The 235460-nt window shown below is 44.1% G+C and overlaps 2 protein-coding genes and 1 long non-coding RNA gene across 5 annotated transcripts; 2 read left to right on the top strand and 1 right to left on the bottom strand.

The window, feature by feature from the left end:
- Nucleotides 1–8813: 8813 nt before the first annotated feature.
- Nucleotides 8814–17441, top strand: LOC119973936 (peripherin-2-like). The gene is made up of 3 exons (XM_038812601.1): nucleotides 8814–9646; nucleotides 9865–10111; nucleotides 16127–17441. Exons 1-3 carry the CDS (start codon nucleotides 9066–9068, stop codon nucleotides 16349–16351), a joined length of 1053 nt encoding a protein of 350 aa, XP_038668529.1. The 5' UTR covers nucleotides 8814–9065; the 3' UTR covers nucleotides 16352–17441.
- A 17050-nt stretch (nucleotides 17442–34491) lies between these two features.
- Nucleotides 34492–220252, bottom strand: ubr2 (ubiquitin protein ligase E3 component n-recognin 2). 3 transcript variants are annotated; one of them, XM_038812572.1, is made up of 47 exons: nucleotides 220124–220252; nucleotides 185753–186012; nucleotides 170202–170280; nucleotides 167925–168035; nucleotides 163593–163723; nucleotides 157745–157883; nucleotides 155045–155107; nucleotides 154792–154912; nucleotides 151435–151542; nucleotides 133187–133275; nucleotides 131787–131885; nucleotides 123571–123737; nucleotides 120930–121029; nucleotides 118317–118445; nucleotides 109757–109940; nucleotides 98324–98385; nucleotides 93273–93383; nucleotides 88632–88697; nucleotides 87605–87727; nucleotides 87368–87431; nucleotides 86896–87020; nucleotides 86152–86204; nucleotides 85958–86060; nucleotides 83623–83671; nucleotides 82012–82166; nucleotides 80781–80883; nucleotides 79664–79773; nucleotides 76689–76769; nucleotides 72851–73032; nucleotides 72042–72241; nucleotides 71519–71612; nucleotides 60718–60879; nucleotides 56919–57028; nucleotides 50884–50953; nucleotides 50161–50309; nucleotides 49677–49732; nucleotides 49099–49195; nucleotides 48057–48127; nucleotides 46123–46258; nucleotides 44767–44857; nucleotides 40651–40781; nucleotides 39937–40045; nucleotides 39537–39593; nucleotides 39363–39440; nucleotides 36543–36713; nucleotides 36040–36141; nucleotides 34492–35237 (listed from the first exon to the last, which is right to left on the bottom strand). In XM_038812572.1, exons 1-47 carry the CDS (start codon nucleotides 220199–220201, stop codon nucleotides 35096–35098), a joined length of 5271 nt encoding a protein of 1756 aa, XP_038668500.1. In that variant the 5' UTR covers nucleotides 220202–220252; the 3' UTR covers nucleotides 34492–35095. The 3 variants fall into 3 exon arrangements, with proteins under 3 accessions (XP_038668500.1, XP_038668491.1, XP_038668509.1); XM_038812563.1 differs by lacking the exon at nucleotides 131787–131885 and adding an exon at nucleotides 131621–131719 and having other exon boundaries at nucleotides 220124–220201; XM_038812581.1 differs by lacking the exons at nucleotides 34492–35237; nucleotides 36040–36141; nucleotides 36543–36713; ... (2 more) ...; nucleotides 39937–40045; nucleotides 40651–40781 and adding an exon at nucleotides 43579–44457.
- On the top strand, nucleotides 219545–226136 carry LOC119973932. Its single transcript, XR_005462422.1, has 2 exons — nucleotides 219545–220105; nucleotides 225867–226136. It is a non-coding gene; the product is annotated as an uncharacterized LOC119973932 (long non-coding RNA).
- Nucleotides 226137–235460: the final 9324 nt, after the last annotated feature.

Here is a 235460-nt window from a genome sequence, read left to right as displayed (position 1 = left end):
GTACCTTTTCCATCTATCTAAATTTCATCCTTCATTTTCTTTTCTGCTTTACTGACATTCCATTTTAGAACAACTACCTGATTCTAAAATGCAGTTCCTTATCAGTCAAATGGTAAAAATCTGCCTGACAGTCTTTGACTGGGTTTGATATAAGGTAACAAATGGGATGTAGACGGATGAGTTGGTTCTATGTGGCCCAGAAACAAAATAAGAGTAGATTTATATCGAGGGTAAGGTTAAAATAACACCGTTTTTATGTTCAAGTAATCTACATATTAGTCTAGAGTATTAGCTGACATGTCAAAGTTTAAAATCTCTTAAGCAGAAACTGCTTCCGTTTACTGTCTCTCAAACTCATTCCACTTTGTTGTCTTGGTTTAGATCTATATTCTGAACTCGTACATACTACCAAAGTGCAGTGCTCAGATGGTCTGGAATAATCAATGAGTAAAAAATGCTTCATACTTGATTTTCACACTTGCCATCTCTCAGCTATTTTGCTGGAATTGTTTAGGCTTCCTGGAAGCTGGGGCAGGGGGTGTGAAGAAGAGCCACAGAAAGAGTTTCTCATAATTTGAACTTTACGTGAGTGATGTTACCTGTCCGCAAAGATGTTGCAGGAAGATTAAATTAAATCTTATTTGAGAAGAAGAAAAAAATAAAAATGTGAAATAGTGCCTAGAGTTTTGGTCTGCTTATTTAAGGAGGAATGTACTTGGGTTGGAGACAATTTAGAAAAACTTCACACGGCTGATTCATGGGATGAGGGACTTTTGTCACAAGGGACGGTGAGGCCTTTACTCATTGAAGCTTAGAAGAAAGATGATATTGAAACATAAGATTTTGAGGGAACTTGGCAGGGCAGATGCTGAAAGAACTTTTCCCTTTATGGCGGAACCTAGAACTGGGGGCACAGTTTCAAAATAATCACTTAAGATTGAGATGAGGGATTTATTCTCTCGAGGGTTGTTAATCTTTGGAAATCTCTACCTCGGCAGCAGCTGGCTCATTCAATATATTCGTGGCTAAGTTTTACTTTTGATTCACAAGAGAGTAAAGGGTTAAGGAGGGCAGATAGAAAAGAGTAGAGGCCGTGGTCTTTTTGAATGGCAGAGCAGGCCCGTGAACTGAATGACCTACACCTGTTCCAATTTTGTGTCGTCCTGTGCATCATTTATGTTTAGAAATAACCAATCATCATGACAGTCAATGAAATAAAATATATTTCCACTTCATTCAGTTGACTTGAATTTGAGGGAGCACCCATGTATTTCCTGTTCAGATTGCTTTTTAATGGTTGGTAATGCAGTAAAAAGTTATTGGATATATATAAAACCACAGTACATCTTCACCAGGTAACGTTCAGAAAGTTGGGGCGGCACAGTGGTTAGCACTGCTGCCTCACGGCACCGAGGAGTTTGCACATTCTCCCCGTGTCTGGGTCTTATCCCAGGGGCTGTTTAGCTCACAGGGCTAATCGCTGGCTTTGAAAGAAGACCAAGGCAAGCCAGCAGCACGGTTCGATTCCCGTAACAGCCTCCCCGAACAGGTGCCGGAATGTGGCGACTAGGGGCTTTTCACAGTAACTTCATTTGAAGCCTACTCGTGACAATAAGCGATTTTCATTTTCATTATCCCAACAACCCAAAGATATGCAGGGTAGGTGAATTTCCCCTTAGTTCGAAAAAAAATAATTGGGCTCATTAAATTTATTTTTTAAAATTCAGAAAGTGAATTTTACTAAAAGACAATGGAAATGTAAGATTTATGAAATGTGACAACGTGAGCTGTGTCGGGATGGTGCCCATAAGAGCAGAATTAGGCCACTTAGCCCATCGAGTCTGCTCCGCCATGCAACCATGACTGATATTTTCCCATCCCCCTAACCTCTGATCCCTTTATTGGTCAAAAGCCTATCTATCTCTGTCTTAAAAACACTCTGTGATTTGGCCTCCACAGATTCACCACCCTCTGGCTGAAGAAATTCCTCCTCATCTCTGTTTTAAAGGATCGTACCATTAGTCTGAGATTGTGTCCTCTGCTTCTAGTTTTTCATCCTTCTAAATTCCAACATGTAAAGACCCAGAGTCCTCAACTGTTCCTCATACGACAAGCTCTTCATTCCAGGGATCATTCTTGTGACCCTTTCCAAGGCCAGCACATCCTTCCTTAGATACGGGGCCCAAAACTGCTCACAATACTCCAAATGGGATCTGACCAACCATATATTGCCTCCGTACACCCCATGTCTTGTATTCTAGCCCTCTTGACATGAATGCTAACATTACATTTGCCTTCCCAACTGCCAACTGAACCTGCACGTTAACCTTAAGAAAATTGTGAACAAGGACTTCCAAGTCCCTTTGTGCTTCTGATTTCCTAAGCATCTTCCCATTCAGAAAATAGTCTATGCCTCCATTTCTCCTTCCAAAGTGCATAACCTCACACTTTTCCACATTGTATTCCATCTGCCACTTCTTTGCCCACTCTCCTAGCCTGTCCAAGTCCTTCTGCAGCCCACCTGCTGTCTCAATGCTACCTGCCCCTCTACAGATCTTTGTATCATCTGCAAACTTAGCGACAGTGCCTTCAGTTCCTTCCTCCAGATCATTAATGCACATTGTGAAAAGTTGTGGTCCGAGCACCAACCCCTGAGGTACACCACGAGTCACTGGCTGCCGTCCTGAAAAAGACCCCATTATCCCCACTCTGCCTTCTGCCAGTCAGCCAATCCTCTATCCATGCCAGGATCTTGCCCTTAACACCATGGGTTCTTAATTTATTCAACAGTCTCCGATACGGTACCTTGTCAAAGGCATTCTGAAAATCTAAGTAAATCACGTCCACTGGTTCTCCTTTGTCTAACTCCCTTGTTACCGGATTTGTCAGACATGATCTCCCTTTATGAGGCCGTGCTGACTCAGCCCTATTTTATCATGCACTTCCAAGTACTCCGTGATCTCATCTTTAATAATGGACTCTAAAATCTTACCAATGACCGAAGTCAGGCTAACCCGGCCTATAATTTCCCATCTTCTGCCTCCCTCCCTTCTTAAACAGTGGTGTTACATTAGCCACTTTCCAGCCCTCTGGGACCCTTACTGCCTCCAGTGTTTCCTGAAAGATCATCATCAATGCCTCTACAATCTCCGGAGCTGTCTCTTTTAGAAACCTGGGGTGTAGCCCATCTGTTCCAGGTGATTTGTCCACCTTCAGACCTTTCAGTTTCCCCAGAACCTTCTCCTTAGTAATGGTCACTGCACTCACCTCTGCCCCTTGATTCTCCTGGAGCTCTGACATCCCCAATGCATTCTCACCTTTAGGGGAATTTCCCAGGGATAGGCTGGTAACAGAATTGGTTTTCCACTCCACAGAGGGAGGCAGTCAATTGGAGTAATAACATTGCCAGGAATTGCCTGCCAATGAAACAAGCCCCTACTAAGTGCAAGGGCCACCAGCTCATTGGAGGCTGCAGGCCAAGTGGGGCCAACAGAGCCATTTTGAAGTGCCTTTATGGAACCCAATCTGCCTCATCAGCACCCATCTCTTCCAGTGGAGCTGCAGAGGTTCCAAAGCTCTCGGCCTTCAGTCTTGGGCATCTGCCAACGTCTTTTATAGGTATTCTGCCCATTTTCTTCGGTTGGTTGAACACAATGTTCAGTACAAATTTGGAACCAAAAATATGTGGATCTTCAAAATTATATAGTTATCCCACTTTTGAAAAAAAAAAGCTGCAGATCTAGTAAACAAACTGCTGGAAACATTCAGTACAGTAGGGAACATCTGTGGAGAGAAATGGCCGGGTTGACTTCATGTTCCATTCACTTTTGTAAAAATCGTAACCTTTAACCTTGCTGTCTCAGGAAAGGAAACCAAAGAGAGACTGGATCAATAAAGAGAAATTTGCAAATGTTGAAGAATCTTACATCAACATTGGTTGTTTACCAGTAGTGTACTACTGATACTTCACCAAAGTGAAGTAAAGAAAATAGAATATTGACAGCCAATCAACAAGTAGTGTTTTCAAAAGATTGTTTAGTGTGTGCTGCAAACATGGGTCAAATGAAGCCAAGCTAACAACATTTACTAGTAGGTGTAGAAGTATGATTAAGTGTTTCTTTTCTCGTTAAAAAAATATTTTCAATATTTTGTTTTGAAAGATTTTGGTGTTAAATCATGGTTTCAGAGATTTCAGAAGCAACAATGTTGCTTTAATAGAACAGTGTTTGCAATTGCTCATTTTCAGAATCGAGGGAAATACAAAGAAAGGTCATCTCTACAGGATATTTTCACACAGCTCCAGGCAACACATTCAAGGTAGCTTTAGTGGTGGCCTTGCTACTACATTAGTATCATTAGTGAGGCTGTGTCCACATATGTTAAAGAAGATATTCTACCCTATAATTTTCTGCTCTAATACTATGGTCCCAGAACAAATTGGCAATTCGTATATATTATATATAAATATATAAAAACAAAGCAAGATGCCACAGTGAACAAAGGCTTCTTAGAGAATGAGACCCAGGGAAACAATAATGGGGAACAGGAAATGGCAGAGGAGTTAAACAAATACTTTGTGTCAGTCTTCTCGGTAGAAGACACTAATAGTATTCCAAAAACATTAAATAATCAAGGGCAGAAGTTGAGGGTGGGGTGGGGGGAATAAATACAATAACAATCACTTGGAAAAATTGCTAGGGAAACTAATGGGGCTAAAGGCCATAAGACCCCTGGACCTGATTGGTTGCATCCCAGGATATTAAAGTACATAACTACAAAGATAGCAGATACATTGGTCGTAATCTTCCATGAATCCTTAAATTCTGGAAAAGTCCCAGAGGATTGGAAAAATGCCAAAGTAATACCTTTATTCAAAAAAGGAGGGTGACAAAAACCAAGTAACTATAGGCCAGTTAACATAACTTCTGTTACGGTGAAAATACTAGAGTCCATTATAAAGGATGTATTAGCAGAGCATTTAGAAATGCAAAATATAATCAAGCAGAGTCAACACAGCTTCATGAAGGGGAAATCATGCTTGACAAATTTATTAGACTTCTTTGAGGTGGTAACGAGCAGAATAGATGAAAGAACCAGCAGATCTAGTGTACTTGGATCTCCAACAAGCGTTTGAAAGGGGCTACATAAAAGGCTACTTAAGATAAGAGCCCATGGTGTTGGGGGTAGTATATTAGCATGGATAGAGGATTGGCTAATTAATAGAAGATTGAGATTTGTGATAAAAGAGGCATTTTTGGGATGGCGACCTGTAATGAGTGGAGTGCCATCCATGATGAGGCCACAATTATTTTTCCGAGGGAAGTGAATGCACTATTGCCAAGTTTGCGGATGACACAAAAATAGGTGGGAAGGCAAGTGAATGACAGTCTACAGGGGAATATAGACAGATTAGTGGAGTGCTGGGCAAAAACCTGGCAGATGGAATATTATGTAGGAAAATGTGAAGTTATGCACTTTGGTACGAAGAATAAAGGTGCTGAATATTATTTAAATGGAGAAAGACTGCAGAAAATTGCAGCACAGAGGGATTTGGCAGGATCTTGTGCATAAATCACAAAAAGCAGCATGCAGGTTCAGAAGGTAAGTGGGAAGTCAAATGGAACGCAGTCCTTTATTTCTAAGAAAATGAACATAGGATTGTCCTGCTAAAACTATACAGGGCACGAATTAGACCACACCTGGAATACTGTGAACACTTTGGTTCCGTTAGCTAAGGAAAGATATACAGGTGTTGGATCCAGTCCGGAGACGGTTCACTAGGTTGATCCCAGGTATGGATGGATTTTCTTACGAGGAGACATTAAATATGTTGGGCCTGTACTCATTGGAGTTTAGAAGGATGAGAGGTGACTTTAATCAGACAAATAGAATTCGCAGAAGGCTTGACAGGGTAGATGCTGAGAGGATGCCACGTGGGCAGCATGGTGGCACAGTGTTTAGCACTGCTTCCTCAGTGCCAGGGACCCGGGTTCAATTCCGGCCTTGGGTGACTGTGTGGAGGTTGTACTTTCTCCCCACATCTGCGTGGGTTTCCTCCGGGTGCTCCGGTTTCCTCCCACAGTCCAAAGATGTGCATGTTAGGTGGGGCTATGGGGATAGGGTGGGGCAGTGGGCCTAAGTGGCGTGCTCTTTCAGAGGATCGATGTAGATTTGATGGGCCAAATGGCCTCCTTCTGCAGAGCAGGGATTCTATGATGTTTCCTCTTGTGGGAGGGTCTAGGACCAGGGAGCATTATCAAAGGGTATGGGGTCACTCATTTAAGACAGGGAGTAGGAGGAATTTCTTTTCAGAGGGTAGTGAATCTGTGGAATTCTTTACGGCAGAGAGCTGTATAGGCCAGGCCATTAAGCATGTTCAAAGCTGAGATAGACAGATGTTTAATCAGTAAGGGAATCAAGGGTTATGGGGAAAAGGCATGAAAATGGGGTTGAGGATTGTATCAGATCAGCGATGATCTCATTGAATGGAGGAGCAGACCCGATGGACCAAATGCCCTACTTCTGTCCCACGTCTTATGGTCTTACTACATTCCCCTGCTCACTGCAGCCTACTTACTGTCTAAAAATAATACTGTATTAGAAGCCGCCCATGTCCTGCTGTGGTAAATGCACAGTATAAGCTGGCTATTTGACCACGAGCGGAGGTGGCTTTTCCTGCCAAGCCTGATCTTATCCTCACATCATGGACACAAACGTAAAAGACCAAGGTCTATTGCCCTTGTGGTATACTTCAACAGTAGATCTTAACGGGAGCGTGGCTGGAGAGTTAGAAATTAGAACAATACCTAAATGCCTGGTCCAGTTAACACCAAGTGTAAAATGTAAGGGATTGAACCCGCATTGTTGGCCTTGATATACATTACAAACCAGCTGTCCAGCCAACTGACCTAAACTGAGGACATACCGAGGCAATACGAGGGCATACATGGGGCTGGTTTTGCACACTGGGCTAAATCGCTGGCTTTTAAAGCAGACCAAGAAAGGCGAGCAGCACGGTTCAATTCCCGTACCAGCCTCCCCGAACAGGCGCCGGAATGTGGCGACTAGGGGCTTTTCACAGTAACTTCATTGAAGTCTACTCGTGACGATAAGCGATTTTCATTTCATTTCAATTTCACACATTGTCAGGTTGATGCCAAGATGTGGCTATACTGGAACAAATTAGTTGGGGGCATGGCTAGTTCTGGAGCACAAGGCTGGCCCTAATACCCAGGAATGTGAACCCTTCATGCCTACACCAAATCTGTGACCATGCATTTAACTTTCCTTATCTGATCATTTGGTAAAATCTAGTATGTAATACCGGTAATATTTTATTTGACTGTTTTGAGGAATATCTTCTTAATCCATCTCCTAACTAATGGCACTTGTTTTGCAAGACCTGAATCCTATTTATTTTTTTTAATCATTGGTTCTGGCATAAACGACAACTTCTGCCTAATGTCCCTCTTTCTCCCAGAGTTTCTGCATGAATTCCATTGTGTTCCTTATTATGGCACCAGGGAGACAATTCACTATGTGGGATTCACCAGCTTGGGTAAGATAGTAAAAGGCTGCTTGCTGAGATATGCGCATAACTTTGTTATGTGAGGTAAAGTTATATCTGGCTTCACTTCCAGTGATATGGCTCAGCAATACACATATCACCCAGTACTGCCAAAACTCAGCCCAAGGTCAGGGCAAATCAATGCAAGGCCTACACCACCCAAGCCAGCACTCCCATGAAATCTGGGGTCCCACAAAGGAGTTTCATTTAAGTAGCATATTCTAACATGTTATTTTTAATACATGGCGAAATATTCTCATGACCTATTTTTACACTTCTGTATGTTAATAGATTGCGGGGCGTGAATGGTGGTTGCTGTGCAGGGGGTGTGGGTGGACTCCAAACGGTCATGGTGCCTATAATTTCAAGAACTCTTAAACTGACTATCCAATATATGGTCTTTGGAAATGTGGCTTGGATAGAGACAGAAATTCTTTAGCGGGATAGTGGGCGATGCCCATTATAGTATGTACTATAGACTGTGTTGAGGGATAGAGAGATAACTATACTGAGTGCTCCCCCCCCCCCCCCCCCCTTCTGTTGACTCCTGTGGAATAATATTTCACTGTGCCTTGAGAAGATTTACTCAATTAAAAGCGCAATATAAATGCAAATGCTGTCATCACTGTATTGGAGAGGGATGCGGAAATTGAGGAAAGTACAAAGATTGAAAAATTAACACTTGCTGAATCTTTAGCCCTGCATAAAACCCCTCTCTAAACACAACCTTTCATGTAGAACATTATCCGGACCACAGCTTTATAAGAGCTCGACTGGCACAGATCTATTTATATTTGATCTCAGTGTTCATTCCAGGGCATTGGCCTACATTTAAGCTTACTTAGCTTATTAAGTTGACACTTTTTGTTTTGCGTTCATTATATTCCCCACGAGCAAACCTGAAACACATGGAGAGTGCATTCGATAATAAATAATCCACAAAGTCATTCCCATCTGAAATAATTTTCATGAAACACCCGAGGGGCCCGGCGTTTCAAGCGTAAGGAAACGTCCAGGTGAAGGTACAATCGCTGACAATTTGAGGGCAAAGCAATTACACGGTAAAAATGCGGATTAATTTCAATCGCTCATCTGGGGCGGGCAGAGCTTTCTCCAAATGATTAGCGATAAAACCTATTACTGGTCTTAAGGTGACGTCTTGCAGCCTCAGATTTCCTCTGGTGCATTCTGGAAGAGTTTTCTCCCTGGCTGGGGAAAGGATCGTCGAGGTTAGGCTTAGAGGCGGACGATTTCCCACCCCCCCCCCCCCCCCCCAAGCTCCGGCTTGGCACATTGGAGAAGCGCGTAGAGTTTCCCTAGGATCCGTGTGCCAATTTGTAGATTTGCTTTCAGGGTGGTCAGTATGGAGGGATACAAGGTTGAGTTAATCTCAGGCGGACTGTCTCCTGCCCTTTCTGCACCCGTGCCCAAATCTTATTGATTCACCCAAAGCCAACTCTTTCCAATTCGACTGACCGGGTTTGGGTTGTGATAGAAAATGGCCATTCTGAAAATCAAGTTCAACTTGCAGAAGCGGGTCAAGTTAGCTCAGGGGCTGTGGCTCGTGAACTGGTTCTGCGTACTGGCGGGAATCGTTGTCTTCGGCATGGGTTTGTTCCTTAAGGTGGAGCTGAGGAAACGAAGCGAGGTGATGGACAACGAGGAGAGCCACCTGGTCCCCAATTCTCTCATCCTGGTGGGGGTCCTAGCCTGTGCCATCAACTGCTTCGGCGGCAAGTTTTGCTACGATTCCCTCGATCCGGCGAAGTACGCCCGGTGGAAATCTTTCCTCAAGTTCTACCTGGCCGCCTGTTTGTTCTTCACTTTCCTCACATTCGTCACCGTGGTGTTTTGTTTCCTGATGAGGATTTATCTGGAGGATACTCTGGCCAAGGGTCTGAAGAACGGCATGAAATATTACCGGGACACCGACACTCCGGGTCGTTGCTTCATGAAAAAAACCATCGACCATCTTCAGATCGAATTTCGCTGCTGTGGCAATAATGGATTCCGAGACTGGTTTGAGATCCAGTGGATCAGCAACAGATACCTGGACTTCAGCTCCAAGGAGGTGAAAGAGTAAGTAAAGGCGGGAAACCCACTGGGGGTTGTGGTGGGATGAGGGGACCGTGGGTGAGATGAGTTAATGTTTGCCTCAGTCTGAAGTCGGGTATTTTATTCTTCAGTTTTTATTACTCAAGAACGAGATGGGGAGATACAATGGGCATGGTTTATGTGCCCTCGTTGACTTTTGAGCCCTAATCACAGTCCCGCTATTTCTTTCCCTCCCCCCACAGCCGCGTGAGGAGCAATGTTGATGGAAAGTACCTGACGGACGGGGTCCCATTCAGCTGCTGCAATCCAGCCTCCCCTCGACCTTGCATCCAGCAGCAGATCACCAACAACTCGGCCCATTACAGCTACGAGTTCCAGACCGAGGAGCTGAACCTGTGGACCCGGGGCTGCAAGCAAGCCCTCCTCAACTATTACACCAACATGATGCAGTCCATGGGCGCACTGGTCTTATTCGCTTGGATGCTTGAGGTAAGAGCCATTCATTTAACGCAAGCGAAAACCGGGTTCTGAATCTTACAAAGAGTAACATGTTCTTGCCAAATGATAATTGCTAAGATGTGCCTATCAAGCACAAATCAGGTATAGTTATTACATACCTTTAATGGGAAGATCCCAATGAGATATCTGGGAATCATTGCACTTTTTCAGAGTTGTGGGTGATGTACAGCACTAGCTGGAGAATGGGTACCAGCTGTATGCTTGTGTGTAAACTGTGGGTAGAGCAATCATTTTCTATAGGGAGGATCCTTTCTACATGACTGCACCTTTTACAACTTAAGAAATCCAAAAACACAGAACAATTGAAAAGAGCTTCATTAATTGCTTGTTGTTACACAGGAAAACGTGACTGAAAGTAGCACTTGCTGTTTTTATTTCAGATTTTCAGCATCTGTGGTATTTTGCTTTTATATTATTGATGTTTTGAATTCTGCCTTACCACCCATAAAATAACCAACAAACTTGACCCCTATACATAATCTCTGCATAGGGCCTTTTAATCAGAACATTGAAGAAAATGTTTCTCAGATTCAGCACAGATGTTAAACCAACAAACAGCCTAAGAGCAAAAACAAGTCTTTTGTTCTGATGAGCTTATGGCGGCAGTCCACAAATTGATCAGCTTAGCATTTACAAAGTCTGACATGTAGCTGGAGGGTTTCTACAGTTACCTTTTTAAAATTACTTCTTACATTCATTATATAAAATCACAACCTATCTGCAGGATCAATATGGGCTCGTTTAAACAAACTACAACAATAGGTTCTGCAAAAGATAAATACTGTGGATGCTGGTGATCTGAAATAAAAATAGAAAATACTGGAAATACTCAACAGGTCAGGCAGCATCTGTGGAGAGAAAGTTAATTGGTTTATCTCTCTGGACAAATGCTACCTGCATTACCTTTACACCAACAAGTCCAGTTCTTTGGGGATGAATTGGTACTGTTTCTCTGTGGCCATGTCAATGAATCGTTGGTAGTCTTAGGTTTTTTTTGCAGCAAGGTGAACCAACATCACAAGTAAACTTTATGTTTGAACTTAAACATCTGTTTTCTAAAGCATTGTTGTTAGGTGGAGTTATCTGTGGAGTATATGTGGTATTTATACTCACCTGTCTCTACAACATCCTGTTTTAATGGACTGCTGGTGCAAAATCCTTGTGGGACAGGGTGAATTCCGGATCTGCATCTGTATTTTAGTCAATATTTTAAGAAATTGCTTCATTAATGTAATCAGGTAAACCAATCTAAATTCTTGGACCTTGTACTTCGGCATGTAACTTTATCAGAAAAGTTACAAAAAAGATACTTAATTTTCTAGCATTCAAAAACAACAGGTGTGTGAGTCTGTCTATAAAAGTAATTTATACAAGGACAAGATTAGTTTATTTTGCATTTAGTCAGAATTAATAAGTGCTGAAACGCAATATTAAAACAAATTTTGACACAGTATGTTTTGGACTATTGTTGCTGGTTTGGGATGGAACACATCTTAATGTCCTGAAAGATTTAATCATTTGTAATCTTTAAGTGGTGCCAGCCTTGGCTCAATTGACTGCAGTCTTGCCTCTGAATCAGAAAATCATGGGGTTATATTCCATAAAATCCTTAGAGTGCAGACGAAGACCATTCAACCCATCAAATCTGCATCAACCCTCTGAAAGAGCACCCTACCTAGGCCCACTCCCCGGCCCTATCTCTATAACCCCACCTAAGCTACACATCTTGGGACACCAAGGGGCAATTTATCATGGCGAATCCACCTAATCTGCATATCATTGGACTGTGGGAGGAACCCGGAGTACCCAGAGGAAACTCTTGTGGACACGGGAAGAATGTCCAAACTCCACACAGACAGAATCAAACCCACGTGCTATAAGACAGCAGTGCAAACCATTGTGCCACCGTGCCATCTGTCACCACCTTAGGGACTTGAACATACAATCTAATCTGATACTTCAGTGCAGTATTGAGGAAGTGCTGCACTGGCTAAGGTGCCGTCTTTCAAATACCACATTAAACCAAAGCGTACCTCCTCAGATACACATGAAATTATCCATGCCAATGCTACTAGTCAACAGTCGAAAGCTCTTCTAGCTATTATCTAGTCCTCAACTATTATCACTGAAACAAGTATCTGGTCATTTAACTCATGATTTTTTGTGGACCTTGATTTGTGCAAATTACCTGCTATGCTTTCCTGTATAATAGTTAATGAAGCCCTTCTCAATTATAAAGTGTTTTTGGATGTCTTAAGTTGTAAAAGGTGCTTTGGAAATGCGAGCCTCTCTTTCATTATGCCCACTGTTTATTCACCCCTTAAGGATTCACACTGTATTCAGTACTACTTCTGGATAACTTGTATGAGGTCCACACATACAAACTCAGGACCCAATATGTATGTGTGTGTGTTGGGGGTAGGGCCAGTGGGAGGAGAACAGAATGAACAGCAGCAGCTGGGAGTAAGCCATTTGGCCCATTGGCCTGCTCTGCCATTCAATATGATAATGATCGTGGCCTTAACTCTATTTTCCTGCCTGTCCCCACAACCTTTATTCCCTTGTAGATCAAAATTCTGCCTAACACAGCCCTGAATATACCAGCCTTCCTACTGGTTACTGGAGAAGATTAACAACCCTCTGAGAGAAGAAATTCACCTCATCTAAATGGGAGGCCCCCTTATTTTTAAAACTGTGCCCCCAGTTCCAGATTCCCCCACAAGGGGAAACATTCTCTCAGCATCTACCCGATCAAGCCCTTTCACAATCCTATATGTTGTGACAAGATAAACTCTAATTTTTCTAAACTCCAATATGTATAGGCCCAACACACTCAACCTTTCCTCATTGGACAACCTCTTCATCCCAGGAGAAAGAGATCATTCCTGGAACCACTGCAGAGAATGGAGAGGGAAATCACTGGCAAGGAGGTGGAAAAGCTATGATAGGATAATAATACATTAACTTTGTTTGAAGCTTATTTGATGGGCCATAAGGTCTTTCCTCACGTGAGATGTATGATTATCAGACAATTTAAGCAAAATAAATTGATGTCACAATTAGAAGGAGTGGGATTATTGTCTCAAATTCCACATATTGTCGCATTGCCCTAAGATCCAAATAATCTTCTTCCATGAAAAATATATCCAGTACAGAAATTACATTCCTGCCTTCCCACCACAGATAAAATTAGCTATGATATTCACACTTCAGGGGTATCTCAAAAGTAAATGTGACTCAAGATTCTCGAAACAGAGAGGTCAAGATTAAACTAGTTAAATATTGTGTTGAAATAGTGTGTTGCCCAGTAATCCTTACATGTTACACCAAAGATACATATCATGGCCACTCAGCCATGATAACAATCTCATCTGAGTCAGAATGTTATGGGATAAAGTACCACTTTACAGACTTGAGTCAAGAATAGAGGCTGACACTCCCAAGCAGGACTGAAGAGTACTGTACTGTACTGTTCCAAAACAAGGGCATTAGCACTCTGGACAGGCTACAGATGCTTTGCAACTCAGGAGCAGAGAATATTATTCCAACAGGTCAGGTACAGGTCAACTGGTGGAGATCAGACCAAGAATGCCATGAATGGCTTCAGACCCACATGCCAGAAAGCAATAGCATGAATCAGAAAGACCCACACTTCGTTGGTTCATTTAAAAAGTGTCTTTGTTTTGGTTAGCTACGATTCCAACAAGTATGGAAATCTATCGCCATACTTGGGCAGAAAGAAACAAAAACGGAAACAGGAATGAACTGACTTTTCCCTGAAATTTTAGCCAGGCAACCGAGTTACCGCTTAACTCATAATAATAGCCTGTTTTTGTGCAATATGGAGTGCAGGTTCTCTACATATCCCTTTTAGCTAAATACAGAAAATATAGGAAAAGATTAGTCAGAATCAAAAGCTTTAAGGACCTCCTTAATTGTCCCCAGAGCTTAACACGTGCTTGATGCCAACAAAGAGCATTTTAAAGTTTCCGACTATGTGCCCAGCCAGAACTACCTCACAGAATTTTAAAGGTGCAGATGGAGGCCATTTGGCCCATCATATCTCCGCCTCCTGTCCGAATGTACAACTCCCCTACTTCCATTTTCCAACCTTCTCCCTGTAACCCTGCAGATTCCTTTTTTTTAAATAACAGTCTAATTCCCTTTTGAATGCTTCACTCGAACCTGCCATCATCACACTGTGAGGCAGAGCATTCCAGACTCAAACCACTCGTTGTGAGAATTTGTTTTTCCTCATATCACTATTGCTTCTTTTATTAATTACTTTAAATCTGTGCCCTCCCATTCTTGATCCTTCTACGACTGGAAAGTTTGTCCCAATTACTCTGTTAAGACCCCTCCTGCTTTTGAGTACCTCTATCAAATCTCCTCTCAGCCTTCTTTTCCAAGGAAACCAGTCTCAACTTCTTCAATCTATCTTCATAACTGGAATTCCTCATCCCAGGAACCATTCTTCTAAATCTTTTCTAGTTACTCTCCAATGCCTTCACATCCTTCCGAATGTGCGGCACCCAAAACGGGCTGTAATACGCTGGCTGCGAGTAACCTAGTGACTTACACAAGTTTAACATAACTTGCCCTTGTACTCTATGCCCCTGTTAATAAATCCACTGCCCTCTCACCTTGTCTTGTCACCTTCAATGATTTATGTACATATACATCCATATGCCTCTACTCCTGCATCCCTTTGCTCACAAACCTGTGGTGCTGCACTGTAACAAATTCTTTTTGTGAGGCCATATACCCCACATCAACAGCATTGCCCTCAGCTCTCGCTGGTTACCCCTTCAAAGAAACTCCAGCAAGTTAGTTAACAATTAATTTTTCCTTAGGAAACCCATGCTGACTTTACTTAATCAACCCACATTTGCCCATTTGACTATTAGCTTTGTCTCAAATTATTGTTTCGAGAAGTTTCTCCACCACCAAAGTTAAGATGATTGAACTATAATTGCTGGGAGTATTCTTACACCCATTTTTGAACAAGGGTGTAATGTTTGCAATTCTCCAGTCCTTTTGCACCACCTCTGAATCTGAGGAAGACCGAAAAATTTTGACCAGTAGCTCTGCAACTCTCACTTCTAGATCATAGATCATAGAATTTACAGTGCAGAAGGAGGCCATTCGGCCCATCGAGTCTGCACCGGCTCTTGGAAAGAGCACCCTACCCAAGCCCACACCTCCATCCTATCCCCATAACCCAGTAACCCCACCCAACACTAAGGGCAATTTTGGACACTAAGGGCAATTTAGCATGGCCAATCCACCTAACCTGCACATCTTTGGACTGTGGGAGGAAACGGGAGCACCTGGAGGAAACCCATGCACACACGGGGAGAACGTGTAGACTCAGCACAGACAGTGCGTATCTAGCAGTATCCTTGAGTGCATCTCATACAGTCCTGGTACTTTATCAACTTTAAGTACATATGACTTATCCAATACTTCCTCTTTTTCCATTTTAAACTCTTCTGGTGTTTGAATTTCCTCTTCTTTTACCATGGCATGTGTAGCATCTTCTTCCTGTTCGAACATGGTCCTGATTATCCGGAGCCAAGTGAGAATATCAATCCAATCCCAGTGACACATCTATTCCACCAGGCTGTCTGATCATTCATTAACAATGCCCAGATATTCAAGACATGCATGGTTCAGGTCTCAAAATACAGGATTCCATTCATCCATCAACAGATATGTCATGTTGAAATTAACAAAATTTCAGAGCAGTGTTTCGCTCAGGAGGAAATTTGCTAGTTAACCATTAGGCGAATGGCAATAAGGTGATGATGCGAGTTACGTTCAAAAGCAACTTTTTTTTTCATTTGCAGCAAATATAATTTGCAAAATACATCGGCAGAGCACTTTCTATTAATGAACCGAGTTGCATACTTGTACGATGCTTTGCCTTTGTGTGAATACCACTGATTTGTGTAACTGGCTGTATATTTTCTACTTGTACTTTAGGTGGCTGTGATGGTTGGGATCCAATATTTGCACACATCCCTGGATAGCATTGCAAATCCCGAAGATCCTGAGTGTGAGAGTGAGGGTTGGTTAATGGAGAAAGGGCTGAAGGAAACATTTAAATCTCTGCTGGAGAGCATTAAAGAGTTGGGTAAGTTCAATCAGGTATCTACAACTGAAGAGGGGAAAAAAGAAGAGGGCACGACCGTCGCCACAGTCAGCTGAAGAGACTACAAAACCCACTGGGGGAGGGGGGGGGGTGTGGGGGACAATTTGCACTCGGAAGGAAATGAAAATTAAAGAAATGTACAATACAAAACCAGACAAACAATTCCCATTATTGTATAATATATGATGCATGTATCCTAATAAGGATTCTATTCTCCTGAATTTTGTATTATAATCCATCACATTATGTAATCCATCTACCATCCACCATATTATGTAATTCATCTATTTACACCTGGATTGTCTATTTCTTTTGTGAAATTAATTTTGACAGTCTATGCACTATTCAATCAGCAGGAGTCTCCTTCCATGCTTTGCACTATATAAAGTGGTAAATGTAACCAAGGTGTCTGAATCTGGAAATATGGATTGATTGTGTGACAATGTAAAACATTCCTGCCACCTTTAATTTAGCTCAAATGCTATGTGAAGTTATATAGTATATATGCTGTTACAACATAGGGCTCAATATTAAAAGCATCTTCCAAGAAAAATGACATTTTCCATTAAGTGAAGGTTTTCCATGAATATTTTATGTATTTCAAAACTTTACTTTAGAAATCCAAAACAAGATCAGATAAATGTGACAAATCAACTTATAGATAGAACTAGAATATTCCCTCTTCAAAGCAGGGAGTGCTAATAAAAGAAAACAACAGGAATGGGAAATTTATGAAGGTTGATTCAGCTTTAGAAAACACGTGACTTATAAACTTATAACTCACATCATCACCTTATTGTCATTTGCCTAATGGTCAACTAGCAAATTTCTTACTGAGGTAAACATTGCTCTGAAATTTTGTTAAATCCAACAAGACATCTGTTGACGGATGAATGGAATCCTGTATTTTGATACCTTATAAATACAATACTCCCTGAAGTCAGCTTCATAAATATGAGGAGATCCCTGTCTGTCCTGTAAAGTTTCTGAACATTTGTTTGCAGCTATCCAGTGAGATGCAGTTTAAAAAAACACAACAAGCACGTGTACACGCGTTCATTATTTTGTACCATTACTTGTATCACATCCAATTGAAACTAAACCATGGCATGGTGTGTTCATTAAATGTGATTTTTTTTATAAGTAGCTTTTCTGTCGCTGCCAAAATTTTAGTTGTATTTAGGATAGACTCTCAATGTATTTGAATTGCCTGCAAGATACTAGCTGAAAAATTGATCAATTCAGGCAGTTAGATATCCTTTTGAAAATGCAGTGGAACTTGGAACAGTTTCAAACGAAGTCTCATAAACCAATGTCCTTCTTGATTATTTGAAACGTTTCTCTGTGTTAGCAGTTTGAGATTCACTGTCCACTGCTTCAAGGGTAAAAGTGCTAAGTATTCTTAACACCAGTTTATAGGATTAACTTTTGTAATTCGTTCCAAAGGAAAGACAACTAATTCATCATGACATCAAAATGTACATAATAGTGTGATAGCGACGAGAGGAAAGGATAAACATTGTCCTTTATGCTGCCATATACAGCTCTGTTGAAAGTTGACGTAAAATGTATTAATTCATGGGATGTCAGCATCACTGGTAATGTCAGCATTTATTGATTATCCCAATTTTCCTGAAGAAGGTGGTGGTGAGCCAGCTTCTTGAAAAGTGAATGGCTTGCTGGGGCATTTCAGAGACCAACTAAGATTCAACCACACTGCTGTGGGTCTGGAGTCTCATACAGGCCAGCAGATTTCCTTCCTTAAAAGACATTAGAGTACCAGAGTTTTTAGTGACAATTGATAATTACATGATCGCCATTACTGATACTAGCCTTTTGTTCCAGATTTATTTAAGTAATTGAATTTAAATTCCCCAGCTGCCATGGTGGGATTTGAACTCACGTCTCCAGATCATCAGTCTTGGGTGTCTGGATTACCAATCCAGGAACATAACCACTTGGCTACTGTTCCAAAATACTCTTCACAATTCCACCTGAAACAGCATACAACTGGGCGGCACAGTAGCAGTGGTTAGCATAGTAGACAGCACTGTCTGTGCGGAGTCTGCATGTTCTCCCCATGGGTTTCCTCCGGGTGCTCCGGTTTCCTTCCACAGTCGAAAGATATGAAGGTTAGATGGATTGGTTATGCTAAATTGCTCTTAGTGTCCAAAATGGTTAGGTGGGGTTGCTGGGATAGGGTGGAGGTGTGGGTTTGGGTAGGGTGCTCTTCCCAAGGGCTGGTGCAGACTCGATGGGCTAAATGGCCTTCTTCTGTACTGTAAATTCTATGATCCATGAACTACTTGGCACTGGCAGAGTATCCTGCAAAGAAATGAAATATCTCAGGACACTTTACAAAGAACCAGATGAACGGGATCAAGACAGTGAAAAGGATACATTGAGAAAACCTTCAGAGGCAAACAGTAAAGCAAAGCAAAAGGGTTTAGTGAGGGAGTTCTTGTTGGGCACCGACATGGAAGCTTTGGACAAATTGTGGGATGTTAGGAGGTTATACAGCAAGTCAGAGCCAAGTCACTCAATCTTCTAATTGAGGAAGTTGTTTACACTCATTCAGGGGTGTGGGCATCGTTGGCTCGGCCAGTATTTATTGCCCATCTCTAACATCCCTTGAGAAGGTGGTGAGTTAGCTTGTGGTGTAGTCCATCTGGTGTAGGTAGGCCCACAGTGCTGTTAGGGAGAGTGTTCCAGCATTTTGATCCAGCAACAAGGAACAACAATATATTTCCAACTAGAATGGTGGCTTTGAGGGGGACTTCCAGGTGGTGGTGTTCCCATGCATCCGCTGTCCTTGTCCTTCTAAACGATAGCAGTCATGGGTGCCCATCCATCAGAGCACTTTTCCCTGCAGAAACCCTTATTCATACTTTTGTTGCCTCACAGCTCAACTTTCTTCACCAGTGTCCAAAGCTCATTACTACACAAAATTCTAACTTGTGGGTCTGAGAACTTTGCAGACAAAGTCTGTGTGGCTGTCACTGTTGTCCTTTCCAATGATTCCGGTTTCCGGAAGCATTGAATACAAAATCCCAGTACGGACTTCTCAATTCCTTCGTGGCCTTGCCCCCACATTACTTCTACAAAGTCTACCAGCCTGTGCTCTAAAGACACTGGATTTCAAGTTCAGTGCATCAGGAAACCACTGGAAGTAATCTCAAGCAGACTTGGTATGGGCATGAGAATTTTGTGTAACATGAGTTTGTGCGGTGATGAGCTTTGGAATCTGCTGAGGAAAGTTGAGCCATGAGTCATTAAATGTATCGGTAAGAGTTTCAGAAGAAAGTACTCAATCTTGGTGATGGACAGACATATCCTCAATTGTAAGATTGGGAGAATGCAGGTCATGAATATCTTTATCACAGTTAATACTACCTCTCAATCAATCTAGCAATAGACAGAGAGGCTATTACAAAAGCCCCTCCTCACTGTTAAAAAGGAAGATCTTAAGAAAAGAACATATTCTTTTGAGGAGGCTCCCGTGCAACCGTTGATGGATGCCGGTTATAAACATCAATCTTAATTTCCTGGATGTATAAAAAGTTTTAGTATTTCTTTTATGCTTTTCTCAGTATCTGTTTCATAATGTTTAATCCTTGACTGAATATTAATAGTGAACTGTTGTATTTTATTTAAAAGTTAATTTGGAGGCAGTGACATTTTCGAAGGCTGAAAAGCTTAGTGTTAAAACACAATCCTTCTCAAAAAAATAAACATACATAAATAACATCTCTCGATTGGAAATTACTTCCCGAACATTTATTGATGTCTGCACATGACTACAAATACACATTTTGTTAAAGACTTGCACTCAACATCCAAAAACAGGGGCTGCTCGAATGGGCAGCATGGTAGCATAGTGGTTAGCACAGTTGCTTCACTACTCCAGGGTCCCAGGTTCGATTCCCAGCTTCAGTCACTGTCTGTGTGGAGTCTGCACGTTAGTTTCCTCCCACAGTCCAAAGATGTGCAGGTTAGGTGGATTGGCCATTCTAAATTGGCCTTAGTGTCCAAAAAACGTTAGGTGGGGTTACGGGGATAAAGGGGGAAGAGACTGGAGGCGTGAGGCTTAAGTAGGGTTCTCTTTCCAAGGGTCGGTGCAGACTCGATGGGCTGAATGGCCTCCTTCTGCATTGTAAATTCTATGATTCTGTAATGAGTTAGGTATCTCAAGGCTTTCAGCAGGACTTGTTCCTGGCCCTTTGACTCACAAACCTTTTCTTTTAAAATAAATGGTGAGTTCTCATTATATTTGTGTTGCATAAGTGCTTTCCTATGACATAACTTGACAAGGGTCTCTATGGGCAAGGATAGGTTAGCATAATTGAATAAGCAAGTGAGTGAATGGAAGACAAGATAGCTGCAAATTTGTATTTGAACACTGGCACCTAAAGTGAAGATAAAGACAGACACACTAATATAGCAATTGATTGTGTCATCAAAACACTCAAGATGCTCAACACATGATTTTTTCAAAATGCAGTGATTACTAATGCATGAACAAACTTGACCTGCATAGCACCAGTCAAATAAACTTTAGAACAAATAGGTAGAATTAGTTAAACATTTAGGCCCTACTATGAAAATGAAATATGCATCTAGCTTCGCCAGCAGAGTTGATGACATTTTATGGACTTTCCTGGTTTGGCCCGACTGAAGATCAACTCCCTCAGGTGAGCTCTATCTGAAGAGCTGAGGCAAATATAATTAATTTTAAAAACACAAGAATGGAAAACAATCCACAAAATTTGCAAGCTGTAAACACTATTTGAAAATTCATTTTTCTTGCCATTGGCTGGAATAATTTGCACTTCACCATGGTTACAGCTGAATGTCATATCAATTTTTCCAAATAACATTTTGTCAACATAAAACCGGTGATTTTTGGGTTGTTCAGGTTTTCCTTAAAAAAAAAAGAGCTGTTCTTAACATTTATCCTGGTCCAAATTCATAAAATATTTCTGGCAGTGAATACAGTATCCTTAAAGACCAGAGTGAAGGTTGTGGGCGGGGGGTGGAAGAATGAGGTGGTGTAGGCAAATGGAAACACCCAAGAATGTTACAAACAGGTCACTGATTGGTTTGTCCATTTTTACTTCCATCTGGGAGCTTGATGACAACTTGTGGATGATTTATGTAGCCAGGCTTATGGCAATATAAAGGCAACAAACACTGACAGATTTCCTTTCAGGGAAGTGAAATTAACTCATGCTGTCATGCTTTCAATGGGAGAATAAAACATCTATGTGATCTGCCTCTGTAACTTCCATTCAACACATTGAGAGTTTCTTGTAAGATAAAGGCACAATTGTAAGTTACTGAAATAAGATTTTTTTTCATGCATACCATAGGAATTGTGCAATGTTTGCAAAATTACAAAGGGATCTCTCCACAGATGGTAATTTTCTCAATGACCAATCTTTTTAATCAATACCTAGCTAATGGAACACTACTATCCATTCAGTATCCTTCATGTATTTGTTTAACTCAACAAAAAAAAATATTTTACAATAGCTTTTTCTTCCTCTTCTCTGTATCTCTGTTGTGAAAATACTGGTCAGAGACTGATGTATAGAGTACTGTACTAATAGTGAATAGAGCATATACCATGAATTTAACAAAAACTACTGTGGTTATTTCATCTCACAAGAAACACCTGTGAAAACAAAAAGGCTGAACTTTGTAAGTTCACAAATTCCTTCCTCCTCTAAGTTGCTTTTTTAATAAAAAGAACCGTACTTCGATTTTCCCTCTCGTCAAGAGAACTCATACTAAGGAATTCCATGGGCGCAACAGCCCTGCGATACATGGTCTGAATGGCATTTCTTTGTGTGCGGTTATTTTTTATTGGAGCAGGTAATTTTTTATCATTGAAACTATCACAATCAATTAATTCCTATCCTCACCAGCCTCCACATACTTTCAGCAGATGTTCCAAGAGAAATATATTATGAGACAGGTCCGATTCATTTTGGCTTTGTAGCTCAAGAAACTGAGGATAACTGCAGAATTCTTGTTCTGTTGCAGTTGAGAAACTAAGTTCAGGGCAATCTAGAAATTAAAACTCAAGCCATTTTAGCATGAAAAACTCAGTACCCCATGTTTTACACATTGGAGGGACTGTTCAAAATTTCATTTGATCAGAGAAATCGTATTACATTTATACTAAACCCCCAAAATGGATACATTTGCAGTGCTTCTTACTTAGTGTAAGTCTATGTATCCGATTAAGGAAAATATTTGGAAAGGACAAAGTCAATACCTCCAAAATGCTCAAAAGATGGATTCTATCACTCAACACGGTGTATAGAAAAATACAGCACAGAACAGGCCCTTCGGCCCACGATGTTGTGCCGAACCTTTGTCCTAGATTAATCATAGATTATCATAGAATTTACAGTGCAGGAGGCCACTCGGCCCATCGAGTCTGCACCGGCTCTTGGAAAGAGCACCCTACCCGAGGTCAACACCTCCACCCTATCCCCATAACCCAATAACCCTACCCAAAACTAAGGACAATTTTGGACACTAAGGGTAATTCATCATGGCCAATCCACATAACCTGCACATCTTTGGACTGGCGAGAGTTAATCCACAGGATGATGGAGTACGTAATGAATCTTTTAAAAAAATCGGGTGATATAATTATTCTAGTTACAAAATGCTTTTAAAACATCTATGCATATTAAAAACTAATTTGAAGGGATCTCCAAGTTATTTTAAAAAAAGGGGTCAGGTATTTTATTGATGCCACAGAATTTGTATTTACTTTCCTCCTTCCCTACTTGTAAAATCTTGAAATGTTATTTCAAGGTGGAGTAAATAGGATTAAAGGCTAATAAGATAATCTTGTTAAATTTCAGGATATCATTAAAAACTGCAGCTGCAAGCTATGCAGGAATTAAAGAAATACAATAAGCTTACTATTGACAGATCTGGGCCACCAAAGTACAAGGGACTTGGTTATGTGGAGCAACTAGAGATACCGAGGTTGTTCTTCTTAGAGCAGGGAAGGTTAAAGAGAGATCTGGAGAGGTTATGAGTGATTTTTTGATAGAGTAATAAGGAGGGTAACAAGAAGATACTGATTTATCATAACTAGCAATGAGGAGAATTGCTTTTAACTCAAATGAATTATAATCCAAAATGCACTTAGAAAAGAGGAAGCAGATTAAACAGCAACTTTCAAAACGTAATTGGAAACATACTTCAAAAGGAGAAACTTGCAGCACAATGGATAAAAAAAATACAGGGGCTAGACTAATTGGATATCACTTCCAAAGAACTGACACAGGCAGGATGGGAAAATAGCTTCTTTCTGTCCTGCAAATAGAGCTTGGAATAATCAAAGATTCTTTCGCACAGGTCACAGAACAGAAATGTCTCCGCACCATTATAAGGTCTTTCAAAAAAAGTTAAAATTAATCTAAAAATGGTTTGTCTGATTAAATAGCTACTTAAAAAAATTGAAATGTGACAGTAGCTTTGGGGAGCTGCTTTGGAGGATGAAGCACAAGTTCTCTAAATGTCCCTGGAGATAAATGCACGTGCTATCAGAAAAATTAAATTTAATTCCTATTCTGCGCTAAATTACCTTTGCAAATGTATGGCTTCAGTGACCCTTTATTGTAAAGTGGAAAATAGTGGCCAATGTTCCAGCTCTTCAGAGTTATCCAGCATGACTTTCAACCGAGGGCATGGTTCTTTGTCTTTCAAAACCAACACTGCCCACAATCAATGGAAATGTGCCTCAGTACGAGTCACCACCAGCAAACAACAAAGAAAAATAAAACAGAAGTCGGGGTGTGGAAATTCAAAAAAATAACTACAGGTTTAGTTCCAATGAACTGTCTACAGATTGTGTACATTTTTATAGACATGAATAAAGTAATACATGAAACTATTAGAAGTTGAATGAACTCCCCATTCTTAACACTGTAATGAAGTTACGAGAAAATCCCCTCGTCGCCATGCTACAGCGCCTGATCGGGTACACCGAGAGAGGATTCAGAATGTCCAATTCACCGAACAAACACGTCCTTTGGGATTTGTGAGGGGCAACTGGAGCACCCAGAAGAAACCCACACAGTCACAGGGAGAACGTGCAGACTCCGCACAGTGACCCAAGCCAGGAATCAAACCAGAGTCCCTGGTGCTAGCTACTGTGCTATCTTAAGGTACAGTAGATTTTTCAAGAATATGACTTGGTGGATTCAGTTTAGTGTAATGGGTCAATCATTCCAAAAGAGCCAAACAATTTTCCGAAGATAATTCCTGGCTTTGACTACATCCAATTCCCTCAATGTTGGACTTCAAAAAACCCCAATCACATTTCTAATGTTTCCTTGCCATTTCACAACTGTACATAAATTCCTTTCCCTTTTATGGAACCACAAAAGCTATTCATTATAATCCACTCCCCACCTCCATCTTTGATGTCCTTAACTGTAGTAAGATTTTTACTTCCACTCTGGTTGTGCACTATATTGTTGCTCCTTCAAGTCCAAGGATGCACGCTAGAGCATATGAAATGCACAACTGATTTTGCCATCCATCACCAGATCGAGCAGATCACATCAAGTCTCACTCTTGTTACGATCCAGTTGATGTTATAACTGGGCGGAAGATCCCAGAATGGAACCCTGGCCCAAAAGACTAACATTTATTTTAAAAAAATATAAACCTTGAGGAAGTCTCAGGACGTCAGTTAGTTTTAACAAGAAAGAAATGTATTAAACATGAAAAGTTGGATTATACAACCCTCCTTTACTCCCCACTTAGTCTGAAAATCTGTGTGTATTTGTTAGGCTAACAGATTAAAAAGTACCTTTTATGCTACAATGGTCTGATTAACAAAGACCCTTTTAAGCGCACAGATTGGCTGTGGTCAAGTACACACACTCCGCTCTGAACCCAAGTTAGTGTCAGTGGATGTCTCGTCAGAAATCCCCATATGACAGTCACATGAGCTTTTTCAAACTTCACTCCTGAAAACAGACTTCAAAATCTTCTCTCATCATATTGCATTCCCTTAGCGGTTTGCATTCCAAAATCCAATCCAGACTTCACAAATGACTCTGAACCAATGCTTCTGCTCCACTTTTAACAACAAATCCAGTCCAGGGAATCCAGTCCAGGATTTACAACAACACTTTTAGAATTCCTTCGACTTGACTATTGTACAAATTGTTTACAATTGCTTTAACTTTCGATTACAAGACTCTTTTCTTTCTTTTAATATAAATTTACAGTACCCGATTATTAATTTATTTCCAATTCAGGGGCAATTTAGCATGGTCAATCTACCTAACATGCACATCTTTTGGGCTGTGGGGATAAAACCCACGCAGGCATGGGGAGAATGTGCAAACTCGACACGGACAGTGACTCAGGGCTGGTTTTCGAACCCGGGTCCTCAGCGCCGCAGTTTCAGTGCTAACCACTTCGCCACAATACTGCCCGATTCCCAAACTCTTCTCAAAATGGCACCAAATATACCATTTCCCTCTGAAGTCTCCTTTCCCACTTTAAACCTGGTTAATGCAATTGTCTCTAACTCAAGAACACTTTTCCTCGATTTCTTCTGAACAATACTTTGGTTTCTGATTTCTTAATTCCAGTTGTTTTATACATTCTTTCTGTCCCAATTCCCTGTTATCTGGATTGTAACTTATTCCTTAGGAAGTCTGCATTTTTGAAATTCTCTTGTCCTGTCCACTTCTCCTGGCAGAATTGAGATGTTCACTCCACAGTGTCCTGGCTCCAACTGCAATGTATCGAGCTAAAACCTAAAAGCATTTGTTACCCTCACGAGGGCCTCCAGTAGCTAAGCAACCCCTGCTAGTTCTACTTATTATTCATGCCGTAACCCCCTCTCAGTATAGAATCACAATTGGAACTTGACCAACCCCCAGACATACACATTTGTCCAACATGAATCTAACTATAGGTTTTACAATTCCTTGCACAGAAACATTTCTAATGTCTATCAATACAAATAAAACTATTGTTTTCCTAACAACTTCCTCTGTGAAAAATGTTCCCCAGCATCTCCTTGGAATGCAAAGATAATTCAGCTTTTCCACTACCAAACGTCTCCTTAACACCTTTCCTCTGCTCAATTCTACCCACTTCGCCAACAAACGCGAGGTCATGGATTCCTTAATCATCAAGATTAAAACAATCAATTAAACCTCTGCTCCTGCTTCTCCTCCCCAACTGAAAACTCCCCAGACAATACCCCACATTCTATTGCTTCTCTATCTCCCTCAGTCACTATCAACTCACCTCATCCCAGAGACATTGGTCCCATTCCCACCAAGTCTGCTGTTCATCCAACTTTCTTTCTTGGCGCCTGTGAGCTGACATTGTAAATAACTCCTAATGCTTAGGTACTACTCTCATCCCTGAAGGCAGCATCAGGACCGACCCCCTCAAAAAGCACATTGTCAAGTGTAGTCCGTGCAAGCTATGTCCATCTCCCTCAACATCCCTTTCCTCGCCAAAATTCTCTGATGTAATAACATCTCAAATTCATACCAATCCTTTCCACAAGCTCCTCAATTGGGTTTGCCTCTCTCTCACAGCATGGAAACAATTCTAACCAAAGCCGTTGGGTAGTACAGAACTTGAGTGTAGCTGAAAAATAGAAACATGTCAAATCTTTTGATCTGGCACTTATCAGGACACTTCACAAAAATACCAGTATAACCGGGGAGGGGGGGGGGGGGGGGGGGGGGCAGAGGATGACAATTTTAACTGTGAGAAGGGTATGCTAATTTGTTGGCAAGTGCACAGGGTCCAATGTATTAATTGTACGTAACTTGCAGTACTAGAAAATGTGCCATATTGTGAGCCAGACTGACAATCTTAAATTTGTTGTCAGCTTAATTCTTAGCACGCGGAAGATTATTGAGCAAATGTTGTCCAATCACAGAATCACATCCAATGGGTGGCATGTGGCCCCCACCCTAACCCCATAATTGATCAAGGCCAATCCACTTAACCTGCACATCTTTGGACGCTGAGGGGCAATTTAGTGTGGTCAATCCGCTTAACCTGCACATTTAAATGCCCTAATGAGTGTGTCTCTTTGCAATACTAATCTAACCAAAGCCATACATAGCATTTCCACCTCTTGGTATTCCTCTAGGCTTTGCAACATTTGACAACATCCTCCTTCAATGCTTTCGTTGTCCATCTCAGTGGGGCTGCCTTTCATTGGTTTCACAATTATATCATGTTCATTTGTAGCAGCAAATTTCCAGTAATAGCTTCCCTCCCCATCTTGCAGCTTTACCTCTCAAGCCTCTATCTTTGTCTTTTCTCACCTACATGCCACTCCTCAGAGCAACATCCAAGAAAAGGGGTTAAATTCCACATGTATACTCGCTCACGTAGCTCTAACTCTTCACTATCTCAATGTCGTCACCCTATTCGTTCAGACTTGGACAAGCCACAATATTTGAAATATTGGGAAGACCAAAGAATTTGTCTTCAGAGATATTCAGAATCCTAGTATAATAGGCAAACCAGAGTTGAGGTTCCAACCTCATATGCTCATCATAAAGACTATCTCTTTTCTCCATACCATCACTTGCCTGTTGGCGAAACTATCATCCATGCTTTTACCAACTTCAGAGAAATCCAGCAGTGCTTGGCATTGTGGCCATCTAGCTGTGTCACTGTGGTCTGGATAATTTCATTATCAGAAAGTGCACTTGGGGGCACCATGGTGGCTCAGTGGTAACACTGCCTCATGGTGCCGAGGACCCGGGTTCGATCCCGGCACCGGGTCACTGTCAGTGTAGAGTTTGCACATTCTACCCATGTTTGCGTGGGTCTCGCCCCCACAACCCAAATATGTGCACGGTAGGTGGATTGCCCATGCTAAATTGCGCCTTAATTGGAAAAAAATGTGAATTGGGTTCTGTGACAGCGAGTGCGAACACCACCACACAACTTCTCTGATTGAAAACTGACATTATGACCAAGACTGTCCTTGTGCAATGACAAGCTCCCTATGCTTCAAAATTCAAACCATCACTCTCACATCACTCATGTTACCGATGACACTGATGTTCTCCATGCTCCCTCCCATTTTAACCAAGTAAATAAATTCACACCAATTATCTCCCCCCTCAACACTTCTTGATTTGAACAATGCCAATATCTTTGACACACATTGACTGGAACCTTCATTCTCCAGTGCATCCTCTCACCTGATTAAATCAATGTTGTTTGGTTGGGTCAAACTCTTGTTCCTTCTGAATTCAGAGGTATGTACACGTACTTTCTCCTGGTGCTGAAAGGAAGCTTTGACTCAATGTCTCCCAATAATTCTTTCCCAGACCTCATTATTTTGGAGCTATACGTTAGTGCACTTTCTTTGCCTACTCTTCTGTTCAGTTGAAGAGCCATCCTCGATTTGAAACGTTAACTCAGTTTCTCTCTCCACGGATGCTGCCAGACCAGATGACTATTTCCAGTCATTAGTTTTTATTTCTTTGCCTACTCCCTGGCAGCCTTCTGATTCTCATTCTCCAGAGGCTTATTTGGGGTATTGCATTCTGTTTTGGGTGACTCAGCTTCATCAGTATAACAGCGTTAAAGGATCATATTATCACAGTTTGTAAATTTGGCTTGCATTCCCTTGAGGTCGGACGTCTGGGGTGAGCTCATCGAGGATTTTAAATGATTAAAGGATTCAACATGGTATATAGAGAAATTATTTGCCTTGACGAGAAATTCTGGAACAAGGAAATGTTAGGCCACTTTGAAATAAAATCCTGAAGTACTTATTCCACGGAAAGGCAAGTGGAAATTTGGGTCAGAATTGTTGGGTAAAGATATCAAAAGATAGGGAACAAAGGCAGGTAAATGGAACCATGATACCGATCAGCCATAAACTAATTGAATATCTGGACAGACTCAAGGAGTCGAACCAACTACTCCTGTTCCAATAACAGCAAGTGTAAACCATGAGCACACAACAGAGGATTCAATTTCTACAATAACATTTGCAAACTGTAGGAAAGTGCCACGTTAATAGGTGTCATATAACTAGATGTCACAAATCTCCACAATTCTGTCAAACAAGTGTTGGCAAGCGTGCCATGTGATGGAAAGGAAATCAGGATGCCCTGCCCTCCGATTTCTAAATGTCCCTATGGCAAATAATCCAGTCTCTCCTCAGCTACTCCCCTAAATTGGGAGCTGCAGGCGTAAACCCCTACCCCACCACAAAAGCAGTGTCTGGTTTGAATTGGCGTGGCCAACCAATTGGACATGGTACATCACAATCAGGACTAATTCTCTCACAACTTCCACACATGATTAAAGTACCAGATGCACTGTCTGGTAATCTGGAACGGGATCCCCGGCCTGATTCTTTTCTCACTGACCAGCCTAAATAATGCAGAGAAAATTAATCTCACCTGAATAATCTAAAATAAGTCTCTATTCTATAGATTCAATGATCTCCAGAAAGATTACAAATCTTTTGCAACAAATACCCATTCGACATGATATGCATCATGAAGGAGGAACAAAAACCTTTCAACACCGAAAGCATTTATTTTGAATCTTGAGCGCATTTTTACATATAGTACATAGTACCAATTATACATGAATTCAACATATATTAACAGCCCATTTATTACAAGTATTCTCCCAAATACCGAAAGTATTCCTGTTTTATAAACATTTCTACAGTGAATGCAAATACATGCTAAATGGTTTCATGAGAGGAGATTGCACGATACAAGAGAATGTGGGAAATTTAAGGTATCAACAGGACAAGAAAAAGGAAAAGAAGTGGGTGTGCTCTCCATTTCAGCAAAATGTACATTAGCTTAAAACTAAAGATCGAGTTTACTCAGCCTTGTCAGGTTTTTTTTTAATTTATATTCATAACTGGGTCAGCCAACAGTGGGAAAAGAGAACAGCCTCACTTTCACAACAAACTGTATTGAACAGAAAACAAAATTCTCTGGAAGACCCAGCGTAACCCAATGTTATATTCAAATTGCAGCACTTGTGAATTTTCATGTTTGTTCAAGCATTAAAAACCTTCCTTGACACTATGCAAAATAGAAAAATCCCCCAAAACGGATCTTCCATTTTCAAAGGGTGGAGTACTGCACATGGAGATTATATTTACTACCTGTACCAATACACAAATCCAGTTTATATACTTCACATACCAGGTACATGGGTTCTGTTCAACAACAAATATTTTTGTAGCCTGCTATTCTTTACATGGATATAATATTAAGTTTTGTTTGCTAATCTCAATAAAACATGGACAAAGCAACAATGGAGTATAAGCAGCATGAAAAACTTTTCCAACAAGAGAATATATTGCAAGTAGTATTAATTGTTAAACAATAAGGTTTCGGTGTTGGAACAGTAATGTTGCGAGAAAATGAAATGGCATTAGTAAAACAAATCAAAGACATGTTAAATTTATATGGTACTTCTCCAAGTTGAGTTTAACATTTTAATACACAGCTTGATTCCAAGCATTGTAAAATACTCCAATTTAATCAATATATGCATAAAATATTTGGCTGATAAGCAATCCGTATTTCAAGTCATTACCCATAATAGCAGGAGAAACAAAAATGGCTACTTTTAAAAATCATTATGGAACAAGTTGATACGTTGCAGTACTACTTGCCATAAAGCAAATTACTGGAGAATCATGGGTTGTTTCTCACATTCTCACCAACTCAGAGACCATTAAAAAAGTGAACTAGAGATGTCCGTTTGTTCATTTCCAACCACTAAGGCTCAAGACAATGCCGAGAAAGAGTGGTTCTAAATATCAGCAGACTCGAGTTATATGCAAAGGTTAGACTTTTCAAGAGTGGAAGAAGTTGATTGAGGGGAAATATTGGATAACTGGTATTGAAAAGGTAACTCCAGAGTACTGTTCAACATAAACTATGACAGTTGGAGGGCATATGCGCAAACTGATAAGCAAATTTGATGTCAGGAAGTCCGTAAGGAGCAAATACCATAATTGAATGGATCATTGGTTCGGGTAGAGGATGCAGAAATATTCAACTGATTTGAGAAATAATTGGACACGGTGATGTTAGAACAGTAGGATTTTTCTAGGTGCTTTTTCACCCCCTCTTTTTTTTAAAAATATAGAGTACTCAATTAAGAGGCAATATAGTGTGGCCAATCCACCTAACCTGCACATCTTTGAGTTGTGGTGGTGAAACCCACGCAGACACGGGGAGAATTTGCAAACTCCACACGGTCAGTGACCCGGGGCTGGGATCGAATCTGGGTACTCAGCACCGAGGCAGCAGTGCTAACCACTGCACCACCGTGTCGCCCATAGGATCTTTCTGGGTGCTGAATGGCTTTTTTCATTTGTACCTATCTTCTGAAATGAACAAAATCAGGATGAAAAAGAACTGGAACTAGTATAAAACAAACTATCAGCATTGAACATAACGGACAACAATATTAAATAAATAAACATCCACTTGTCAGACATGTTGGAAAGTTTATGAAAACAGAAATGCTGGAAAAACTCAGCAGGTCTGGTTGCATCTGGGGAGAGAGAAGCAGCGTTAACGTTTCGAGTCTGGATGACTTGTCCTCAGATCTGAAGAAGAGCCATAAGGACTTGAAACATTACCTCTGCTTTCTTGCTCCACAGATGCAACCAGACCTGCTGAGTTTTTCCAGCATTTCTGTTTTCATAAACTTTCCAACATGGCTGACAAGTGGATGAGTTTTTGCATCACTTATTTCAGCTTTTCAGTATCCGTACTAATTTGCTTTTATTACGTTGGAAAATTGTGTTTCTTCAGGATTAATTTTCTACGTTCTGGCAAATTTATCAATAAGTTGGTTAAAATTCAGTAATTTTTCTTGTATTTTTTCGTGATCTTTATTTACTAATAGAAGAACCAATTATTACATTATGCCCAGTGTTGTCTTTTTTCCTTATTGAATTTTGGACAGCTATAAATAGAATTGTTGAAAATCGTTCACAATATGTATTGTGCTGAAAAAATCCATCATGCCATGTAGATTAGCAGTTCCCTTTTAAATAAATGAGTATTAACACTTGCTTGGTAGTATAGAACTTATATTGCTGAAAAAAAGGCATACTGCCAAAGCTTTTCACCTAGCACTCATCAGGACAGAATTATACTGCATGAGAAAAGAGTGCTTTTGTTTTGGCACGTTTTCTGATTGGTCAAGGCATCATCATGGAGAATGCACAAGGGAACTTTTGTTTTAAATCAAAAAATGTCTAATGCCAGACATATTTTTGCCTCCAGAGGACAGGTCTTTTTGCACATGAATACATGTTGCTTCTAGCAGAAGCCACATTTTGAACTCAACTGATAACATTAAATTGATAATTAGTGTAATTCTGAGCAGACTCGGGATTGTCCAGCGAGTGGTATCCAATTGTGTAATCACACCGGACGTCATACAATACGTTCTGGGTTTTGAAATCATGGCCCGACACATTATGCCCACCACACAAACAAATTTTGGTGCCAGTGTCATGCCAGGTTTGTAGGCCGTTAATCCGAAAGTCTGGCAGATCATATCAAACAGTATGTCCCCTTGACTGCTTGCAATAGTCAGAGGACTGACCATACTCAACCAGCTAATGTTTGTAAAACTCAGAACATGTGATTCTATGGTCTAATAGCACTCGCCGAACAATCCTCAGTGTGCTCAGAATTACATTAAAACAATCTAATATTAACAGCAAGGATCACTTGCGCTTGCCAGAAGCTACATGTACACATATGCATATCCAGGCATCGCACCTTTTTTTGAATTAAAATGAATCGTACGGGACAATAGTTCCCTGATATCTTCTCCATAGCAATGCCATAAGCAATCAGAGTCAATTTGTCAACCAAACAACATCCTTTTCTGATGCAATACAAACTGTTGATCACTTTGAAGTTTGGCATTCCTGCATCTGTGCTGAGGAATGCATGGTGAAAAGCTTCAACAAATATTACTCCTTGCCATCTTATTTAAGTTCCCTACATGACAGGATTTTCACTCAATTCATAAAATTTAAGAAAATAATTACTGTCGCAGACGTGAAGCAATCCCATATAATGGCTGCCTGATTTTCATCCTGAACTGGAAAGATATTAGTCAGAATCCTCAACTTTCCCATACGATCCAGAGTAATACACTTTACAGTCTTCCTCGCTCTGATCATTTTGCTTGCCTTTTCTACATCAAGCTTCACAGTTAAGTATTTGTTAATAGTATTACATAGCATATCTGTATATTAAAACCCTATATTGCTACTCCAACAGAAACAGAAGATCCCACTGATGTCTAACAAAATTAGTCACAAGGTATCTTTGCTCCTGTTCGTAAGCAAAATTAGTTTAAAGCTAGATGAGTCTGTCCATTGAAATTAATCTACCCAACTACCACATAGGTATTCACAACATACAGGCAGGAAATGAATTGAATCCACACTTCTCCACGTTCTTTGAAGCCCAAACATGGTTATTAAAAGGTATGAAACACACTATTAGCTTGTTTTGCCATACCCTCAACAATTTGTTTTAATGGATTATTGATGACTGTGGGGAAAATTGCTCACAGTTGTTGTGGAGACTATTTTCCCGAAATATGAATTCAATCAGATTACTTGTTTTCATCTTGTTTCAGAGACTTTTCTTTGCTAACTTCTATAAAATAATGCCTGAAACAATCCATGATCAACTCCAGCCAAAAGAACAACAGAATCGTTGCGTTTTGCATGGTAGGTATTGACAAGCATGTTCTGACAGGGAAGTCAGAACTTAATTTTTAAGTGAATAATGGAATGCTTCAGATAAACGAATACAAGAAAATGAAAACTAGAAGCATTTCCTCTTCGCCTACCATCATTCCTATGATCAGTATATTTCAAGAAGAAACTTCTCGTCAATTCTTGCTGTTAAAAAGAAAAATCAAGTTATCTGCCCTGATTACAGCCACTTAAATCATATGGCTGTTTTGTTTTAAAATAATTTTATAATAAATTGCTAGTTATAAAATAGCTTTATATATCCTTTAAATGCATTTTACAATATATTTTCTTATAAAGCACAAATAGTAAGTTTTTAACACAAATAGATCAGTGACAAACTGCTTTTTTAGTTGAGGGAATTTTTTCTTGCATTAGTGACCACTGAACTCAATTTCTGATTAGTTGACTGAAACCAGATGCACACCTGAAGGAAACACATTCACAAAACAGTGTAAAGTGAGTTAAACCACTAAAGGAAGCAAAGACAAAGAGAAGGAAAGCAAGAATTAAAAATAAAATGCTTTCTTCTGAAGACCAGCAATCTTTTACATATTTGACCCAAACTTGTTCATTAGACATCACTAACTATAGAGCACAGAAACACACTTTGGATGTCCATATTGTATTCGTCCAACACCTGATAAATAATTCGGATTCAAAGAAAGATTCGCTACTTTGAAGATGTGGGCTTTATTGTCCCAAATGTTCCATCTTTGTGGAGAAGATTTCAAGTGCAGATAAAGTGAATAACATCTCTTTAAAATATGCACTTCACATGCAATCCACATTTTCTTAATCACAGGTGAACAGTTATGTAACCTTTCTTTTTAAATTACTGTAGTTCAGGAGCAAGTGTTCCAAAATGGGTAGCCTGAGGTGTATTTCATTTAACCTGATCCTCTGACTTCCCTCAAGAGGATATTTTTTGCTTCAGGATGAGGTGAGTGTCTATAGTTCTGTTAGAAGCTAATCACAAGTGCTGCCAGTCAATGCCAACTAGCGTCTGATTTGCTTCTTGCGCATGGCCAATCTCCTCTGTGATGCTATGTTGCTGCCATAGTTTCTGCAATTTCCTGTATCGTTCTTTGCAGAGATGAAGCGGGTTCCCTCGTCTGAAAGATGTAATTCAAACAAGATTATTGTCAAGTACTTATTTTTGTATATCAACTTTTTTCACCACGAGAAGGAAACACACAAACCTACTGAGCAAAGGAACGAACAGCAATCATCAACAGCAATTGGGACTCAACGAAGTATAGTATGAGCGAATTCATTCATGTCACGGATGGTGTGGAGCAAAATCCATAAATTAATATAACTATTTTACAATATGCTATTTCAGCCCTGTGCACCACATTAAATACTATTAAAGCTAACTTCTCAAGAATGGGCAAGAACTTCCATCAACCAATACAGTGATATCTGGTGACTTACAAAACCATTGCAATCCACACAAAGGGACACATATTAAGAGAGAAAATATTTTTCCCCAGCAACGTAATAAGAAAACAGGTAGCCTTATCAAAATAAATCACAAGGAATAATATATACACAAAGAATCATATAACCATCGTAGAATCAGAATAGGGACCCGGGTTCAATTCTGGCAGTAGGTGACTGTGTGGAGTTTGCACGTTCTCCCCGTGTCTGTGTGGGTTTTCTCCCACAGTCCAAAGATGTGCAGATAAGTGGTTGCCCCTTAGTGTCCAACGGTTAGGTTTGACTGGGTGGGGTGCCCTTCTGGAGGGTCGATGCAGACTTGATGGGCCAATGGCCTCCTTCTGCACTGCAGGGATTCAATGTGTTCAAAAATGTCTGCGGGGAACCTTTGGAACAATCAATATAAAATCTCAACTTGTGCGTGTTCTTTCACTGAAATGCAGTCGATATTTATAAAATATTTAAACTTGTTACCTCAGTCCCTGATCTGTTTCTCCATAATCATCAAGGTAGGGTGGTGGATAAAAGCATCCTTTTGTCTTTCCAGCCAAGAACAACACCTGACTTTCTCGAACTCTGAAAATGCACAACAAACATAATTATGCATATTTACATTCTTATTTTACAAAGCACTGAATTAAGGGCTCGATTTCTTGCTCATCTCCCTCGTAACAGAAAACAAAACCATCAGATGTTCTTATAATTTAGCTGCCTGAACAAGAATTGGTGAAATGCTGCCACATGAGGGTGAAATGCTGCCACTTGAGGTATAAGTCAGAGGTCAGCTAGGATTCAAGTGCCATCCTGAAGCATCCTAGAGCTTCAGCGCTCCACACTCTCCTAACAGACCTACTCGATTGGAAGTTAATGTTCATCATAATTACATTCATACCTTAACATGATTGTTATTTGTGTACCTAGCTAAGTTGGAAGTGGCTCTAAATGGTTACAGTAATAAGATTAAGTTTTTAACTCACCGCAGGAAAATTCCAACTCCGCACCCACAAGTATAAGTATGAGCAGTGCAAGCCCCAACATCTTCTCCTTCAAGCTCTGTCTGACAGCAGTAGCTCTGAGAACACAGCATTCCCCCACACACCAAGCAGAGGGTTGGTGCTCGACTTTTATCCCCACCTGATTTTGGACATCTATTTCAAAGTATAAAGAAAGAAGTAAACTCTCTGTCAATGACAATAATGAAATGCACTGATTGCAATTTTGACACGGAGTGTGAAATGCTATTTTCCCCTTATGAAAGGAGCTGCCTGCTGTTCCAGTATCATTCTATGATTCCTGACTTAGGCAAAAAAACCTATTTGGTGTTAATTCCCACTGTTTATCATAGGCACCTTGGTATCATCACAATTAGCCTTCTACAAGCCTGGGATTGTGTATTGCCTCTCAGAGACACTCAGAGGGGAAACAATGAAGATAATGGCTGACTGGATCCAGGTCTTCTCCCAAGATTATTGAGTAGATTGTTTGCCTGGAATCAAGAATCAGAAGCTGGTAAAATGCAGAAGGGACAAAATCGAAATGTCTTAAATTTCAGCATCAGATTCTAATAAATATGCAATAGATGGGGATCTACTTCAGGCCTGGAGATTAATAGACACAAAAAAAAACTCTGGAGGTTTTTAAACACAAATGTGAAATACATGTTATAAGCAGCACCTTTGTAACAGACTCCAAAGCAGGGGCAAATGGTTAATGGCTGATATACGCGGTTGCCGATGATTAACTTGAATTATTCAATCGGAGCGGACTGTAATAGTTGCAGATGTTTGCAACGGAGAATCCGTGGACTTTCACGTCAGAAAAATCTGCACCACACCTGCACCGATTCTGCTACCGGTGAGGGGCTAGCACAAGTGCTGCATGGAACACCATCAAAACCCAGATAGGGACAGGGCAGACAAGCTGCAGCCGCGCTGAAACTGTACACCCCCCACACATACTGACTGCGGCGGAAAAGATGGGACAGGTCGTGCTGGAGCGCCCATACTCTCGATGGGGCAGCTTGGGCCAGAGGGCACCCAGGGGAGTGTCGATACGACCCAGGGTACCAGGTTTAAAGTGGGCAGCCAGCGGCATGTGCAGCTGCATGGCTGCCTTGCCGGCTGCGGTAATGGTGTTGCGTACCTGTCCACCCGACCTCTCAGCCCACTTTCTGGCCACCCCGCACTATTCCCCCCAGACCTAGAAGAAGCCCCCGGCCAGCGGCACGACTGTTGGCGAAGTATGCAGGTGTTGGACACTGTCCATACTGCAGTCTCTCTCACAGCAGCCACCATGCCAGGTTCACGATTTGTTGAGCACACGTGGACTGCGCCGTCGGACACTCGGCGGCGGAGAATCGCAGGTTGGCCCACTAATGATATGCGAACGGTGTATCAACTACACGTGGCGTGCACTGCGATTTTCAGGGAGGCGAAGCATCACGATTTGCCGCCAAAAGTCGATGATTCGACATCAGGAGCTATTCTCCGTCCGATCACACTCCCCAATTTTGCTGCAGACAACAGATAATTCCACCCCATATATTTTTCTTCACTCCAACCTCTCCCTTCCTGGTTAAAAAATACAGGAGCTATTTTCAAACTCATTGCTTTTGAGACTTTTAACATGTATGACATTTTGTCATGGGCTATGATTAATGCTTATTCTGGGCAGGTTATCTATTTAAATGGCATTTCTTTTCAAAAAATAAATTTAGAGCACCATGCACTTTGTTTGGGTTTATGGGGGTGAGACCCACACAGACACCGGAAGTGTGTGCAAACTCCACATGGACAGTGCCCCGGGACTAGGATCGAATTCAGGTCCTCGGCGCAGTGAGGCAGTGGTGCTAACCACTATGCCACCATGCTGCCCTTTAAATGGCATTTCTATACCCTCTTCATAATGTAGAGATTAAACATAATTAAAAAGTGGAACAGAGGTTGTACCACATCTAACAGAATATTGCATACAGCTGAACCAAGTCACGACTGACTAAATGAGAATCTCAATTACAAAAAGATTCTGATGATACAAGATAAAAAAAAGAACAATTCTTTTCATGGACGTATCCCATCAGCCAAACTTATTGCTCAGATGTCTCATGTCCTGCATTATTTTGAGAAACCCCAATTTCAGTGGCAGAAAGGTTGCTTTGGACAACTGCATCGACTGTGCCTGTAATTCATGGTTTCACAACCTGACACCTTATTTCTCTATTCTTTGCTACAAATAAAATACTCAACCTGCAACATCACGGGGTGGCACAGTGGTTAGCACTGCTACCTACGGCCCTGAGGACCTGGGTTCGATCCCAGCCCCGGGTCACCGCCTATGTGGAGTTTGCACATTCTCCCAGTGTCTGCGTGGGTTTCATCCCCACAACCCAAAAATGTGCAGGTTAGGTGAATTGGCCACGCTAAATTGCCCCTTAAATGGAAAAAAAAAATTGGGTACTCTAATTGAAAAAAAAATCTGCAACATCACTTTAAATAAATCTGCAACATCACTGGTTTTATATGAGATTCAGATCCACAACAAGAAATTAAGAGGAGAATCTTTAATCAAAATGAATTCACGGGATGTGGGCATTACTTGAAATATGGGTCCAAAATTAGGGCAAATCTTGATTTTGCAGTTGAAAGGAAAAAGTATGCACCGACTGCCCTTTAAAATTACTATAATGCTACATGATTTTAAGTTTAATAAAATCAAGGTCAGCAATTCATGATCCAGTTTACAACAGATCATTGTTAAATCTAAAGATATGCAATTTGAAAGATCTTTTGTGTACTCACGTAAAACAAGATGCCCGGTTTATGAGGCAACTGTAATCATCAGGAAGTTCTATCAATTTGTTTGACTCCCTAGGATAGCTAGAACAGGGTTACGGAGAAGAAAATAAATTTAAATTAGAAGAACAGAAATAATCAATTTGGCAAATAATCATAAAACCACAGTCATAAGCCTACCTAATGGCTGTTCTCTCCCTCTTCACAAAACTCTGCACTTCTGCAACTCCACACCATCTGTATTTTAAAGTTTTTATACAGGTATGTTAGTTTGCAACAATCACAGTATTAACAGATGCAAAGAGTCTTTGCAATAGCAGAACTTTGGATTACTTTTACTGTTGAATTTAATTATTTTTGATGCTGTAAACAACTTTTCAGAACAGAAAGCATTTTTGAAATAATTTTTCATATTATTGAAAAATAGCATATTTAACTAAGCAAGCAGATAAATTCAAGTTTCAGAACGGTGAATTATTTTCCCTCAACTAAAACACAACCCTGCAACATCTTTTTCAACATCAAGAACCACATTGTTTCTGCAATGTATCAGCAAGCATTTCCTGTTCATGATTTTTACCTTTGCATCAATGGCTCAATCGTATCATTCTCAGTTTGGAAAAGACTCATTAGGTTTGTTGGGAGGGAAAGATAGCGACACAACAGTTCAAAGTGGTGTGGTCTGTTCTCTGAAAATGAATAGAATCAGGATCACCATTCCTCCGAGCACACACGTATCAAACACAATAGAAATATTTCAGAATATATGCTCCATTAGCATCAGAGTAGCTACCAAAAGCTTTTCCACTTCTTCTACAAAAAGACCATAAGACCATAAGACATAGGAGTGGAAGTAAGGCCATTCGGCCCATCGAGTCCACTCCACCATTCAATCATGGTTGATTTCAACTCCATTTACCCGCTCTCTCCCCATAGCCCTTAATTCCTCGAGAAATCAAGATAATTCCTCGAGAAATCAAGATCAAAAAAGCCACACTTTTAGCAGTTTTGGCAAGAATTTAAAATAAATGTAACACACAAAAAGAGTTTTAGCACAAATAATCAAACTGTATACATAACAATAAAAATGTAAAGTTATTCGATCTGTGATTTAGCAGTATGTTTTGCTTTCATGGTAAAGAAAAAACAGCTTTGAGAAAATGGGTTGTTTGGATTTTATTTGTAAAATAATTTTGCACTGTTTATCCGAGAAAAGGTGGAAAACACATTCTAACAATGGGTCTCAAAGCACACACAACTTCGAGATTTAATTTTGTATTCAGAAATAAATTACCTTGCAGTTCAACTGGTACCGGAACACTATTGAGATAGTGAAAGAACAAAGCGGAACATCGGAGATAGGGCATTATTCCATTCTTGATATTTTGCCACAGGTGCCAACCTGAGGACATTGAATTCAAGGCACTACAGGAGGTAAAGCATAGAAAAGTCAATTATTTACAATCTCCAAGAAATGTACTTTGGTTGAAGAGTAATTTAGCTGTATGTAGTACTTCATATAGGTCCAATATAGCACACTGCTCACAAATTTTAATCCAGGGTTAGTCTTAGAATTACTTAGAATCCTTACAGCGCAGAAGGAGGCCATTTGGCCCAGTGGGTCTGCACTGACCCTTCAAATGAGCACTTGATCTATGCCCACTCCCCACTATCCCCATAATCTAACCTGTACATCAATGGATAATTTACCATGGCCAATCCACATAACATGCACATCTTTGGACTGGGAGGAAACCAGAGCAAAGCCACACAGACACAGGGAGAATGTACAGCCATTTCTGTTGTGATGACCCAATCTAGTTTCAATTGATCAGACAGGCTTTTCTTAGTTTAAATTATATTTAAGTCAGTTTCAAAGGACACCTGTCCCCAAACATGTCATAAAGTCAACAATCGATCAAACCTGCAACAGGAAATTGTTGTTTATAAATTATTTGATGCAAATTCAATTGGTTAATGCAACAGACAGGTTACTCCAATAATTGTCAGGGCTCCACTATAATGTTTTGTTCAATGTATTTCACGTTCCACTTGCAATATCATCCTTTAAAAATCTAGCACAAGTAATGAAACTTCATTAGGTTGGTCTGGGAGGTAACGGATGGCAGAAAGCTGTGATGACGCTGAGAATGGTAAGCTATGCCAATGAACCAAACATATGCATTTCCAAAAGGATCACTGTGCAGTGAGTAAACAGATCAAAGAATCTAGGATGGTTTCCCTCTCTCCAGCCCAGAAAAAAGATCAACTGCAGGACCCCCATCACCACCTTGGCCAAGTTCTTTACACTCAGCACTCAAAAGATTGAGCTAACATAAGCATTCCCTAAAATTATTTCATTTGTAATTAACTGAGGATGAATGATGATCAGATATAAGCCATGCTAAATTACAGAAATTACACAATAAACTGATAAATCTTCACAATATCTAACTATCCAAAGAAATGTTATAATTTATGTTCTTAAAATAGTATTAAAAACACAATATGACAAATTTTGCAGACCAAAAGTACAATATCTACCTCCCAACCAGAAGTCAGGGTTGGGGGTTCTCTTCATTTAAGCCTCTCAATAAAGTAAATTTTATTTTTTGATCTTGTCTCAGCCACCAGATGGAGCACATTACCAGGTCAGAAAGCGCCAAGCCCCTGTAAACAAATCATCAGCCTCTTAATGCTAACCTCCATACTTCCTAATTTAAATAGTCAGTTCCAACTCTTACCGCCAAACTATGTGGCTCTGTAACCATCCTGTGAAGCACCTAAGGACTATTCATGAAGTTAAAGTTGCTGTACAAGTTATTGTTGGTATTATAAAGCAGCCGATGCTCACCTTAACTTTTAAAATTAATTTGTGTCAGTGTTTAGACCAATTTTGGAATAAGGTCTGAAGCCAAGTGTTTCTAATGGAATCCTAAGTAATTACAACATGTATGGATCCTGGAAATTACCTAGCTGAGGTACTGAAGACCTGTACGTTAGGACTAGCCAGATCTGTGAGCAGGCTATTAACGTTTTGATGGCACTGTTGATGTTTCTTCCCTCACTCTTCTGCTGAATGAGAGCGGGCTGATGTGACATTACTTGGTTAGTTATCCTGCTGTGGACAGATCATATCTGAATACATTTCCTCCATTGTTTAAGTAGATGCCAGTTTTGCAATTGTACAGGAACAGCTTAGTTAAAGGTGCAGCTTGTACTGGAGCATAGGTCTTCGGCACTACAGCAGGTTACTGCTGTGGCCCATAACCATTAATCTGTCCAGCGCGATCAGCTGTTTATGTCATGTGCAGTGAAATGAACTGACGAAAGATGAGCAGTTGTGATGATGGACTTTCAGGAGGAGGCCAACAAGGATAATCTACAGAGCAAAGGTTGACGGTGGCTGTAAACATTTCAGCTTCTACTTTTACATTCACATGCTGGATTCCACAGAATTAAGGGTGGAGACGTTAATAGAGGCGTTGTCAGGTGCTGTTAATCACCATTTGTGACTTCATGTGACAATACTCCCAAGTATGCCATGATCTGATGGTTTCAGAGTCACTAAGCCTGTCTATAACATGCGGCTTTTGCTATCCAGCACATATGTGGCTTCACTTTTCATTTTCAAGTACACCTGGCACTGCCCCTGGCATGCTTCTACATTCTTGATTCAAACAGCATTGGTCATTTGGCTGATTGGTGGTGAGATATTCTAGGCCATGAGGTTCATATTACAGTACGATACAGTTTAGTTCCTTTCCAGCAGTTTGATGGAACGGAGTGGTTTGCTGGGCAGTTAAAGTCACCTACATTGGTAGTGAATTGGTGGTGTCACACACACACTAGAAGTAATGACAGCAAGTTTCCTTCCCTTAAGGACCTTATTAAAGCAGTTGGAATTTTAGAACAATCCAACCAGCCTTTATTTTACAAATGATTTGCTTTTAAAATTGAATTCAAATTCTCAAGCTGCCATTGTGGGATTTGAACTGGTGTTCTTGATTATCATCTAAACAAGAAACTGGTATCAGACAACAAAGTTTTTTAAAAACATTAATATATACAAAGGAAACACAAAAGTCCTTAACAAAGGTCCCACCATAAATATCTGTTCACTTTCTGACCTATAACAACACATTTACATAGTTGTTTAATGAAACATCTCAAGGTGCTTAAATCTGCATTGTATTTCCAGTTTTATTTGTCACTACCTGGCAAGGTCTTCAGCACGATACTCCTCAATAGATTCAAAGCCGAAGCAGAAAGTACCCTTTGTGACGAACAGGCACGTTTTAGGGGTGGCAGATCATGCTGCGAGCAGTTCTTTATGCTCAGGAATATCATAGAGCAGAGCCTACAGTATCAGAAGCCACTTGTTCACAACTTCACAGATTTCAAGAAGGCTTTCAATAGCATCCGTTGGGAGTCACTCTGGTACATTGCAAGACAGTACCACATCCCAGAGTGGTATATTAACATCGTCAAAGTCTTGTAAGCAACTCAAGGTGCTGCCTCAGGACCAGAAAGAGCACCACAGATTTCTTCAATATCACTGGGGTGTGACAAGGTTGTGTACTCTCCCCATTCCTTTTCCTCTTGTTAATTGATTTCATCAAGAGGAAAGCAATGGTGGTTGCCGATTATGGCATCCCGCAGCAATAGCATTGGCTGATGGACCTGGATTTTGCAGATGACATCGCCTAGTAGGTCAAAGAATCACATGCACTGCAACACATGACCACCAGTCCTGAGAGGAGCAGCGCCAAGGTATATCCAAGCTTCAGCTCCCGAACAAGGGAGCAACATATCCAGCGAGGGCGTGCAGAGATGGACTTCCATGAGAACTGGTAAAGCAGCATCAGTCTTCCAGTGGCTCCATACACTCTGGGCATCTAACATCATCAACGTAGCCATGAAGCTGTGCCCCAACATTTCCTCCATAGTACCAACTGTAATCAATGCCAGTGAGACATGGATGAAAACATCAATGGTGTCAAGTAAGTTGGACTTCTTTCATCATTGTTGCCTTCAAAAGATCCTGGGCATCAACAGAGAGACAAACGAAGAAGCACTACAGAGAACTGGTCAGAAGTGCCTGTGGGACATAAAATGATGGAGAGATGACTGAGACTGACAGGACATGTAATTCACCTCCCAGCCAGAAAGTGGCAGTGGAAAGGACACCACCAAATGGAAAAAAGACTATGGGGCTGGCCAAAGACAACCTGGCAAAGAACACTAAATGAAGGCATTCAAGAATGGGACACCACCTGGGCTGCAGTGAAAGAAATGGAGTGATGGGCCAGACTCTTGCTGCCCATTGTCCTGCACAGTATCAAATGGCAGAAATCCCATTTTCCTTTTCAACCCATAAACGCTATAGATTACTTAATTTTCATCTTACCTTCCTGAGTATTGCCTGAGTTTGTCGAATACTGTTAAGGCAGCAGCCTCTTCAACTCCATCAGCACTCTCCTGGTCCATATTATTTTCCTCTAAAAGCAGTAAACCACTGGAGTCAAAAAACTAATTTAAACATGCAAAAGTTAAGTTTTGCTAGCATTTCTAATAGCATTTCATGGCTAACAATTTAATTAAACTTGGTTTATTCTTCTCCCCCCAAAAAATAGCACAGACTGAAGGTAACATATCATGCATTGAGGATTGGTTAACGGACAGAAAACAGAATAAGAATAAACGGGTTATTTCTGGTTTGGGAGGCTGTAACTAGGCTGCAAGGATCAATGCTTGGGCCTCAGCTACATACAATATATATATCAATAACTTACTCAGGGGACTGAATTTAATGTGCTCAAGTTTACTGGTGATATAAAGCCAGGTGGGAAAATGGGATGCAAAGAGCTTGAGGATATCGACAGGCCATGAGTTTGGAAAAGATGGAATATAAAGTGGGGAAATATGAAGTATTCACTTTGGAAGGAAAGCAGAATGTTTTAAGTGGAGAGAGATTGGGAAATGTTGGCAGAGGGACAAGGTGTCCATGTATATGAATCGCAGAAAGTTTACTTACACGTATAACAATTAGGAAAACAAATAATACGTTGGCCATTTTATAAAGGGATTACCGTTATAAGTGAATAAACAGTACTGCAATTGCAAAGGGCTTTGGTGAGGCAACACGTGGGGCACGGTGTACAGTTCTGATCTCCTTACTTAAGGAAGGATATACTAGCCTGGGAAGGGAGTGCCCTGAAAGTTCACAAGACTAATCCCTTGGGTGAGGAGATGTCCTAGGAAGAGAGATGGGGAGACAGGGACTCTGTTCACTGGAATTTAAAAGAATGAGAGGGGATCACATTGAAACATAAAATTCTAAAGGAGTTGAGGAGAGTAGATGCTGGAACGATATTTACCCTGGTCCATGAGTATGGAACGAGGGATCACAGTCTTGGACTTGTCTGAGACAAGAGTTCTTCACTCAAGGGCTGGGGATTTTTGGAATTCTCTATCTGAGCGCACTGTGGATGCTCAGTTGTTGAGCATATTCAAGACAGACATCGTTAGGTTTTGGAGTACGAAGGGGAGTAAGGGATGTAGAGCAGGAAGGTGAATGAGATAGATCAGCTGTGATTGTATTGAAAGGAATGGCTGGCTACTCCTACTTTTTTCTTATATAAATAGTGCCTGCCACATTGTAACATTCACCAATCTTAAACAATCACACACGGTTTTCCCAATCTTATTTACTGTCAATCCAAACAGGATCAATAATTTTTAAGTTAGAATGTTTGAAAATTACCTGTTGAAGATGTAAGCAAAATCTGTACAATGTGTGCCATGGTAACCAGATGGAAGAGATGAAGTTGACCAACAGCTAAGCTAACTCCAGTGAAATCATGACAATGCAAAGCTGGGGAAGATAGCACAAGGCTTACCTGCAGGGAGAACGACAGGACTGTCAAACTGCACTAGCCAGTTACAAAAAAATGTAAAGGAACACTTTATATGATATCAAGAGATGTACAAATTTGATGGTAAAATTTTGAACAATAAAGTTCAACATGGCATCATAGACAAATATCTAGAGACCTTTGGCTGCACAATGGGAAGCTGCCAAAATATAAACATGACTCCAAAATGATGGCACTAGGACATGGGTACATGTATTTAAGGTTTTGGCAGGAGATGTAGGGAGATGGAATGAAGAACCTTTTTTTAAGCAGGGAGTGGTAATGACCTGGAATTCACTGCCTACAGGGGGCAGTGGAATCAATTAGTTCAAAAGGAAATTGGATTGGCACTTGAGGGAAATAAACTTGTAGGGCTACGGGGATAGATCAGGGGAATGAGACTGATTGGATTGCTTTAGTTTACAGGGAGCTGGCAATGGACTTGATAGGACAAATGGCCTCCTTCTGTGCCTTAATGAATTTATAGCTCCATTTGGCCTCACCAGACCAGTCGGAGTACAATGACTCGATAAGTAGATTGCATATCAAAAAAAAAACAGGCAGTTCCAGCATTCCAATAGAAATCTTTAAAGTTAAATGCTGAAGTACTCAATTTTTAAACATAAAATTGTACAATTGACAGTGCAGGCCATTCAGCCCATCAAGTCTGCACCGGCCCTTGGAAAGAGCACCCGACACAAGTCCACAACTCCACCCTATCCCAGTATCCCCACCCAACCCAACCTATTTTGAACACGAAGGGCAATTTAGCATGGCCAATCCATCTAACCTGCACAATCTTGGACTGAGGGGAGAAACCGGAGCACCCAGGGGCAACCCATGCACACACACGAGGAGAACGTGTAGACTCTGCACAGATAGTGACCCAAGAGGGAATCGAACCTGGGACCCTGGAGCTGTGAAGCAACTGTGCTAACCACTAAGCTACCATGCTGCCCTTCCATGCTTCATTCCAAAATTATGTTGCCCTCTCTCATGTCCAATGTTATTGTGGTTAACATGGGCTAAATAGACAGTATAAAGCAGAATGACTTATTCAACTCAAGATCTTTTAGTGGAATAAAATTGTAAGGAAAAAGATAACAAGCAACAGGATTATAAATCTTTGAGAATATAAATTTTGTGGCGGCACACGGTGGCGCAGTGGTTAGCATTGCTGCCTCACGTGCCAAAGTCACTGTCCGTGTGGAGTTTGCACATTCTCCCCGGGTCTGTTAGTCTCACCCACCACAACCCAAAGATGTGCAGGGTAGGTGGATTGGCCATGCTAAATTGCCCCTTAATTGGGGGAAAAAAGAATTGGGTACTCTAAATTAAAACAAAGAGAGAACATAAATTTTGTGAAGGAAATTTTGGGAACATAAATGATGTTGATTGTACTTGAAACTGTATTTCAACATTGAAGTGGTATTTTATGTAACTCTTATTATCTTAACTTCCCACAATAGAAAAACCCTGATGTGTTTGCTGAAATAAATATTACAAACTGCAATAATTGATGCTCCAGTGTAAAACGTTACTTGAAATTGGATGTAGTCACTTTCAACTTAGTTCACCTTTTGAAGAACCGATGAACTAACTACCTTAGGCCTCAGGGATAAGAAAAATGTGTGAAAGTGCCACTTTGCACACTTATACAGCACACCCAAGAAGCAAACTCAAAATTGTTCACTTATCAAGCCTTGTCTTGCTATACAATTAGAAAGTCATCACTAAAGTGAGAGATCATTAAAAGAAAGAGCAAAATAGTTTGATCACCTACCAATAAATGGAACATGTCAACATCAAGAATGGATGGAGGAATCGGAGTGTTATCATCATCAGGTATCAGAACTGAAAAAGGGAAAAAATATACAAAACTTTGTTCCATTTTACAAGGCCAAATACTACGCAACAATTCATTAAAATTGCCATTTTAATCTATGTTCATTTCGATTTTTTGTCACATGTATCACGCACAGTGAAAAGTACTGTTCTGCATTCAGTGCAGGCAGATCGTTCCAGCCACATTTGGAGTACTGTGTGCAGTTCTGGTCACCTCATTTTTGGAAGGATGTGGAAGCTTTGGAAAAGGTGCAAAGGAGATTTACCAGGATGTTGCCTGGAATGGAGAACAGGTCTTACGAGGCAAGTTTGAGGGCGCTAGGCCTTTTCTCATTAGAACAGAGGAGGATGAGGGGCGGCTTGATAGAGGTTTATAAGATGATCAGTGGAATAGATAAGAGTAGAGTCAGAGACTTTTTCCCCGGCTGGAACAAACCATTACAAGGGGACATAAATTTAAGATAAATGGTGGAAGATATAGGGGGGATGTCAGAGGTAGGTTCTTTACCCAGAGAGTAGTGGGGGCATGGAATGCACTGCCTGTGGAAGTAGTTGAGTCGGAAACATTAGGGACCTTCAAGCGGCTATTGGATTGGTACATGGATTACGGTAGAATGATGGGGTGTAGATTAATTTGGCCTCAGGTGAAGCATACAGAGTATAGTGCTACACAGTAGAGAAGATGCATGGAGAGATCAGTTCCGTCCATAAAAGGATCATTCAGGAGTCTGGTAACAGCGGGAAAGAAGCTGTTTCTGAATTTGTTAGTGCGTGTTCTCAGACTTTTGTATCTTTTGCCCGGTGGAAGTGGTTGGAATTGAAAGTAACTCGGTTGGGAGGGGTCTTTGATTATGCTATCTGCTTTCCCAAGGCAGCAGAATATCAAACATGGCAAACTGACTTGTAATAAGGACTTTTGAAGTTATAATGATAGTTGTCTAGAATCATAATCAAGTACTCAAGCTACATAACGCACAAACCTGATAACAGTCGAGCATATTGATTCTGAACCACAGACAGGGAACTCACAGTCCACTGTGATGCAGCAAATCGGGTTAATGCCTTCAGACAGTCATCCTAAAAGACACAATTACAGCTGCAGAAAAACAACTGGAAACTTGACTTACAAATTATTTCACTCTTTCTTTATATTTACATATTGCCTTCCATGACCTCCGGACATCTTAAAGTGCTTCACAGGCAATAAACAACGCTAGTGGTAGTAGCGTTAGAATTACAATGCTAACATGCATAATTTCTGGAACAACTTGTTAATATGTTAATTCTTTACATCAACTCAAATTACAAATAGCAATTTTAAAACGATTGCAAGCAAACTAATGTAGAAGCCCAGGCTAAGCTACATACACATTCCTTATAATAAAGTTTGACCAGTAGCATAGTTTGACATATTAGTCTTCACTGCTTTTAGAGAACATTCTTCCAGAATATATCTTAGTAGCTGTATAAATTTTCCACTGCAATTCCATTATTTTATTTTCAGATTTTGGTTTGCATTTATGAATCTGCAATGTTTACACAAATTAATTGTTCCTACCTGCCTGCATGGCAGGTGACCAAACAGTGGTTTTTCTTCATCTGCCAGGAAACGCTCTGGAAAGGTAAACGTAAAACAGTTCTAAAAGTCTACACTTGTCTTGTTCACACTGGTAAATTTCAAATGTCTATGTAAAGACAATTTGGTCAAATTTAACATTATGTAAAACTCTTCATTAACATTAATTTTGGAGAATGAAGTCAACAAGGTTTACTTAGCAAACATACTGGCTTTTAAAAAATAGTTTAACGTAATAATAGTAATCACTTATTGTCACAAGTAGGCTTCAATGACGTTACTGTGAAAAGCCCCTAGTAGCCACAATCCGGCGCCTGTTCAGGGAGGCTGGTACAGGAATTGAACCCGCGCAGCTGGCCTTGTTCTGCATTACAAGCCAGATGTTTCGCCCACTGTGCTAAACCAGCCCCCCATATTGGTTTGGCATCCTGAAAGCAAATACAGCACTGCATTTACTGTGACTCACCAATTGCTTGTATTGTGTATGCCGAGCTTCCCCGGCACATTATAGGCACCCGTGGGTCCTGCTCATTGGGATGGACCTTGAGACCCACTTTATATGTTGCTGTAGCCAAGGTTGTAAGCATCCCCTTGATGCTATCAGAGTAAGGATTCCTGAAAAAAGAAATAAAGCACCATTGCACAAAACATCCAAGTAGCAAATTTTTGTCTCAACTAACAGCACAACAACAGACAATATAAAGCAAGAAAATGGTTCTTTGGAACAATTGACAAGGCTTCGTATCTGGCTGATTAAACTTTAAGGAGCAAAAAGCTTAATTATTAACACTGCATCAAATGGGTGAATGAAATAAAACTGCTATATCCACCATATAGTGAAATGTTTGCTCAGCAATCAACTGTCCAGATCTCCATTATCACGTTAGAGATACCAAGAGCAGTCTCTGGCTGGAAAGCATGCCAATAGATAGAATAATTCACTCATGGCCTTAAAGCTGACATTAGATGCAAATGATCTTAAAGAAACACCACCCCATGTGATAACAATTAAACAGGAACTCAAACTTAGGGGCTGTGTACATACAATCCAATAATGGTTCTATAAAACAGAATACGGTGTTTGAAATGATCAACTGAGTGCTTTTAATTTATTATTTCACAACAAATGGCAAAGCAAACTACGGCTACATTGAATCATTTAAAATAGTTTAATGATCTAAATACACACTTTGGTTTTACATCAGGTTGAAATCCCTCAGGGACTTCCATTCCTTCTAGAATAGCATTGGGTAGGTTATCTGAAAAAAGAAACAGATTATGGATGTACTGTGATTAATACAGTTGATTTTTAAAATGTTCAAAAACATCTAATCTGAAACACAAACACTTATGAATGAATGCAAGTACAGGTAAATCCAGCTTCTACGAAATGGGTCGGGGCAGAGTTCATTCTGTAAAAAAGGATTTTCCTTAAAACCAGTATTGTGTGGTTCATTGGCTCACTTACGCATTAGTTTAAATGCAACTCAATATCTCGACTGCCAGTCCCTGGGAGTCAGGCTTTTTTGAATTATGGTCCAAATTCCACAGTGCTGCCAACGACAAACAATGCTCCAAATCAAATGGTAAACAATACCGCTCGCGCTTGTTATCAGAAGATTCAGGTTTAGAGTCTAATGACTGGACTATACTTCCACTGCATATGTTTAATGCAGCACAGCAATCAATCTAAAGTGATGATTATATGTCACCCCTAAAATACTACATCACTTTCAATGGCTTTAGAATAAATTAATTAAGGGGCGGCATGGTGGCACAGTAGTTAGCACTGCTGCCTCATGGCGTCGAGGGCCCGGGTTCAATTCCAGCCCCGGGTTACTGTCCATGTGGAGTTTGCGCATTCTCCCCATATCTGGCTGCGTTTCACCCCCACAACACAATAGATGCCCACGGTAGATGGATTGGCCATACTAAATTGGCCCTTAATTGGAAAAGAAAATTTTGGGTACTCAGAATTTTAAAAAACTAATTAATCAATTAGGAGGGGAGCAAAAGGAGAAGGCAAGAAGCAGAGAGAGAGAGAGATATAGAGCGTTGACTTACATTACTTCTGTCTGCTTTGTAGCAGCTGGTTATCAAACAATACCAAAATAACGTTCACCCCAAACAAGTAAGCCTGTCCATAAAACCGGCATTTCTAGCAAATTGGTATTACATAAATGTGGGATTTACCTGTATAGAAAATCACTAGCACTATAGGTACAATATTCAACTTAATAGAAATTTGGAGTAAAATTGGAGGTGGGAATTGAGAAAATCACTTGTACAATAGTCCTTGTTTTTACAGAATGCATATCTTAAAATTAGAATCAGCAGACAATTGGTCCACTGACCTGCCTTTGAGCAGAGTACACATGATGAATGAAAATTTTAAAATGATGTTTTCACATTTATTTCTCAAGTTAAACATAGTTGAGCACACTCGCTTCAGCATTTAGCATCTGTCAATCATCCAGATATTTGGAGTCCAATGTTTACCGTTCAGACAACCACATTTCTCATGCTGAGGAGACAGAAAACTGAAGTTAACTGGCTTCCTTCAATGTTGATTGATCGTGGACCACAAATGCTAGCCAAACTATTCCACCCAATAATTGGATGCAAAATGGCACAAAACTGCTTACAAAAGGCCAAATCAAGAAACTAAAATGTCACCACTAGTACCGTATTTCAATTTGTGCTCCTGTGTAACTATTTCATTTAGTAAATTTATAGATTATCATTTGATCGTACAATGGAGCACATTTGAAATCAACTCTGAAAACTCAAATTAACATGGCAAAAATAAATTTCAAGTGAAACTGAATACTTATACTTCCTTTACAAAAAGAGTTGTTTAAAGAGCCTCAGCATATAAAATGTACTTCAATGTCATTCGAGAAGTCGAATTGCGCTCTGGGATGGTGAGTGAACTGATATATTTGGGCAGCGGCTACACGGGTCAGGGATGTCTCAGATCGGCTGCCGGACATACTAAAGGGGGAGGGTGAACAGCCAGTTGTCGTGGTGCATATAGGCACCTACGATATAGCTAAAAAAACAGGATGAGATCCTACAATCAGAATTTAGGGAGTTAGGAGATAAGTTAAAAAGTAGGACCTCAAAGGTAGTAATCTTAGGATTGCTATCAGTGCCACGCGACAGACAGAGTAGAAATTCAAGAGAAGTCAGAATGAATACGTGGCTTGAGAGATGGTGCAGGAGGGAGGGGTTCAGATTTTTGGACATTGGAACCGGTTCTGGGGGCGGTGGGACCATTACAAATCAAATGGTCTACACCTGGGCAGGACTGGAACCAATGTGGCAGGGGAATGGGAACCAGATTAGGAAGTTAGAGGTCAGTAAAGACGCAGCAACTAAAGCCAGTAAGGTACTAGATAATAAACTCAATGTGACTAAGGGGAAGAGTAGACAGGGAAGAGATGAAGAATGCAAAGGGACATGTGGTCTGAGGTGCATTTGTTTTAATGCGAGAAGTGTAGCAGGTAAGGCAGATAAACTTAGGGCTTGGATTAGTACCTGGGAATATGATGTCATTGGTATTACTGAGACTTGGTTGAGGGAAGGGCAGGACTGGCAACTGAATATCCCAGGGTATAGATGCTTCAGAAGGGATAGAGAGGGAGGTAGAAGGGGTGGAGAAGTTGCATTACTAGTCAGAGATGATATCACAGCTGTGATTAAGGAGGGCACGATGGAGGTTTCGAGCACTGAGGCAATATGGAGAGAGCTAAGAAATAGGAAGGGTGCAGTAACATTGTTGGGACTTTACTACAGGCCTCCCAAAAGCGAGCATGAAGTAGAGGTACAAATATGCAGACAGATTATAGAAAAATGTAGGAGCAATAGGGTGGTTGTGATGGGAGATTTTAACTTCCCCAACATTGAATGGGACTCGTGTAGTGTTGGAGGCATAGATGGAGCAGTTTGTAAGGAGCATCCAGGAGAGTTTTTTTTAGAGCAGTATGTAAATAGTCCAACTCGGGAAGGGGCCATACTGGACCTGGTATTGGGGAATGATCCCGGCCAGGTGGCTGAAGTTTCAGTCGGTGATTACTTTGGGAATAACAATCACAATTCCGTAAGTTTTAGAATACTCATGGACAAAGACGAGAGTGGTCCTAAAGGAAGAGTGCTAAATTGAGGAAAGGCCGACCGAGTATAACAAAATTCGGCAGGAGCTCGGGAATGTGGTTTGGGAGCAGCTGTTTAAGGGTAAATCCACCTTTGAAATGTGGGAGTCTTTTAAGGAAAGGTTGATTAGAGTGCAGGACAGATATGTCCCTGTCAAAATGAGGGATAGAAATGGCAAGATTAGGGAACCATGGATGACGGGTGGAATTGTGAGACTAGCTAAGATGAAAAAGGAAGCATACATAAGATCGAGGCGACTCAAAACTGATGAAGCTTTGGAGGAATATCGGGAAAGTAGGACAAATCTCAAATGCGCAATAAAGAGGGCTAAAAGGGGTCATGAAATATCTTTGGCTAACAGGGTTAAGGAAAATCCCAAAGCCTTTTATTCGTATATAAGGAGCAAGAGGGTAACTAGAGAAAGGATTGGCCCACTCAAAGACAAAAGAGGGAATTTATGCGTGGAGTCAGAGGAAACGGGTGAGATTCTTAATGAGTACTTTGCATCGGTATTCACCAAGGAGAGGGACATGACAGATGTTGAGGCGAGGGATGGATGTTTAAATACTCTAGGTCAAGTCGTCATAAGGAAGGGGGAAGTTTTGGGTATTCTAAAAGGCATTAAGGTGGACAAGTCCCCAGGACCGGATGGGATCTATCCCAGCTTACTAAGTGAAGCAAGGGTCGAAATAGCTGGGGCCTGAACAGCTATCTTTGCAGCATCCTTGAGCACGGGTGAGGTCCCGGAGGACTGGAGAATTGCTAATGTTGTCCCTTTGTTTAAGAAGGGTAGCAGGGATAATCCAGGGAATTATAGACATGTGAGCTTGACGTCAGTGGTAGGCAAACTGTTGGAAAAGATACTGAGGGGTAGGATCTATTCACATTTGGAAGAAAATAGACTTATCAGTGATAGGCAGCATGGTTTTGTGCAGGGAAGGTCATGTCTTACAAACCTAATAGAATTCTTTGAGGAAGTGACAAAGTTAATTGATGAGGGAAGGGCTGTAGATGTCATATACATGGACTTCAGTAAGGCGTTTGATAAAGTTTCCCATGGCAGGTTGATGGAAAAAGTGAAGTCGTATGAGGTTCAGTGTGTACCAGCTAGATGGATAAAGAACTGGCTGGGCAACAGGAGACAGAGTAGTGGTGGAAGGAGTGTCTCAAAATGGAGAAAGGTGACTAGTGGTGTTCCACAGGGATCCGTGCTCGGACCACTGTTGTTTGTGATATACATAAATGATCTGGACGAAGGTATAGGTGGTCTAATTAGCAAGTTTGCAGATGATATTAAGATTGGTGGAGTTGCAGATAGCGAGGAGGGCTGTCAGAGAATACAAAAAAATATAGATAGATTGGAGAGTTGGGCAGAGAAATGGCAGATGGAGTTCAATCCAGGCAAATGCGAGGTGATGCATTTTGGAAGATCTAACTCAAGAGCGGACTATATGGTCAATGGAAGAGTCCTGGGGAAAATTGATGCACAGAGAGATCTGGGAGTTCAGGTCCATTGTACCCTGAAGGTGGCAACGCAGGTTGATCGAGTGGTAAAGAAGGCATACAGCATGCTTGCCTTCATTGGACGGGGTATTGAGTACAAGAGTCGGCAGGTCATGTTACAGTTGTATAGGCTTTGGTTAGGCCTCATTTGGAATACTGCGTGCAGTTCTGGTCGCCACATTACCAGAAGGATGTGGATGCTTTAGAGAGGGTGCAGAGGAGGTTCACCAGGATGTTGCCTGGTATGGAGGGTGCTAGCTATGAAGAAAGGTTGAGTAGATTAGGATTGTTTCCGTTGGAAAGACGGAGGTTGAGGGGGGACCTGATTGAGGTCTACAAAATTATGAGAGGTATGGACAGGGTGGACAGCAACAAGGTTTTTCCAAGAGTGGGGGTGTCAATTACAAAGGGTCACGATTTCAAGGTGAAAGGGGAAAGTTTAAGGGAGATGTGCGTGGAAAGTTTTTTACGCAGAGGGTGGTCGGTACCTGGAACGCTTTGCCAGCGGAGGTGGTAGAGACGGGCACGATAGCATCATTTAAGATGCATCTAGACAGATGTATGAATGGGCAGGGAACAGAGGGAAGCAGATCCTTGGAAAATAGGCGACAGGTTTAGATAAAGGATCTGGATCAGCGCAGGCTGGAAGGGCCGAAGGGCCTGTTCCTGTGCTGTAATTTTCTTTGTAAGTTACTAAAATTAGAACTACTCAATGACAGCAGTTGGGACATGAGCAATGAAGCTCTTCAGATTATTACAAAGGCTCTCCTGCCTTCACACATCACTTCAGATTGCTTTAGAGCACAGGATTTTAATACAGATTAAAGCAGTTTAATGTATCAGTGAGAATTAAACCCATTTTCTTTCCAATAAAATAATTGAAATTTAACCTGAATGGCCCTTATCAGAGAGTTAAGGAGTATATTGTATTCATCCAATATAACAGAGTATGCCCAGCATGTGAAAGATTACTTGTTTGTCCTGAGGCATGCTAGATCACATTCACTAGACACAAGATTAAGTTAGGGTTTGTAAGAGATGTAAGCCTGCTTAAAAGCGGTCTTATGATGAGCAAAAGGAAAGAATTAGGAGGCATCCTGAAGTTTTCTTTACTTCTACTCCTCCAATCACAATTTCATCGTGAAAGGGCTATAGAAATTTCTGTTAACACTCAACAATCTTGACTCTGCTCAATTCAGTATCACAGGCAGAGTTCATAGAACCATAGATTTCCCACAGTGCAGAAGGAGACCATTCGGCCCATCATCTGCACCGACCCTGTGAAACCTTGGCCCACTCCCTCTCCCCATCCCTGCAGCCCCAACTAACCTGCACAGCCCTGGACACCATGGGGCAATTTAGCATGGCCAATCCACCAAATCTACACATCTTTGGACACACTCGGGTTCAGTTAACAAATAACCTTCACTATGGAAGATTTTTCTAATAATCATAGTAATACAGCATTCCGCAGAAGGCATTTTTCACTTGAACTGTCATATTACATGTATAATAACAGACTGCTAACAAAAATCAAGTATAAACCTGAATTTTTCTCGTACTTACCAGGTATTGTCTGCTTTTCCTGGACTTTCTTCAGGACATTCAACTGTTGCAACGTACACGTTAGCCACCGGGATAAAGCAGGAAGGCCTGTGCAGTTTTTTGAATTGTCACTAAGAAGAAAAACACAGGTAATCCTGTTTAATGAAAATGGCACCAAAGTGTTGTCCGTTTCCTCTTAAAAAAAGAACTAATGTTCTGTCCAGCACTGTTCCCTGTAATTGATTCAAAAATAAAATCAACTGTGCATTTTTATAAAAACCCATATATCAACTTCTCAAGAGATCGACAATCACTTAAAAAAACACCAAGGGTTCAGTTAGAATTATAAGTCCTGACCTTTCTCACAAGTGGGGAGTACACAACCTTATGTTTTACTTTCCTCAAGCATTCACCTGAGGAAGGAGCAGTGCTCCGAAAGCTCGTGTTTGAAACAAACCTGTTGGACTTTAACCTGGTGTTGTAAGACTTCTTACTGTGAACAATGACTGTTAATTCTCAGTGATCAGAACAAAAATATGCAGATGTCTCTCCCTTTCTGTGTCTGTGATTAAAAATGAAAATATTCGTACCGGTGGGAGGGGAGCGGGCTTGTGCAATATGTTACGATGGAAGTATTGAAAGTACGTGGATGTTTGCACATTTTTGCCTTTTTTGCTTCCTTTCTGATGATGTCTGTAACTGTTTATAAAGCCAAAAACTACCTCAATAAAATTGTTTATTAAAAAAAAAATGAAAATATTCATCTTCATGCACAATTTTTTTATTGTAAGCTAGAAGCGGGGGATGCAACCGTTCCTCTATGTGCATACACACACCTGTCTCACGTGTTCTTTTCAAACATTAAGTTACAGCATCTTTAACATAGACATGATTAAAGAGGTGGGTTTTATGATTCTTCATACTCGTTTATAAAGATTTGTAGTGCAACGAAGTGTGATGGAGAAAAAAACGCACCCTAAAATGTATCCAATTTATTTTATTACATTAGAAGTCAACAAAAATCTCACTTGAAGAAAAATAAGCAAAATCATTAAACTTGTGAATATCAAAATACGAGAAAAAGCAAACAATGAAGAACGATACACCAAAATTCAGGAAAAAGTGACTTGTTTGGGCGACAAGGCCATTAGACACCAGATAAATTTAACATGGATAACAGTAATTAGTTTGTTACCAAGGCACCACATTACTCGAATAAAGCAGTGGTAACATAATGTATGGATTAAAGTGGATCAATGCATCAAGCCAGCAGCCACAGATCAGCTGCAATTTAAAAACTGAAGAATCTCATTGGCAGGCAATTTAGAATAAAAATAAATTACCATATGGAGCATTGGTTCGATCAATTTTGGACCATACATCTTTACCCAAAGAGTGACAAGAATGTGGAACTCAGTAACACATAGGTTGAAGAAAATAGGTACAGATGTATCTGGGAGAAGCTGGACAAGTATTTGACGAATAGGTGGTTACGCTGATTGATTTAGATGAGGTGGGGCGGGAGGAGGTTTGAGTGGAGCATAAATTCTGGCATGGACTGGTTGTGCCGAATGGTCTGTTTCTGGACCATATATCCGATGTACTCCTACATAACAAACTTTATCCCTGCACCTAATGGGTGAAAAATTAAGGTATTCAAAGACTCAGAAAAAATCCAAGACATTGACTGGACTTACTTTGCTAACTTGGGGTGACATTAACGTTTCAATATTAAATAAAGAGCACAACAAAATTGATCCAAACTGATTATTATGAAGAGTTCAAATATAAATGAGTGCAAAAGGCAACTAAACAGATTTACAGACAGAACATTTTGACCCAGAAATATTACAAATATTGAAGAAAACCCAACAAAAATATTTAAAAAGTCAAAGAAAAATGTGCTCATTGTGAAATAATACAATGCATGCATGATCACTATGTGCCAATATTCTGAAGATGCTGTGGAGTTGCTTTCTGCAGATGGGAACGGGTTGCTAGAAGGTTCATTCTGAGATCATCTGCAATCTCTGAACAACTGGCTAACTAGTGGAATATAGTGATGGATCACGGATGCCCACAAGTGCAATACACTACAAATGCCCCACAAGGGCAGAACGGTAGCACAAGTGGATAGCACTGTGGCTTCACAGCGCCAGGGTCCCAGGTTCGATTCCCTGCTGGGTTACTGTCTGTGTGGAGTCTGCACGTTCTCCCCGTGTCTGCTTGGGTTTCCTCCGGGTGCTCCGGTTTCCTCCCACAGTCCAAAGATGTGCAGGTTAGGTGGATTGGCCATGATAAATTGCCCTTAGTGACCAAAAAGGTTAGGAGGGGTTGTTGGGGGGATAGGGTGGAAGTGAGGGCTTAAGTGGGTCGATGCAGACTCGATGGGCCGAATGGCCTCCTTCTGCACTATGTTCTGTGTTCAATTAAATGATAAGATTCAAGGTATTCCAAAAGTCCTGGATATATGAATGCTTTTTCTCATACCTGACATCCAGTTAGCAATTTTTAACAGTTGCCATCCCAAATCTGGGTTTTGGCATTCTTTGTATAATGTCCAGATGCCTGCTGTACAGAGGTTATTCTGGCAGCTTGTGTCATGTTGGCCACCTTTATGTTTCATTGTCTCATCCATCCTATCCAACCACTTCCCTACTCTTGCCTTGCTTACTATCCAAGATCATTAAACTTGCCACAATGCACCTGTTCAGTTCAGAACTCTCCCATAAGCTCTTGTACAAATCCCTTTAGTACAGCCTCAGCTCTGTTCATGTCACTGAGGCTGCGCGTTTTGCTGTTTCCAACTATTTCCTTCATCACTGCAACCACGTTGCCTTAACTCCTTGCTTACTCAGCACACTTTAACAGCTGACAATGCAACTGTCCTGTTCCACGGTTCCATTCCCAATTGCCTCAACATACCCAGCACCACTTCAGTCACGATTTTTCCTCCCTATCAACACCTCTACTTCCCTTGGCCACCTGAACCCTAAACAGTTAACTCAGGGAAATAAAAGTTTCTCCAATTGAGCATTCAATCCCTGCACCATGGAAAAGCCAGAGAATGACATTTGTGACATTAGTAGAGCTAGTCTAAAGCTATGGGAGCAGCAGACCCCTAACTGGGGGGAATTTAAATGGAATTGCAGGATAGATTAGCAAGGATTTGGAAGGGAACACATTTGAGTGCTTTGGAAAGTAAAAGGATATTGAAGATGGTGAGCTGGTTGGAAAACCAAGCAATAAAGTGTCAGGTAATAATTTTAGGAGGAAAGGAATTATGGAAAATTTGAAAAAGAGGATAGTGCCCGATGATACCATTTACAATATCAGCCTTCCTGGGTGCTTGGAGACGAATGGGAATAGGTTAATATGTGGAGGGGTAGATTTCATGGCTGAGAGGAGCATGAAGGATTGATGGTAGAGAAACAAGAGAGAGTTGGAGTTCAGTGCATGGGAAGATTTGCTGCACAAGAGGAAAACAGAAAAACAAATACATTTTTAAATGATAAGTCACCACCTTGGTGAAAAAGTAACAAAGATCAGTTAGAGGAGAGAGGTGGGCGAGGAGAGAACAGTTAAGTTTAAGGAAATAGTTGACAATGCAGAAATTATTTTCACTTCAGAATGATTCCAGTGTAGCAGCATTTGTAGCGGAAAATTGTGGGAGACAACAGATGCAGCAGAAAGAGGCAAAATCAATGCAGTTTGAATAGTCAAGATTAAGTTAAGACCTTTTGGTCAAGCATTAACACTTACTGCATGAGGAATTTACACTTGGAGAAGGCTATTGTCTCAGATAATTCAATAATCTAACCTGTTCAGTGGGCTTCGAGGTGAAGGAAGTAAAGGAATAACAGTGTTGCTCAAACATTCACAGAGCGGACAAAGAAATTCTCCATTCTCCACATCATAGCTTGTATGAACCCTTAACCTTTGCTGTCTCCGTTGCTCCTTTGCTTGAACGGCATCAAAGTAACTGGCAGGTAAGAAGAACAATATTTAATCTAATAATTCTTCACATAAATATAAACAGTTCATTTAACACTGTATATAGATGTTGAGAGTAATTAAGTGATCTTTTGAATTTGAGCTCTGCACACAAACATTTTGATAATATTCTGTGAAAAATTAACTACTTACAGGACTAAAAATTCCACATATTCACAATTTCAAGAGACTGTCAGTATATAATGTCAACTAGAATGTGGAAAATTAGCAAACGGTCCTTACTTTTGTAACTGAAAGCCTGAGAAATCTGGCACTGCAGGAGGATGCTACTATATGCACATCAATTCTGCATTAGGCTCTGAACATTTAAACACCATTATTGATTGGGAGCAACACAACTGAACATCTGTGCTCCTGGCTGGTGGAGAGTTTGGAACTAGTAGACAGTGTAAAAATTAGGGGACTACGATTTAATATTAAGATAATTTTTTCTCTCAAGAGGTTGTTACGGGCAGCATGGTGGTGCAGTGGTTAGCACTGCTGCATCACGGCGCCGAGGTCCCAGGTTCGATCCCAGCTCTGGGTCACTGTCCGTGTGGAGTTTGCACATTCTCCCCCTGTTTGTGTGGGTTTCGCCCCACAATCCAAAGATGTGCAGGGTAGGTGGAGTGGCCACGCTAAATTGCCCCTTAATTGGAAAAAATGAATTGGGTACTGTAAAAAAAAAATTTCAAATAGAGGTCTGGAATTCTCCTCCCCAGAGCGCAGTGCAGGCTCGGTCATGAAATACATTCATGGCTGAGTTAGATACATTTTTGATCAACAAGAGAGTCACGGATTATGGAGACAGTCAAGAAAGTGCAGTTGAGGCCACAATCAGATCAGCCATGAGCTGATGAAATGGCAGAGCAGGCATGAGGGGGCCAAATGGCCGACTCCAGGCCCACATTCTTGTATTCGTGAGGGGAACTAGGTAAATTGCTCTTCCAGGGTGCGGACACAGACACAATGGGCCAGATGGCCTCCTTTTGTGCTGTGACAATTCTATGACTCTATCACAGAATTGCTAAGGAGCAAGAGGCCGCCAATCGGCCCATTGTGTCTGCACCACCTCTCCAAATGAGTATTATGATTGCAGGTCATTCCCCTGCCTTTTCCCAGTACCCTCGCACTGTTTCTATTCAAATAATCTTATAATGTCCTCCTAAATCTGCCTCCACGACATGCCAGACAGTGCATCCAGACTCGAACTACATGGTGTGAGGAAAGCAAAGATGGACTTAAGGGATTCATATTTGTACCAGTAAATATTAGAAATAGGGTATAGTTTTAAGTGTACTTAATTTAATGTTTCTGTGACTGGAATAGATTACAGTTTTGAGTGTGTTTCATTTAATGTTTCTGTGCCTGGAAGGATGAAACTTATGTTAGATTCATGCTGGATAAAGATATTTGTATGTGTGGGGGTTGGTTCAGTTGTAACTGTGAGGGTAGCACGGTGGTGCAGTGGTTAGCACTCTTCCTCATGGCACCGAGGTCCCAAGTTCAATCCCGGCTCTCGGACACTGACCGTGTGGAGTTTGCACATTCTCCCCGTGTTTGCGGGGTTTTGCCCCCAGAACCCAAAGGTGTGCAGGGTAGGTTTGGCCACACTAAATTACCCCTTAATTGGAAAAAATAAATTGAGTACTCTAAATTTTCCAAAAAATAGTTCCAATTGTGTTTCTATTGTGCTGAGGGCGACGACGTTAGGATTAAATAAAAGGCATAAGCATACGAGTGTTGTGTAAGCAACTGGGACCTTGCAAGGTGGAGAATCTTTTAAGTTTTCGCTGAACCAATTTGATTACAATTGGAGACAGGACCTCTGGGAGTGAAAATCTCTCAGCTCTGTCAAGAGGTCTGGACAGGACAGAAATTGTAAATAGGCAAGCTTCCTGAAGTACAAGTTACAGTCCAGATAACCAGGGAACTGTAAGGACCCTCCCATTAATTCCTATCTGTCCCTTGTTTATCATTTTAATTTCTGTTATTTTGCTATTTCAATCTTTGTACCTGGACAATTAATGGGGACCTATGCCTTTAAGATGGACTTCACCACACTTCCGGTTGCGGCTATGCAGAGCTAAGCCGCACGTTCGGCAGCTCCCGCTATTTAGGGACATTTGGGCCGTTTCGAGGGCCCCAAACGGCGCTGTTTTTACGCATCCCGGTGGGGGAAGGTGCCTGGAAGAACTTGCCCCACACTATATGGTGCTCACCCGGAGTGGGACGAAGAAAAAGGCTGCAGCAACTCCCCCAAAAAAACGGGGGAAGGAAAACAAAATGGCGGCTGGCGCAACACCCGAGGACTGGTGGAAGTGGGCGCAGGAGCAACAGGCCGCGCTCCTACGTTGTTTTGCTGAGCTGCTGGACTCCATGAATGCAACTACGAACAAGCTGCTTGGGATCCAGGCGGAGTCTATTCGGGAGTTGCAGCAGCAGGCTGTTGAAAGGGAGGAGGAGGCCGTGGTCCTCGTGGGGAAAGTGGAGTCGCACGAGGCACTTCATAAAAAGTGGCAGGACCGCTTGGAGGAGCTGGACGTTCGCATGAGGCGAAAGAATCTGAGGATCCTGGGCCTGGCGGAGGGGCTGGAGGGGTCGGATCTCCCGGCGTATGTGACCACGATGCTGAGCTCGTTGATGGGAGCGGGGTCCTTCCATTTGCCCCTGGAGCTTGAGGGAGCGCACAGAGTGATGGCCAGGAGGCCCAAGGCAGGTGAGCCCCCGAGGGCTGTGCTGGTGCGGTTCCACCGATTCAGTGACCGGGAGTGTGTGCTGTGCTGGGCCAAGAAAGAGAGGAGCAGTAAATGGGAGAATTCGGTAGTGAGGATCTACCAGGACTGGAGTGCGGAGGTGGCTAAGCGGCGGGCCGGGTTCAACCGGACGAAGGCGGTGCTTCATGCCAAGCAGGTCAGGTTTGGAATGCTGCAGCCTGCGCGCCTGTGGGTGACATACAAGGACCGACACCATTACTTCGAGTCCCCGGAGGAGGCGTGGGCCTTTGTACAGGCGGAGAAGCTGGACTCGAACTAGGATCTGGGGACATACTTTGGCCGTTGTTGTTTCCGCTGTGGCTGTTTTGTTTCAACTGTTTCAACTTTTTTTAACTTCGACATGTGTGTTATGTATGCTGGTTTTCTGTTTGCTCTGGTTACGGGTGGGTTTGTTTGTTGGGCATGGTTGTGGGTTAGGTGGGGAGTGTTGGGGGTTTGTGTTTTATATGTTCTCTTCTGTACGGGGCTGGGGATTGAGGTGAAACTGGATTTTGGGGAACTGCGTCAGAAGGGTGGGGTGTGGCAGTGTGAAAGCGCGGGCTTTCCTCTGGTTTCCCACGCTGCGGGGCAGGGGGGTGGAGCTTGCGGTGGGGACGGGGTCTCTACGGGTCTTCTTTCCCGCGCTGCAGCAATGCCAAGGAGGTGTGGCAAGAAGGGGATGACCCCATGCCGGGAGGGGATAGGTTTTGGCGGGAGCTGCCGGGGTCAGCAGAAGTCAGCTGACGCACGGAAGTACCATGGAGGGTGCGTCGCGGCTAGGAGGGGTCCTAGCCTGGGGGGGGAGGGGGGTGGGGCGGGGATACCGGGTTGCTGCTGGAACTAGGAAGGAGCCGATGGGGGCCGGGGGGGAAGAGGAGAGGCGCTATCGCCATGGGGAACGGGTCGAGCGGGGTGTGCTGGCCTGGGGCGAACATCTGCCAAGCTATGGCTAGTCGGCGGGGGAGGGGGGCGGGTTGCCCTCTGATCCGGCTGATTACCTGGAACGTGAGGGGGCTGAATGGGCCGGTTAAGAGAACCAGGGTGTTTTCCCATCTAAGGGGGTTGAAGGCGGACGTGGCTATGCTCCAGGAGACCCACCTGAAGGTGGCGGACCAGGTCCGTCTGAGGAAGGGGTGAGTGGGGCAGGTTTATCATTCAGGATTGGACGCGAAGAACCAGGGGGTGGCGATTCTGGTGGGGAAGAGGGTGGCGTTTGAGGCGGCTGAGGTGGTGTCGGACAAGGAGGGCAGATATATCCGGGTGAAGGGTAGGCTGCAGGGAGAGAAGGTGGTGCTGGTGAACGTATATGCCCCGAATTGGGATGATGCTTCATGAGGCGATTGTTGGGCCGCATCCCGGACCTGGAGGCAGGGGGCCTGATCATGGGGGGAGATTTTAACACAGTGCTAGATCCCACACTGGACCGGTCCAGTTCAAGGACGGGTAGGAGACCGGCGGCGGCCAAAGTGCTGAGGGGATACATGGACCAGATGGGAGGGGTGGATCCCTGGAGGTTTGGGAGACCGAGTGTGCGGGAGTATTCCTTTTTCTCTCACGTCCATAGGGTTTATTCCCGGATAGACTTTTTTGTCCCGAGCAGGGGATTGATTCTGAGGGTGCAGGATGCCGAGTACTCGGCCATAGCGATTTCGGACCATGCCCCGCACTGGGTTGATCTGGAGATGGGAGAGGCGCGGGACCAGCGCCCGCTCTGGCGCCTGGATGTGGGGATGCTGGCGGAGGAGGAGGTGTGTAAGAGGGTTCGGAGAAGCATTGAGGGGTATCTGGATACCAATGATAAGGGGGAGGTCCAGGTGGGGATGGTCTGGGAGGCTCTGAAAGCAGTGATCCGGGGGGAGCTGATCTCCATCCGGGCCCACAGGGAAAGGAGGGAGAGGAAGGAGAGGGAGATACTGGTGGAAGAGCTCCTGGAGGTGGACAGGAGATATGCGGAGGCACCGGAGGAAGGGTTGCTGGGAGAACGGCGCAGTTTTCAGGCCAATTTTGACATGTTGACCACCAGAAAGGCGGAGACACAGTGGAGGAGGGCGCAGGGCGCGGTATACGAGTATGGAGAGAAGGCGAGCAGGATGTTGGCGCATCAGCTCCGTAGGCGAGATGCGGCTAGGGAAATTGGTGGAGTGAAGGATGGGGGTGGAAATGTAGTGCAGAAGGGGACAGAAGTAAACGGGGTCTTTAGGGACTTTTACGAGGCATTGTACCGGTCGGAACCTCCGAGGGGGAGAGAGGGGATGGAGAGCTTCATGAACAGGCTATGTTTCCTAAGGGTTCAAGAGAGGCTGGCAGAGGAGCTGGGGGCGCCGATAGAGTTGGAGGAGCTAGTCAGGGGGATCGGGCAAATGCAGTCAGGTAAGGCCCCGGGGCCGGCCGGGTTCCCGGCGGAATTTTACAAAAAATATGCGGACCTGGTGGGTCCCCTGTTGGTGCGAACCTTCAATGAGGCATGGGAGGGGGGGGCTTTGCCCCCGACGATGTCGCGGGCACTGATCTCTTTGATCCTAAAACGGGATAAGGACCCCTTGCAGTGTGGATGATATAGGCCTATCTCGCTCCTTAACGTAGACGCTAGGTTGCTGGCGAAGATCCTGGCTACCAGGATAGAGGATTGTGTGCCAGAGGTAATTCACGAAGATCAGACAGGATTTGTCAAGGGGCGGCAGCTCAACACGAATGTGCGGAGACTGCTCAATGTTATCACGATGCCGGCAGTGGAGGGGGAGGCGGAGATAGTGGTGGCGCTGGACGCAGAGAAAGCGTTTGATAGAGTTGAGTGGGGGTACCTGTGGGAGGTGCTGGAGAAGTTTGGATTTGGGGAGGGATTCTGAATTACACGGCTCCGATGGCGAGTGTAGTCACAAATGGAAGGAGATCGGAGTACTTTCGGCTCTATCGTGGGACCAGGCAGGGGTGTCCCCTGTCCCCCCTACTCTTTGCACTGGCGATTGAACCGCTGGCCATGGCGTTGAGGGAGTCAGGGAAATGGAGGGGTCTGGTGCGGGGTGAGGAGGAGCACCGGGTATCGCTGTATGCGGACGACCTGCTGTTATATGTGGCGGACTCAGAGGGGGGAATGCCGGGGGTGATGGAGCTGTTAGCGGAATTTGGGGGCTTCTCGGGCTATAAGCTAAATTTAGGAAAGAGCGAGGTATTTGTAGTGCACCCGGGAGATCAAGAGGAGGGAATTGGGAGGCTCCCTTTCAGGAGGGCAGTGAAGAGTTTCAGGTACCTGGGGGTGCAGGTGGCCAGGAGTTGGGGGGCTCTCCATAAGCTTAACTTCACCAGACTAGTGGAACAGATGGAGGAGGAATTTAAAAGGTGGGACATGGTGCCACTATCGCTGGCGGGCAGAGTGCAATCCGTCAAAATGACGGTTCTCCCGAGGTTCTTGTTCCTCTTCCAGTGCTTGCCCATCTTTATCCCTAGGGCCTTTTTTTAAAAGGGTGACCAGCAGCATCATGGGTTTTGTTTGGGTGCATGGCACCCCGAGGGTGAAGAGGGTCTTCTTGGAGCGGGGTAGAGATGGGGGGGGGGGGGGGGGTTGGCGTTGCCCAACCTCTCGGGGTACTACTGGGCGGCCAACGTGTCGATGGTGCGTAAGTGGGTGATGGAGGGGGAGGGGACAGCATGGAAACGGATGGAGAGAGCATCCTGTGGGGATACAAGCCTGGGGGCCATGGTAACGGCGCCGTGGCCGCTCCCTCCCACGAGGTATACCACGATGACTATGTTTGTTTACTTTATTTAAATTTGATTTATTTAATTTTAATTTATGGTTAAGTTTTCTTGTTTGGGGGGATTTGTGGGTGTTATGGGGCAGTTAGTTGCATATTATTACTTGTTGTTATATTTTTATATTTTCTGTAAAAAATTCCAATAAAAATTATTTTTAAAAAAACATGGACTTCACCTTTAATTTTTTTTTAAAAACTCCAGCAGGATGTGCTGTTTAGTTTGACATCAGTGCTAATACATCACGATGGACTTGGCTGTTTGCCAGTAGACTGTTACGTCTGTTTTGTGGCACTCAATCGAATGCCTTTTGAAAGTCCATGTGCACCACATCAACAGTATTATTCTTATCGGCCCATTCTCTTACTCTTGGGCAGCACGATAGCACAAGTGGATAGCACTGTGGCTTCACAGCGCTTGGGTCCCAGGTTCGATTCCCTGCTGGATCACTGTCTGTGCGGAGTCTGCACATTCTCCCCATGTTTACATGGGTTTCCTCCGGGTGCTCTGGTTTTCTCCCACAGTCCAAAGACGTGCAGGTTAGGTGGATTGGCCATGATAAATTGCCTTTAGTGACCAAAAAGGTTAGGAGGGGTTATTGGGATAGGGTGGACGTGAGGGCTTAAGTGGGTCGGTGCAGACTCGATGGGCCAAATCATAGAATTTTTGTTTATCATAGAATTTACAGTGCAGAAGGAGGCCATTCAGCCCATCGAGTCTGCACCGGCTCTTGGAAAGAGCACCCTACCCAAGGTCAACAACTCCACCCTATCCCCATAACCCAGTAACCCCACCCAACACGAAGGGCAATTTTGGACACTAAGGGCAATTTATCATGGCCAATCCACCTAACCTGCACATCTTTGGACTGTGGGAGGAAACCGGAGCACCCGGAGGAAACCCTCGCACACACGGGGAGGATATGCAGACTCCGCACAGACAGTGACCCAAGCCGGAATCGAACCTGGGACCCTGGAGCTGTGAAGCGATTGTGCTATCCACAATGCTACCGTGCTGCCAAATGACCTCCTTCTGCACTGTATGTTCCAAGCAATTCTTCAAAAAAACTCCAGTCTGTAAAAACTATTTTCCCTTGAGAAATCCATGCTGGCACTTCCTAATCAACCCACATTTTTCCAGCTTGCACTTATGTTAAACTGACTGGTCCATAATTGCAGGGGCTATTCTTACACCCTTTTTTAAACAAGGGCATAACATTAGCAATTATCCAGTCCTCTGGCACCTCTTGAGCCCAGTGAAGACTGGAAGATTATGACCAGTGCCCCTGCATTATCCATTCTTGCTTCCTTCAATATCCTTGGATACATCTCATCCGGTCCCAGTGCCTCGTCATCTTTAAGTGGCAACAGTCTTTTCAACATTTCCTCCTTATCGATTTTGAACCCTTCTCGGCACAAGAGTTTCCTCGTTTGTCACCATGGCCTGCACAGCATCTACCTTCCTTTGTAAAGGCAGATGCAAAGTAGTCATTTAATATGTCAGCCATGCCGCCTGCCTCCATGTGCAAATTCGTTTTGGTCCCTGATCAGCCCCACTTCCTCTTTTTACCACCTTTTTACAATATATCCATAGAAGACTTTAGGATTCTGCTTCAAGTTGACTGCAGCCTTTTCTCATAATCCTTCTTCGCCTCTCTAATGTTTTTTCCACCTACCCTCTGAACCTTCTATTTTGCTCTTGGTTCATCACTGTATTTTCTACCTATTACCTGTCATGAATACATTTTTTCTTCCTCATCTTAATTTCTATCTCCTTTTTCATCCAGGGACCTCTAGATTTGTTTTTTTTTTAAATATATTTTTATTCTCCTCCTTTTTCACATTTTCTCCCAAATATACACCCAACAATAAACAATAATCAGTAACGAATGCAATGTCAATCCCAATATCAATAACAACAATCCTAACCTCCCACCAAACCCCCAAACAGTCGTCCGCATGTTAACATAAATAAATGACAAAAAGGAATCGGGGTCACCCATAGTCACCATTAACACATGCAGTCCCCCTCCCCCCAACCCTCCCAGCCTCCCCACTAATGTTCAATGTAATCCAATTCTTGAAAGTGCATAATGAATAATGCCCATGAATTGTAGAACCCCTCCATCCTTCTCCTCAACAGGATCCACCTTCGGGCGATCAATGAAGCGAAGGCTACAACATCTGCCTCCGCACCAGTTTCCAACCTCGGCTGGTCCGACACCCCGAACACGGCCTCCCGAGGGCCGGGTCCAGTTTCACGTGCACCACTTTAGAGATTACCTTTAAAAACCCCGTCCAGTAATCCTCCAGTTTTGGACAGGACCAAGACATATGTACGTGGTTTGTGGGGCCCCCCGCAACGTTCACGCACATTTTCTACCCCCTCAAAGAGCCGGTTCATCCTCGCCCTTGTGAGGTGTGTTCTATATACCACCTTCAGATGCATCAGCCCCAATCTCGCACACGAGGTGGAGGCGTTCACCCTCCGGAGCACCTCACACCAGAACCCCTCCTCCAACTCTTCCTCCCACTTTGCCTTCCAGTGTATCTAAACTGAGTCCCTGCCCTACGGAATGGCAGCTCTCCCAGCTCTGCCCCCACACCCGGCCGAGACACGGCAAAATATTCACCCTGGTCTAGATTTAATTTGTACCCCGAGAAGGACCCAAACACCCAAAGCAGCTCCAGCATTCCCCTTATTGACACACTCGGTACCGACACGTATAATAACAAGTCATCGGCATACAAGGACAGCCTATGTTCCATTCCCCCCCCTGCAGTATCCCTTTTCCATACCCCCAAACTTCTTAACGTGATGGCCAATGGCTCAATTGCAAGTGCAAACAGCAGGGGGGGGTCAGAGGACATCCCTGCCTAATCCCACGGTGGAGAGGAAAGTATTCAGAGCTGATGTTATTTGTGCGGACACTCGCCCTCGGCTCCTTATATAGTAGCTTTACCCAGTCCACAAATCTTGGTCCAAACCCAAACCACTCCTCTAGATTTGTTGTCCTACCGTTCCTTTTTAATGGGACAGACTTCGACTGTGCCTGGACCATTTATTTTTTCAAGGCAGTTCATTGTTCAGCTAGTTTTTCCAGTCTAACCGGCCAAGCTCTGTTCTTGCCCCACTGAAGTCAGCTTTCCTCCAGTTAATTATTCTTACTCTGGATTGCCTATTTTCCTTTTGCACCATCATTCTAAACCTTAGGATACAATGATCATTATCTCCTAAATGTCCCCCCACTGACACTTGATCTACTTGTCCCACTTCATTTCCAAGAACTAAGCCCAAGTCTTGTTGGACTGGGCATATACTTCTGTAAAAGATTGTCCTGAACACAATCTAGGACCTTTGCCCGCTCCATCCTTTACCATAGCCCCAGTCTACATTTAGGTAATTAAAGTTCCTCACTGTAACTACTCAATGATGTTTGCATCTCTCTGTAATTTACCCGCAGATTTGTACTTCTACACCCTCCTCATGAGTTGTTGGTCTGCAGACTACACTGCAGAGCAATGTAATTGCACCCCTTTTGTTCTTCAGCTCTAGCCAAATTAATTCTGTCCTTGAATCCTCTGGGACATGCTCTTTCTCCAGCACTGCAATGCTCTCCTTAACCAATACTGCGAACCCTCCTCCTTTACATCCTTCCTTTCTTATCCTTTCTGAACACCTTGTACCCAAGGACACTTAACACCCAGTTCTGCCGCCCTTGAGTCAGGTATTTGCTATCGCCACATCATATTTCCACACCGGAATCTGCGTCCGTAACTCTCCAATCTTATTTACTATACTCTGTGCATTCACATCCATGCATCGTAATATGGTTTGAGTGTTCAAGAAACTTTAACTAAGTTAGAGGACAAAGCATACTGAATCTTATTGTCCAGTACTACACAATTATATAGCAACAGATTGATTGCCTTGCTTCCCAGAATAATTCTTAAAATAGTACAATACGTGATTGCTAGTTAAAGACGTTAGTATGGTGGCTGACTGCTCATTTCTTGTAATTTGCTTCCACGTCATTTACAGCTAAGTAATTAGAACAGCCAACAATAGCAGCTTAAATATTCGTTAAAGGATCTACAATTGGTATTACTATTTGGTACTAACCTCTGCCAACAATGGGCGTGCATGATATGTCCACAGCTACCTACATGAGTGCCACAGGCCAAATCTGGATGCATGAACAATGGGTCATAGTTGTCTAATGAGGAGAAGAGGAACATACTGAATTTCAAAAAGTTTAAATATTTATTCAATTCAAAGTTGATCAAGAACATTTTGCGATTTCTCAACACTGTTGCTCAGTTTCACCTGTTTGTAAGGTCCCTTAGGCAACAGACAATATTATGCCACTTAGCTTCTTATGATACAATATTAAAATATACATTTGCAAATAAACATGAAGAGTGTTTTGGTGTGTATATATATATATATATATATATTTGTTCAAACTCCATTGGCTCATGAAAGAAAATGTCAATATCTCAAGCCTTGCCAAGTGAGGAAAAATATTACAACATTACTGAGGTCCAACTTCAAAACAATTGTATATTTCAATTTAACTACGTGAGTTTTCATTGTAGAAAAAATGACAACTAACGGAATCATAAACACCAATGTGCAAAGTCACCTGGATCCTGAATGGTTCTTGCTCTGTTTTTGGACAAAACTGTCGACCTTTGAACAAATGATGCCAAGACCATTGCTTTGTTGTTTATTCTAATCTCCTGCTCCTCTTGGCACAAAATGCACGTAACAACTTGCTTCTTCTCAAAAACTCTCGTTTGTTTTGGACCTAAAGCAATCAATGCTGCATCAGGAACTATAGGGCTGGAGGTAAAACAAGACAAAATTAGCAACACATGAACCTATTTTATAGGATACTCATATTGATGAGTCGTATTCACCTAGGTAAAGCAATTGTACTACACTGCAACAGGGATTACACTTCACAGTGTACTCAATTGGCTGTGTGTCACTTTGGGACATCGAGGTTGCGAAGGTGTGACATAAATGCAGTTTCTTAAAAATACAACTTGAAAATTAGATACATCCATTTTAAACTTTGTTTATCTCTTGTTCTAGCACATGGACTATACCATCAGGCAAAGTGCTTGAGATTAGTCTTTATTTTAGTTCTCCCAGTTGATCACGGAAACAATCTTCTGTTTGGAATTGGGCTTCCAGAAATTCACATTCTGGCAAAGCTGCAACTGAGGCCTCCAAGATCACTTGAAGAATTAACTCAAGACAGCAGAGCAACCCCTGCCCAAATCTCACAACTTGAAACAAAATTGCCTCTTAATTGGAAAAATGAATTGGGTACTCTAAATTTAAAAAAAAAACTTAATCGCATTGTTAATGTAAGCCTACTTGTGACAATAAGGATTAATATTATTAGAATAGCATCTATACACACTAAATATCCCTTTGTCTTACCTGTTGTCAGGTGCTGTGGAAGATGAAGCTTCTAGTTCTTCTAATGTCTGTTGAAACAATTCCCTGTTTTCATCTATAAAATGCCTCTGCATTTCGGACATCTGGGCTAATATCTTCTCTCTTCGCAGCCGGGCAATTTCAGCTTTCCGCTTCCGATCTGCTTTATCTTTATCTCGTATACACTACAAAAAGGACAGTTAGTAGTATTACTTAGTGCAAAACATGCTTTATAACTTAATTATTGAAATTTCCACGGAAAATGGTGGGGGGGGGGGGGGGGAGATAAGACGATAAAGGCTCACAGCAAGCATGTTAAACATTCTTTGACTATTCTTAAAAATGGTTCAATTAGATAGTAAAGCAGTAAGTTATTTTCAGGCCAAATAACTCAATGTCCTTTCACTGATAGCATTATTAAGTACACAAGTTACAATTTTAACCAAGTTAAATGTAATTATATTGTTCTATGATACCAATCAATAATATGAATTCTAATAAACTTAAAATCTAGCAATTGTATCAATTTATACTTTAAATCACTCTCCCGACAATGGTTCAACCAACCTAGCAAGGAATAGATGAGGCAAGAACACTTGGAAGGTCTCAAAATCACTTATGGCTTTTGCTCAATTAGTTGTCAGCTGTAGAATGTTCCTATTGGTGCACAGTCTAGGGTTACCGTGGAGAAAACATCAGGGGTCCTGCCCCTGACTGTTACCAGTGAATACAGCTCCAATTTAATTTTTTTTAAATTCATTTACGAGATGTGGGCATCGGTGATCAGGCCAGCATTTATTGCCCATTCCGAATTGCCCTTCAGAAGATGGGGTGAGCTGTCTTCTTGAACCGTTGCAGTCCTTGAGGTGTAGGTACAACCAGTGTTGTTAGGGAGAGAGTTCCAGGATTTTGCCCCAGCAACAGTGAAGGAATGGCAATATATATTTTCAAGTCAAGGTGGTGGGTGACTTGGAGGGCAACCTCCAGGTGGTGGGGTTCCCAGGTAACTGCTGCTCTTGTCCTTCTCGATGGTTGTCGTCATTTGTTTGAAAGGTGCTGTCTTGGCGAGTTACTGCAGTGCATCTTGTAGATGGTACACACAGTTGTCACTGTTCATCGGTGGTGGAGGATTTGAATGTTTGTGGAAGGAGGAACTCGCCGTAGGATTCCTAGCCTTTGACCAGCCCTGGTAGCCACAGTATTAATATGCTAGTCCAGTTCAGTTTACGATCATTGGTAACCCCCAGGATCTTGATTACGGAGGATTCAGCTCTGGTAATGCCATTGAATGTCAAGGGGGTTAAAACCCCTCTTGTAGGAGATGGTCATTGCCTGGCAATAGTGTGGTGTGAATGTAACTTGCCACTTGTCAGCCCAAGCCTGAATATTGTCCAGGTTTTGCTGCATTTGGACATGGACTGCTTCATTATCTGAGGAGTCGCGAATGGTGCTGAAAATTGTGCATTCATCCACAAACATCCCCACTTCAGACCTTATGATAGAAAGGTCATTGATGAAGATGGTTGAGCCAAGGACACTATCCTGAGGAACTCGTGCAGTGATGTACTGGAGCTGAACGATCGACTTCCAACCGCCAGCACCATCTTATCTTTGTGCCAGGTATGACTCCAACCAGCAGAGAGTTTTCTCCCTGATTTCCATTGATCCTAGTTTAGCTAGGGTTCCTTGATGCCATACTTGGTCAAATACTGCCTTGATGTCAAGCATAGTCACTCTCACCTCACCTCTGGCATTCAACTTTTTTGTCCATGTTTGAACCAGGGTTATAATGAGGTCAAGAGCTGAGTGACCCTGGTGGAACCCAAACTGAGCGTCCATTGAGCAGGTTATTGCTGAGTAAGTGCCGCTTGATAGCACTTTTGATGATTCCTTCCATCACTTTGTCTTTGATGGAGAGTAGACTGCTAGGGTGGTATTTGGCTGGGTTGCATTTGTCCTATTTCTTATGTACAGGACACACCTGGGCAATTTTCCACATTGCCAGGTAGATGCCAGTGTTGCAGCTATACCGGAACAGCTTGGCCAAGGACGGAAAGTTCTGGAGCACAAGCCTTCAGTCCTATTGCCGCAATATTGTCAGGGCCCACAGCAATTGCAGTATCCAGTGCCTTCTGCTGTTTCTTGATATCACGTGGAGTGAATCGTATTGGCTGAAGACTGACATCTGTGATGCTGGGGACCTCTGGAGGAGACCGAGATGGATCATCCACTATGCACTTCTGGCTGAAGTTTGTTGTGAATGCCTCAGCCTTGTCTTTTGCACGCATGTGCTGGGCTCCTCCATCATTGAGGATGGGGCTATTTGTGGAGCCTCCTCCTCCACTGAGTTGTATGTTGCAAGACTGCTTTCCTTAGGTCTGATACATTTGTTATGGAGTCGCTTAGCTCAGTCTATTACTTTCTGCTTCTGCTGTTTCACAAGTAGTCTTGTGTTGTAGCTTCACCAGGTTGACACCTCATTTTTCGGTATGCCTGATTTTACTCCTGGCATGCTCTCCTGCACTCTTTATTGAGCCAGGGTTAATCCCCTGGCTTGGTGGGTAATGGTAGAATGGGGGATATTCTGGGCCATGAGGTTGCAGATTGAGGTTGAATACAATTCTGCTGCTGCTGATGGCCCAGAGGGCCTCATGGATGCCCAGTCTTGAGTTGCTAGATCAGTTTGAAGTCCATCCCATTTAGCACAGTGGTAGTGCCACACAACACGATGGATAGTATCCTCAATGTGAAGATGGGACTTTGCCTCCACAAGGACTGTGCAGTGGTTACTTCTACCGATACTGTCATGGACAGATGCATCTGCAGCAGGCAGATTGGTGAGGATGAGGTCAAGTATGTTTTTCCCTCTTGATGGTTCCCTCACCACCTGCTGCAATCCCAGTCTAGCAGCTATGTCCTTTAGGACTCGACCAGCTCGTTCTATGGTGGTACTATCGAGCCACTCTTGGTGATGGATATTGAAGTCCTCCACCCAGAGCATATTCTGTGCCTTTGCCAACCTCAGTGTTTCCTCTAAGTAGTATTCAACATGGCGGAGTATGGATTCATCAGTTGATCAGCAGGAGGTTGACTTGCCCTGAAGCCATGAGACGTCATGGGGTCCAGAGTCAATCTTGAGGACTCCAAGGGCAATTCCCTCCCGACTGTATACCACTGTGCCGCCACCTGATGCGTCTGCCCTGCCGGTGAGACAGGGCATACCCAGGAATGGTGATAGTGGTGTCTGGGTCATTGTCTGTAAGGTATGATTCTGTGAGTATTACTATGTCAGGCTGTTGCTTAACTAGTCTGTGAAATAGCTCTCCCGATGTTTGCAGATACTTATTGAGATATCAGGTGTACTATAACAATTCCTGCAGATTAACATCTTGCTGATCTGCCACACAATCAAAGTACACACATAAATAAATAGATATTTTGGTTAAACAATGGGGGCTGTCAATGGTAGAGGCCCCATCACAAGAAGCAGCCAGTGCTTTCAGCAGAGTAGAAGAGCAGAGAAGGAAGAATGAGAAAAAAATAAAACAAAAATTCAAACATTCATTTAATATTTGAAGCAAGGTCATAACTTGAAGGGAAACTTAAACCAGATCCTATTATTCACGAAATATATTACAAAAACTGCATCTCGAACCACCTAAAATTGTAAATATTACAAAATAGTTTTGCAATACGACAATATTTTAGTACATCAGCACACATTTTGCAAAACATCTCCCAGCCAGCTTAAAATTAAAATTTACAACTGTATGAAGCTCAGCTTTTTTTTTCAGGAACAGAAAATGTTTTAAATGGTCTTGATTTCATTCTATTATCTTACCTCCTCCACACCATGCCCTTCTGTTTCTACAACAGGAGCTGAACTCGTCCGTTCTCTCATCTTTTTAACAATTCCAAAAAGCTTGAAAACAAAAATCAGCCTTTTAAGATTTGAACATTGATGAACAATCCATTTTATTAGTGCGACATTAACATTTACATCAATTCCTGCCTTCCAGGGTTCATAAAATTATGCATTCACAGAAGAACATTGGTGCTCATATCTAGAGGCCTTTCAGTTGCACAGGTCACTTATTTCAGCTAAAGATTACTTGAAATTAGTTTTTCAAAATACCCTTTTGGAATGAAATTTCATCTTTTCATACCAATGTCATGAGCTGGCCAATAAAACTGGTAGATAAAAGTATATTTAAGTGAGAGGGGCCGTTATTAGAGTAAGCAGCTGAAGAAATAAGTCTGTTAGTAAACGAAAATTGGGCATGTACAATTGTTACTTGGTTTTAACCTTGTATTAAGAATTTTGGACTTCTTGAACTACAGGTGTCTAAATAAAGTAACAATTCTTCCCCTAACTCAGCACCAACTGATTCCAAATATGTCAACGTTTACAATACCGTAGGCCACTGTTTAGCAGAGTATCGCAACTGCAGTTTTCCTATTTTGATTTATGGTGAGTCAAAAACATTCTAACATCGTAACAAATTTTACTGTTGGCCTATGCATTAATTTCAGAGCGCACTGCAAGTTAAAAATAGCATTCCAATCCATTACATCACTCAAAATACACACTGATCTTCGTGCAAAGATATCACACCATCAGGAAAGAGCAGTGTGTCGGGCAAATTTGATATTTGCTTTCTGATTGCGTGCTGAAAGTAACCGAGATTTTCTCTGCCAATGGGCAATGAACATATTTTTTTAAAATGTCAGTCTTTATAAATGCAAAATACTGCAAATGATATAAAGCTGCCATAACGGAAATAGTCAGAAACCTCCGCAGGTCTGGCAGCATCTGTGGAGAATGAAACAGAATGACTGTTTCCAGTTCAACACGAGTTCTGAAGAAGGGAAACTTTAACTCAATTTCTCTCTCTGCAGATGTTACCAGACCTGCTGGAATTATTCCACATTTATATACGACTTGAAGACAGGGACTAATATTATTGCAAAGTGGATTATGTTTGCTCAAAATTTTGCAAGACATCTTTGAATACAATAGATGGGTGACAGAATACAATTTGCAGATGTTTACTTCATTTAACGCACAAAATCCTTAGTTTCTACAAGTCACAGAAATCACTACTACTCAGGAATTACAAATTGCTAAAGTCAATAAAAAGAATCAATTATACATTTTATTTTTAATATACTTCTTGACTTTGAACTCTTATCTTACACAAAGAGCAAAATTTAATGTTTGCGACAGGGGTCTTGCACACCTATTGGAGAAGTGGCAGGAACCAGGAGATGCCTCTGAAGATCTGTTCGAATTAAGTGCTCATCAGGAACTTAACTGACCAGACTTGGGCATTCCCTGTGTTTTATGAGCATTCACAACTTAGGATTCAGAGGATTCTAAAGTTTCACAACCAACTAATTAATGGTGGCAGAGTTTTCTTCTCATCAAAGGTCAAAGTTTTCCTTTTATTTGTTCTCAAGCTTCGGGAAAAGCTGCATTTATTGCTGAGCCCCCAAGACAGTGACAAGGTGGTGCAAAGGTACAGTCCTTGAGCTGACAGTGCCCCCAAGGTGGTGCTAAGTAGCAACAAGGAAGAAATGGCAGCATACGTCCATCTGGATCATGTGTCACTTAAAGTGGAGCCTGCAAGTCATGGTTTTCCCTCAAAATTGCTGCTTTAGGCAGTGTCAGCATCAAGTTATCCAGATAAAGCGTGAAGCAACGATGCATCCAGAACCTATTAAAATTATTTTTCCTCTGCTGAAACAATGTATCTCAGCCTAGACCAGAGAAACATTTGTATTTTCTATTTCCTCACAGTGCCCATCCTGAAACAGTTTATTTTGGGTGTCCATCCAGACTAGGAACTGGAATGAGATGTCACAAAATCGCTTCATGCAAGACCCTTCCAGCCAAGAAACAGAGTAAGCTTACATTCGATAAATCTGCTTGGAATCCAAACTGAATCGAAGCACGAAATACGAATGACCACTGGCTAATTCACGTTTAGCCTTGCTGGAACTAAAACTTCATATTTGACTGGTGTTACATTCACAAATTGGTGTTATACATGTGCAATATGGAGCTCAAACAGTGCAAGACTGCACCAGGAACAGTTCTCAAATTTATTGGCTTAAAGGTATTCTTGTCAGATTGGGACCCATTTCTGACATGACACTGCCAATTTTGCATCAGGTTGCATTTGTTAAAAGTGCCTTACTGGTGGAAATGAGGTAGCATAACTATAGTCAATGCCTACTCTTACATTCCCAGTTGATGTTATAACTGGACGTTAAGATCCCAAAGTGGAACCCTGGCTCAAAAGACTGTAAATTGTATTTTTCTTCCTAAAGCATGGAGGAACAGAGTCACAGGACCGGCAATTAGTTTTAAGAAGAAAACAATATTTATTAAACATGGAAAGTTGGATATTGTACAATACATCTTTACTCTCCCCTTCCCACCCACCAGCTTAACAAATACACACAAATATAAAGATTAACATGGATTACAAAGTACAACTTAAGCTACAGTGGTCTCATTAACTCAAAAAGTCCCTTTTAAGCACACAAGATGACTGTGGTCAAATACACACATTCCGCTTTGAACCCAAGTTAGTGTCAGTGGATTTCTCCTCAGAATTCCCCCAGATGAAAATCACATGAGAGTTTGCAAACTCCACTCCCAAATATACACTTTAAAATCTTCTCTGATTGTTTGCATTCCGAAATTCAGTCAGGTTTTACAAGTGATAAGCGCAAGTCTGTGTTCCGATACCATTGAACAATACCAACTGAAATAAAGAAATTAAACTGGTTAGCACCACTGGTACATACCTTAAGTATCCATTTGATCATGTCCTTATAAACCTCCAAATGGGGAGAATTTTGCAAGGTTTCCAGCATTGCCAAAATACTAGGTGTATTTTCTGGAGCCTCCCCAGGACCTGTAAATGGTTACAATGTAAATTACAATAGGCAAATAACACATTTAATTTGTATAACTTTACATCTTAATAAAACTACTTAAATAATGCTGATAATAACATTTGCAGCTTTCAATTGAAAGGGCTGACACTGTGGTTAGCACTGCTGCCTCTCAGCACCAGGGATCCAGGTCCAATTCCATCCTTAGGTGACTGTGGAGTTTGCACTTTCTTCCAGTGTCAGTTTCCTCCCACATTCCAAAGATGTACAGGTTATATGGATTGGCCATGCCTTAGTGTCGCAAAAAAGGTTAGGTGGGGTTACTGGTTATGCGGATAGGGTAGAGGTTTCCTAGGATCGGTGCAGATGCGATGGGCCAAATGGCCTCTTTCTGCACTGCAGGGGTTCTATGAAAGTTGCCTGTCCTGAAGAAGCATTCCTAAAAAAAAATAAAAGATCGATTAATTGTTTTCCAGCTTCTGCAGACTACAAATAGTTCATGTTCTTAAACTGCAAATGTTATTATCAGCATTATTTACGTAGTTTTATTAAGATTAAGATTCTTAACAAACAATGTAAGAGTAGACAGGATCACGGTTGTGTGGGGCGGGGAAATCAGGATTTTAAGGTTTCCACCCAAATGGACACTCGAGGAAAGTGTATTCTCATTACAAGTTGGAAAGAATATATTGCAAGCTTTTAAACAATTAATTGTGAATGGCAGAAATACATGTAACAACAAATCAGAAGACAATTATTGATTGAAGATGCCGCAATGTAAAAGTAGTAAAAGAATAATAGTTTCATTCGAGGACTGATCAGCTTACAAATGCAAATACCGATTCAGCAGTCAACTGAACAAGAAACTGTACTAAGTTTCAGCAGCAGGAAACGGAGAGATAGGAATCGGGAGCAGGAAAGAGGAAAATACCTGAATGATAGTTCAAAGCTAATGAATAACATCTGTCTCATTTCTGGAGTTCATTATTCACCAATCTACAGAATTTTTGGCAAAACGAATACATACGTGAAAATTTTGATGTGAAGTTAAAAGTAAAATCACTGTCTGCAATTGCACTTTCTATTTGTTGTTTCTCTTCTTGTAAAGCCATTCCAATCAAGTGCAAAACCTAGGTGAAAAGGATCATGATATCATGAAAACCCATCTTTACAAAGATCTATATAAACGAAAATAATCAAACTTGAACATTTATGAAAGAAACAGGATTTGGTGCCATGATGTAAAGTGCCAATATGTCAAATTGGTAAGATTGGTGTCATGCACACAAGTCTCCACAGATTTCTCAATCTCAGTGGTAAATTCATAGGAGAGCTCAAAGCAAAACCAAACACTTCTCTATAATAATAATCTTTATTGTCACAAGTAGGCTTACATTAACACTGCAATGAAGTTACTGTGAAAAGCTCCTAGTCGCCACATGCCGGTGCCTGTTCGGGTACACAGAGGGAGAATTCAGAATGTCCAAATTACCTAACAGCACATCTTTCAGGACTTGTGGGAGGAAACCGGAGCACCCGGTTACTCAAGAACATCCCAGAAGCCTATTCTTAACAAAAGATATCAAGTCACTAGATATCGATGTAAAATTGGCTAATAGGTTTGTTTGATGTAATTATATAAAAAAAGTTGAGTAAATTTATCTTTGTTCACTTGCTGTTAACTAAATTCACAGGTCAGTCCACTCGTGAAATTCTGTAAATGCCAACAGCTAAAAGTTGTTGGAAGGTGGCCTGAAGTGCAATGCTCTCTACACGGTTGCAGTGATTAGCACTGCTGCTTCACAGCACCAGGGACCCGGGTTTGATCCCTGGCTTGAGTCACTGTCTGTGCAGAGTCTGCACATTCTCCGTGTCTGCATGGGTTTCCTCCAGGTGCTTCGGTTTCCTCCCACAAAGCCCCAAAGACATGCTGTTAGGTGAATTGGACATTCTGAATTCTCCCTCAGTGTACCCGAACAGGTGCCAGAGTGTGGCGACTAGGGGATTTTCACAATGTCTTTATTTCAGTGTTAATGCCAGCCTACTTGTGACAATAATAAAGATTATTATTATGTTTTAATGCAGGAAGACTAACCATTTTGGAGAAGCCAAATAATTTCCCTCCATTTTGTAACCTCAAAACAGAAAGGCCTAACTAAATAAGAGCTCATTTTCAGCTGTTTTGAAGAGATCACAAGATAAACTCTAAACAGTGAACATATTGAACTTTAGAATGTAAAGAGCTTAGCAAAGCTTACCCGTTGTAACATACTCTCAGTCCAAGCATGTCCATTTGGCTCTACAACCCACTGCAACACTGTTCTCAGGATATACACATAAACATCCGACTGAAGGATATTTACCAGGCTGGCAAACAGTGGGCAAAAATGAGGAAGGACAGGAGGTGGAAGTGCTGAAACAAATAATTATTCCATGAATATTATCATTGCGTAAAATCTCAAATTTGTACTCTGTATTTAACATATAAAAGTAATCAAATCCAATTCTCCATCCTTGGACATGATTTACAACCTCAGCATCCATGTTAACAAAGGTTCTCAGCTCAAACCAGAGGCGATCAGCGGCTTGTGTGTTTCTCTATCTGAACAGGATCACATTCACTGAATCATTAACAAAGGATCAGAACTCATGTACATTGTTTATTTTGTCGTTGTTGTAAAACCAAAAATACCTCAATAAAATGTTTATTAAAAAAACCAAAGGATCAGAAGGATTTAGGACATAAATGCTTCTCGAGCAGGCTATCTTTCTTTAATCAAATATAGTTGTGAATGGGCGGCACGGTGGAGCAGTGGTTAGCACTGCTTGCTGCCTCATGGCGTCGAGGACCCGGGTTTGATCCCGGCCCCGGGTCACACCCGTGTGGAGTTTGCACATTCTCCCCATGTAGTTTGCACATTCTCCCCATGTCTGCGTGGATCTCACCCCACAATTCCAAAGGTGTGCAGGGTAGGTGGATTGGCCACGCTAAAGTACTCCTTAATTGAAACAAAAAAAGTGTTTTTTTCTTTAAACCACCATATAATTTAGCAGCCACACTAACACTGCACATCAGTCCGGAGCCATTATTCAGCAAATCCACAATAAAAGCAAAATCCTGTGGATGCTGGTAATCTGAAATAAAAACAAAAAATGCTGGAAAAACTCAGGTCTGGCAGCGTTTGCGAAGAGAGAAACAGAGATAACGTTTCAAATCCGTGCGTTCAGAGTCATGCAGACTCGGAATGTTAACTCTGGTTTTTCTCTCCACAAATACTGCGAAACCTGTTGAGTTTTTCCAGCATTTTTTTTTTTTTAATTCAGAAAATGTATGTTGCATTGAATATTCCAGATGACTCACTTGATGAAGGAGCTACGTTCTGAAAGCTAGTGATTCTAAACAAACCTGTTGGACTTTAACCTGGTGTTGTAAGACTTCTGAAGTAAATAACAGCATGGTGCAAGTACATGTCTGTACACATATCTGAAAATCATTACACCTTCTAGGTTATGCCTGCAATTCAAATTGCAGTTTAGTTGCATAATGTGCAAAATGATACTTTAATCTGAAAACAAACTAAATATGCAAATGCACATTTCTCTTAATCCTATTCTGATCCATTGTAAAGAACGTGGAATACTCAAGTGGTAAATGCATCTAATTTGACATTTTATCAATTCTGAATTGTCCAGGATGGAATATAGTGAATTAAAGTAAGGCACAACCAAAGAAACACAAAAAAAATGGATTCATGGAGCCAGATTAATTTCTGGGTTGACAATGATACAAGGAGAACAGACCACCTTCCGAATTAGAGATAAAATAAAATTAATTTCAAAATGGGACAAAAAGTGAAGAACTAACATACCGGTGTCTTCTCCATTCTGTTTCCTTAACTTTCTTTGGGCTTCTTCAGCCTAAAGAAAATTAAAACCCATTAATATGAAATTACCTATAATTATCACATTGCTTTGCGAAAAATAATACAGTTTCGAAGCTTCACAAAATGTTCCTTATAGCTTTAAAGAAACTGTGAAAATGTGAAGAAATGAAGTATACAGTGTATGGATTTCAAGAAGTTGTTTGATAAGGAATCTCAAAAGACAAATTCAGGAATATTACTCAAACTAGCACCACATAATAAGTCAACAAATTAATTCAAGCTGTTGAGGCTAGTTTGTTGGATATATTCAAGAGGGAGCTGGACATGGCCATTGCGGCTAAAGGGATCATTAATTCAAGTCACGCAGATTAGAAAGCAGTGGGACAATGAGGCACAGGGTTGGAAGGGAAAGAGTCGAGGTAGTGCATAATGACGGAATGGGCAGTGAGGGGAAAGGACATAAAAGGAAAGGATGCTTTTTATGTTAAGCAACTCTTGTCAACTTGTTTTCTGACACCGCACATTTCCAAATTGATGCCCATTTCCACTTGACCCCCCCCCCAGAGTTCGCTAAATAGTCAGCAAAAATAAATGACAGGCAATGCCAGCGAACATTTCCAAAGGGGACACTGCAAACTTTTATCTCTTTACCTCCCAAGACAATTGATTCACAGAACTTCACGTCTCTGTTGTAAAGATCCAAGATCTGAAACAGTGCCTTTTTACATCTGACGAGCTGCGTGTTATCATCACTGGGGTCCAAAAATGTTCCGTTTTCAGAGACAGAAAAAAACTTTATTCGATTCGGAGAGGTGGATAGAGAACTGGTTGGCAGACAGGAAGCAGTGGGAATAAACAGGTGCTTTTCAGAGTGGTAGGCAGTGAGTAGTGGGGTACCGCAAGATTCAATGCTGGGACCCCAGGTGTTAACAATGTACATTATTGATTTGACCAACGGAATTGCATGCAATATCTCCAAATTTGCATACGACACTAAGCTGGGTGGCAGTGTGTGCTGTGAGGAGGATGTAAAGAGGCTGCAGGGTGACTTGGAGAGGCTGGCTGAGTGGGCAAATACTTGGCAAATGCAATATAATGTGGATATATGCAAGGAAACATGAAGGCAGATTATCTGAATGGTGGTAGTTTAGGAAAAGGGGGAAGTGCAACGAGACCTAGGTGTCATGGTGGAACATTCACTGAAGGTTGGCATGCAGGCAGTGGAGAAAGCTAATGGCGTGCTGGCTTTCAAAGGATTTGAGTATTGGAGCTGGGATGTCTTGCTGCAGCTATACTAGGCCTTGGTGAGGCCACACCTTGAGTATTGTGTGCAGTTTTGATCTCCTAGTTTGAGGAAGGGCATTCTTGCTATTGAGGGTGTGAACGAAAGTTCACCAGACTAATTCCTGGGATGGCAGGACTGACATATGAAGAAAGACGGGATCGAATGGGCTTGTACTCCCTGGAGTTTAGAAGATTGAAAGGGGATCTCATAGAAACATATAAAATCCTGATGGGACTTGGCAGGCTAGATGCGAGAAGAATGTTCGCAATATTGGGGACGTGCAGAACTTGGGGTCACAGCCTAAGAATATGGGGTAAGCCATTCAGGACTGAGATGAGGAAGAACTTCTTCTCTCAGAGATTTGTCAACATGTGAAATTCTCTACCACAGAAAGCTGTTGAGGCTAGTTTGTTGGATATATTCAAGAGGGAGCTGGACATGGCCCTTGCGGCTAAAGGGATCATAGAATCATAGAATTAACTGTGCAGAATCGGGCCCATCGGGTCTACACCGGCTCTTGTAAAGTGCTCTAAGCCCACGCCTCCACCCTATCCCCCTAACCCAGTGACCCCACCTCACCTTTTTGGACACTAAGGGCAATTTATCATGGCCAATCCTCCTAACCTGCACATCTTTGGACTGTGGGAGGAAACCTGAGCACCCGGAGGAAATCCACGAAGACACGGGGAGAAGATAGAACAGTACATCGTGCAGATTCCGCACAGTGACCCAAGCCTGGAGCTGTGAAGCTAATGTGCTAACCACTGTGCTACCGTGGAGTATGGAGGGGAAGCGCAAGTGGGATATTTTCTATGTTTCTATGAGTGGATGCATGAGTTAGAAGAGGGGAATTTCTCATGCTGAGAACTGTAGGGTTTGGTCTTTGTATTTTCCCCTTTTCATGCTTTGGAATTAATATTGAAGATAACACTTAGCTTACACAACTTAATACCATCAATTAGTTTATAATATTCAAGCATAGATGAAGTGTATACTCTACATCCCACCTTATTTTTTTGTTTAATTATAGTTTACCTTAGATTGATCAGCCCTAGAATAATGGTAGAAGAAAACATTAAATTCCTTGGTGCATTCAGGTTTTAGTTCATAAAGCCCTCTTCCTGTTAAACCTGGCTTCCTGTGATGGAAAAATAAAGGAATTAACGTGCCAGCAGACATGCAAGGTCTATCCAACTAATGCAATATTTCACATTCAGTTCTATACTTACTTGAATGAAGCTACAGATTCAATAACCTTTTCCATTCCAGTCTCTTTGTTCTCCTAAGAGAAAAAATGAATTAGCAGAATGCATTTGTAGAATGGATCAGGAAATAAACAAAAACAAGGATAGTAGGTTTTTTGGTTAACAGGTATTAAATGTTGAGTATCCTAATCTGGACAACTTAATTTGGTACCGCAGAAAGAAACAAGTACATACCTCAAATTCACGTGCGTTTAGTTATCTACATATTTTGGAAAGATTCAATAGAAAATGCGATAATTGTATATACTAAATGGGTCGCTTGCAAAACAAATGGTGTGGCATTGATGGCACAATATTGATGGGACGAATCTCCTAGTGTCAGTGACATCTGGTTGACATCAGGAGCAACAGGCCAGTGCTCCCATTCGTCAATGGGATACAGTGGCCATGCTAAATCTGTTTATACGTGGCATACCAACTAACAATTGGATGCTGCTGATTTGCTGCTGCCTCTACAGTTGAGTATGCAGAATTTTATGCAACAGCATAAAGGAGGCGAACGGGGTGAATTTTGAATTAAAACAGATGCAACAGAAAATCAAAAACCTAACACATAAGTTGTTCATGGGATGGTGCTAGTTGCATTGTTCAGACCAAAATAACAGAGTGCTTTCTTCACTCTTCTCAATATCATCCCAGAAAGGAAGAATTTGAGATCGAGTGCAATATTGTCAATATTATCAACCACTGGGCAAACATTATACTCACATCTTCAGGCAATGCTTTAACCAGCTCACTGTGTGCCATTGGTCTTATACAAAGTTGATGAACAATTTCACGTTTGAGTTCATCCTCAGCAGACACATGACCCACTCCAGCAGTATATCTTTCGCCTAAGACCCAAAGAAATAAACAACAGAGGCCAAAATTGCAATGAGAAATACGCATTAAACCAACCTTCTTTTATGCTAGGCATTAAACCAACCTTCTTTCTCCATCAAAACTCCATGTACCAATTTCACACCAGATACTATTCCCGAAAAGAGTAAACATGTGAGCAATCTTCTCAACATTCACTAAGGCCATCTTATTTAACAGAAGATATACAACCGCAGTCTGTGATCACCTTTAGATAATCCCTTCTATCATTCATGATGTCAGGCTGATTAAATAGAAAACAAGTGATGCCAATTCCGAGAAAAGATTTTACAATCGTGATTCAAAAAAATGTGCGCCTTACCAACAACCATCATGGTCAGGTGAAGCATTTCCTCTATTAGAGTATTGTTTTGTTGCAGAACATCCTGGACATGTAAAATTGATAGAAAATACAGAACAATTAATAGCCTCATATATAAATTTCAACTGTAATATTGCAACTTAGGGAAAGACTTTTACACTTCCAACAAATTTAAAAGACAAAAAGAAATACATTGATGACATAATTGTTTTGGAAAACAAGCCTTTCCAACTTCACCTTGTTGGTGTGTTCAGAATTAAACCGTTTGCCATAGTCAAGACTATTAAATATGTGGTACAACTCAAATCGACAAAGCATAATCATGAGAAAATGGTTTGGATCCATCATCGAAGCTCCCGCCTGAAAAATATAAAAGGAATCATGAAATGTTTGCAATTGTTCTTAAACTCAGGTCATCCATGTGCAGTATAAATCAATGTAACAGTACCATGGAATAAATGGAAATAATATTGCATTTAGAATGCTGTCAAAAAATTAGTACAGGAGAGTACGGTAGCATAGTGGTTAGCACAGATGCTTCACAGCTCCAGGATCTCAGGTTCGATTCCCGGCTTGGTCACTGTCTGTGTGGCGTCTGCACCTTCTTCCCGTGTCTGCGTGGGTTTTCTCCTGGTGCTCTGGATTCCTCCCACAGTCCAAAGATGTGCAAGTTAGGTGGATTGGCCATGCTAAATTGCCCTTGGTGTCCAAAAAAGGTTAAGTGGGGTTACTGGGTTACGGGGGTGGGGTAGAGACGTGGGCTTGAGTGGGGCGCTCTTTGTAAGGGCCAGTGCAGACTCGATGGGCCGAATGGCTTCCTTCTGCACTGTAAATTCTATGAGAAGAGGAAGTAGCACTGCTGCCCAGGGTTGGGTATATTAGATAGAGAAATTGTTTGAGAAGATGTTTCCGGAGGAGCACAATAAACATAATCCATCTTTGCCATTTGAAATAGAGGCTTGATCAGTTACTTGGACCATGAGCTAACAAGACAACTCAAATAATCCGTTTCTGATCAGAAATGTGGCGTGAACAGTGCAAGTTGGTACAAACCATCCAAGAAATTCAAAAAGTTAGTGCCACCAACTACAAGGTCAAGAATCAAATTTAAAATAAGTAAATGCTATTTCAAGCTACCCAGGAAACTTTCCAAATAACTACACACGATCAAACATTTAATCTAAAAGCTTAACAGTCTGAAACCTCAATCCTTCCATCTTTGGACAATAAATGTGCATACTTCAGCTAGGATGAAGTTTCTTACCTGGAGCATTACTAAGTCTTTATCATACATTTCAACTCTGCATTTCACATTGTGATAATAATAGATCTGGAGGAGAGAGCAAAAAAACTAAAGTAAAATATTTGACAGTTTTCTGGTTTGATGGCTACGGCAAAATTTCCATATCTGTGCCATAATTAAAATGATTTGGTTCTTTATTTCGGAAACACACCATTCCTTCCTCTGGTTCATATTGACAAAATATTCAAAATGTTTCATTGCATTGTGGAAACCTATCACCACTGTCATATTGAAGTGCAATTATTGTTTCAATGGCAAAAGAGAAATATTACCACAGGAAGCACATCTCTTCATATTTAATAATTTGGTACCTGACTACTTATTTCTTGAAGGGGACATTCAAAAATAATGAGACATTCCAAGACACTCTCATGTTGATAATCTTCTCCTATCTGAACCAATTATTTTTTGCAATGAATTGAAGTGAATAAATTAGCCATGCTGATGTTGTGAAATTACAACATAGAAGGAAACTGATCAGCCCTCATCATACCAGTCCGTCATGACTGCACACTGACAAGAAAATGTAGCTTCTTAGAAATAAACCAACTTCATGTTCACTTATAAAAAATCTTACAACACCAGTTTAAAGTCCAACAGGTTTGTTTCGAATCACTCGCCTTCGGATTCCATGGCAGCTCCTTCATTAGGGAGGTTCTTGCACCTGAGGGAGCGGGAGTATTCGTTCTTCTCCTAAGTTCACACAGTTTATTCGAGGATTGACTTTTTCGTAGTCGGGAAGGCATTGCTGGCAGGGATATGGGGATCAGAGTATTCAGCGATAGCGTTATCGGGACACGCACCGCATTGGGTGGACATGGTCCTGGAGAAGGGGGTAGGTAGCACAGAGGCTAGAGTGGAGAATGGATGTGGGCTGCTGAGCGACCGAAGCTTCTGTGAGAAAATCGGGACGGTGATGTGGGCCTTAACTGTACAGGGAATAGATTTGAGCCAAGGAAGTGGGATGGAAATTTTCAGAGATGGTAGGAGAAAGGAATTAGGACACTAAAAGATTTATTTTTTTGGGGGTCGTTTTGCGGGATTCAAGGAGCTGGGAGTGAAGTATGGGCTGGAGCAGGGGGAAATATTTAGATACATGCAGGTTTGAGACTTTGCCAGAAAGGAGATACAGAGCTTCCCAGTAGAGCCAGCTTCCACATTGCTGGAGGAGTTGCTGATGACAGGGGGACTGGAGAAGGGGGTAGTATCGGCAGTTTACGGGGCTATTTTGGAGGAGGAGAAGGCGCCGCTAGAAGGGATCAAGGCAAAGTGGGAGGAAGAGTTGGGAGAGGGTATGGAGGAGGGGTTCTGATGTGAGGTGCTCCGGAGGGTAAACGCCTCCACCTCATGTGCGAGGTAGGGGCTGATACAGCAGAAGGTGGTGTGTAGGGCGCAACCTTACAAGGGCAAGGATGAGCCGACTCTTTGAGGGGGTAGACATGTGAACGTTGCGGGGGAGGCCCCACAAACCACATTCAAATGTTTTGGTCCTGTCCAAAGCTGGAGGATTACTGGAAGGAGGTGTTTAGGGTAATCTCTAAAGTGGTGCACGTGAAACTGGACCCGGGCCCTAAGGAGGCCATATTTGGGGTGTTGGATCAGCCAGGGTTGGAAGCGGGCACGGAGGCAGATGTTGTCGCCTTCGCCCCGTTGATCGCCCGAAGGTGGATCCTGTTAGGGTGGAGATCAACCTCTCCACCCTGTGCCCTGGCATGGCGGGGGGACCTGCTGGAATTCTTAACGCTGAAAAGGTCAAATTTGAACTGAGGGCAAGGATGGAGGGGTTCTAAAATTCATGGGCGTTATTCATTATGCACTTTCGAGAATTAGATCACATCGAACATTAGGGGGGGTTGGGAGGGTTGGGGGAAGGGGGACTGCATGTGTTACTGGTGACTTTTCGTTACTGATTATTGGTGGGTGTAAATTTGGGAGAAAACGTGAAAATGGAGGAGAGTAAAACAAAAATATTTTAACTGTACAGGGAAGTATCGCAGACAGTGGAATGGGAGACCCTGAAGGCGGTAGTGAGGGGGGAGGTGATATCAATTAAGGCCAAGGTGGATAAAGAGAAGAGGGAGGAGCGTCGTAGGCTGATAGAGGAGATGTTGGAGGTGGACAGGACGTACGCGGGGATGCAGATCCAACCCTCTTGGACAGAAGAAGGGAGCTTCAGGCTAGCTTTGATCAGTTCTCTACGGGGAAGGTGGTATGCCAACTGAGGCGGGAGAAGGGAGAGATTTACGAATATGGGGAGAAGTCAGGGCACATATTATTCGACGGATAAAGCGGAAAAGGTGGAATTGGTTTGGGGGGGGGGGGGGTCTGGTGGGTTAACATGGAGGAGGGTCTGTGTAGAGGGTCAGGGTTGAGCGCGCTCCAATGGCCCCGGGCAAGCAGTCTGGAGGTCCGGTGGTGGTGGTGCCACTGAAGATTTGGTGGCAGTTGAGGCAACACTTGGCTGGGTCTGGGGAGATGCCAATCAGGGCGAATCACAGGTTTGAGCAGGGGAAGCTGGATGGGAGCTTTTGGAGATGAGAGGAGAGGGGGATCAGGATATTAAAGACCTGTTCCTGGGGGCATGTTTTGTGAGGTTGGAAGAGGTGGGGAGAGAAATATGAACTGGGGCATGGGGAAGGGTTTAGGTACCTGCAGTTTCAGGACTTGGCTAGGGAGGAGGTTCAGAGCTTCCTGATCGCACTGACCCCATCGCTGTTGGAAGAGGTATTGACAGCAGGGGAAATGGAAAAGGGATGGTGTCGGCAATCTACTGGAGGATTTTTGGGGAGGACAGGGTGTCCATGGAGGGGATTAAAGCCAAGTGGAGGAAGAGTTCTGGGAGGTTATGGAAGGTCTGCGGTGTGAGATGCTCCGGAGGGTGAATTCCTCAACCTCATGCGCGAAGTTAGGGTGATACAGCTGAAGGCTGTATAGTGCACACCTCACGACGGCAAGGATGAGCCGACTCTTTGAGGGAGTGGAGGATGTATGTGAAAGATGTGGGAGGGGCCACGCAAACCATGTACTTATGTTTTGGTCCTGTCCGAAGCTGGAGAAGTATTGGAGAGAGATTTTAAGCATCGTCTCAGGAGTGCTACAAGTGAACTTGAAACCATTGTCCCTAGAAGCCATTTTCGGGGTGTTGGACCAGCCCGAGCTGCAGGCTGGTGTGGGACCAGATGTTTCAGCTTTCGCCTTGCTGATTGCCCGGAGGCAGGTCCTGTTGAGGTGGAGATCAGCTTCTCCACCAAGTGCCTCAGTTTGGCGGGTAGATCTACTTGAATTTCTGACTCGCGAGAAGGTGAAATCTGAACTGAGGGGCCTGAAGGAAGGGTTCTATAATTCATGGGGGCTGTTCATTATGCACTTTTGAAAATTGATTCCCATTGAATATAGGGAGGTGAGGGATTCTAGGGTTATTGTTTTTTTGATTGCACTGTTTACTGATTGACTGTTAATTTTCTTTTACCTGGGACGCACAAGAGGATGTCTTAGTATGTATATTGAGGGGGGTGCTGGTCTTGTTTGGAGAGCTGTTATTGTGTTTGTATTTTGTTTGTTTTTCTTTTGTTGTGTATTTGATGAAAATGTTGAAAATGAGGAGAAAAAAAATAAAATTAAAAGAAAAAGAAATCCAAGGAAAGTTTGTGAGCATAATAATCCTCAGAATACAACACAAGAAATAACAGAAGACCAGTCAGCCCGTCAAGCCTGCTCCACCATTCAATATGATCATGGTTGATTTTGAGTCAATTTCCCACCTGATCCCCATATCCTTTGATCCCCTGTAAAACTAAAATGCCTCTAACTCAGCCTCAAATGTATTCCATGATGGAGTATTCCACAACCCTGGAGGTAGAGAATTACAAAGATTCACAACTCTGCGCAAATAATTTCCCCCTTACCTCAATCCCAAACAATTGGCCCTTTATCCTTTTTTGAGATTCCCCAGACAGGGGAAACAACATCTCAGCTTCTACTCTATCAAGCCGCTTCATAATTCTGAATGTTTCAATGAGATCATCTCTCATTCACTTAAACTCCAGAAAATATAGATCCAATTTACTCAATCTTGCATCAGAGGACAACTTCTTCACCCCAGGGGCAAATCTTCACTGTACTACCTCCAATCCAAGTGTATCCTTCATAAATATGGAGATACAAATTGCACACAGTATTCCTGGTGTGGTCTCACCAAAGTGCAATACAATTGCAGTGAGACTTCTTTATTTGTGTCCTTCAATCCCCAAAGTGCCATTTGCTTTCCTAATTGATTGCTCGACCTGCAATATGAACTTTTATGTTCCTTGTACGAGTACACCCAAGTCTCTCAGAACATCAAGATTTACAAGTTTCATGTCTTTTAAAAAATATTCTGCTTTTCTGCACTTGGAAAGCAGCCAAAGAGTTTTATTAAAAGTTGTAGCTATGCAAGTAGTCTGCTATGGCATTTGCCATATCAGTTATATCAGTTGAATGTAAAAGTTGAAGCATGCTTAATATTTGTAACTGAAATATTTGTCATTACAGAGTCTGATTGTAAAATGTTCGACATATATTACTCTCAAATATAATCTAAATAATGCTCTGATTGACACTTACCTGATTAACTAGGGAGAATCCATTTCTCCTCCACATTCCAGCATGTACTTGTGCACACAGCACCATGCAATGAAGAGGGTGCTCTATTAACAATGGTGGGCTCAGTTCACTCTGTGGACAATTGGTTTAAAAAAGGTCAGCTACTGAAGTAGAAAAAAAGATCAAGCATTAACAGCTGAAGAAATAGCCTCTACAGGTTTCTGCTGATTAAAGTGAAACAAATACATTACAAAAGGCGTTTGCAGAGAAAATAGAATCTAGCTTTGTCTCATTTTATTTTGTCTATACAGGAAAATCAGTTTTGGTGTTGAACCTATCCTAGGGGGCTGCACAAAACTTAAAGCATCGAAAAACTAAATAATTTCTGTCATTCAAGACCACTTTATAGCCTCAAGCTGTTGGTCTTACTCCTCATCACAAACTAGTTGCCAATTCCCGTACCACCTGAGGTTATTCATGAAGGCCCCACCTTCGTAACCTTACCCCTCGCCCGAGGGCTGGTGATCCTCAGGTTAAATCACCACCAGTCAGCTCTCTCCTTCAAAGGGGAAAGCATTTGGGACTTTGGTGAATTTACTTATTTTGATAGCCTCAAGCAAGTGGGTAATTATTTACCTCACATGTACTGAGATATGTAACATTGTCACATTTTCAGAGAAAATTAATGCACAAAATCTCAGGATATTTCTAAGAACTGCGGGTAAAAATTTTCCATATTTTTGGACTAAGTCTCATGACAAGACAAAACAAGGCAGTCATAATTCTTCATAGTTTTTTTAAATTTAGAGTACCCGATTTTTTTTGTCCAATTAAGGGACAATTTAAGTTGGCCAATTTACCTACCTTGCACATCTTTGGGTTTGAGGGGGTGAGACCCATGCAGATGGGGAGAATGTGCAAACTCCACACAAACAGTGGCCCGGAGTTGGGATCAAATCTGGGCCCTCGGTGCCATGAGGCAGCAGCGTTAACCACTGCGCCACCGTGCGGCTCTTTTCCTCATATGCTGATTTTGAAATGCATTATGTTTGTTAGGGCTCTTAATAGCTAGCTGATTCTCACCATTACACTCATGCCATCTTCTGGGAAAGTGGGAGAAATTGAGCGGAGAACATATCCCTCACTAGTTTCAGTAGTTTTGCCAAGCTGGCGAATAGGACAAGGTATCTGCAGGACAGTGCATTTCCCAGTTTTTCTCCGCTGAGGTGGAATACATCTTACAACTTTATGACAAGCAATTAATGGCCATACTGTCATACCGCTTTACACTTAACCACTGGCAGCCTGAAATTAATACCAAGTTGCTGAACAGCCAAAATGTATTTCAAAACAGTTGTTAGATTAATTTCAAATTATAACTACAACATTGAAAGCTTGGATTGTCATTTTTGTGTAGCTGATTCAGACAAAATTCTGTCATGAATATATAAAATGATGAAAATAATCTTGACAACTCCTCAAGAGCTTAGGTAGTTGCCTTTGTGAGTCGCTAATGCACACCCACTGAGAAGCCTAGCTTGTACTAAAATAGTTAAACTCAGTAGCAGCAAGACATTACAGCTGGTCTTCATATGCTTTTGTTTGAGGTAGAGGATGGGGCAAAGGAAAATATCTTTTGGCAAGGGCTTCTGCTCCTCTGTGCTAACCAGTAATTCTCCCAGTGAGTTTAACAGTGAGTGCCTGGGGGTACCGTTCATTAGAAAAGCATGGCCTTGAACATCCATCACAAATTAATTTCAAACAACATTACCCTCCTTGAATAACATGACTCTTGAATAACAGAATCATAGAATTTACAGTGCAAAAGGAGACCATTCGGCCCATCGAGTCTGCGCCAGCCCTTGAAAAGAGCACCCCACTTAAGCCCACGCCTGCACCCTATCCCCGTAACCCAGTAACCCCACCTAACCTTTTTGGACACTGAGGGCAATTTTATTATGGCCAATCCACTTAACCTGTACATCTTTGGACTGTGGGGGAAAACCGGAGCACCCGGAGGAAACCCACGCAAAGGGAGAACATGCAGACTCCACACAGACAGTGACCCAAGCCAGGACTCGAACCTGGGACCCTGGAGCTGTAAAGCAACTGTGCTAACCGCTGTGCTACCCCTCCACGTAACCGGCACATCTTTGAACCATGGGATGCAACTGGAGCACCGAGAGGAAACCCACGCAGACACAGGGAGAACATGCAAACTCCGCACAGACAGTCATCCAAGGTCAGAATGGAACCCGGGTTCTTGGCGCTGTGAGGTAGCTGTGCTAACCATTGTGCCACCCATATCAAAAGATCTAGATAGGCAGCAATGCTCCTTATGAAGTGAAATCTAAATTATTGTAAATGTGCAAACTTATGTTTAAAGTCAAAGGATATTATTTATTTAAGTTTATCCCGGGGGGAAAAAAAATGTAAAGTAGGAAACAATCAATTTAAAGAATTAAGATCAAATGATGGAAACAAACATGTCCAAACAGATCTGAAACTATTAATTCAAAAGGTTTGGAGGGGAATTGAAAAAGCAAATGAAAGAAGCAAACAGATAGTATGAGTAGAGACTGGAGGTCAACATGAAAGGGAATCCAAAAGGAGCAAGGTCATAGGGGACTAAAAGGGGGATTTGTACAGGGAGGAAGGGGGGCATAACTGAAGTATTAAATTAATACTTTGTATCCATCTTTACCAAGGAAGATGATGTTGCACAGGTCATGGTGAAAGAGGAGGTAGTTCAGAGACAAAGGTTTCAAATAAATAAACAAGTGGTATTAGATAGGCTACCTCTATTTAAAGATGATAAAGAACCTAGATCAAATGAGATGCATTCAAGGATACAGAGAGAAGTGAGAGTGAAATTACAGAGGCACCAGCCATAATTTTCCACTCTTCCTCAGGCGCAAAGGTGGTGCCAAAGGACTGAAGAATTGAAAATGTCACACCCTTGTTCAAAAGTGGGTGTAGATTTAAGCCAAGCAATTGCATGTTTGTCAGTTTAACTTCAGTGGCAGGGAAGCTTCTGAAACCCTAATTCAGGACAAAATTAATCACAAAATGGACAGATGAGAGTTAATTAAGGACAGCACAGACTTTTTTCTGAGCACATAGTGTTTAACTAACTTGCTTGAGGTTTTGATGAGTTAAGAAAGAGCTTTGATGAGGCAAAAACTATTGATGTGGTGTACATGGCCTTCCAAAAAGGCAACTGATAAAATGCCACACAATAGATTTGTGAGCAAAGTTATAGCGCATGGGATGAAAGGGACAGTAAAAACATGGATACAAAACTTGCTGAGTGACAGGAAAGAGTAGTGGTCAATGGCTGATCAGCAGACAGGAGGAAGGTTTGTAGTGGAGTACCCCTGAAGTTGTTGTTAGGGCCCGTGCTGTTCCTGGTACACATTCATGACCGAGACCTTGGTGTGCAGGGCATAGTTTCAAAATTATCACACGCTGCAAAACCTTTTTGTTTAATTTAGAGTACCCAATTATTTTTTTTCCCCAATTAAAGGAAAATTTAGAGTGGCCCATCTACCTACCCTGCACATTTTTGGGTTGTGGGGGTGAGGCCCACGCAGACACAGGGAGAATGTGCAAACTCCGCACAGACAGTGACCTGGGGCCAGGATCGAACACGGGTCCTCGGAGCCGTGAGGCAGCAGTGCTAACTGCTGCACCATCATGCCGCCCATGGAAAATGTATAAGTATTGCAAAGTGTGAGGAAGATAGTGCTGAACTTCAAAAGGACACAGACATGTTGGTAGAATGGGCAAACAAGCTGATGAAATTTAATGTAGAGAAGTGTGAAGCATTCATTTTGATAGGAAGAAATCGGGGAGGCAATATAAAGGGTAAAATTATAAAGAGTGTGTGGGAGCAGAGGAACCTGGTGCATATGTGCACCAATCATTCAAGGTGGCAGGACAGGTTGAGAGCCAGGTTAGATAAAGCATACGTCGTGCTGGACTTCATCAATTAAGGCACAGCATACAAAAACAAGCAAGTTATGTTAAACCTGTGAAAAACACTGGCTCAGCCTCAAAGGAAAATAACTCCCAGTTCTGGACACCACATTTTAAGAAGGGTTTGAAAACATTAGAGAGAACAGATTCACGAGAATGGTCCAGGGATGAGGAACTTTAGTTTCCTAGCTAGATGGAGAGGTTGGGACTGTTTATGAAGAAGAGAAGTTTAAAAGGAGATTTGAAGCATGGTGGCACAATGGTTAGCACTGTTGCCTCACGGCACCGAGGACCTGGGTTCAATCCTGGCCCCGGGTCACTATACGTGTGGAGTTTGCACATTCTCCCCGTGTCTGCGTGGGTCTCACTCCCACAACCAAAAAAATGTGCAATTAGGTGTATTGGCCATGCTAAATTGCCCCTCCATTTGAAAAAAAGAATTGGATACTGCAGATTTATTTTTAAAAAGGGAGATTTGATGGGTGTATTCAAAATCATGAGGGGCCTGGACAGAGTAGATAGGAAGAAACTGCACCCATTGGGGGAAGATCAGGAACAAGGTGGCACAGATTTGAAGCAATAGGCAAAAGCAATGGTGAGACAGAAGAAAATGTTTTCACAGTGAGTGGAGGTTCCAACTCCATCTGAAAGCACCTTTTGTTGCCCTATTATGTATTTTCTTTTCATGATCTAAATGATCTGTTTCAGCTGCTCGCAGAAAAATACTTTTAATTGTAACTCGGTACATGTGACAATAAACAAATCTAATCCAGATAGGGTCTAGAATGCACTGCCCGAGTGTGTTGGAGATAGGTTCAAATGAGGCGTTCAATCGAGGCATTCAAGGGGGCACTGAATTACCTGAAAAGGAAGAATGTTCAGGGCAACTGGGAGAAGGCGGGGGTGTGGCTCCAGGTGAATTGCTCCTTCAGAGAGACAGCACAGACATGAATGTCTTTATGTGCTGTAACCATTCTATGATCCTATGACTGATTAATATGTCAGGTGTAGGATTAGTTTTGATGTTTTCTATCTCCAGCTATATTAAAAATAAAGTTTACTCAATTACATATCAAAATACACAACATACTCACGAGGGGCAACAACTCTGGAAACCTGTACGCCACTTCAGTTTTGCTTAAAAGCACATGTAGGCCTGAAATGAAAAAGTGAAATAATCCTGGATCACTGTTCTTCAACCACAGGTATCTCACTGAATCTCAAGCTTTACTTGAAATTAAAACAAATGATTCAAGATCCAACAAGTGCTTTGGAAACATGGTTCCAGTTTTGTTTACCAAAATTATGTAGCAATAAAATTTGCCGTCACAGATATCGTAGAAATGCCTAATAATGTGCCACAATTTGCTACATTGAAGGGTTTGCATCAGGTATAAATTAAAATTGGTCAAAACAGAAGGCTCATTTTAGATTGCATAGATGTGACAAATAGCCAATAACAATTAATTTAGCAAGAGACTAAATTGGCTGAGAAAGGTTGTTGCGATTGTTATTTGGTGAAACAACACCTCCCAACTCCCCCATAACCCTAACACCGATCACCAAGCCATTGCTTCCCCGACTGTGACTGACCTAATCTCATCCGGAGGTCTTCCCTTCACTGTCTCCAACCTATTAGTCCCCGAACCTAGCACAGCATGTTTCCATTCCCTTCCCACGGTCCACAAACAGAACTGTCAGCTCGGAGGAAAGGTAATAAATCTGAAACATTAACACTTCATTCCACAGATGCTGCCAGACCTGCTCACCATTTCCAACATTTTATTGTTGTCTGGTTAACCATTTGTTACAGTCTGTACTTGCAATGAAACAGATTTCATCCTATCGCAACTCAATTTTCCTCCCCTTGCCCAGTCTCCTCCCACCTCCATATACAGCTCTTTCAACTCTCTCTACCACTGGAACCATTTCCAGTATGCTGGCCATCCCCATATACCTGTCAGCACAAGGGAAGCACGGTGGTGCAGTGGATAGCACTGTTGCCTCATGGCACTGAGGTCCCAGGCTCGATCCCAGCCCTGAGTCACTGTCTGTGTGGAGTTTGAATATTCTCCCCGTGTTGGCATAGGTTTCAACCCCACAACTCAAAAAGATGTGCAAGATAGGTGGAAAGGCCACGCTAAATTGCCCCTTAATTGGAAAAAATTAATTGGGTACTCTAAATTTAAAACATAAATAAATATATATTTTTTAAAACCTGTCAGCATGGCTGCCCAGTCCCTTCCATCCATGAACTGCACAATCTAAAGACAGTCTGCTTATGTCTTGGGTGCCGAACCAGTCGACATCCACCACCACCCTCTTCTACCTCGCTGCCCTCTCACATTGAATAACATCTCCTTTGACTCCACTGACTTCCTCCAAATCAAAAAAGTATTGCTGTGAGAGCCCATGAGATTGCTAGCTATAGTTGTCTTTTCGTGAGATATGTGAAACAATCTGTATCCTGCTCAGGTCCCCTCCCTCACCTCCTTTGGCAGTCCATTAATTACTTTAGCAGTGTCACTTCCTGCTCATAATACTTGTTGGTAAATGTCAACATGCGTGCTTCCAATTTCCACTGCTTCTTTACATCCACAAGGTCCATCTCTATCTCCATTTCTGGGAATAGGCCTTTGACCAATAAAGAAGCCCACTGATTCCCACAGCCATCTTCATTTCACTTCCTGTCAGGACTTAGAACATAGAACATAGAACGATACAGCGCAGTACAGGCCCTTCGGCCCTCGATGTTGCACCGACATGGAAAAAAAATCTAAAGGCCATCTAACCTACACTATGCCCTTATCATCCATATGCTTATCCAATGAATTTTTAAATGCCCTCAATGTTGGCGAGTTCACTACTGTTGCAGGTAGGGCATTCCACGGCCTCACCACTCTTTGCGTAAAAAACCCACCTCTGACCTCTGTCCTATATCTATTACCCCTCAATTTAAGGCTATGTCCCCTCGTGCTAGCCACCTCCATCCGCGGGAGAAGGCTCTCGCTGTCCACCCTATCTAACCCTCTGATCATTTTGTATGCCTCTATTAAGTCACCTCTTAACCTTCTTCTCTCTAACGAAAACAACCTCAAGTCCATCAGCCTTTCCTCATAAGATTTTCCCTCCATCTTGATTTCATTCTGTAAGTTGCTCTATCTCTGATGCATCTGATCTGACGATGACACCTTCCATACCTTTCAATATGCCTTCCTGTTCCCTCAACTGAGGATTCCCCTCCAGTGAGATAGATGGCCTTTGCCTTTTCTCTAGTTTCCTTCACTTCTGCTCTCACCTCTTCCTCTCCCTCCCAACCACAATGGGCTCCCCTTTGCCTATGATGCCAAGCAGACATTAAAGAAAATTTATATCTATATCATCTTGGCTTCTTTATAAAATTATTTTTTTAAACATGATAGACAATGGCTTTATTTACACTGACCAAAGCAATGATTGGCAACACAAAATGAATTTCTATCCTTCAGGAAACCACAGCAAACTTGTTATCTTCAGACATGTGCTAATGCCCTTGACTGCAGAAATCGAACTCGAAAGAAATGCACAAATAATCCTTTACATTCCTGAGGCAAAGCCCTAGCCAACAGAAACGATCTGTCAGCAAGGGCAAAGGGGACTAAAACCTCTGGTAAACTTAATGGGTGAAATGGGTTAAACATTAACCTGCCTAGCCCTCATCTACACTGTTTCTAATGGACCATCTGAACTTCTGTACCAGGGCCTACTACCTAATTCATCTCTTCGTGCTTCTCCCATCGTGGACGTCAGGGCTACTGGAAAACTGGTGATTACCTAGTATCAGCTTCAGTTGGCTAACCTCTCTGAAGGAATACACATTTAGGCCTTTGATTCCGGGCTCGCGAGAAAGAAGAACTCTTAGTTTGTCTATTGTCTTTGTCCTTTACCTCCTCCTTTCCCTTGTCCCTTTTCTGTTGTATGAATACCATTGGCTGAATGAACTGTGTTCAGCTTTGCACAGGACACCAGTTGTGATCTAACTAACTAATTGTGGGCGAATTAAACTAGGACTTTGTCTGGTTGCACAAGACTTTCAACTCCTCGTCCTCTTGTCTTCTACATATCAAGGTCAACATTCCATTTTCTTTTTGGTTATTTTCTGTACCTGACCATGTCATTTTAACAATCGAGATACACGTGGACCCCCCCAATCATTTTGAACATCCACTGTGTCTAATTTTTTTACCATTTAGAAAATACTTTAACCTATCCCTTTTAGGTCAAAGTGGATGACCTCATACTTAACTCTGTTGAAATCCATTTGCCAAAGTTCTGCACTTTGTCTATTAATATGCAAAATACTGGAAGTACTCAGCTGGTCAGGCAGCATCTGAAGAGAGAAGTGACCTTTCATTAGTTCTGATGAAAGGTCACAGAGTTGAAACATGTATTCGGTTTTCTCTTTACAGATACTACCTGACTTGCTCAATATTTCCAGCATTGTCTGTTATTATTTCAGTTTTCCAGGTTTTGTAGTATTTTTCTTTTGTCCTATGAAGTCTAGAACAATCAAATTCAACTAATTCTGGAATACACTGCTTCCTGCTACCCATCTCTTCAAGAAAACATTACAACCCAAAATGTTTGGTTCCTAGTCTGCACTGGGTGATCTTTCAACAATGTAACTTTCTCAATTGTAATCACTGCTTCCAGCTTCCCAATTCTATCATTACATGCCTTGCATTCATCTGTCTCCTTTCCAAGTTCTTTTTGCTTATTGATATTCACCAATTTTAATCCTTCACGAAATGAACCCCAAGAATTAAGCATGGAACAAATAAAACAGCCATCAACCGGATCTCCAGAATTTTATCCACCATGTGATACAAATGAGACATAACAATATGCTGCTTTGCCACCAAGTTTTCAATGGCCTTCTTTTGACACAACAAATATTTGCTAAAGTTTCCTTAATCCAAATAGACACTTGTGTGCATATCTACATAATGCTGATTGCGGATTTTAAAAAAGAACGCATTAAACTTTGATTAAAACAAAACTGCGAGATCACCTTTGGGGAGAACAGTCAGTCCAAGAATGACGATCCTTATCATAAATAAACCTCAATGACTTGGAATCAAAGTCTGCAAATCATTAGTTTGCAATTCAAATTCTGCCAGTTGAAATTAACATGACTAATAGTGTCACCTTCCATCCGAACAAAACTTCAAATGACATAATTCATTAGGCATCCATAACTTTAAGGACTATACTACACAGTTCTTCTGCCGACTTCTTGTTTCTCATTTTGTCTTCATAGCATAGCTATTGATCAATAGGTAGTGACATGCAACCCCCAAGCTACTTGACAGAGACAAATCTATCAGCCCAAAATGGGTGTGAAACTCTATGGACCATCAGCAACAATTGTTTACCACTGCAACCTACAACTTCAACACCTGGTGCATCTTTCATTCCACTATCAAATCAGAGGAGACTAAGTCTGCTTCAATGTAGAGTTTCCAAGGGCCTGCAGGAGCAACACCAGACACACTGCAGAACAAGATACCAATCTAGCAAAATAAATACATTATACTACCTGCACACAAAACAACAAATTCAGCACACTGCAGACAGAATTAAGGAGTTCCACAATCAATGGATCACAGCAAAGCTTGATAGGCCCCACCACATCATCTGAGCGTGGTGATAGAGAATCAGGCACGTTTAGGGATAAAGAAGTTCCGTCTGGATTATGGTGGGGCAACGCACACAGTTCATGAGACACGGTTAACATGTTTACAGGCATCTCCAGCCACAAATACGGAGCATATGATTGTAGTCCGTCTAGATACTGGCGCACAGTCAACTCATTTAATTCCAATGTAGCTTCCTCCAGCCTGACGAGCCTTGGAGATCTCTGCTTTTTGCCATTTCTTTTTTTTTTTGGAAATGTTTTTTTATTGAGTTTTCATATTTTATATCCAACAAATTACAAATTATTAGAAACAAAGACGCAAAAATTAACATGTGTATTTACAGGTAAGCATCTTCATAATAACAACTGTGGGCACCCCCTTTAACCGGCATACATATTTTACATTCCCCAATATGGCCGAGGCACATGTTTATAGGTATTTATTTACAATTTGGTTTTGGGCCTTAGCTTGCCATCAGACTGTCGCTTGCGGCTTTGTCCTTCCTTTTGTTTTGGAATTATTTTAATTCAAGTTTTCAACAACAAATTTTATCACAACAGAGAAAAACAGTAACCCCTCCCCTCCAATACAAAAACAATAAATTAACAAGAAAAATAAATAACCATAAAACCATGAGAACAAACCCCCATAACCGCCCCCCCCCCCCCCCCCGGCTACCTCCCCCCGATTCCCGTCCATTTCCCCCTGATTCTTGGCCACCCGACTATTCTTCCTCTTGTTCGTTGGCCACAAACAGGTCCCGGAACAATTGCATGAATGGCTCCCACGTTCTGTGGAAGCCGTCGTCTGACCCTCGGATGGCAAATTTGATTTTCCATTTGGAGAGATTCCAAGAGGTCGGACAGCCAGTCTGCAGCTCTGGGTGGTGCTGCTGACCACCAGCCAAACAGGATTCTACGGCGGGCGATCAGGGAGGCAAAGGCTTGGGCGTCCGCCCTCCTCCCCAGGAATAGATCTGGCTGGTCTGAAACTCCGAAGACCGCCACTATCGGGCATGGCTCCACCCTCACCCCCACCACTTTTGACATAGCCTCGAAGAAGGCTGTCCAGTACTTCACAAGTCTGGGGCAAGACCAGAACATGTGGGCGTGGTTGGCCGGGCCTCTTTGGCACCATTCACATCTGTCGTCCACCTCCGGGAAGAACCTACTCATACGGTTTCTTGTTAAGTGGGCTCTATGTACCACTTTTAGTTGCGTCAGGCTGAGCCTTGCGCACGTGGAGGTGGAGTTGACCCTATGCAGGTCTTCGCTCCAGAGTCCCCACCCTATCTCAATCCCCAGGTCATCCTCCCATTTCTTTCTTGTGTCGGCCCTTTCTACCAGTCGGTCATACATGTCGCTACAGTTCCCTTTATCTAGGATACTTGCGTCCAGTAGGACTTCCAGTAGTGTCTGTCTTGGGTACGTCCTTGTCTCCTTTCGTAAGAAGTTTTTGAGCTGCAGATACCGTAGCTCGTTCCCCCTTGCAAGCCGAAATTTCTCTGTCAGTTCGTCCAGTGTTGCGATCCTGCCGTCCGTGTATAGATCCCTGACTGTCAGTGTCCCTCCGTCCTGCCTCCACCTTTTGAAGGTGGCGTCAGTCAGTGCTGGTGTGAACCTATGGTTGTTGCAGATGGGTTTGGTCAGGCCAAATTGCTGCCGCAGTTGTTTCCAGGATTGGAGGGTGGCTGTCACCACTGGGCTGCTGGAGTGTTTTTTTTGGGTGGGGATGGGAGTGCTGCCGTGGCGAGGGCCCAGAGGGAGGTCCCCATGCAGGAGGCCTCCTCCGCACGCACTCACTCGGCCTCTGGCTCCTGGATCCATCCCCTTACTCGCTCGGCTGTTGCCGCCCAGTGGTAGAATTGTAGGTTTGGGAGGGCTAGCCCCCCCCGGATTTTGTTTTTTGTAGGACCTTCTTTGGGATCCTAGCATTTTTACCCCCCGATACGAACGCCATGATTAGTCTGTCCAGCGCTTTGAAAAAGGCCTTGGGGATGTCGATCGGAATAGATCTAAACAGGAAGAGGAACTTGGGCAGTACGTTCAATTTGATCGTCTGGACTCTCCCCGCGAGGGAGAGTGGCTTTTTGCCATTTCTGACCTGTGTATTTCCCCTCATTATCAGGTTTTCCATTGTCAGCCAAGCTTTCAGCTTGGTTTCCCTCTCTAAGCCAGTCCAGCATTCTCTTCTTTTTCAAAATACTCTTAAAACGTACTCCTTGGCCCAGCTTCAGACAAACTGTCCTGATATCTCCTTCTGTGACTGTCAAAAGGCTTTTATTTAAAAACATTCTAGTCAAGTGCCTTGGGGATGTTTTGTTATGTCAGAAGAGCTCTATAAACACAAGTTGTTGATGCTCGTCAGTCACAGCCACAAGCCATTGATGCATTTGCACCTCGACTAAAGGGCCTCAGCACAGTGTTGCGGATCCACGGCTAGTGAGCATGAGTGGCCCTCCTTTATCTCAGTAGGCTGCAAGATTGAAATCCAGCTTGTTCACTAACCATGGCCCATGAATAAGATTAAATAAATTTAATGCACGTTGAATATTTCATATCTAGTTATAGAACATGCTGAATCATGTATCTATTAATAGAACTGTAATCAACTTCAAATGATAAAACCAAAATAAATATTTATACTTAGGATGCATTGGGAACACATGACCTCAGTTAATATTGTGTGCAATCAGCATGCACCTCACTTGCCCTTGGTTTATGTGAGCATCACTACAATAATAGATAGGAAAAAAAAGTCAGCAGATGAAAAACTGCGGAATGTCGCAATCCTGTGCGTGGGCAATAGTTAACAAAATGTCTTGTGGGCCGCACTCAGGACCCAGATGGGCCACACGTTTCCCAGGTTTCCCACCACTGCCTCAACACACCCATAGTCAGCTGCTTTATCAACAGCATATGCCAGGTACCATTCTCATCATATGATCTTCTGCTGCAGAATGACCATCCTGAGCAAAATAAAGTTCAGATGCTTTCACTTGACCTTCAATGGCACCTGCATTATCAAATCCCATATCATAAATATCCTGGAATCACAACTGACCAGACATTGAACTGATCCAAAGCCTATTATCGAAAAGACTGCATCAAGTAAATATCGGGTTCTATTTGGGTTACTGAAACATGAGGAAGAACAAAACAAGCACTTGCACCAATCAGGCAATAAAATATACCCAACATTATTTCCTGTCATATTATTCTTGTACAAACCCTTGTCATCGTCCCTATTTTCTTTTTTTTCAGTACATGTAATGGAGGCAAAATTGGATTATATGGCACGAGTCATATTCGCATCATTGAGGGAAAGGCACTCACTGATAGTGAACAGCTTGTATTTGTAGAGTTTTGTGCAACTTTCTCCCAGATAGTGAAAAACCTTTAAGTGCCATCAAGCAGTTGCAATGATGGATGTGCAGAATGAGGTGTGGCAAAGAGTTGGAGTCATAAATGACAACAAATCAGGATTGTCAATCACCAAAGTCCACAGGAAGAAGTCAAGCAAATATTCTGAAGGAGCAGCAAACCCCTGACATGACAAAGGAAAGAGTTAATAATAAACTGAGCTGAGGCGACATTAAACAAGCTGAGCTAACGTGCTGCACATGATCCACATGTTTAAAAGGGAAATGTTATTTATTTGTGAGCAGCACGGCGGCACAGTGGTTAACAATACTGCCTCACAGTGACAGAGACTAGAGTTCAATTCCGGCCTTGGGTGACTTTTTGTGTGGGGTTTACACATTCTCCCATGTCTGCAAAGATTTCCTGTGGGTGCTACTTCCTATAGTCCAAAGTTGTGCAGGTTAGGTCAATTAGCCATGGTCAATGTGCGGGGTTACGGTAATAGGGCAGGGGAGTATGTCTAGGTAGAGCGCTTCTTCGGAAGGTCAGTGCAGATTCAAAGGCCAAATGGCCTCCTTCTGCACTGTAGGGATTCTATGATCATGGTTCATGTGTTTCAGAATCTACCTTTCAGTTTTAGAATATAAACTTTAATTCTTAATAGAAAGAATTAACCATAAAAAAATTAGATAAATGCAATTAAAGCAAGCTTGGAGCCCAGTATGTTTAAAAGGTTGCGCAATGTTACCTTAAGGAGTTAACAACTAGTACAGTAATATCATAAAATCATTTGGGTGGCACGGTGCTCATCAGTGCTGCCTCGCAGCGCCAGGGACCCGGGTTCGATTTCCACCTTGGACGACTGTGTGGAGTTTGCACTTTCGCCCTGTGTTTGTGTGGGTTTCCTCCGGGTGCTCCAATTTCCCCCCACAGTCCAAAGATGTGCAGGTTAGGTGGATTGGCCATACTAAATTGCCCCTTAGTGTCAAGGGGTTACAGGAGGAGGGGGGGTTCTTAGGAGGGTTGGTGCAGAAAGATGGGCCAAATGGCCTCATTCTGCACTGTAGGAATTCTATGATTCTATAAAGTAGCAGGTGAGCTTAATTAGCCCAAAACCCAGAGATGCAACGCCTCAAATGCTTGCAAAGAGTTTGTCCAGAAAATGGTTTTCATTTTGGGAGGTCGAGTTAAAATAGTTGAACGGCAATCAGTAAACCCTGGAAGGCTGAAATCCCCATTCACTTCATCAAATTAGAAAATAAATTATAAATGAGGTTAATGAAGTTAAAAGGTCAGTTTGAGCACAACCCAGAGTGGGCTACATCATCCTGGAGATGGGTGGAGCTTCGGACAGTTCTATGGTTTCAATTTATCTGGGTGTTTACTCAGAAATGAAAACACATAAGAGCCTGATAGGTCTCAACAGAGTGGATGTGGGAGAATCTAGAACTAGAGGTCACTATTTAAAAAGGGATGCCCATTTAAAACAAAGCGGAGGTGAAATTTATTTTTCTCAGAGGGCCACGAGTCTTAGGAATTCTCCCCTTGAAAAGGGGATGGAAGCAGTCTTAGAATATTTTGAAGGTAGAGGTGCATCGATTCCTGTTAAGCAACGGGGTGGTAGGTTCTTGGGGGTAGGTGGAATGCAGATTTCAGGTTACTGTCACATCGGCCATGATCTTATTAAATGGCGGAACAGGATCGAGGGGCTAAATGGCCAACTCCTGCTCCTTGTTCTTACGTTCGCATTTGTTGCTGTAAGGGCCTTGTGTGATTTGCAGCTCACTAAGTGTCCCCAAAGCAAATTATAATTTGGTAGGCCTGCATAAACAGTGTAACAATCTAACTTCATCATTAAACATGTGGAATGTGGATGAGGCTTAATCTCAGTTTGAATTTTGTGAGGGAACAGAAGTTTGATGATTGCCTAGTTTAAAATCTAGTTTAAAACTAGTTGTCAGATCTACACTGGGCTTTTCGAGTCTTGTGCCAAAGAAAGCAACCAACAGGTTAGCATGAAAGTGCTGAAAAGTAATCACAACAAAGGACTAAGGCATCCGGTCAAAAGATAGCAAATTAATATTTTACCACTGAGAACAGCTGGAACGGAGGAGATTTAAAGATAGTTTCCAGAGGATTGTGGCAGATATATGAACGGTAATCAGTAAAGTAAATAATTTTAAGATTGATGTGTCTTATAGAATAATTATTGGGAATGTAAGCAAAACTGAGTGCAGAACATACATATTTATAAAGCATATTATTAAGTGAAGAGTGCTCGTTTTATTTCTTTTATGTACAAAAAGTTTGTTTTGATATTAAAATGTGAAATCTTGCGGCATAGTTGAACAAATCAAAACTAGGATTTAAAATTTATTTTTAAATGTTAACCAATCAGAAAAACAACCCAAAGTAATGCAAGAGTTTGGCATGTTTGTGCAAAATCTCAGGGGCTCCCTTGGAGGATGTTTGGCTGACTCAACTCCAATTAATGTAACATGGGTAATTTTGTTTTTAATTACTAAGAATTTTAACGACCTTGGGTCACGCATTTTGTTATTGCTAAACTATTCATTATAACTAAATACAAACTTAGCAACTGGAAAGCTGAAATTTGCCCATTCTAAAAATAACCATCTATCTATTCTCTGCAGAACAACCTTGTAATCATAAAAAATGCTGGGCAATCTCAGCACATCTGACAGCATCCGTGGAGAGAAGGAAGCTAACACTGAGTCTGGATGACTCTTCAGATCTGCTGCGGTTGTCCAACATTTTCTGTTTTTGTCTCAGATTCCAGCATCCGCAGTAATTTGCCTTGAACCTTTTAACCATGGCTGCCGTGCATCCCAACTAAGTATTCTTTGTAAAAGAACATAGCAGAAATCTTTTCAGTTCAGTCTTCTGCACGCCTCTATGTGCCATGTATTTATTTAATTTGATCACACACCAGCAACTGGACCATTCATGGATGAAATAGCTCTCCTGAAACTGAAATTAGCAGGCTCACAGAAGTTTCACTATTCAAACAGGCTATATTGTTTGCTGGATCTGTGCCTGAGCAATTGAAGGACTTACATAGAACCCAAGTTTATTCAAATGTATTAGCAGAATGAAAGATCTGAAATGTTAGCTCCACAACACTTTCTATAGACTATGCAAGACCTGCTGGATATTTCCAGCATTTTCTTTTATTTCAATTTATTTTTTCTTAAAAATTTTTTTTTTTTTTTTTTTTTTTTAAAGAGTACCCAATTATTTGTTTCCAATTAAGGAGCAATTTAGCATGGCCAATCCACCTAACCTGCACATCTTTTTGGGTTGTGGGGGTGAAACCCACGCAGACAAGGGGAAAATGTGCAAACTCCACACGGACAGTGACCCAGGGCCGGGATTCGAACCCGGGTTCTCAGCGCCGCAGTCCCAGTGCTAACCACTGCGATTTTATTTCAATTTTATGCTCTTCATTTTAAGTGTGTGTATTTACCTGAAAATAAACGTGAAACTGGCAAATGGATGCTGACTTGATGCTGGGATACACGATACTGTACACTTTCCAATGTATGTCCACACATGCTCAAAGTGATAGGCTGCTCTCCATCACATGGCCCACTATGACACTGCAATAAAACAATCAAACACTTCCTGTAGGCTTCAATTAGAACCCTTTCCTGGAATATAAAAGAAATAAAACAAGATTAGTTTTCGTGCAATATTAAACACAGCACAGATATTCTGATGAACGGAACAATGAAGACTAAAGTTTCATTTAAATAGTATCCAACTCTTAGAAGCAGTGCCTATAGGAGGAGTCTGGCCAGGATTACAAAGACCCAAAAATTAATTTCACTAGTGATGAAAAGTAAGTTTGCAAAATCTGAATTGGTTCATGATGAACAAGCTTGAAGCTGTAAGCAAAAATTAGAGAAAGTGTCCTACACGATGTTGAAAAAGTATTCATAGAATTGTACGCATTGCAGCTTCAGCAGATACCTCCTATTTTATAAATAGTAAGAAGTCTTACAACAGTAGGTTAAAGTCCAACAGGTATGTTTCGAATCACTAGCTTTCGGAGCACAGCTCCTTCCTCAGGTGAGCTCATTCACCTGAGGAAGGAGCTACGCTCCGAAAGCTAGTGATTCGAGACAAACCTGTTGGACTTTAATCTGGTGTTGTGAGACTTCTTACTATGCCCACCCCAGTCCAACACCAGCATCGCCACATCATCCTATAATTAACCATACAGGATGTGTATTTGCCAATGATAAAGATAATTTCCTCGAACAAAATTTCCTCGAGCAACATGGGAGCACAGTTGCTTCACAGCTCCAGGGTCCCAGGTTTGATTCCCAGCTTGGGTCATTTTCTGTGCGGAGTCTGCACATCCTCCCCGTGTCTGAATGGGTTTCCTCCAGGTGCTCCGGTTTCTTCCCAGTCCAAAGATGTGCGGGTTAGGTGGATTGGCCATGCTAAATTGCCCTGAGTATCCAAAAAGGTTAAGTGGGGTTACAGGGATAGGGTGGAGGCGTGGGATTGAGTAGGGTGCTCTTTCCAAGGGCCGGTGCAGACCCGATGGGCTGAATGGCCTCCTTCTGCACTGTAAAATCTATGACAATGAAATCTATGATTTTGGAGCATCCTATTGTAATCAGTGAATCGACATTGCAACAGTTGACATCCATGAGCCAACAGCAACTGATCAATGTTAAAGCACAGCATTAAGTAATTCAAGATAGAAACTTAATACACCCTGTGCATGATCTTTAAAAGATGTACAGCCTCAATATAAACTCAATAAAAAGTACATGTATTAACTTATATATACACACTTCTGTGATGAGATATGTTATTATTTTCAATACTTTGGAGGTCTATTATGTTATTCTATGATGCAGGCGTGTGTGTGTGTGCGCGTGTGTGTGAGAGAGAAACTAACTTAACTAAACTGAAGACAAGATTGTCTGGGAGGGTTTGAGGCATGAAAGGAATGTAGGTGTTAAAGGCATGCATTTGAAGTAGGTACGGTCATGTGAATTTTCTGTAAGTAAACAATCAGTAGGTAGCAATTAGCAAGGAGGATACAGGGTTTGGAATTTTGGCTGTTAAATTTCAAAGCGGAATAAAAGGTTTTACATAACTTTGAATAGGTCATAAATAAATAAAGAAAGGTTGTTACATTTTATTTGATCCAAAAGTGAGGACAGTAGAGAGAACTTGAAAGCTACTTATATTTTGGGAAAGTTAAATTCAAAGAAGCACCATGGAAAAATAGAACTGAAGATGAAAGAGAAAAAGGATATTTAAAGAGATGTCGAGCAGTGTTGGTGGATGACTATGCGACTATTGTCGTACAGTACTGTGTTGGGAAAAGAGCAGTGAACAGGCAAGGTTTGAATCAGTCATTTTAGCCAAGCCAGAAAAGTTTCAGTTCTCCAGAAAGAAGGGATTTGCTTTTGAAGTTTCTTAAATTTCCACAGCAGAGTGGGAATAGGTTGCAAAATCTAATGACATACTTTTTTACAGCAGCGTGTTTGCCTTGTATTACTATTAATGAAACTCTGTAGTTAACCATCTATAAGGGAGTGTTGTCTGGAGGATGTTTACGTGTATGCTTAACGAAGTGAGATTTTGTTTATGAGGGATGCTCTGTCAAGCAAACTTTAATGGTGTAACTGTAATCTTGTTCTCTTTTCTTAATAAATGTTCTAATTTACTGTTTAACATCGTGAAAGTGTCACTGGAATTTGTGGCTTCTGAATTCAGTAGACTTCTTTTCTCATTGTCAGAATACAAAAAGGGTCGTGTTGTGTGGGCCAAGTTTCCCTTTGGGATTTGGTTTGTGCAGCAACTAACATCTGCTGGATGAGAACATCCGGTGGTGTAAATGTAGGGGGAAGACGTGCACTAGGTGGCTCTGACTAGAGCACTACACTTTTTGCCCTTTTCTCAGTTTCAGGGGTATTTTATTTGGAAAACCCATATAATTAATAGAATAAGAATCCTACATAAGTGAAATGCCCAGAAGGGTAAAGGAGTGGATGGGATCAAAGACTATGGGGAGAAAGCAGGATTGGGCTATTAAGTTGGATGATCAGCCACGATTGTGATAAATGGGGGAGCAGTCTCGAAGGGCCAAAAGGCCTCCTCCTGCTCTTATCTTCAATGTATCTATGTATCTAAGAAGGCAGACAGTAGAAGTTTGTCGACAGAATCGGAGGCCTCTCAGAGCTCTTCGGCAGATAAAATGGCAGAGGCAGACTCTGGGGCTTCGGCCACTCCACTAGTGGCCAAGGTGCTTTTGAGTACTTTGGTGACGGAATTTGATAAACACTGGTAGGTTGTGTTGGAGGACTTCCAAAGGTCAATGGAGGCGGCCTTAGCTCCCATCTGAGCCGCTTTGGAGAAGACCAATGAAACTCTGAAAGCCCATGGAGCCATGATAAAATATATGGAAGTGGCCCTTTTGAGACACAGTGATCAGATTGCCTCACTGGAAGTGGAGATGTTGCTGGTGGCCTAAGCAAATAAATCGTTGACGGCCAAGGTAAATGATTTAGAGGATCAGTCCAGGAGGCAAAATGTTCGAATTGTGGTGCTGCCAGAGGGGATGCACAGCCCAACATTCATGGAGTACTTCACACAGATGTTCAGGAAGATGGCGGGGGTGGGTGGATTCACATCTCCTCCTAGGTTGAACTGAGCCCACTGTACACCCTGACAGAGGCCTCATCCTGAGGATCAACAGCATGTGGTAGTAGTGAAGTTCCACAGCTTGGATGAGAAAGAGTGGGCTCTGAGATGGCCGAGGGAGCATCATGACTTCAAATGAGAAGGCCATCAGAGTTTACCAAGACATGGGAGCAGAGCTGGTGAAGAAGAGGGCTGTGTTCAACAAAGCCACGGCCACCCTGTACAAAAGTGGAGTCCAATTTGGTGTGGTGAACCTGGCACGGTTAGAGTAACTTTCAAGGGAAAGGACCATTTATTTGATGTGCCTGGAGAGGTGGACTCCTTGGTTTCTCCTTGGAGAAACAGGGGTTGGGCGTGCTGTGATTGAGTTTTCTGGGTGTTGGGGATGGGCATGTTGAATTGTTGGGTTTCCATGTTTATTTTTGCATTTTCCTGTTCTCTTGTGGTTGAATTTTTAGTTTGGTCTTAGGTTCAGGGTTTAGTTTCATGTGGGATTCTGTTCTGATTGTTATGAAAATAGATAGCTGCCTGTTGGAGCACAATGGTTTGTGGAGTTTTAATATTTTGCTGTTTACAACCATTTTTCTTCACTCTAGTGGGAGCCTACCTGCTAACCTACGAGTTAATTAATGGGAGTGGTGTTGAAGGGTTGATTGCAGCTCATTATAATCGCTTTTTAAATAATGAGCTCAGAGTTCTTGTTTTGTTTAGGTTTGTTGGAAGTAGATTTTAGTTGTTTGTGTAATTCTTGCTTCTATTTGTATGCATATTTGGCTGCGGTAGTATCTGAGGACAAGGTCAAGGAGGGGGTGGGGGTAGCTTGCTGACGATGCCTGCAGATTTTTCTTTATTTAGTATTGTGATTCGGTTTGGCAATCTTAGCTGGGCCTGGTTGCTGGGTAATCTCTCTTGGTGGAAATGGCAGTCTCCGGATTTGGTGGGGGGACCCCAATTCATTTGGTCACCTGGAACATGAAAGGGCTGAATGACCCAGTGAAAAGGTTGAGAGTATTTGCTCACCATAAAAGTTTAAATTCCGATGTAATAATTTTGCAAAAGACTCATTTGCGGGTCAGGATCAAGAAAAGGCTGTGCAATTGGTAGGTGGGACAGGTCTTTCATTCAGGCTTGGATGGTAGGGTCTGGGATCGACAATATTAATTAACAAAAGGGTTTAGCTCTCTGCCTCTACGACCTTGGCCGTCCTCAATGGCAGACGTGTTACTGTCAGTGGCTCTCTGGCGGGCATTCCGGTGATTCTGGTTAATATCGACGCCCCAAACTGGGACGATACAGATTTTATTAATAATCAGCTAGCCTCCCTCCCCAGTTTGGGCAGGGTTCAGACTATTAAAACAAATGTACTTCCAAGATTTTTATTTGTTTCTTAATGTCTCCTTATTTTTTTCCAAGTCTTTTTTTGTCAAAAACCACAAATTAATGTCCTCCTTTATTTGGGCGGGGAAGACTCCAAGGATCCATGGGGCTTTGCTCCAAAGTGATGGACAAAGTGAGGCTTACCACATCCAATTTATCGTTTTACTATTGGGTAGCCAATATTCAAAAGATCTTGTTGTGGTTCAGCAATCCTGGTTCCACATGGGGACAAATGGAAGCGGGTTCCTGCATTGTTTCGTGCATTGGGGCAATAGTTACTGCATCGTTGCCTTTCTCTCCTTTAAGATTTTCCTTGAATCCAGCGGTGGCATCCACGCTGAGAATTTGGAAGCATTTCAGGCAGCATTTTAAGCTCTGTTCCTGGTCTTCTCTAGCCCCTATATGCAACAACCATCTTTCTCTGGGGGCCTACAAGAGGATGAAATGGGGGTGAATTGGGTCCCATTCTGGATGGTGAGGTGTGGAGTGACGCCCTTTGTAGGGTCACATGTCTTCATGTGTTCAATTAAGTTTGATTCAATTCTGGGCAGCACGGTGGCGCAGTGGGTTAGCACTGCGGCCTCACGGCTCGAGGTCCCAGGTTCGATCCCGGCTCTGGGTCACTGTCTGTGTGGAGTTTGCACATTGTCCCTGTGTTTGCGTGGGTTTCACCCTCACAACCCAAAAATGTGCAAACTAGGTGGATTGGCCACGCTAAATTGCCCTTAATTGGCAAAAATGAATTGGGTACTCTAAATTTTTTTTAAAAGTTTGATTCAATTCAAGGTGGTACACACAGCACATCTGACTAAAGTGAGGATAAGTGGATTTTTCTCTGGGGTGGAGGACAAGTGTGAGCGCTACTCTCGGGGGCCAGCTAGCCACACTCATATGTTCTGGGCTTGTCCCAAGTTGGTACGCTTCCGGGCCTCTTTCTTCAACATCATGTCAGAGGTACTCAATGTTGATTTGGATCCATGTCCGCTGCTGGCCATATTTGGGGTATCAGACAGGAGTGAAGACGAATGTCCTCGCCTTCACCTCATTGATAGCCCAGAGAGAGTTCTGCTGGGGTGCCAGTCTCGAACTCCGGCCATTGCCTCGGCTTGGTTGGGTGACCTCTTGTCTTTTTTACATTTGGAGACAGTTAAGTACACCATTAGAGGGATATACCCAAGATGGCAGCCATTCATTTCCTTTTTTACAGAGCTCGTGATGGTCAGCTGTTAGGAGGTTTAGCTTCGTTTTTTGGAGTTACGTTAATATGTGCTTTTGTGGGTTCATTCTTTTATTGTGTAATTTTGGTTAATTGTGTTGTCTGGTTTTGTTCATTATGACATTTTAAAATAAATATACTTTTTAAAAAATATCTGATGGATCATAACACTTCTCACAATTGAATTGCGACTGCATTACATTGAAACTTCAAGTTCTGAATACTGGAAATGGTTTGTAAGACAGACAAAATGTTCTATATGACAAGGCTATGTCAACTGAAGAGTACAACCAAAAATGGTAATTGGAAGAATGTAGAAAAGAGAAGGACTTTCAGAATTCAGAAGCATTTGCTGCAGCTTTGAAAGGTTACGGTATTGGCCAAATTTCAGTTTATATATCGGCAGACAGATGCAAATCTACTTTTGTGCATAAGAATAAATTAAATGTCTTTCATATAAATGTAAGGTTCCAAGTAGCTGGTGCAGCATGAGCCTTATAAAATATCACAGGCTTACTGAAGGTCTGTTCAAGGGATTGGGAGATCTAGAATTACGGGACATGAATACAAGATTAATTGCAAGAAATTTAGCACGGTGAGCAACGGTGATGTTTATACAGAAGCTTACAATGCTGTGGAATGCCCTAATAATTGATACAAAAGCTATGTCAATATTTATGAAGATAGATAAATAAATAAAGGGAAAATGAATGAAGGGATGCAAGAACAGGGCAGGCACAAAGGATTTAGATGAACCTAGATCGGTTGGGTCAAAAGGCCTGTTTCCAAGTTATATTTCTGAGCAGCATAAAGAGCAATTAGCACCTGTTTACATGGTATCCTTCAATCAAGAATTCCATATAAATAAAAATAAACCTCAACTCTGTGAGAGATAAAACAATACTGTGTAATTTAAGAAATTAGACATTCAAAACAATTTTAAAATAATAGTTGACTTCTGTTAATTTTCAAAACTTTTGACAGTCCTGATTAGGACTAAAATTTGAGAGAGTAACAGTCCTTCCTGTTATTTCCTTTGTTCCCTCGTCTTTTCTTTTATTATTTTTGGTCTGTGGACCCATAATCAGAACGTGCCTTCAAGCAGAGAGAGGACTCAAGTTGAAGCAGCCTGCTAGTCAGGATAGGGTGTTCCAGGTTTTATATTTTGGAGAGGAGAAAACAGACTTGTCGGCGCTGAGTGATTCTTAACAACCAGCTTTGGAGGAAGTCGGTTCAATTGGCTGGCTGGTCGGCAGGCTGACAAACTGTGGACTGACCAGGTACAGCGTTCTGCCTGACAACAATCAGTAGTTGGTTCCTGCATGATGCTTCTGAGTGAGAGTGCCAAGTGTCTAGACCTTGAAAGTGAAATGGACAGTCTTACTCTCTCACTGCTGAATTAAAGATCTGCTTTAATGTTTTAAAACCAGAGTGTGCCTGGCACATCTGTACTGTAAATTAGAAATGATCTTGGATGTACAGAGAAAGTGGACAACCTTGCCAGACAAAACCACCTTAAGCTGAGAAAGAAGGAGTACTGAAACAAAAGCTTGAATTCCAGACATTAGCTGGGAGCCATCCTAGTGTTTCAAAGATCCATTTATCATTTAATTGTTATTGATATTTTCTTTACCTCTCAACCATCCTTTCCTCTCTGTGTTGTTTTTGTGTGCGTGTAGAGTGTGGGGGTAGTTAAAAGGGGGGGTTGGGAAAGGGTAGTCAGCTACATTTTTTTTTCAGTTTAATTATATGACTGTTAAATAATAAAAGATTATTCATGATTAATTTTTCCAAATTTGGTGACTGCAGTTTATTGGGCTCACACAATTTTAAAATAATAAAATCAAATTTCACTTATGCTGTGACTCTGGGTCAAATGGGCTGGAATTGACCGTGCACTAGCCCAGGGGGTCGAGACAAAAGAAATCTAAACTTATGTTATGTTTTGAGCTGGCTAGTTTTCTTAGACAAAACAGAAGTCTGATTTGGGGTGGGGGTGGGGAGAAAGAAAACATGTAATTTGTGTCACATAAATAATGGTTCAAATGGAAATGTTTTTCTTTATATACAGTTGCCTGAATGAAGGGTATCAGATTGGTTGGTCCGAACAATGGACAAACAAGAGGTGGCACGTGGCACAGTGGTTAACACTGCTGCCTACGGCGCTGAGGACCCGGGTTCGAATCCCGACCCTGTCTGCATCTGCATGGGTCTCACCCCACAACACAAAGGTGTGCAGGGTAGGTGGATTGGCAACGCTAAATTACCCCCGAATTGGAAAAAAAAAAGTTTATTTTTAAAAAACAATGGACAAACAACGTTGTCGGCCAAGTTATTTTCAGGACTTAATCAGATCAGAGAATTACATGCCTGAACACAGGATTGGTCGCACCACCATATCAACTGAAGACTCAATAATTATTTCAACTTGGTTAAAAAGCTGCAAATCAATGTTCAACTCCCTTAAGCACTATGTTGAAGGCCTGGACATCATTATGCCTCATCACGTCAATTTGCAAGGAATTCAAATTAAAAATAAGGAGAAACCTTTTCTCCTGAAGTGTCGTTGGTGTGTGGAATTCTCTTCCCCAGAAAGTAGTGGAAGCTGGATATTAGAATTTATTCAAGGCAGAGTAGAGCTGGACAGGTTTTTGTTGGGCAAGCGTTATGGGGAGCAAACAGAGAAGTGAAGCTAAGACCACAGACAGATCAGTCACTGAGAAACATTACAGAAGATGAAGTGCTACATTGAACTGGGACTTACATCAGAGGCACACCATTCTTGGATCATAGAAATTATATGTGTAAGCTTCATCTGCAAGGTAAATGCTGCCTCCCACTCTGGTTCCATCTCTATGTGTTGACCTACTTGTCTTGTTACTGGATCCATTCCCTGCAAAAGACAACATGAAGGAATTTACTCGACATTGGTCTACTCTAAACAGTGCTTTGCAGAACACCTCCGGTCCGTCCACAAACAGGACCAGACCTTCCTGTCGCTTGCCATTTCAACTCACCATCCACATGTCCGTCATTGACCTTCCAGTGAAGCCCAGCGCAAACTGGAGGAACAGGACTTCATTTTCCGATTAGGTGCATTACAGCCTTCCAGGCTTAGCATTAAGTTCAACAACTTCAGAATGTGAACTCTCTCCTCCACTTCCACCCCATTTTTATTTCTGTCATTTTATTTTTCTTTCCTCCATTGATCCGTTTTCCCTCACCATTGTTTCCCTCCTCCCCAACTCCACTTGGGCCAACTGTTCCTAGCTGACACACCACTCAACTTTGTTCTGAAATTCACATATTTAAATTTCTTTATGTGCCACTATCAGAACCCTTCTTAGCATTAATCACCCCCATTTACATTCCTTTTGTCTTCTGTCCTCAACATCTTTGTCTATCTCCACCTATAGCTGGCCCCCTATCCAGCCCCACTGCTCCATGTCCTCCCCACTACAGGATAAACCTGACCCCATTTCCAGCTTACTCTCGCTTTGACAAAGAGTCATCCAGACTCGAAATGTTAGCTCCCTTGTCTCTCCATAGATGGTGTCAGACCTGCAGATTGACCAGTATTTTCTGTTTTTGAAGAAATTTATGTCGGCCACAAATCTTAATACAAAATTATAAAACATGTGAAGTTATTTAAAGAAATAGTTAACTAAGATTGATCATAAGTTAGCCAACAATGACAACTTGTGTTGATATTACCTTTATTCCAAATTCCCTTTATGCGGCAAAAGATTCCAATGGATTGGAAAAATACACATTCAAAAACGGAGGGAGGCAAAAAGTAGGAAACTATACACCAGTTAGTTAAACATTTGTCATTAGGAAATTGTTAGAATCCAATTTTAAGGAAGTAATAACAGGAGATTTGGAAAGTCAAAACGTAATCCATCAGAGTCAGCATGGTTTTATGAAGGGTAAATCCTATTTGACTAATTTGCTAGAGCTCTTCGAAGATGTAACAAGTGGATAATGGACATCATGTAGGTATCGTAAAGCTTGACTTCCAGAAGGCATTTGAAAAGGTGTTGCACAAAAGTTCAACACAGAATTGCACATGGGATTAAGGGTAATTTATTAACTTAGATAGAAGACTGACTAACCAACAGAATAGAGAATCGGGATAAATGGGTTTGGGGTGCCATCGAGTTTGGTCCTTGGGCCCCAACTATTTACAATATATATTAATGACTTGGATGTAGGGATAGAGTGCACAAAAGCCAAATTTGCAGTTGACACTAAAATAGGTGGGGATAGTAAGGCTCCCAACATGTTCCAAATTGGTCCAAGGAGTGAGTGTTCCCTTGATAAGCAGTGTTATATCAGAAGTATGCAATGCCTCCAAAGGCATCTGGCAAAAAACTTTACATAATCACTCCAAATAATGATTTCATCATCCAGTGATCATCTGTGAACCCTCTAATCATACTCCTTCCACTCAAGTCCTGTCAAGAGGACCTGCTAACCTCCATTCTGTACAACTCCAGGATGAATGAAAAGACAAGCAATTGATGTTAAACGGTGTTAGTCCATATACAGATGGTGCCAGTTCTTCAGACTTCAAAGTAATATGTGCTCAAACACCATGGCGGGTAAAGGAAACTGACTGAAAAAAAATCACTTTTTTTCAGAAGCAGTCTCGTAACCTGAGTAATGTAGCGCGTTGTATAAAAACATTCTCTTCCAACACAAGATTCACAAAGACCTTTTGTTTTAAAATGGATCTTATAAATTAATGGGCAAGTTGAATATATTTAAGAGGCAAATGTATGCCCCTCGGCATCATAAGTGTAACTTGAAACTACAGGATGTGTAGCTCTGTGCTTATATTCCTCTCTATGTTTGTAATGGGTTCCCACTCTTAAACCAGTTGGACCTACCTTGCACATTTCAAACAAATCCAGTTTTTCCACTTGGATTAATAACACATTCTCGTCTTTATTGAGCATGCCTTCCAAGACAGAACTTACAGTTTTTAGCGCCAGACCTCCCTCTTCTCCCATATACTCCTGCCTTCCAAGACCAGTGATTAGCAACTTTTCTTAAAAATTATATAATTCTGCATTTTCATATGCAATTAGCAATCAAGTCAAATTGGCTTGAACATTCCTATTGTTGAGTTTTGAAAGGGATTAATCCAAAGCCCAAATATTCACACGGACCAAAGTTATTATGGTCTTGTTTAGCTTATTTGCTAACAATTTTTTTTTAAATGTACTTACCGGTATATGCATCAAAACAGTAAAGAAATGTAATAGTAATTCTAATCAAATAGCATTTACACCAAATTAAATTGTTTCGTTTTGGAATGAATTACCTGTTTATTATTCGCCTGACTTTAAAAAATTTAAAATTCTGAACCAACCTGCATGCGTTTTAATAACTGCAAAAACACCTCAAATCCCTCCAGAAATTTCTCCCTTAGTTTGTCAGTCCACTCTGTGGGTTTGCTAACCAATACATATCTGTGAAGAAAAGAGCACTCTGTTAAATGCAGAATTTACTTTGGAAAAAAGAATCCAAGCATAGACTACTTTCTAAACGGTGAGAAAATTCATAATGCCAAAGTACAAAGGGATCTGGGAGTGCTAGTCGAGGATTCCCTAAAGGTAAACATGCAGGTTGAATCTGTGATTAAGAAAGCGAATGCAATGTTGTCATTTATCTCAAGAGGGTTGGAATATAAAAGCAGCGATGTGCTACTGAGCCTTTATAAGGCTCTGGTTAGGCCCCATTTGGAGTACTGTGTCCAGTTTTGGGCCCCACATCTCAGGAAGGACATACTGGCACTGGAGCGTGTCCAGCGGAGATTCACACGGATGATCCCTGGAATGGCGGGTCTAACATATGATGAACGGCTGAGGATCCTGGGATTGTATTCATTGGAGTTTAGAAGGTTAAGGGGAGATCTAATAGAAACTTACAAGATAATACATGGCTTAGAAAGGGTGGATGCAAAGAAACTGTTTCCGTTAGGCGAGGAGAAGAGGACCCGTGGGCACAGCCTTAGAATTAGAGGGGGTAAATTCAGAACAGAAATGCGGAGACATTTCTTCAGCCAGAGAGTAGTGGGCCTGTGGAATTCATTGCCGCGGAGTGCAGTGGAGGCCGGGACGCTAAATGGCTTCAAGGCAGAGATAGATAAATTCTTGATGTCGCGAGGAATTAAGGGCTACGGGGAGAATGCTGGTAGGTGGAGTTGAAATGCCCATCAGCCATGATTGAATGGCGGAGTGGACTCGATGGGCCGAATGGCCTTACTTCCACTCCTATGTCTTATGGTCTTATGGTCTTAATTTCTACAACTTTGTGATTTTATAGTAGACTAAGTACTTCTACTCCATTCCGATGCCCAAAAAATGACCAAATTATTCCAGTCTTAATATTATCACTTGAGTGTGGGTGCAGACTGCCAAAAAAACTGCACAAGATACAAATGCAGCGATCAGTAAAGCTGAAATAGCTTATGCGTTAAATTTATTGATGGAATTTGTTGAACGTCTATGATTCTTAATAAGACATTTGCACTAATTTTAATCACAAAATATTAAATCCGATTCCAAACTTATAAAGTTCAACTAGATCCTCAAAGAGCTGCACAACTAAACCAAGAAAAATCAGAGAACAAATTGATTTGTGCCACTCTGATAAAATGATGTTGGGAAAGTGGGAGCAAATGACCAGTCCGTCTGCATTTAGTATAATATGTGGAGAAGATTATCTTTGTGCAGAAGTGTGTCGAAGAAATTTTGTATCATTAATAGTACCAATTTTACAACAGGTACATCTTATACAACTTCCAGTGTGAATGCACCTGTCACTTCGCCCACTTCCCAACACTGTAGGATTTGATTCCATGTCTGTACGTCACATTTCACGGCTAAATCCTAGCTAAAGAGTCTGAGTACTGCGGAGGAGGAAAAGATGCGTGCTGCTGCTCCCACTCTCTCGCTTATTTTTGTACAATCCCAGGAGCAAGGAGGATCAAAGACATTTAGGAAGCTTGGCAGCTGCAGTGGTTGGCTAGTACAGCTGTTTCTCTGCTTTTGCCACAGTCTACACTGTGTTACCATTGTTCCTTATCTGCCGAAAATAGCAAATACTTGTACCGTGCTGCCATCCAAGTCATAACAGACTTTGTTGCACCCTTCCAACATCTGCCCCGAAATTTGTTTTTTTTTTATTTTAGAATACCCAACTATTTTTTACCAATTAAGGGACAATTTAGCGTGGCAAATCCACCTACCCTACACATCTTTGGGTTGTGGGGGTGAAACCCACGCAGACACAGGGAGAATATGTAAACTCCACACAGACAGTGACCCAGGGCCGGGATCGAACCGGGTCCACAGCGCCATTAGGTGGCAGTGCTAAACACTGTGCCACCGTGCCGTCCCTAAATTTAACGCATACGCTGTTTTAGTTTTACCGATTGCTGCATTTCTAACTTGAGGTAGAGTTTAATGGATCCTCAGAAGGAGGGGTGGCTATGTCTCGAGGGGAACGTCTGTAGATCCAGAGAGGATTTCTGATCAGAAATCAACCTCCTTTTCACTGATAAAGCATTAGCTTGGACCCATCTAGGAAACAAGATGAGAGCAGCCCACAACATCTTAACAGGTCACTGTGTATAACTAAAATATAGATTAAAAGTTATGAAAGCAGTTTGCTGTCAAAATGTTTATTTAATTTATGAGCCACCAGATTTATACCAAGTCATTCTGATTAAAAGCTAATTCCCATAATCTCACTACATCATCAGCAGACATATTTGTTGAGCTACGAAAGCTGGCAATTCTACCATAACATTTTTTAAAATAATCTACAGTAATGTTGCTGTCAAACTGAAAACATTAATTATTTTTCATTTCATTAGTACTTTCTTAAATAACTTTTACACAATCGCTAAGTTTAATGATGAACTGATCAGAGGAGACTGATCAGCAGGTGCTCTGAAAGGCATTTCTACAAAAGAACTTAAAGAAAAGTTAACATTTCTCGCTTACTTCAGATCACCAATGAGACTTTGCACCCTCCTGAATTTGAAGGCCTGTATGGCTGTATATCTTTCAAACTGAAACCTGCCATGAGAATCCCGCTGTCTCATCAAATGATCCATGAAAGTTTGAATTATGGTTGTCATGAGGTTTTCGTCAGTTATCAGCATGCGAGCCTGAAATGCAATCATATTAATTATAAGAGTGCAATGATATTTCCCCACATAGCAATGAGTCGAAGGAGCAACATCAAACCTCCCCTCTTCCCCTCCCTAACAAAATATTTTGGCATGATATTATTGTAAAAAAGAAATTAAGCTAAAATGTGATGAAAAACTGAACAAATAGGCACAGTAATGCTTTGACCAAAGCGGTACTCCAGTTGAGGAGGACGCAGGGCATGGTGTACGAATATAGGGAGAACGGCAGTCACTCGGTGGGACAGCTCCACCAGCAGGCGGCCTTGCGGGAGATTATCAAGATCCAGGATGGGGCGAGGATTCAGATGGTGGTGCCGGTGTAGGTGAACAGGGCATTTGAGGAGTTTTATAAGAGGTTGTAAAGGTTGGAGCTCTGAGGGATGAGTGGGATATGAGTGAGTTCTTGGAGGGGCTGGGGTGTCCTAAAGTAGGAGAGAAGAGGAAAACTTTGAAGGAGCCTGTGAGGATTGAGGAGGTTCGGACGGCAATGGAGAAAATGTAAATGGGTAAAGCACCGGGGCTGGATGGGTTTCCGGGGAATTCTGAAAGAAGTTTCTGGATAGGCTGGCGCCGCTGTTGGTGGAGACGTTTGAGGACTCAGTGGCTAAGGGGGCCCTCCCGGAGACGATGGGACAGGCATCTATTTCGCTGTTGTTAAAAAAGGATAAGGACCCAGTGCAGGTCATATCGACAATATCCCTGTTAAATGTAGATGTCAAGATTCTTGCCGAAGTGTTACTGCTGAGGTTGGAGGGTGATTCCACAGGTGATTGGAAAGGATCAGACACGGTTTGCATAGGATAGGTAGTTATCCTTGAATGTGTGGCGTTTATTAAATGTGGTGCTTTCCCCATCAGAAGGGCAGGAGCTGGAGGTGGTGGCGGCCTTGGATGCGGAGAAGGTGTTTGTTCGAGTAGAGTGGTGTTGGAGTGAAGTGTTGGGATTGGGCTGAAGTTTAAGGCATGGTCATTTCGAAAAATGAGGTCAACTTATTGATATTTTCAGCTGCATAAGGGAATGAGACAGGAATGTTCTATGTCCCCCCCCTTTTGTCTGCGCTGGCGATAGTACGCTTGGCCACTGCACTGAGGAACTCGGATAATTGGAGGGGGATAGTGAGGGAGCGGAGGTAGAGCACAAGATGTCCCTGTGCTGACAACCTTTTGTTGTATATTTTTAACCTGGGTCCCATGGTAGGGGATATAATGGTGGTCCTCAGGCGTTTTGGGGCTTTTTCAGGATATAAATTGAATTTGAAGAGTGAGTGCTTTTTGGTTACCTCTCCGGCTGTCTTGGGGAGATTGCGATTTCCTGTGGTGACCACTCAATTCAGGTACCTGGGGGTGCAGGACGCGCGGAACTGGGCCCAGCGCCGTAAAGTGAATATTACGAGCCTGGTGGGTAGGATCAAGGCAGTTTGTTGAGGTGGGACAGCCTATTATTGGCAGGCCGAGTGCAGGCGGTAAAGATGGATATCTTGCCGCTGTTTTTATTTTTATTCCAGTGCTTACCGGTCTTTTTGCCAACAGTGTTTTTTTAATGGGGGTGATTTTGTGGTTTGTATGGGCGTGTAAGGTGGCGAGGATTCCAAAGACGGTGCTTCAGGGTGACAATCGGGGGGTTTGGTTCTTCTGATTGTGATGTATTACTATTGGATGGGTGTGGGGCTGGGGTAGGGAGCCAGAGGCAATGTGGGTGAGGTTGGAGGCAGGCCCGTGTAGGGGGTCGGGGTTGCAGGCACTGGCAACAGTGCCACTCCTGTTTGCCCCAGGGAAATACTCGGGTGGTCCAGTGGTGGCAGCCACGCTGAAGATGTAGAGGCAATTACGGCACCATTTTGAGTTGGGGCAGGCTCGAAGCTGATGCTGATTCAAGAGAGCCATGTGTTTGGGCTGGTGAGACTGGATGGTTTGGTTCAGGTAATTGAAGTGCGTGGGTAATGGAAATTAAGGACTTGCTTTTGGAAGGGCGGTTTGCAGGTTGACAGAGAAGTTTGGGATTCCGCGGAGAGAGGCCTTGAGGTATATGCAGGTACAGGACTTTGCCAGGAAGGTTTTCTTGACGTTTCCAGTGACACCTTCCTCCTCGTTTTTGGAGGGGGTGTTGGCAGTGATGGGGTGTTGGCAATCTCGGAGATTTATGGGAAGGAAGACTTTGCAGGAGGCCACGGAGTCACTGGAGGGGTTTACCACCAAGTGGGAGGAGGAGCTGCACGTGGCATTGGAGGCGAGGTTGTGGTGTGAGATGTTGCAGAGGGCGACTGCCTCAACCTCGTGGTGCGAGGCTCGGGTCAATACAGTTAAAGGTGGTGTACCAGGTTCACTAGACGAGGTCGAGGATGAGCCGGCTGTTTGAGGGCGTGGAGCACATTTGCGAGCAGTGTGGGAGAGGTCCGGCCAAACATGTACATTATGTTCTGGTCATGCCTGAAGTTGGAGGTTGTTTTTCAGCACTATATGGGCGATCTTGTCCTTGGATTTGAAGACCAGTCCTGTGGGGGCCACATTTAGGGTGTCAGATTTGCCGAAGCTGCAGACAGGAGCAGATGTCTTAGTCTTCGTCTCGCTGATAGGGGCTGGTTTAGCACAGTGGGTTAACCGGTGTCTTGTAAAGCAGAACAAGGCCAGCAGCGCGGGTTCAATTCCCTTACCAGCCTCCCCAAACAGGCGCCAGAATGTGGCGGCTAGGGGCTTTTCACAGTAACTTCATTTGACAATACTTGTGACAATAAGCATTTTCAAATTTTTATTTCATGATTGCTCGCAGGCGGGATCGATTGGGGTGGAGGTCAGCCTCTCCATCCAGCGTCTTGGTATGGCTGGGGGACCTGATGGAGTTTTTGTATTTGGAGACAGTTAAGTTTATCTTGAGGGGTTTCACAAGAGAGAGGGTTTATTTATTGTTCATTTTAAAGAGTTGGTGACCGCCAGCTGCTGGGGGGGCTATTCTTTGAGATATTGGGGTGTTCGTTGGTAGAGTTGGGGGGGGGGGGGGGGGGGGGGGGGGGGGGGGGTTGTTGTTTTGTTTTATGTACAAAATGTCATAAAACCGAATAAAAATATTTTCCCCAAAAAAATGCAGTGGCCTGGCCCCTTTCTTTTCAATTTTATGTCCCTATTGAAGATTACAAATAGGAGGAAAACGACAAGAAAATTATTCCCCAAGTTAGCATTGTACGAGGAATAAGATTTTTGTTTCATCCAGCTCAGGGAACAATCTCATGGCTGACTCGTAACAGAACAGGCATCTTTCGGTCTGGGGACAGAAGGAGATATGTGTTGGAAACATTGGCAGACTTTTAGTTTACACACCATATGGTAGAACAATAAAGAACAAAGAACAATACAGCACAGGAATAGGACCTTAGGCCCTCCAAGCCTGCACCGATCACGTGTCCTATCTAGGCCAACCGCCTGCATCCTTCTATACCCTGTCTGTTAATGTGCCTATCCAGATAAGTCTTAAAGGTCACTAACGTATCTGCCTCAACCACCTCACTTGGCAGTGCATTTCATTCACTAATGTGAAAGCAGTTAGCAATATTTTTTAAATAAATTTAGAATACCCAATTATTTTTTCACCAATTAAGCGGCAATTTAGCATGGCCAATCCATCTAATCTGCACATATTTGTGTTGTCCACGCAGACATGGGAGAATGTGCAAACTCCACACGGACTGTGACCCAGGGCCGGGATTCGAATCTGGGTCCATAGCGCCGCAGTCTCAGTGCTAACTGCTGCGCCGCAGTCTCAGTGCTAACTGCTGCGCCGCATGCTGCCCCGAGCAATATATTTTAGATTGTTTTCCACAAGTTTCAATAAGAACTGCAAATACTGTTAGCTAGCAATGTTTCAAGTTAACTGTCAAACAGGCAGATTGATACACAACACAAAAACTCTGGAGTAAGTGCAAGTCATGAAGAATACAATATATTCATTACAGTCACCCACAGGACCTGGCTGATGGGTGTAATAACCAGGTGGCACTTAATCCAAGATCATCTTGTCAGATTCACTCTTGTTATGGACCAGGGTTTAAGAGATCCCCCAAAGTATATCATGGGGTTCACCCGACCCAAACCTTTTAATAGATTTTGGTTATGGGGAGCACAAGGGCCCACTTTACAGGTGTGATGCAACAGAGGTCTAAAATATTTTAAAAACAAAACAATGTTTATTCTATGAATTCAGTTAACACTTTATAAACACTCAGTAAACATCTTATCAACTACAAACACTGATACTTTCCTAAATACAATATTCCATAGGTAACCCTTAGTAACTTTCCTAATGCATCCATAAGATAAATCACTTTTTAACAAAGACAGTAGGTTTGTATTCTCTACAGAAACAGGTATTACTTTGAAATCATCAGAAGAACTGAGCATTCTTTAGCTTGTAGAGAAATACCAGTATACATCTGTTTACTTTGACTGCAGCTCTCCAACTCAAAGCGAAACTAAACAGTCAAAACCAGCTCACAGCTCAAAACGAAAGAAAAGCAGAGCGCCCACACACTGACATCACTGCAGCTATTTGATAAACACCCATTTCTTACAGGCACTCTCACATGACACTGTGCTTTATAGTGCTCTTCGATGATTCTAACCGTCAAGTACAAATAAATTACACAAGTACTACATATATATAGGCTGAATTGAGCAGCTGCAATGCAAGATTTTGGGGATAGCTCAGTTGGCTGGCTACCATGTGGATCAGATTAACACCAGCAACATGGGGCTTAATCCTTGTTCCAGCCAATGTAGACTTGGGGTCTGTCTGCCTGCCCTACCTGCAAGTTTAAAAAAATCATGGCACGAGTTCAGCGAATAATCACCAATGACTTGCCTTTGGGCAGAAACTCAACAAGAGTATAACATAATATACATATATTTAATGGAGGTAATGTTCTATTTGCTTCCACTGGAAGCAATTAGCGACTGTTAACAGTGGCTATAACAGATGACTATCCTATAAAGGCAACTGAATTGTACAATGCCCAGGACATTTCATAAATGCTCGCGATGGGGAACAACACATTTTTATACCCATTAAACTCCCATGTTCCTGCATTACGTCTTAATCCCAATGTGGCCAGAAAACCCTCAATCACATTCCCATGCAAGGATGATCAGTAACTCATCGCAAGAATAGGGTGCTCGCATAAAGCTACTGAAATTTTACTCACAAAGTGTATTCAAAGGCAATAGAAAGAGATTTCCATCCCACTGATTTGCCCGATTTGAAACCCATATGCCAGTGCACAAAAGATAAGTGCATCAGTGCTACAACATCCAGTGGGAAAAGGCCAGTTAAACCAGCTGGTATGCCATTCAGGCTTCCTCCATCAGCACAGTAGCGCAGTGGTTAGCACAGTTGCTTCACAGCTCCAGGGTTGCAGGTTCGATTCCCTGCTTGGGTCACTGTCTGTCTGGAGTCTGCAAGTTCTCTTTGTGTGTGCGCGTGGGTTTCCTTCAGGCGCTCGGGTTTCCTCCCACAGCCCAAAGATGTGCAGATTAGGTGGATTGGCTATGCTAAATTGCTCTGAGTGTCCAAAAAAGGTTAGGGGGGTTCCGGGGATAGGGTGAAGGCGTAGGCTTAGGTAGGGTGCTCTTTCCAAGGGCCAGTGCAGACTCGATAGGCCGAATAGCCTCCATCTGCACTGTAAATTCTATGATTCTATCATCTTCTCCAACATTTTGCATCGGTGAGACTCTCAATTTTCATATCTTCTGCGGCTAAACAAAAAATTGCATTTTATCCCGCTAGCCAACACAAAATACTCATGGGTAAATGATCCAATGTTACTTTTCAAGAGTTTCACAATCACTTGTGCTGAATGAGACAAGAAACAATTTGGCACAATCACCTTCAAGAGACCAGATGAGTAGTGGAAGAGTGAGCACAGGCAGCTTATGAGTTTGAACACGCCAACAGTCTTCTCACTCTGTGCTTTCTTGCATTTACTTTTATATTTGAGCTAGACATTAACAATGGTCCAATTGGTAAAAGGTATTCCACAGCATATGAACACGAGTAGCCTATTCAGTCCCTTGAGCATATTCCTAATGAAAAGCCATGTCCTGTTCATTAAGCAAGGGAATGCAGGACTTTATTTATTTTACCGCTCTAGAGACAGATCAATCAAAACACTGCAGACTGGGACAATTTTAGTTTCAGTATCCTGAGAGGATTGATGCAATGTATTGAGCTCACAGGCAGCAGAGTAAAAGGAAGCAGAGGACATGACTAAATGGGTAATTTTCTAGTTGGCAAGCTGTAACAACTGGAGTGCCACAGGGTTCTGTGTTGAGGCCTCAATTATTTACGATCTATATCAGTTACTTGGATGAAGAGACAGAATAAGTTTACTGATGACACAAAAATATGCAGGAAAATAAGTTGTCAAGAGGACATAAAATGTACAAGGGGATTTAGATTGGTTAATTTGGCAGATGATAATACCCTGCATGGGAAAATGTGAACTTGCTCACTTTGGCTGGAAGAATAATAAAGCAGTACATTATTTAAATGGGGAGAAACTGCAGCACTCTCAACATACCAGTGATCTGTGTTTCCTGGTGTGAATCACAAGAAGTGAATATGGAAGTGCAGCAAGTGAGTTGAAAGGAAATTGGAATGCTGGCATTTATTGCAAGGGGCATCAAGTATAAAAGAAGGAAAGTGTTGCTCCAGCTGTTCAGGCCTCAGTCAGACTGCAACTGGAGGACTGTGTACAATTATGGTCTCCTTACTTCAGAAAGGATATAATTTCATTAGTTCAGAAAAGGTTCACTCAACTGATTGTTGAGATGAGGAGATTATTTTACGAGGAAACGTTGAGCACCTTGTGTCTGTACCCACTGAAGTTGAGAAGAATGAGAGGTGATCTCATCGAAACATACAAGATCCTGAGGGACGTTGGCAGGTGGATGTTGAGTGGATGTTACCATCTGTCGAATTAGGAGACAAGCGAGAAATTAGAGATCTCCCATTCAAGACTGAGATGAAGAGAAATTTCTTCTCTCTAAGGATAGTGCCCCTGGAATTCTCTTCCCAAGAACAGTGAAAGATGGGGCTTTGAATATATTCACGGCTAAATTGGATAGATTTATGAATCAAATGGCGAAGCAGGCTTCAAGGCCTAAATGGCCTACTCCTACTCATAATTCTTGTGTTCTTGTGCAGCCGCAAATACAGCAATGAATTGCATTGATATCATGCCTTCAAAGGAGAAAAGAAAAATCTCAATGTGCTTCATAGAAGAAAAGATTGGGTGCAAAGCCTGTCGAGTATATTTTGGAGAGTGAATCATACAGTTGGCCAAACATATATTTTCAGAAGATTTTTTAAAAGGTGTAGAGGAAACGATTACCAATGAAGCCTAGCTGATGAGATTAGGCCAGCACGGAATCAGAATTCCAACTCGTTTTTCTCTTTCACAGTTCGCTCTTCAAGATGTATATCATTACTGGAGTTTATTTTCATCTGCAAACTGTGCCCTTTGTACCTCGTTTAATTGGCTGTTCTTTAAGTGTGAACCCAATGGTCATTGACAGACTGGAGGTTCGAAGTTCTTATCCTTACCCAATAAACCACACAGAAGGCGCCATTGAGCACTGGGTTTACTCATCACGCTCCCCCATAATTAAGAAATCCTGAGTCTAACCTCCTACTTCAACTGATAGCAGATCAAACACTACAGACCAACTGCAAACCTGGAACCTTCCTGATCTCCATGGCTCAGAACTGTCCTTAACCTGCTGGTCCACTGAGAAGCATCCCAGAAAATCAATTTTCACACAGTTATGCCACCAAAACATCTTAGTGTCCTTGGTCAAATTCAAATCACTACTCACCAAGGAAGGGACTGTAAAAATTTGCACTGAAAGGTCGGTAACCGAGAACTCTCTGTCGTGGTCATCATTCACATAGTCAGTCTGCAACCTCTCATAGTTCTAATGAAAAGGCAGAGAAGAAGCAAGGTGGTGGACAAAGACTTGAATGAAAACACATTGTACTTACCAAAGTTGGGACAGTGAAGAGCTGGACAGACAGAGCGGTCACTGACACTACCCGCTCGTGATCATCCTCCATAAAATCTCTCTGCAACTGTGGGTAATTCTAAACAACAAGATAAATTCACCTCCAGGTCATGTCCAGACTATCCTCAGAATTAAATACTGATTCTACTTCTAACCATTAAGTTTCCTGAAACGGCGGAGAGCAAACATTCTTCAGTGCAGATTTTGAGAAGGGAGCAAAAAAAAAAGTATTTTGTCCACGTCCACAAACAAATTTACTTAATCCAAATTTATGAATTTTAAGGAAATGCATCACTTGCATCATTTTTGCCTGTTGCATCACTTTTCGTGGGTCTCAATTTTAAATTGAATTAACAAATATACAGCCATTAGAGGACATGTTTTTTTGGATAGGTGTGAAGGCACATGTTGACTTTTGCATATGTCTAAGTTTTAGCCAAGAATGTCACTGGTGGGAGACAATATATTTGATCAACTATTGTCACCTGGAGTCAGCATCAAACTGAGTCACGGTCATGCATACCCAGGTATCATAGCACCACCCTGGAGATTCTCTTCTCTTGACCCCACTGCACTTACCCACACTAAAGAATTTTGTGATCTTTCCCACGACAACCTGGCACAGAATAATAATAATCTTTATTGTCACAAGTGTTGGGAGTTTTGTACTGAAATTATCAGTCATCTGGTAGAAGACTGCAAAAGCCAAACAGCCAGGAGAGAGAGTGTCCTTTCATTCCATCAATCCAGTTGGACTCAAACTCAGGTCCAAGAGATGAGAGGACAGGGTGCAACACCGGAGATTCCCTGCACATTTCAACCTAAGAATAGCCATTTCTAACTAGGAGACTAATTTAGTTCCTTTGTAGTTAAGGTCATAAATTTTTTAACAGAAATAAATTACAGAAGAATGCAATAAATGGAACAATGCTACCACAATTAAGAATTATTAAATTGAAAACACAAAACATAATAATTGCAACCCGATTTAGCCAGTTTTTGTACAAGTACATTAATAATAGATAAATGAAGTTTTAAACACATCTTAATCATCTGTTTCTGTGCAAACTTATCTTAATATCAAATTATTACTTGGACGTATTAGATACAGGAAAGCAAAAATGATTTACTGCTATCAAAAAGATAATGCTTATTTTCCTCATTACACTTCTTGGAAGTGAATGTTATTTCAGCAGTAAAAAACACCCACTATTTAACAGCATCAAAACAGTTAATGTCACTAATTAACAAACAAAAATAAAATTGAGCAAGTTAAAGGCAGATACACATTATGAAGACAAAGAATAAAAACTTTTTTCAGTTAATGGATCAAAGCTATGTAAATCTTTACTATACAAAGTAACTCAATACTGAACTTACTTTTGCAAATCGAACTGCAAATAGCTTTTTGCTTTTCAGATCCATGAGGAGACTGCTCATAAACAATTGGTGATAGATGTTTCGTGCTCCTATTGAATAAAAGGACATAATTGTTCTTCTGGGAGCAGGGAGAAAAACATGAAGCATACCGTACTGCAATAATGGGAATTTTTTATCCAGAATCCCAGACACTTGCCAAACTTGTGGGCTCAGTAGACAGCAGTTCACCGGATGAAGATCAGGACTGTGAACACAGTTATTGTGATCCATAAAACCATTGATACAGTTAAGATCAGGAAGTAAATTCTTCTAGGGCAGCATCAGGAGCCAGGTGTTAAATTAAGTAGGATCCCATGGGTGGAAACCTGCAGATTACTTTACAAGCTACTTACTAAATCACAACGCTAAACAGGTTAGGAAAAAATACATTGCTGGAACACTTCTGTGGAAAGCAGTTGTTCAATTTCAAAGAACAATACAGCACAGGAACGGGCCCTTTGGCCCTCCAAGCCTGCACCGACCACGGTACCTACCTAAACTAAAACCATCTGCACGTACGGAGTCCATATCCTTCCATTCCCTCCCTATTCATATATTTGTCTAGATACCCCTTAAATGCCAGTATCGTACCTGCTCACACCACCTCTCCAGGTAGCGCGTTCCATATATTTACCATCCTCTGTGTAAAAAAACTTGCCTCGCACATTTGTTCTAAACTTTTCCCCACGCACTTTAAACCTATGTCCCCTAATACTTGACTCACCTACCCTTGGAAAGAGCATCTGACTATCCACTCTGTCCATGCCACTCAATCCTGCAGATCTCTATCAGGTTGCCTCCCAACCTCCATTGTTCCAGTGAGAACAGACCTAGTTGATCTAACCTCTCCTCATAGCTAATGCCCTCCATACCAAGTAACATCCTAGTAAACCACTTCTGAACCCTCTCCAAAGCATCCACATTCTTCTGGTACACAATATTCCAAATGAGACCTAACTAAGGTCCTGTATAGCTGCAACATGACTTGCTAATTTTTATATTCAATGCCCCGACCGATGACGGCCAGCATGCCGCACGCCTTCCTGACTACCTTATCCACATGTGTTGCCACTTTCAATGATCGGTGGACATGCACGCCCAGATCTCTCTGCCTGTCAGTACTCGCAAGAGTTCTACCATTTATTGTGTAATTCCTACATGCATTGAACCTTCCAACTTCCTCACACTTGTCCGGATTAAACTCCATCTGCCATTTCTCCACCCAAGTCTCCAACAATTTAGATCCCGCTGCATTCTCGAACAATCCTCTTTACTATCCGCAACTCCACCAATTTTTGTGTCGTCTGCGAACTTACTAATCAGACCAGCTACATTTTCTTCCAAATCATTTATATTTACCACGAACAACAAAGACCCCAGAACTGATCCCTGTGGAACGCCGCTTGGTCACACATTCCATTCAGAAAAGCACCCTTCTACTGCTACCCTCTGTCTTCTGTGCCCAGGCCAGTTCTGTATCCAACTTGCAGCTCTCCTCTGATCCCATGTGACTTCACCTTTTTTACCAGTCTACCATAAGGTACCTTGTCAAATGCTTTACTGAGGTCCATGTATACATGTATATATCTACCACCTTTCCATCATCTATCATCTGTCACTTCCTCGAAAAACTCAATCAAATTAGTGAGACACAACCTCTCCTTCACAAAATCATGCTGTCCATCACTAATAAGTCCATTTGTTTCCAAATGTGAGTAAATCCTATCACTAAGAATCTTTTCTAATAATTTCCCTACCACTGAAGTAAGGCTCATCAGCCTATAATTTCCTGGATTATCCCTGTTGCCCTTCTTAAGCAAAGGAACAACATTGGCTATTCTCTAGTCCTCTGGAACTTTACCTGTAGCCAATGAGGACACAAAAATTACTGCAAGGCCCCAGGAATTTCCTCCCTTCATGGGACAGTGGCACCTGAACTAGGCTGGAACAAAGGATAAAGAGAAATGTGAAAAGGATTTTGAACCAGTCAGTGAGGAGGTAGTGCAAATAGTAGTACCCAAAAGATAAAATCAAGAGAAGCTGAGAGCAAAAGTCAGAGAACATAAAAAGATAAAGAAAGCATAAATAATCAAGGAACAGAAAAGGTCATAGAAATACATTGCACAAAAATACTTGCAATGATAAAGGAGTGATGAAAATTCAGACCATATTAAATTGTCAAAAGTAGGGCGGAACGGCGGCGCAGTGCTTAGCACTGCTGCCTCACGGTGCCGAAGACCTCGATTCGATCCCAGCCCCCAGTCGTTGTCCGTGTGGAACATAAATAGGAGCAGGAGTAGGCCATCTGGCCCTTTGAGCCTGCTCCGCCGTTCAATGAGATCATGGCTGATCTTTTGTGGACTCAGCTGCACTTTACCGCCCGAACACCACAACCTTTTATTCCTTTATTCTCCAAAAAACTATCTATCTTTATCTTGAAAGCTTGGAGTTTGCACATTCTCCCCGTGTCTACGTGGGTCTCATCCCCAGAATCCAAAGATACGCAGGGTAGGTGGATTGGCCACACTAAATTGCACCTTAATTGGAAAAAAAAAAATTGGGCACTTAAAATTTATTTTTAAAAAGTCAAATAGCGAGATAAAAACACCATCAGGGCAGATGGACAAGGTTAGCAACCGGAGTATTCTGTACACAAATGCATGTAGCGTAAGTAAGAGGAGATGAGTTTGAAGCATCAATTCAGAACCTGGGCCCAGCCGATCGATCTCTGGAGGAAAACCGTAAAATCTCCTTTTTGTTCAACTCACCCCGACCACTGCTCACCCTTCTGAATGTCCATTCACTTGTAAACAAGACTGTTGCCAGCCATGAACTAAGTTTGGATGATGCATCAACACGACGCCCTTAATGGAAACGTAGCTCAGGAGTGAAGACATCTTTGCCTCCTAATGAAATTGCTCCACCTGGTTATTCCTTCACCACTTCTCCAGTCAAGACTGCTGCAGTGGTAGAGTGCACAAATCTCACCATGGCCTGTGTCCTTCATTGCCTGGCACCTAAGTAAATGAGCATCTGGTCTTACTCCAGTCCCCTCACCTCACCTCTCAATCAAAATATCTGTTCTTCACTACACCACTCAGTGCGTAAAAATGTTTTCTCAATGTTCACTGCTCTCCTTCCTCAGCCTTTGAACTGAACAACTTCTCATCCCTGATGACCCAAGTCATCCTGATCTCTCTCCTCTAAGTGTACAGCGCTTTCATCCTTCCTCAAGTAACCCCCCAACCCATTCAGGCAGCCAGTACATTGATCTTACCATCTCTCATGCTCTTACTAGTCCTATCACATTTATCACAGATGATGCCAACTCTTTGTACCCCACTCCACCCACATCCCCTTCCAGTGCCTCAAATATCCCTCATGGACCTGCTACTGCAAAGAATCCTGCAATTCACTTACAACTGCACTGTCAAAATCCTAACTGATTAGTCTTTGGCCCTCCATTTCTTCCCCTGCATGGCCTCTAATTCCTCAAGTCAAAGTGAAGCAGATTTGCAAAGATATGGCTGATAACTAATTTAATCATCCACTGCAAAATCTGGCTGAACCATGTAAGTATTATCAGGTCCTGCTCAATGTTCTCAGATCATCCTAGATTGCAAAGATCATTTCCAACTTATTTTTTCAGCCTCCAGTTTCATTCTTAAACCTCCTTCTACCTCCTCTACCCTCACGTCCAACAGTAAGCGCAACAAGCTCAGAGATTTCTTTGTATCAAAGATCAAGGCCATCCATCCTCCACCATGGATTAAAGAAGCAGAGTTGACATAAGTGGGTCTTTTACTGGTTGGCAGGATGTGATGAATGGTGTAACACATAGGTCAATGCTGGGGCCTCAACTTTTCACAATTTACAGCTGCTAAAGGGACCTGAGGTATGTTTGTTAAATTTGCTGACAACACAAAGATAGGTAGGAAAGTTAAATTGTGAAGAGTGCGTAAGGAGGCTACAAAAAGACATAGATGGGTTAAGTGAGTGGACAAAAAAAAATCTGACAGATGCAGTATAATGTGGGCAAATGTGAAACTGTCCATCTTGGCAGGAAGAATGAAAAAGCTTATTATCTAAATGGTAAGAGATTGCAGGGCTCTGATGTGCAGAGGGATCCAAGTGTCCGAAGTGTATGAAGATGCAGCAAGTAATTAGGAAAGCTAACAGAATGTTGTTGTTTATTGTGAAGAGAATTGATTACAAAAGCAGGGAGGTTATGCTTCAGTTACCCAAGGTATTGGTGAAACACATCTGGAGTATTGTGCACAGTATTTGTCTCTTCACTTAAGGAAAGATGAAACGAGTTAAAAGCAGTTCAGAGAAGGTTTACTGAACTACTACCAGGAATGGGCGGGTTGCTTGATGAGTAAAAGTTGGAGACGTTTGATCTGTATCCACGAGAGTGAAGAGGAGTAATTGGTGACTTGATCAAAACCTTTAAGATCCTGCGGGGTATTGACAGGGTGGATGTGGAGAGGATGTTTCCTCTTGTGGGAAAATTTGGAACAAGGGTTCACTCTTTAAAAACAAGGGGTCGTTCATTTATTATTATTTTTTTTTTTTTTATAAATTTAGAGTACCCAATTATTTTTTCCAATTAAGGGGCAATTTAGTGTGGCCAATCCACCTATCCTGCACATCTTTTGGGTTGTGGGGGCGAAACCCACGCAGACACGGGAAGAATGTGCAAACTCCACACGGACAGTGACCCAGGGCCGGGATTCGAACCCGGGTCCTCAGCGCCGTAGGCAACAATGCTAACCACTGTGCCACCGTGCTGCCCCTGGGTCGTTCATTTATGACAGAGATTAAGAGAATTTTTTCTCAGTGGGTCACGATTCTCTGAAACTCTCTTCATCAAAAGCTAGTGGAAGCAGAGTCTTTGAATATTTTTACAGCAGAGCTAGATCTATTATTGATTGACATGGGGTAAAAGGTTATCAGGGTAGACAGGAATGTGGAATTGAAGTTACAATCAGAACAGCCAAATTCTTACCGAATGGTGGAGCAAACTCAAGGGGTTGAGCGGCCTACTCCTGTTCCTAATTTGTATGTTTGTGCATTGCACTAACCCACTAAACCTACCAAAATGGGACACACCCCTCAGGCCTGAATTCTTGTCTTTCTCTAGTTTCTCTCCTACCTCCATCTCCCCTCATGGCCCCTCCAAGCTCATCTTGTCCATGAGACCCATCTCCTACTCCCTTAACCTTATTACAACTAAACGACTGACCACCCAACTCTCCTCCTGGCCTCCAGATTAGGTGATACAGTTAATCTCTATCTTCAAGTGTTGTGCCTCCCTCCTTTAAATTTGTTGTCGTCACCCCCTGTTCAAAGAAATCTACCATGCCACCTCCAATCTCCCTTCCCTTTCCAAAGTCTTTGAATGTGTTGTCACCTCCCAAATCCATGCCCATTTTTTCTGGAATCCTGTTTGAATCACGCATCCACAATTTCAAAACGAAAAAACGTGTCAACTTTATACTGAGAGCAATTGTCACATTAAGAGTTCCCTTGAAGAACTGGCAAGTCTCATCCTTGTGCTCAATTTCCTCCAAAGGGTGCGTAAAAGATTCACAATAGTGGTAAGATAGTTTGGAGAAATTAATGCCGTTTTCCTCGGAGAAAAGAAAGCAGAGAGGAGAATTGACAGAAGTTTCCAAAATCATGAGGGGTCCGGTCAGAGTCCCACTCAAGAGAGAATCGAGAATCAGTATCAGCTCCATGCAGACTGGGAAGGCGCCGGGACCGGTCGGATTCCCGGCGGACTTCTACAAAAAATTTGCGACAGCGCTGGCCCCGCACCTGCGGGAGATGCTCACAGACTCGCTAGCTAGGGGCACACTGCCACCCACGTTAGCACAGGCCTCAATCTCGCTGATACCTAAGAAAGACAAAGACCCAACGGAATGTGGGTCATACAGACCCATATCTCTGCTGAACGCAGACGCCAAAATACTGGCCAAAATCCTAGCCAAAAGGCTAGAAGACTGTGTACCTGAGGTGGTCACAGAGGACCAGACGGGCTTTGTCAAAGGTAGACAGCTCACCTCGAACATCAGGCGCCTGCTGAACGTGATAATGACCCCCTCCGGGGAGAGAACACAAGAGGTGATCGTCTCCCTGGACGCAGAAAAGGCCTTCGACAGAGTCGAATGGAAATACCTCATAGAGGTACTGGAGCGGTTCGGGCTTGGAACAGGGTTCACCGCGTGGATAAAACTCCTATACAACGCCCCCATGGCGAGTGTACGGACCAACAATACCAACTCCCAATACTTCCAGCTGCACAGGGGCACCAGACAAGGATGCCCACTGTCCCCACTGCTGTTCGCACTAGCAATCGAACCGCTAGCAATTGCGCTCAGGGCAGCAAAAAAATGAAGGGGGATCCGAAGGGGAGGCAGAGAGCACAGAGTCTCACTCTATGCAGACGATCTGCTCCTCTACATCTCGGACCCACAAAGCAGCATGGACGGAATCATCGCGCTCCTGAAAGAGTTTGGAGCCTTCTCGGGCTACAAACTCAACATGAGTAAAAGCGAGATCTTCCCAGTACACCAGCAAGGGGGGGTGGGGGGTGGGGGGTGGGGGGGGGGGGGGGGGGGGGGGGGGGGGGGGGGGGGGGGGGGCAGCACTAAAGGGGCTGCCGTTCAAACAAGCCCGACATAAATTCCGCTACCTGGGGATCCAAATAGCCCATGACTGGAAAGGGATCCACAAATGGAACCTCACCAGCCTGGCGGAGGAAGTAAAAAAGGACCTGCAAAGATGGAACACCCTCCCACTCTCCCTCGCAGGAAGAGTCCAGACGATCAAAATGAACGTATTGCCCAGGTTCCTCTTCCTGTTTAGATCCATTCCGATCTACATCCCCTAGGCCTTCTTCATAGCGCTGGACAAACTTATCATGGCGTTCGTATGGGGGGGGGTAAAAATGCTAGGATCCCAAAGAAGGTCCTACAGAAAACAAAATCCAGGGGGGGGCTAGCCCTCCCGAATCTACAATTCTACCACTGGGCGGCAACAGCCGAGCGAGTAAGGGGATGGATCCAGGAGCCAGAAGCCGAGTGGGTGCGTGCGGAGGAGGCCTCCTGCATGGGGACCTCCCTCCGGGCCCTCGCCACGGCAGCACTCCCATCCCCACCCAAAAAACACTCCAGCAGCCCAGTGGTGACAGCCACCCTCCAATCCTGGAACCAACTGCGGCAGCAATTTGGCCTGAACAAAATGTCGGACAAGGCTCCCATCTGCAACAACCATAGGTTCAAACCAGCACTGACTGACTGACGCCACCTTCAAAAGGTGGAGGCAGGACGGGGGGACACTGACAGTCAGGGACCTATACACGGACGGCAGGATCGCAACACTGGACGAACTGACAGAGAAATTTCAGCTAGCTGGGGGGAACGAGCTACGGTACCTGCAGCTCAAAAACTTCCTACGAAAGGAGACAAGGACGTACCTACAACCGCCACGACAGACACTACTGGAAGACCTACTGGACGCAAGTATCCTAGAGAAAGGGAACTGTAGTGACTTGTATGGCCGACTGGTAGATAGGGACGACACCGTACTGGACGCAACAAGAAGGAAATGGGAGGACGACCTGGGGATGGAGATAGGGTGGGGACTCTGGAGCGAAGCACTGCATAGGGTCAACTCCACCTCCACGTGCGCAAGGCTCAGCCTGACGCAACCAAAAGTGGTACATAGAACCCACTTAACGAGAAACCGTATGAGTAGGTTCTTCCCGGAGGTGGAGGACAGATGTGAGCGGTGCCAAAGAGGCCCGGCCAACCACGCCCACATGATCTGGTCTTGCCCCAGACTTGTGGAGTACTGGACAGCCTTCTTCGAGGCTATGTCCAAAGTGGTGGGGGTGAGGGTGGAGCCATGCCCGATAGTGGCGGTCTTCGGGGTTTCAGATCAGCCAGATCTATTCCTGGGGAGGCGGGCGGACGCCCTTGCCTTTGCCTCCCTGATCGCCCGCCGTAGAATCCTGTTTGGCTGGCGGTCAGCAGCACCGCCCAGAGCTGCAGACTGGCTGTCCGACCTCTCGGATTCTCTCCAAATGGAGAAAATCAAATTCGCCATCCGAGGGTCGGACGACGGCTTCCACAGAACGTGGGAGCCATTCATGCAATTGTTCCGGGACCTGTTTGTGGCCAACGTACAAGAGGAAGAATAGTCGGGGGAAAGTAGCCGGCGGGGGGGGGGGGGGGGGGGGCTACGGGCTCGTTACGGGGGTTTGATGGCCCTCTACATCTGCTCCTCTACATCTCGGACCCACAAAGCAGCATGGACGGAATCATCGCGCTCCTGAAAGAGTTTGGAGCCTTCTCGGGCTACAAACTCAACATGAGTAAAAGCGAGATCTTCCCAGTACACCAGCAGGGGGGGGGGGGGGGGGGGGGGGCAGCACTACAGGGGCTGCCGTTCAAACAAGCCCGACATAAATTCCGCTACCTGGGGATCCAAATAGCCCATGACTGGAAAGGGATCCACAAATGGAACCTCACCAGCCTGGCGGAGGAAGTAAAAAGGACCTGCAAAGATGGAACACACTCCCACTCTCCCTCGCAGGAAGAGTCCAGACGATCAAAATGAACGTATTGCCCAGGTTCCTCTTCCTGTTTAGATCCATTCCGATCTACATCCCCTAGGCCTTCTTCATAGCGCTGGACAAACTTATCATGGCGTTCGTATGGGGGGGGGTAAAAATGCTAGGATCCCAAAGAAGGTCCTACAGAAAACAAAATCCAGGGGGGGGCTAGCCCTCCCGAATCTACAATTCTACCACTGGGCGGCAACAGCCGAGCGAGTAAGGGGATGGATCCAGGAGCCAGAAGCCGAGTGGGTGCATGCGGAGGAGGCCTCCTGCATGGGGACCTCCCTCCGGGCCCTCGCCACGGCAGCACTCCCATCCCCACCCAAAAACACTCCAGCAGCCCAGTGGTGACAGCCACCCTCCAATCCTGGAACCAACTGCGGCAGCAATTTGGCCTGAACAAAATGTCGGACAAGGCTCCCATCTGCATTCGGAAATGTATAAAAAATTACCTGCAGGTGAATGACACTGGGGAGGTCTCAGCGGCGACCGTGTGGGAGGCGCTAAAGGCAGTAGTGCGGGGGGAGCTGATTTCAATTGGGGCCCATAGAGCCAAGGCAGACCGGGCAGAGATGGATAGATTGGTCAGGGAAATGGGCCGGATAGATGAAGAGCACGCAGAGTCCCCGGGGGAGGTTTTACTCAGGGAAAGGCAGAGGCTACAGGCGGAACTGGGGGCACTATCCACGAGCAGGGCCGTGGAACAGCTTAGGAAGGCGAGGGGAGTGGTGTACGAGTATGGGGAAAAGGCTAGCAGACTGTTAGCGCAGCAACTTAGGAGGAGGGAGGCGGCCAGGGAAATAGGTAGAGTGAGGGACGAGGGGGGGCACAAAGTGGAGGATCCGGCAGAATTGAATAGGGTATTCCGGGACTTCTATCGTAAGCTGTATACTTCGGAGCCGCCAGAAGAACCGGAGGGGATGAAAAGGTTTCTGGATGGGTTAACATTCCCAACAGTTGGGGGGGGGCGAGTGGAAGAGCTGGGGGCCCCGATTAGAGTAGAGGAGGTATTGGGGGCCTAAAGGCCATGCAGTCGGGGAAGTCCCCGGGGCCGGATGGATACCCAGTAGAGTTTTATAGGAAGTTCTCTGAGCTGGTGGGCCCGGTCTTGGCGAGGGTTTTCAATGAGGCAAGGGACAGAGGGACCCTGCCGCCGACAATGTCACAAGCCACCATATCTCTGATATTAAAGCGGGGTAAAGACCCGGAGGTGTGCGGGTCCTATAGGCCAATCTCCCTGATTAATGTAGATGCCAAGCTCCTGGCAAAGGTACTGGCGGGTAGAATGGAGAACTGTGTACCGGAGGTGATTGGGGAGGATCAAACGGGGTTCGTGAAAGGTAGGCAGCTGGCGGCCAATCTGAGGAGATTGCTTAATGTGATAATGATGCCCCCGGCGGGTAGAGAGGTGGAGGTAGTGGTGGCTATGGACGCCGAGAAGGCCTTTGACCGGGTGGAGTGGGAATATCTATGGGAGGTGCTCGGACGGTTTGGGTTCGGGGAGGGATTGGTGGATTGGATCAAATTATTATATCAGGCCCCGAGGGCCAGCGTCAGGACCAACAGAGAAGTGTCGGAGTACTTTAGGTTGTACCGAGGGACCAGGCAGGGCTGCCCGCTCTCCCCGCTGCTGTTTGCGCTGGCCATAGAGCCGCTGGCGATTGCGCTGAGAGCCGCAGAGGGTTGGAAGGGGATGGTGAGGGGCGGGGTTGAACATAGGGTTTCTCTTTATGCAGACGACCTGCTCCTGTACGTGTCGGACCCAGTGGCCGGGATGGGAACTATACTGGGAATGCTGAGGGAGTTCGGCCAGTTCTCAGGATACAAATTAAATACGGTCAAGAGTGAAATGTTTGTGGTACAGGCAAGGGGCCAGGAGAACAGATTGAGAGGGCTACCGTTTAGGTTAGTTGAGGAAAATTTCCGGTATTTGGGAATCCAGGTGGCACGAGACTGGGGCAGGCTGCATAAGTTAAATTTGGCCAGGGTGGTGGAGCAAATGAAGGGAGAGTTTCGGAGATGGGATGCACTCCCGCTGTCGCTGGCAGGGAGGGTGCAGACTGTAAAGATGACAATCCTCCCTCGATTTTTGTTTATTTTTCAGTGCCTCCCGATCTTTATCCCACAGTCCTTCTTCAAAAGAGTTAACGGGCTGATCATGAGCTTTGTCTGGGCGGGAAAGTCTCCGCGGGTGAAGAAGGCAATGTTGGAGAGGAACCGCAGCGAGGGGGGGCTGGCGTTGCCGAGTCTGGTCAATTATTACTGGGCGGCCAACATCGCTATGATAAGGAAGTGGATGGTGGGTACGGGGTCTATTTGGGAGCGAGTGGAGGCGGCTTCGTGCAGGGGCTCCAGTTTGGAAGCCCTGGTCACGGCTCCTCTACCGCTGCCGCCGGCCAAGTACACCACCAGCCCGGTAGTGGTGGCGACCCTGCGGATATGGGGCCAGTGGAGGAGGCATGTGGGGGAGATGGGGGCGTCTGTCTGGGCGCCAATCTGCGACAACCATCGGTTTGCCCCCGGCAGTATGGATGGGGGGTTCCGAGTATGGCGGCGAGCAGGGGCGGGAAGGGTGGGTGATATGTTCCTGGAAGGGAGCTTCGTGAGTTTGAGGAGCTTGGAGGAGAAATTTGGGTTGGTAGGGGGAAATGATTTTAGATACCTACAGCTGCGGGACTTTGTTCGTAGACAGGTCCCATCTTTCCCGCGCCTCCCGCCAATGGGGATCCTAGACAGAATAGTCTCTGGGAGGGACGAAGGGGAGGGTAGAGTCTCGGGTATTTATAAGGTGCTCATGAGGGAGGAAGGGTCCCAGACAGAGGAACTGAAACTTAAATGGGAGGAGGAGCTAGGCGGGGAAATGGAGGATGGGCTGTGGGCAGAGGCCCTGAGTAGGGTAAACTCGACCGCGACATGTGCAAGGCTCGGGCTGATCCAATTTAAGGTCGTTCACCGGGCCCATATGACGGTGGCTCGGATGAGCAAATTTTTCGGGATAGAGGACAAATGCGCTAGGTGCGCGGGAGGACCAGCGAACCATGTGCACATGTTTTGGGCATGCCCTGAGCTGAGGGGGGTACTGGGAGGGATTTGCGGGGGTCATGTCCCAGGTGCTAAAAACAAGGGTGGTGATGAGTCCAGGGGTGGCAATTTTTGGGGTTTCGGAAGACCCGGGCGTCCAGGGGGAGAAAGCGGCCGATGTGCTGGCCTTTGCTTCCCTGATAGCCCGGCGACGAATATTATTGGCGCGGAGGGACTCAAAGCCCCCGAAGACTGAGTGGTGGCTTGCGGACATGTCAAGTTTCCTGGGGATGGAAAAAATTAAGTTCGTCTTGAGGGGATCTGTGCAGGGGTTCACCCGGAGGTGGCAACCATTTATTGACTTCTTTGCGGGAGAGTGAGCGTCAGCAGGGGGGTGGGGGGAGGGGGGGGGGGGGGGGGGTAGAGTAGAGTAGGAGGGAAAATATGGCGGGTAGTACGGGTGGGAGGGGAGCGGGCTTGTGCAATATGTTACGATGGAAGTATTGAAAGTACGTGGATGTTTGCACATTTTTGCCTTTTTTGCTTCCTTTCTGATGATGTCTGTAACTGTTTATAAAGCCAAAAACTACCTCAATAAAATTGTTTATTAAAAAAAAAAAGGCTCCCATCTGCAACAACCATAGGTTCAAACCAGCACTGACTGACTGACGCCACCTTCAAAAGGTGGAGGCAGGACGGGGGGACACTGACAGTCAGGGACCTATACACGGACGGCAGGATCGCAACACTGGACGAACTGACAGAGAAATTTCAGCTAGCTGGGGGGAACGAGCTACGGTACCTGCAGCTCAAAAACTTCCTACGAAAGGAGACAAGGACGTACCCACAACCGCCACGACAGACACTACTGGAAGACCTACTGGACGCAAGTATCCTAGAGAAAGGGAACTGTAGTGACTTGTATGGCCGACTGGTAGATAGGGACGACACCGTACTGGACGCAACAAGGAGGAAATGGGAGGACGACCTGGGGATGGAGATAGGTTGGGGACTCTGGAGCGAAGCACTGCATAGGGTCAACTCCACCTCCACGTGCGCAAGGCTCAGCCTGACGCAACCAAAAGTGGTACATAGAACCCACTTAACGAGAAACCGTATGAGTAGGTTCTTCCCGGAGGTGGAGGACAGATGTGAGCGGTGCCAAAGAGGCCCGGCCAACCACGCCCACATGATCTGGTCTTGCCCCAGACTTGTGGAGTACTGGACAGCCTTCTTCGAGGCTATGTCCAAAGTGGTGGGGGTGAGGGTGGAGCCATGCCCGATAGTGGCGGTCTTCGGGGTTTCAGATCAGCCAGATCTATTCCTGGGGAGGAGGGCGGACGCCCTTGCCTTTGCCTCCCTGATCGCCCGCCGTAGAATCCTGTTTGGCTGGCGGTCAGCAGCACCGCCCAGAGCTGCAGACTGGCTGTCCGACCTCTCGGATTCTCTCCAAATGGAGAAAATCAAATTCGCCATCCGAGGGTCGGACGACGGCTTCCACAGAACGTGGGAGCCATTCATGCAATTGTTCCGGGACCTGTTTGTGGCCAACGTACAAGAGGAAGAATAGTCGGGGGAAAGTAGCCGGCGGGGGGGGGGGGGGGGGGGGGGGGGCGCTACGGGCTCGTTACGGGGGTTTGATGGCTAGCTAAGGCCCAAAACCAACTAAATAAATGCCAATAAACATGTTGGGGAATGTAAAATATGTATGCCGGCGAAAAGGGGGAGGCCACAGTTATTACTACGAAGATGCTCACCTGTAAATATATATGTTAATTTTTGCGTGTTCTTTTTTTTTTTCTCTCTCTCTAACAATTTGTAATTTGTTCAATATAAAACATGAAAACTGAATAAAAAACATTTATTAAAAAAAAGAGAGAATCGAGAATCGAGATTCAGCAATAGGAAAAAGAAACAAAAGCAATGATTTTAAAAACTCACGTTACAAATCACATTTCATATAATTGTGACAAAGGTAAACTATCTCTCATCATCCTACTCAACCTATCCTGAGCCTATAACAGAGTTGACAACGCCATCCTCGTCCTATGCCCCTCCACTTTCATTCCAAGTATACACATCAACAAAATCCACATTCCATCCAAACATAATCAAAAGTTTGTACAGTTTTACCTCTTTTATTCCCCCCCCACCCCACGACAAAAACTCCTCAAATAACATTATGAATAGCCTCCACCGCTCCTCGAAACCCTCTTCTGAACCCCTCAACTCAAACATGATCTTCTCCAGCCGGAGGAAGTCAGACAAGTTCCCCCAGCCAGGCCGCCACCCCGGCGGCGTATCCGCCCTCCAATTCAACAGGATCATTCGCCAGGCAATCATAGAGGTAAAGGCCACATCATCAGCCGCCTTCCCCTCCAGCAGCTCCTCCAAGACCCCAAAGATCGCCACATTAGGATCTGGCCTAACCACGACTCTCCTAGATAGCATCCCAAACACCATCTCCCAAAAGCTCTCCAACTTCTCACAGCCATAGAACCTGCGAGCATGATTCGTCACACCCATCGATCATCACCCGGAAAAACTCGCCCGAGTCAGGTGTACCCTGTGCACCACCTCGAACTGAATCAAGCTCATCCTCGCTTAGGAGGAGGTGGAGTTAACTCGCCCCCTTCGCCTCACCCAACCTATTTTCCTCCCCAACTCCTCGTGCTTTATCCTCATCACCCGTGTCCCAATGCTGCTCTCCCAACCACCCAGATATATCCCCATTCCTACCCTTCCTCCAATCCTATGTCCCTCCACTTGTCATCCAGCTGGGTGGGACTGCTCTCATCTAATCATAGACAGAGTGGCACTTGCAATGTCTTTCTTCCCATTCCATCCAGCATCCCCCCCACGATCCTGGCCTCCTATTTCTCATTTGTATGCTTCCCGCTGGCGACATACGTCCAACTCTATCACATCACCACCTCTCAACTCCATCACTGCTGCTAAATTATCAGTCTGCTTATCCAACATGCAGTACTTGAGGAGCAGAAATTTACTCCAACTAAGTATTGGTAAGATCAAAATCAGCATCTTTGGTCCACACTTCAAATTCCATTACCTTATTTCTGACTTTCTTCTCTCTGGCAACAGTCTGAGATTAAACCACATTTACTCCCAAGATGAGCTTTTGACGACATAATTATGCCGTCACTGAGACTGTCTATCACCATCTTCCAACTTCACCCCCTGCCTCCACAAACGAGCTGCTGAAACCCCTAATTCATGCCTTTATTACCTCTAGACTTGACTATTTCAATGCACTCCTGAATGGTCTCCCACATTCAAACCATCGTAAACTGCGGTAATCCAAAACTCACCTGCTCGTGTCCTTTGTTGCGCCAAGTCCTGTTCACAAATCAATCCTGTACTCACTGACCTACAGTGGTTCCCCAGTTAATCAATTCCACATCAAACTGTCTACAAAAGACAGTAGACATATAGCTAACAAATCCATTTCAGGTGAGGCTTTTAAAAAATATGGAGCACCTTTACTGATAACAGAAGAAGCCAATTCATGATGCTTGAACTAACAAGCAGCAGCTAATATTCACGCCACACAAATGCCAGGCAATGACCAACTCCAACAAGAGAGGATCTAACCATCCTCCCTTGACATTCAATGGCATTACCATCGCTGAATCATGCACTATCAACATCCTGCGGGTTTCCATTGAACTCAAACTTAACTGGACTAGCCATATAAATATTGTGACTACATGAGGAGGTCAGAATAATTCACCTCTTGTCTCCCCAGCGCCCATCCACAATCTACAAGGCACAAGTCAGGAATGTGATGGAATACTCTCCACTTGCCTGGATGAGTATAGTTCCAACACTCGCTCAACACCATCCAGAACAGTGCAACCCGCTTGAGTGGCACCCCTTCCACAAACATTCGCTCCCTCCATCACTGACGCACAGTAGCAGTATATGTGCTGTCTACCAGATGCACTGCAAGAACTCACCAAGGTTCCTTAGGCAGCACCTTCCAAACCCATGACCACTATCTTCTAGAAGGCCATAGGCAGATACATGGGACCCTGTGTCACCATCTGGAAGTGCCCCTACAAGTCACTCACCACACTGAGAAAATATATCACCGTTCCTTAGCTGTCGCTGGGTCAAAATCCTGGAACTCTCTCCCTAAGAGCAGAGTGCGTGCACCTACACCATGTGGACTGCAATGGTTCAAGAATGCAGGTCACCACCACCTCCTCAAGTACAATTAGGAATAAGCAACAAATGCTGGCCTATCCTGCGAAGCCCACATCCCATAAAAAATATACTTTTTAAATTTGAAATGTTCCTAAGAACATCATCAATCATAGAATGTTAACTGTCTAAAATTCTGGCATTGAGTTGGTGCGTAGGTGCTTAAGACATTGATTAAGCCTTCATCAGATGACAGCCGAAAATGAGATACTCCAAGGTTGCGTCTGGTGACTCAATTGACTGTGCAGTTGGTTGCTCACTGCGATGACGGTGCCATTCTCAAGATGGTCTTTAGCACCCTTTCCATGAGAGTAGATGATGTAATTATCCACATGAATAGAGCCTGTGTCAGCTCTACAACAGACCAGATTATCGTTTCTTGGAGAGCAGCAATGTCGACACCAGGTTTGTGTAGCTTGCGGTCAATCAGGTCAGGCATGTGTACACGTTGTGGAATGAGTCATTCTTCATACCAGAGTACTGACTTCACATCCAGTTTCCAAGCTGAAAGGTTACCTTTCTTTGCTGCTTGGCCTTGGTATAACAAAGAACAAAGAAAAGTACAGCACAGGAACAGGCCCTGCGTTGACCATACTGCCCGTCCAAAATAAAATCATCTTCACTTCCGGGGTCCGTATTCCCATCCGATTCATGTATTTGTCAAGGTGCGCCTTAAACACCTTGATTCCACCACCTCCTCCGGCAGCGAGTTCCAGGTACGAGTCCGACAAGAGTTCTCATGTTAGCACCATCTGGTCCCGTGAGATCAGGTGAGCAAGTGACCTCTCCTTGTCAAGAAAGAGCAGCTCCTGCAGCCAATCCAACCCCTCAGTCCGTGTGGTTTCCAGCCAGCCCCACAATTTGGCCTCACACCATGCCAGGGCCTGGGATTCCCCCTTCCCCCACAAAGAAAATCCAATTTAGAAAGGGCGCCTGACATCCCCAACTGATTTGATTTCCTTAAGGGTAGGTGTAAAGTGATTCCCCAAGCTTTCATGGGCAATCATAGCCAGTTAAGATCAAGCAGTCTTCTTGGAGCTGTACGTCTTAGACATCTGCCATTTTGTCAATATTTTAGCTTCTTTCTTCGACTTAAGTAATGTCTTGGTTTTAGAATTCTCATCTTTGGTTTCCAATTCCTCCACAGCCTTACCCTCTGTATAATCACCTCTGCCCCCACAACCCTCAGATATCTGTGCTCATCTAGTTCTGGCCTCTTGAGCATCTTTGATTTTAAATGCTCCATCATTTGCAGTCGTGTCTTAAGCTGCCTCGGTCCCAAGCTCTGAAATTCCTTCCCTCCTTTAAGATACTGTTTAAAACCTACCTCTTTAACTCATCCTACATGGCTCAGTATTGCATTTTGTATTATAATGCTCCTGTGATGCATCTTGGGAAGTTTTATGTCAGGGTGCCATATAAATACAAGTGTTGTTGTTAAAGGGCATGATGTTATAACTCTTTAGAGATGTGGGTATAAACTGGACATAATTGGGAGTTATTATTTCAAGCAATACGGTCTTTAGAAAGGACAGGGAATTGGGCAAGAACTAGAAACGTGAATAACAGTTACAACTCCAGCAGCAGAAAGGATTTCAAGAAGAAAACACAAGTTGAATGAAGGAACAACAGAGAATGCAAGTCTTTCGTTGGAGTTGTCTTTAAATCTAACATTAGTGAAGTAGTGCTAGAATGTATAAATCTGGAGATCAGGGATGCAGGCAACAGAAAATTAATTATGATGGCAGATTTTAACATTCAGGGAAAGGCAGAACAGCTCAAGTAGTAAAAGCAATGGATTTGTAGAATGCATTCAGGAATATTTCCAAACCAATATTTTTGAAAACCAACAAGAGAACATAGCATATTAGAATTATTGATCAGGAACAAACAAGAGCTAATTCACAATCGGACTACAGGAACTTGCAGGGGCAGCACAGTGGCGCAGTGGGTTAGCCGAGGTCCCAAGTTTGATCCCGGCTCTGGGTCACTGTCCGTGTGGCGTTTGCACATTCTCCCCGTGTTTGCGTGGGTTTCGTTGCTACAACTCAAAGATGTGCAGGCGAGGTGGATTGGCCACGCTAAATTGCCCCTTAATTGGAAAAAATGAATTGGATACTCTAATTTTTTTTTTTAAAAAGGAAACACCTTGCAAAACGTGACTCCATTATTAGTCAATTTGGTGTTAGATTTGATCAGGAAAATTGAGTCACAAACCAAGGCTTTACATTTAAGAAAGGCAAACTTCAAAGGGATGGGAAATAATTAAGTACTATGGACCCAACAAGCTTCAAACAGTTCAATTAATACATTCCTAAATTTGAGATTAAAACATTACCTTTCCACAGTTTGGAGTCACAGAGCATCAGTTTATCAATGAGGGAAGATCCTTCTTCATCTGGTCTGTGTTGTAATCCTACTTCACACAATATTCGCCTCAATCCACCTTTATTAGGCAAAAATAAGTTTTCATGAATTCCAGCTGTTTATCTGAACACAAGATGACGAGGTCATGGTGCTACCTGATATGGTAGCACCCAACACAGTCTACCAGCTGCTTTGCACTATCCGATCTAAAAATATTTCCCTTTGAAAGTTTTTCCCTTTTAAGTGCAAGGTTCAATATATGAAGTTTAAACAGAATAGACCAAATTACGAACTTGTTTTACATGTCAGTACTACCATAATATTTCAAGGGTAAAGCCCAAGTTAAACTACTGGCAAAAGCTATGTCATCAGTACAACAGGTGGTGACCAGTCACCTTCTTGAACCACTAGTGTTTTGACAGTGTTATTAGGTGAGGTGTTCCAGAATTTTCAAGCAGCAATTATGATGCTTTTACTTTAAAGTTCACGTTAAGCTGGTGCTGCAATGCTCTACTTCAGTCTTCACATAGGGGTGTAAATACACAATAATGACCGCAGCAAAAAGTATCATGCTCCTTGATTAAAGCAACTCAGCACCCAATGATAATAATAATCTTTATTGTCACATGTAGGCTTACATTAACACTGCAATGAAGTTACTGTGAAAAGCCCCTAGTTTCTGTCCGGTGCCTGTTCGGGTACACAGAGGGAGAATTCAGAATGTCCAAATTACCTGACAGCACATCTTTCGGGACTTGTGGGAGGAAATCAGAGCACCCGGAGGGAATGCACGCAGACATGGGGAGAACATGCAGACAGTGACCAAGCGGGAATCGAGCCTTGGACCCTGCCGCTGTGAAGCAATAGTGCTAACTAGCTGACTACTGTGCTACCGTGCCGCCCATTACATCCACCATTATAGTTGGTTCAGAGGGATCATTTTGCAACTATTATTTGCTATGGGTTTACTAATAATTTATTTTACAGATTCCTACAACTACAATTGGATTTCCTTTAAGAGACCCACAATTTGATTTTATATTTCCTAACTTGCCGCAATGAAAACCTACAAATTTCTTTACGCCTCTTGTTTCTTCCACATTATCAGCCTTATTAACCATAATAGCCTCACCTTCCCTGGAAAGCCATAATCATTTCCAAATTTCCAATTCCTCCTTGTCAGAATGAAGATCAAATGAAGATTTAATGCGCCTTTGTTATCATAACCAGTGGCTAAAACTGCAGTTTCCCATATTTTCAACGGGGCAGCACGGTGGTGAGCACAACGCCAGAGACCCGGGTACAATTCTAACCTGAGGTGAGTGTGTGGAGTTTGCACGTTCTCCCAGTGTTTGCGTGGGTTTCCTCCGGGTGCTCCAGTTTTCTCCCACAGTCCAAAGATGTACAGGTTAGGTGGATTGGTCATGCTAAATCGCGGGGATAGTTGGGGAGATTGTGTGTAGGTGAGGTGCTCTTTCAGAGGGCCGGTGGACTCGATGGGCCAATCGGCCTTCTTCTTTACTGTCGGGATTCTATGATTTACGATCCTCCGAATGAGACTTAGTACTTTTTCTGAATTCTAGAATTGTTACCTCTCACATTAACAGAAGTCTGAGCGAATTTAATTTACCAAAACCACCAGTAAAACATGTACTTCTCTTTAGCAAATTCTACAAATGTTTCATTCTGTCTTTTCTTCAAAGTCCAAAATTTTATTTGATATGCTTCAGGAACCAGCTCACGAGTGTTAAATACCGCATTTTTAACAGTCTCATAATCTGGGGATTATTCTCCTGAAAGAATGGAATCAACAACCATTGCTTTTCTTATTAAGGTGCTTTGCAAAGTAAGAGTCTAAAGTCCCTGTGGCCACCCCAGGTTTGTAGCCATTTCCTTTTCCAGAACAGGTGCCGGAATGTGGCGACTAGGGGCTTCTCACAGTAAATTCATTGCAGTGTTAAAGTAAGCCTACTTGTGACAATAAAGATTATTATTACTAAAGAGACAAAATATCTCTCAAACTCCATCCTCAGTAAATTTAGGCACCAGGCAAAGAATCTTTGTGAAATCAAAATTTACAATGGAATTCAACTCATTGTCTGAACTATGAGTTTCTCTTTCAGCCCATAAATTAAGCTTTTCTTTATCGAGTTCAACCTTTCTGACTTCCATGTCTCTATGAAACTTTATTCATCTCTTTCCTCCCTTCCATAAGTTCTCTCTCTGGAGTTCAGGTTCACGGCTCAATTCCCAATTTATTTTCTTCCAACTCAGTTTTCCAAATCTGCAACCACATTTAAACTATCGCAAACACTGTTTCCCTGGGTTAACTTTCTTTTTCTTCAAATTCAAAATGGCAATCTACTTACATCGCTTACGTCTGCCTTTTTAGTCTCTGCTTTCTTCTCCAACTTCAATTCTCCTGCTAATTCGATTAACTGAACCGTTGATGATTGTTGCAAATCGTGCAGGAATAAATATCTCGTCTCCAGTAAATCATACCAATTAACAAAGCTAGCCCGCTGTTCATTTAGTACAGTAACATTCACCATGAACTCCTGTTACCCTAACTTTAGCCAATAATCCAGCGCACCCTTCACAATTTCTGAATTTGCAATCCCATACAAGTCCTAAATTGTTGTAGGCCTCGTAGAGACAAGTAACTTGTTTATGTTTCATTCAGAAATCTCAGCTATGAACTAAAAGAATGAAGCTACACGGTTCACTGTTCAAATCAAAAATAATTTTACTCATCAAATATCAAAGAACGTGATATACTACTAACTACACTTGATCTTAAATAGTCAGTTACATTTAATAGATTACAAGTACACAAACACTTTTACTGAACTTAACTTCTACACCCCTAATAACTCAAGTCGGATATCTATCGGAATATTGGGACAAATTAAAGGACAAAAATGGTTGGTAATTTTCAGTCATTTTTCTAGTTTAGAGTACAGGTTGCAGATGAATAGTGCTCAGATAATGTTCTATTTGATTGTTCATTGCAGTGAAAGACTTAAATGATTAAAACTTAATCTTGTGTGAAACGTCCAGTCAGACACTGGAAATTAAAGTATCTTTTTTAAAATTATAAATCTCGACAGAGTTCACGTTCCACTTATTTTTTAAAAACCTATCCATAACACAAACAAACCATTATCAAGACCGAACACGTGTTATTGTTGGTCATTTTAGATATAAAATGGCAAATTAATTATTTTTTTAATTAAGCCGAAATTAACCGACTGGACTGCTTTTTAAGTAATGGGCAGTGTTACACTTCACAAGGTCAACTGCGAATTATCTTTTAAATAATGCTTACCTGAGTAACCAATCACCTGACTCAGCCAAATTAATAATTTTATGGCAAAGTTCTGATGTGCAACAACAGATGAATGCATTACTTGCACCTTTAGCGGCTTGGTTTGTCGACTAGTATTCCTCTAGAGCAAATCAAATGTTGAAAACACATTGTCAAGCTGTTGAAGGACAGAAGAATATACACAAACACAGCAACTTCTAATTGCTTTTATTAACATATGTACATTTTATTTTAAATAGAAGAAATTTCTCACCACTATTACTGTTTTTGCCTGCTCACAAAACTGAAAGTCACCATAGCGAACTGATCTCCGACCCTGAAAATGTCAGAAAATTAGAAGTATTTTACGAACAAAACTTTTGCAACCTAAAATCTAGTATGTGGCACTGGTCACAGGCAGCACGGTAGCACAGTGGTTAGCAAAGTTGCTTCACAGCACCAGGATCCCAGGTTCGATTCCCTGCTTGGGGCTGTGCAGAGTCTGCACGTTCTCCCTCTGTCTGTGTGGGTATCCGGTTTCCTCCCACAAGTCCCCACAAGATGTGCTGTTAGGTGAATTGGACATTCTGAATTCTCCACTCCGAACAGGCGCCGGAGTGTGGTGACTAGGGGATTTTCACAGTAACTTCAGTGCAGTGTAAATGTAAGCCTTCTTGTGACAATAAAAATTATTATTAAAAATAGAAACACTGGATTAATAAATGTTAGTAGCATTATAAAGCAGTATGTCCACAGGAAGCCTAAATGCCCATAACAATATAATTTGACCTGCAACAATGCTGCTAAAGGTAAAGCTGTGCACTGCTACTGAACATTAGGATACAGGTCTGCAGTTGTAACTTTCCATATAGTAAATTGCAAATTTGACATGCGAGTCTCTGTCATTTGCGAGGGGGAGAGGACGCGAAGGGGCGAGCGCGCGAGGGGGTGCGGGGGGGGGGCGAAGGGGGGGCGAGGGGGAGAGCGCGCGAGGGGGCGAGCGGGCAGAGGGGGCGAGCGGGCAGAGGGGGCGAGCGGGCAGAGGGGGCGAGCGGGCAGAGGGGGCGAGCGGGGAGAGGGGCGAGCGGGGAGAGGGGGAGAGCGGGCGAGCGGGGAGAGCGGGCGAGCGGGGAGAGCGGGCGAGCGGGGAGAGCGGGCGAGCGGGGAGAGCGGGCGAGCGGGGAGGAGAGCGGGCGAGCGGGGAGAGCGGGCGAGCGGGGAGAGCGGGCGAGCGGGGAGAGCGGGCGAGCGGGGAGAGCGGGCGAGCGGGGAGAGCGGGGCGAGCGGGGTAGAGCGGTGCGAGGGCGGGGGGAGCGGGCGAGGGGAGAGCGGGCGAGGGGGAGAGCGGGCGAGGGGGAGAGCGGGCGAGGGGGAGAGCGGGCGAGGGGAGAGCGGGCGAGGGGGAGAGCGGGCGAGGGGAGAGCGGGCGAGGGGAGAGCGGGCGAGGGGAGAGCGGGGCGAGGGGAGAGCGGGCGAGGGGGAGAGCGGGCGAGGGGAGAGAGGGCGAGGGGAGAGGGCGGGCGAGGGGAGAGCGGGGCGAGGGGAGAGCGGGCGAGGGGAGAGCGGGCGAGGGGAGAGCGGGCGAGGGGAGAGCGGGCGAGGGGAGAGCGGGCGAGGGGAGAGCGGGCGAGGGGAGAGCGGGCGAGGGGAGAGCGGGCGAGGGGAGAGCGGGCGAGGGGAGAGCGGGCGAGGGGAGAGCGGGCGAGGGGAGAGCGGGCGAGGGGAGAGCGGGCGAGGGGAGAGCGGGCGAGGGGAGAGCGGGCGAGGGGAGAGCGCACGAGGGGGAGAGCGGGCGAGGGGGAGAGCACGTGAGGGGCAGTGGGGAGCGCACGAGACGTGGGAGGGGACTGCACGAGGGGCAGGGAGGGAGCGCACGAGAGGATGAGGCGGAGAGCGGGCGAGGGTGCAAGGGTGAGGGCGTGCGAGGGGACGAGGGAGAGGGCGTGCAAGAGGGCGAGGAAGAGAGGGCGAGGAAGAGGGAGTGCGAGGGGGAAGGAGCGCGAGGGGGAAGGAGCGCGAGGGTAAGAGCACGTGAGGTGGCGAGGGGGAGAGCGCAGGTGGTGGAGAGGGCACGAGGGGGAGTGCGCGCGTGGGGTGGAAAGCGCGGGGAGGGGAGCGGGCAAGTGGAGACGAGGGGAGAGTGCACGATGGGCCGAGGGGAGGAGGGTGTAAGTGGGGGGCGAGAAGGGACCGCGGGGTTGAGGCCCACCCCCTCAGGGGGGAGAGAAACGACATGCCCGGGGGACGACGACGACGGGACGGACGGGACGCAGGGCCGAGATGGAAGTGGATGGGGGCGACAGGGGCCGTGGGGGGGCCGAGAGGGGGCGCAGGGGCTTAATGATGATGAACTGCTATTTTCATGAAGGTTTTGTCTTCTCAACCTTGCCCTTCACCTGAAATGTGGTGATCCTCATGTGAAATCATCACCAGTCAGCTTTCCCCCTCATCGGGTAAAGAGGCCTCTGGTCATCTGGGACTGTGGCAACAATACCTTACTTGCTATTTTCAGAAACTGTCAACAGCCCAAGAATAGTTTGACTAAATAAGGCATGTATGTGAAAATGAGAGTAGAAAAAATACATTGGTAGACCTATACCATCAGGTAAATCGAACCACAAAAATAAAATTAAATAGAAAAGCAGAGTTTTTTTTATGCAATAGCGTTTTCAAATTGCGAAATCAACTTTCAGTTGCCGTATTATAGCAATATAAACATATACACCGACAGTACAGTAATGTAGACCATCCATGTAAAAATTCTACAAAGAATTTAGAAATTTGAAGCCACAGGATCATCCAGTTATGACCCTGTTTTTCTAATTTTCATGTAATTGAACCACATTTGCAAAATTGTAGTTCAGCATTTTTTAAACTCTACTTTTCTGTCAAACCTTTCTGTCCAATCTAACTGTTTTTGGTGAACTTACAGTAAATGGTGTAACAAGTGGAAAATACTTAAAAGATAACTCACATCTCTATCTACAGTGGTCGCAAAGCTGACAGCTTCCTTCTGTGTACAGTTCACAGCCTTCTGCAAGGTGTAAATCACTTGCTCATAAGTATGGACTTCATCATTAAATAACATACAATAGTAAGTATCTTCCTTTTCCCTAAAGAGAAAATAGTCACAAATAGTTCAGATTTCCTTCATGGCCTTTGTTGATCAAAACATATGAACTTCAAAATGAAATTGATTGGCAAAAAAAGCAATGGGAACATGGAGAAAATATTTTTGCACACAAAGTGTTTCGAATCTGCATTGTGGTGGAGGCAGATTCAATCATGGCTTGCGAAAGGAATTGAATTATGAAGGAGAAAAGAAATGTGCAGAGTCACGGGTAAAGGTACATGAGTAGGGTGAGGGGAGGAGTTCTTGCAGGGTGCCAGCACAGCCACAATGGGATGATGGGCCAACTCCTGCGACTGTGAAGATGATCCTATGAAAGATACATCTCTAAGTTTAGAGTAGGCACCAAAATACCCAAGTGGTTTTAATAAAAACAGAACACCAAATTGATCTTCTAAACCTATACCACATATGACGAAGCAAAAGTATTTTTTCCATCAAGGAAAGTTACAGCTACAATATATAAATTACACACTACCCATGATGGAGGAGCAATTTTGGGTGTTTTAAGACACTTTGGGCCTTGAGATTCCATGCCACATCTTCCTAATGTCAAATGTCTCTCATTCGGGGACAAATACAGCGCAGAAGCCGACTAATTCCTCATGGGGAGCATTCTTCTCCACCCAGAAAATCTTTGCTGAAAATCAGTCACTTGTAGGGGAGTCCAAGTTTGCTTTTTATAAGTTTAGAGTACCCAATTCATTTTTTACAATTAAGGGGCAATTTAGCGTGGCCAATCTACCTACCCTGCACATCTTGGGTTGTGGGGGTGAAACCCACACAAACACAGGGAGAATGTGCAAACTCCACACGGACAGTGACCCAGAGCCGGGATCAAACCTGGGACCTCAGCACCGTGAGGCAGCAGGGCTAACCCTCTGCGCCACCGTGCTGCCCCTAGGGGAGTCCAAGTTAAGTTCTGAGTCCCACAGTAGAAGAGCCCAAAAACATTTACTGATCAGGCGCGAAAGGAGACATAACTTCATGAGGTTTTTTTTTTTTTCTGTTCTTTCAGAGAATACGAACACCACTGGCAAGGCGAGCATTTGTTGCCCAATCCTAATTGCCCTTGAGGAAGTGTTGGTGGGGTCACCTTCTTGAACCGCTGCAGTCTATCTGGACCGGAACACCCATACCACTGTTAGGAAGGAAATTCCAGGGTTTTGATCCAATGACAATGAAGCAACAAGGATAGTTCAAAATCTGGATGGTGAGTCTTGGAGGGAAACTTGTAAGTGCTGGTGTTTCGTGTTGCCCTTGTCTGGCTGGGTGTCAGAGGTCACAGTTTGGAAGGTACTGTGAAAGAACCATTGCAAGTTGCTGCAATGCATCTTGAAGATGGTACACACCGCTACTGATATGCATTGGTGGTTAAGGAAGTGGTGGTGGTTGATGTGGTGCCAATCAAGTGTGCTTTGTCCTGAATGGTGTTAAGCTTCACTTATCTCGGCAAGTGGAAAGTATTCCATCACACTCCTGACATGAGCCTTGCAGGTGGTAAAAGGGAGTCAGATGGTGTGTTACTCATCGCAGAATTCTCACCCTCTGACCTGCTCTTGAAACTTGGTCAGTTCAGTTTTTGGTCAATGGTAGCCCCAAGAATGTTGATAGTGGGATTGAGCAATGGCAATGCTGTTCAATGTCAAGGGGAGAGGGTTAGACTCTCTCTTGTTAGAGGTGGTCATTGCTTGGTGGTTTTGTGGCACTAATGTTACTTGCCATCTGTCAGCTCAGGCCTGAGCGTTATTTAGGTCTTGATGCATTATGGACACAGACCTTTTCAGCATTTGAGTTGCAGCAAATGGCAGAGCAATGATCAGTGAACATTGCCTTTCTTCTGACTTTATGATGGGGGTCATTGATGAAGCAGTGAAAATCTTTAGGGCCTGCATTACCCTGGAGCACTCCTGCAGCAATGTTACAGGGCTGAAATGATTGACCTCCAAGAACCACAACACCTGTCTTTGTGTTCGGTCTGACTCCAACCAGTGGGGAGTTTTCCCCTATTTCCATCGACTTAAATTTTGCTAAGGCTCCCTGATACTACACGGTCAAATGCTGTCTAGATTTCAAGGACAGTCACTCTCACTTCGTCTTGAGTTCAGCCTTTTTTCCCCCATGTTTGGACCAAAGCTACAATGACATTTGGAGCCAAGTGACATGTCGGAATCCAAACTGAGCATTGGTGAGTCGGTTATTGTTGTATAAACGCCACTTGAAAGCACAGTCATGATCCTTCCATCACTTTGCTGATGCTCAATAGAAGATTTGTTCTGCTTTTTCCAGGCAGGACACAACCAGGCAATTTTCCACATTGGCAGGCAGATGTCAGTGTTGTAGCTGTAGTGGAACAGCTTGGCTAAGGGTGCATGATAGTTCTGTCGCACACATCTTGGGTGTCACGGTGGCACAGTGGTTAGCACTGCTACCTCATAGCTCCAGCGACCTGGGTTCAATTCCAGCCTCAGATGACTGTTTGGAGTATGCACCTTCTCCCAGTGTCTTTTCTTTGGGTGGGGTGCTCCAGTTTCCTCCCACAGTCCAAAGATGTGCAGGTTAGGTGGAATGGCCATGGTAAATTGCCCTTTCATGTCCAAAAGGTTAGGTTGGCTGACTAGGTCACAGAGATAGGGTGGAGGCATGGGCTTATGTAGGGTGCTCTTTCAAAGGGCTGGTGCAGACTCGATGGGCCGAATGGCCTCCTTCTGCACTGTAGGGATTCTATGATCTTCTGCACTGCTGGAATGTTATTAGACCCCATAGCCTTTGCTGTAACCAATGCCTTCAGGTGTTTCTTGATTTGAGGTGGAGTGAATTGAATTGGCTGCTGCTTCTTTTTTACAATGATGGGGAACAGAAGGAGGCTGAGATGGATCAGCCACTTGTGACCCGATCAGCAGCTTATGTGACCCGAGGAGTTTCAGAGCTTAGCGCTGACGCAGCGGAAGGCACAACCACCATTGGTGGAGCGATTAAAATCAAGGACGCTTAAGAGGTCAGAATTAGAGGAGTGCAGATGTCGGAGGAGAGCCCAGAGATAGGGAGGAGCAAAGCTAGGGCGGAACCTAAAAAAAGGACCAGAAATTTAAAATCAAGGCATTGTCTATCTGGTAGCTAACGCAAGCTCAAGGGTAATGGTTGTGAGTGAGCGCATGAGCAGCAGAATTTTGGATGACCTAGTTTATGGAGCGTATAATGTTGGAACCAGCCAGGAGTCTGTTGGAGTAGTCAAGTTTAGACATGAAGGTTCAACAGCTCAGATAAGGGTAGTGTCACACAATATAATGAAGTTGGAAATAGGCGATTTGAATGACAACATCCAAGTGGTCAAATTAAGGTTGCAAACAGTTTGGCTCATCCTTAGCCAGTTGCCAGGGAAAGTGATGGAATCTGTTTCCTTTTAAATTTAGTATACCCATTTCTTTTCTTTCCCCCAATCAAACGACAATTTTAGTGTGGCCAATCCACCGAACCTGCACATCTTTGGGTTGTGGGGGTGAGTCCCATGCCGACACCGAGAGTGTGCAAACTCACACAGACAGTGACCCAGGCCGGCACTGAACCCTTGTCCTCAGCGCCACCATGCCGCCCCAAAGGGGTGGAATCTGGAGCTAGGGAAGGGATTTTCAGCGGGATTGAAGACATTAGTTTCAGTCTTCTCAATTTTAATTGGCGGAAATATCTGGTTATCCGGTCCTGGATTTCAGACAAGCAATCAGAGAATATAACAGCTGTGGAAAAGTGAAGTGTGTGGTAGAACTGGTTGTGATCAGATTACAAATTAAAACTGACTGCTTTCAGGAACCACACCTTGGAATTCTCTTTACGAAGAGGACGTATTTGTTTTTTAAAATATTTTTATTGAAGATTTTTTGTTTATAATAGATTACAAACAATGGATACACCACTAAATATAGCAAACCACAACCAACCATATAAATCTAATTCAAAAGAAAAAAAAACCTCTCCCCACCCATGAATGAACTGTTACCAATGCACCGAAGTCCTAGAGAGCGCCCCTACATGAGCTCACCCCCATCTGTCCCCACATGGAACCCGGATCTCTAAACCACCCCAGCACCTTCTCAATATTGGCCGCCCAACAATAGAGCAAATTGGGCAACACTAAACTCCCCAACTGTCTGTTTCTCTGAAGAATTGCCCTACAGAACCTTGGGGCCCTACCCACCGATATAAAGGATATTACCAACTTATTAACCTTAACAAAAAATGATCTGGGGAGAAAAGTGGGGAGGCATTAAAAAATAAACAAAAACCTTGGGCGGATATTCATTTTAATAGATTGGACTCCACCCGCTAAGGAAGGGGAAGATTCGCTCACTTTTGCAAGATGGATTTACCCTTGCTCACCAGACTAGCGTAGTTCAATTTGTGGAGCAGGGCCCAATCACGGGCCATCTGGATTCTCAGATAGCGGAAGCTCGATCTAGAAAAGCAAAACAGTAACACCACCAGATTGGCTCCCGTCAACGGGGGATTAACCGGAAAGTACCCCCCAACCTTCCACTTATGTGAAGACCTCACGGTAATGGCCAAGGACTCAACAGCAGGGACCCTTATTGTATTTAAACCCCAACCTGGGTGCAGGTCAGTGAGGGTGACCCTTCGGGGCAAGGAGAGTTAGCTATGTATACCAAATAAACCGGTGTTCATTTTACATCCTACTATGCGTTCCGTGTGTCTTTTCGTTGCATTCTACAGTTATCTTCCCACTTCCAATCTCGGTGTTCATTGGCCCCTGTTCAAGACCAGCTTCTTCTGAAAGCTGTGAAACCGAACGGAAAATACCAGTGGTGGTTCATTCGATCGAGGCTTCTGCCAGATTGTCCGTTAGGCCTTGTTCAGCTCTGGAGGGGTGAGAGTCCACCCTCTCCCAACATCTTCCAAAACATGCGCGAGAAATACACAGTGGGAGCCGGGCACTTCACACTCTCCAGCAAACTTTTGAATCTGAGGTTCGGCCTCCTCAACCGGTTCTCAAGGTTGTCAATCTTAGCCCTCAGACTCTTGTTCTTCTCAGCCACCAAGTAGATATCAGCCTCCAGCGAGGCAATTTGCTCACTGTGCCTCGACATGGCCTTCTCCACATCCTCCAATACCTCACCGTGCTATTTCACCGTCTCAAAGGTCTTTTCCAACTGCGCTCAGATGGGGTCCAGAGCCTCCTCGATCGACTTCCAAGGGTCTCAGACATCACCTTCCACTGCTTCTCAAATTACTTATCGAACTCCACTGATAGCACACCGATAAGCATGTACGCCGTGCTCAAAGTGGCTGCAGCCACCTCCACCATTTTATCTACAGAGGAACCACTTGAAGCTCCGAGTCTGTCGACGAATTCCCATCCACAGGCTTCTTACCTCGAGCCTTTTTTGCATTGTCAAGAAACAGGTTCCTTATATCGTCGGATGGATAGTTTTTTTTAACCACAAGGGCACCCCAGAAACCAGGCCAATAGGGGCAAACATTCAAGGATACGTCAACCAGCAAAAAGGACATTTCTACCAGCTTTACGAGAAACAAACAAAGTTGGGAATTGTGGTGGTACTGAGGAGGAAAGAAATCGGCAATATTTTTCAATCCAGTCTTCTTTTAAGAAATTTGTATTAATTTACAGTAATTTGTCCATATAATTAACGGCTGTAACATTTTCATTATGCATACTTACGGAGGCTCTAAACCAGAAGGTAGTCTATCTTCCTCCACCCACGTCAACATATCTACAGCATATTTGAATGTAATTGCAAAAATGTTATAGGCGCGTCCAATCATATCCTCAGGCAAATGTGCCAGTGGATCCTATGAAAATAAAAGTGAAATAAAGCTCAATACAATCACAACAAAGAAAGGACAACGTCAAGTAATCTAAACAAACACGAGCTATAATGTGCAGATATTTGTAATTAAGCCGCAGAAACCATTTACTCAACTGATTTGTATCTCGGAGGTAACAACTTCAGCTATCAAATAAATAACAGGTGTGGTTGATCCCCTATCAACCCAGAAGATGGAGCTCCTCCCAGAACAATCCCTTCGGAAGGTGGTGGTGAAACCATCTCAAATGTTTCATCAATGAGCTTCCCCAAGTCAGAAGTGATGCTGCTCATTAGATTATTCTACAATTTAATGCCCATCCATTCCAACTTCAATACAGAAGCTTCCATACCACCTATGGCAGGACCAGCAGAAGTGTTGAACTGACAAGCGGTTTATACCACTCAAGTACTGGTCACTAACAAATACTAGAAATAAATATGAGCAAATGCATTACAGCAAGGGGTAGGCCCCTGCGCTCCTCGAGCTCACTCCACCATCAACATGATAATAGCTGATCTAATTTTAATATCTACTTCACATTCCTGCCGACCTGTAACAACCATTTACTCCCTTGTCTATCAAGAATCTATCCAGCTATGCCTGAAAGTTACTCAAAGGCTCAGAGCGCAATTTAACTAAAAATTAGTGTCCGTTATGGGCAGGAATTAAGAGGTCATCCCCAGCGCTTGTAGCACCAGGAACTTTTATCTCGGCCCCCGCAGGAACGCCCGCCTAGGCCGCACTGAGCCGCATTTCGGGCAAGCTGAGCTCTCAACCCCCAGACCCCCCCCCCCCCAACTCAAACTGGTAGGGCACCCCTGGGCCTGATCCCTGGTGTGGGAAAGATGCCAGCTTGGCACTACCAGCCTGGTAGGTACCACCTTGGTGGCACTGCCAGTGTGCCAGGCCTGCACAAGCAGTGCCAGGGCGTCAGCCTGCCACAGGCCACCAACCCAGGGCCTATGATCATCTCGGCGCCCCCGCCCAAGTGCTGGTACGCCTGGTCCCTGTTTGTGGGGACCAGTACTAATCGGAGATGACTGAGGTCTCCTTGCCGAGGCCGATTGATGCCGAGTGGCAATACGATCTGGCATCAGCACGGTTAAGTGGCCTCTTAGACTTACTAAACCTTGCAAGGCCAGATCCCACCCATTGTGGGTGGGGTCCAGATCTCACGAGGCGCAATGGCAATCGGGAATCTGCGGGAATCTGTGGGAGGTCTCTCCCGGGATCTACCAGCCCGTCTCGATTCCGGTGGGATGCAGCGGGTAAATCGCACCTTCTGCCTCTGCTGCAAACATAGTCATGGCAATAACCGTATCTTCATTTTGGAAATTGAGCTGCAGAGTCCAATCTTTACACCCCTGTTCAAGAAGTGGAAGGGGATATATCACTAAATTTAATGCCAATTACTCTCACCGCAGTTGTTGGTAAATTTTCAAGAATCTATAATATGAATTGAAATTCAGGCAGAATTAGAAAGGCATGGGCTAATTATGTGAAGTCAGCTAGGATCTGTTACAGGTTTGGCTACAAGATAATAGATTTTTTGGGGGGCTAAAAACCACAATATTTAAATAAAGGGAAATCCGTGGACATGTACATAATTTATAAAATATAAAATGCCTTACAAGACTCATGGAGCTCATATTATAATAACAATCTTGATTGCCACAAGTAGGCACACATTAACACTGCAATGAAGTTACTATAAAAAGCCCCTAGTTTCCACATTCCGGCGCCTGTTTGGGTACACAGAGGGAGAATTCAGAATGTCCAAATGACCTAACAGCATGTCTTTCGTGGCCTGTGGGAGGAAACAGGAACACACGGAGAAAACCCACGCAGACACGGGGAGAACATGCAGACTCCATACAGACAATGACTCAAGCCGGAGTCGAACCTGGGACCTTGGAGCCGTGAAGCAACTGTGCTAACCACTGTGCTACCGTCCCGCCCAGAACATGGTACATTAAGGTGCATGGTTTGAGAGAATTAAACCATATAGGTGGAATGGCTTGGGAAAGACAATAAAGAGTGGTGATAAATTAGTATTTAGCTCCTTGGAGGGATGGGAGTTATTCAGTGTCCAGGGATTTGAGTTGGAAGCTCCCATCTCCAATATACATATAATGTAGATAACTTAGAAATAGGCACATAAAACATGTCAAAAATTGTTATTGCCAGAATAGGGAAAATCTGCAAGAAATATTGTATAAGACAGCTGAACGGCATGAATAGGTCTGTAAGGGAGCAGATAGGTACTAGATGAATTTCAATGAAGAAATGTGAAATAGCACATTTTGGGAAAAGCAGCCATGGAAAGAAAAGCCCTGTGGCAAGGTGCTTAACAGATGCATGAACAGATATATAGATTTCCCAAAGTGTTAGCAGCGGGGAGTAAAAACCAAATAAATCTCTTTTTGAAACAATAAACCAGCTAAACTCTGTCGGATGAGACACGGTTCAGCCACAATTGAGTAAACTGTGCACAGTTCAGGTCACCCCTCTATAGAAATATTAGCGATATGGAAAGCAAACAGCTAAAATTCATGAGAATTGCACCAGAATTGAAGGGAATGAAAAATTGGGGCCATTGCAAGAACAAAGAAAATTGTCAAAACAGAAGTTGTCAAAATTGTGAAAGGTTTTGAGAACAAGTACAATATTACTTCTACAGATGATTGAATTAATATGAATGGGGATAAAGACTCAATTATTATTGCAAGAATAAAAGGGAAAACAAAATAAATCGTTGCACAAATAGGGTGATTAAAACAAAGAAGCTATTGAGACAGAGTGCAACAGAGTTCAAAAGGAAATTTAACAAATATTTGAAATTTTTTTTAAAAAGAGAAAATTACAAAGAAACAAAATAAAATTGAGATGAGAACTAATGCCTGCGCAACTTAAGAAACCGTTTCTGTCCTGTTATTTAGTGAACACTATAAACTTCTGCATAATAAATACATTACACCCTCATCAATTTGTCTAAGTACTGTATTTACAACTTAAGGATGGAAAGGCAGCACAGTGGTCTGCACTGCTGCCTCAGGGACCCGGGATGTAAAGGTGGCATGCTGGCACAGTGGCTAACACTGCTGCCTCACAGCACCAGGGACCCAGGTTTGATTCTGTCCTTAGGTGACTGTGCGGAGTTTGTGCACTCTTCCTGAGTCTGCGTGGGGTTCCTCCGGTTTCCTCCACAGTCCAAAGATGTGCAGGTTAGGTGGATTGGCCATGCTAAATTGTATCTGAGTGTCCAAAGATGTGCAGGTTAGGTGGGGTTACCAGGGGCTGGTTTAGCACAGGGCTAAAGAGCTGGCTTTTAAAGCAGACCAAGGCAGGCCAGCAGCACGATTCAATTCCCGTATCAGCCTCCCCGAACAGGCGCTGGAATGTGGCGACTAGGGGCTTTTCACAGTAACTTCATTTGAAGCCTGCTTGTGACAATAAGCGATTTTCATTTTAATTTCATTTCAAGGCAGGGGAGTGGGTATAGGTAGAATGCTCTTTCAGCGGGTCAGTGCATCTCGATGGGACGAATGGCCCCCTTCTACACTGCAGGGATTCTATGGAAAACCAAGTCCTTTTTGAATACGTGTTTTTTCCCTATTTCCAACAAGTTGCTTGATCAGAGAAGAAAATTATTGTAACCTAATAGTACAAACTGTGAGGACAGTGAAACAACAGAGTACATTTCAGAGACTGAATTGTGTGGCATGAATTGAATTCCTGAGAACACTCTACAGAAGCATCTAGAATATTTGAAGAAATAATGATAACAGCAGTAACAGCAACATAAACACTATGTTGCTGGACAAGCAACACAAAGGCCTGGATTAGTAATCCAATACAAATACAAATTTTACCAGGTGGTTTAAGAATTTTAATTCCACTGAAAAAAAAACTGGAAATAAAAAACTACCAACAATAGACGTGATCACAAAGCTGTTAGATCATAAAAACTCAATTAGTTTGTGATTGAACTTTTGGGAAAGAAATTAGTCATCCTTACCTAGTCTGTTCTACACCAACATGGTTGACTCTTAATTGACCTCAAAGGGCAATAAATGCAGGATTTACCAGCAATGCCCACATCCCAAGAATTAATTTTTTTTTTTTTTAAAGTACAATAGATACAATAAACATGTAATTTTAAATAACTGATAAGAAAATATACCTCCTCCATTGCTCCTGAGACAGTAGGTTTATGTTTCAGGCAATATGGGCCTTGTTTCCAAGCTTCAGTGTCTCCACAGTCACAGAAACCCCCTCCACCTGAAGTAGTCATCTAGATTAAAACAAGCATATTCATATTGAAATTCAAATCCCAACTGTTGCACAGTAGGGAATCAATTCAAAAGAAAAAAATGTTGTGCCTGAAGAATATTATGCAAATGCAAACAAGCTACTCATGATCGCATAATTTGGATCTAGTTATCGGCATTTACAATTTTGGATTATTCCAGATGTCAAAATGTGGGCAGTTTTGTTCATGTTTCATATAAGACTATTCTGCCAAGTGCAACAAAACCTAATTTGACATGGAATAAAATTACTACAAACACCTAGTCACAACATTCCAGAGCTTGGAAGTTACACGACAACATGTTTTCACAGTTGAGCATCATACTTCCCATTGACAAGGGGCAGCACAAAATGCAGTTCAAGAAATAGGCTTCATGTAGACTTTTGAAAGGGAAAAAAACTAATACGGCATTAGCCAGAAAACAAAACAGCAGAAAGGTCTTCCAGTGATGGCTAGGCTGGGGGAAGGAAAATCCAAATAAATTAGAGCCATAAGAAGAGAAGAAGCAATCAGAGTATTAGAGCAGCAAGGTTATGGAAGAACCTGCAGATGAGGATAAAGACTATGAAATTAGTATGCTGAGGGATGGGCAACAAAGAGAGGTTGGCAAGAATAGGGGAAATATATTAGCAGAACTTTGCAGGGATAGGATGCAGATTTGCAGAGCTCTAGATTTGTTGAAAATTATGTCAAGCTGAGATCAACAAAGAATGCATTGGAGAAGTTGACAAATGCATGGGAGAGGATTTAAGCAAAATGGAGGCAAGGTATAAATGGGTATACAGAGATACTAAAGTGGCAAGGCTCCACAATTTGTAATCTATTAAGGAAACTGGATTACCAAATCTACTAGAGTAATAGTCAATCTGGTATAAAAGTCAATCTCCTGCTTTTCGCCAGAAACATTTCTTTCTATGTTGCACCAACTCACTTACTCTCCTGCAGATCGACTCTCGCTTCAGATCCCAACATTGCCACTCGCTGCTTTCTCTCCAGAACCATCGCTGCGAGCAAGGACTCTGGACAGGGGTGGCAAATGGGAGGATGCAGGCGATAGAGAGTCACGGTAAGTTAATAGGCCCATTCCAAAATGGCACTAATCGAGTCACCAACACTCCCTTGGTCCCGGGGCAAAATAATGGGAAATTAAAAGCCCTGAAGTACATTATGTCCAGAACATGCATGGATTTTAACCCGTTTAAAATATGACTTGTGTAATAGCCAACATAACCTTTTGCTTATAATTTGGGCTTCAAAGCCAACCTTTACATAGACATATACCGGATATTTCATTTCTATATTGGCTACGAGGGTATTCCATTTATTTCCATCTAACAGGCAATAGCAATGTGATAAACATATGATTTTCAAACAACTTGTGCAGGTAACCAAGATACTTCAAAAGGATTTTTTAGTGTGAAAGCACCAATTTATACTGAAGTACACTGACACACTTTAGTATTTTGTAGCAAACATCCATTCATTGTGTCTCCAAGGCATTGAACGGTGCGATCTATGGGCAGCAACAATGGGTAGGAACCCGGGTATCTTCCTCCCTCCTCCAGCAACAGGCACATACAAGCCAATGATGCGGCAGAGTAGCACAGTGGTTCACACAGTTGCTACACAGCTCCAGGGTTTGATTCCCGGCTTGGGTCACTGTCTGTGCGGAGTCTGCACGATCTCCCCGTGTCTACGTGGGTTTCCTCTGGGTGCTGCGGTTTCCTCCCACAGTCCAAAGATGTGCAGGTTAGGTGGATTGGCCATGCTAAATTGCCCTTAGGTTAGGTGGGGTTACTGGGTTAGGGAAATGGGATGGAGGTGTGGGTTTAAGTGGTGCTCTTTCCAAGAGCCGGTGCAGATTCGATGGGCTGAACAGCCTCCTTCCGCACTGTAAATTCTTTGATTCCATGATTTTGGTGGATCAGTTATTAGGCACATCAGTGCAAGTTACCAATCAAAGGATGTTTTTGTGCCGATCTATATGATGGTTAGTTACTAAGTTGCCACGGAAAAACTAAATTTCTGTTTTTCAGATTAGCAGTTTTCCGATATAATGGAGGGTTTTTCTCAATTTGTATCTGTTGACCCGACAACATACCAACAACAGAAGTGAATACGAAGAGTGATAATACTTAAACAACCTACCCGATATCGATGTGCTCTGTGCACGCTGGCCAAGAAGCATTCCATGCATAGTACACAGGTTGGATCTACTGCACAATCCCTTTAATCAAAGAACAAAAAGTTCATATTATGCTTGAGTATGTGGTTTTTTTTATAGCTTTTTTATCAGAATGAATCTCTGCTGAGCAAATATGTGAAATATTAATAAATCTCTTCACATTATTTGAACATACCTTCAGGAAACTCATACATAGATCTGAGAGCATCGAGCCTTCGAAACTCTCAGTGAAGGAAGTGGAAGAAAAAAATTATTGGGGTTTTTTTTTTCAATTAAAAAGTTAACTACGGTGTCATAATGTAATAACATGAAGAATTATTTTTCTGCAGTCCCACCAGATATAAATTGCCAATGAGTATAAGCTTCTGATAATACTTAAATTCTTCCACTGGAAAGCGACGTCTTTATTGACGTACAGTTCTGAAGATAATAGTCACCTTTGATATTTTGCCCAAGTGACCACAGTTTACGTACACACCTGGATGCTCGTTTTCTCCAAATTTGTTTCTTATGAACATACCAATTAGGAGCAGGAGTAGGCCAGTCAGCCTCGCTCTGCCATTTACTAAGATCATGGTTGCTGGTCTGATGCTATCTTGAAATTTTTAGTTAACCGCAGATGGTAGTTATTTTACACTTTATACAACACCAATTTAGCATGGTCAATCCACCTACCCTGCACATCTTTTGGGTTTGTGGGGATGAGACCCAAGCAGACATGGGAATGATGTGCAAACTCCACACAGTGACCTGGGGCCGGGATTGAACCCAGATCCTCGGTGCCGTGAGGAAGCTGTGCTAACCACTGAGCCACCGTGCAGCCCTGGTATAAAACTACTTTGAATTTTTCAAAGAATTCTAATTGTTTTTTTGAGTTTATACAACCTTTAATATCAGCAAGTAAACATGGGAACAGGCTGGAAATGAATTTTAGGAAGCACTTAAAATGAAATAAATGGTAATTAACATTTTACAATATTATAATTGCGGCCCAGTAATACAAGGACCAAGTTTTGAATGTTTGAAACAGTTTCGATTGCTTTTATATGTTTTCAGTTTAGACAGATGCTAAAATTAACATTTCTGAGATTAAATTGCTTATTTGGGGAATTTTTGGGCTCTTGGATACTTTCCAGCTTTTAAATTGGTTTATAAATGCACAGCTGCTGGACCTCAGTCAGCGACCATAGTGAGAGTGGTTGCACACAGGGCAGATATGGCTCGAAGGAGTCGGTTTTGGCATTTTTAAAAACTGGTTAACGGGGTAGTTTTGGAAGAAAAGTGGAGCAGAAGGTGGAGAAGAGCTTCTCCCCTGGACTGGCATCTATTGGCTATCAGACCCGGCAGAAGACAGTGAAAGACCTGGATAAGGAGCTGGAGGAGACCTATAGCACAGCACCAATTGTGAGAATGTCAAAAGGGGAAGGATGGTCGTCAGTGGGAAAGCCTCATGTGGAGTAATTGAAAAGCTTCATCAAGGAGCAATTTCAACAGCAGAAGGAGATGCAGAGTGACTGGTCGAGGGCGATTGAGGAAACAGTGGCACCTCTTCGAGTGCCAGTTGATTGGGTGGAGAAGTGCCTCGAAGTGCATGGGGTGGCAATCCATGAGGTGGAAAAGATGGTGCCCAACCAGAGTGGCTGCACTGGTGTCTTTGAAGGCAGAGGTGGGGATCCTGGGCGATCTATACAAGTTCCTGCAGTCGAAGGTGGAGGACCAGGAGACCAGGTCCAGACGACAGAATTTGCGGATTATGGGTCTGCCGGAGGACGTGGAGGGAACGAACGCTACAAAATACATTTAGAGGATGCTGGCCAGGTTGGTAGAGAAGGTGCTGGACAAGGCCCCAGAGGTGGATTGAGCAATCGGTCCTTGAGGCAGAAGCAGAGAGCAGGGGAGCCGCTGCGGGCTGCACAAGTTTGTGGACAAGGAGAAGATCCCGAGGTGGGCCAGGGTGAAGGAATCGGTGAATGGGAGGAAAATTAGTCCAGATTTATCAGGAGATTGGCCCAGAGTTGGCGAGACGGCGAGGGGGATTCAACAAGGCCAAAGCGATGTTGTACAGACAGATTTGTTTTGGGGTGCTGTACCCAGCCAGATTCTGGATAACCTATGACGGTCAGGGGTAATACTTTGAGAACGCCGGAGGAGGCAAATGACTTCATAAGGGACCATACGTTAGGGGGAGAACTGAGGGGCGGTGTAGGATGGAGTTAAGTCAGCAAAAGGTGGGACCTACTGCGTGGAACGTCCGTGGGCTAAATGGACCTCGAGGTATTGGGTTTTTGCACACCCGAGGGGTTTGAGAGCGGTGCTTTTCTTGCAGGAGAGACATCTCCAGTGAAGGGGTGGATGGGGCAAGTATTTCACTCGGAGTTTGATTTGAAGTTGAGTGGGGTGGTCATTTTGTTGAGCAAGAAAATGGGGTTTGTGGGGGTCAGGGGGGTGGGAGACCCCGGGGGGTTTAGTCAATGTATACGTGCCTAATTGGGCCGAAGCGGGGTTTGTAAAGATGTTACAAGAGGTGATACACAGGCTGATCATGGGAGGGGATCTCAACTGTGTAATGAGCCGAAGGTGGACAGGTCAAGCCCCAAGTTCCCAAGTCAATGGGTACGTCGAGGGTGGCTGGGAGGGTTTATGGAGAGTAAGGAGCTGGTGAATCCATGGGAGTTTCGGAACCCGGGAGATAAGGCGTACTCCTCACATGTGACTATGAAGTGAGACAATGTGGCGGGTGAACTCAACCTCCTCCTGCATATGGATGAGTTTGATTCAGTTCAAGGTCGTGCATAGGGCACACATGACTCAGGTGAGGATGAGCGGGTTCTTCCAGGGGGTGACCGATGGATGTGAGAACTGCGGGCGGCGAATCATGCTCACATATTCTGGGGCTGCGAGAAGCTGGAGGGCTTTTACAAGGCGGTGTTTTGGGACGTTATCCAGGCTAGTGGGGGTAGAGATTAGGCCGAACCCTGTGGTGGCGATCTTTCGGGCCTCTGAGAAGCCAGAGCTGCTGGAGGGGAAGGGGGCCGATGTTGTGACCTTCGCCTCTCTGATTGCTTGGAGGTCGGATATGCCGCCTGGCTGGGGGCTTGTATAACTGCCTCCGGCTGGAGAAGATCAAGTTAGAATTGAGGGGGCCAGAGGATGTTTCGAGGTGCAGTCGAGACCATTCATGATGTTATGAGGAGTTGTTCGGTGTGGGTGGGGGGTAATAAGGGGGGTGGGGCGTGAGTGTACAAACTTTTGAATATATATTCATCTTTACCACCTGCACCCTGGATCACAAATGCACTTTAGGGACGAGATTTGCCATCATTATCTGATCTGGTCTCTCTATGACTTGAGGTCACTTCAGAGAGCCAACCATGTGTTGTGGATTTATAGTCACATTTTGGTTCCAACAGGTAGAGATAACGTGTTTCTTCACCGAGTTGCATGTGTCAGCACGCCTAGTTATTTTTAAAATGGCAATCCAGTAACTTTAATGGTTATTTTGCATTCTGCTGAGCCATCATTACCAGAATTGTTGATTCCAGTTTTGCGTGGTGGGATCGGAACTCAAAATATCTAGGCTGCTAGTTCAGAACCATTACTGCACTTTCATATTTCTATGTTTTATATTGAAATTAACAATTTTCATACATTTTACAAAAACCACACAACAAATAATAACAGTAATAAACCCCCCACCCCCACAACACTGTAAACTAAATCCCCTCCTCCAACAGCCAGCAGTGACCAACCCTTTAAAGTACATTATAAACAGCCGCCATCTACTGAAAAAACCCATACTTCGAGGTGCCAATCGCTTGGCAGTGGAATTGACCTCTAGTCGAAGAGGATCCGCCTCCTTGCCAAAAGCTAGGCAAAGGCCAGAGTGTCTGCTCCTGCCCTCGTCCGGATCTTGGGCACATCCAAGACACCAAAAATCACGACCAGTGGGCACAGCTCAAACCCGATGTTCAGGATTGCCAACATGGAATCAAAAAAGTACCTCTAGGTGCCCACCAGCTTAGAGCACGACCAGAACATGTGCGGATTATGTGCCAAACCCCTCGAACACCAATCATATTGATCCGCCACCCATCAAAAAACAAGCTCCTTCTAGCCCTCATGATGAGTGCTCGAAACACTACTTTTAACTGATTGAGACTCGGTCTCGCACAGGACAAGATTGCGTTCACTCTTCTCAGTGCTCACCCCAAACTTCCTTGTTCAAACTTGGCCCCAGCTCTTCTTGTTTTTTATATAAAATTTAGTGTACCCAATTCATTTTTTCCTATTAAGGGGTTATTTAGCGTGGCCAATCCACCTACCCTGCACATCTTTTGGGCTGTGGGGGCGAAATCCAAGGGGAGAATGTGCAAACGCCACACAGTGACCCAGAGCCGGGATCGAACATGGGACCTCAGGGCCGTGTGGCAGCAATGCTAACCACTGTGCCACCGTGCTGACCCCCCCCCCCCCCCCCCCCCCCCAGCTCGTCTACCCACTTTGTCTTCACTCCCTCAACCAAGAAAGTCCCCCCTCCCACAATCTGTCGGTATTTGTTTGACGTATTGGCCATATTTCTATGTATGATAGTCCACATCTTCCGTAATGTTCACTAATTTCAGCCTTATTATGTTTGGATTCTAGGCGTTTATCTGTAACTAATACAAGAATTGGAACAATTTTTCTCATATTCCTCTACAATTTCTTTAACAAGGAAGGAACATTATACTCATTCTAGTCCTTTGGACTAAGAATGATGCCCTATTGAGCAAATAAAGGTAAACAACAATAACAGGGATCATTGAAAATAAGGCAAGAGAATAGAGGGAACTGATATTCATATACATTTTGCATCTTCAGGTTTGTTCCCCCACAAAGCTACTAAGTGATTTTGTTCTAGGGTCCGCAGTTATCAGCAGCCATCTAATATTCACCAGTGACCATTCTTTATATAAAAGTTTGTTCGGGCAGCAGTTTATCACACTTCAGTCTAAACATTTTCCTGTGCCATGTTCCCACATGAACTACTTCCAAAAAGAGGCATCAGACAAGTACTCAAACCCTAATAGCTTGTGGCCCATATAGGTCAGTTATACACTAACCAATGCTATTGTGCTACAGAAGGATCCATGCATATTGATAAACAGAGCAGACAGGGCTAAAACCAAATTTCAGAACCTTAAAGTTGTCTTCGCGGCCCAGGACTCCCTCAGAGTGGCAAGCTCCGGCGGATTGCCATTCTCAACGGACTTACCCAAGCTGGGGTTCGAAAGCCCCCGGCTCGACCAAACTTTCTCATCAGACTAGGTGATTTAGGGGTAGCGAAGCCCGCTCCCAGCTGCATCGGTTTGTGTAACTGGGATGCAGAAAGGTAAGAAATGCCCCCTTTTTACAGCACCAGTTGCTGCAAAGGTGTTTGACGGGACAATTAAAACCTAAGTGGGTCAGACAACTTTTTTTGGGGGTGGGTGGGTCATGTGTGTGTGTGTGTGTGTGTGTGTGTGTGTGTGTGTGTGTGTGTGTGTGTGTGTGTGTGCTGTTGCAGACTGGGTCTAAGTTTTTGAAGTAGTTACTCTGGAGTTAATCGTGATAGTTAACCAGGGCAACACTGGCAGAACCATCCAAAGAACTATCTGGACAATTGCCGGGTAAACCCTTAAGTGGGAACCTCCTAGAGTGTTTCCCCAGTGCATCATTGGGCACTCCCTCAATGTGACGCTGGGGAACCAGAAAGTTATGGGTCAGTCTTTTTCACAATTTAAAGAATGTTCTGAGCTCACCAAGAAAGCGTCTTTAATTTCCTCACTGCAGGCGAGCTTATGAACACATTCACAGACATGTTCCACAGCGAGATCTGTTAACTGCAGTTAACTTTGTAGATCAGCAATGTTATAATGCAGATGTACATGACTAACTATTTTCCTAACTATTCAAGTCGTATATACAAACAGTGCACTATAAGAATTTAATACTTAAACAATATTTTGTCCTCAAGTTGTGGTTTGGCAACCTCATCAACTGCTTTTTAATATTTGTTTTGGTTTCCTGTTGCACATTACAATTCCTCAACCAATGTGAGCAACTGTTCTCAAGCTTCAGAGAACATTAAAAGTTGCACAGATTGCAGCACGGTGGCGCAGTGAGTTAGCCCTGTTGCCTCATGCCGCCGAGGTCCCAGGTTCGATTCCGGCTCTGGGTCACTGTCCGTGTGGAGTTTGCACATTCTCCCCATGTTTGCATGGGTTCCGCCCCCACAACCCAAAGATGCGCAGGCTAGGTAGACTGACCACGCTAAATTGCTCCTTAATTGGAAAAAATGAATTGGGTATGCTAAATTTATTTTTTAAAAAGAAAAAAAAGTTGCACAGGTTCACCCGTCTGCCAAATGTCCTTTCCTGCATCCAAACAAATAAAAAATACCAGCAATTATGCAAGCATGTCATCACATCATCCCAGAAATGTTCAAATTATTTACTGTCCGTGAAGTGCTTTAAGTGCAGTGAGTGACGTCGGCAAACATAGCAAGACTCTGATAAACAAAAATGAGTCAACCAGTTATTATGTGTAGGATGATATTTTGTAAGAAAGCAATATTGTCCAGGATACCAGGAATTGCTGCTTTCCACGTTATCGATTCCAATGCATTAGCTACTTAAATAGCTGAAAGCCCTACATTAAACATCTCATCAGGCACACACCTTTACAATTCAGTCGTCTTACAGAACTGAACAAGAGTTACTTATAATCTGAAACTCCCAATGTGGAAGTCTACAATCTTTTGACTCAAAGATTAAAGTACTGCCAACAATGCAACATGACTCTCAGGCTGTACATGTGCGGGGTGAAGACTAGGACCAGCTGCTCGTCACAGAAAAATTGGATTGAAAACTGCAGCAAAAATGCACAAGATTAGAACGGTCTTGTGCTGGAGGAGGTAATTAAACCTAAGATGACAAAACCAACTGCAGTGGCATCAAATCTAAAGTCACAGAACAGCAAGAACAACAAAACATTGGATGGCATGGTGGCGCAGTAGTTAGCACTGCTGCCTCACACAGCACCGAGGATCCGGGTTCAATCCCGGCCCCGGGTAACTGTCTGTGTGGAGTTTGCACATTCTCCCCATGCCCACGGGGGTCTCACCCCCACAACCCAAAAATGTGCAGGGTAGGTGGATTAGCCATGCTAAATTGCCCCCAATTGCAAAAAAAAATAATTAGGTACTCAATTTATAAAACAACAACAAAAAAAACTGATATTCTTGATTCAGGATCAGTTTTTCATCACAGTGAAGACAGAGTCTCTGAACCACTCTCTGGTACTGTGACACCCAAATCCAACCTGGTTCCTGCATTTTTGGCGTTTGTCTTCACAAACAAGTGAAAAATTACATCAAAGGCGTACTGGTAATCCAGTGTGTTCCATAAAGTTGTGATGCTACTCGCTCATGCTCCCTCTTGTTCTGTGTCAAGACATAAAACTCCCCACCCGAGTTATGTATTTCCCTGGGACAGGCAATAGGTCGGGTGAAAACAAAGCCAATTCAAAAGGAAAAGAAAATCTAGAAAATCCTCTAACACTTTCCTCTCCCTCACACCTTCCATTTGTCTGCTGTGCACATCTTGCTATATCTGCAGATTATGAAATACAAAACAAAGGTTTAAACTGCATTTTGTTTTTAAAAATAACACAATCTCCCCAAGTCAATGTTCTGACATTTGTCCACTTATTTTCCAAATAATAGAATAAATTGTACACAAACAAATGAAAAGAAAAACAATCTCAGTCCAGAGTACTGGTACTCAGGTAATGGTGTACTCTACATGCACCAATTCCAAATTTAGCTCAGAGCATTGTAACCCTGGTCAGAAATGCCAATTTCAAGCCAAGAATGAAACAAATTACAGCAAGACTGTTGCCTAAGCAAACAGGTCATTAAAATAGCCGAAAATGATGTCTCATCAGCAGCAGTAAATTCTGATAGGTGCCTGTAATAACACCATGAGCTAAGCCTTCAATAAGATGGAAGTCCAAGCTGCACAGGTTAGACTTTAGGAATGGACTTAAATATTGGAATTTCTGCTCAAAAGTCAAATTTGACATGGGGAATTTCTCCATCTTAATAGAGCAGTGAGAAGCAACTTTAGTTTTCAAATGCTCATTTCTATGATCATTGTGCGGAGGAAACTGCAGCATTCAGGCCTACCAGCAATTTAATCTGGAAATCGCCACCTTGCAACTCATTCAACACATTGACAATGATTTGATGACTTCCGGTAGCGGCTATGCGGAACTAAGCCGCACGTTCGGCAGCTCCCGCTTTAATAGGACTTGTGGGCTCTTTTAAAGGCCCCAAACGGCGCTGATTCGACGATTCCCGGTGGATAAAGGGGTCTGGAGCAAAACCCCCCGGGATTTATGGTGCGGACCCGGAGTGGGGCGAGGAGAAAAACGGCAGCAGCTCCCCTGGAAAAGCGGAGGGGCTGGAGGGGTCGGACCTGCCGGCCTATGTGGCCGTGATGCTGAACTCGCTGGTGGGGGCAGGATCCTTCCATCTGCCCCTGGAGCTGGAGGGGGCCCACAGAGTACTGGCCAGGCGGCCTAAGGCGAATGAACCCCCGTGGGCGGTGGTGGTGCGGTTCCACCGGGGGTGTGTGCTGCGATGGGCCAAGAAGGTGAGGAGCAGCAAGTGGGAGAATTCAGTAGTGTGCGTCTACCAGGGCTGGAGTGCGGAGGTGGCTAAGCGGAGGGCCTGGTTCAACCGGACGAAGGCAGTGCTCCACGGCAAGCAGGTGAAGTTCGGCATGCTGCCGCCTGCGGGTCACCTACAAGGACTGACATTACTATTTTGAGTCCCCGGAGGAGGCGTGGGCCTTTGTGCAGGCTGAAAAGTTGGACTCGAACTAGGGATTGGGGGCTGTGGTAGTTTTTTTTGTATCACTGTTTATGCTGTTGCTGGTTATTCTGTTTGTTTGTTTTTTTCTCTCGCTTTCGGATGATGTTGGTTATGGTTTTGTGTCTTAAGGGGGGTATTGGGGTTTGTGGTTGATCTGTTTTTGTTTGTACGGGGTTGGTGAATGGGTTGGGACTGCTATTTGGGAGCTGCGTTGGGGGGGGGGGCAGTGGAAAAGCGCAGGCTTTCCTCTGGCTTCTCGCGCTGAGGGACGAGGGGGGAGGAGCTGGTGGCAAGGGGTGTGGATATCAGATCCGTTTTCCCGCGCTGAAGCGGTGCCAAGGAGCTGATGGGGGGGGGGGGGGGGGGGGGGGGTGACCCCATATCGGGAGGGGTCGGAGTTAGGGCGGGAGCTGCCGGGATCAGCAGAAGTCAGCTGGCTCACGGGAGTACTGAGGAGGGAGCGTTGCGGCTAGGAGGGGTCCTAGCCTTGGGGGGGGGAGGACTACCGGGTTGCTGTTGGATTGGCCAGGGAGGAGCTGGTATGGGTCGGTGGGGTCGGGGTGAGGTTCTATCGCCGTGGGAAACGGGGCGAATGGGTGCTGGCCAGGGGCGAGCAGTCGATGGGCCATGGCTAGTCGACGGGGGAGGGGGGCGGGGTGCCCCCTGATCCGACTGATCACGTGGCACGTGAGGGGGTTGAATGGGCCGGTTAAGCGGGCCCGGGTGTTTTCGCATCTGAAGGGGCTGACGGCGGACGTGGCCATGCTCCAGGAAACTCACCTGAAGGTGGCGGACCAGGTCAGTCTGAGGAAGGGGTGGGTGGAGCAGGTTTTCAATTCAGGGCTCGACTCGAAGAACCGGGGGGTGGCGATCCTGGTGGGGAAGAGGGTGGCGTTTGAGGCGTCTGAGGTGGTGGCTGACAGTGGTGGCAGATATGTGATGGTGAGTGGTAAGCTGCAGGGGGAGAGGGTGGTGTTGGTAAATGTGTACGCCCCAAATTGGGATGATGCTGGTTTCATGAGGCGTTTGTTGGGCCGCATTCCTGACCTGGAGGTGGGGGGCCTGATCATGGGGGGGGCTTCAATACAGTGCTGGATCCCCTACTGGATCCTTCTAGTTCAAGGACAGGGAGGAGGCCGGCGGCGGCCAAGGTGTTGAGGGGGTTTATGGACCAAATGGGAGGAGTGGATCCCCGGAGGTTTGGGAAGCCGAGGGCTCGGGAGTGCTCTTTTTTCTCCCATGTGCATAGCGTTTATTCCCGTATTGATTTCTTTGTCCTGAGTAGGGGGCTGGTCCTGAGGGTGGAGACCGCCGAATATTCGGCTACAGCGATTTCGGACCATGCTCCGCATTGGGTGGATCTGGAGATGGGGGAGGTGCGGGACCAGTGCCCACTTTGGCGTCTGGACGTGGGGTTGTTGGCTGATGAGAAGGTGTGTAGGAGGGTCCGGGGATGTATTGAGAGGTACCTCGAGGTCAATGATACTGGGGAGGTCCGGGTGGGGATGGTGTGGGAGGCTCTGAAGGCAGTGATTAGGGGGGAGCTGATCTCCATCCGAGCCCATAGGGAGAGGGGGGGGGAGAGGAGGGAGAGGGAGAGACTAGTGGGGGAGCTGTTGAGTGTAGATAGGAGGTATGCGTAGGCCCCGGAGGAGGGATTGCTGGGTGAGCGGTGTAGCCTGCAGGCCAAGTTTGATTTATTGACCTCCAGAAAGGCGGAGACACAGTGGAGGAAGGCGCAGGGAGCGGTCCACGAGTATGGAGAGAAGGCGAGCAGGATGCTGGCGCATCAGCTTCGCAAGCGGGGTGCGGCTAGGGAGATTGGTGGAGTGAAGGATAGGGGTGGGAATGTGGTGCGGCAGGGGGCAGAGGTCAATGGGGTCTTTAGGGACTTCTACTGGGAACTATACCGGTCGGAGCCACCGGTGGTGGGAGGGGGAATGGAGAGCTTTTTGGACAGGCTGCGATTTCCATGGGTGCAGGAGGAGCAGGTAGAGGGACTGGGGGCGCCGATCGAGTTGGAGGAGCTGGTCAGTGGGATTGGCCACATGCAGTCGGTGAAGGCGCCGGGACCGGATGGGTTCCCGGTTGAATTTTATAAGAAATACGCGGACCTGTTGGGCCCCCTGTTGGTTCGGACCTTTAACGAGGCATGGGAGGGGGGTGTTTTGCCCACGACGATGTCACGGGCGCTGATTTCCCTGATCCTGAAGCGAGATAAGGACCACTTGCAGTGTGGATCATATAGGCCAATTTCACTGCTGAATGTGGACGCCAAGTTGCTGGCGAAGATCTTGGCCACTAGAATAGAGGACTGTGTGCCGGGTATGATACATGACGATCAGACGGGTTTTGTGAAGGGGAGGCAGCTGAACACTAACGTGCGAAGGCTGCTAAATGTGATAATGATGCCGGCGGCAGAAGGAGAGGCGAAGATTGTGGTGGCATTGGATGCGGAGAAGGCCTTTGATAGGGTTGAGTGGGGGTACTTGTGGGAGGTGTTAGAGAGGTTCGGGTTTGGGGTGGGGTTTATTAAATGGGTGAGGTTGCTGTACGAGGCCCGATGGCGAATGTAGCGACAAATGGGAGGAGGTCCGAGTACTTCAGGCTCCACCGTGGGACGAGGCAGGGGTGCCCCCTGTCCCCCTTGCTTTTTGCGTTGGCAATTGAGCCTCTTGCCATGGCTCTCAGGGAGTCGGGGAGATGGAGGGGTCTGGTGCGGGGTGGGGAGGAGCACCGAGTGTCGCTGTATGCAGATGACTTGCTGCTGTATGTAGCAGACCCGGTGGGGGGAATGCCGGAGGTGATGGAGATTCTTGCTGAGTTTGGGAGTTTCTCGGGCTATAAATTGAACCTGGGCAAGAGTGAGCTGTTTGTTGTACACCCGGGAGATCAGGAGGAGGGGATTGGTAGGCTCCCGCTAAAGAGGGCAGTGAGGAGTTTTAGGTACCTGGGGGTTCAGGTGGCTAGGAGTTGGGGGACTCTGCACAAGCTTAATTTTACTAGGTTGGTGGAGCAGATGGAGGAGGAGTTTAAAAGGTGGGACATGCTGCCGCTGTCATTGGCGGGTAGAGTACATTCCGTTAAAATGACGGTGCTCCCAAGGTTTTTGTTTTGTTTCAATGCCTCCCCATTTTCATTCCGAGGGCCTTTTTTTAGGAGAGTGAACAGCAGCATTCTGGGATTTGTTTGGGCGCACGGGACTCCGAGGGTGAGGAGGGTCTTTTTGGAACGGGGCAGGGATAGAGGGGGGCTGGCACTGCCCAACCTCTGAGTACTATTGGGCGGCTAGTGTCTCGATGGTACGCAAGTGGGTAATGGATGGGGAGGGGGCAGCATGGAAACAGATGGAGATGGCGTCCTGTGGAGGCACGAGCCTGAAGGCACTGGTAACGGCGCCGTTGCCGCTCCCTTCAACGAGGTACACTACGAGCCCAGTGGTGGCGGCTACCCTCAAAATTTGGGGGCAGTGGAGGCGACACGGGGGGAGTGGGGGGCTCGGTGGAGGAACCACCAGTTTGTCCCAGGGAACATTGATGGTGGATTCCTGGGGTGGCACAGGGCGGGCATTAGGAAGTTGGGAGACCTGTTCATTGACGGGAGTTTTGAGAGCCTGGGTGAACTGGAGGAGATGTTTGAGCTCCCCCCGGGGAATATGTTCAGGTACCTTCAGGTTAAGGCGTTTGCTAGGCGGCAGGTGGAGGGGTTCCCTTCGCTGCCCCCGCGGGGGGTAAGGGATATGGTGTTTTTGGGGGTGTGGGTCGGGGATGGGAAGGTGTCTGACATCTACCAGGTGATGCAGGAGGTGGAGGTGGTGTCGGTAGAGGAGCTGAAGGCTAAGTGGGAAGTGGAGCTGGGGGAGCAGATTGAGGAGGGGACATGGGCAGACGCCCTGGAGAGGGTGAACTCCTCCTCTTCATGTGCGAGGCTTAGCCTCATCCAGTTCAAGGTACTGCACAGGGCTCAAATGTCCGGGGCGAGGATGAGCAAGTTTTTTGGGGGTGAGGACAGGTGCATTAGGTGTTCGGGGAGCCCAGCGAACCATGTTTTGGGCATGCTCGGCACTGGGGGAATTCTGGCAGGGGGTGGCGAGGACGGTGTCGAGGGTGGTAGGGTCCAGGGTCAAGCCAGGCTGGGGACTCGCAATATTTGGGGTTGGGGTGGAGCCGGGAGTGCAGGAGGCGAAAGAGGCCGATGTTTTGTCCTTTGCGTCCCTAGCAGCCCGGCGGAGGATCTTGCTGCGGTGGAAGGATGAGAGACCTCCGAGCGTGGAGACCTGGGGGGGGGGGGGGGATGGATTGTTCAAGTTAATTTGCTTATTGGTAATTTATTTTGTTGTTTATTGGGTTTGGGGGGGGGGGGGGGGGGGGGGTTCGTTACATGCGTTGTTACGGGTGCCGGGGGGTGTTTATTATTGTTATTATTATTATTGTTCTGTTGCTATATATTTTTCCAAAAATTACAATAAAAATCATTTTTTTTAAAAAAGACAATGATGTGATTTGAATTTGTTGTGAAACATGCAAGTCAAAGGTCAGAGCATCCTGAACAGTAATTAGGGACTACCTGCACAAACACTGTCACACACTAGAGGTGACTATTCCAAAGTAGTCCTGGAGACCATCCACATCCAGAACTCTGCTGCCACTGTCCTAACTCAGACCAAGTCCTGTTCACCCATTACCCTTGCGCTCACTGACCCACATTGGTTGAGAGTTAAGCAACATCTCAATTTTAGAATCGTTACCTTGTTTACAAATCCCATGGCCTTTCTGCTTCCCATTACTTTGAACTCCTCCAGCCCTACAATGTTCTGAAATATCACTGGCTTCAAGTACCCATTATTTTTAATCGCTTCACCATTGGTGGCCATGATTACAGCTATCCAAAGGACCCTTAGCACGGAATTCGGTACTGAAGCTTCTCTACCTCCTTAAACCTACCTTCCTTACCCACCTTCTAGTCATCTTCTTTAAAATTTACTTTGGAGGCTCAGTGTCAGGAGGTCACAGTGTCAGCGTCCCAACCTCCAGGCCAGAAGCTCTGGAGTCAAGTCTCACTTGAGGACTTGATGGCCACAGAACGTGTGTTCATAATGTGGCCAAACAGATTATCAGTCCTTCCAGTATACCTGATGGCAGGCAATAAGAGTGGGAGTGTTTCCTGGTCAGTCATACTGCATAAGGCAATAGGAAGCCACTGCATTAGTTTTCCAAGCAAAATCATGGACAATCTAACGCAAGTCCAAGGTTGCCAACACCCCCTTCCGGCATTGTATTTGAAGGAGGCAAAGAAGGTTAGGTTCAGCATTATATTTTGATTCATAATGCTCCTATGAAGGGCCTTGGGACATTTTATTACATGAAACGATCTATATAAATGCAGGTTGAGTTATTGATGTACTAAAATTTCAGTTTCCACCCACAGGAACCCAGGTTCGATTCCTGGCTCGGGTCACTGTCTGAGCAGAGTCTGCATGTTCTTCCAGTGTCTCCGGGTGTTGTAATTTCCTCCCACAAGTCCCGAAAAGACATGCTTGTTAGGTAATTTGGACATTCAGAATTCTCCCTCATTGTATCCGAACAGGCGCCGTAGTGTGGCGACTAGGGGGTTTTCACAGTAACTTCATTGCAGTGTTAATCTAAGTCGACTTGTGACACTAATAAAAATTATAAAATTAAAATGAACTACATGGCTTTGGACACATTGATCTTACCCGAGCATCCACCATGACATTCACTGACATTATTCTTGCTTTTAGAATTCTCTATCTTGTTTTCAAATCATCCCATGGTTTCACCATATTAACAATATTTGCATTTATCGAAAATGCAATTAACACAGTAGAACAGGCCAAGACAATTCAATGAAACAGAAACAAAGAAAACTTGACATCAAGACACCGGAGATATTAGGAGGTGAAAGAGGTGGCTTTTAAGGTGTTTTAAAGAAGAAAATCAGTGAGGTGGAGAAGTTTATAGTGTGAATTCCAGACTTTGAGCCTGGCAACTGAAGGCACGGCCACCAATGGTGGAGCAATTGAGAACCTGGAATTCACAAGAAGCCAGATTCAGAGGAAGACAAAGATTTTCCAGAAGGTGGAGGGGTAGAGGAGTCATTCTTCCTGCCAAACAACCTCTCTGGCTCTGATAATAAGTTTACAATCTCACTAATTTAATCAGCGTAAGAGATTTTTTATCAAATTTAATTAACCTTTAAACGGTGGGGCTGGAGTCTGTGTTTTGCTTACAGTATATGATTTTAATCCAATTTAATTATAATCTCATTCCTGGGTAAAAGTTCCTCATTTAAGCTCGACATGCTTCATTCTTCAATCCGATTGATCGAAGAGCCTTGCTGTTTCACTGCCCTGCTCACACATGCCACCGATCCCCAATCAAGGGCGTCACAGTGGATCAGACATTCCTGACAGAAGCCTGCAAAACCTCTGAGCAACTGTCATCATATTGAACATCAAGTGCCTTTCCTTAGTGGCTGACTGCCACCGCATTCTGACCAAGCCAAATTTAAAACAACCCTGATATTGTGGTATGATTCAAAAACTTTTGCCATTATGAACACATTGAAACAATGTGAAACTTCCTAGGATTTCTGTACCTGCAAGAGTAGGTAGGCTCTCCAATTTTGAAAACACGCCCACAGAGCTGTGATGACTTGTTTGCGTTTTCAAGTTTAGTTATTCCCACAGCAGGATCCTCTCCACACAGGTACCATTCCATTGGCCCCAACAGTATGTGTTGTGCTAACATTTCTTCATTAAGTGGATTCGGGTTAGAGCCTCGACAGTAAATCTTTGGTATATAATAGGCAAGGTGCTGGTACACATCCCTGGTCAATTCTGTTGCTTGAAGCCAGTTCTAAGAAAAAAAGACTTGTGTTAGATTCTTGCAGTGGGTATTTAAAACACATATTCACAATCAAAATAAAGCAAATGTGAAACTTAATCTCGGCAATTTAATTAGAAATGCAGAAATAGTGTCAGGGTGAAGAGGCAAATATTTATTCAACGTTTTACAAAAACTGCATTTTTCACAGCATATCAACCAATTTTCATCACCAGTGCAATGGATGGGAATTCTGCGATGGTGGGTAGCTCAAGGAGGCCAAATACAAAGCACAAGGCTACAATAATTTATGTATTCTTTCATGTGATTATGGACATTGCAGGCAAGGCAGGCATATGTTACCCTTGAACAGAATGGCTTGCAAAGTCATTTCAGGGAGTGGTGAAGAGTTTGCCACATGGCTATGTGTCTAGAGACAGACCGAGTAAGGAAAGCAGATTCCTTCCCTAAAATAATTCAGTGAACCAGATGGGTTTTTACAACAATCCACGATCACTGGCATGATCACCTTACTGAGGCTGGCTCTGTACTCCAGATTTATTATTGAACTCAAATTCCACCAGCTGCTTTGGAGGGATTTGAACCAATTCCCCCAGAGCATTAGCCAAAGCATTGCTAGTTCAGTGAAATTACTACGACATCACCATCTTCCCAAATCATAAAAAAAGGTAACAAGATCTTGGAATCATTTGCCTCATGACACCTCTGTGAAGCACTTTAAAATAGGGTCGAAGTTGAAGGTACAATATGAATCCTATAATGGTAAAGGAAATTGCCACTTTGCCCCAATCAAACCTGAACCTTTCAAAGAGAAATAGAATTTGTCTCTTTACTCTGTTCTTTTCTCATGTCACTACACTGTTTTCCTTCAAGCTTTAATCTCTAGGCTAGTATTGAATAAGCACTCACTATCTTATCGGCTAGTACATTCCAGACTCAATCTTCTCTTTGCATAGCGAAGAGAATTATATCGATGAAATTGCTTTAACTTAGTACTTTTAACAACTCGCCTTTTTGCTCCAGTTGTCAGTCCAGATTTGCCAATAGTCTACCAGTTGATGAGCAGCCAGAATGTCGTCCTCACCGGTGCAATGGGGACTCTGATAAGCCTCTACCATTTGACTTGCATAGAAAAAGCTTTCAAGTCCCCTCTTGTTATTTTGCCAATCACCTTAAATGTGTGCGCTCTGGTTATCAACCCTTTGGCCATTGGAAACATTATTTTCCGACTTAACCTATCTGAACCTCGAATACTTTTAAATAACCATATCAAATCTTCTCGGTGTCTATCCATTCAACTGTCATCCCTCATTATTGGAACCATTTTAGTGCATCTCTTCCATACCCAATTCAAACAACTTGAGGCTGCTCAAAATCCCTACTGCACGCTGTTAGTCATGTACAACCAGAACTTAAGAGTACATGTCCACAGAGGTGATTAAAAGTACCAAGAACATATACTTATTATAGCAAATGTCTTCATAGAATTTACAGTGCAAAAGGAGGCCATCTGGCTCTTGTTCTTAGGTCATCCAGGCTTGTCGTCGTTATGAAGCCAACTTTCAAACGGCAAATTCCTACAGCTAAAACAACTCATCTGCTTTGATAATGATCAAACGGTAAATGTTGGCCAGCATGCGTAATGCTGGCCAATGAACTCCACTAACTGGCACAATTGGGAGGTGGTGGCATAGTGGTATTGTCGCTGGACGAGTAATCCAGGGACCCAGGATAATGAACTAGCGACCCAAGATAATAAACTGGGGACCCGGGTTCGAATCCCATCACGGCAGGTGATGGAATTTAAACTCAGTAAAATATCTGGCATTGAAGGCCATGAAACGATTGTCAATTTTCGTAAACACCCACCTGGTTCACTTATGTCCTTGAGGAAAAAAAAATCTGCCATCTTTACCTGGTTTGGCCTACAAGTGACTACAGACCTACAGCTCTTAAATGCACTCTGAAATGACCTAACAAGCCACTCAGTTGTATTCAACCACTTCGAAAACACAAAAAGGATACCTCAAGGACTGCAGCAGTTAAAGAAGGCAACTCACCACCACCTTCCGAAGGGCAACTAGGGATGGGCATTAAATGGTGGTCTAACCAGCGACGCCCACTTCCCGCAAATTAATTTAAAAAATTTTTTAAACTCACAACCACATGTGGGCAGCACAGTGACACAGTGGTTAGCACTGCTGCCTTACAGCACCAGGGACCTGGATTCAATTCCGGCCTTGGGATGGCTGTGTGGAGTTTGTACGTTCTCCCCGTGTCAGCATGGGTTTCCTTCGTGTGCTCCGATTTCCTCCTACAGTCCAAACATGTGCAGGTTAGGTGGATTGGCCATGCTAAATTGCCCCTTAATGTCCAAGGACGTGCAGGATAGATTACAGGATTACCGGAATAGGTGGGGTGGACACTTGTAAATGGGCAGAGTGCTTATTTGAAGGGTCGGTGCAGAACCAATGGGCCGAATGGCCTCCTTCTGCACTGTAGGGATTTTATTATTCGGTGAACACTTCTTAAATAGCAGTACAAGTTATTTTATGTCCCATGTTTCATCCGAAAGGCCTATCCAACAATATAGCACCTCCTCAACATTACGCTTGATCTCAGTCTAAATTATCTGCTCAAGTTCTAGGAACAGTTCATGAACTGAATACTTTTAATTCCGACAGGAGAGTCAACCACCGACCCATGCTGGCACAAAGCACAGGTATGACTATACATGGAGTCCTACACTGGGACCCTGTTATAATACATCTTGAGACTGCTTTATAGGTGAGACTGCATTACAATGAGAGTCTTTCAAAATACACAAACCCTAGTAGCCAGAATAACATAAAAAAGTGAAGACAATCAATCAATTTTTATTTCTTCAAGTAACAGAAATCTGAACATACACGTTCAATCATTCATTGTTGAATGGATGGAAATGTGAAGAAATCAGTCATTTTTAATTTATGTTCATTTCAGTACATTCAGATCCATGATGTTTATCTACTCCTCACCTCTGCCTTTGCCAGGCACAGGTGACATCGGTACAGACGGAGTATCATTCAGGTCGCAAGCATTGAAACTATCAAATCCATAGCTCTCTTCTCACTTTCGAATATTTATTTAGTGAAGCCTTTGAAATCATCCATGTTGTCACTGTTCATTTCAGTCTTGAATGTAGCAGCTCGTCATATCTCTCCAAGTTTTAAACACATTTGCTTATCACTTCTTGCCAGGCACGGCCACATATACAAATGCCATCCAGACAGAGTTTCTTCAGGCAAGTCGTCATGTCTTCCTTACCCTCCACTATTCTTATAATCAGTTCCCTTTTATGGTTACATTTGAGATCATAAGAATATAAGAATTAAAAGTAGGCCATTCAGCCCATCGAGTCTGCTCCACCATCAATAAACTTGTGGTTAGGGTGAAGGAGCTTTGTTGCAAAGGCAGCGGCGGGAAGGAGGGTTGGTGCTCCCGAGCGTGTTACATTATTACTGGGCAGCGAATGTGCAGACTATGAGACGGTGGTGGGAGGGGGAAGACTGAGTCAGGTTAGAGGAGGAGTCTTGCATGGGTATGATCTGGAGGGCTCTGGTGCCTGGCCCGTTGCCGCTCGCTCCGAGAAAGTATATGGGGAGTCCGGTGGCGTAGTCATCTATGAAAATCTGGAACCAGCCGAGGGGCACTTTAAACTGGGTCACATGTCGGTGTTAACGTCATAGAACCATATAATTTACAGAGCAAGAGGCCATTCGGGCCATTAACTCTGCACTGGCACTTGGAAAAAGCACCCTACTTAAGCCCTCGCCTCCACCCTCTCCCCGTAACCCCACGTAACTTTCGGACACCGAGGGGCAATTTAGCATGGCCAATCCACCTAACCTGCACATCTTTGGACTGTGGCAGGAAACGGGACACCCACAAGAAACCCACGGAGACACAGGGAGAAAGTCCACAGAAGACAGTAACCCAAATTGAACCCGGGACCCGAGAGCTGTGAGGCAGCAGTGCTAACCACTGTGCCACCAGGCCGCCCTAAAGGCAGGGCAACTTGACAGATAGCGAGAAAAGCCAGCACTCGGCCTGATGCCTAAACCCGGGATTGAACCAGGGACTTTTAGATCTTCAGTCTAACACTCTCCCAACTGAGAATTTTGGTTGATAACCTTTGCTATCATTGTGTGGGAACCACAGGTTCACATCGGCGGGAGGTCACTGGATGGGATTTATAGGCAGTGGAGGTTACTGCGGTTCAGGGACATGTTTGCGGTGGGGAGGTTTGCTGGGCTCGAGAAGCTGCTGCAGAGGTTCGAATTCCCAAAGAGGAGTGAGTTTCGGCACTGGCAGGTGCGGGACCTTGCGCGTAAGGAATTGCCTTTGTTCACAGGTACTGGAGTATACGCTTCTGGAGAAAATGCTGCTCCCAGATGAAGTGGGTGATGGCAGAATTGGGGATATATATTGGTGGTTGAGAGAGCAGGGCAAGGCATTAGTGAAAAGGATCAAGCAGATATGGGAGGAGGAGTTCATAGAATCCCTGTAGTGCAGGAGGCCATTTGGCCAATCAAGTCTGCACTAACCTTCTGAAAGAGTACCCTACCCAGGTCCACCCCATCCCTGTAACCCCACCTAACTTGCAGATCCCTGGACACTAAGGGGCAATTTTGCATGGTCAATCCACTTAACCCGCACATCTTTGGACTGTGGGAGGAAACCGAGCGCCCGGGGGGAACCCACACAGACACAGGGGGAATATACAAACTCCACACAGTCACCCAAGACTGGAACTGCACCCGGGTTCCTGGCGTAATGAGGCAGCAGTGCTAACCACTGTGCCACCGTACCACCCGAGTTGGAGGGGGGAATAGGATGGGGACTTCGGTGTGAGATTATGTGGCAAGTGAACTCAACCTCCTCCTGTACAAAAATTAGTTTGATACAATTTAAGGTAGTGTACAGGGTCCATATCACTCAGGCTCGGAAGTGTGGGTTTTCCCCCCAAAGTAACAGACGGGGGTGAGAAGTGTGGGAAGGGGCCGGTGAACCATGTGCTTATGTTGTCAGAGTGTGAGAAGTTGCAGAACCTTTGGAGACAGTATCCTGGAATCTATCAAGGATTGCAGGGGTTGAGGTGAAGCCGAGACCTATTGTGGCAATCTTTGGGGTGTCGGAGGTGCCGGAGCTGCTGGAGGGGCAGGGGACCAATGTCGTGGCCTTCGTCCCCCTGATTGCCCGGCGATGAATACCTTTGAATTGGAGGTTGGCTATGCCACAGGGGGTTGCGTCACGGTTGAGGGATCTGTACGAATTTCTCAGATTGGAGAAAATCAAATTTGCTTCAAGTGGGTCAGAGAGTGGCTTTGAGATACGGTGGAGGCTGTTAATGGCTATATTTGAGGATCTGCTTGTCGTGGGGATTAGAAGAGGGAAAATGTACAAACTGATTCAGCCTTTAATGTATTCAATGACCCAGCCTCATTTGCTTGGGGGAAGAGAATTCAAAAAAGATGAACAACCTTCAGACAATAATTTCCTCTCATTGTTATCTTAAGCGGAAAACCTCTTATCTTTAAGCTATGCCACTTGTTCTAGCTTCCCCCATGATGGGGCATCATAGTGGCACAGTGGTTAGCACTCGTGTCTGACGCCACCGAGGACCCGGGTTCGATCCTGGCCCTGGATCACTGCCCTTGTGGAGTTGGCACATTGTCCCAGTGATCCTAATTGTCACTCCCACTAGCCAAAGATGTGCAGGGTAGGTGGATTAGCCATGCTAAATTGCCTCTTAATCAGAAAAAAAATAATTGGCTACTCGAAATTGTTTTTTAATAGGTTCTCCCATGAGGGAAAACATCTTCTCAGCATCTAAGCTGTCGAACTCCCTCAGACTCTACAGTTCAATAAGATCACCTCCACTCTCAATGAGCTTAACCTTCCCTCATAAGACAACCACTTCAACCTAGATATCAGCCTGGTTAATCTTCTCTGAACTGCTTCCGACGCAAGCAAGGCCTTCCTCAGCTAAGGAGACCAAAACTGTACACAGTACTCCAGTTGTTGTCTCACCAATACAATGTATAGTTGTAGTCAGACTTCCCTACTGTTGCACTCCTTGCATCAAAGATCAACATTCCATTTGCCTTCCCAAGTATTTGCTGTCTGAAAGTCAATCAGATACTTTGACAAAGGGGTTAAATGCTGAATGTGGTTTGTTTTTTTTTTCCGATCGACGTATCCAATCTCGCTTTACGAGCTTCTCTGTGGTAGTCCCGCAAACCTCTTATCAAGTAACAAGATGTCCTTCCTCAGTAGTTTGTTCCAAGATGTTTTCTGATAACTGGCATGAATTCATGGTGAAACCAATTTGTGATCTTGGATGATATCATCCAAACTTTGGGTGCTGCACAAGTATTGGCATGATAGTGATTTCAGGTTCAATAATGGATGCTTGGTGTGGCAAATTTCCCAATGGCAAACTGAGTCAGCTTGTGTCAATCAGTTTTGTTGCAAAGGCAGACGGTCAACCTTCTCATTTTCTGTTTAAATCTGGACATTTTGTAGGTGCCATTTCTTGTTGCTCAAGTCTCCTCTGCTAACATAATAATAATCTTTAGTGTCACAAGTAACCTTACATGAACATTGCAATGAAGTACTGTATGCATAGCCATCTTATTTCAGTCATAGACTTGTTCTTTGGTACATCCCCTTTGCCCAAGATAATCTTGATTTGATTTGATTTATTGTCACATGTACCGAAGTACAGTGAAAAGTATCCTTCTGCGGCCGAGGAACGTACACAGTGTATACATAGTAGACACAAGAATAATCAACAGGGAACATTGACAGATGGATCGTCGACAAAACAGTGATTGGTTACAGTGTGGAACGGGGGGGGGGGTTAAATATTTTTTATTCTCCTCCTTTTTCACATTTTCTCCCGAATTTACACCCACCAACAATCAACAATAATCAGCAACAAATATGTCAATCCCCATAACAATAACAACAATCCCATCCTCCCACCAACCCCCAAACATCAGCCCGCATGTTTACATAAACAAATGACAAAAAGGAATCAGGGATTACCCATAGTCACCCTTAATACACCCCTCCCCCCCCCCAATCCTCCCACCCATCCCCCCAACTAATGTTTGATGTTATCCAGTTCTTGAAAGTGCATAATGAATAATGCCCATGACTTGGAGAACCCCTCCATCCTTCCCCTCAGTTCAAACTTAACTTTCTCAAGGGTCAAGTATTCCAACAGGTCCCCCCGCAACGCCAGGGCACAAGGTGGAGAGGCTGCTCTCCATCCTAGCAGGATCCGCCTTCGGGCGATCAACGAGCGAAGGCTACGATATCTGCCTCCGCACCCGTTTCCAACCCTGGCTGGTCCGACACCCCAAATATGGCCTCCCAGGGACCCGGGTCCAGTTTCACGTGCACCACCTTGGAAATTACCCTGAAAACCTCTTTCCAGTACTCCTCTAGCTTTGGACAGGACCAAAACATGTTAATGTGATTAGCCCCCCCGCAACGCTCACACATATCTTCTACTCCTTCAAAGAATCGGCTCAGCCTCGCTCTCGTGAGGTGTGCTCTGTATACCACCTTCAGCTGTATCAGCCCCAACCTCACACATGAGGTGGAGGCATTTACTCGCTGGAGCACCTCACACCAGACCCCGTCCTCTATAACCTCTCCCAACTCTTCCTCCCACTTTGCTTTGATCCCTTCCAGTGGGGCCTTATCCTCTTCCAAAATAGCTCCGTACACCGTTGACACGACCCCCCTTCTCCAGTCCCCTTGTCGTCAGCACCTCCTCCAAAAATGTGGACGCCGGTTCCTCCGGGAAGCTCTGTATCTCCTTCCTGGCAAAATCTCGAACTTGCATGTATCTAAACATTTCACCCTGCTCCAGCCCAGATTTCACTTCCAGCTCCCTCAATCCTGCAAACCAACCACTAAGAAACAGATCTTTTAGCGTCTTAACCCCCTTCTCTTCCCATTTTCAAAAACTTCCATCCCACCTCCCTGGCTCAAATCTGTGGTTCCCTCGAATCGGCGTTTCCCTTGACCCTGCCCCCAACCCGAAGTGTTGGCGAAACTGCCTCCAGATTTTCAATGAAGCTCTTATTACCGGACTCACTGAGTATTTCCCCGGAACGGCACTGTTGTTAGTGCTTTCAGTCCCAACCCCCTACACAAACTCTCCTCCATTCTGACCCACTGGGAATCAACCCCTCTGACCCAGCCCCACATCTTCTCCACATTCGCCGCCCAGTAGAAGTACATCAGGTTCGGGAGACCCAAACCCCCTGGCTTGCCTTCCCCTCTGCAGCAGCACCTTTCGAATAAACAGAAATCCTGGCAACACGTTCATTTTAACCGCCTGTACCCGGCCTGCCAGTGACAGAGGGAGACCATCCCACCTTGCCAGACCAGCTTTCACATCTCCCCAGCAATAATGTACCTGCGAAGCCTCCCCCACTCCCGGGCAACCTGCACCCAAAGATACGTAAAGTGAGTCACTGCCCTATGGAATGGCAGCCACCCCTGCCCCCACCCCCGGCCTAGACACCACAAAATACTCACTCTTGTCCAGGTTCAGCTTGAACCCAGAGAAAGACCCAAATATTCACAGTAGCTCCAATATGCCCCCTATCGACACACTCGGTTCCGACACATACAGCAGCAAGTCATCGGCATATAAGGACACCCTATGTTCTATGCCCCCCCCCCCCCCCCCCCCCACGCACTATTCCTTTCCATGCTCCCAAACTTCTTAATGTGATGGCCAACGGCTCAATCGCAAGTGCAAACAGCAGGGGGGACATAGGACATCCCTGCCTTGTCCCAAGGTGGAGAGAAAAGTATCTCGAGCTGATGTTGTTTGTGCGGACACTCGCCTTCGGCTCCTTATATAATAGCTTTACCCAGTTCACAAATCTTAGTCCAATCCCAAATCGCTCCAGAACTCCCATCAAGTACCCCCACTCCACCCGGTCAAACGCCTTCTCGGCATCCAATGCCACAACCACCTCTGTTTCCTTCCCTTCCGCCGGTGCCATAACGACGTTCAAAACCCTCCTAATGTTCAAAAAAAAGCTGCCCCCCTCTCACGAGCCCCGTCTGATCCTCACCTATCACCTTCGGGAGGCACTCCTCCAGCCTACCCGCCAGTACCTTCGCCAATACTTTTGCGTCCACATTCAGAAGCGATATGGGCCTATACGACCAACACTCCGTCGGATCCTTATCTTTTTTTAGCAACAGTGAAATCGATGCCTGCCCCAAGGTTTGTGGCAACACTCCCTTCCCTATCTCCCCTTCAAACATCCCCACCATCAGGGGTGCCAGCTTATCCTTGAATTTTTTATAATATTCCACCGGAAACCCATCCGGCCGTGCCACCTTCCCCGACTGCTCCTTTATCTCCTGCTACACTATTGCTTCTTTTAATGTCGCCCTGTCCCCCTCCCTAGCCTCGGGTACTCCAACCCAACTAGAAATTCCTGCATCTCGGTCTCCCCCAGGTGGCTCTGACCTGTACAACCTCTCATGAAACTCCTCAAAAACCTTGGTAATCAGCTCCGGGGCTACCACCAACTTCCCTGCCCTATCCCTCACCTGAAGAATTTCCCTTGCCGCTCCTTCCCTCCGGAGCTGACCTGCGAACATATCTCCATGTTCATAAACTGCACCCCTTGCTCGTCTCAGTTGATGCACCGCCTTCCTGATAGACAGTCGGTCGAAGCTCGCCTGTAGTTCATTCCTCTTTTCCAGCTTCGCTGGCTCCCCATCTTCTGCATAACTCCTATCTACCTCCGACATCTCATCTATTACCCTCTGCCGCTCCAACCTCTCCTCTTTGTCACCCTGGCCTTAAACAAAATTACCTCACCCCTCACCACTGCCTTTAGAGCCTCCCAGACCACTGCCTTCGACACCTCACCCGTACAGTTGAAACCTACATATTCCTTAATTACCTTTTCAATTTTCTCACAGAACAATGGGTTCCCCAAAAGCCCCACATCCAGTTTCCACCCCGGCCTCTGCGCTACCCCCCTCTCCAGTACCATATCCACCCAATGCTGAGCATGATCTGACACTTCAATAGCCGAGCATTCCGACCCCTTAACCCCAGCCAACAAAGCCTTCCCCACCATGAAAAGTCAATCCGCAAGTATACCTTATGGACTGCTGAGAAAAACGAGTACTCCTGTTCCCTCGGGTGCAGAAACCTCCAAGGGTCCAACCCCTCCCATTTCCACCATTAGCCCAGCCAGCGCCTTTGCCGCCATAAGGAAGTCAAGGATCCAGCTGCACAGGGAGGCGTCAAGTCCAAGATTGCGAAGTTTGGTTATTAGTCTTGTTGGGATAATGGTGTTGAAGGCGGAACTGTAGTCTATGAACAGCAGGCTTACATAGGTGTCCTTGTTGTCAAGGTGTTTGAGTGTTGATTGCAGCGCCAGTGAGATAGCGTCTGCTGTGGGCCGGTTGCAGTGATAGGCAAACTGCAGTGGATCGAGACCGTCTGGAGGCTGGCAGTGATCAGTCTCATGACTAGCCGCTCGAAGCATTTCATGATAACAGACATTCCAGCCACCAGTCGTTGAGACAGGCTACCTTGTTCTTCTTTGGTCCTGGTAGTGTGGTGGCCTTCAGAGCGGAGGACTGAAGTGGTGAAGATATCTGCGAATACACTCGACAGCTGGTCTGCGCAGGCTCCGAGTGCTTGCCCAGGGACTCGGTCGCTTTCCGCGGATTCACTTTCAAGAAGGCAGCTTTTACCTCTGAGGCTGTAATAGTGGGTATCGGTGTGTCCAGGGCTGTTGGGGCAGGTGGCACTGATACGTTGGCTGACTGCTCAAAGCAGTAGGGATGCTCCAGCCCCAGATATTCTGCCTGGCCTTGCTTTATAGCCTGTGATCTTGTATCGGCCCTGCCATAGTTATCGTGGGTTAGTGTCATTGGCCTGGGACTCTCGTTTGGTGCGGTATTGTCTTTTTGCATCCCTGATGGCTTTCTGTACGTCGTACCTGGATTTCTTATATAGGTCAGGGTCATCAGACTTGAAAGCCTCCATCTGGAACTTCAGCGGGAGTGAACCTTTTGGTTGAGCCAGGGTTTCCGATTGGAGAATACCTGTATTGTCTTCTTCGGTACAAAGTCCTCAACACACTTACTGATGAAGTCTGTGACGGTGGTTGCGTACTCGTCCAGGTTAGCTGCTGCGGCCTTGAATATGGACCAATCCACAGTCGCGCAGAATGCCCTCAGATTCATCGGACCAGCACTGCACGGTTTTCTTGACTGGCTCAGCACACTCGAGTTGCTGTTTGTAAGCCGGAAGTAGGATTACCAACTTGTGGTCGGATTTGCCAAAGTGAGGTCGGGGAATGGAGCGGTAAGCACCTTTGATGCTTGTGTAGCAGTGGTCCAGGGTGTTTGCACCTCTGGTGGAGCAGGAGATATGTTGATGGAGTTTGGGTAGGACCTTCCTGAGGTTGGCCTGGTTGAAGTCTCCAGTGACTATTGTGAGGGCTTCGGAGTGATTTGTTTCTTGGTTGTTGATGGTGGAATATAGTTTGCCAAGTGCTTTCTTCACTTCCGCCTGGGGTGGGATGTAGACTGCTGTGATGAGTACAGAGGGGAATTCTTGGATTCAGCTGAAAGTTATGCTGCAGTTGGCTTGTCGATACAACCTTGTCCTCTTCTCGTAATGTGCAAAATGCCTTGCCAGTTCTTCAATTGTGTTGACCATCCTTTGTTGCCTCCAAGTTCTACAGGGACTTTTGTAGTTCCATTCATTTGGTGGCAAAATTTGTCAACCTGACATTGAACAACAGGGGTGGAGACAGCTATATCCTCATCTCTCTGTGCGGTGAACCCAATATATACATCCTTGTCAAGATATGCGTTTTTGACATTTTGGGCTTTCTTCCTTGCTTGGCCACTTTAATCTATGTCCAATTACACCATTCTCAACTTCTCTTCATCTTGTTACCACACATGAAGTGATGATTTACTGTGAAATGGATGTCTGCATATTGCCTTCCTCGATATATATTTCCTCTTGGCAGCAAATATTCTCTTTTGTGATTCAACCCACATAATGTTGTGATGATTGGTATATGGGTATCACTGAAAGTTTGACCAGTATTTATACAGAGAAAACAGGCACCTTTATTATTCACACGGCTGTTATTTGATTTATTTGTTTTCAAATCATCTGTGGAGTATTTATACTTCAACAATGTTCTGAAATGATAAATTTCCAGAGTCCATGATTGACTCACATTATAAAGTGCTCCGTGTAAAATGGCTTACCCAGTGAGGCACAACGGCAAACTGCATGGAAAAAGTTACAAGAGAATGAGATAAATATTTGAGGGAGAGAACAGCTGAGAGTTAGTAATGTCTGCAACCCGTCAGACTGAAAATCTAGTTTAATCCTATTATTTTGATTAGTAAATAGAATTGCTTTAATTATTCTATAAACAGCTTACAGATTTTTATTTCTTTGTGCGGCAAAAAAATACATGTTTATAGCATTGCAGTAACGCTATTATAGTAACATTTGTGCCGCACAAGTGCCAGGCAATAGCATCTCCAACAGGAGAGAATTCAACCATCTCCCTATGATATTCAAGTATCTTTCGAAAACAGCTTCCAAACTCACAACCTCTACCACCTAGAAGACAAGGGCTGCAGATGAATGTGAACATCACAAGTTCCCCTCCAAGTCACACACCATCCCGACTTGGAACTATATTGCCACCATGCCTTCAATGTCGCAGGGTCAAAATCCTGGAATTCCCTTCCCAATAGCACTGTGGGTATATCTGCACTACAAGGCAGAAGTTCAGGAAGGCAATTCACCACCATCATCTTCTCAAAGGCAAATGGGGATGGGCAATATATGCTAGCCTTGCCAGTGATGCCCATGTCCAGTGTAAGATTTAAAAATTATTCAAGTCAAATCTGTACACTCAGCCAGTAACAGTTAAAAATGCATTTTTCAAAACTGACAGGTAGATTATATCATCATCAAATAACTCCTTCAGAAAAATAAAATGTAACAGAAAATTAAGAGTATGAAGAATGGTTATACGGCACAGAGGGAAATAATACCACAACCCAAGGTTTTATGTACCTCAGGCCAGGACCCTTGAAAAAAAGAAAGTTGGTGAACTTAAAAATAGCGAAGATATATAAGACCATAAGACCATAAGACATAGGAGTGGAAGTAAGGCCATTCGGACCATCGAGTCCACTCCACCATTCAATCATGGTTGATTTCAACTCCATTTACCCGCGCTCTCCCCATAGCCCTTAATTCCTCAAGAAATCAAGAATTTATCAATTTCTGTCTTAAAGACACTCAATGTCCCGGCCTCCACCGCCCCCTGTGGCAATGAATTCCACAGACCTACCACTCTCTGGCTGAAGAAATTTCTCCTCATCTCTGTTCTAAAGTGACTCCCTTTTATTCTAAGGCTGTGCCCCCGCGTCCTAGTCTCCCCTGCTAATGGAAACAACTTCCCTACGTCCATCCTATCCAAGCCATTCATTATCTTGTACGTTTCTATTAGATCTCCCCTCAACCTCCTAAACTCCAATGAATATAATCCCACGATCCTCAGACGTTCATCGTATGTTAGGCCTACCATTCCTGGGATCATCCGTGTGAATCTCCGCTGGACCCGCTCCAGTGCCAGTATGTCCTTCCTGAGGTATGGGGCCCAAAATTGCTCACAGTATTCTAAATGGGGCCTAACTAGTGCTTTATAAAGCCTCAGAATTACATCCCTGCTTTTATATTCCAAGATGTGGAGATGCCGGCGTTGGACTGGGGTGAGCACAGTAAGAAGTCTTACAACACCAGGTTAAAGTCCAACAGGTTTGTTTCAAACACGAGCTTTCGGAGCACGGCTCCTTCTTCAGGTGAATCATATTTATATTCCAAGCCTCTTGAGATAATGACAACATTACATTTGCTTTCTTAATTACGGACTCAACCTGCAAGTTTACCTTTAGAGAATCCTGGACTAGGACTCCCAAGTCCCTTTGCACTTTAGCATTATGAATTTTGTCACCGTTTAGAAAATAGTCCATGCCTCTATTCTTTTTTCCAAAGTGCAAGACCTCGCACTTGCCCACGTTGAATTTCATCAGCCACTTCTTGGACCATTCTCCTAAACTGTCTAAATCTTTCTGCAGCCCCCCCCACCTCCTCAATACTACCTGCCCCTCCACCTATCTTTGTATCATCGGCAAAACTTGGCCAGAATGCCCCGAGTCCCGTCATCTAGATCGTTAATATATAAAGAGAACAGCTGTGGCCCCAACACTGAACCCTGCGGGACACCCACTTGTCACCGGTTGCCATTCCGAAAAAGAACCTTTTATCCCAACTCTCTGCCTTCTGTCTGACAGCCAATCGTCAATCCATGTTAGTACCTTGCCTCGAATACCATGGGCCCTTATTTTACTCAGCAGTCTCCCGTGAGGCACCTTGTCAAAGGCCTTTTGGAAGTCAAGATAGATAACATCCATTGGCTCTCCTTGGTCTAACCTATTTGTTATCTCTTCAAAGAACTCTAACAGGTTTGTCAGGCACGACCTCCCCTTACTAAATCCATGCTGACTTGTCCTAATCCGACCCTGCACTTCCAAGAATTTAGAAATCTCATCCTTAACGATGGATTCTAGAATTTTGCCAACAACCGAGGTTAGGCTAATTGGCCTATAATTTTCCATCTTTTTTCTTGTTCCCTTCTTGAACAGGGGGGTTACAACAGCGATTTTCCAATCCTCTGGGACTTTCCCTGATTCCAGTGACTTTTGAAAGATCATAACTAACGCCTCCACTATTTCTTCAGCTATCTCCTTTAGAACTCTAGGATGTAGCCCATCTGGGCCCGGAGATTTATCAATTTTCAGACCTTTTAGTTTCTCTAGCACCTTCTCCTTTGTGATGGCAACCATATTCAACTCTGCCCCCTGACTTTCCTGAATTGTTGGGATATTACTCATGTCTTCTACTGTGAAGACTGACGCAAAGTACTTATTAAGTTCCTCAGCTATTTCCTTGTCTCCCATCACTAGATTACCAGCGTCATTTTGGAGCGGCCCAATGTCTACTTTTGCCTCCCGTTTGTTTTTAATGTATTTAAAGAAACTTTTACTATCATTCCTAATGTTACTGGCTAGCCTACCTTCATATTTGATCCTCTCCTTCCTTATTTCTCTCTTTGTTATCCTCTGTTTGTTTTTGTAGCCTTCCCAATCTTCTGACTTCCCACTACTCTTTGCCACATTATATATTGCAGTATGTTGATTTTCATTAGCCAGAAAAATAATGTAAAATTTTCACATGGGTGTTAATTCAATTGGATAGAATCCATAAGTAAACAGATATGCGGAAGATGGCTTGACAGGCTAAAAGGGTTTTCCTCCCTACTTTGTTCTGGACATCTCTCCCTGAAAAATGTAAAAGAACAATCAAACTGCTTTTAAAAATTCTGCTGATTTAATCCAAAATTAATGCATTAAAAGCAGATATCCAGACACTTCTTTTGTTCTCAACAACTTTTAGCATGTTTTAACCATCACTGAGATCAAGCATCAGAATTGGTCATTGGGTTTCCTCTGTTACCAGACCGACCCCACACTTCAAAAATACTGGGCATTTTAAGTAACCATTTAAGACTAGTTGTTTTCTTCCCAAGATAAAAGCCAGTGACTCGGCCGATCAATTATCTTATCAAAGCAACTTGTGACCTTTTATTCTTGGAGGCTTAGTGCAGGCCTCAGAGAATGAGTTGGTCATTCAATGGGGCAGCAGCCCTACAAACAGCTCCTAACCCACAATATTCAATAATTTCAGTATTTTATGCCTGCATTGTCAGTAACAACCCATTTTAATTTACTCTAGACTGGAAGACGCCCAAAATTCATCAACAAAATGTACTTCAATTCTGGAACACTACAGTATCAATTATTTATGATTCTTTCAAAAGCTGCACTGGCAAACTCAACAGACAGCAATATATACTCTTTTTTTTCAATAATGAATAATCCACAGGTCTTGATCATTGGTAACGTATTTTAATGCTGTGTTCCTTAGCGTTTTAAAATTCTATTAATTCGGTTGAAAGTACAGTTCCATTTTGGTTAAAGAATATGAGGATTGTAAAGAACTCTTAAGAAATTAGCTCTTTCAACTTCATGCATTTGCTGTGGTGTTTATCACATCCTTAATCAAGATTTCAAGCACCAATAATAGTTGCTTTTGTGTTAATGCAGTTTATTTACTTTTTTTAAATTAAAGATATGTAATGCACTTTGTTACTAGTCAACTTCAAGAGCTTGAGCTGGTGAAACAACACGTAGCTAAGATCCAGGGGGAGAAGACAAAAGAGATTCAGCAATAACGCAACCACAAATAAACAATTAAACTAAACAGAGAGAGACACAAGCAGCTTGTATCAGCACATCAGTGGGTGTCACTCCCTCATCCAGTATATACACAGGAAGATGACAGAAAAGAGTTACTCAGGTCAAAATGCAATTGGTGGTTGCGAAATTCAATAAATGTGTCAATTTGTTTGGGATGTTACCAAAAAGGAACCTGCTAATTCTAGATGGTCTGGCCTACATTCTCATCCTCCACTTTGATTGTTTTATAGACATTTAGGTTCCCACTGACCAAATGAATTCTATTCAAGAAGCAGTGGTCACTTGTATGATTTACTTTTTGCTCCACATATATAATGATAAGGTGATAATGTGTGAATTTGGAATTAGTGCAGATTAATAAAAATGAAAAATGAGACTGAATTACAAACAATAACATCTTTGAAGACTTAAATGATAAACAAGAATGATTTGCAATCAAACAAATCTTAGGGCTGTAATATACAAAAAGAACATACTCTGAAAATACACTACTGTCAATCATCACAGCTACTGTCTATGCTTCATATGATCAACAAAATAGCATTATGGGGAGTCGAATTGTAGAACATAAATACCTGGAAAGTGATTTCACAAATGTTCTGATCAAGATTTGTGATAAGTTCTAAGCCAATAATTTAGGGTCATGAATAGAAAAGTGTAGAAATTCCCAAAGTGCAACACCAGAAACGTGTGCAAAAGAACACTTCATCCAAAATGCCACTCAATGGTAACATTTAGAGGGCGAGAGAGGGGAAAAATTAAGGATTATATTTGTCCTTGCCATGCTCTTTCGCCTTCGAAGAGCCAAAGAGGTACATATTGTAGGTGACAGGTTGTTTTGTAGCCAAATATAGAAACCAATTTACACACAAGATCCCATAAGGTCCCCGGTAACATAGATGCCAATATTTAGCCAATTCAATTCACTCCATATATCAAAGGCTGAAAGCATTGGATGGGCAACAAATGCTGGCCTTGCCCACGATGAGAACATTCAATGCAAGAATAGATAAAAATTAAATAAAACATCCAATTAATCTCTGCTGTGAGTGTTAATAAGGGAATATGGACATTGCCACCATGAAAAAACTCATGGGACTTTTGCATCAACCTAAACTGGTGGACAGGGTGTGAGCTTAATGTCTCTAAGGAATACAAACTATCATTATTTTTCCTGATCGAACAAAAGTGAAAAACAGAAAAACGTGTCCAACAGTACAGTCAAGGGAATTTAATCTTCACCATTTGTCTCTACCCTCATGGGTCTCAATTTTTAAAGGGAGAAGTAAATCACAGAATCCCACCCCCTACCTCCAACTAAATTGTGTTACATTATTATATAATACTCATAATATGAAATTGCAATGTAGGAAGAGTGCTTTACTAATGCTTTTCAGACTGGTTTCCCTTAGCTGGGAGGGACAGTTACCAGGGGGCATAGATTTAAGGTGATTCATCGAAGGATTAGAGGGGACAAAAATTTCATCCAGAGGGTGATGGGCATCTGGAATTCACTGCCTAAATTGGCGCTGAAGCTGAAATGCTCAACTCACTTAAAAGATACCTATAAGTGCTGCAACCAGAAAGGCTACCAACCAGCTGCTGGAAAGTGGGATTAAAATGAGTATCAAGTTCCTTTTTTCTCTTTTTTGGTTAGAGCCAAAGAGATGGGCTGAATGACCTCTTTCTTTTTTTTATAAATGTTTTTATTAGGGCACTTGCAATTTTCATAATAACAATAACAGTGACATAAACATAGTACAATAAACATTTCCACGCCCATCACAATCTTCACACACCCCAAGCATAAAACAACAGTATGCCTGCCTCCTCCCCCCACCCCCCTCTTTGGAATTCTGCTTCTGCTGACACTTTAATTTTCCCTGAGAAAGTCGACGAACGGCTGCCACCTCAGGGAGAACCCTAACATTGACCCTCTTAAGACAAACTTTATTTTCTCGAGACTGAGAAACCCAGCCATGTCACTAATCTAGGTCCCTCCACATTAATAAGATCCGTCTCCGGGCTACCAGGGAGGCAAAGGCCAAGACGTCGGCCTCTTTCGCCCCCTGTACTCCCAGCTCTTCCGACACTCCAAAGATCGCCACCTCTGGACTCGGCACCACCCGTGTTTTGGTTACCATGGACATCGCCTTAGCGAAACCCTCCCAAAACATGTGGACATGATTTGCTGGGCTTCCCGCGCACCTCGCACACCTGTCCTCTACCCAAAAAAACTTGCTCATCCAGGCCACCGCCATGTGTGCCCGGTGGACTACCTTGAACTGTATCAAGCCTAGCACACGATGAGGTGTTAACCCTGCTTAGGGCATCCACCCACAGACCCGCCTCTAACTCTACTTTTAGCTCATCTTCCCACTTGCCCTTCAGCTCCTCCACCGGAGTTTCCTCTGATTCCAAAAGTTTCTGGTAGATATCTGATACCTTCTCCTCTCCCACCCATGTACTGGAGCCCACTCTGTCCTGTATCCCCCGTGGTGGCAGCAGCGGGAAGGCCGGAAACTGACTTCTCAAGAAGTCTCGTACCTGCAGATGCCTAACCCCATTCCCCTTTGCAAATTAAATTTATCCTCCAAGGCTTTCAAGCTGGGGAAGCTCCAGTATCTAAATAGATCCCCCATCGTCCTAATTCCTGCCCTTTGCCATCTCCGGAACCCACCATCCAGCCTTCCCAGTACAACCGATGGTTATTATAAATCAGGGTCCAAACCGATGCTCCCTCCAGTCTCTTGTATCTCCTCCAGTGCCCCCAGATTCTCAGAGCCACCACCACTACCGGGCTTGTGGAGTATCAGGCTGGCGAGAACAGAAGAGGTGCCGTTATCGGCACTCCCAAACTTGTGTCTTTACATGACGCCACCTCCATTCGGTCCCACAGTGATCCCTCCCCCACAACCCACTTCCTCCTAATCATGGCTATATTAGCTGCCCGGTAGTAATTACAGAAGTTCAGCAGCGCCATCCCACCCTCCCGCAGACACTTTCTTCACTCGCGGGGTTTTACCCGCCCACACAAAGCCCGAAATAACCTTATTTACCCATTTAAAAAAGGCCCCCGGGATGAAGATGGGGAGGCACCGAAAGACAAACAGAAATCTGGGGAGAACCATTATTTTCACGGTCTGTACCCTCCACGACAGCGATAGCGAGAGCATGTCCCATCACTTAAAGTCCTCTTTCATTTGTTCTATGAGCGGGATAGGTTTAACTTGTGCAATGCCTCCCATTCCCGAGCCACCTGGATTCCCAGATATCAAAAGCTCCTTCCTACCATTCTAAACGGCAGCTCTCCCAGTCTCTTCTCCTGTCCTCTCGCCTGGATCGCAAACATCTCGCTTCCCCCCCCCCCCCCCCCCCCCCCCCCCCCCCCGCGCCATGTTCAATTTATACCTGAAAAATTACCAAATTCCCCAAGGATCCACATAACTTCCCCCATCCTCTCCAATGGGTCTTTAAAGTACAAGAGCAGGTCATCTGCGTTAAGCGAGACCAGGTGCTCCATCCTCGCCCCCTTCCCCTCCCACCACAAACCAGCCCTTCCCAGTTCCTAGAGGATCTTAACGCCATGGCCAATGGCTCTATGGACAGAGCAAACAGTAGCTGGGAGAGGGATACCCTTGCCTCGTCCCTCAACCGGTTTGTACGCACACTCGCTACTGGTGCCTGATAGAGCAACCGCACCCAGTCAATGAAGCCCTCACCAAACCCAAACCTTCCCAGCACCTCCCACAGGTAATCCCACTCCCCCCAATCAAAAGCCTTCTCCGCATCCATCACGACCAACTCCTCCTTCTGAGGGTAGCATAACAACATTCAAAAGCCTTCGAACATTGGCCGTGAGTTGCCTGCCCTTTACAAATCCCGCCTGGTCTTCCCATATCACCCCAGGGACCCAATCCTCTATCCTTGTGGCCAATATCTTAGCCAGCAGTTTGGCATTCACATTCAGTAGAGAAATCGGCCTGTATGACCCGCATTGCTCCGGGGGGAGGACTCCCTTCTCTCGTGCTTCATTAAATGTCCTCACCAGCAGTGGGCTCAAAATCTCCGAAAACCTCTTACAGATTTCCACCGGGTAGCCATCTGGCCATAGGGCCTTGCCCGATTGCATTCCCTCCAGCCCCTCCATTATTTCCTCAATTTCAATTGGGAATCCCAGCCCTTCCACCAGATCCTCATCCACCCTCGGGAACCACAACTGACCCAAAAACTGACTCATCCCCTCCACCCCAGCCGGGTATCCGACTCGTATAATTTGCTGTAAAAGTCCTTAGACACATCATTCACCCCCACTTGGTCCAGGACCGCGATCCCACCTCTACCCTTTACTCACCCTATCTCCCTGGCCGCCTCCCTTTTTCTGAGCTAGTGCACTAACATTCTGCTTGCGTTTTCCCCGTACTCATAGATCGCGCCCCTTTGCCTTCCTCAGCTGCTCCACCGCCTTCCCTGTAGTCAACAGCCCAAACTCCACCTGTAAGCTCCGCCGCTCCCTCAGTAGCCCCGCGACCGGGGCCTCCGAATATCCCCTGTCCATTTGGAGTATCTCCTCCAGGATGTTGCCTGGTATGAAGGACCCATACAATAGATAATGTTACGAAGGAGTCCCATTCAAACAAAGAAAAAATAACTTTGAAGCTTGCCAGTGTGCGATAGCTGCACAGGGTCAGGAAGAGAAACCATTGCTTAAAATGTAAGAGCAAACTAATTTAAAATAATTCTGTTTACGTCAACAGTATCACAAAGACAATATGATCAATTGTATCAATGCCTTGGACAGGGCAATGAGGACAAAAGGAAAGAAAACACTGGATAACATAAAAGGATGCTGCTGTTGAGTTGACCGACTACTGTTGGCTGATGAAAGCTGGACTGGAGGAATTCAAAGAAGGGAAAGATTAGCATGACAGTGGGTAAGATTAATCCTGCAATGATCTCAAGAGACATTTGATAACGGGTACAACAAAGTTCAGAGAAATCTCCCTTGACTCTCAACTTTGTTCTGAAGTCAAAATTAGGCTCTGACTCAAGATTGACATAAGTATCCACTTGGCTCATAGCTAGCACTCATCGGATACAGAAAATTACAGATCTGAGCTCTTCTCCATAATATGAGAGCATAATTGAGGCTGAGAATGACAAGCTTATTTTAAATAGAGGGTTTGATGAAACATCCTGGAGCTTCCCATGGGCCATGTTCAACACACTGGGGTAGACTTTGGACACGGAGTGCTAGCTGCAGTGAGTGAGATTCTGGAGTTGGGTTAAGTGTGGGAGCTTTATGAAGTGGGGGAGGGAGGTATTGCTGTGTTTTGTTTTCATTACTACGTCCGCAGGTCAGTGGGGCAGGAGCAGACCAAGGCCAGAGAGCTGGGAAATAAGCTGCAGTCCTACAACATCGAGTGAAAATGCCCGTGTGATATCACAGTTACGTGTTTGGTCGGTGAATATTTCTCTCTTCTACCTTTTCATGCTTGCTTACAGATTGAAGGCTAGGTAGAAAACGTCAGAGCAAAATAAAAGATTAGTAAAATGAAAACAAATTGAAAATCTAATTAAGTAGGGTAGGGATGGAGGGCCAGGTGACGTGTTGTAGCTGCAGCATGTGGGAGATGGTGGACCCCATTGTGGTTCATAGCGACCATATCCGTAGCAAATGCTGGTTGCTCGAGGAAGTCAGAATGTCCAATTCACCTAACAAGCATGTTTTTCGGGACTTGTGGGAGGAAACGAAGCACCCGGAGGAAACCCACGCAGACACGGGGAGAACGTGCAGACTCCGCGTGGACAGAGACCCAAGGGAATCGAACCTTGGACCTTGGCACGGTGCAGCAACAGTGCTAACCACTGTGCTATCGTGCAAATACTTGGTGGTTAAAAAAATGGAGTACTGTGGGGAAAGAGCAGTGGGTGGGGAGGGGGCTAACGGAACAATATTAATTTGATCACTCTGTCAGAGAGCTGACACAGGCACAGTGGCCAAAATTGTCTCTTTTTATGCAACATTATTCTATGATTCTATACTAAAATTGTTGGGGAGCCAGTAGCACAGTGGTAATGTCACTGGACTAGTAATCCACTGACCCAGAGGAACTTCGGCTCAGAGCTAATGAACTGAATTCTGAGCTTGACATTGTGACATATTCGAGTTGCCTGGATGCTGTGTTTCAAGAGGCAGATTGACTGCCTTGAATTTGTTCAGTGGTGAGGGACAGGAGGGTGTGAATACAAATGAGGCAGGTAGAGGTTTCCAAGAGGTAGCACTGCAGTAACCTCAGCTCCTGCCCTTGTCTAACAGCTTTGACATTCATGCTCCTTGTGTGGACAAGAGGAGGGACTGTGTGGAGAATGAACGAACTGATCATAGCACCATGGAATAGAGAACCATTAAAGTGGAGAGGGGGGGCACATCTTTTTGGGTTATGGGGGTGAGACCCACACAGTCAGGTGGTGAATGTGTAAACTCCACTGGGACAATGACCTGGGGCCGAGATCGAACCTGTGTCCTCAGCGCTGTGAAGCAACAGTGCCAACAACTGCGCCACTGTGCTGCCCTGGAACAAGGCAAAATTAATGCTTTAGTTAAACGCACATAGAATTCGGCACAATAATAATGAATTAACAGCATAAATTGAGGTTGACCCGGTTACAGGAAGATCAAATCTGGGAACTACATATTCAAGGGTATGTGATTTTTCCTAAGACAGGCAGGAAGGAAAGGGTGGTGGAGTAGCTTTGTTAGTAAGAGATAGAATAAGAACAATAGCAAGAAAATGATCTTGGATCGGAAGATGACGAATCCATATGGGTGGAGGTCAGAAATAACATGGGGAAGAAAAAACTGGTGGGAGTAATCTTTTGGCCCCCAAACAGTAGCTATACTGTAGGGTGGAGAATAAATCAGGAGATAATAATGGCATGTAAAAAAGGCAGTACTTTAACAATGGGTGACTTTAATCTTCATGTAGATTGGGAAATCAATTGGCTAAGGGGTAGCCTTGAGGAAGAATTTGAGTGCATTCAGGACAGTTTCTGAGAACAAATGTGGATCACGCTATTTTGGATTTCGTAATATGTAATGAGCCAGGTTTAATGAACAATCTCAGAGAAAAAGATCCCCTAAGAAGCAGTAACCATAACATGGTAGAATTTGGCATTCAATTTGAGAATGAGAAACTTGGGTCAGAAACAACTGCGCTGAACTGAAGTAAGAGTAATGACAAAGGAATGAGGGCAGAATTGGTTGGAGTGGATTAGGAGAGTTGAGCAGGAAATGAAATGAAAATCGCTTATTGTCACAAATAGGCTTCAAATGAAGTTACTGTGAAAAGCCCCTAGTCGCCACATTCCGGCGCCTGTTCGGGGAGGCTGTTACGGGAATCGAACCGTGCTGCTGGCCTGCTTGGTGCTTTCAAAGCCAGCAATTTAGCCCTGTGCTAAACAGCCCCTAACAGGAAAGACAGCAATGGCAAACTTGAAAATAGATCATGACTCACAACAAAAACACATCCTAGTAAGGAAGAAGGATTCGAGGAAGGGGATACATTAACCATGATTAACCAAGGAAGTGAAGGATCGTATTAAACTGAAAGAAAAAACATATAATGTGACAAAGACTCATGGTAAGCCAGAGCATTGGGAAAGTATTTAAAATCATCAAAAGATGAGCAAGAAAATAATGGAGGGAGAAGATAAACTATGAAAGTAAACCAGCAAGTAATATAAAAATGGACAGCAAGAGCCTAAGGGAGATGCTAGACTGAACATAAGTTCCTTAGAGAATGAGCCTGGGAAATAGTAATGGGGAACCAGGAAATAGCAGAGGAATTAAACAAATACTTTGCATCAGTCTACTTGGTGGAAGATGCGAAGAACGTTCCAAAAATAGATAATCAGGGGCAGAACGGAAAACATAAATACAATAATAACTGTATTGTGGCACTTTCACCATGCTAAATGGGATAGACTTTGAACAGATCTAGCAACTCAAGACAAGGCATCCATGAGGTGTTGTGGGCCATCAGTAGCAGCAGAATTGAACTCGACCAAAATCAGCAATGCCACGGTCGGGGATATCCCCCACTCTACCATTACCACCAAGCCAGGAGATCAACCCTGGTTGGTTCAATGAAGAGTTCAGAACATGCCAAGAGCAACACCAGGCATACTGAAAAATGAGGTGTCAGTCTGGTGAAGCTACAACACAGGACTATTTGTGTGCCAAACAGCATAAGCAGAAAGTAATAGACAGAGCTAAGCAATTCCACAATGTATGCATCAGATCTAAGCTCTACAGTCTTGCCACATCCAGCCATGAATGGTGGTGGGCAATTAAACAACTCACTGGCTCCACAAATATCACCATCTCAATGATGGAGGAGACCAGCACATATGTGCAAAGACGAGGCTGAAGGAAAGTAACAATCTTCAGCCACAAGTGTCAAGTGAATGATCCGCCTCTGTCTACTCCAGAGGTCCCCAGCATCACAGATGTCAGTCTTCAGCCAATACGATTCACTCCATGTGATATCAAGAAACAGCTGAAGGCAATGGACACTGTAACAGGTATGGGCCCTGACAATAGTACTGAAGACTTGTGCTCCAGAACGTACCACATCCCTAACCAAGCTGCTCCAGTACCACTATAACACTGGCATCTACCCATCAATGAAGAAATGTAGAAAATAGGGCAGCACGGTGGCCTAGTGGTTAGCACAGCTGCCTCACGGCGCTGAGGTCCCAGGTTCGATCCCGGCTCTGGGTCACTGTCCGTGTGGAGTTTGAACATTCTCCCCGTGTCTGCGTGGGTTTCGCCCCCACAACCCAAAAATGTGCAGAGTAGGTGGATTGGCCACACTAAAATTGCCCCTTAATTGGAAAAAATAATTGGATACTCTAAATTTATTTTTAAAAAAAGAAATGTAGAAAATTGCTGAGGTGTCTTCTGTACACAAGAAACAGGACAAATCCAGCCCAGGCAATTACTTAGCAGTCTACTCTCCATCATCAGAAAAGAGATGGAAGGAGTCATCAACAGTGCTATCAAGCGATACTTACGGAGCAATAACCGGCTCACAGAAACTCAATTTGGGTTCCGCCAGGGTCACTCAGTTCCTGACCTCATTACAGCCTCAGTTCAAACATGGACAAAAGAACTGAATACCAGAGGTGAGGTGAGAGTGACTGCCCTTGATATCAAGGCAGCATTTGACTGAGTAAGGCATCAAGGAGCCCTCGCTAAAATGGAGTCAATGGGAATCAGGGGGGGAACTCTCCGCTGGTTGGAGTCATATCTGGCAGTCCTGGTGTGGTGGTTGTAAGTCATTCATCTCAGCTCCAGAACATCACTGCAGGAGTTCCTCAGGGTAGTGTCCTAGGCCCAACCATTTTCCACTGCTTCATCAATGACTTTCCTTCCATCATAAGGTCAGAAGTGGGGATGCTCGCAGATGACTGCACAATGCTCACCTTTCGCGACTTCTCAGATAATGAAGCCGTCCATGTCCCAATGCAGCAAGATCTGGACAAAATCCAGGCTTGGGCTGACAAGTTACATTCATGCCACACAAGTGCCAGGCAATGACCATCTCCGACAAGAGAGGATCATACTATTGCCCCTTGACATTCAAGGGCATTATCATCACTGAATCCCCCACAATCAACATCCTGGATGTTACCATTTATCAGAAACGGAACTGGAATACAGTAGCACAGTGGTTAGCACTGCTGCTTCACAGCGCCAGGGACCCGGGTTCAATTGCCGGCTTGGGTCACTGTGCGGAGTCTGTACGCTTTTCCTCAGTCTGCATGGGTTTCCTCTGGACACTCTGGTTTCCTCCCACAAGTCCCGAAAGACATGCTTGTTAGGTGAACTGGATGTTTTGAACTCTCCTTCAGTGTACCCAAACAGGTGCTGGAGTGTGGCGACAAGAGTATTTTCACAGTAACTTCATTGCAATGTTAATCTAAGACTACTTGTGACACTAATAAATATTAATACTGTGGCTACCAGTGCAGGTCAAAGGCTAGGAATCCTGGGTTTCGAGCATGGCGGTGGGCGGGGGTGGACGATATTTTCCTGGAAGGGAGCTTTGCGAGTTTGAGGAGCTTGGAGGAGAAATTTGGTCTGGTAAGGGGAAATGATTTCAGGTACCTAAAATTGCGGGACTTTGTCCGTAGACAGGTCCCATCCATTCCACGCCTCCCGCCAATGGGGACCCAAGACAGAATAGTCTCTAGGGGGGAAGGAGGGGAGGGTAGAGTCTCTGATATTTATAAGGTGCTCATGAAGGGGGAAGGGTCCCAGATGGAGGAACTGAAACTCAAATGGGAGGAGGAGCTAGGCGGGGAAATGGAGGACGAGCTGTGGGCAGAAGCCCTGATTAAGGTGAATTCGACCGCAACATGTGCCAGGCTCGGCCTGATTCAATTTAAGGTCGTTCACCGGGCCCACATGACCGTGGCTCGGATCAGCAAATTCTTTGGGGTAGAGGACAAATGCGCTACGTGCGCAGGAGGACCAGCGAACCACGTACACATGTTTTGGGCATGCCCGAGGGTTAGGGGGTACTGGGAGGGATTCGCGGGGATCATGTCCCGGGTGCTAAAAACAAGGGTGGCGATGGGTCCAGGGGTGGCAATTTTTGGGGTTTCGGAAGACCCGGGAGTCCAGGGTGAGAAAGAGGCCGATATTTTGGCCTTTGCTTCACTGATAGCCCAGCGACTAATATTATTGGCATGGAGGGACTCAAAGCCCCCGAAGACTGAGTTGTGGCTTTCGGACATGTCGAGTTTTCTAGGTATAGAAAAGATTAAGTTCGCCTTGAGGGGATCTGCACAGGGGTTTGGCCGAAGGTGGCAACCATTCACTGACTTCTTTGCGGAAGAGTGAGCGTCAGCAGGGGGTGGGTGGGAGGTTAGAGTAGAGTAGAGTATGAGGGATAAATTGGCGGGTAGTGCCGATGGGAGAGGAGCGGGCTTGTGCAGTATGTTACGATTGAAGTATTGAATGTACGTGGATGTTTGCACATTTTTGCCTTTTTTGCTTTCTTTCTGTTGATGTCTGTAACTGTTTACAATGCCGAAAAACCTCAATAAAATTGTTTATTTAAAAAAAAGGCTAGGAATCCTGCGAGTATCTCACCTCCTGACCTCCCAAAGGCTGCCCATCATCTATGAGGCATAAGTGAGGAGTGGAATGGAATACTCTCCACTTGCCAGGATGAGTGCAGCTCCGACAACACTCAAGCAGCTAATAGGGAGGCAGTGGCGTAGTGGTAACATTTCTGGACTAGCAATCCAGGGGCCAGGCTAATGTTCTGGGAACACAGTTTCAAATGTCATCAGATTCACTTATTCCTTGAGAGGAAATCTAATATCCTTACATGTGACTCCAGACCCACAGCAATGTGGTTGTACGCTCTGAAATGGCAACTCAGTTGAAACAAACCGTAATGAAGTATCAAAGGCATGAAGCCAAACAGCGCTCTGGATGTACTTACACCACAGTTCAAGGCAGCGACTCACTACCACCTTCTCAAGGACAATTAGGGATGGACAATAAATGGTGGTCTAGCCAGCAATGCCCACATTCTTAGAATAAAGCACACCTACTATACCCCAATCCTGTACTATACCCCAATCCTGGGAGCCACAACCTTCTAAAAGTCCCCATAACTAACCTCCACTATTTCCCAGATGTTTCAATCTCACAAATAAATCCCATGCTATTCAGTGAGTTCTGTTATCCCAAACCACTGCCTCCAGCACAAGTTTCAATTTCCTGAGCGATCCTCCTCTATCTTCCTGTCTTGGGAATCCCAAAGCATTGGTGGATTTTCCACTCCACCTGAATCAACTCTGTATCCCTCCTCTCAGGAATCCAAACCTCCAAACTCACCTCCTCCCCAATGTTCCAATCCCCCAAAGCACCCAATCCTCAGCAATCCCACACCATGAAAAGCAGTACCAGGGAGATTCACTACCAGTTCCATCAGTCTTGATGACCCTCAGCACAGCACATCATTGGCTAACTTAAACTCTTCAATTGACAAGACATTAACACCTTTGAGCTGGGTTGATATTTCTGGGTTCTACTGGGGGAGCACAACTGATTGGCAGAAGTTGCAAGTTCAAGTCCCACTCCAGAGAGTTGAGCACGTCGGTGCTGAGGGTTATGCTGTCTTTCATATGAAATTTTAAACAACTTTATATCCCAAGGCACTATTCGGAGTTCAGCGGAGATCTCCCTGGCTCCGAGCTAATATTAATGCCTCAACCATTAACATTAATCAGATCATCTGGTTACAGGTTTCACTGTTGCGTGCAGACTGACAGCCACATTTCCCTACATTGCAACAGTGTTGAACTTCAAATGTACTGAACTGGCTGAAATGCGCTTTTGTATATGACGGCAAATATTTCCTCAGAAAGCACTTTTCATGCAAGGGGAATTAACCTAATTTCCTCGGCAACCCATCAAATAGGCTTAAATAAAAAGAAAAGATGCTGGAAAAACTCAGGAGGTCTGGCAGCATCTGTGGAAAGATAACAGAGTTGACATTTTGAGTCCGTATGACTCTTCTTCATAGCTGGCTGTTCTGGACCAAATTGGTTGCTATTGTGGGCAGCACAGTAGCACTGTTGCTACACAGCTCCAGGATCCCAGGTTCGATTCCCGTCTGTGTGGAGTCTGCACGTTCTCCCCGTGTCTGCATGGGTTTCCTCCGGTTTCCTCCCACAAGTCCTGAAAGATGTGCTGTTAGGTAATCTGGACATCCTGAATTCTCCCTCTGTGTACCCGAACAGGTGCCAGATAGTGGCGACTAGGGGCTTTTCACAGTAACTTCATTGCAGTGTTAATGAAAGCCTACTTGTGACAATAAAGGTTATTTTTTTTAATTATTAAAATGTTGCCAGCCTTAAAATGACTGAACATCAAAATAACTATCAAGCACTTAAGAGCACCCCGAACACTTTAGAAAATACTTCATTATTCTTGTTTAGTTAGGAAAAAATTACACCCCACAAACTATCTTTTATGCAATATGCAGAGGAGGTGACAGGCTTGCCAAGGTTTCAAACCTTGCTCAAAGGCTAATAAAATTTCTCTCAAAAGTAAACCACTTCACAACTGAAGTGCAAATTTATGACAGGTGGTAATAGATTCAACTTAGACACTACCAAATTGCTATAAATAATACATTTGGAGTGCGGCCAATTAACAGATAATAACAGCTGGTATTTTAATGAATATTTTAACTCCGAAAGCTTGTTTTTTTTTCAGTCAACCTGCTCCTTTGGTTCCAGATTCTGGATATTTAAATATTGGTTACATATCATTAGATTAGGTGTCAAATGTGAATTGGGGTCCAAATGTGGATGGAGGTGGCACAGTGGCATTGCCGCTGCACGAGTAATCCCTGGGGATCTGGGTTTGAATCCCACCATGGCAGACGGTGGAATTTAAACTCAAACATCTGGAATGATAATGATAACCATTGTCAATTGCCATAAATTCCCAAATGGTTCATTAATGTCCTTTATGGAAGGAAATCTGCCAGTCTAACCTGGTCTGACCTACATGTGACTCCAGACCCACAGCAATGTGGTTGACTTTTAAATGTCCTCTGAAATGGCCTAGCACAGCCACTCAGTTGGGTTAAACTACTACAATGAAAACACAAACTAATGAAATTGGGTTGACCACCCGGCGTCAACCAAAGCACCAGAAACAACAGCAGCAAATCTAGCCGATTTGATGCTGCAAAGACCTCCTTACTAACTTTTGGGAGTTTATGCCACAATTGGGAGAGCTGCCTCACAGACTAGCCAAGCAACATTCAGACATAGTCATACTCCCAAATCATACCTTACAGATAATGTCACAAACACCACCACCATCACTATTCCTGGGTGTGCCGTGTCCCACTGGCAGGACAGACTCAGCAGAGGTGGTGGCACAATGGCATAGTCGGGACGGAGTTGCCTTGGGAGTCCTCAACATCGACCCTGAAGCCCATGAAGTCTCATGGCATCAGGTCAATCAACAAAAGGAAATAACTACTTTTTTTTTTTTAAATTCAGTACCCATTTCATTTTTTCCAATTAAGGAGCAATTTAGCGTAGCCAATCCACCTACCCTGCTCATCTTTGGGTTATGGGGGCAAAACCCACGCAAACACGGGGAAAATGTGCAAACGCCACACGGACAGTGACCCAGAGCCAGGATCGAACCTGGAACCTCGGCGCCGTGAGGCAGCAATGCTAACCACTACTCCACCGTGCTGCCTCGGGGAAAAACCTTCCTGACCTCATCTTCACCTGTCTGCCTGCCACGGATGCATCTGTCCATAGCAGTGTTGTTGGGAACGACCACCGCACTGTCTTTGTGGAGACAAAGTCCAGTCTTCGCATTAAAAATTCCCTCCATCAGGGCAGCACGGTGGCCTAGTGGTTAGCACAGCTGCCTCACGGCGCTGAGGTCCCAGTTTCGATCCCGGCTCTGGGTCACTGTCCGTGTGGAGTTTGCACATTCTCCCCCTGTCTGCGTGGGTTTCGCCCTCACAACCCAAAAATGTGCAGAGTAGGTGGATTGGCCACACTAAATTGCCCCTTAATTGGAAAAATAATTGGGTAATCTAAATTTTTTTTTTAAATAAAAAATTCCCTCCATCATGTTATGTGGCACTGCCACCATACAAAATGGGTCAGAACAAGCAACTAAAGACCGGGCATCCATACAGTGCTGTGGGCCATCAGCAGCTACAGAATTGTATTCACCCACAATTTGTAACCTCATGGCTGGCATATCCTCCACAATACCATTACCACCAAACTAGGTATGGCTCAATGAAGACTGCAGGAGGGCATGCCAGGATCAACACCAGGCATACCTAAAAATGAAATATCAATCTGGTGAAACTACAACACAGGATTACTTGCGTACCAAATAGCATAAGCAGCAAGTAATAGACAGAGCTAAGCAATTCCACAACCAATAGATCATACCGAAGCTGTCCAGTTCTGTCACATCCAGCCATGGTGGTGGACAATTAAACAACTCGCTAGACGAGGAAGCCTCATAAATATCCCCAATCATAATGACGGAGGAACCCAGCACATCTGTGCAAAGGAGAAGGCTGAAGCATTCGTAACAATCTTCAGCCAAAGGTGCCGAGTAGATGATCCATCTCTGCTTCCTCTGGAGGTCTCCAGCACCACATGTCAGTTTTCAGCCAATTCAATTCACTCTACATGATGTAAACAAAAGGCTGAAGGCACTGGATACTGAAAAGGCTATGGGCGTTGACAATATTCTGACAACAGTCCTCAAGTTTAATGCTCCACTCGGGCAGCACGGCGGCACAGTGGTTAGCTCTGCTGCCTCACGGCGCCGAGGTCCCAGGTTAGATCCTGGCTCTGGGTCACTGTCTGTGTGGAGTTTGCACATTCTCCCCGTGTTTGCGTGGGTTTCGCCCCCACAACCCAAAGATGTGCAGGATAGGTGGATTGGCCACGCTAAATTGCCCCTTAATTGGAAAAAGAGTTAATTTGGTACACTAAATTTTAAAAAAAAGTTTAATGCTCCAGAACTTGCCACACTCCTAACCAACCTGTTCCAGTACAGCAACAACACTGGCATCTACATGGCAATTTGGAACATTGCGCAGGTATGTCCTGCACACAAAAGAAACAGGATAAATCCAACCCGGCCAACGACCACCCCATCAGTTTACTCTGAAACATCAGCAAAGTGATGGAAGGGTCATCAACAGTGCCATCAAACAGCACTTACTCAACAATAACCTGCTCACAGGTGCCCAGTTTGGGTTCCACCGGAGACAATCAACTAATGACCTTGTTACAGCCTCGGTGCAAACATGGACTAAAGAGCCAAGTGAAAGCAGTGAGGCAAGAATAACTGCCCTTGGCATCAAGGCAATATTTGACCAAGTATGGCACCAAGGAGACCTAGCAAAATTGGAATCAGGGAAAACTCTCAGCTGGTTGGAGTTCTACCTGGTGCAAAAGAACATGGTTGTGGTGATTGGAGGTCAATCATTTGAGCTCCAGGACGTCACTGCAGAAGTTCCTCACTGTAGTGTCCCAGTTACAACCATCTTCAGCTGCTTGATCAATGATCTTCCTTCCACCATAAAACTCAGAAATAAGGATGTTTGCAGATGACTGCACAATGTTCAGCACTGTTCACAACTCCTCAGATACTGAAGCAGTTCATATCCAAATGCACCAAGACCTGGATAATATCCAGGCTTGGACTGACAAGCAGCAAGTTATATTTGTGCCACACAAGTGCCAGACAATGACCATCTCCAACAAGAGAGGATCGAACCATGGTTCCTTGACATTCAATGACATTCCTGTTACTAAATCAATTATGAACATTTTGGAACTGGACTAGCTCTTTTAATACTGTGGTTATGAGTGCAGGTCAAAGGCTTGGAATCCTGCAGCGAGAAACTCACCTCCTGGCTCCCGCTAAGCCTGTGCAGCATGTACAAGGCTCAAGAATTGCAATGGAATACTCTCCACTTGCCCGGATAAGTGCAGTTCGAACACATTCAAGATGCTTGATACCGGGCAGCACAGTGGCACAGTGGTTAGCCCTGCTGCTTCACGACGCTGAGGGCCCGGGTTCGATCCTGGCCCCGGGTCCCTGTCCGTGTGGAGTTTGCACATTCTCCCTGTGTCTGCGTAGATCTCACCCCCACAACCCAAATATGTACAGATTAAGTGGATTGGCTATGCTAAAAAAAATGGGGGAAAAAGCTCAACTCCAGGAGAAAGCATCCCGCTTGATTGCCGTCTCTTCCACAAATATTCAATCCCTCCACCACTGATGAAGTGTAGCAGCCTTGTGCACAATCAACAAGGTGCACTGCAGGAACTCACCAAGGTTCCTTAGGCAACACCTTCCAAACCCACTACCACTACCATGTAGAAACACAAGAGCAGCTGATACCTGGGAACCCCACCACTTAGAGGTTCCCCTCCAAGTCACTCACCACACTGACTCGGAAATGTATCGCCGTTCCTTCACTGTCGCTGGGTCAAAATCCTGGAATTCCCTAATTGCACTGTGGGTGCAGCTATCCCTCAGGGGCTGCAGCAGTTCAAGAATACAGTTCACCATCACCTTCTGAAGGACAACTATGGATGAGCAATACATTACTGATGACCAGCGACACCCGCACCCCGCAAAATAATAAAACAATTTGTTGTTGATGAGGTTGTAACTTCACGTCAACAGCAGCAAGTGCCGAGCCCGGCAAGTTAACAACGGGAGTGGACCCCGCAGCTGTTGAAAAAAAACAAGTAATTGACAAACAATAACGACCATCCCCGAGTTTCGTGGAGATCCCCGGAGGAGCTTGAAGCGCTGGCTGGTACTTTCACCAGCCTTTCATGGAGCCGCGGACACCATGTCTCAGCAAATCCGAGGACAGCGCCGCAGGCCTGGAAGAGAGAGGTCTTTACATAGCAACCTTCCCTCTGTCTGAGAAATACAAACTGCTGCTTTCTGCCGGGGGAAGAAAACAACGGGAACACCGGTTTCCGACTGTATTAGTTAGAGGAAAATGAACAGAAGGTGGGTTATATTTCGTACCAAGGCGATGTCCTTCGCCGAACAGTCCATTAAAAACTTCGGGATGGACGGAACCTCTTCCGACTCAGTGGCGGCCATCTTGGATTTCTGGGCCTAAGAAACGGGAGCGGGTCTGAAAGCGGAAATGATCGTCACCAAGGCCAAACATCCGCTCTGCTGGGGGGAGGGGGGAGGGGGGTACGGGCCCTCAGCCAATCACCCTCTCCCATTGTCAGACCAATCATCAGGGCATCAAGTTCAGACAAAACCCTTTATTTCTTATTTCAGTCTTTTTGACATGTAACTGCCAAAACAATTCACTTGTTGACCAATTCATATTTTATTTCATTTACCCCACCCCATCCTCCTTGAGCAGAAAACAAAATGCTGAAAATCTGAAGTAAAAGCAAAGAATGCCACCATTGACCTGAAGAACTCTCCCCAGATTCTGCCTCCCTGGGGCGGAACAGTAGTTAGCACGGGGTGGCACAATGGTTAGCACTGCTGCCTCACAGCGCCAGGGACCCGGGTTTGATTCCGGCCTTGGTTGACTGTGTGCACGTTCTACCAGTGTCTGCGTGAGTTTCCTCCGGGTGCTCCGGTTTCCTCTCACAGTACAAAGATGTGCAGGTTAGGTGGATTGGCCATGCTAAATTGTCTCTTTGTGTCCAACGGTGATAATAATAATAATCTTTATTGTCACAAGTAGGCTTACTGTAATGAACTCCAATTGGCTTTATTGGTTGGCCAATTGGAGTATGAGCTCCCTCAATGATAGCTCATTGAGGGGGCCCATATAATCACCTGTGTAGGCTTTGTGAGCAGTCTTAAGTTGACTGGACTGCTAGCAGCACTGTTTGTAGCTGCTCATGTAATATCGTTATTGTAAATAAATATTGGTGTGGTGACGGAACTCCTGCCTCCCGTGGATTACTACAGTGGCGACGAGGTAAACTACGAATTTTGTGGAGACCAGCTGCCGCACTCGGAGGGTAAGCCTTTCCATTTTAAAAATGCCGTTTTTTGGGAGGTTAGAGGCATTCGACCCGGCTATTGAGGACTGGTCCCAGTATGTGGAGAGAATGTGTTACTTCTTCCGGGCAAATGATATACTGACGGACGAAAGGAGACGGCTTATCCTGCTGTCGGCGTGCGGACCCTCCGCTTTCGCCATTATACGTAGTCTGACTTATCCCGATGCGCCAGACACAAAAACTTTCCAAGAAGTAACGGAATTGGTGAAAGAGCACTATGACCCAAAACCACCCCTCATTTTGCGTAGGTACAGATTCTACACAGCGAAGCAGGAAGACAGGGAGTCAGTCACGAATTTCATGACCCGCCTGAGAAGGCTGGCGGAAAAATGTGAGTTCGGCCCGACGCTAAATGAAATGCTTCGGGACCGGTTAGTGTGTGGTATAAACGACCTCACAATACAGAAACGCCTGTTGGCGGAAACGGAGCTAGACTGCAGGCAGGCGTTACAGCTCGCACTGTCGCTAGAAAAGGCAGCAAGTGGGGCGCAGGAACTACAGGGCACGCCAATGGAGGTAGATACCTGTGAGAGGGACTACCACAACGGGTCCTGCTACCAGACAGCCATTCTCAGGAAAAACCTGAGGAATAGAGGGAAAAAGGAAAACCCCAGAACTGCCCCCAAGTCTGCCAGGACTAACTGGAGACAGAGGGAAGTACCAGCTGAGGCTCCCCCAACAGAGAAGGACCGTTTCTGGCACCAGACAGAGTGGGGTAACAACGACAGAAACCCTAGAAGGAGGTGGCAAAAGAGGAATAGCAGGTGGGGACGCAGGGAAGTACACAACCTAGACGCCCCATCCTCCTCCGAAGGGGAACAATTATATAATATTACAGCGAAGAAAGCAGAACCCATTAGGATTACCCCACAGGTGAACGGGCGGCCGACAATAATGGAAATAGACACATGTGCGGCCGTATCAGTAATGGGAGTGGCAGCATTTAGAAAAATCAAAGATGGACTCCAGCCACTAACCCTAACAAAAACATCGACAAAACTTAAAACCTACAAGGGGGAACCCCTGGAAGTTCTAGGCACGACTCATGTACCTGTGGAATATGAGAAACAATTGCTCAGATTACCGTTGACGATAGTAGAGGGCTCCGGACTGAGCTTAATTGGACGGAACTGGCTGAAAGACCTAAAATTAGATTGGATGAAAATTTTCCAGAGTGGAAGCGGGCAGTTGAGTGGAGTACTCCAAAAATACCCGGAGGTCTTCCAGGAAGGTTTGGGGGAAATCATAGGCGCCAAAGCAACTTTGCACGTGGACCCAGAAGCCCTTCCGAAATTTTGTAAGGCCAGGCCGGTACCTTTTGCATTAAGGAAGAAAGTAGATGACGAAATAGAAAGGTTACGGCGCGACGGCATTATCAGACCAGTACAATATTCGGAATGGGCAGCGCCGGTGGTACCAATTTTGAAGCCAGACGGCTCGATACGTCTCTGTGGAGATTTCAAACAGACAGTAAACAAATACGCACTGCTGGACAAATACCCAATCCCGAAAATAGACGACCTATATGCCAAATTGGCAGGTGGGCTTTTGTTCACGAAACTAGACATGAGCCACGCCTACCTGCAGTTAAAACTGGACAAGGGCTCCCAGAAGTTCGCTACGATCAACACCCTGAAGGGCCTTTTTCGTTATACTAGGCTACCTTTTGGAGTGTCATCAGCCTGCGCTATATTCCAGCGTACGATGGAAAATATTCTGCAGGGACTACCACAGGTGGCGATTTATTTGGACGATGTCTTAATCACGGGTAGGACAAACAGGGAACACTTAAAGCACCTGGAGGAAGTGCTCAGACATTTCGCAAAGGCAGGCGTACGGCTAAAAAGGGAAAAATGTGTTTTTCTGGTCCCACAGGTGACGTACCTGGGATATAAAGTAGACGAGTCAGGCTTACATCCATTAGAAGACAGAGTAAGGGCAATAAAAGAAGCCCCAGCTCCCACCACGGTCCAGGAGTTACGATCATTTCTAGGGTTGGTAACCTATTATGGAAAATTTATTGAAAATAGGGCATCCATCCTGGAACCCCTCCACCAGCTACTAAAAAAGGGGCAAGAATGGAAATGGTCCACCCGCCAAAACCGAGCATTTAGGGACATTAAGGAACAGCTGTCATCCGAAAATGTCCTAGAGCATTATGACCCAAGGAAGGAGTTGGTGGTCACTTGTGATGCATCCCCCTACGGGGTAGGAGCCGTCTTAGCCCATAGAGGAAGGAATGGGGAAGAACGGCCAATAGCCTATGCTTCGAGGACCTTGGCGATGGCTGAGAGGAAGTACGCCCAAATTGAGAAGGAAGGACTGGCGGTGATATTCGCAGTAAAAACATTTCACCAGTACCTGTACGGGCGGAAATTCACCATAGTGACGGACCATAAGCCACATTAGGGTTATTAAAAGAAGACAAGTCAATACCCCCGATTGCATCAGCTAGAATCCAACACTGGGCGTTGCTACTGGCAGCATATAGATACGTTATGGAGCACAGACCGGGAACGCGAGTAGCACATGCAGATGCTTTGAGCAGACTTCCCCTCCCGGACACTCCGCTGCAAATACCAAAAGTAGAGGAGACAGTAATGACTCTAAATTTTTTGGACACCCTACCAGTAGACGCACAACATATTCGGTTGTGGATGCAAAAAGACCCAGTTTTAGCCAAGATGAAGCATTTACTGCTAACAGGGGAACTGGAAAGACCAGTGGAGCCCCAGATGCACCCATACTGGAGCAGAAGGGACCAAATAACCGTAGAAGGCGGTATCCTAATATGGGGAGCCCGGGTAATCGTCCCAGCTCAGGGCCGTCAGTCAATCTTAACTGAGTTACATCACGGACACCCAGGGGTGTCTAAAATGAAGATGCTAGCTCGAAGCTACGTTTGGTGGCCAGGTTTGGACAGAGACATAGCAGCCTTGGTACGTCGGTGCCAGGAGTGCCAACAGGGGCAAAGAGTGCCATCAGCGGCGCCATTGCACCCGTGGGAATGGCCAGGCAGACCGTGGACCTGCCTGCATATTGACCACGCCGGCCCTTTCATGGGCTCAATGTTTTTGGTGATAGTGGACGCCCACTCCAAATGGTTGGACGTCCACCGGGTAAACACGGCAAGCACAGCATCGACAATTGAAAAGCTCAGGGCCTCGTTTGCAACACATGGACTTCCGGAGGTATTGGTATCAGACAACGGAACGGCATTCACAAGTGGGGAATTTGGAAAATTCCTGAAGGAAAACGGAGTCCGTCACATCAAAACGGCCCCTTACCATCCAGCGACCAACGGCCTGGCAGAGAGAGCGGTCCAGACACTTAAAGCGGGACTCAAGAAGCAGCCGGCAGCGTCAATAGACACAAAGCTCTCCCGCTGGCTGTTTGATTACAGGACCACACCGCATTCCACAACGGGCATACCGCCAGCTGAACTCTTAATGGGAAGGCGGCTGTGAACGAGGCTGAGTCTCCTTTTCCCAAATTTAATGGGGAAAGTGGAGAAACAACAGGAGGCCCAACGCAGGGGGCATGATAATAGTCAGCAGCAGAGACATTTCCAGGTGGGGGCACCGGTTTGGGTTAAGAATTATGGGAATGGACCAACGTGGGCCAAAGGCACAGTAGAGTCCCAAATAGGGCCCACATCCTATGAGGTTTCAATAGGAGGTAAGGTGCTGAAGAAACACCTAGACCAAATAAGGGCAGCGGAACCACACCTGGAGGCAGGCGAAGCAGGACCACCTCAAGCTGGGATAGCCCAGACGTAAAGGATACCCAGCCCCGAGCAATTTCTCCAGACCCCGTCATCCAGTCATCAGAGTTGGAGATGGACACACTCGACGAGGTCGCCGCGACACCACTCCCTGAGGAGGAGGAAGAACAACTTCCAAGGAGGTCGTCAAGGAAAAGACGGGCACCTATAAGGTACACCCGGCCACTTCGGAGAACGACCCGGCGGACGACACAGAGGTGACAGACCCAGACATGAGGAGCAGGAAGAAGCTCAGAGGAATTCCAGCTGGCAGGAATTCCTCGGACCTTGAGGGGGGGGAGGGGTGTAATGAACTCCAATTGACTTTATTGGTTGGCCAATTGGAGTATGAGCTCCCTCAATGATAGCTCATTGAGGGGGCCCATATAATCACCTGCGTAGGCTTTGTGAGCAGTCTTAAGTTGACTGGACTGCTAGCAGCACTGTTTGTAGCTGCCCCTGTAATATCGTTATTGTAAATAAATATTGGTGTGGTGACGGAACTCCTGCCTCCCGTGGATTACTACACTTGCATTAACATTGCAATGAAGTTACTGTGAAAAGTCCCTAGTGGCCACATTCCGGCGCCTGTTCGGGTACACAGAAGGAGAATTCAGAATGGCCACATTACCTAACAGCACGTCTTTCAGGACATGGGGTTACAGGGATAGGGCAGGGGGGTGGGCCTAGGGTAGGGTGTTTTTTCGGAACGTAGGTGCAGACCTGATGGTCGAATGGCCCCTTTCTGTACTGTGAGAATTCTATGATTTTATTCTATGAACATTTCCAGTTTTTTCTGCTTGTCTCGGTCAGATTTTTTTCTCTCCACCACATCACACCTTGCTTAACATTCCTGCATCAGATTTGCAAATTATTGTGTGGACCATTCCGAAATATCAAAACATAAACCAAATCTTCAATTTCTGCTCTGTCAGCTTATCTTGACCGCAGTGTTTTTGGATTACAGAAGCAAAAAGGTGGCTGCTACGCCTACTCCTGATGGCACAACAATCCTTGCTGCAAGTGCTGTATGTGAGTCAGGAGGGTACAACCAACTTCAACTTCTGTTGTTCAGTGAGCTGCAAACCAGATGCGATACATCAAGTGAGATATTTAGTACACTGCTTCATCCAGAGTTCCAATGCTGAATTATAGTTGTTTCTCGGATTCAGAATTAAATCTTGCATCAGTAATGAACATGAAATGACTTGATTATAATAAAAAGAGGACTTGGGAATAGGCTATTCGGTTCTTCGGCTCTTCAAGCCTGCTGCAGCATTCAATAAGATCATGGCTGATCTAATTGCGGTCTCAACTCCACTTTCCTATCTGCACCTCATAATTCTCAACTCCCTGTTGACTAAAAATCTAGCTAACACAGTCTTGAATAAAAATCCATCTAGTTCACTCATGTCCTTTAGGGAAGGAAATTTACCATCCTTACCTGGTCTGGTCAGTACATGACTCCCAATCCACAGCAATATCAGAGCCATAGAGTCATACAGGTCTACAGCACAGAAAAGACCCATCGGCACATCGCATTTGCACCGCTCGAAAACAACCACCTTACTATTCTAATCCCATTTTCCAGCACTTGGTTCATAGCCTTGTATGCCTTGGCATCGCAAGTGTACATCTGAATACTTCTTAAATGTTATGAGGGTCTCTGCCTCCACCACCTTTTCAGGCAGTGAGACCCGTATCAGACTCCCACCACCCTTTGGGTGAAAAGATTTTTCCTCGCATTCCCTCTAAACCCCTTGCCCCTTATCTTGAATCTATGCCCCCTGCTCATTGATCCCTCCTGCCAAGGGGAAACATTTCTTCCTGTCGACCTATGCCCTCATAATTTTATACGCCTCAATCATGTTCCCCCCTCAGTCCCCTCTGCTCCAAGGAAAACAACCCCAGTCTATCCAATCTCTCTTCACAGCTAAAACTCTCCAGCCCAGGCAGCATCCTGTTCATGTGATTGCTCCTTTTTGGTTTTTAATATGGTTGACACTTAACTTACCATGCAACCCACTCGTCTTCAAAACAGCAGCTCACTACCACCATCTCCAGGGTAATTAGGAATGGACAATAACCACTGGCCTTGCCAGTGAGGCCTGCATCCAGTGAATTAAAAGCAACATCGAACCAAGTTGAAAGGAGAAATGGCATTCAGTCACATTAGTTCAGAGTAAGAACAAAAATTAAAATCAGTGGTCAGAGGATCACATATCTCAAGATTGAAGAGCTGGTGCCCAGACAGGATTTTTTGAATTCCCCTATACCCTGACAACGCTGCTCACCATTGAACATGTGGAGGCCCTGTTTGATACAGGAGCTGATTACAGTGTAACAGATACTACAGTAATGCAATATAGAGTGGACAAATTTGGAGATCAATTTGTCAATTTCCATTGGTGCTTTCACACAGTATAAGATGAAAATTTACAAGATATCTACCTTCAAGGTAAGACTGGCACCCAAATTGGTCTGCTCTTTCGTTGTAAGACAACCAGACATAAAAATATTTCCTTAAAATCTCAAATAAGCATGTGGAAGCATCCACAGACCAACGCAGCAAACACATAACAATAATAATCTTTATTGTCACAAGTAGGCTTACATTAACATTGCAATGAAGTTACTGTGAAAAGCCTTTAGTCATCACATTCCAGCGCCTGTTCGGGTACATGGAGGGAAAATTCAGAATGTCCAAATTACCTAACAAGCACGTCTTTTGGGACTGGTGGGAGGCCCACCCGGAGGAAACCCACACAGACGGAGAACGTGCAGAATCCGCACAGACCGTGACCCAAGACGGGAATCGAACCTGGGACCATGGTGCTGTGAAGCGCCGCCCTATTCAAGCCCAACTAGATGTAAAAACAATTCCTGGAATGAATCCTTAATAAATTCTACCCTTAGCGAAAATATCACTAAAACTGAAGTGAAAAGGAATTACTTATCGCAGAGGGTGGTGAATTTGTGGAACTTGCTGCCCCATAGTGCAGTGGAATCTGAGTCATTCAATGGTTTCAAGAAGGAGATAGAAATATTTCTGATTTTAAAAACGGGTTAAAGGGATATGGGGAACAGGTAGGCAGGTGGATTTGAGACCAGAAACAGAACAGTCATTATCTGCTTGAATGGCGGAGCAAGCACGAAGGGCTGATTTGCCTACTTCTGCTCCTAATTCCTATGTCCTATATCACCCTAATCAACGTAGCAAGGTAGATATAGAGCCCACTCACTTGATTCAGACTTGCAAAAGCCCAAAACACAGTGGCCTATTCAAGATCACAAAGGGAAATTGGATCTTCTTAAAATTATTAAAGATTTGGAAGAATAAGGTGTCCAACTAATAATGCCTTCTGGAACTAATTTGCCTTTGTTTGGCATGGCCAAACCGGATGACAGACGGGGACTTACAATCAATAATACAAGATTGAATAAGATTTCAGGGCCACATGCTGCCCAATAACGGAATTCCAGAGCTCTTTCTCTGGAATTGAAAGGGGGAATATAAACCCTGTATTGACCTAACAAATGGATTTATGTCACATTCAAATAAGGATAATATTATTATAAAGAGACTGATTGTCCAACAACAAGTATGCCTGGACCTGATGGGTATCAGTTCTGCTCTACCAGATTTTTAAAAATTCATTTGTGGGATGCGAGTGTCGTTGGCTCAGCCAGAATTCATTGCCCATCCCTAATTACCCTTCAGAAGGTGGTAGTGAGTTGACTCCATGAGCCGTTGCAGTCCATGTGCTATAGCACCTCCATAGTGCTGTTAAGGAGGGAGTTCCAGGATTTTGACCCAGCGACAGCGAAGGAATTGCACCATATTTCCAAGTCAGGGTGGTGAATGGAACTTCCAGGTGATGGTGTTCCCATGTGTTTGCTATCCTTGTCCTTCGAGACCATGGAATCCCTATAGTGCAGAAGGAAGACATTCAGTCCATCGATTCTGCACCAACTCTCCGAAAGAGCACCCCACCCAGGCCCAACCCCCAGCCCCATCCCCGCAACCCACCCAACCTTTAGACACTTGGGGGCAATTTGGCATGGCAAATATTCCTAACCTGCCCATCTTTGGACTGTGTGAGGAAACCGAAGCACCCGGAGGAAACCCACACAAACATGAGGAGAATGTGCAGATTCCGCAGACAGTCACCTGAGGTCAGAATCAAACCAGTGTCCCTGGTGCTGTGAGGCAGGAGTGCTAACCACTGTGCCACCTTGCTGCGGTCATGTTAATGTGTTTGAAAGGTGCTGTCTTAGCTCCTGCAGGGATTTCCCCAGGGATTTCAAAACAGCACTGTTCAATTTTCTGCTCCTATCGCTAATCTTTTAAAACACCTGCCGAACACCAACTATTATTGATATATATATTTCACAAAATGATCTCCAGGGCCACATGAAAGCCGTTGATATGGTTTTATCCAGACTTACTGCTGCCGGGCACGTAATCAACATCAAAAAGAGTCAATTAATGAGAAAGAAGATTTTCTGCACCTGTGAATAACCAGGAAAGGTAGGGGATGAACTCAATCCTATAAAGAAAAACTAGCCACAATTCAATGCCCTAGAACTCTAAAAGCTCTACAGGCACGTTCAGGACTCCTGAACTTTGCGAGATCTTTTACACCAACCTTCACCAAGTTCTCAGCACCCTGCAATCTCGAGTGTCCAAGGCAGTGAAAGGGCCATTAATTTTTTCAACAGCTGATTACACTAAACTGAAACAATTATGTTGTGATATACAGCAGGCCATAGAACCAGAAAAAAGGAACTTACAAATTCTCCACAAGAGTCACATCAGTGGCGGTTGCTATTTTTGACAATGAGAATTGTATTATGCCTGGTCAGATCCATTCTGATAATTTCTTAAATGTTGTAAGATGGTACATCAAAAATGAAAGGTTCTGACTATGATAGTTCAATTCCTCATTAAGCTGCGACCCCTTCAAGTGGAGTGCCCCATTACCATCTATACTGGGATACCAGATTTCAGATGAGTACAGAGAACGTCCTCTGATGTGAAAAGAGCCACCTTGATCCAATATGAAAAACTGACATTGTCCCTGAGTGATCGTTTTCAAATTCTTATCCTCAGACATGGATGAGAGCATCTCTCCATCATCGAGGTTGATCATACAGAGGAGGGAATTAAACAAGTGCCAAGGGCCCGCAGACAGAATACTATCATTTTTTTTACTGTGATGGGCCATCGATAATGACTGAAAAAGGGACATCCCAACAATTCTCAGTTGGGTTGGGATGGGGATTGTAAAAAGGATTTTTCGAGACTCCTATTATTTTTTATCCAGAAAAATTACTGTCTATACACCTTCGCCATTGGACATGACAGTGTGCTGAAACAGCAGTACTGCAGTAAGCTTTAGGAAAGGCAGATTCTAAACCCACATTGATCTGTACATATCGTGACTGTTGTAAAAGAGAATGCAACTAGGGCTTAGTGTGTGGGAACAAAAAGGCTTTGCAATTGTAAGGGTAAACACATGAGACATAACTTGTTATGGGAGGACATTCTCCGTTTGAGAACAGAAAATAAAATTGTCAATTCATGTAAATGGGTATAAACCACTGGGACAGGACACTAAAAGGGCAACAGGTTTGCAGACGAGCACACAATACATTTGGTCTACTTGATACCTCCTCATAAGGGGCCTGCCAAAGTTATGGGGCGGATTCTCTGGCCACGCCGACTGGCGACTGGAAACTTCTGCCCAAGGTCAATTTTTTCATCACTGAGGAGCTGAACTCAGAGATCGGGCTGCCATTTTGGAAGGGTGCCCAGATCTCTAAGTGAGCTTGTGGTTCCATCACACTCCCCACCCATGGGCAATGTCACTCCCCGCGTACATGGGCATTACCCTGCACACCCGTAATGAGGACACCCTGCTATGGGGGCCCCTCAGGGCCTGCCTCTTCAGCGCCCCCCCCCCCCCATACCCACTTACAGACATCCAGGACCCTTTCATGACCCCCCCCCCACCCATCACCCCCTCAACCTACCAGAGGCTCCTTCTTACCTGCCCTCCAACCGCCACCCCCCCCCCCCCATCCTTCATGACCCCCTCCACCCTCCTTTCATGGGCATGGACCCCTTGGAACCCTGACCCTTGCTCTGCCACCCTGGCAGTGCTCCTGCCAACTTGGCAGTGCCACTTGGACACCTTTGTAGTCCTAAGGTGGCATTGCCAAGGTGCCAGCCAGACAGTACCAAGGTGCTTGAGTTCTAGGGGAAATGCCAGGGTCCACCCTGCTCTATCCCTGGCACCCCAGGGGCCTTTGATGGCCTGGGAGACCCCCTGTGTGCCGTACCATCTGGTCCACATTTGTGTGGACCAGTACTGAACAGTGCCTGGCTGAGTCCTCCCTGGGGATGCTGGTAGGTACTGCGTAAACTTCCCTAAGTAGGTTTAAACCCAACTTAGGCGCAGGCCATTTGGCCATTTTGGGCGGGATTCTGATTCTGACGCCTCATGAGATCTGGGTAGATCTCTGGCTCCTCAGAGATTGGGCCACCATTTTGAAAGGGTACCCTGATCTTGAAGTAGACTTTAGAGTCCCCCTACATGCCCCACCTATGGGCATTGTCGCCCCCCTCACCCCCCCCCCACACACAAATGGGCACTACCCCACATCTCCCAAATGATGACATCCCGTAATGGAGTCGCTTAAAGATCCCCCTTTTCAGGCCTTCCTGAGCAACTTTTTGGGACCCCCCCCCCCCCCCCCCCTTTCCAGGTCCCCCAATCTTCTGGAGCCTCCTTCATACCCACCCTGCAAACCACCACCCTTCATATCCCCCTTCCAGCCTCCTTTCATGGGCATGGCCCCCTCAGACCCTGACCATTGGCCGTGCCACCCTGTCATCTGAACATTCTGGCACTGCCACCCAGGAACCCTGGCAGTGCTCCTGCCAGCTTTGCAGTGCCAAGGGCAGCACGATGGCGCAATGGTTAGCTGAGGACCCAGGTTCGAATCCCGACCCTGGGTCACTGTCCATGTGGAGTTTGCACATTCCTCCCATGTCTACGTGGGTTTCACCCCCACAACCCAAAGATGTTCTGGTTCGGTGGATTAGTGCATGAGTCACAGAGAGATGGTTTACAGGTGCAACAGGTGATTAAGAAGGCAAATGGTATTTTGTCCTTAATTGCTAGAGGGATGGAGTTTAAGACTATGGAGGTTATGTTGCAGTTGTATAAGGTGTTAGTGAGGCCACACCTGGAGTATTGTGTTCAGTTTTGGTCTCCTTACTTGAGAAAGGATGTACTGGCACTGGAGGGTGTGCAGAGGAGATTCACTAAATTAATCCCAGAGCTGAAGAGGTTGGATTATGAGGAGAGGTTGAGTAGACTGGGACTGTACTCATTGGAATTTAGAAGGATGAGGGGGGATCTTATAGAAACATTTAAAATTATGAAGGGAATAGATAGGATAGATGCGGGCAGGTTGTTTCCACTGGCGGGTGAAAGCAGCACTAGGGGACATAGCCTCAAAATAAGGGGAAGTAGATTTAGGACTGAGTTTAGGAGGAACTTCTTCACCCAAAAGGTTGTGAATCTATGGAATTCCTTGCCCAGTGAAGCAGTTGAGGCTCCTTCATTAAATGTTTTTAAGGTAAAGATGGATAGTTTTTTGAAGAATAAAGGGATTAAGGGTTATGGTGTTCGGGCCGGAAAGTGGAGCTGAGTCCACAAAAGATCAGCCATGATCTCATTGAATGGTGGAGCAAGCTCGAGGGGCCAGATGGCCTACGCCTGCTCCTAGCTGACCCAATCTGTGGGTTCTGTGACCTTCGATATAATGCCCTGGTCTTGGAGGTCCTGTAATTGCTGCTTCAGGCAATCCTTGAGGGGTGCCGGCACCCGGCGTGGTGCATGAATTACAGGGGTGGCGTTCGGCTTGAGCAGGATTTTGTATCGGTATGGGAGCGTGACCATTCTGTCGAACACGCTGTGGTACTGCGTGACGATGTCATCTGTATCAGCTTGGAATTTTTCATCAGGTGAGGCCAGCATGTAAAGTGGCTGAGCACAAACAATGAGTAAACATCTTCATCCTTCACAAACTACACCTGTCATGGTCAGATTTGGAATGGTAAACTAGGGGAGTAATTTTACCCCTCCTCTTGATGGTATTCTCTCTGTGGCCTCATACGCACTTTCAGAATTCCCTCCTCTGTATAAATCAGAACAGCCTGGAAAAGAAACTCATGGGGGTATAGGTTTGGCACATTGTGATGCCAGATCAGGTTGAATGAGTGAGCAAAAACTTGGCAGATGGAATAGAATGCAGGAAAATGTGAAGCTATGCACTTTGGTAGGAAGAATAAAGAGGCTGAATATTATTTAAATGGAGAAGGACTGCAGAAAACTGCAGCATAGAGGGATTTGGGGGTCCTTGCACATAAATCACAAAAAACTAGCATGCATGTCGAGGAGATAAATAGGGAAGGATAATGGAATTTTGGCCTTATTTCAAAGGGATTGGAGTATAACAATAGGGAAGTCTTGCTAAAATTATACAAGGCACTATTAGACCACACCTGGAGTACTGTGAACAGTTTTGGTTCCCTTACCTAAGGAAAGATAAACTGACAGAGGAGGCAGTCCAGAGACGGTTGACTAGGTTGACCCCGGGTATGGAGGGATTTTCTTATAAGGAGAGGTTGAGTAGATTAGGCTTCTATTAATTGGTGTTCAGAAGAATTAAAGGAGACCTTATTGAGACATATGGGATCCTGAGGGGATTTGACAGAGTAAATGCTGAGAGGTTGTTTCCTCTTATTGGACAGTCCAGGACCAGAGGGCATAATCTCAGAGTAAGGGGTCTCCCATTTAAGACAGGGATGAGGACGAATTTTATTTTCTCAGAGGGTAGTGAATCTGTGGAGTTCTTTACAGCAGAGAGCTGCAGAGGTTGGATCATGAAGTATGTTCAAGACTGAGATAGGCAGATTTTTAATCAGTAAGGGATTCAAGGTTATCGAGATAAGACAGGAAAGTTGAGTTGAGGATTATTATATCTGATTAGTTATGATCTTATTGAATGGTGGAGCGGGATCGATGGGCCAAATGGCCTACTTCTGCCCCTCCGCCTTTGGTCTAACAACATTCTGCAAAATAACTCCATTGGTGACCAGGAATATTTAATGACCTGGAATGTATATCATGCGTGGTTTATCGTGCAATATAATGCAATAAGTCATCATTTATTAAACCACCACCACCATTGGCTCCTGTAAAGCCTACTTCATCAATGCAGGAATTAATTGTTGATTCCATTGGACTACAACCCCATCATTGAGATGTAAACATGTTCTCATTTGTGTTGATGGATGCACTTCTTTCTTCTGTCTGCAGGTCCCCACAAAAAGGTTTTCAGATATTGCATGTGTCAGTGCTCTTCCTCCATGAGACCCAGCCCAGAACAAAAAAACAGAAGTGGAGCTAATCGAGCTACTGGTGACAGGATCACTCACTCCTCCTCCACCATGCAGTACTTGGCAATGCCTCAAGCAATAGTGTCACAAGAAACCACAGTTGATACAACCAGTGAAAAATTAGACAAAACAACAAGGGAAGGTAACACGACAAAAAAAAGACAAACATCACAGTATTTTGAAGATGGGACTAGCTATCGAACAAAGAAAGGACTGAGGTGCTGGTATTTTACTTCAGCCTTAATTATCCTTCTAGCTCTTACATTGATTACTATCCTGTGGGACTATTATTAAATATGGTGTTTATCTAAAGTCAATTGACAAAAGATGTGTTTCCGGACCTTCTTTCCAACAACAGCAGTACAAATTCCAACATTGATTCAATGAGTTTTCCTAGAAAGCATCATTCTCCAACAACTACTAACAACATACCTTTCCCCACTGAGGCCACTTTCTTTTGGCATCATTTCAGTACCTCAGCCTCAACCACTTGTGTTATCACATGGTTCTCTTCATCAGCCGAATCAAGTTGAGTTTGACAACACAATCTTAGCTCACACTCTTGAAATTAAATTAAGTTAAAAAGAAAATTTACTGGCTGCAAGACCATGCAACCCTGAGCATCCTTCAAAAAGAAGATGTGAGCTGGGGAACCTGGTGAAAGGACACAACCTGAGCAATGCTTTGAGCATGTGCTACTTTATTTATTGGGCTGAGTAGAATAATTACCCTCACACTGATGGGACTGGAAAACATCCCCAATCTAGATTCTCAACCACTGCCTTTCCCACCACCATACCTTCACTGACACAGACAAATTCCCATAAGGTATGATGTGGAATCATTGTGAATCATCCCAAGAATCAGATATGTATGAATCCATTTCCCCTATTTGGTAATGTGCCCCTAATTCAATTCCATCATTTTGCCTTTGGCAGCATAATAAACTCATGATTTTATTCCTTCTTGATGGTGCATTTCTCAGGCGGCACGGTAGCACAGTGGTTAGCACAGTTGCTTCACTGCGCCAGGGTCCCAGATTCAATTCCCCTTTGGGTCACTGTCTGTGTGGAGTCTGCACCTTCT

This window comes from Scyliorhinus canicula, chromosome 1, assembly GCF_902713615.1.
Source record: "Scyliorhinus canicula chromosome 1, sScyCan1.1, whole genome shotgun sequence".
NCBI classification, from domain to species: Eukaryota; Metazoa; Chordata; class Chondrichthyes; order Carcharhiniformes; family Scyliorhinidae; genus Scyliorhinus; species Scyliorhinus canicula.
The sequence above is the reverse complement of the archived record's forward strand: the minus strand, read 5'-3'. Positions and strand labels throughout refer to the sequence as shown.

Coding starts and splice junctions, on each gene's coding strand:
- LOC119973936 (XM_038812601.1), top strand. CDS start 9,066: ATGGCCATTCTGAAAATCAAGTTCAACTTGCAGAAGCGGGTCAAGTTA. Junction 9,647..9,864: donor AGCTCCAAGGAGGTGAAAGA/GTAAGTAAAGGC, acceptor CTCCCCCCACAG/CCGCGTGAGGAGCAATGTTG. Junction 10,112..16,126: donor TATTCGCTTGGATGCTTGAG/GTAAGAGCCATT, acceptor CTTGTACTTTAG/GTGGCTGTGATGGTTGGGAT.
- ubr2 (XM_038812572.1), bottom strand. CDS start 220,201: ATGGCCGCCACTGAGTCGGAAGAGGTTCCGTCCATCCCGAAGTTTTTA. Junction 83,672..85,957: donor CTAGGGCTGATCAATCTAAG/GTAAACTATAAT, acceptor AATTTTCTTTAG/GCTGAAGAAGCCCAAAGAAA. Junction 82,167..83,622: donor ACAGAATGGAGAAGACACCG/GTATGTTAGTTC, acceptor TATTTGTTTCAG/CACTTCCACCTCCTGTCCTT.